General features: G+C 42.0%; 23 protein-coding genes and 7 pseudogenes across 28 annotated transcripts; 14 read left to right on the top strand and 16 right to left on the bottom strand.

The window, feature by feature from the left end:
* The first annotated feature begins 4328 nt into the window (after positions 1–4328).
* Positions 4329–6430, top strand: anapc13 (anaphase promoting complex subunit 13). The gene is made up of 2 exons (XM_049575228.1): positions 4329–4675; positions 5510–6430. Exons 1-2 carry the CDS (start codon positions 4577–4579, stop codon positions 5633–5635), a joined length of 225 nt encoding a protein of 74 aa, XP_049431185.1. The 5' UTR covers positions 4329–4576; the 3' UTR covers positions 5636–6430.
* Positions 6431–6833: 403 nt separating this feature from the next.
* Positions 6834–11013, bottom strand: LOC125888051 (lathosterol oxidase-like). The gene is made up of 6 exons (XM_049575227.1): positions 10747–11013; positions 9296–9513; positions 9026–9158; positions 8794–8894; positions 7403–7531; positions 6834–7117 (listed from the first exon to the last, which is right to left on the bottom strand). Exons 2-6 carry the CDS (start codon positions 9503–9505, stop codon positions 6848–6850), a joined length of 843 nt encoding a protein of 280 aa, XP_049431184.1. The 5' UTR covers positions 9506–9513; positions 10747–11013; the 3' UTR covers positions 6834–6847.
* A 4512-nt stretch (positions 11014–15525) lies between these two features.
* mt2 (metallothionein 2) lies at positions 15526–16809 on the top strand. The gene is made up of 3 exons (XM_049575282.1): positions 15526–15672; positions 15801–15866; positions 16594–16809. Exons 1-3 carry the CDS (start codon positions 15648–15650, stop codon positions 16683–16685), a joined length of 183 nt encoding a protein of 60 aa, XP_049431239.1. The 5' UTR covers positions 15526–15647; the 3' UTR covers positions 16686–16809.
* Positions 16810–18276: 1467 nt separating this feature from the next.
* On the top strand, positions 18277–19377 carry steep1 (STING1 ER exit protein 1). Its single transcript, XM_049575094.1, has one exon. The coding sequence runs from the start codon at positions 18406–18408 to the stop codon at positions 19081–19083; it is 678 nt and encodes a 225-aa protein (XP_049431051.1). The 5' UTR covers positions 18277–18405; the 3' UTR covers positions 19084–19377.
* A 5604-nt stretch (positions 19378–24981) lies between these two features.
* On the bottom strand, positions 24982–25701 carry LOC125887964 (histone H2A-like). Its single transcript, XM_049575119.1, has one exon. The coding sequence runs from the start codon at positions 25639–25641 to the stop codon at positions 25255–25257; it is 387 nt and encodes a 128-aa protein (XP_049431076.1). The 5' UTR covers positions 25642–25701; the 3' UTR covers positions 24982–25254.
* Positions 25702–25993: 292 nt separating this feature from the next.
* Positions 25994–26423, top strand: LOC125887955 (histone H3-like). The gene has a single exon (XM_049575109.1). It carries the CDS (start codon positions 26013–26015, stop codon positions 26421–26423), a length of 411 nt encoding a protein of 136 aa, XP_049431066.1. The 5' UTR covers positions 25994–26012.
* A 1722-nt stretch (positions 26424–28145) lies between these two features.
* Positions 28146–28520, top strand: LOC125887973 (histone H2B 1/2-like). Its single transcript, XM_049575125.1, has one exon. It carries the CDS (start codon positions 28146–28148, stop codon positions 28518–28520), a length of 375 nt encoding a protein of 124 aa, XP_049431082.1.
* A 5325-nt stretch (positions 28521–33845) lies between these two features.
* Positions 33846–179246, bottom strand: LOC125887938 (uncharacterized). The gene is made up of 5 exons (XM_049575089.1): positions 178961–179246; positions 155874–155909; positions 119498–119834; positions 44778–44791; positions 33846–34168 (listed from the first exon to the last, which is right to left on the bottom strand). Exons 1-5 carry the CDS (start codon positions 179244–179246, stop codon positions 33846–33848), a joined length of 996 nt encoding a protein of 331 aa, XP_049431046.1.
* On the bottom strand, positions 36152–37469 carry LOC125887948 (histone H1-like; annotated as a pseudogene).
* LOC125887985 (histone H2A) lies at positions 43559–43976 on the bottom strand. The gene has a single exon (XM_049575138.1). The coding sequence runs from the start codon at positions 43968–43970 to the stop codon at positions 43584–43586; it is 387 nt and encodes a 128-aa protein (XP_049431095.1). The 5' UTR covers positions 43971–43976; the 3' UTR covers positions 43559–43583.
* LOC125887953 (histone H3-like) lies at positions 44327–44756 on the top strand. Its single transcript, XM_049575107.1, has one exon. The coding sequence runs from the start codon at positions 44346–44348 to the stop codon at positions 44754–44756; it is 411 nt and encodes a 136-aa protein (XP_049431064.1). The 5' UTR covers positions 44327–44345.
* On the top strand, positions 47071–48034 carry LOC125887969 (histone H2B 1/2-like). Its single transcript, XM_049575122.1, has one exon. The coding sequence runs from the start codon at positions 47087–47089 to the stop codon at positions 47459–47461; it is 375 nt and encodes a 124-aa protein (XP_049431079.1). The 5' UTR covers positions 47071–47086; the 3' UTR covers positions 47462–48034.
* LOC125887939 (histone H1-like) lies at positions 63225–177177 on the top strand. Of its 4 annotated transcripts, none has more exons than XM_049575091.1 (2): positions 63225–63405; positions 176668–177177. In XM_049575091.1, the coding sequence occupies exons 1-2, from the start codon at positions 63225–63227 to the stop codon at positions 177099–177101; spliced, it is 615 nt and encodes a 204-aa protein (XP_049431048.1). In that variant the 3' UTR covers positions 177102–177177. The 4 variants fall into 4 exon arrangements, with proteins under 4 accessions (XP_049431048.1, XP_049431047.1, XP_049431049.1 ...); XM_049575090.1 differs by having other exon boundaries at positions 63225–63809; positions 176922–177177; XM_049575092.1 differs by lacking the exon at positions 176668–177177 and adding an exon at positions 166184–166765.
* Positions 71700–83079, top strand: LOC125887925 (uncharacterized). Of its 3 annotated transcripts, XM_049575068.1 has the most exons (4): positions 76055–79326; positions 79424–79558; positions 82006–82192; positions 82304–83079. In XM_049575068.1, exon 1 carries the CDS (start codon positions 76058–76060, stop codon positions 78875–78877), a length of 2820 nt encoding a protein of 939 aa, XP_049431025.1. In that variant the 5' UTR covers positions 76055–76057; the 3' UTR covers positions 78878–79326; positions 79424–79558; positions 82006–82192; positions 82304–83079. The 3 variants fall into 3 exon arrangements, 2 of the variants coding, with proteins under 2 accessions (XP_049431025.1, XP_049431024.1); XR_007449268.1 differs by lacking the exon at positions 76055–79326 and adding an exon at positions 71700–71971 and having other exon boundaries at positions 82006–83079; XM_049575067.1 differs by having other exon boundaries at positions 82006–83079.
* LOC125887941 (STING ER exit protein-like) lies at positions 85265–109694 on the bottom strand (annotated as a pseudogene).
* On the bottom strand, positions 85844–87465 carry LOC125887942 (STING ER exit protein-like; annotated as a pseudogene).
* Positions 88873–90168, bottom strand: LOC125887983 (metallothionein B-like). Its single transcript, XM_049575135.1, has 3 exons — positions 90013–90168; positions 89819–89884; positions 88873–89084 (listed from the first exon to the last, which is right to left on the bottom strand). Exons 1-3 carry the CDS (start codon positions 90035–90037, stop codon positions 88993–88995), a joined length of 183 nt encoding a protein of 60 aa, XP_049431092.1. The 5' UTR covers positions 90038–90168; the 3' UTR covers positions 88873–88992.
* Positions 97059–97915, bottom strand: LOC125887954 (histone H3-like). The gene has a single exon (XM_049575108.1). It carries the CDS (start codon positions 97545–97547, stop codon positions 97137–97139), a length of 411 nt encoding a protein of 136 aa, XP_049431065.1. The 5' UTR covers positions 97548–97915; the 3' UTR covers positions 97059–97136.
* Positions 111144–112410, bottom strand: LOC125887984 (metallothionein B-like). Its single transcript, XM_049575136.1, has 3 exons — positions 112274–112410; positions 112080–112145; positions 111144–111355 (listed from the first exon to the last, which is right to left on the bottom strand). The coding sequence occupies exons 1-3, from the start codon at positions 112296–112298 to the stop codon at positions 111264–111266; spliced, it is 183 nt and encodes a 60-aa protein (XP_049431093.1). The 5' UTR covers positions 112299–112410; the 3' UTR covers positions 111144–111263.
* Positions 126066–126475, top strand: LOC125887972 (histone H2B 1/2-like). The gene has a single exon (XM_049575124.1). It carries the CDS (start codon positions 126101–126103, stop codon positions 126473–126475), a length of 375 nt encoding a protein of 124 aa, XP_049431081.1. The 5' UTR covers positions 126066–126100.
* Positions 128768–129148, top strand: LOC125887980 (histone H4). Its single transcript, XM_049575133.1, has one exon. The coding sequence runs from the start codon at positions 128768–128770 to the stop codon at positions 129077–129079; it is 312 nt and encodes a 103-aa protein (XP_049431090.1). The 3' UTR covers positions 129080–129148.
* Positions 167043–167743, bottom strand: LOC125887975 (histone H2B 1/2-like). The gene has a single exon (XM_049575128.1). The coding sequence runs from the start codon at positions 167724–167726 to the stop codon at positions 167352–167354; it is 375 nt and encodes a 124-aa protein (XP_049431085.1). The 5' UTR covers positions 167727–167743; the 3' UTR covers positions 167043–167351.
* LOC125887959 (histone H3-like) lies at positions 171594–172004 on the bottom strand. The gene has a single exon (XM_049575113.1). The coding sequence runs from the start codon at positions 172002–172004 to the stop codon at positions 171594–171596; it is 411 nt and encodes a 136-aa protein (XP_049431070.1).
* LOC125887961 (histone H2A) lies at positions 172359–172792 on the top strand. Its single transcript, XM_049575114.1, has one exon. The coding sequence runs from the start codon at positions 172377–172379 to the stop codon at positions 172761–172763; it is 387 nt and encodes a 128-aa protein (XP_049431071.1). The 5' UTR covers positions 172359–172376; the 3' UTR covers positions 172764–172792.
* A 1785-nt stretch (positions 179247–181031) lies between the features above and the next one.
* LOC125887971 (histone H2B 1/2-like) lies at positions 181032–181415 on the bottom strand. Its single transcript, XM_049575123.1, has one exon. It carries the CDS (start codon positions 181404–181406, stop codon positions 181032–181034), a length of 375 nt encoding a protein of 124 aa, XP_049431080.1. The 5' UTR covers positions 181407–181415.
* A 10414-nt stretch (positions 181416–191829) lies between these two features.
* LOC125887276 (histone H2B 1/2-like) lies at positions 191830–192265 on the top strand. The gene is made up of 2 exons (XM_049573971.1): positions 191830–192126; positions 192260–192265. The coding sequence occupies exons 1-2, from the start codon at positions 191830–191832 to the stop codon at positions 192263–192265; spliced, it is 303 nt and encodes a 100-aa protein (XP_049429928.1).
* A 1301-nt stretch (positions 192266–193566) lies between these two features.
* The window catches only part of LOC125887275 (uncharacterized), a 753166-nt pseudogene continuing 723042 nt past the window's right edge, over positions 193567–223690 (top strand).
* On the bottom strand, positions 195126–195808 carry LOC125887949 (histone H1-like; annotated as a pseudogene).
* On the bottom strand, positions 199537–199922 carry LOC125887968 (histone H2A-like; annotated as a pseudogene).
* Positions 209015–209597, bottom strand: LOC125887951 (histone H1-like; annotated as a pseudogene).

Genomic DNA, 223690 nt, shown 5'->3' with positions numbered 1-223690 from the left:
ATTGTTTTATTGTTTGTTTAAAGGGGAACTACATTCATTTTCAAAATTCACACGTTATTCCTGTCGTCTAAGACAGTCCAAAAAGATTAGTTAACATGAACAACTCTCTCCAAAATCCAAAAACTAGAGTGCTAAAACTCAAATTTGTGATGTCATGGGGTATAAAGTCTGGAGCTGCTCCACAGACAATAGATTGGGAAAAATGTATAACACTGAGAGCACCCAGGGGAGTGTTCTGAATATGGACTGAATCACCGTGATGTCATGGTAACAACAAGAATTACTTTTGGGTATAACTGGCAACTGGTAACAGTTACAGTCATATGTAAAATCATCAAACGTGTTGATTTCTGTTGTCATTTTTAGCTGTAACTGTAACATTTAACAATATATGTAGTTAAACACCGTTGTCGTGTTGACCTGACATCTCTGCTGTGCTTAAATAATGTATTTTGTTGCTTTGCTATCATTTTTGATAAATCTACTAGCATGGAAGCAGAGCAATGTACTGCTGAGGATGGCCGCAGTAAAATCTATTGAAACCACCTAAAAATCAATATCAGTGTGAGCATATGGTATATTTGAATGTTTGCTACGCTCCTTACACACTAACTAACGGAGGCAGTGATAGACCAGCAACTCCAGTGTTCTGCTAAGTAAAATTATTGTTCTTGTTAATGGAGTCTGATGTGATAACAGCGTCAATTACTTGTTGGAAAAGACTGTCTGACAGCAGGGTAAAGCAGTGAAAATGTTCTAAATATAGCATTCACTTTAACTGATAGTTGTTTTTTTTTTGCATGGGCCTTTGGGTAATAAAGATTAACTGAGGCAGCATTTGCTCAGCGCTGTTTCATTTTATATTCATGACATGGGAGTTTTCTACCTGGAAGTTATTGTAAATAAACATTTTGATTTGGTTTATACAGGTACATTTTCTGTTTCAGAACTGAGAACAGTACAAGGAAATAAAGCTCATTTGGGTATACAAAGAAAACAAGCTCTCTGTGGGTCCACAAAATCAGACTCCCATTCACTGTCTGTGGAGCAGTTTCAGACTTTATACTTGATGACATCACAAGTTTGAGACTTTGCTGGTTTCTGGCTTTGAGAAAGAGTAGCTCGTCTTCCAAATATTGATTGACCTTTTCAAGGCAATGCAAATAACATATTGGAAATGTTAAATAGGTGGTGCTTCCCGTTCAGAGTAAATTTAATGGGACTGGGGATTGAGAGATTCAATTACCCAGGTGAATCTGCACTGTGCCACAAAATGGTGAGGAAAAAAAACCCCTTTACTAATCATTTTATTGGTCATCAAAAAGGTCACTTTTATTAACACTAAATGAAGGTCTTTTAGGTCAAGGAATATGGAGTGAGCGTTCACAATAAGCATATGCCCAAAACAAATAACTTCTGTTAAAGATTAAACAATGAATCACCTCACAGGCTCTGAGCAGTTAACACAATGTTGTAACAAAAGGATCTTAGTTTATTATCAAAGAGGATAGTTGTGCATGTAGTGCACAGGGATTCTTCAGTCAAGCACTTAGATGGTGTGCTGCAAATTGGGACAGTCATACACCTTGCTTCGGTCTAAGGCGGTGTTTAAGGAGTTGTCACGATACATCCCACTCTTGCTGAGTTCCTCAGTGAATCTTTGTGATTTAGGGTGGAAAGTACACGGTGAGCTTTCAAAGGTTGGAGGACGAAGACCGTAATCATGGGAGGTGGTCCTGTACAATGGATTCTGAGGCTTTGCCCACAGCACTGGCACTGCATCTTTAACTGCTGGAGTCATCATGCAGGAGAAAACTGGGTTTCCAGGGTTGGCACATGGTTTTGTAGTTTCTACCTGCTGTTCTTGAGAGGATGCCATCACTGCAGTGCCTGCAAATAGAAACTGGTAACAGAATTCACAAACCAAAGTTACACACAATCAGGCTTATTTTAAATAAATGTCTACAATAAAACTGGCTGGTGCAGGAATTCTTTCCTATTTTGTTTACCCATTGGCAACATTAACATCATACAGGCCAAATGAGAGCTTCTCAGCTATCTTTGATCCAACTATCTTTGGATAGTTTCAAATAGAATTGCAATATATACTTAAAGCTGATTTTTCTTATTGAGTAGGGTGAAGTCAGGTAATTGGGACAAATTACGTTTAACATCTTGTCTTGTCTCTTATGTATTAGCAGCCAGGCACTGAACATGGGGTTGCATTGTTTTTACAAATGTCCACTGAAGCAATGAAGCAATCATTTTTATCTGTCTGAGATGTGGGCAGAGCAAAGAGTCAAAAAAATCACTGCTGCCAGAACTTGCACATGGCATGTTGGTTTTCTCTTTTTGGTAATCACAGTGCTGCAGCTAAAAAAAAAATAAGGGTATAACAAAAAAAAAATGTTGTAGGATGCTGCATTTTATTAAGAATTAAGACAAAGACGGTATACTTTATTAATCCCCTAGGGGAAATTCAAGTTGTTTTTTCTTTTTACTCTGTTGTCATATACACAGAGGCCCGAAATACTGACACCTACACCTACTAAATACCTATGTATTAAAAAGAGCAATGTCAGAGCGAGTGGGCTGCCCATGGACAGGTGCCCCGTGCAGTTGGGGGTTTGGTGCCTTGCTCAAGGGCACCTCAGCAGTGCCAAGGAGGCAAACTGGCACTTCTCCAGCCACCAGTCCACACCCTATATTTGGTCTGGATGGGGACTTTAACTGGTAACCCTCTGGTTCCCAAGCCAAGTCCCTATGACTGAGCTACTGCTACCCCAAACTGTTTGACCTATAATCAAAATATTTTCATAATACACTTTTACTGGAAAACGGCTTTGAGTGGATACTCAATGCATTCAGGTAATATGGGAAAAAATATTATGCTAAACTCTGCTGTTTCGCTGAAGTGAAACCAGCATGTTTTTAAGCTATCAGGAGCCATAAAACTGTGACGTATACTACCCTGTCATATTACAGGCATTTCTAGTCATTTTGTCACTTAAAAAAAATAATAAAGATGATGCAGTGAGTCCATATCAGCCACAATAGTCCAGAATTAACCCTACTTGACACACACTTGCATGTCCATTATAGACAATATGGTACGAAGGAAAGAGGCAGCAAAAGAACAGAGAAAGTATGGCAGAAAAGTTGAACTTTCTTTTTTAATGGATAACCACAGGTTACATTAACAGTTACAATGATAATATGACTGAACTGATAAATAGATTTAACCACTTAAAAACAAATAAACATGACTGTATCATTTGAACTTACCAGCTGTCCCATTTTACCTGAACATGTCATCATAGTGAGGTAGAGGTCCTTGATGTGTAGCAACAAATTTTGTAATACAGTCTTTCAGAGTACCATAACAAGTTGTAAAGTAACACTCGGGGTAGTCTTCGGAGTTTTAGGTGGTTTTCTTGATAATCTTCCACGAAGTGTATCAAATTGCCTGACTTCACCCTAGTTATATTAATGCACTCTTAAAGAAAACTTCGTCTCATCTAACGCTGCAGGGAGATTACTCTAACTTAGCTAAAATGACAAGTTCAGATGCTACAATAACGTTAGTTAACGGTTAATTCATAACACTTAGGCCTACATTAATATTTAACCCATGAAAACGCTGCTGTTCACAGTTGTAACATAAATATAATACAGTTGACTTATAATATAATAATATAATATAGTTACCTTGAAATGCAGTAAAACAACAGAACAATTTGTGGTGTGTTGAGTTAGCGGGAGCACAGCTCCAAGATGAGACGTCTGGTTACCATAGAAACTTCAAAACATTAAGTAGGCCGGCACCGGAAATACTCTGATTAAATGATCCTAACCAAAGCACGTTTACTAGATGTACCCTGATCTTTTAACCACATAATTTGACTGTTATATAAAATACAGAATACATTAACTTCATGGTGCCTTTTGAATGGTGGTTAAAACCGGCATAAAACCGACGTTATTATTATTATCTCTTCTTCTTCTTCTTCTTCTTCTTCTTCTTCTTCTTCTTCTTCTTCCGGTTGCTGTAAGCATTATTATTAATTTGGATTTGTAGCTAATAAAGTATTTTCCTCAGCAGGGGAAGGCATCGCATATATATATATATATATATATATGTATCTTTTTTTTTTAAATTGATTTAAGGACATCAGTTACAAAGCATTCATATTATGTTTTCAGTTCCATTTCATACCTATAACCATAGTACAATAGCGTAAACCTCTAGACGCTCAGTGATGACGTCACAAACGATGCCTTCATATATATCTATCTATCTCTATGAAGGCATCGTTTGTGACGTCATCACTGAGCGTCTAGAGGTTTACGTACAATTAGCGCATCTGCTTTGCTCAGACGTCTAAAAACCCCAAACTGAACACAGCCAAACTTCAGCCACGTTGTTCACCGACTTTGCTTAACTGTGTGTCACTGTTTGTATATTTTGGTAGGCTAACTGGCTTTTGACTGTTAGCGAAGTGTTGCAGTTAGCTTCAGGCTAAACTCGGTGAGAAGAGAAGATCTGAGGTGTTACATCTGGAGCCCTGCTCAGAGGATGGACAGTGAAATCCAAAGAGACGGGAGAGTCCTGGACCTCACCGATGACGCCTGGAGGGAAGACAGGCTGCCGTATGAAGATGTCACCATCCCTTTGGTAAATGTTAGCATTAGCAGCAGCCTTTAACACACTGTTTTCCATCCGGTGCAGAAGTTTGTCATCGTCATTTTGAACAAAGTTACGGTTTTTATGTAGGAGGATATTTTTTAACGTGATTGCTGTTAATTAATCATATATAGAAGTTAATTAATGACAGTACTGTTTAATGAGCACAAAACAAACCTAACCTGTTATCTGTGTGTGAATAACAGATACAGAGACAATTGCTGTGCAACGGAGGCCATGAGAGGACACTATTTTTGGCCTTAAACAGGACACAGTCCAGAATGTTAGACAAATGACAAATCTGATGGAGCATGCTAGGAAGCAGCCTTGAGTTAATGTAGGTTCAAATTGAGTGACACTTCATCTCAGGTGAAATCCATTTCAATTTGATCTGCTCTCAGTTGGTTTGGAAGGAACCCAAACTTCCAGAACTGACAGCAAGCAGCTTCGACGATGGTGAGAAAATGAAGATCGACATTCTTGCTCAAATCCAGTGACAGTAGTCCTCTAACAGGCTCAAAACATGTATGACATCTGTGATTCTGGCCTTACATTCTTTAATGAGTTCTTCTGGGTGTACAGATTTGGCCCCACATGCTCTCAAATGCTGTCATATCATACTTAGTAGCTGTGTCAGTAGTGAATAACCATAAACTCCTGTCTAAACATCTGTCAGAAAAATATCCCTGTTTATTTTAATTTAGGTTAATCTGTTGCCTCCCTCAGATACTCAGTTTTTATCCTGGCACCATCATGTTTTTGACATAAAGTAGAGTGAACTGCTCCACATATTCATGGCATCTTGTCTCCCCTCTTGTCTGTCAGAGTGAATTGCCTGAAGCTGAGCAGGACAACGGAGGCTCCACAGAGTCTGTGAAAGAACAAGAGATGAAGTGGACAGACCTTGCCCTGCAGAGCCTGCATGAAAACACACCGAGCACTGGAAGCTGAAAGGCTAATCTGGGATCAGACTGTAGGACAGAAACACACACATATGGACACTGGATTCAGACACGTGCAGTTCAACATCTTGTTGCATTTTGTTGTATTTAAGAAATTTCCAGCTAAGCAGACATAGTGCAAACATTTATTTTGCATTGGTATTGGGTTTATATTGTAATCTTTGTAAACATTAATATAAAATAACAATTTTGTGATAACATAAATGAAAAAAGAGTTGCATTCAGTTGTTCTGCCTCTTTTGCATGTAATGCTTTGGTTTTTTTTTTTTTTTTTAAATTTGTGTCAAATCCAGAGAGTGAGGACAGTGAACACTCACACATATATGGTGTGTGCTCTTTGTAAAGTAGTCTTTGCTTAGTAAAAAATGTGTCTGTCAGTGCTCCATCACTCTTACCAAAATGCATAGAAACACTGGCCTCATATTATGAAGTTGTCATCATGTTGGCAGTTCGATGAATACAGTCCTGGATGACAAACATCATCAGACCAAAGTCCTTAAAAGTTCAACTATTTTCTCACAGTTATCTCAGACCCACAAAGTGTTCTATAATCTTGATCAGTTACTTATAACAGCTCATTTGAGCTCAAATATCAAAGGAATAGCACCTAATATGTAAAATCTGCTCCCTGTCATTTTTATACAAGGTCTTGCAGAAGACTCTAACGTATGCAGTGTGAATTATTTTGATCAAAGGGATGGTCGAAGCTAATGACATACTGGAAAAACAACCCTGCCATAAAAACAACTTTCATGAAGGTTAAACTGTTATATTGAGGTACTGGTTCAATTTTATGGTCATTTTGGAGGGTTGTGGTGCTGTTGTATTGTACAATATTGGGAGATGCTTTGTTTGGAAAACAATCCACGTCTCTGTTTTCTCATTTCTGCTCCTGATTGCTTGTTTTAAAGATATTTTTTGGGGGGCATTTTTAAGCCTTTAATCGATTGGACAGATGAGCGTGAAAGGGGGAGAGGGAGAGGGAGTGACATGCAGCAAAGGGCCCCAGGCTGGAGTTGAACCCGGGCCGCTGCGGCAACAGCCTTGTACATGGGGAGCCTGCTCTACCACTGAGCCACCGACGCCCCCTGATTGTTTGTTTTGCATCTGATGCAGTTGTCTCTTCAGACCTAGGCTGAGCATTAGGAACCTCCCTGAGAGGTTTAAACCAGTGAAGAAAATCCTGACAGCAGCTCCATCATCACTGTGTGTGTGCACCCTCTGCCATTAGCTTGCGAATGTGGTCATGTGGCCCCTTTCCCAGCAGGGCTGAGGGGTGTCTGTAGGAGCCCCCTAGTCGATCCCAGAGCGTGAAGTATTGTCCATAGTTGTAGTTGAAGAAGAGATGATGGTCTACATGGTGAGCAGCACCATTGATCAGAAATATCAGGGGGCCAGGGATGCGGTAGTCTCCATCGTGTATGGATATGGTCCAGATGTTGACAAATACAAAGAGTGAGAGGTAGACCACCTGTAATGAAAATATCCCAAATGTCATTTAAAAACATTTAACTAAGTAACAGAGTTAACATCATGCTGATAATGTACTTTTTGGAATTAACTGCTTTTTTTTTCTTTTACACTACTTCTCAAGCAAACACCATCAAAATTCGTCCACATGCAGCTGCTTCTGAAATAATTAAATTTAAGTTTTGACAAAAATAGCATCATGAAATATGCAGTGAAGCTTGTGTATTTGTTACTCCTCAGACCTACGATCAGAATGTTTAGTAAAGAGAGACAAGTAGACTACCACCTTGTGAAGGGGGAAGATGAATGGGTAGACGTGATAGGGTAAGCTCTGCAGGAAGCCGTCAAGTGGGTGGAAGGCATGGCTGGCAAAAGGCGTAGGGATCTTGAATATATGGTGCTGCTTATGTAAGTGCTGAGGGGGAGAAACACACATGGTCTGAATATTAGGACTGTTGTAGTGAGAAATGCACCAGGCAGACAAGGTACACAAAGCTCTGTTGTGCATTTCAGCCAGAATCAGGAAGCAAGACAAAAAACACCCCCCCCCAAAAAAAAAAAAAAAAATCAGATGGAAAATATGTAGCCTGTTCTACATGATCAAAAAGTATAGTCACTGATTTCATATGTTGCAGCCCAGTTGCTAGAAGAAAATTTCGGCATCATCATCTTCAAACCATGGATAAGTAACATTTGTACATTTCATATGCACCATATTAACATTTCTAAAGTGATGTAGTTCTGATTACATGTATATGAGCTGAGTTTTCATTGGGAGGTGGAGGGGATAGTGGGTTAGTGGGTGGTGTGACACTTCGGTGAGACCACTATTCAAGACCAACAAGAAACAGAAGTGGTGGTTTTTTAAGATTGTGCCACCAAAACTGGGTTATTTAAGTCCTAACCATAACCACACGCCTAAACATAACCACATGTTAATCAGTGTAGAAACAACGTCTCAATGTATCTGCTGCTAAATACTGATATGTATCCGTGGTTTGCAGAAACGTACAATGCCAACATTTATTCTGGCAGTTGGATTGTATATCGAGTTCTAGATCAGCTGTTGAGCCCTGATTTGCTAAAAATTAACTATGACATATTTTCACATTCATCTCCAACACCAAGTAGGCCATATACAGCATTACTTTTCTTGACCTACCCAGTGAATGCTCATTTATTTTTTGGCCATGTATGGGCAGTGCAACAAGCTGTTAACACTACATATTATCACTCTATTAAGTGTAACATGTTAGCAAACAGTGTTGTACTCAGTCATAGAGTCATATTTGTGTCATATTTTTGGTCTCCACCAACTACTGAACAAAATATCTGGCTCCTTAGCTGCTAAATGTTCCACGTTTTTGACCAGCTGCTTTGTCAGTTGTTTGCTTCTGAGCAAGTGGTGTAAAGTGGGTTTATCAGAGCTTTTTTTGTTAGAAACAGCTGCCTGCTACTGAAAACAGGTTCATGACAGCGGTGAGACTCAAACAATGAGCTGAAAAACGCTAAAATGCTCTGCAGAGTTGAGGTGAACTGCAGATTTAGGTGATCATTCTCACTGGGTTCATAACTATGAGTGACCCCTCTCTTATTACACTGTCATTTGGTTCATTGTTTATTGAAAATCTTTGTGTAGAGCAGCTCCAAACTTGCTATAAACATGCTCCAGCTCACCTTGTAAATTCTTTTGTGGTGCAGGGAACGGTGTATCCAGTAGATACACATGTCAGTAAAGAACAAGAATCCAGCAATGCTCAGGAACATCCCCGACCAGTCTGGAACAGAAACAAACCAGTAGGCTAATAGGTCTCATTTGGACTTATTATTGAAATCTTTGATTGGTGGCTATTATCAGCTAACATCTGCTCAGTAAATGAAATTATGTTTCAGGTAAGGGTTGTCTCACCTAGACAAGATTCATTGATGTTGTCATAAAGTTTGCTATATCCCCTGACCTCCCAGAAGAAAAGGGCCACTGTGGGGAAGCTCATCCAGAAGATGGAGGCTGTTGCTAGTTTAATCTCTTTTCTGACCTGGTCCTGTCAGTGGATCAAAGACACAAAGTTAGGTTTTGGGAGAAGTCTGCTTTGGAAGGTCAGATGTGACAGTGCCAGTCACAAATAGTTTACAGTTACCCCAGTCAATTATTTGGCATTGAACCCATTCAACATTTTACCTTAAGAAAATGTGGATGTTTCATGAGCTTACGGTCAAAAACGTAATAGAAACTAAGAGCACCAAAGCCCAGATAAATGAGCGCTGCTCCCAAGTTGGTCACTACCCACAGGCTGATTATCTGACGCAGAGCCCAGTCCTCGGGCCATGTGGCCGGGTAAACATACGGAGTGAAGATGTAATTGTCAGCAATGTTCAGCACATGATCCATGGCACAGTCTGTGAAGAGAGATAAATGTACGCTATGATCAATCTTGTCCTTAACCACCATGACGCAGCCTCTTAAGATGAAAGACAACAAACCAACTGCACTCTGAGGTAAAAGAACTGGTTAAAATTCTGTAGAAAACATAATGCACAAGGTAGTTAGCATTGTGTGTTAGATTTTATCAGTCTAAATCTTTGTGAACACTCCAAACTATATCCATGACCAACCTTTAAAAAAATCTCCTATTTGAACCTTTTTTTTTTTTTTTTTTAACAAATGGTTAATGTGCCAATGCAAGCCACTATAAACGCGCCATAATAGTTCACAATGCTCCAGTGTCCCCTTCTCTGACACCTCTGTCAATACAACTGTACTTGTTACAGTGAGGTGAGTGAGTGAAGATTTGTTTACTGGACTGGTGTTGCGAATGACACCAGCACCTCTTCACCCTGGCTGCTGATGATTAGACCAAAGTCCTGAGCTTGTTCCTATGGTGATCAAAAGCTCCGTCTGATGTGCTCTGTGTTTAACATGATTGATGAATGCCTTTCAGACCCAGCTGACTCCTCATCAGTCATTCCTCTACACCTCTGTTTGGCATTACCACATGGTGCTAATTAGTGTGTAAACAGCTAAGCCTAAAATAATAGAGTTAGTAGTTAAGCAGCCACATATGTGGAGTTCATGCAGTGAGTGAACAGAGGGATCTGCTCGCAAAAAACAGTTCTGTCCCAAAATGCCATTAAAGAGTCCCATGCCAGATATGTCTTCTCTCTCAGCAGGTCGCCCAAGTGATTTAGTCCTAGAAATGTTTCAGCTTGACCTTTTTATATTCTTTATAATAGTTTACATCCCATTTTATTAACTGTGTTTGCCAGGCTCTTCACCTCAACATGTATGCTTCAGTTACAGGATAACTTAATTTTGTTTAACCCAGATGTATGAGCCCAGAATACTCAGCAACATGCACTGTTTTACAAAGCCTATATCTAACTGGTATAAATTGGAAACAATAGAGGCAGCATAACAATGATTCTGCAGGACAGTAACCTTCACTCAAAATAAAATCTATTACACCCCATAAAAGAATTATCATCTTCTTGTCGGATTTATTAAACAGAAAGTATTTCAGTGTTAGTCTCTGTTGTCAAATTCCAAAAAGCTGTTTAATGCTTTTCAAGGATTATTTTGTCAGGATTTTCAAAAGAGCCTGCTTCTCACTTGGTTATTGCAGCTGAACTTACCTGCTAGTGTGTGAATCTTCGTATTGAGTGCACGAGTCCTCCCTCCTCCCCACACAGCATATCCACCAGTATATGATTTGTAAAAGAAATCATGTGACTTAATGCAGCAAGTAGTTTAGTGGAGCATGAACCGCATGCTGTTGAGATGAGTTTGCCATGCATTCCAGGGAGAACTGTTTTTCCTAGAAGCTGGTCAAGATTCAGAGGGACACTCCTCTTGGCTTCTTCTTTTTTTTTTTGAGGCAGTAGATATCAGGGTGTAGGGGTGAGGGGTCCAGGAAAAACACAGACGTATCCGTCCTGGTGGAATAAGATCCCAGCACGCTCAGCAAATAACGAGCAGCTCAGTGACAGCAAGACTTGATCTTCTAGTCAGATCTGTGCTTTTATGAGTTTGAGTGACTTAATCTTTCTAAACTCGCTAAAAATTTTAAATATTAACTAATTATTAATAGTTTCTGTGATTCCAAGCAGTGGAATGTGCGTCATCATAATGTGACATACATATTAGATTAGATAGATGAAGCATGTAAAACCATCTGATGTCTTTAAATAGCATTTATATTCACATTCTTAAGAAATCAGAAATGACACCACGGCAATCAAAAATTACTTTGCATTACCTACAACATAAAATCATTTGAGAGGGCAAGCATGTAATCTTTTTTGCAGTGCATGTGCCCTGTCTCACGCTGGGCTTTAGGATCAAATTCCCCTCTGAACTGTGCCCTTTACACACACACACACACACACACACACACACACACACACACACACACACACACACAGCACACAAACACGACACACACACACCAGTGCTGGAGGAAGTATTCACATCCTTTATTTAAGTAATATTATTGACACTGCACCAAAAATATACTCTGTCACAAGTAAAAGTCCTGCACTGAAAAATGTGTCTATGTGTAAAAGTATATTTGATAAGAAAATCTACTCAAAGTACTAAAAGTAAAAGTATTTAATGCAGAGAAATGTCCCCTGGCTGTTGTACTATTATATCATTAGCTTATTATTACTCATGCATTCATGTAAAAGCAGGATATTAGCCTACTGTTGCTGGTTGAGGTGAAGCTATTTTTTAAACTGTTTTATATGGGACTGCAACTAATGTTTATTTCTATTATGGATTAATCTGCTCATTATTTTCTCCATTAATCGACTGATTGTTTGGTCTATAAACATTTTTGAAAATAGTAAGAAATGCTGTCTTGATTACCCAGAGCCTAAAATGACACCTTCACAAAGTTTGTTTTGGCCAACCAGCAGTCCAAATCTCAACATTATTAAAAATAAATTGAAATAAGTTAAAGGAAAATTCACGAACATGTATACTGTCACATGTGTGATAGAGAGGCCTGCACGGAGAATCTGAACAAGATGGTGATTGTTTTATTGCAGAGCTCCTCTTCCAATTTATTTTTTCTGTAGCTGTTATTATTTTACTCCATTATCACTTAAATCAACACAAGTATCTCTAATGTACTGTATTGTTTTCTTAATTGTTAACAGGTGAGGATATAGCCTACTGTAATAATGTTTAGGTTATGTTTTGTGATGTTTTGTACTACATGTCTTGCTTGTACATAAGTGGTTGCTATCCATTACTTTTCCATTCAAATATTACAGTAAGATAGAAGGTTGTAACTCATGCGTACACACTGATTGCTTCCACTCATAGCTTAGCTGTTTCATAGGTAAAATGGCTGGGGGCTCTGTTGCAGATGTTGGAAAACAAATTAAAATGTAGATCACTTTTTAAAAAAAAAAAAAAAAAAAAAGCACTTGTAAGACAAATGGCTCAAATACCTGATGAGGAAATTTTATCGGGTGCCCACAAGGGAAGCGCTCCCTCATTATATATAAATGTGTGGATGTCTCCCTCTAGAGCTGGCTGACACAAACAGCACCTCTCCATGCCGTGTGCAGTGCCCTCCTGTATTATCAACCACTGACATGGGATCCATAAACAAAGGATGAAAAACAAAAGAATACTTTTGTGTTACTAAGCCAGAAACCAAATTGAGTCTGACCAGATGAAATAAGGAATCGGGGCTCATTAATGCTCTGAAGTGTTTTTAAAGGCCTACTGACAACACATCACCTGTACTCTCCAACATCCTGTTTAAATCTCCACAGATAAGTGTCTGTGAACAATCACCATCTGTGATCATGTCATTTCTGATTGTGATCAGACATACCTGAATCTGAGTTAGGGGAAATCAAGGCTATTATAAATAATAATTGTAAGCTACTTGTTGTTCCTAACACTGTTTATATGTCATGGGTGCTCTTTTTTGTCGTCGTTTTCCCCCTTTATCATCCTGAAAGCTAGATACATCACAGCATCACATGTTCTTTATTTTCACTGAAGGTACTGAACTTAAATTGAGTGAAATATTAAGGGTACAGCTTTAATTGCTGTACTATAGAATGAACAAAAAATGATATGTGTGTCATTTATACACTTTTCTGTGTGATAAAATAATTTAGAATAAAGCTCTAGGGGTTTAAACACCCTTTTTTACACAACAAAAATGGCACAGGTCTGATCAAGGCTTATTGTGGTTATGACCCACTCAGTGGTGTAGTTGTAGTTGATGAGGTGGGTGTACTACTAGGTGGATAGGTTATTGAGGAGGAAGCGAGTATACTCTCTCATATACTCCACTGGATTGATGGCTGATAGGTGGGTATATTGTAAATGGACAGAAAAAGTGGTGGGTAGTCTATAACCTGTATACCTGCGTATACCCTCCACTACACTACTGGACTCACTCAACAAGACATTAACATTGACAATACACAATGCGATAAAAAAGCCCATATGAGGCCTATATTTCCCCTGGGAACTCAAGTGGGTTGTGAGCTGATTATTTTCTTGTTGTTTCTAAAAAGTTGCACTCAGCTCTAAACCTTATCCCGTAATGACTCATTACGCCTGGACATGTAATAACGGTCACTTCTGTGGAAAAACACTCAGAGCAGCCGGACAGTGCGCAAAAGGGACAATGCTGCCTTCAGACTCCCATCACAAGCTCCGACATCAGAATAGTACACAAATAGTCGCCACCTGTGGAAATGTGAGGAAGCTAAACGTAGCCTAACAAACAAATAAAAATACAGTTATCCTCATAAAATGACAGTGGTGTTCTTTACTGAAGTGGGTGTGCTAATTATTTCTACAGGATTCAAAACAAAAGGGAGTACCCTGATTGTCTTCATCATCTCAACCTCCAGTTTCATCACGAACCTGCGATTATGCTTATTGATAAAAACGTCACTGACGTTTTTGTGTCCCCTGGACCCGAGCAGCAAGCAAAAGAGTTGTCATGTGCAATTGACTTGTGACTGAGGTCGTTCCTCCAGCGCACGTTACCTGAACGCAGCACAATTGCCTATTTACTTTGGTTTGCTCACGAGCGCTGAGTAAAGCGGCCGGGTGCAGAGCGGCGCGAGGTAGGGAGGGAAGGGGGGATTGCAGAAACCACAACAGACAGCAGTGTGTTTGTACCGTGTGCACAGACCTGAAAACATCGAGAACCAGCACAGGACACTACATGTGATGGGAAAATAAAACTGTCACTGAGCCAATAGGCTATTACACGACTGTCAATGTTTGAAAGTCACCATGACATTACAGTATTGAGCAAAATGACTAAACCTCAAAACTATGGTCTGTATGACAATAAAATTACGGATCACATGATTGATTTCATATTAGTAAATTGAAAGAGGACACGTACAGTACATTTTTTAATTTTGTATTTTGATGTAAGGTTTCCGGAAATACAACAGAAATTCAAAATAAAAGAAAACAGGTTAAACAAAGTAGGGTAATTATTGTAATTTAGTAGTAGTTATATTAAAACACTGACTAGACTGGTATTAGAAATTTGTAATGTTAAAATTACCTTGTATAATCTCGTTTAAAAATAAAAATAAACAACAGGTAACATGCAAACAGTGAGCCATATAACCCCACAATCCCCTCTGATTAATTACACTTAAACAACTAGCCTACGACTTGTGTATCTTCTAGTTTAGACATGGCTTTCAGAATCAGGATCAGAAATGCTTTATTGATTGTAGAAATATAGTATAAGTACGAAGTATGTAAAATTACAAAAATAAAATAGATGCAATGTGCTACAGTGTTAACACTATAATGTAAAATATTACATCGGAAGTCTTTTTTGCACCCGTGAACGCATCTCAACTACACACTCCTCCACATAAATTTGACATTTCATTCACTAGATCCGTGCGCAAACTGAGCACATGACTTAGTCTATTGATCTTCTAGTGTTTACATATTAAATAGGCGTTTTCCTCAGATACCCCATATAACACTCCAGGGCTCCGTAATTTCACTACTGACCACACATGCAAAAAGGAAATTATAATATCCTAATGGAGACACAGGTGTCGTTCAGTGTCCCCACATAGTACCTGGAAATGAAACAGTCTGTTGATGAACTGTAGTAACCTGTGTTCTAAATACTGTCGTGTATAATAATGTTTTTCTCCGCGTAAACAAGTAAATTATTCCGGGGTTTGGTGTCGCCGGAGGGGGAAAGGGGGGTCGGGGGGTCTTACAAAAGGTTCAGACAACACGCCAGTCAATTCGTCCTCGCCTGGGAATCTCTCAGCTCTTTGCTCTCGCTTCTGGGTGGTTGAGAAGTCGTGTGCACAAACTTCTTTGTAAACGTCTACTACGTGCCTGCGTGCAGCGTGACAGGCGCAGTTTTGCACCCGGTGCTGTTGTGTTCAGGACCCTATAAAAAGAGCCGCCCATTCTCTGAAACTCAAAATACTGACTCGGCTCAGACCAGAGACACAGCATCTTCACCCTAACACAAGAAACAACAACAACAACTGAGAAAATGGACCCTTGCGACTGCTCCAAGAGTAAGTTATTCGTTAACGTTTCTGTTTGGTGTTATTTCTCATGGTTACATCCTAGTATTTTGTAAGGCTATGTGTCGCTAGCAGTAGCGGACAAGGTTGAACTGATCTGGCTTGATTTTGTTGTCTAGGTGGAACCTGCACCTGCGGAGGATCCTGCACGTGCACTAACTGCTCCTGCACCACCTGCAAGAAGAGTAAGTCAAATAACATCCTTACATCTGTTTGACCTATAAGACGTTTCTCTGTTAACCATATTATTTTTTTATAAAGCTCTCTGATTTTGTTTTGAAGAGCACTATATTGGCCTACATGAGGGATTTCGGAGTGCAGCATGTAATTCAGGAGAGAGATGGTTAATTGAATCTCTCTCCAAGGTCGGTAAAGATGACACTTTGTTTAGTGGTTCGGTCTAATCACCAAACCAAAGTCGTTGTCTTTGACGACCTGGGAATTAGACTAACAGTCTTTCTTCAGATGAATACTGAACCCTTAGGAGATACTAATTCAGAGTGACCATTAAGATGGCAGTATGTCCTAAAAGCTTACAGCTTCTGCCCTTTCCTCTAAATGCACTGGGCCCATGAGTTAAAACTTTCTCTGCACTCTTAATCATATGTATAAAATGTTTAAATTGTCTCCCTTGTTTCCTTTTCCTAGTGTGTATGTAAAATCTCCTCTTTTACATGAAATGTAGGCAACTGCACAGCTGGCTCTAATTAGCCTAATGAACTGGGGCAGCTGGACATTCAAAGAGTCCAGGATGTTTTACTAATTTTTGCCTAAAGTATGTTCTGACTTGCAGTCGATTATATAATGTCCTAAAATTTTTAAGGTGGTAGCTGTCTCACGGGTTTTCCCCTGCCAGACTAGATGACTTTACCACTGGTCTGTCACTAACTTTTTTTTTTTTTTTTTTTGCAGGCTGCTGCTCATGCTGCCCATCTGGCTGCAGCAAATGTGCCTCTGGCTGTGTGTGCAAAGGGAAGACGTGTGACACCAGCTGCTGTCAGTGAGGCGCCTGTGACATTGGCCTCTTCAGCCCTTGTGATGGAGCCTGTATATACTTTGACTAATTGATGTCTTCAGTAAATGTATTTTGTACTTGTCCAGTGTTGAAATAAACTTTGATTCCTTAAATGTGGATGTACTGTCTTGGTTTAAAGTTGTTGGAACAGTGCAGGCTATAGGGTTTCAAGCCTCAGTATGAAACAAGCTGAGGTGGCGTTCAGCTGTGTTGCTGCAGTGTAAAGTCATCTGTCCAAGGACACCCTTTAAGGGAGGCAACATGCAAAGCTCAAGTTCTTAAGGCTGCAGTGGTCTGTCTTTGACAAATCAAATGAATTGATTCTCAAGGTTAATGTTAAGACTCGCATGAACTATAGGTGCACGTTGCTGCTAGCAATGGCTGCTAACAAAGGGTGTGTTTTTTTTTTTTTTTTTTTAAATTTAAATTCTGACTGCACCAACCCAGATTTCAAAAGGCTAGTGGCATTGTTACAGCCAGTTTTGCTAGGACTTCAAAGGCTTGTCCAGAAAAAACACATCAGACTTAATTTGTAAGCATTTTACAAAAGATTTAAGACCGTTAAACTTTGGCCTTTACTTTCAAATATCAAGACTGTAGCTATGGAGTGGGAGGACCAAATCCTCTGGTTTTGACAGTATACCAACAAATAGGTTATGCCATCAATGAAAGCTATTACTAAGTGACACACACAGTGCAACATAAATTGACAATCTAACCCTCTTGTCACATTCTAGTTCGTTCTTTTTAAACACATTTGAAAGTAATGAGTACAGTATTTGACATTGATTGTACCTACATCAGTCAAAAGGCTTCTGCTGGAGTATAGCAACATCACTTGAACAAACCACATGCAGATCTGCAGCACACCATGCTAGAACTAATACGGTAATGACGATTTTATTGATGATTACATTTCTGTGATTATTTTGGGGTGGCAGTGCGTGGTTATCTGTCTTAGCAAAGCACTTTTTTAATTTAAATTTTGAGCATATCTTATGTAACAGAAAAATAGGGAGTGTTGCCCTCGGTTAAGACACTGTGTAGTTAATTGCAAAACAAACAAAAATACCCCCAAACAAACAGATGCATTTCATGGATAGGGCAATTTGAAAAAGATAAAGATAAGATATGATTGGAAAAAAAGGCAAAAGAGGCACTCTGATTATGGTTAAAAATCCTTTTATTGGATCAACCAGAGTTGAAATGGATAAACCAACGTGTTTTGACTAGAGCCGAAACATGATGGTTTATCCATTAATCAGTAATGGGTTGCATTTTTGGACTGCCTGCTCATACTATAGGTAAGCTGGCCAGTCGTGTTTTTTTTTTGTTTTGCTTTATTTTTTTGTCTTGGCCTATAATTTCTTTCTTACCTTTTCAGTCATTTTGTGACCCGTGAGATTTATTTTGGACCATCAAATGGGGCCCTGTAGCATGCATGGGGTTATATTTATTAATTTTTTGGGTGCAAACAATTTCCACGCAAACTGATGTGTTCATTTTGGCCTGTTATCACGCGGCGGAACTAAAGAGAGAGAACCCAAGAGAGGTTTCCGGTAGGAACAGTAACAGTGACGCACACAGGAAGTGTGGCGTTGTTTTTGTGTTCCGGACAAACGTTTAACAGGAGTTTCCGTCGTTATGGCGTCTCAACAATAGCGTTTAAATAGACTTGACTGGTAATAAATTACATTTCGGGGCCAAACATGCCGAAGGTGGTGTCTAGGAGTGTCGTGTGCTCGGACACCAGGGACAGAGAGGAGTACGACGACGGAGAAAAGCCTCTCCATGTGTACTACTGCCTGTGCGGTCAGATGGTTTTGGTATTGGACTGCCAGCTGGAGAAGCTTCCCATGAGGCCCCGGGACCGAGCCAGGGTGATCGATGCGGCCAAACACGCCCACAAGTTCTGTAACGTGGGGCAGGACGAAAACGCGTACATCAAAAGGGCCGAGGGCATCGAAAGGCAGTACCGGAAAAAATGCGGCAAGTGTGGCCTGCTGCTCTTCTACCAGCACCAGGCGAAGAACAACCCGGCCACCTTCATCGTGGACGGAGCTGTGGTCAAGTTCGGGCAGGGCTTCGGCAACACCAGCGTGTACAGCCAGAAGCAACCAGAGGCTCCCAAGAAAGTCCGCGTGATGATGACCAAGCGGACCAAAGACATGGGCAAGTTCAGCTCCGTCACAGTGTCCACCATCGACGAGGAGGAGGAGGAGATCGAGGCCAGGGAGGTGGCGGACTCGTACGCCCAAAACGCCAAAGTGATTGAGAAGCAGCTGGAGAGGAAGGGCATGAGCAAGAGGAGGCTGCAGGAGCTGGCAGAGCTGGAGGCCAAGAAGGCGAAGATGAAGGGCACCCTCATTGATAATCAGTTCAAGTAGAGGAGACTCAGAGGGGCGACACTGGGATATCTACTGGAGATCTTCCTCCACAGTGGAACCATGTGTTATCTGTCCAGCACTGTAGTAGAGGAGTTTGTCAGCCAGTACTGGACAGCACTATAGAACAAAGAGTGGACAATATTTGGACATATCAGTACAAGACTGATGACACACAATGATTTGTGCAGACCTTTCATAATAAGGTGTTATGGTTGTGTACCTTTTAACTTTATTAAAACTTTTTTTTGTATATACATTTAAAGACAAAATAAACCTGTTTGATATTTTTTAAAAGTTTCAGTTCTGTGTGTGATATTAACCGTGGTGTCTGTGAGTCCTGCCATAATCTTAAGGTGTGCAAAATCATGAGTTCAAGGTTGCTTGTCTTAAATACTGTGAAATAGTGTGAAGAGGTCATGAAAATGTGTTTAGGTACACACTTCTGAAAATGTCTTAAATATGAATCTTTGAATGATAGAATAATCAATGAGACACTGTACTGCAGGGAATTTGTATATTCTGAAGTCGTCATTTATCAAGAAATATCTCTAGATGTTACATCATTGATGGGACAAACCAGGTATCAGTTTAGGCTGATGTGATGAACATTTTCCAATTTTTTTCTGACAGGTTATATACTAAATCAATTGGTTAATAGAAAAATTCTCTCAAACTAATCAATATTGAAAATAATATGTTGCAGCCTTTTATAAACAGGATTAAAACCTGCTGTCAGCAGGCCTTTGCTCACAGAAGACATTTTGACATGTCACAGTAGAACAATCACAGGTGTAAATAATGGAATTATTGATAGCTGAATTTCATTTCACTGCCTCAGGGTGCTGGTATTGTGCATGCTCTGTCATACTGTCATGGCCTAAAGGGGAACACCTGAATAGTGTAGAGCCATGTTAACATTATTACCCAGACAGTAGACAGCAGCAGCTACATATATGGCTTTTATATTCTGATGCCCCTAAATGTTAACATCAGTTATTTTGTAAAGAGATCTGTATGTTCAGATGTGAAACCACAACTTCAGATTTTTCAACCATAAGTCAAACTCTATAAAATTATATGTGAATATACATCGAATTTGCAATAATTAACACCACTAGCAGGATTAAAAAAACTTGTCTTTTTAAAAAATAATTTGATGTTAACACAGTATTTATGATGTTTATAATGATGTACACAGTGGAGACAGACGTTTGAGGTTTTCTGTGTCAGACAGTGATCGAGGAGACTGAGGAATTTAGGCCAGTGTTTAACTGGCAGGTCATTCCTGTAATGTGGGTCAAAACAGAGCAGAACAAATCAGGACAATGTGTTTAGACTGGATCACAACTTGGCCTCAGCTGATATAAAAGTATTTAAAAGTGCAGATGTAGGCTTTTCTGTCTCTCTTTAAAGAAAAAAAAAGTTTAAAAATGTCTAACATTTATTCTCAAATACAAATACAAAATGTAGTGTTTACGGTCATTTCACTCTGCATTGCAGACAAACCCTGATATGAGAAGGTGATGGTCCCAGAACACCTAAAATTTAAAATGATGTCGCAAAAGTGTTCATTTAATTATTTGTTAAATGTTCAAATCAGATAAACAGTGTTTTTGAGGCCAAAGTGTCCTGAGAGTACAAACTTTTGAGATTAAGATTGTCAAGACAGGAAAAGCCCAGGTGAAACTAAAAACCGAATGACGCACACCTGTGCTTTTGCTCCTGAGTCTTGATAAAATGTGAAATCACTGATTATTTTTATTTTATTTTGACACGTTTTATCCATCCATTTTCTAACCGCTTATCCTCTTGAGGGTTGCTCGGGGCTGGAGCCTATCCCAGCTGACATTGGGTGAGAGGCAGGGTACACCCTGGACAGGTCACCAAACTACTGCAGGGCTGACACCTTTAATCATCTGTAAAGGTTTTTGTGTTATTTTAAGCTGTCAGGTAGATCAATGCGTTTGGTTCTTTTGGACCAAATACATAGATCTGCTGATTCTATTTAATTTACAGAAATACTGAATTTGACATGTATAATTATTTGAATATCCTGATGATGTGGGGCGATCTAAAGGCACAAGGCTGACTGATGGACCCAGCGGCCATGGAAACAGATCCAGCTGATACAGTTTAAAGCTTTCTGTTTTGTTGTCAAACATTGTACAATACAAGCAGGACTGTGATACTCTATCTGTTGCATAACAGAGGGAACAATTGTACATGCTGTATTATATAATGAAGTAGCTCTGGGGCTTTGTTCCCATGATTTGTCCTAACTGAGCAACAGACTGTAGCCTGGAAGCAGACATCCGTCGACCAGCTGGGCTTTGTGATTCAAGGGACAGCCAACGATTTCCTCTCCTGAGGCAACAGTAACAGTATAGAGTAATATAGAGACTCTTGTTTGTAGTGACTGGAAATCAAATTAATGTTGGAGCAGTGGAAAGCAGTGTGTTTGATAAAAAGCAGAACATTTGTGCTGGATGGAAGAAATACTACTCTACATAGGCGTTTCTAGCCCATTTGGGGGGGGTGCTGAAGCGCCTCTAAAATTTGAGATTTTTTTTTTTTTTTTTTACTGCATGTCCTTTTTTTTTAACAAGCTAGAAAAGTGTCATAACCATACAGTACTTGGTTGAAACGTAATATTTTAACAACAAAAATACAGAAAAAAAAAAATCTAGTCACTCATCAAAGAAACCACCACAGGAGAGTGCTGATGAGACATCCAGAAATATAACTTATGACTTCAAGCAACATGTCTATCAAGTTCACTTAATATTACAGTTATGCATTTTCTTTATTATTATTATGTTTATGTACTTGTATAGCCATTTACTTATTTACTTACTGTGTGAATGTTTCTTTATGCTGTTTGTCTGTTGTAGACAAATGAAATTAGAATACTTGTAGGATCCATATAAAGCACAGCCCACATAAAGACAGGTGAGTACAGTACTCTCAACTCTTTCTTTTGTGTATGCTGGGTTTATTCATGCTCCTTACAGGAATAGAAGAAAAAAAGAAAGAAAAGAGAAACATCAATAATGAAACAGGACATAAATAAATTGATAAACTGATAGGGATTAAAAAGAGGACAAGAGGCTCACTGGTCTGCTCTACTTGGGGAGATTGTTCTGGATCTTAGAGGCTCCTGACACAAAAGGCACGGCCCCCTCGGACCTGCAGCCTACATCATGGAATACCTCGCAGAGCCTCGCTTGAAGACCTCAGATTATGACCGGGCATGCAGGGTGTCAGAGGATCTCAGATGTGCTCATATGCGAGTCCAAAGTGGGCCTCAATAGTTATCAATAATATCTTAACATCGATTCTGAAATTTATTGGGAGCCAGTGACGAGAAACTCTGCTCTCTTTTGTTGGTTTTGGTGAGGATTTGATGAGTAATTTGTGTGAACTGTTTTGACTCAGACATAATAATGATGTGTTAAAAAGAGAATAAAAGAGAGAGAGAAGAGACAATAGTCCAGACAAAATTAAACAGTTAACCGATATTGTCTCCTGAGCTGAAGAAAACAAGACAACTCTGTTGACATGCTTGATCAAGCTGAGTTTATTATCAAAGATGACACTAAGATTTTTACAGTTTGGGGCTGTATTTGGGACAGAGAGCACAGTTTTTAAGTATATACAAGCAATAACTGTGCAAATAATAATTACCTCAGTCATATCAATATTTAGCTGCGAGAAGTTCTGGGCCGTACAGCAACTGAGGTTAAGGATGCAGTTGTTGAGTGTAATAATGTGATAAACATTGTTGTGGAGTGCTGCATTGATGACATTTTCTGAAGGCAACCAGGAAGTTAACACTGTCCTGGTTCACTTGTGAAGAATCCAGTGGGATTTAAAGGATTTGTTGATGCAACTGCCAGAAGCAAAAAGCCAACATTCGGCAAGACATGAGTGACACTGCAGTCGCATGACTTTATCACCAAAACACTGAGGCAAGATGTGTTCAGAGTAATGGCACTGTAGTTTGATTTAGTCACATGTTAGCAACCTCCTTTTTTAGGATATGTAAAAGCTTCAAAATTCACAAGTGGGGTAGGCCATATGGACGAACATATTTTAAGCCAAGTGAAAATCTCTTAAGATTACATTAGCACAGACCTCACTTCAGGCATCTAACCAAAAATCAATTCAAAAACCCCACTGACTTTGACTTTGGAACCAACTCTCGTTATGGCTGTGGATAACATGTCCCAGGGTATGTGACCAGTGATTTATTTCTACATTATTTTATACATATTGGGCGGCACGGTGATGTGGTGGTTAGCACTCTCACCTCACAGCAAGAGGGTTGCCCGTTCGATCCTGGGCGTGGGAGCCCTTCTGTTCTCTCCGGGCACTCCGGCTTCCTCCCACAGTCCAAAGACATGCAGATTTGGGGACTAGGTTAATTGGAGACTCTAAATTGTCCGTAGGTGTGAATGTGAGCGTGAATGGTTGTTTGTCTCTATGTGTCAGCCCTGCGATAGTCTGGCGACCTGTCCAGGGTGTACCCTGCCTCTCGCCCGACGTAGCTGGGATAGGCTCCAGCCCCCCCGCGACCCTCAAGAGGATGAAGCGGTTAGAAGATGAATGTTAATTACATTAATTAGTATATGCTTTAAGCTGTGGCTGACTGCTGGCTGTCAGTATGACTCGTACTGAATGTTGCTACACATTTGTTAAAATTATGTATAATGTGAAGTATCTCTGTTCTTAAAGGCAATCATCCAAAAATCAAAATAAAATGAATTGTCTTGAGGAGAAAACTCGAAAGTTTGGAAAGGTAATAGCATTGTGCTATCTATTCTGAGTGAAATTTCTACTGCACTCTCAAAGTGCTTATTTCAATTTGCAAAATTATGCCAAATAATCACGTTTCGCTAATGACTCAGCATGAATTTTAATTAATATCAGACATGTAAAAAAATATTAGCCTGACCTGAATACCATGAATAAGTAAATTTATTAAATTCAAGGTTAAATGATAAAATGGGAAAATAAAATAAAATGACTGAAAAAATAATAAGTGATGTAACAATTTTAATTATTTCATCAAAGCAATGTAAGTTATTGCACTCAATTACTTTCCTAACAAATGTTTTTAACTGAAAAATGTGTGAAAGTAGACTCTGCTGAAAGAAAACATTCAGCAAAAAGATGCAAAGCAACATAATTAATGTTTTATTCTACATATAATGATTACATCCGAATGTAACCTCTTTAATCACCATCATTTTGATCGATAATTGTAATTTACTGTAATTTAATTACATATTTTTTCCCCAGTAAGTGTAACTGATAATTACATTAATTTTGTAATTTAATGACATATAACCAGTTACTCATAAACACTGAGCAGTGATGAGTTATTAAATTATACAATGGCAAATATCAAATATCATTTAAAAAAAGAAAAGATAAAGAAAGAGTTGCTTGTACAGTATAAGCATGTAAAAATACAGATAGTTATATCCCACCATAACTCTGATGGAAATATAAGACAAAACAAAAGAGCCAGTTCAGTTTTTTTTTTTTTTTTTAAAAATGCATTAGAGTTCAACAACTTTTTAAAACTGATCTTATTTATTTTTATTATCAACATGATTTGAATTCCTGTTAAAATTAAACACTGCTTTAGCCCAACTGTAAACTCTATTTAAGAGATAATATAAACTTTTTTTTTTTTTTTGAGTTGGCCTCAAAAATGGAGCTGTTCATTGTAATGTGTGAAACTAGAGGATAACACATGTTATCAGATATGCTTGTTTTTTTTTTTATAATTACGCTTTTAAATAAGGTGCAATTACATTTGCAACGTCTTGTTAAAATCTATTGACAAAGTGAATTTCCCCTCCCAGAATGGCGGTCTACAGCGGTCTTTGTTCTCCTGAGCACTGTGTTCGTCAAATTGGCTTTCTGGTTACATTCAAGTAATAAGTGGTTTCTCGGCCAATAAAAGCTGGCTGAAAAGTTATGATTTCTTGTAAATAAGTAACGACATTTTTGGAATGGAGTCGTGTACATGTTCTAGTAGGCAACACAGATTGATGCATTAGAGAGAGAGAGAGATAAGAACAGAGCTCTGTCAGATGATTGCGTGGCTCTTAAAAGAGCCGTTTTGGGGGCCAGTTTCCAGCAGTTAAAGAGTGTCCAGGTTTACTTGGACTTGGCGGCCTTCTCGGTCTTCTTGGGCAGCAGAACAGCCTGGATGTTGGGCAGCACGCCGCCCTGAGCGATGGTCACTCCGCCCAGCAGCTTGTTGAGCTCCTCGTCGTTGCGGACAGCCAGCTGCAGGTGACGGGGGATGATACGGGTCTTCTTGTTGTCGCGGGCAGCGTTTCCAGCCAACTCCAGGATCTCAGCGGTCAGGTACTCCAGCACAGCCGCCAGGTAGACGGGGGCGCCGGCACCGACACGCTCCGCATAGTTTCCTTTGCGCAGCAGCCTGTGGACACGGCCGACTGGGAACTGGAGCCCAGCACGGGAGGAGCGGGTCTTTGCCTTGGCTCTGGCTTTACCACCGGTTTTTCCGCGGCCACTCATTTTTCAGATGCTCTCTAAAGTCGGGACAAAGAGAAGTGTTCCCTCAGCAGCTGAAACCCTCCTCTATATATCCACGGAGCGCGGGCCGGTTCCTGCCAGACCAACCAGAAAAGAGGCTTCAGCAGAGTAGCAGAGGGCGGACCAGCCTGAATTTTGGCGGACCTTTTGAAAGAATTTTCAGCCAATAAGCAGCGGAGATGTGGGCGGTGGGTCGCTCCTTCAGGCGGTGCTGAGCTCCGTAGGAGCCCCTCACCAATCAGGAGCCGGAGGTCTGAAGCAGCGTCACCATCTCAGAGCCGGTCCCACAGTTTAAGAGCAGCGAGTCACTTCACAGTACCCCATCGTTCTCCTGAGCAAAGACAGAAGAAGTCATGGCAAGAACCAAGCAGACCGCTCGTAAATCCACCGGAGGCAAAGCCCCGAGGAAGCAGCTGGCCACCAAGGCTGCCCGTAAGAGCGCCCCGGCCACCGGCGGCGTGAAGAAGCCTCACCGTTACAGGCCCGGTACCGTGGCTCTGAGAGAGATCCGTCGCTACCAGAAATCCACCGAGCTGCTGATCCGCAAGCTGCCCTTCCAGCGCCTGGTCCGAGAAATCGCTCAGGATTTCAAGACCGACCTGCGCTTCCAGAGCTCCGCTGTCATGGCTCTGCAGGAGTCCAGTGAGGCTTACCTGGTGGGCCTGTTTGAGGACACCAACCTGTGCGCCATCCACGCCAAGAGAGTCACCATCATGCCCAAAGACATCCAGCTGGCCCGTCGCATCCGCGGAGAGAGAGCTTAAACTCTCTGCTGCTGCTTCACAAACCACAACGGCTCTTTTAAGAGCCACCTCACTCACTCAAGAGCTCACTCCTCTGCTCACAACACATGCTTCATCTACAGAACGGGTCGATTATAAGACGTGATTTCTAACAACCTATGGCTTACATTTCCATGCGTCTTTCATGAATAATAATTGGAAACAAGTTGAGGATTCGTGAAAACAACCTAAAATATTAAGACTGGGCTTTGAAGCACAGACGGAGGGGTGTGTGTGTGTGTGTGTGTTTTTGTTTTTTTTTTTTCAGGGGTATTCTGGGCTTTAGTCTGCTTTTACAGTTGTGTTATATTTGGTGAGATGTAATGCTGGTAGACAGCCATTATTTGAATGATCATCAAATATCTCAACCAATTATATAAATACATTCAGTCAGTATTTTGCACCAGTTTAAGATTTTTTTTGATACCAGCTCATCATTTTAAGAATCTAAAACATAAGTGTCTCATTATTTTGAGATATGGCCTAATTTTCTTAGTTTCTCATGCCTTTTTAAAAATCGTTGGTGGAAATAGGTTTCCATAGTATGTTAAAATTGTTTCATGGTGTTAACATGACATAGAGTAATCTTATTGTATTCGCAAAAGCATGCAGCTATGCAGTGTTTTTCCACATAATTAAGTCTTTAATGATTTCCATAATTTAAAAAATTATGTATCTTGGCAGTGATTTTACAATGCAGTGAAATATATCTGTAGACTTTGTACCTGTGTGTAGGCTATATATGGCCATTGGCCTTAATGGACAGACATGCGTCTTTGTCCTGGTCATTAAAAGATCCCTCTGTGGTTAATAGGCTACTAGATATATGTGCAAATTGTGGGATTCTTTTCTTTTCCCAGAGCTTCAAACGGATGACATATATACTGATTTTCCTTTGGATTCAAAATCTGTTGCTGCTTTTGGAAAGTTGTTGCATGTGCTGTAGTCCAAGATTGAACCTGAGTTTGTCTTTTTCTAAAATCAGGTTTGTAATGAATCATGAATGAAACATTAACCTGCTTAAAAATAACCAGTTTGCAAGAGCACCACAGTTAGCTCAGATAAATTCGACTAATTGGAAACAACTTTTTAGATACCTGATTATAAAACGTCCATTTGTCCTGTCTTTTTAGCGAGCTATCCAATGGAGAGGTTAACACTTACCTTATCTGCAGAGCATCTGGACTATTTTATAAACCCTTTGTGGAGTATTTCTTATTAAAAAGTGCTATCCTCTCTTGTGATAAAACAGACTTTAGACACATTTTGAAATGGCAGACAAAAACACACATGTAATTAACAACATGAATAATAAATGCTGGAAGGTCTTACTGGGACTAATATTATTTGTACCTGTGCTGACAATGTCCGGTATAAAAACATCTATTGCTGTAAATGCTTTTAACTTGTTATTAAATTCATGAGGTTATGTTCAGTTTTAATGCTCTTATTGTGTAAAACACACTATAATGTATTATAACCTGTTGATAATAGGTCTACCGACTTTTTCTTTTTACTTTTTAAATAACAGGATTTTCTTTCTTCTTTCACCCCTCACCCACCCACTGTATTGTTCCCCAGCTTCAGAAGCTGACCAATCCTGTGTGAGCGATAGCACAGTACTATTCGCATCAGGGGGATACAAATAGTTCGCTTTCCGATTAGTGCTGTTACTTCGTATAGGAGAAATCTGCTGTTCAGATCATGCCTGAAACCACCGTGAAAGCGCCCAAGAAGGGCTCAAAGAAAGCCGTGTCTAAGAGCGTTAGTAAGACCGGCAAGAAAAAGAGGAGGACCAGGAAGGAGAGCTACGCCATCTACGTGTACAAGGTGCTGAAGCAGGTCCACCCCGACACCGGCATCTCGTCCAAGGCTATGGGCATCATGAACTCGTTTGTGAGCGACATCTTTGAGCGCATCGCCGGTGAGGCCTCCCGTCTGGCTCACTACAACAAGCGCTCCACCATCACTTCCAGGGAGATCCAGACCGCCGTCCGCCTGCTGCTGCCCGGGGAGCTGGCCAAGCACGCTGTGTCTGAGGGCACCAAGGCCGTCACCAAGTACACCAGCTCCAAGTAAATTTGCTGACGTATGATCATCAACACAACGGCTCTTCTAAGAGCCACCCACTTCATCTAAAGACATACTGTCTGGTGTGTGAGAATAAGAAACGAAGTTAAAGATAGGAAATTGTATAAATGTAAAGTTAATTTATTTTTCTTAATTTTTTTTTTTGCCTGAACAACATAATGGTGGTAGTAGAAATGCTGCCAGAGAGGAGGCCGAGCGCACAGACAAACCACTTGCTAACAATCTCTCTGCTAAAATGCCCAGTACAGAGTGAGTCACATAGAAACAAAACATCTGGTAAACAGAAGTGTATAAAGGAGCACGGAGAAAACCAAGAAGCTACAGAGCACTCAGCACCAAACAGCAGCTCAGTTGCTGTCCAAGGTCCTGTTTCATGGCATCACAGAGTGACTGCTTTTCATTTGTTGTTTCAGCCGACATTGAGCTGTGATGCTGCCACCAGCTCCCACCATCATCCCTCTGTGTAGAGTCTATGTACATCATTTTCAGCACTCATACTTTTACCTGGTCTGACTCTGCTATGACACCTCCAAACCACTAGTCTACATCAGGTTTCTGGGAAGTGCTGTTAAGTGTCGTTGTTTCAAAACACACATTAAACATGTCTTTACGGTGACATTTTCAAAGACTTGGGCACATTTTCCCTACATAACAAAATGGTAATGTTATTAGCATAAAAATGTAAAATGCCTATGGCAAATTAGCTTAGCAGCTAGGAGTCATTTCCTCTACTCATATGAAGCCGGAATAAGTCTCACACAAGACAAAATGCTATTTTGTGGGGGCTTTAATTTAATGTTTCTAACCTGTGACGTGTAAGTAACTAAAAGCTTCATTTCCACTGAGGGAAATGCTTTGCAGTGTACAAAAATAGCCAGGAGGTCTGTGTCGCAGTGACTTGTAATTACATTTCTGGGGAGGTGATATCAGGAGGAGCAGACATCTCAGGCCACACCACCACTGCTGCAACAGCAAAGGTGTCCACTCTCCACTGCTTCACTGACAGGAGAAGGAGGTGCGCAATATGGAGGGGCAAGGGCCAGGCTGGCACACATAGAGCCCAGGCTTGACTCGCAGCTGGCATAAACGTCATCCACCATGATGTGGCCCAGCAGGCAGAACCGAAGCAGACACCGCTGGAAGAAGACATCTCTTTTTCATTCTCCTTTAGTCTATGCTTAGTGAAGAAAAATGGGAGCTGAATTTCAGTTTCATTGCTAATGAGAACGGACAACTATGATATTTACTGAACTTGTATGGGATGTTTTTATGTAACAAACTGACTGACTGACTGGTTGGTTGATTGCTTTTAGAGGGTGAAGCCATATAGGAAATAGAACTGGCGGTTCACAGTGTGAAACACTGCTGAAAGGTCCAACAGGATGACAACAGAGGAGAGGGAGACTGCTCTGGCCGTGTGGAGATCCTGTGGAGGAGAGTCGAGCAGTCTCAGTAGAGTGGCCTGTTTCTTCAGTCTGATGGGAGGGTTAAAAGAAAGTGATTATTCTACATATCACCAGTATATTTGGTCCACTGTGTTTCTCTTGCTTTTCTTTCTGACAGCGTGGAAGTGCTTTTGGATTGGATTGGATTCTAACTACTTATTTTCCACTATATTACAGTTAAATATCCATTCATAGAAAACAAAGCCAGAGAAACACACAGATAGAATACTACATTAATCTCTGCAAACATAATGATTGTCCTTGATACTTTAGTACAATCTCAGAGTTCTAGCACTTTATTAAATACAAAACTTTTCACCTTTACCTACTTTGAAACATTAAGTCATTGTAGGTAGGAGACATGCTGCCCCTGACCATGAGACTGTTGCTGTTGTTCAGCTGTTGCTGTTGTGGCTTCAATAAATGAAACTATGCTCACAACCACCACACAACTTCAGATCCCCAGCTACAACATCATCAGAAAGGAACGGCAGACAGGACGTGGAGACAGAGTGGTGATCCCAATTAAGAAAAACATTGACTACACCAAAATTGACTACAACCTCCCACCAGACAAACTGAAGGGATATTAGTATGTTGTAGCCAAAATGACAATCCATTCACATCATCCCATCACAGTCACCAGCATCTACTGTCCCCCTGGAATAAAACCCTCAGCAGCTCTGTTCCCCGCCATTTCCAACACCAGCTATTCCCTCACAGTGGGCGATCTGAACGCAAAGCACACAGACTTTAATTGCAAAAAACCAAATCAAAGTGGCACAGCACTAAAACAGATTTTAACTGACACAAATCTGTCCATTGTAAACACAAACAAACCCACCTATATCCACCAACAGGCAGCACAGACATCCTGGACCTGATTATCTGCACTCCTGACCTGGCTATGAAACTTCATAACTTTACCACCACAAACCATCTCTCCAGTGACCATCTGCTTAGTCTCACTATAGTCGCCTTTATACAAGTTAGTTCCGGCCCTGCAATCTGATTGGTCGAAAGACAGTAAAACCGTGACAGTATTGGAGTACAACATCACGGTTATTTCACTGTGTATGTATCACTCCGCCTCACAGCTGATTGCAATCAACAATCAAATCAAAACTGACGGTTAGTGTCAGTTAGCTCAGCAGTTGCGTTGCATCCCTGGAAAAGTATTTAAACAAACTTCCACCAGAGGCAAATGTCCTTTATCTGAAGCCCAGGATGACAGCAGCTCACACAGACAATATCTGGTACACTAAAGCTCCGCTGGGAATAAACTCATTCGTACAGATGCTGCCGAAGATGTGTAAAGAGGCGGGGACAACAGCTATCTACACCAATCACAGCCTCAGGGCGACTGCCATACAGAAGCTGTCAGATGAGGGTCTTGAAGCTAGGGACATCATGACAGTGAGTGGGCACAGGCATGATGTTGTTTTAACGCAGCCTATGTGTAAAGTTAGTCTTCTAATTAGGAGTCGGGCCCTAAATATACCTTTTGTCTTGCCGGTCTGAGAGCTTGTTAAAAAGCTACTGGAAGCTATCCATGGAGAGCAACGATGGAGAAACGATGGAGCAACACACTGTCAGATCAGAAGGCAGAGTCGGCTGTGCCTGTGAAGCGACAGTCCACCATGCAGTCACCAGAGACTTATTTCACCGGCTGCACAATTAATGGAAACGTGCAGATAAATGTGTATAAAGAGTAAGTGCCTGGCGCACCATGTCTGCGTTACATAGCAACGGTGACAGCGGAGTCCTGAGGGAACTATTTTTGTTGGCGGAAGACAAATAAAATGCTTAAATTATCAATTTTGTCCTCATTTTTCAACATTTCTTAATCAGCCTTGCTTATTTAACTATTGAACTGTTGTATAAAAGCAATATCACACTCGAGCTCGTGATGTTATACTGTGATATCACAGTATAACATCACGAGCTCGAGTGTGATATTGCTTAATTAAACTACAAGCAACTCAGAGAAAAAAAATACAACTACAGAACAGCAAACTGGGAAACATTCAGAACAAACATAGAAGAAAAACTAAAGGGACCACTCTCATTACCATCCCCGAAGGCCTGGACCACCAAGCAACTAACCTAAGTCAACTTCTCATCCAAGCCAGAGAGGAAACAATACCCCAAACATCTGCCAAAGCACCGGCACAGACACTACCCCCTCACCTCCTCCAGCTCATACAGTGAAAAAGAAAACTGCACAGAGAATTTATCAGGTTCAGATCACCCCACACCAAAACAGAAATCAACCACCAAAACATAGTTGACAAAGAAATTGAACAGCATGACAGAAAACAGACACCAACAGCCAACCACAATACAGAGCACCATCACCTCACAAAACCAGTCACCACTCAAGAAATACAACTGCAGCTGAAAAATACGAAAAACAAAGCACCAGGGGAAGACAAAGTCGACACCATCCTCATTAAACAAGCACCTGTCACCTACCTTCAGCACCCTGGACAGCTCATCTCCACCTGCCTCATAACCCGTCATTTCCCCTCTCTGTGGAAGATTGCAGTTATTACCATGATAGACAAAGCAGGAAAAGACCTGCACAGTGCCACAAGCTACCACCCCATCACCTCCTCAGTCACATTAGAAAACTGTTTGAAAGAATACCCACCTCATGCCTCACCAACCATATAGAATCAATGGGCCTCCTAGGAGTCCACCAAGCAGGTTTCAGAAAAGGAAGAGCCATATTATTATTATTATTATTATTATTATTATTATTATTATTATTATTAAATTATTAATACAAGCTGATCAAGAAGGCCAGCTCTGCCCTGGGATGCTCTCTGGACTCTGTGCAGGTGGTTGGAGACAAAGATAACAGCTCGGCTGTCATCCTCCTGAGGACTAACACTCCCACCCCCTGGAGAGCTCCTTGAGCGATAGACTGATTCACCCAAAGCGTGTGAAGGAACACTATTGCAGGTCCTTCCTGCCTGCTGCTGTCAGGCTACATAACCAGCACTGCTGATAATCAGTTGCACCATGGACACGTTATAAACACCATCATGAACATTACTGTTCCCCTTGTTGTTGCTTTTTGCACATACAATCATTTTGCACTAGATATGCTCTCTTTAATCCATTGCTCATTATTATGCTTATGATTATTATTAATAATAATAATAATATTTGATCATAATAATTACCGTTTCTTATTATTAATCGTATTTTTGTACTTTCTTTTGCATGCCCTGTTGCCAAGTTTTTAATTTTTGATGTTTTTTATTTGACTCTTTGTCCTTGGCCACTGTAACACTGGTATTTCTCAATTGTAGCATCAATAAAGGTCTGTCTTATCTTATTGTTACCTACAGCAGATAAAATGATTAACATTAATGCACTGATACTTACAGGCTAATAGAATTTTATAAATAATTTTAAGAATTGGTCCTTCTGTATCATGAGAGGGGTAACTTTACTTTTTGTACTGTAAGTAGTGACGCTAATAAATGTGAAAAAATATGAATGTAGGATTTTGACTTGAAACAATATTTTCACAATGTTTCGTTTCAATTTAAAAAAAAATATATATATATATATATATATAAATAAAAAAAAATCCTTCTTCCACTTCTACAACCCTAACCCGACGGCCGGTCCAGGCCTAATATGTATCCATGATGTTTTTAGTGTTAGTAATGTAATCACGATTGCGTTACGTAGATGGTACTATGGACACTTGTATCCTTAATCAATATGAGTGACTCGGAGGAAACCACGTCAAATGGGAACATACAGCGGTATCACAACAGAAACGAGCTCTTGGGGTGATGTGGGTGGCTCTTAAAAGAGCCGTTGTGTTGCAGTGAGCTGAGACGGTGATTTAACCTCCGAAGCCGTACAGAGTGCGGCCCTGCCTCTTGAGAGCATACACCACATCCATGGCGGTCACAGTCTTCCTCTTGGCGTGCTCGGTGTAGGTGACGGCATCACGGATGACATTCTCAAGGAACACTTTCAGCACACCGCGGGTCTCCTCGTAGATCAGACCGGAGATACGCTTCACTCCACCACGGCGAGCCAGACGGCGGATAGCGGGTTTGGTGATTCCCTGGATGTTATCACGGAGAACTTTGCGGTGACGCTTGGCGCCTCCTTTCCCGAGTCCTTTTCCTCCCTTGCCGCGACCACTCATTTCGTCAGAGTCTAGTTCGAACCGAAGCAAAAAGTGAAGGTCGGACGTTGTGAACGTGGGGAAATAAATCCTTGCTGCGGACGTAGTTGAGCTCTGCTGGGCGGAGACATTTGTTCTAACAATAGAAACTAGGACACTGATGAACCCTTCACCTTCACAGTAGAGGCGGGAAATTACTATTCTACTGTGAATGACTCATCTTTAAACCACCTTTTTGTCTCTTTTTTATGAGAATAAGAACAAAACATCAGGTAGTTCATGAAAACCGTATGAAACAAAAAAAGTTTTACATAAGTATATTTAAAATATATGAACAACAGTATTTCAAGACAATTGCACAAAATCAACAAAACAAACAAACAAACAAGACAAACAACAAGAAAAGAGACAAAAAGAAGATACAAGGATGTTTTTTAGGAACTAAAAAGAATAACTGGGTGACTTGAGAAGAGCCTTGAATTCATAAGAAAAGGTAAAAAAAATCACTAAAATTCATTGACTTAGATAATGTGTTCTTGAAAGTAAAAAGTTGAGGATTTCGAAAACTAAATTAATGAGCTTCAAGAGTGCATTTATTTGATATCTGAGGTCAAAGGAGAAATACTTTCTATATTATATTTCACAAAAAGAGCAGGAGGCATTATGGTCTGTAAATTTAGCAATATGATAACACTATATATCCGAGACAAAGAAATTGATTCTCTGAAAGGAACTGAAATTAATGTACAAGCATGAACTGTTCACAGGAAAGCATATTGCCAAATATATCAACAAGGAATTAAAAATATAATTTATATCTCTTTGGAACCATTTATTAAAGGATATATATTTGTTACTGATGAGTTTATCACAGTTGTTCCAGAGAGACGTTTTATGAAAGGTCAATTTTTGTCTTATCCTTCTGCCTGATGTAAGAATTGTGTCACAGTGAATACACTGTCCTTAGTTGGTAAACAGCATTTTTGTTTCGTATCAAATCTCCATTAGTCACGACAGGATATGTAACTGTAGCACTTAATTTGAGTCTTTATATCCTGAGGTCAACTGTATGACCTTATAGATGATGTTTTTGGCTGCTGTATCACTTTCCATTATTTATTAAATCTTCTATCAACTAAGTTATAGTAGACTAAATATTTGCTGAACTTAACAGTCGTCTGTATCTCACAAACCTGACAACCACCAACAGTTTCTGATGTACAAATGTAAACTACAGAGTTATTCACAACTCAAATTCTCCAGAAACAGTGAGATGTTAACGGTTGGTTAATCAAAGTATAATCAGGAGGAAAACAGATTGTGTTGTGTGATTTGGGAGAGGTGGATAATGAGGGCTGAACTCTCCATTAGATGATTCAACAAAACCCTGAAATATTCTGATGCTGAGATGATGAAAAACTAGAATGGGTGTTCACTTTTGATGTGTTTATTAGTTTATTAGATTTCTCTCCCTATGAAAGATACAAGATGGAATTTTATGTGTGTTTTAACTTTACTGATGTTGCATAGATTACAGGCACAAATACAACAAAACACTTCTAACCAGAGGTGCAGAATGATATATAAAATATTCAAAACAATCAGTAATAAAAAGTAAAAAGTATTGGTTCTGTAACACTACACAGAATAGATTTAAATGGATATACACATAGAACATGCTGCTTATTGTAGTACCTAATTTTTCTATGATGTTTGAATATTGTTTTAGTCGCAACTGTCTGGTCAGTAATACACAGTACTCATTTTAGGAAAGTCTTCAGATAAAGTGGGTGGCTCTTAAAAGGGCCGTTGGTTTAGTATTAGAAACAGCATCAATGTTTACTTGGAGCTGGTGTACTTGGTGACGGCCTTGGTGCCCTCAGACACAGCGTGCTTGGCCAGCTCCCCGGGCAGCAGCAGGCGGACGGCGGTCTGGATCTCCCTGGAAGTGATGGTGGAGCGCTTGTTGTAGTGAGCCAGACGGGAGGCCTCACCGGCGATGCGCTCAAAGATGTCGCTTACAAACGAGTTCATGATGCCCTTCAGCACCTTGTGCAGATTAGCATCCAGTTCTTGATGGATGGGGGGGAGAATGAAGTTTAAAGATAGTGAAATTAAAGAAGTTTAAAAATGAGCAAACAAAGATATCTGTTACAATCACTGCGTGAACACAGTTAAAACTCAGCGTCTAAATCATTATTTTTTTTTATCAACTGTGTTTATACCTCCCCCCAAAACAATCATGACCTTAGAAAAAGTATGTACTAAACTTATTTGCTGATTGTAAGGTCACAAACAGATTTTTAATGTGAGCAAGCAAACATCAATTATTAGTTTAAAATGAAGCAGCTGTCAGATAAATGTAGTGGAGGAAAGAGTTGCAGAAATAACCTATAAACCAACATAAAATGGAAATGCTATTGGACACATGCTTAAGCCTACTTAGATACATTCCACCACTGAAAACACAACTGTAAGAAAAAACACGTTTATTTATATCAATTATGATAAGATGTGAAAAGAACATTTAGCTCTTTGTTTTTACTTTTGAAATTAGACCATAAAAAAATTAATATTCATATTTAATCTAACACTAGTTTTTTTTATTGAACGGATAATAAATGGGGAAATGCTCTTTAAGGATGATGTGGGTGGCTCTTAAAAGAGCCTTTTAGTGAGTAGTTTGTTGACAGCTCACTTCTTCTTGGCTGCTGCTTTCTTGACTTTGGGCTTGGCTGCCTTCTTTGCGGGGGCTTTCTTGGCTGCAGGGGCCTTTTTGGCCACCTTCTTGGGGCTCTTGGTGGTCTTTTTCGGGCTCTTTGCAGCCTTCTTGGGGCTCTTGGCTGCTTTCTTGGCCGCTGCGGGTTTCTTGGCCTTCTTGGGAGACTTCTTAGCGGCTGCTGGCTTCTTGGCTGCCGCTGTCTTGGGCTTTTGGCCGCTGCGGGCTTCTTGGCTTTAGGAGCGGCTTTCTTGGCCGGCTTCTTGACCTTCTTGGGTTCAGCCAGCCTTCTTGCTCATCTTGAAGGAGCCGGAGGCCCCGGTCCCTTTGGTCTGGACCAGAGAGCCCTTAGCCACCAGGGCCTTGATGGCCGTCTTGACGCGGGACTTGTTCTTGTCCACATCGTAACCTCCGGCAGCCAGAGCCTTCTTGAGGGCGGCCGCAGACACGCCGCTCCGCTCCTTGGATGCGGCCACAGTTTTCAGGATGAGCTCGCCGACGCTGGGACCGGTCTTCTTCGGTCTCGGCGCCTTCTTCTTGGCGGCTTTGGCCGGCGCGGCGGCCGGAGCTGGAGCTGTCTCTGCCATGTTGTTCTTGCCTAGTAACACACGAGAGTGACTGACTGGACTGTTGAAAGCTCCGAGCAGGAGGCTGTCCTTAAACACACCGTGAGAACCGTGGAGACTCAACCCAGCCCGTGGCTCCTCTGTGCAGTGTGAAAGCTGGAGCACTTGTGTTTTCTCTTGACTGACAAAAGGTGAAAAACTAAATGTGGGACAAGTGCTGAAGGCTGACAGTGAAGGGAGCCGATAGCGGACTTGTGCCTCTTCATATTCAAGTCATGTAGAGCTCTGATGCTCTCTGCATTTTGTCTGTGGAGCCTCCAAACCTCACCTATTCACCGCCGTGGCCAGCACTGCTCAGCGGCTTTTCCCACTCATTTGTCTCCTAAAATGACTTCAAATGCATCACAGCTCCACCAAAGCCGTTTTCCAGCAGCCCACATGTTTGTTCAGGGACTCCGTGTAAAAACAACCATCTGTTGTTGATGACTTTGGAATAAACTGAAGTTATTCTGGTGTCAGCAAACACAATGATGATGGCCGAGGCTCATGGTGCAGTTCAGCCAGACTGACCATCAGAGCTGCTGCTGCTGCTGTGACTCCTTTAGATTTAAATAGTTAGTAGTTGTACTATTAATGATCAACCACACCGACAAATACATGTCAGCTGTCTGTGGAAGCAGTACGTGGCTTTAAATGTTACACACAGTTTCACTGATACATTCCTAAATATTATTAAAAGACTTAATCAAGTGTCACACAACAGTTAGCCTATTCGGTGTTTTCTGCTGAGGTTCAAGGTGAGGACTGACTGAAATTTAGATTTGGACTTCCTTCAAAACTTTCAGAGGAACAGCAGCTCAGATAAACTATCTGTCATTGTTCTGAATAGAAACCAGTTTGACCCAAAATTCAAGAAGGACACACATGTTGAGTGGATTTATTAGAGGCTCTGATGTGGAAAGGTATACTTCACATTATTTACCTATGTTACGTAACAGAAACATAAACGTTTATATTTCATATAAATAATAAATACATTAATGGTAGCAGGAATGCCGTCAGTCAGTGTGCACAAGCACAACAAACCTTTATACACTCACCTGTCCTCTCATTTCTGACTCCTTGTCCTTCAGTCTGACTGTTTCTACCCTGAATTTGTCACAGCCTGTCACAGCGTTTGCCCTTTTCTGGAAAAAGATTAAATCCAGAGCACATGTTGTGTGCATGTTATTGATCATCCTGAGGTAAAGGCATCTCTGTTTCTTATTTCCCTTTGCTCTACATGTTATGTGTCAGTGTCTGTGGTCCAATACAAAGACTGCAGCCTGGTGGCAGCATCACAGCTCACTGTCAACTGAAACTACCAAGATGAGAAACAAATGCCATAAAACAGGACCTTGGACAGCGACTGAGCTGCTCTTTGGTGCTTTAAAAACAGATCTGTACTTCACGCTCTAAAACTCTGTGTGGGCTGTCCCACATATAGGCCTACAGCCCATTTCCTCACAGCAGCATAATTCGGGCATCATAGCTTCATCACAGAACTCTACTGTATTTGTACAAATGACCCAATGAGGCATTGAGGTATCTTTATTGTCCAAATGTGTTTCCCTGATCTCATCCTGAATTATAATACTGTGCTGGTATTCCTCTGAGGTGACTCAGAAAAGCAGGGGCCTGTTGTTCGAAAGTAGAATTAACCAATCCAGGATAAGTGGAAAAGCGAGGCTGGACAAATTCCCCTAAATCCATCCTGGTTTAATTGGTTGTTCGAACACCAAGCCAGGCTGAGGAGACGCGGCTTTGTCAAGCCAGGTGGAACTTATTCAGGTGAGTGCGCGTCCACGGCTTTCTTAAATAGACCCCGAGATCGATCACAGATTCACAGATGCAGCAATGGAGAGGACGTGTGCCGCATACTGCTCACCCAGTGAGCAGCGTCTCATCGTGGACACTTAAGAGGTATCTAAAAATATACACTTGCGGCGCAAATTAATCTGTCATAATTAGCCTACAATTAAAGTGCCTTCCACAAATTAACAGTTGTACACTTCGCCATAAAGGTGAGCAGTGGAAGTTAAGAGAAGTTAAGGAGAACCGCCCTCTTCATACAAGGTAGGCCTACATTATTCCAGTATACTGTACATGGAATCAATCATTTTATTCATTCATTAATCAACCATTGGTGTTATGTGGACTGTCTGACTTTGGATTGTCTTGCAGTGTAAGACAAATTAAAAGAAAATCCTTAAAGAAATTGGACTTAGAAATTAAGAAACTAGAGAAAGAAGTAAGTGATTTTAATGCACATTGTAAGCATGACTGTGATGCAATGTATTAATCAATATTATTTCTCTCTTTCTCTCCACATCTCAAAGCAGACAGTGACTGATTTTTAGTATTTTTCATTTTAATAAAATGAGGTCAAAGAATATTGTGGTTTCATCTTGTTTTCATTCATTGATGTAAAGTACACTGGAGTTATTGGTCCAGTTAACTGGGAATATAATTTGGGAAAGTCATACAGTTATGATACCTATTAACCACTAATTGTGTTAATGCCAAATACACCTACTTGTATGTTTATTCCAACAATTAATCCTTTTATTGGTGACGATATGTGCATGTCAAAGTATGTTTGGGATATGACAAAAAAATGTTTTATATGTTAAATGTTGTTTTTTTATTATTATTATTATTATTATTGTAGGCTAATGTATTTTGTTCAAAAATGAGGCAAATATGTACATAATAACATGAAATGATGGTAAAACACATTGATTTCTGATCGCAGTGACAGCTGACTGGACAGATAAGGCACCAGGCTAAACTAAGCCTGGTTGTTAGCCTGGTCGGGACCAGGCTGAGTGAACAGAATAAATCTCCATGGCAACATATGTGCCTCTGCTTTCGAACAACCAAATCAACGCTAAATTAAGCCAGGATAACCAACATATCCTGGCTTAATCCCTTATCTAGGTTTCGAACAACAGGCCCCAGGTCTTATTACAACAGCCCGTCTTGAATTAACCAAACAGACTGAATCAGAATCTGTTTCATAAAGCTGTTTGGAGGTACTGCGAGCGAACAACATCAAGTCTGGTTGATTTCATGACTTTGAAACAGATCCGGGTTATCAATCAATGATCACATGGATTTACAGGGAAGAAAATGGATTGAGACAAAGTCACCATGTTCACACCCACAGACAAAACACATATTAATCAATCAGTGTATTTATTTATTTATTTGCATTCTTCTATAACTGGGCTTTAGAAATGTGAGGGGGTTTATTTAATGTGGGTAGCGAGTAATTTAAATGGCAAAGATTTGAAGAATACAGGACACAAATTATTCTTCAAAGGCATAAACTCACAATTTTTCCCAGTTGATTGTAATCCTGACAGTCTGCTTAATGATTTAGTGTAGGTCAGGAGGTCGGGAACAGAGACTACTGGGTCTGATAAACAGATCAGTAAATCATCCACGTATATTCAACATGACAAAACTTCACACCGTGAAGTATTTCACCAATTGTTGAAATATGATTAACCAATCTTTTAGACAGAACTTAAGTTATTACTTTCTGATCACAATTTAAAAGAGCAATAGGCCTATAACTTGCAGGGTCAGACTCTTCCTTTCCCTTTTTTAGAAGCAAAACAAATATTTGCTTCATACAATGAGCTGAGGAGCTTCTTATTTCGCATGGAGTCATTCACCATCCTAAGCATGAAAGGGACAACTTTTTCATGGAATGCTTTGTAAAATTCACAGCCAAAGCCGTCTGGGCCAGCTGCTTTTCCAGAGGGGAAGGCCTGAATAGCATTCAAGACGTCAGTTTTAGAAAGTGGAGCATCCATATCATCTTGTGATGCACTGTCTAATTGAGGAACCTTTAGATTGGCAAAAAAAGTTTGAAAAATCAGCTTCAGAGGCATTTACTCTACTGGAATACAATTCCATATAGTTGAGTTACTTTATGAAAGCTGTCCTAATTGACCAGTTCTGTAAGAACTCTGAAGTTTTACTTTCTGTCACAATCCCTGTCTCTCAGTCCCCTCCTGCCACTCTGCTGCAGTGTTTTTCCACTCCTCCTCCCTCTGCTTCACTCTACCTGCCAGCCACGCCCACCTCATCAGCCCAACTCTGCTCACCTGTCTACACAGCTGCAGCTCATCTACCAGCCTTGCATATAAGCCTCTCCAGCACCTTCACTCACTGCCAGATTGTTCTTTAGCATTATGCGAGACTCTCCAGCGTTCTTCTCCTGCCTGATCTCCCGGTGCCAACTCTGCCTGTCCCCGACCTGCTCTCCTCGTCTGCCTCCCGGTAAACTCACCTGCCTTCTGTCCCCGACCTCGTGCTTTGCTTCAGCGTCTCTGGTTTCTGCCTGCTTGTCTGGTCTCGACTCCTCCGCCCGGCCTCGTCTACCCTCCTGCCTGCTCCTCAACGGTGCTTCTGCCTTCGCTGACGGCTCTTCTGGCTACGGAGCGTCTGCCTCGCCACCTTTGGCTGCCGTAAGCTTCATCTCTTCCCCTCTCTCCGAAAGAGTTTTGAACTGTGTGGAACCGGGGGCTCTGGAGCTTCCCCTCGGTCCCGTGGCTGATCACGGCCGCTTCTCTTTCCCTCATCTGAGCCTCAGAGACTGTGTGAGGGCAACTTGCCCGAAGAACGAACTTTATTCTGTGTTTATTCTGCCTGCTGCATTCCCTGTTTGCTGTGGTGCTAATAAAAGTCATTACCAACTGTTCCTGCGAACCTGGTACTGCATTTGGGTCCACAAACACACTCGTTTCACTTTCTCAACAATACAAATTATTACTATCACATATTCTTAAAGTAAGTAAAGGTAGTAATTATGGAGAATGGCCCATGTCAGAATAATGAATGTTATACTTAAGATGATAATTACTGATGTGTTTCATGACTATCCCAGAGGAGCCCTGTTGATCACACTGACTGGGGACATGACAGTCAGGCGCAGCATACAACAACTTCTACCAGAATTAAATTGCACAAATATCAAAACCTACACAGCAAAAGAGGGATATATTCAATAAATTATTTCAAGATTATATAAAACAAGTCTGGAGCCTCCAGAGGATACAAAACCAAACACAATTCCAAAACAAGACATTTTATAAAACAATTAAATATGAAGGCTGGCATTTATGTGTAAACTAAAGAGTATTGTGGACTTATCTACTGTACAAACAACTATAATGGGTAATTCAAACTCAGTAGCTTAGAACATCCACTCATCAGCTGGCCCGATAACTGGTCAACCTCATGTGTCAATGAAGATATAAACAAACAAATCCAAGTGATGATTATTGGAAAAAAAGTGAAAAAACAAATGAGACCCAATCTTCAGCTGGATGACAGTCACCCGATCACTAAACAATCCATGGGAACTGTCATCTGAGAGGACACCTGTGAAAATGACAGGTTAGGCCAAGTCTGTCCACATTTGTGAAATAGGACAGAAAAAGTACTTAAGATAGCTAGATCCAGGCCCTTTGAGATTGTCAACTGGTGACCACCTCCATTAATGTCAATAAATACACTGAACAAAAAAACAAACAGTGGCTCAGCCTCTCCTGATGGGTTCGGCTTAATATTATCAATTGAAATTAATATGCCCTGTGCATAGTTTTTGCCAGGCCACCCACAGCGTACTGTTTGTACACTGTTGTGCTTTATGTCCTTTGAGGTTTGTTCAGTAGGCTATTTAGTCATTAGCTGCCTCCATCTTGTATCTGGTAGCATCTCTCTCTGACTCTGTATCTTTGCTTTCTGTATTTCTGGTCACTTTGAATGACTTAAATTGTTCAGATCCTCTGGGGATTATTTCAGAAAGGTTAACTACTTTTGAAGCATTTTATGCCCCTTTATGATCTCTTTTAGTTGTTAGTTTATTCTTGCTTTCACGGGACTGCTTTTTCAACACATGTATATTTAGGATAATTGTGTTTTTCCATTGTCAGAGATTATAGCAGAACATTAGATTTAAAAAAAAAAAAAAAAAAAAAATATCCTACTCGTAATTGGTTATTCACATCTGCGACATGAGAATCAGAGCTCTTTATGAGGGGAGTGTGTGGCTCTTAAAAGAGCCGTTTTGGGGGCCAATTTCCAGCAGTTAAAGAGTGTCCAGGTTTACTTGGCCTTGGCGGCCTTCTCGGTCTTCTTGGGCAACAGAACAGCCTGGATGTTGGGCAGCACGCCGCCTTGAGCGATGGTCACTCCGCCCAGCAGCTTGTTGAGCTCCTCGTCGTTGCGGACAGCCAGCTGCAGGTGACGGGGGATGATACGGGTCTTCTTGTTGTCGCGGGCAGCGTTTCCAGCCAACTCCAGGATCTCAGCGGTCAGGTACTCCAGCACAGCCGCCAGGTAGACGGGGGCGCCGGCACCGACACGCTCCGCATAGTTTCCTTTGCGCAGCAGCCTGTGGACACGGCCGACTGGGAACTGGAGCCCAGCACGGGAGGAGCGGGTCTTTGCCTTGGCTCTGGCTTTACCACCGGTTTTTCCGCGGCCACTCATTTTTTCAGATGCTCTCTAAAGTCGGGACAAAGACAAGTGTTCCCTCAGCAGCTGAAACCCTCCTCTATATATCCACGGAGCGCGGGCCGGCTCCTGCCAGACCAACCAGAAAAGAGGCTTCAGCAGAGCAGCAGAGGGCGGACCAGCCTGAATTTTGGCGGACCTTTTTTTGAATGGACTTTCAGCCAATAAGCAGCGGAGATGTGGGCGGTGGGTCGCTCCTTCAGGCGGTGCTGAGCTCCGTAGGAGCCCCTCACCAATCAGGAGCCGGAGATCTGAAGCAGCGTCACCATCTCAGAGCCGGTCCCACAGTTTAAGAGCAGCGAGTCACTTCACAGTACCCCATCGTTCTCCTGAGCAAAGACAGAAGAAGTCATGGCAAGAACCAAGCAGACCGCTCGTAAATCCACCGGAGGCAAAGCCCCGAGGAAGCAGCTGGCCACCAAGGCTGCCCGTAAGAGCGCCCCGGCCACCGGCGGCGTGAAGAAGCCTCACCGTTACAGGCCCGGTACCGTGGCTCTGAGAGAGATCCGTCGCTACCAGAAATCCACCGAGCTGCTGATCCGCAAGCTGCCCTTCCAGCGCCTGGTCCGAGAAATCGCTCAGGATTTCAAGACCGACCTGCGCTTCCAGAGCTCCGCTGTCATGGCTCTGCAGGAGTCCAGTGAGGCTTACCTGGTGGGCCTGTTTGAGGACACCAACCTGTGCGCCATCCACGCCAAGAGAGTCACCATCATGCCCAAAGACATCCAGCTGGCCCGTCGCATCCGCGGAGAGAGAGCTTAAACTCTTCTGCTGCTGCTCCACAAACCACAACGGCTCTTTTAAGAGCCACCTCACTCCTCACTCAAGAGCTCACTCCTCTGCTCACAACACATCAATAATAATTAACTATACGGTGGATCTTCCTCTACAGCCTGAATGATAACATTTTGCAAGTCTCTTCCATAAATCAGTTAATGTAATCCAACATGTTCACATTTATTAAATGTTTTTATTTCATGCATAATTATATCATTATCATTATTATATATAATATAATTTACTGGATCAGGAGAAGGGACATATTTATATAGTTCATGATAATTGTGGATATTCCAATTGTTTCTTCTCATGTCAGCTATGATTATATTTGATTATATACTGTTAGTGAATGTATTTAAAGAGTGTGGTGAAATCAGTTGTGTTATTTCTTTAGTTTTTGTGATTTGTGTAAATTAACAGATTCAACTTTGAATCACAGACAGACATTGAGGTCTGTTTTTTGGGGGGTTATTATGAGCTTTTTCAGCTTTCCAGGTTTATTTCAATTTTTAATATTTATTATATTTGTTACCAGCTTATTATTTTAAGATACTAAAACATATTAATAAATAATAAAAAAAAAGTAAATTCTCATAACTTCTATAAAGAAATCACAGTGGTGGAAATGGGTTTCCATAGTATGTTAAAAACTGTTTCATGGTGTTAACATGACACACAGTAATCTTCATGTATTGACAAAAGCATGCAGCCTTGCAATGTTTTTCCACATGGATTAATTCAGTCTTTAATGGTTTTCAGAAATATAAAAACTATGTATCATGGCAGTGATATTTTTATTTATTTATTTATTTATTTTTGCTCCTTGCTTTTTCTTCAACAGAATATACAACTTTTATGTTTGTTTTTTTAGTCTCCCATTTGGTTTAATTTTTTCTATGTGATTTTCATCTTATAATTTCTCTTTAGAATTCAATTTAAATGACTTTAAGTGTGAACATTTCTTCTTTGTTTTAAAGCTCTCACAGACCCACTGCTCCACCCACACAATGGAAACTATTTGGGAGGTTTGGGACAGACAAGATGAAACTTCATCATGCTTATCAGATTGAACCATGTTGTGGCTTTCTGAGCTCCAAGAGTTTTTACTCTGACTGAAAGCACAAATATGGAGCGACACCAAAAGCTCACACACATCATACAATATGCTCATACAGCTGGGTAGTAATGGGAGGCTTCTATTGGCTCACAGATTTTAAATATAAAGATATTATCAAAAATATTTCCTCGTTACAGCTTAGAAAGACTTACAAACTTTTGAATAGGGATACTTTTGAGAGTAGCATTTCACATTTTATTTTCCCATGATTTAAAAGTTGTTGTTTTTTTTTAAGTAGATCTTAATTCATTTTTGTTACTTTACTGACTTATATTATAATGAGTTGTCATGAAATATTGGCAATGTGTGTCGCCACAAACCACAAATACCTTGCATATGTTCTTTTCATATAATATATAAGCAGACGTTGTTATCTGGAGGTGTAGGGGATGGTGAATGGCATGACACTTCAGCAAGACGCGACATATCCACCAGTGTTTGTGGCAGCAGTCATAGTTGTTTTACTGACACATCACAGCATTTCCCACCACCAAACCTCAGGCTAGGCTGACCTGAACCTCAGTGTACCAAGTGGCATTTGTGCCTAAACCTTATTTAGATATTTAACATTACGTTTCTGAAAGCCTCTTGTTTTTATCATTACCCCCACACAGGACAGAGGCTTTTTAGTACTAAACGATCAGAATAATCAGTCACTACTGTAACATGTTCAAGCTATCAAATGTGAGAAGATATGTTGTTGTGGTGCTGTGGAAAAGAATTTCCCCTCTGGGGACAATAAAGTCTAAAGTCTAAAAAGTTTACTCTATTTATTCTAGTTTTTGTTTAAGGGTCCAAACTGCTTAGGTGGATGATGTGAGGATTTAAAATCCTGTACAGATCAGAGAGAGAAGCTTTTGAACAGATTTTAAACTAATGTTTTCCTTTGTGTTTTATTTGAAACGGAGTGGCATTAACTATATCATTTATACCAGGTATATCATTTATTATTTAAATAGCTGAATAATTTTGTATTTAACCCAACGCCGACTATTTCTTTTTACTTTTTAAATAGGCTAACAGAATTTTCTTTCTTCTTTCTCCCCTCACCCACCCACTGTATTGTTCCCAGCTTCAGAAGCTGACCAATCCAGTGCGAGCAACAGTACAGTATTATTTGCATCAGGTGGATATAAATGCACCGCTCTGCAGTAGTAAATTTCATTCGTTTTAGAAGAAACGTACCATCCCGATCATGCCTGAAACCACCGTGAAAGCGCCCAAGAAGGGCTCAAAGAAAGCCGTGTCTAAGAGCGTCAGCAAGACCGGCAAGAAAAAGAGGAGGACCAGGAAAGAGAGCTACGCCATCTACGTGTACAAGGTGCTGAAGCAGGTCCACCCCGACACCGGCATCTCGTCCAAGGCTATGGGCATCATGAACTCGTTTGTGAGCGACATCTTTGAGCGCATCGCCGGTGAGGCCTCCCGTCTGGCTCACTACAACAAGCGCTCCACCATCACTTCCAGGGAGATCCAGACCGCCGTCCGCCTGCTGCTGCCCGGGGAGCTGGCCAAGCACGCTGTGTCTGAGGGCACCAAGGCCGTCACCAAGTACACCAGCTCCAAGTAGACAGTCCTGCTGACTCTAGTAACAAACCAACGGTTCTTTTAAGAGCCACCCACTTTATCTGAAGGCTTTTCCCAAGCTTCGTTTGCAACTAAATTCAAACATCATAGAATAATGAGGTATAAAAATAAGCAGCATGTTTATGTTCATTTATTTCTATATTGTTACAGACCTAATAATTCTGGGAAATAAAACTAATGCCATCAATATAACATTCTATGCCTCTGCAAATGTTTTGTTGTCTTTGTGCCTGTAATCTATGCAACATCAGTAAAGTTGAAATTAATATTATGCTCTATAAATGCTCTCTTTCATATGGAGAGAAATTTACAAACTTAAACACCACAAAATTAAACACCCATTCTAGTTTTTCATCATGTGAACATTCAGAATATTTCAGGGTTTTGTTGAATCATCTAATGGAGAGTTCAGCCCTCATTATCCACCTCTCCCAAATCACACAACACAATCTGTTTTCAGTTGGTGAATAACACTATAGTTTACATTTGTACATCAGAAACTGTTGGTGGTTGTCAGGTATGAGAAATACAGATGACTTTGTTAAATTAGCATGTATTTAGCCTACTATAACTTAGTTGATAGAAGATTTAATAAGTGATGGAAACTGATATAGCAGCCAAAAACATCATCTACAAAGTCATACAGCTGACTTCAGGATAGGGTCCTATGGACAGAGGGATGTTGTATGCTGTAAAGCCCTGTGAGGCAAATTGTGATATGTGATATTGGGCTTTATAAATAAAACTGATTGACTGATTGATAAAGACTCAGATTATCTGTACAGTTGCATATTCTGATAAGTATTAATATAGAAAGTATTTCTCTTTTTTGTTTGGTTGTTTTTCTTCAATGTGAAAAGTCCAAAAGATTTTGCAGCCATCTGGAATCTCACCTCTTTGAAAACTCTAATTCAGTTTACTCCTCAAACCTCAGGGATAGTATTTGCTATTACGATGATCCAGATAAAAGTATTCTTCAGTTTATTCGAAATGCTAAACTTGGGTTGGGAACCGGAGGGTCGCCTGTTCAAGTCCCCGTCCGGACCAAAATATGGAGCGTGGACTGGTAGCTGGAGAGGTGCCAGTTCACCTCCTGGGCACTGCCGAGGTGCCCCTGAGCAAGGCACCGAACCCCCCAACCGCTCGGAGCGCCCGTCATGGGCAGCCCACTCTGACATCTCTCCACTTTGTGCATGTATAGGTCCAGTTTGTGCATGTGTGTGTTCGGACCTGTGTGTAATTGACAAACAGAGTGAAAAATTGAATTTCCCCTCGGGGATTAATAAAGTATATAAAATTAAAAATGATAATAATAATAATAATAAAAATAAAATTTCTCTGTGAGCTTGCGTCTTCTTTTTGTCTCTGTTGTTGTATGTTTGTTTTATTTTACGCAGTAGTCTTAAAATGCTGTTATTCATACATTTTGAATATACTCATGTCATACATTTTTGGTTTTATATTTCTATATATGCTGTTATTAAGTACCTGATGTTTTGTACATGTTGTTCTTCTCTTTGTTTTTAACCATGTCATTTAGACATTTAAAAAGGGCAGTTTAGAAGGGTAATATGTTTGTGGTGTGATGTTGAGCATACCACTGCTGTGAACTGATGAGTTGCAGCTGCGGCTGATTGTGTGGGCTGGACTCTAAGCAGAGCACCATTGATTGTCTGTGTGTCTGGGGAGCGACCTGTTCCATGTGCGGCTGCGTTCATCCTGGGAGGGAGGGTGTCGTTCGCGGCTGGTAGGGCCGCCGGCGACGAAGACAGCTGAGTAGGTTTAACCACTCCTGAGTTAGGAGGGGAGGCCTGCGCCTTAGGGCCGGGTTGACAGGAGCAGCCGCCAGCCGCTCTCCAGCTTAGCTGCCGCCTCCAGCACGCCGCTGTTGGCGTTACCTGCTGCTCCTGCTTCAGTGGGCATCTCTTCCTCTTTCGTTGTGCCGTCCGACGAAGCCGTGGTTCCCCCGGGGAGTTGGACGGTGCCACAAGCTTAGACCCCGGTCACGCAAGTTACGTCGGTTCTTTTTATTAATTGTTATAAATTATTATTGTATTTGTTATGTTGTGGTAGGCCTATTTATACATATTGTTTGTGTGAGGGTACAGGGGAGAGAACTGGAGGAATCTAGGCATGTACCAGGCGGGGGCATTTTAGTTGGTTGCACCTGCGTCAGAGGGTAACGAAAGTTACAATGGTAACTACGGTTCTATGAGTCCTGGATGACCGCCAGAGGCGGTGCATAAGCACTGGATAACTCCGCCCGCGCTAGCGCATGTCGAGTACGAATATCAACAATGTCACCCGTGACCCCTGCGTGAACTCCGGGAGGCTATATCTTCCGGTGTCAGCAGGTGATCTGTTCCTAAAATCTGCTCGCGAGCGCGCGAGGATTCAGAGTGACCAGACACTCTGGCGGTCATCCAGGACTCATAGAACCGTAGTTACCATTGTAACTTTCGTTCTATCTCGTCCCTACTGACCGCCAGAGGCGGTGCATAAGCACTGGATGACACATACCAACAACGTCACGAAGAATCCCCCAGACCTACCTCACTGATCAGAAGTCCTGTGGCGGAGGACCACGCCCAACGGGTGGGGAGCAGCAACATTGAGGCGATAAAAGCGATGGAACGTGGAAGGTGACGCCCAAGAAGCTGCAGCACAGATGTCTTCCAGTGAAACACCCCTCAGAGCAGCCCAGGACGTGGAGACCCCCCGCGTCGAATGGCACCTGACCCCGGCTGGCAACGGACGGCCAGTGACCCTGTAAGCATAGGAGATGGTATCCACAATCCAATGTGACAGGCGCTGTTTAGAGAGGGCACAACCTCTGTTATGACCCCCATAGCACACAAACAATTGGTCTGTTCGTCGCACAGGCGCAGTGGCATTGAGGTAAGCAGCCAGGGTCCGTACAGGACACAACAACTGTGCTCCACAGTTGGCCGACGGGGGGTCGAACCGAGCCAGATGAATCGGCCGGTTGAGATGGGTGCATGGCAGCACCTTTGGCAGGAACGCAACGTTCGGCCAGAGAGTCACCCACGAACCATCCGGCCCCCAACGCAGGCAGGACTCACTGACGGAGAGAGCATGCAGCTCCCCAACCCGCTTTGCTGATGTGACAGCAAGGAGAAAGGCTGTCTTCATTGATAACCACTTAAGATCAGCCTGGGCTAAGGGCTCAAAGGGCGAGGAAGACAGGACATCCAGCACCAGGGAGAGATCCCATGCCGGAACCCTGGGGGCCGCCGGAGGCCATAGCCTCAGTGCCCCCCTGAGAAAAGACGACACCAACCGCTGGCACCCCACGGTGGCATTCTCAACCAAAACATGTCGCGATGAAATTGCCGCCACATACACCCTCAAGGTGGAAGGAGTGCGACCATCCTCCAAGAGAGACTGGAGAAACTCCAGAATGGTGGCCACCCGTACAAGAGGCGGATCCTCCCCTGCCTGCACACCAGGCAGAGAACCTCCTCCACTTGCACTCATACTGGAGGCGGGTGGATGGTGCACGCATGCGAATGGTGCACCTGCCCGCCTCAGTGCAAGCAGTCCGGAGCGGGTCGGGCCCTGCAGTGGCCAGACCCAAAGCTGGAGACGGCAGGGGTCGGGGTGCCAAATCCGACCCCCCAGCTGGGACAGGAGAGCCATCCTCTCTGGGAGGCGCCATGGCGAGCCGCAGCAAAGCCTCCGCAGCAGTGGAAACCAAATCCTCCTGGCCAGAACGGGCCACCAGGAGGAGACGGTGGCCCTGTTGAAGGACCCGCTGTAGCGTCGGGAGGATCAGAGGCAATGGCGGAAAGGCATACAGGAGGCCGTCACTCGTGCCCCAGGGCATCCCGTCCCAGAGGACTGTCCCCCTCTGTCCAGGAGAACCAGAGGGGACAATGAGTTGACTACCTCGAGGCAAAAAGATCCACCTCCGCCCTGCCGAAGATGCCCCAGACCATCCCCACCACCTCCGGGTGAAGCCTCCATTCCCCCGGAGGAGGCTTGTGTCGGGAAAGGAAGTCTGCCACCCGATTCTGGTCGCCGGACAGCCACACAGCCCGCAGGCTGGACAGACGGGGAGCGGCCCATGGACGCAGGCGCCGGGACGCACTTAACCGTCGCACCGACTTGGTGCCCCTGATGGTTGATCTGGGAGACAACAGCCTTGTTGTCTGACCGGATCAGCACATGTCTCCCCTGTAGATGCGGTAGAAAGTGCCTGAGCGCCAGATGGACGGCCCGCAGCTCCAGGACATTGATGTGACATGCGCGGTCCCGGACAGACCACTGTCCCTGAGCCGCCTGCCACGCCAGACCGCACCCCATCCTGAACGGGATGCATCCGATGTGACGGTCTCGAAAGGATGGGATAGCACCCAGGGCGCAACCCCAGCAGGAATGCCCGGTCCTCCAAGGCGCCAGGATGCGAACGCATGCCTGCGAGACAGTGATCAGTCTGCGCCTGTGGAGCTTGGGGTCCAGGCGAAACCGTTCAGCCACATTTGAGGCGCAATGCCAACAGGCCAGAAGGAATGGCCGTCGACGCGGCCGTCAGCTTGCCCAGTAGGCGAAGATACATGACGAACGGCAGCCGCTCGCCCCTCCTGAAGAGAAGAAGGAGTCGGAGGATGTCGTCCACACGACGCTCTGACAGGTAGGCCTTCATGGCCACAGAGTCCAGGACCAGACCTAGGTAGGCGGCCCGCTGGGTGGGGACCAAACAGCTCTTCTCCACGTTGACCGTGAGGCCCAGCCGGGCCACATGTGTCAGAAGGCGGGCCGTATCCTGGACCACCTGGGCCCGGGAAGGTGCGCACACCAGCCAATCGTCCAGGTATGGCAGCACCTTCATGCCCCCAGCCTGTAACGGCGCCAGAGCCGCTGCCACGCACCGGTAAAGACTCTGGGAGACAGGGAGAGCCCAAGGGGAGCACCCTGAACTGATAGTGGCGGTCCCGAAAGGCAAATCGCAGGAAGGGCTGATGATGAGCCGCAATGGGTACATGAAAGTACGCGTCCTTCAGGTCGATGGACGTGAACCACTCGCCTTGCCGGATCACGCGCATCACGTCCGCTGAGGTCAACATATGGAACGGTAAAAACTTCAAGTACCTGTTTAGGCCGCGTAGGTCCAAGATGGGACGGAGTCCGCCGTCCTTCTTGCCGACGAGGAAGTAGGTTGAGTAGAGTCCCCCGGGTTGAAGGAGGGGTCCACGGTGTGATGGCGCCTTGTCCAGGAGGGTGGACAGCTCCTGGGCTAGGGCTTGGGCCTTGGCCGAGTTGTGGATGACCGTCATGGTGACCCGGCCAAAGGCTGGGGGCCGGCGTCGGAACTGCAATTCGTAACCCCGGGTCAGGGTGGCAACTACCCAGGGGTCTGGCGAGCAGGCAGCCCAGTGACTGAGCTGCTGCTGGGAAAAGCAGCCGACGACCAGCCCCGTGGCCCTAGTGCCGAGGCCCCCGGCCCCTGGAGGAGCCGGAAGTGCGGCGGTCGGGCCTGGGGTCCTGAGGCTTCCGAGGTGAGCGCAGAGTGGAGCGAAAGTCACCCGCTGACTTCCTCGTCCGCCGCCGCCAGTGGCCACCCGGGAGATTGTCGTGGAGGACCCTGAGGGGCAGATGAAAACTCCTCGAGCTGCCCCTGGAAACAGGTGCTCTCTTATGGAGGCTCAAGCCGCCGCCTGGTGTCGTCGGCCTCAGCGGTGCGGTCCAGTGCATCCAGAGCAGCAGAGCCAAACAGCTCCCCAGGTTCTGCTGGCACCCGGCGAAGGACCCTAGTCGCCTCCGTCAGAGGTGACTGTGCCAACCAGACATGACGGCGAGTGTGGACAAGCTTCGACATCAGCCGTCCCAGCTCCCTCGTCTGGTAGGCAAAAGCCTGCAGTGACGCATCACACATGTCGCGGACGGAGTCGTCCACCTGTGCCTCCTGCAGGGAGGCTGAGAGGGCAAGGAGTAAGTGGGAGAGGGTGTTCCCCAAGCGGCCGACACGTGCTGCTGTGTTGTAGGCCTTGCAGATGTAATCGTCCGTAACTTTACACTGCGCAGAAGGGCACTTAGGGTCGGACTTCAGCGCCTCATCCGGAGCCACAATCAAGGCCGCGATTGGAGGCTCAACCGCCGGCATGTGGAGGAGCCCCACCGACTCGGCATCCTCCATGGCAGCCAAGGCCCGATCATCCGACCCCGGCCTGGTGAGGGCTGAAGTGTCCCTCCAACAGGAGTGCAGCTCCTTCAAGAAGTCCGGAGAATGCGGCACTGTAACCCTCGCCGGGGGAGGGTTGCGCCTATGGAACGCACTGGGCGCCTGCCCCCGGCTTGGGGCATCGAGTTGTAGACGTGCCAGGGCTGCTTGGATGATGGCCCCCATGGAGGAGTCATCAGACCCCCGCCGAGAACTCTGGGCAGAGGAACGGGAGGAGCCTGCCGCCGTCAGAGGGGCCGGACTACCTTGTGAGTCCCGAAACTGACTCGACGGCTGCGATGGAAAGCGCATCGTCCAGTGGCGGTGGTGACTCCTGAGCCGGCACAACAGCAGGAGGTGCCACCCCACCAGCAGGCTGGAGATTCATGAGGAGCGCCTTCATGTGCTCCATGTCAGCAGCCAAGCGGTCGACCTTGGAGGAGAGCTGGTCTGTCGCCGCCGTCTTCCTCCTTTTCGCGGGAGCAGCATTCCCACTCCGCGTGGCAGTCCTCTTCTGCGCAGGAGCTCCGCAGAAGTCCGGCCTCTCAGACTGGAAGGGAGGGAGACAGGCCGGAGGACCCAGTTGGGCCAGTCGGGCCAACCTCACTGACCGAGGCATGATACTGCAGTTCATGCAGGCCTCGTCAGTGAGGGCCTCCTGCAGGTGGTCCACGCCAAGACAGGCCACACAGTGGTCATGGCCGTCTTCAGGCTCAAGGGGGGTCATGCAGTTGCCACAGGCATGCGCCATCTGCAACCAGGTGGAGAAGCCAGTGAGGAGCCCAGAAAAGTATGACACTGCCGGGAGCGGAAATGTCAACACAACTGAACAAAACCACCAGACCAAGTTGGGAGAGGGGCGGCACGCAACCGTCACCAACAAGGTTATCAGCCTTCTTCCTTTTCCGTCTTTTTGTTGTTGTTCTTTTTTATATATATATATATATATATATATATATATATATATATATATATATATATATATATGTATGTATGTGAATATAAGTCTGACAAACACAACTGAGCTGGGAGAGGGTAGCGGAAACACCACCAATCACAATTGAATCCTTCACTTTGAATCCCAAACTGCAAAAACAAACAAAAAACAGTACAGTTATCAGAATTCAACTTCCACTGACCTGCTCACACAGCCGTCAGCAGCTGCAGGCAATGCTGGAAGCGGGGGGCGGGAACGCCGTCACCCCAGCAAAGCCGCAATACTAGAGCAGGAACAACGACATACATGCAATTGTGCAACACGCTGGCCACAGCCCCTGGGAGGACGAGCATCAGCCCGTTACTCCCACCACAGAGGCACGAGGCTGCCCAGGGCCAGCAACACATGAAACCAACAGCAAACACTTACGTACACCTCGACGCGCGATCGCGAGAAGAATGAAGGAACAGATCACCTGCTGACACCGGAAGATATAGCCTCCCGGAGTTCACGCAAGGGTCACGGGTGACATTGTTGATATTCGTACTCGACATGCGCTAGCGCGGGCGGAGTTATCCAGTGCTTATGCACCGCCTCTGGCGGTCAGTAGGGACGAGATAGAACTCACTGTGTGTCGTGTTGGTTGCAGTGCATTCCCAGTTTGTAGTGATTGCTCTCAGTGATGTGTGTCTCGCATTTCTTATTTGTGTGCGGAAGTTGAAGTGTGTTATACACCTTGTGGGATGGTGTGCATTACTTTTCTTCAATAGTGATGTGCACCCTTTTTCTTGGGATGTAGTCCAGCTCTAGTTTTCCCCGCCAGTATGATGGTCCATGCCCTCTGTGTCAGCTTCAGGCCCCCACACTTTTAACTCAAAGCTTTCTTTGATTGCATTATTGAAATAAAGATTGTTATTGTATCTGGTACCTCCTGGTTGAGTGTTGTTCTTGGGCATCTGACAAGTTTTCTCCATAAATACCTACATTTATTACATGTTTTTTTTGTGGTAGGTGACCAAGATGGCAGAGTAGGGAAGCTCAGCTCCTCTCCCCCGCAATTGTTTGAGCAAACTTTCTATTGTTAACGAAACAGACTCCACTTAGCTTTAACAGTGGTAAATTTAACAGGTTTCATTGTTTGATGTGGCAATGACAACAACGCGATCACGTGGCAAGAAAGAGAAAACGACAAACAAACAAATGGATCCGGTGGAGACTAATGACAGCCAGCTGACAATGGCGTCTCTCGAAGCCACACTACAAAGATATTTCAACTTAGCCGAGAAAAATACCAATGAAAGATTCGATCGCTTGGAGTCTAAGTTGGTAACAATGCAAGCAACCTTAACCAAACACGATGAAGAAATTAAAACCCAGCGTGTAATTACGTCAAAGATGCAGGAGCGCTTACAGAAAGTGGAAACAACGGCCGCTCAAAACAGTGAATTGAGGAATCAACTTAGCTAAAGTTACGGATATGGAGGACAGAGACAGAAGGAATAACCTGGAGGTGTTATTCCTCAAAGAGGGCAAGGAGAAGGACAACGCATTAGTGTACTTTTCTGCTAACATCCCCAAGTGGTTCCCAGCCCCCCGTTAATAATCATCCTTAGATCATGAGAGCGCATCGCATGGGACGCCAGCGAGAGCATTCATCTGCTACTCGAGTCCTGATCTTCAGATGTCTTGATTTCTCGGATAGAGACCGCATCCTGAAGGAGTCCAGGGAGAACCCAGTGGAGATCACCGGCCGCACCATCCTCTTCACCGCAGACTTCAGCGACCACACTATGAAGCGCAGATGACCCTGCTACCCGGTGATAAACAGAGCCCGTGTCCTGGGTATGCAAGCCTTCTTAATCTACCCAGCTACCATCAGACTGATCAGTGGTTCCAATCAGCTTTTTTCCAGGAGGTGTCGGAGGCAGAGAAGTACATCGCTTCATTTGAGGATAAGTAACATAAGCAATCAACTTGAGACTATTGTTTACCACTGTAGTACCTCATACTACACGTTGGTTTGTTTACATCTGGACATGTCATGCACTGAGGCTTACTCATGCACATAGACTGCTTGACTCAGTGGCCGGAGAAGAGGAGCCTACTTGTTTCACCACTGTCGTTTTGTATATGAGCTAAAATGAAATTAAGTTAGCTTGCTCGATTAATTACGACCCTCATCTGATCTTTATTTTTTATTTTTCCTTGGCAAGCAGTGGGGCTTGTTTTTAGTATGTTTCTGAAAGAAACGTGCAATATTTACATCTAAGATAATAGAAAAATAGTCAACCAAATGCTTACTAAAATGATGTCGCACTGGAAATTAAGCTTCTATTATTCAAACTTGACTCACCTTTACATCCTCCACAGCTTTTTTAAATACATTTCCAGTGCTGTAAATTGTTTAAATGTGTGCAGTTTAAATGTAAAATTAAACAATGTATTAAGACTAAACTTTGTGAAAGAATATCCAAATTTGGGATCCTGCCTGTCCACAATCCAATGTTAGTTTTAGAAGAGAAGATTTGTGTAACAAAGAGGAGCCTCCTGACATAGAAACACTGTTTCTGCAGTGAGATGGAGTAAATATTATGCACATTGATTCAGTTGGAATAAAATAACAACAGGTCGACCTGACAGACACAGTTTTCTGTCAAAGGTTCCTCCCTGAAGGTTTGTCTTTACTGCGGCACTGTGAAAAATAGTCAGTTTGCAGTACATCACACACTGATGCATTTCAACACATGGTTAAAGACAGACAGAAGATCTTGACACTTGTAGGGACCGTTCAGGACAGCCATCCTCTTCAGTCCTGGTTGCTCCATGGGAGTGGGGAGGGGAAAGGAGACTAAAGGGTTAATCAATCACCATGACACCATCACAATCTGTTCACTTTTTTCTCTTTTTTCCTTTTTTCTTTTTTCCCCATTTGTTCCCCTCGATTTTTCTTTCACCCTGAGTAGTTTTTTTTTTTTTTTTTTAAACAAAACAAAACACTACATTAAGATTGCAGGATATCAATAACAATAGGACACATCTGTAAAAAACTATAAAGTCTAGGAACTTTTCAGTTGCCCCATCTTAAAATCAATAATTAAAATAATCAAATAACACAATAAGGAAAAGCAAGAGCAAAATCCTTTAACTATCTAAAATGTGTTGTGGTTGTGTTGGGTTTCTATATTGTGTTTCAGCAGAACAGAGAGGGGAGTGGTGCAAATGAATCTGGGTGGGTTTGTTCTTTCTTCCTCAATGATTGGTTGGAGTGATGGATTTGTTTCAGCCCTGTGAAGATACTTTTTTCTTCTTCTTTTTGGTTAAAATTTGAGCTCATCTTATTTAACTCTAAATTAAACCATGGTCTGGGTGAATACTCAATTCTGATTGGCTGCAGGGTGTCTGTTAAAAGGTGTTATAGGACAGCTAAAAAGACGTTCCGGTCAAACTGCCTGATGACAGGTTCTAAATTATTGCGCTGGCTCAACTGCTAGTTTGTAACCATAGCAACGGAGACTCAGCGTGTGGGCGTGGCTACCTGTGTAATGTCCAGTTAACAATAGGAGACTAGTTAAAGGTGTGTGGTGATCAGGGATTGAAGTACAGCCTGAGTTGAGTGTGAGCTTGCGCAACAGCGGCAACAGTGTGTTTTAGTGAAAGCAGCAGTATCTTGCAGCAAGTTACACGCTCGTCCTCTCTCATTAAAAAGATGGTGAAGAAAGACAAAGAATCAGTTAATGTATTTAATAACGAACTTTATCTTGGGAGGAAAAAAGCAAACAGTTTATTTCTTAACAATGTTTGCATGAAACCTGAACACTTTGAACCCTTTATGGATAGGGCTGTACCCAAATAGGCCTATTTGGATATTCGAATAGCCTATTCGTTTCTATGGGTAGGTATTCGATATTCTTTTTTTAAACATATTTTTATATAGCTGTTTTTTCTTTATCTTTTGGATTTAATATGAATTATGGAACTGTTTTTGTCAACGTTTGTTTCCCCCGTTTTGTACAATTAATTATTGTTTAAAGTTTCAACAAGTTTCTTTTGGAGTGCGTGACACAAGTGTGTTTTGAAAACGACCGCGGACTGTCACCTGCTCAACGCATCATTACCTTCGGATGCCATGACAGTAATAGCCAATAATATCAAAATATCATTTATAGACCGATTTAACAGACAATCACTGCTGCCCGACCCGCATGTCCATTTGCGGGTCCCGTGGGTTACGGGTTGACCCGTGCATCACTACTCAGCTCAGTCTATAAAGGCTGTGTACACAACAGTAAGGCTATAGACATTATATTCTATTCAGGGCAGCAGAACCAGCAGCGCATCGGCTCTACAGTCCACGGCACTGCTGATTAACCATTTTATTGCAGCACAGAGTGTCTGCCAGCAACCAATTACTTGCAGAGGCTTCCTACAACTTGTTTCAACGGTTCCGCTTTTAATCAGAAGACAAATTAAACAGGATGACTAGCCAATGTGAAAATCAAAAGAAAGCATAGAATAATGTACTGAAGGAGACTGTTGTGCCATCACATTTTTTTCCTATTTCTGTCATTGAAATAACAAGAATTGTGGTTTAATACTCTTAATTAGGCTATAACAGCCAACTTATTGAAAAATGACGGGTTTAAATAATTAAAATCCTGTCATAATTAAAATCCCGTCCCAGACTTAACGTGCACGGGCTCGGGCCGGGTCGGGCTGGATTTTTTGGGCCCGATCTAAGCTCTATTAGCCGCTCTAGTTTCCCCTGAGCCGCCTCAAGAAGTGCCTGCTCTCGTCCTGCGGCTACGCGGAGTCCCTACTGATCAAAATGACGCTCCACCTCTGTGCGCAGCAGATCCAGGGCCTCTGTAGCCTATGTAGTCAGGCAGGCTGCGTATCACATCAAAAGCATAGATCTATGCATTCATGATATGAAAGAGATAAATGTAAGCAGGGCCGCCCCTCCCTAAACGCAGAACACACGCTGTGCGTAGGGCCTCATCTTCCATGGGGGGCCATATTTTGCGCGAGGGGACGCATTTGCGCATATTCGCAATGGATGCGCACATGCGCTACCGTGAGGCGCGCATAGAATCAGCTCGAGGAAGGAGAGAAGAGACATGACCGCCCATGCGCCGCTGCAATGATTGACAGCACTCGACATCTGAACAATCAGAGGGGTGCGCTGGCAGGCACTTGCAGAGCTGCAGCAGGTGAAGAGTTGTTGACATGTCGTCCAAAAGAGCCTCAGGAGTATGTGCGGGGACGGGAGGGCGGGCTCCACGGAGGGGGAGACCCGAGCCTCGGGGGTATGTGCGGGGCGGGAGGTCGGATGCTCCCAGAGAGGGGAGAGGGAGAAATATAGCTAAGTAAGATGAAAATAGAAAAGAATGTCTCTGTATTTTATTTCTGTTTTCAGTGTTTAATTAAGGTGGGAGAGGCGGAGGGCTGAGGGAGATCGGACGCCTCCAGAGAGGGGAGAGGGAGAAATATAACAAAATAAGATTAAATAGGAAAAATCTGTCTCCCTCTTTTATTTTCAGTGTTTAATCAAGGGTGGGGGATTGAGGTGGTGGAAGTTAATTTCTTTTGATGAGTAATTGATGGCTATTTGTGACTCAGATTTGTTTATTTATTTATTTCAGTTTGAAGTTATTTTTATTTAATATTTATTTATTTATTTCAGGTTGAATTTTTTTTATTTTATTTGACTCATACAGCCAAACTACTGTATCTACAGTACATTTGTTATTGCCAGTAAAGGTTGTCAAGTTAAATGGCAAGTTGTTGTACGGTCATTTTGTACCTATGATACATTTGGGATGGGGGCCTCCAAATAAAATTTCGCTTAGGGCCCCAGTGTGGCAGCCCTGAATGTAAGTCAGACAAATTGAGTTTAAATTCAGATTCTTTATTTTTTGTTTTATGTTTGTGTTACAGAGCCGCGGAGGGGCATTGAGGAAAAAAATAAAACACACCTGCGCTAGAAATGTTTGATTGCAAACCAGATAGGCCTACAATTTGGCTCACTTTTTGATTTATTTCTATTTTTTATAACTGGGGAGTTCTTACAATACGGTGCCAGGTTTAGTGGGGATTACTGCTAGGTGCTGTTGGATAGAGCCAGACGGCTGAGAGTCTACCCGGAGCCTGCTGAGGATGCTCGAGGCTTTACCGGGCTGGTGAGGCAGTAACAGGTGCGCACAACTGAGTGCCTGCTGGAGGCTGTATCTTTCTCTCTATGGCCCCTCTCTGTATTTTACCTACCGTATGAGTGGAAGTGAAGAGTGAAAGTCTTTTTTACCGTAAGTAATGTAATATAGGGACCTTTGATTCGGCTTAAAAATAATGTGGCAGGAGGGTAAAAGTAGGGGGGCCAATGGCCCCCTGGCCCCCCCGCTTCCGGCGCCGTTGTGGTGAATTTGATCATTTTGATGACAGCTTCCGGAGCACAGCTGTAGGTCGGCTCTCTGACGCCGGCCTGGAAACTCGTCAGATCATGACCGTCACGGGACATCGGTGTGAGAGCAACCTGCAGGCTTATTGGGCTCCGTCAGCGCAGGAGAGACAAGAAGCAACATCTTGTCGTCTCCAAATGTCCCAACAAGCAGTGCTCAATCTGTCAATCTCCGTCCTTCAAATGCCACGATGATGGACACACCCATATTCAAATTTCACTAGGCTATTAACGGTAATGTAGCATTTAATTTTATATAGGAAACAATCGTTAATTTGTTAATGTGTTTAGGCTATATGATTTAATCTCGACTACTATATGCTTACAAGTTATTTGTTGCAATTAAAAACGATTTTGACTAGCCTACTATTTGGATGTTGATTATTTGAAACAAATTTCCTTGGTCTCATCATCTCACTTCCCTTCACTGATCAGAGTCCCTATGCTCTCTACGCTGCGGCCACAGCGGGTTTCCATGGCAACGCCTGTGAACTACAGAGATTAAGTAGTCCGCTCAGCTGTGGCTTGTGAAAAACTCATGATTTTAACTGTAAAACAAATTAAAGTAGGCTATAAATAATTGATTTAATATCCATTTCTTTGGTAAGTGACCATGGTATAAGCGGGTTAACGCCCTTGAGGTGTCCATTATCAGGAATTAGCCTAATGGACTTCGCGTCGGACAGTTCACGCCTCTGCGTCGTCCATTAATTCCTGATAATGGACACCTCGTCGGGCATTAACCCTTACATATTTATATAGTATTCCACTCAACATGCGTAGCCTACTTTAAAATCCACTACAGTTAGAATAAAGCTGGTAAACCATTTTGAGTGTTGCTGTATTGATAAACAAATTCTGCTTCTTAAAATGAAGTTAAAAAACAAACGAACACACAAAAAAAGACAACCAGAAATCCATTTGTGACACATTTAGAAAAGTAGGCTACACACAGTAGTTTGGAGGTATTTAAACTGTATTTTTAACATCTTGAGGCTGTTGTATCACTTGTAGCTTACAGAAAAAGTAAGTGTATTATAATTATTCATTTTATTATTATTAGCCTATTATTATTGTTATCTTTAACTAATTGTGCTATTGATGTCACTGATGAGTCTGGGTTTGCAGCTGACCTATAACACACTGCAGAAAGGTTTTGTTTTGTTGATTGCACTGATGTTGGTCACTAAGGACATCTCAGTGCATCACTGGGTCATTTGTGAAATACATTTACATTTTTGAGGAATCTTTGACGTGATGGATTCACCAGGTTAAATATATATAGACTGCAACAATTCAACAACAATTCAAACCCAAAATGTGTCCAACTGCAGACACTGCACCACCATTGGACAAAGAGGAATGGGGATGAGAGCATGTATTTAATCACACACAGTACATGGCCCTCTGTGTGAGGAACCTGTCCAGGGTGCTTGTGCACACATACTTTTTTCTGCTAACATAAATGTTTTCATTTATTTCTATTATTAAAAACATGTATGTTCTTTACACACACCTCGTTTGGAAGTGAGTCCTTTAAAATCTAGTAGTAGTAGTAGTAATAATAATAATAATAATAATAATAATAATAATAATAATAATAATAATAATAATGAGGACATGTTCACGGTCACAGCAGTTCTGATACAAGTCTGACTAAACGGCGCCCATCATCAGTGTGTTTGCTGCAGCCAAAATAACTTCAGTTTATTCCAAAATCATCAACAGCAGATGGTTGTTTTTACACGGAGTCCCTGAACAAACATGTGGGCTGCTGGAAAACGGCTTTGGTGGAGCCGTGATGCATTTGAAGTCATTTTAGGAGACAAATGAGCCGCTGAGCAGTGTTGGCCACGGCGGTGAAGAGGTGAGGTTTGGAGGCTCCACAGACAAAATGCAGAGAGCATCAGAGCTCTACATGACTTGAATATGAAGAGGCACAAGTCCGCTATCGGCTGCCTTCGCTGTCAGCCTTCAGCACTTGTCCCACATTTAGTTTTTCACCTTTTGTCAGTCAAGAGAAAACACAAGTGCTCCAGCTTTCACACTGCACAGAGGAGCCACGGGCTGGGTTGAGTCTCCACGGTTCTCACGGTGTGTTTAAGGACAGCCTCCTGCTCGGAGCTTTCAACAGTCCAGTCAGTCACTCTCGTGTGTTACTAGGCAAGAACAACATGGCAGAGACAGCGCCAGCTCCAGCTCCGGCCGCGCCGGCCAAAGCCGCCAAGAAGAAGGCGCCGAGACCGAAGAAGACCGGTCCCAGCGTCGGCGAGCTCATCCTGAAAACTGTGGCCGCATCCAAGGAGCGGAGCGGCGTGTCTGCGGCCGCCCTCAAGAAGGCTCTGGCTGCCGGAGGTTACGATGTGGACAAGAACAAGTCCCGCGTCAAGACGGCCATCAAGGCCCTGGTGGCTAAGGGCTCTCTGGTCCAGACCAAAGGGACCGGGGCCTCCGGCTCCTTCAAGATGAGCAAGAAGGCTGCCGAACCCAAGAAGGTCAAGAAGCCGGCCAAGAAAGCCGCTCCTAAAGCCAAGAAGCCCGCAGCGGCCAAAAAGCCCAAGACAGCGGCGGCTAAGAAGCCAGCAGCCGCTAAGAAGTCTCCCAAGAAGGCCAAGAAACCCGCAGCGGCCAAGAAAGCAGCCAAGAGCCCCAAGAAGGCTGCAAAGAGCCCGAAAAAGACCACCAAGAGCCCCAAGAAGGTGGCCAAAAAGGCCCCTGCAGCCAAGAAAGCCCCCGCAAAGAAGGCAGCCAAGCCCAAAGTCAAGAAAGCAGCAGCCAAGAAGAAGTGAGCTGTCAACAAACTACTCACTAAAAGGCTCTTTTAAGAGCCACCCACATCATCCTTAAAGAGCATTTCCCCATTTATTATCCTTTCAATAAAAAAACTAGTGATAGATTAAATATGAATATTAATTTTTTATGGCCTAATTACAAAAGTAAAAACAAACCTCCAAGAGCTAAATGTTCTTTTCACATCTTATCATAATTGATATAAATAAACGTGTTTTTTCTTACAGTTGTGTTTTCAGTGGTGGAATGTATCTAAGTAGGCTTAAGCATGTGTCCAATAGCATTTCCATTTTATGTTGGTTTATAGGTTATTTCTGCAACTCTTTCCTCCACTACATTTATCTGACAGCTGCTTCATCTTAAATTAATAATTGATGATGTTTGCTTGCTCACATTAAAAATCTGTTTGTGACCTTACAATCAGCAAATAAGTTTAGTACATACTTTTTCTAAGGTCATGATTGTTTTGGGGGGAGGTATAAACACAGTTGATAAAAAAAAAAAAAATGATTTAGACGCTGAGTTTTAACTGTGTTCACGCAGTGGTTGTAACAGATATCTTTGTTTGCTCATTTTTAAACTTCTTTAATTTCACTATCTTTAAACTTCATTCTCCCCCCATCCATCAAGAACTGGATGCTAATCTGCACAAGGTGCTGAAGGGCATCATGAACTCGTTGTATGGCGACATCTTTGAGCGCATCGCCGGTGAGGCCTCCCGTCTGGCTCACTACAACAAGCGCTCCACCATCACTTCCAGGAGATCCAGACCGCCGTCCGCCTGCTGCTGCCCGGGGAGCTGGCCAAGCACGCTGTGTCTGAGGGCACCAAGGCCGTCACCAAGTACACCAGCTCCAAGTAGACATTGATGCTGTTTCTAATACTAAACCAACGGCCCTTTTAAGAGCCACCCACTTTATCTGAAGACTTTCCTAAAACGAGTACTGTGTATTACTGACCAGACAGTTGCGACTAAAACAATATTCAAACATCATAGAAAAATTAGGAACTACAATAAGCAGCATGTTCTATGTGTATATCCATTTAAATCTATTCTGTGTGGTGTTACAGAACCAATACTTTTTACTTTTTATTACTGATTGTTTTGAATATTTTATATATCATTCTGCACCTCTGGTTAGAAGTGTTTTGTTGTATTTGTGCCTGTAATCTATGCAACATCAGTAAAGTTAAAACACACATAAAATTCCATCTTGTATCTTTCATAGGGAGAGAAATCTAATAAACTAATAAACACATCAAAAGTGAACACCCATTCTAGTTTTTCATCATGTGAACATTCAGAATATTTCAGGGTTTTGTTGAATCATCTAATGGAGAGTTCAGCCCTCATTATCCACCTCTCCCAAATCACACAACACAATCTGTTTTCCTCCTGATTATACTTTGATTAACCAACCGTTAACATCTCACTGTTTCTGGAGAATTTGAGTTGTGAATAACTCTGTAGTTTACATTTGTACATCAGAAACTGTTGGTGGTTGTCAGGTTTGTGAGATACAGACGACTGTTAAGTTCAGCAAATATTTAGTCTACTATAACTTAGTTGATAGAAGATTTAATAAATAATGGAAAGTGATACAGCAGCCAAAAACATCATCTACAAGGTCATACAGTTGACTTCAGGATATAAAGACTCAAATTAAGTGCTACAGTTACATATCCTGTCGTGACTAATGGAGATTTGATACGAAACAAAAATGCTGTTTACCAACTAAGGACAGTGTATTCACTGTGACACAATTCTTACATCAGGCAGAAGGATAAGACAAAAATTGACCTTTCATAAAACGTCTCTCTGGAACAACTGTGATAAACTCATCAGAAACAAATATATATCCTTTAATAAATGGTTCCAAAGAGATATAAATTATATAAATTCTCAGTTAAAACACACTCTCTGGTGTCAGACTTTTCTTTTCCTCATTGGGATGTCAGTTTTTCCTTCCTTTTCCACATGTGGGCTCTCTTAGTGGCACTCCCTCTATATTTCTCTTTTGGCAGACTGAGCTCACCTTTTGCTTTGTTCTGCTTGGCCAGTTTCTCTCCTGTGCATATACCTGTGGGTATGTGCTTTATATGTATGTCTGTGTGTTTGTGTTTGTCTGCACATCTCTTTGTGTCATATGTTATGTTTTTTTTGTATAAGTGTATATTTGTTTGCAGCTCTCTTCCTCTAGCACAATCCGTCCACCCTCAAATCTACAGCCCTCTCGATACTTACCCCATGTATACAGGTCTATCTCCTTATTAATTTCTCCTGATTTATGAACTCTGTGAAAGGTTTACATATTATTCATCTAAATATCAGGAGCCTACCATCTAAAATGGACTTGTTAAAGGCATGGGTATCTTATAACAAGCCCAGTGTAATCACTTTATCTGAGACATGGCTGCATGATGGTATTTCTAATAATGAAATCCACCTTGATGATTATGTTTTATACAGAGCTGATAGAGGGTCTCGTGGTGGTGGAGTAGCTACATATGTTTCATCTAATTTATCCTCAAAACTAACCAAAACACCTAACTATAGGAAATATTTATAGACCTCCAAATTCTCCCTCAGAATCCACTGAATGTATATTGTCTACCATTAACTCTCTTGATCATCCAGGAGAAATGATTATACTTGGTGACTTTAACAAAAACTGGCTTGATAGTGCAGCTGGCAAAGAGAAAAATCTATTTAGCAGCATAAACCTTACACAAATTATTACAGAACCAACTAGAGTGCACTCAACATCTGCAACTTTATTGGACTGGATCTTGGTTACACATCCTGATAGAATTGTAAAATCAGGGGTTCTACCAGACAGCCTAAGCGATCACTCAATTATTTTCTGTGTCTGGAAAATTAAAATTCCATGTCTCCCCCCCAAGTTTATAAAAGTGAGAAGGTTAAAAAATTTTAATGTTGAAAACTTTATTGATGATATCATTGCTATAAACTGGAATAGATTCCAGCTAATGCCCACTGTTAATGATGCTTGGGATTATTTTTACACTGAGCTTAATGAGGTTATTAATAGACACGCACCCTGGACAACAATGAGGGTTAAAGGTAGACATTTACCATGGATAAATGCTGAACTCATTCATTTATTTAAAGAAAGGGATAAGGCCTGGCAAAAATACAGATCTACAAAGGAAATGGCTGACCTGAACACATACAAACATCTTAGAAATATATGCACAACTCAAACAAGAAACGCAAAATCCAAGTATTATAAAGATTTGTTAGCTGATGGTTTTAACAACCCCCCAAAATTTTGGAAGATAATAAATACTATAATTAATAAATCTTCAAAAAGTTCTACCACACATATACGGGTAAATAATGAAATTCTAAAGGACCCTACCTTGATAGCTGATGCCTTCAGTCAGCATTTCTCTAAGATTGTGAGCCTTAACCCTTCCTTTTCTTCCCATCATAATCTCATATTGCAACCCTGTCTGTGATTCTTCCTTTTCTTTTCCTCTATCAGTCCAAGTGATGTTCAGGAAATCATAGATGGACTCAGCTCAAGCAGTAGCACTGGCCCTGATAGACTAGATATAAAATTTCTGAAAAGTGCATCTCATGTTCTGTGTTTCCCATTGTCAGATTTGTTTAATCTTTCTTTAAGCACCGGTGAAGTGCCCCTGGCCTGGAAATGTGCTAGGGTCACACCATTGCATAAGGGTGGTGATGCTTATGACATGAATAACTACAGGCCTATCTCCATTGTTAATTGTGTAGCCAAAATATTTGAGAAATTAGTTTTCAATCAGCTTTTTAAGTATATTAATGACTGCAACATTCTATCACCACATCAATCTGGTTTCAGGCCCATTTCTCTACAACTACAACTCTTTTAAAACTTACAAATGACATTATATCTGCCTCAGACAATAATAAACTCACTGGTGGAATATTTATAGACCTGACCAAGGCTTTTGACATGGTTGATCACTATCTTCTACTGGACAAACTTCATAATATCGGACTGTCTCGCAGTGCTCTCCTTTGGTTTAACTCATATCTTCATCACAGACAACAGTGTGTCAGCCTTCTGGGCACTCAGTCTGACTATTTGCTGGTCGAAAAAGGGGTGCCACAAGGCTCATCTCTTGGTCCTTTACTCTTCTGTATTTTTATTAATGATTTGCCTCAATTTTGTTCTAATTCTCAAATTCAGCTATATGCCGATGACACAATTATCTACACCTCTGGAAGTGACATTTCTCAAATTCAGACAGCCCTACAAAATGACTTTGCTATTGTACAAAAATGGTTCTGTGCTAACAAACTAATACTAAACAAGAGGAAGTCCTACAATATGTTGTTTGGCACCAGATTCAAGATCTCACAATTGGATCACTGGCTTATTACATATCTGGATGGTACACCATTAGAGGAGGTAAATAAATACAAATATTTAGGGGTGTGGCTTGACTCACAACTCTCCTATAATTTTCATATTGAATTTGTTATCAAGAAAATAAACTGCATTTTAGGTCAACTTTATCGCTCCATTAACTGTTTCACTCTGCAAACCAGAAAAGGATTGTCTCTCAACTCATTTTACCCATACTTGACTATGCAGGCGTCATTTATCAAAAACATCAGACACTCAGCTCCATCCTATCAATATCATCTATAACAGTCTGTGTAGGTTTATTTTAAGATGTCCGTACAGGACCCATCATTGCTTCATGTATGACTCATTAAACTGGTTATCACCCAAAGCTAGAAGGCATTTTCACTGGTTACTTTTGATTTATAAATGTATTCACCTCAGCTATCCCCCTTACCTTAAACAATACTTGACCCCTCACAATTTACAGTACAACCTCCGTCATACAGACTCCATATTTTTCTCTGTTCCTAGAATACATAAAGAACTTGGTCGGTATGCCTTTCAATATAAAGCTCCCTCTGATTGGAATAAGCTACCCATTTCCCTTCGAACCATTTCTTCTGTTCATCTTTTTAAGAAATCTCTATTTTCTCATTTACAAACACACTGCTCCTGCTATTAGCTTTGCTGTGACTGGGTAATCATTATAGTTGGTGTTGTGATATATTTTTGCATTTATAATTTATTTGCTAACATGTACATGTTCCGTATTAATAATGGATTTGTGTTTCTAGACTTGTTGCAAACAAATATTATACATATATCTGTATCTGGGGGTGGGGGGTGTTAGGCTGGGAGAGCTTTTTGTAATGTCTGGGTTTTGTCTGTGTCAATTTGTCTTTTTTTATTAATGTCTGTACTGTATTTCTTTTTGTATCGTCAGTACTGTACAGATTGTCTTGCCATGTTACTGTCTGGTTTGTCTCTTTGTTTGGGACCCCCTCGAAAACGAGATGATTCATCTCAAGGGGCTATCCCATAAATAAACAATTTACCAATCAATTTACCAATATTTTTAATTCCTTGTTGATATATTTGGCAATATGCTTTCCTGTGAACAGTTCATGCTTGTACATTAATTTCAGTTCCTTTCAGAGAATCAATTTCTTTGTCTCGGATATATAGTGTTATCATATTGCTAAATTTACAGACCATAATGCCTTCTGCTCTTTTTGTAAAAAATAATATAGAAAGTATTTCTCCTTTGACCTCAGATATCAAATCATTCTTGAAGCTCACTAATTTTGTTTTCTAAATCCTCAACTTTTTACTTTCAAGAACACATTATCTAAATCAATGAATTTTAGTGATTTTTTTTTTTACCTTTTCTTATGAATTCAAGGCTCTTCTCAAGTCACCCAGTTATTCTTTTTAGTTCCTAAAAAACATCCTTGTATCTTCTTTTTGTCTCTTTTCTTGTTGTTTGTCTTGTTTGTTTTGTTGATTTTGTGCAATTGTCTTGAAATACTGTTGTTCATATATTTTAAATATACTTATGTAAAACTTTTTTTGTTTCATACGGTTTTCATGAACTACCTGATATTTTGTTCTTATTATCATAAAAAAGAGACAAAAAGGTGGTTTAAAGATGAGTCATTCACAGTAGAATAGTAATTTCCCGCCTCTACTGTGAAGGTGAAGGGTTCATCAGTGTCCTAGTTTCTATTGTTAGAACAAATGTCTCCGCCCAGCAGAGCTCAACTACGTCCGCAGCAAGGATTTATTTCCCCACGTTCACAACGTCTAACCTTCACTTTTTGCTTCGGTTCAAACTAGACTCTGACGAAATGAGCGGTCGCGGCAAGGGAGGAAAAGGACTCGGGAAAGGAGGCGCCAAGCGTCACCGCAAAGTTCTCCGTGATAACATCCAGGGAATCACCAAACCCGCTATCCGCCGTCTGGCTCGCCGTGGTGGAGTGAAGCGTATCTCCGGTCTGATCTACGAGGAGACCCGCGGTGTGCTGAAGGTGTTCCTGGAGAATGTCATCCGTGATGCCGTCACTTACACCGAGCACGCCAAGAGGAAGACTGTGACCGCCATGGATGTGGTGTATGCTCTCAAGAGGCAGGGCCGCACTCTGTACGGCTTCGGAGGTTAAATCACCGTCTCAGCTCACTGCAACACAACGGCTCTTTTAAGAGCCACCCACATCACCTCAAGAGCTCGTTTCTGTTGATGTCATACCGCTGTATGTTCCCATTTGACGTGGTTTCCTCTGAGTCACTCATATTGATTAAGGATACAAGTGTCCATAGTACCATCTACGTAACGCAATCGTGATTACATTACTAACACTAAAAACATCATGGATACATATTAAGCCTGGACCGGCCGTCGGGTTAGGGTTGTAGAAGTGGAAGAAGGATTTTATTTATTTATTTTTTTTTTAATTGAAACGAAACATTGTGAAAATATTGTTTCAAGTCAACATTCATATTTTTTCACATTTATTAGCGTCACTACTTACAGTACAAAAAGTAAAGTTACCCCTCATGATACAGAAGGACCAATTCTTAAAATTATTTATAAAATTCTATTAGCCTGTAAGTATCAGTGCATTAATGTTAATCATTTTATCTGCTGTAGGTAACAATAAGATAAGACAGACCTTTATTGATGCCACAATTGAGAAATACCAGTGTTACAGTGGCCAAGGACAAAGAGTCAAATAAAAAACATCAAAAATTAAAAACTTGGCAACAGGGCATGCAAAAGAAAGTACAAAAATACGAATAATAATAAGAAACGGTAATTATTATGATCAAATATTATTATTAATAATAATAATCATAAGCATAATAATGAGCAATGGATTAAAGAGAGCATATCTAGTGCAAAAATGATTGTATGTGCAAAAAGCAACAACAAGGGGAACAGTAATGTTCATGATGGTGTTTATAACGTGTCCATGGTGCAACTGATTATCAGCAGTGCTGGTTATGTAGCCTGACAGCAGCAGGCAGGAAGGACCTGCGATAGTGTTCCTTCACACACTTTGGGTGAATCAGTCTATCACTCAAGGAGCTCTCCAGGGGGTGGGAGTGTTAGTCCTCAGGAGGATGACAGCCGAGCTGTTATCTTTGTCTCCAACCACCTGCACCTGAGTCCAGAGAGCATCCCAGGGCAGAGCTGGCCTTCTTGATCAGCTTGTATTAATAATTTAATAATAATAATAATAATAATAATAATAATAATGATATGGCTCTTCCTTTTCTGAAACCTGCTTGGTGGACTCCTAGGAGGCCCATTGATTCTATATGGTTGGTGAGGCATGAGGTGGGTATTCTTTCAAACAGTTTTCTAATGTGGCTGAGGAGGTGATGGGGTGGTAGCTTGTGGCACTGTGCAGGTCTTTTCCTGCTTTGTCTATCATGGTAATAACTGCAATCTTCCACAGAGAGGGGAAATGACGGGTGTAACTGCCCACATGTCAGTTCATTTAATTCTCATTTATTTATTTATTTTTTGGTTCCTACCTGCCCTTTAATGAGGCGGACGCATTGTTTGTATTTGTTTCTACACGGTACCACTTTAGCGACACACCACCTGGCAGAGCATGGCAAGGGAGAAACAACACGGTCGGTTGTCTCCACACTCGGTAAAGTTGATGTAAAGATAAAGAGTTACAACTTTAAATGTAAACAAAGAAGACGAAGACAGAAGAAAAGACAAGATTCAGCCCCTTTGGTAGTGTGCAGCCTACGAGGTGTGTTTTATTGTGTATTTGTGTAATTACATTAAGCTGCAAGCTCTGAATTAGCACATGTATTTACGAGATTGTTTGTTTACTTTCATTTCTTTAGTTCTCACGGGTTGGGTCGGTCGGTGACTGTGAATAAATCCTGTTTTTAAACGAGCTCGGGTCTCATGCTTTACTACCGGGAGGAGCTACAGTGAGAACTCGACTGCTTCGCGTGAGTAGCCGAGGAAAACGTCGCTGGAGCACGGTGATCCACGGTCGGGATGAAGCCTCTCCACGTCGCGGGTGCGCCGTTTATTGCCGTCCTCACAGCAACCAAGGAAGCAGCCAGGAGGCTTAAGGTGCTATCGTATGGATTTGTGTGAACAAGAGACTTTGAGTGCTTTGCACAAGAGACTGAAACATTTGCATTTTAAAGTTGTACTTACCTTTCACTGTTGAAGTCTGTTGACATTCTTTGATGCAAATCGCGCTGATGGCGAAATTGTGTTTATCGATAATTACACTGTAAAAAATTGTGTGTCAAAACAAGTAGTGTTAATGATAGTTACACTGTAAAAAATTTGTGTCAAAACAAGTAATGTTAATATCAAGATAACAGCACCACAGTAATTTAAAGGTGCATTGCAAGTGTTTATTGCATTTCTAACTTACCTGTGCTAGAGTTAACACTCACTGGTGGTAATAAGAGTATAAGTGAGTAAGCCAAACTATTGAACAGAAAGGCATAATCATTGCTACATGTTAAAACTGAGTTTTGGCCATTCTGAAAGTAACTACAAAGCTAAGAGTAGTATCACATTTAAATCTAACTGAAGTAATCAAAGTAAAATGTCACACATACAGTCTTTCTCTGAGAGTGACAGAAATGGTGGTGGTGAAGACATACATCAGCATGGAACAGACATGCAACCACAAGCATCTGAAGGCATCGAAGCTGCTATCCAGGCTTCTTCGCCAGAGCCACAAAGAAGTCAAAGAGCTCACAAGTTGACGGAAAAGGGCCAAGAATTGCACAAGGAGCAAGTTAAAAGGGTTCAACACCGTTTCATCAAGAGCTACGACAAGTGGAAAGCAGTCATTAAGGATGCCAAAGGAGTGCTGAGTGAAGAGTGTCCAACCAGCCTGCTGCATGAACACATTACTAAAGTGAGTGCTGCTGCAAATGACCTGAACGATGTCTATGAAGAGTTGAGACGCATTGACATTCCAGACCCCGATAAACGTCGCAGAATAGACACTTGTGAAGCAGTAACAAAGACAATAATTAAAACTGCTACAAGTTATCTACACACAGAATCTGATGAAGATCAAGGGATTGAAAAACAAGACAGCAAAGAGAGAGATAGAGAATCTGTGTTTAAGTCTGCAGCATCAGATAGAACAAGCATCTCTCACCATACCAAATCGAAGTCCACCAGGTCTTCAGTTCATTCTCGAAGTAACTCAAAGGTCACATCCAGAGGCTCAAGTCAGTATTCTGCTCACAGACGGAGGCTGCTGCTGAAGTCGCCGCCAATGAAGCTGCCTTGCAGGTACTGTTAGAGAAAGAACGTCATATCAAAGAACTCGAACAACTTGAGGCAGAAAATGCAGAGAGGCAAAGGGCACTAGAGGCCAAGCGACGAGAAGTGGAACGATTGGAGACAGTAAAGAAGTTAAAGGCTGCCAAGGCACGTCAGAAAGTGTATGAAGAAAGTGAATGTTCAGATGATGAAATAGATCAACTTCTCCATCAACCTGTCTCCCTGAAAGAGAAAGAAGAAATTAAAGTTGAGAGTAACCTGTCTCAGCATAAACCTCCACCACAAGCAATGACACTGCTAGGGACAGAAGACAGCACAGCAGCTCTTGTGAGAGTGTTTGCAGAGTCCATCAGTGTAAGTCGTCTTCCTATACCTGAACCAACGACATTTAGCGGTGATCCACTCAGATTCAATGACTGGAAGGTTTCATTTCAGACACTCATTGACAGAAAAAACATACCAGGTGAAGAAAAGATATATTACCTGCGAAAGTATGTGAGTGGCACAGCCAAGAAAGCCATAGAGAGCTACTTCCTGCTAGGCACAGAGTCAGCCTATCGTGCAGCATGGACCATCCTAGAAGAGAGATATGGCAATCCATTCCTCATCGCCAAAGCCTTCAGGGACAAGCTTGATTCATGGCCCAAGATAAACTCCAAGAGCAGTGTGGAACTCCAAGAACTCGCTGACTTCCTCCGCAGCTGTGAGGCGGCCATGTTTCAAATCAAGGGCCTTGAAGTACTCAATGACTGTAATGAGAATCAGAAGATACTCGCTAAACTTCCAGACTGGCTGACCTCTAGATGGAATAGGAAGGTCATGGAAGTGCAAGAGCAAAGTCACAAGTTCCCAAGCTTCAGCAACTTTGTTCAGTTCCTCACACGTGAAGCCAGAATCGCCTGCAACCCAATAACATCTCTCCATGCTCTCAAGCCAAGTGAAAGTGAAAGGAACAAGATTTCAAGGAACAGAGCTCCTGGAGCAAAGGTGCTTGCAACAAACTCAGGTGAAAAAACTGTTGTTACCAGTTGTGCTTTCTGTGAGAAGGCAGGTCACACTTTACTCAAGTGTTACAAGTTCATGGATGAAACAGTCTCTGCAAGAGTCAAGTTTGTTCAGGAAAACAAGTTGTGTTTCGGCTGTTTGCAATCCGGCCATCGCTCGAAAGAATGTGAAGGGAGACAGACCTGCAACATATGTGAAAAGGGACATCCGACTTGCCTCCATGATAATCGCACTAAAGACAGAAAGACTCTAACAAAGGCTAATGGAGCAGGTAACCATGACAAGTGGAAGGACGGAAGCACTGAACGGCGACAAGACAAAGCAGTGAGATCATCATTTGAGGCGATGTCAAACAGAGTCATACAGGACATCAAAGACACTCATACATCCACTATCATTCCAGTGTGGGTGTCAGCCACAAGTGAGCCTGATTGTGAAATTCTTGTACGCACTCCTAGATACACAGAGTGACACAACCTTCCTTCTTGAAGAAACTGCAAAGGCTCTGCACACAAAGACTGAACCAGTTCAGTTAAAGCTGTCCACCATGGCTTCAAGAAACACCATTGTGCCATGTCGAAGAATTACTGGCCTGCAAGTAAGAGGATTTTACTCAAACAAGGTAATTCCTCTGCCAGTTACCTATACAAGAGATTTCATACCTGCAAATAGAGAACATATTCCCACACCAGAGACGGCTAAAGTTTGGCCTCACCTTGAACACATTGCAGCTGAGATAGCTCCTCTTCAAAGTTGTGACGTTGGCTTGTTAATTGGCTACAATTGTCCTCAAGCTCTCGTTCCGAGACAGGTGGTGCCTGGTGAAGGAAATCAGCCATTCGGACTGAGAACAGACTTGGGCTGGAGCATAGTAGGCTATGGCAACCTCTGTCTGGATTATGGAGATGCAATAGGAGTAAGTCACCAAGTTGTTGTGAAGCAAGTCATTCCAGAGTGTCAGTTGGCTTCAAACGTCACAAATGAAGTGCATTATGTCTGCAGAACACAGATTAAGGAAGTAGTCTCACCTGTAGATGTCATCAAGGTCCTGGAGTCTGACTTCCACGAAAGAGCTTCAGATGACACAAGCATCTCCCAAGAAGACCTCCGATTCCTGTCACAGATGCAAGGGAGCATCCGGCTCAACGATGATGGTCACTATGAGATGCCGCTACCTTTCAAGAAGGAGAGACCTAACTTACCAAACAACAAGGTCTGCGCCATCCACCGTCTCAGATGCTTAGAAAGGAAGCTGAAAAGAAACGAACAGTACTACAAAGACTACAAAACATTCATGGATGACATCATAGCTCGCGGAGATGCAGAAAAGGTTCCTGAAGAAGACATCAACAAGACTCCCGCATGGTACATTCCCCATCACGGGGTATATCATCCGCAAAAGCCCGGAAAGATCCGCGTCGTCTTTGACTGTTCTGCAAGGTTTCAGGAGACTTCCTTAAACGACCATCTACTAACCGGCCCAGAATTGACAAACAACTTAGTCGGAGTCCTTTGTCGTTTTCGTAGAGGTCCTGTGGCGATAATGTGCGACATCGAGCGCATGTTTCATCAATTCTATGTGAAGGCAGAAGACCAAGATTACTTACGTTTCCTTTGGTGGGAGGAAGGAAATCTGGAAGCTCAACCATCTATCTACCGGATGAAAGTCCACCTGTTTGGTGCAGCTTCCTCCCCAGGCTGCGCCAACTTTGGACTAAGACATCTTGCTGATGAAGGACGGGGAAGATTCAGTGAAGACACAATTCAGTTCATCAAAGGAAATTTTTACGTTGACGATGGGCTGGCAAGTGTCACATCTCAAGAGCAAGCCATCCAGCTAGTGAAGGAAGCAAGAGAACTCTGCAGCACAGGCAAACTCCGGCTGCATAAGTTCATCTCAACCAGTGAGGAAGTCATGGCCACAATTCCTAAGGAGGAATGTGTTGCGGCTGCCAAAGATCTGGACATGGCGCTAGGTGAACATCATGTGGAAAGAGCGCTTGGCATTCAATGGTGTGTGACCTCAGATGAATTCCAGTTCCGAGTAGTCGTCAAACAGAATCCACTCACCCGAAGAGGAGTCTTGTCCACGGTTGCCTCAATATTTGACCCACTCGGATTCGTGGCACCGTTCATCCTGGTAGGGAAAAAGATTGTCCAGCAGATGTGTCGCGACAAGCTCAGTTGGGATGACACCTTACCTGACGACCTGAGACCTCTCTGGGAATCCTGGCTCCTAGACTTGAAAAACCTGGCTGGTGTGAAGATCCAGAGGTGCTACGTTCCACCAAACTTAGAAGTTCTGCACTATGAGTTGCATCATTTCTCCGATGCTAGCGCGTCAGGATATGGAGAGTGTTCATATCTCAGAGTGATCAGCACATCGGGTGAAGTGCACTGTACTCTAGTCATGGGAAGGTCAAGAGTTGCTCCCACTAAGGTGACCACCATACCGAGACTAGAGCTATCAGCGGCAGTAATAGCAGTCAAAGTCAGTGACATGCTCAAAAGAGAGCTTGAAGTGGATTGTGTGCAAGAAGTCTTCTGGACAGATTCAAAGATCGTTCTGGGCTACATCAGTAACGAAGCCAGAAGATTTCATGTGTTCGTAGCTAATCGTGTAGAACGCATCAAACAAAGTACAGAATCTGCACAATGGAGGTACGTAACTTCGGAGGAAAACCCGGCAGATCATGCCTCAAGAGGTCTCTCAGCTGACCAGCTGTTAACATCTAACTGGTTCACAGGCCCAGACCTGCTTTGGCAGAAAGAGTTACCAACTGGAGATGTCAAGGTGGGAGAGATCCCAAGTAGTGACCCAGAGCTCAAGAAGGCCCAAGTCTATGACACACAGGCAAAAGAGGTGAGGTCATTGTTGGATCGCCTACACAAGTTCTCAGATTGGTCAAGGTTGGTGAAGGCCATTGCTAGATTAAAGCGCCTCGCTAGAGAAGTCAAAGGTCTGACGCCACGGTCCTGTGAAGCCACAAGCCTAGAAGAAAGGAGGCAAGCGCAGCTAACCATAATAAAAATAGTTCAAGAAACAAACCTCGCTCAAGAGATCCAGTATCTCCAGCATCACAAGGAGACACCACCGAAGTCTAAGCTGCACAGACTGAATCCATTCCTGGATGATCAAGGTATCATTAGAGTTGGAGGCCGCTTGACTCATGCTCCCTTACATCCACATGTAAAGCATCCGGCGGTTCTTCCGAGAGACAGTCACATCTCATCATTGCTGGTCAAGCACTATCATGAAAGAGTGCACCATCAAGGCCGGGGAATGACCACAAATGAGCTCCGTTCCAACGGCATATGGATCCTCGGATGCAGCAACCTGGTCTCATCCCATATCTACAAGTGCACCAAGTGCAGGAAATTCAGAAGAGGTTTGGAACAACAAAGGATGTCAGATCTTTCTGTAGACCGAACAGAAGCTACACCACCATTCACTTTCTGTGGCATGGATTGTTTCGGTCCGTTTTACATCAAAGAAGGGAGAAAAGAGTTAAAGAAGTACGGACTGTTACTCACCTGTATGTGCTCCAGAGCAATTCACATTGAAATGCTCGATGACTTGACCTCAGATGCCTTCATAAACGCCCTGCGTTCATTCATTGCCATTCGTGGAGCAGTGCGGCAGATAAGGTGTGATCAGGGGACAAACTTCGTTGGTGCGAGGCGAGAGTTTGTTGAAGCATTGAGAGAGATGGATCAAGAGGAACTCAAGGAGAGGGGATGCGAGTTCATCTTTAATACCCCAGTCTCAAGCCACATGGGCGGAGTCTGGGAAAGACAGATCCGCACCATCAGAAGTGTTTTGATGTCTATCCTAGAACAGTCTGCCAAACAACTTGACTCCTCCTCTCTACGAACATTCCTATATGAAGTCATGGCAGTAGTGAACAGCAGACCGCTGACTACGGATAACCTGAATGATTCATCCAGTCCAGAGCCACTGACACCAAACCACATTCTGACCATGAAGTCCACAATCATATCACCTCCCCCTGGGAAGTTCGTCAGGGAAGACCTTTACCTCCGGAAGAGATGGCGTCGAGTTCAACTCCTGGCCAACAACTTCTGGTCACGTTGGAAGAAGGAGTATCTTTTAAATCTCCAAAACAGACAAAGATGGACTAAGGACCGCAGAAATGCACAGGTCAACGACATTGTTCTTCTGAAGGATGATGGGATACCACGAAACAAATGGAAGTTGGCCAAGGTCATGCAAGTTCATCCTGGGAAGGATGGGAGAGTGAGGACGCTCTCGTTGTTACTCAGTGATCCAACGCTGGATAAAATGGGAAGACGCACTTCCAAACCAGTCTACCTGGAGAGACCTATTCAGAAGACGGTGACGCTGTTGGAAGCAGAATAAAGACCACAGTGTACCATTCTCTCACTCTCAGTGTTACTAGCTGGCCTTATTGATTGTTATTGATGTGTTAAATGATAATATTTTAAGTAATGTTCACATACATTATATATGTCTCCCATAAGTTGTTCTAAGAAAATCACTCGTGATTTGGTGGGAGTGTAACTGCCCACATGTCAGTTCATTTAATTCTCATTTATTTATTTATTTTTTGGTTCCTACCTGCCCTTTAATGAGGCGGACGCATTGTTTGTATTTGTTTCTACACGGTACCACTTTAGCGACACACCACCTGGCAGAGCATGGCAAGGGAGAAACAACACGGTCGGTTGTCTCCACACTCGGTAAAGTTGATGTAAAGATAAAGAGTTACAACTTTAAATGTAAACAAAGAAGACGAAGACAGAAGAAAAGACAAGATTCAGCCCCTTTGGTAGTGTGCAGCCTACGAGGTGTGTTTTATTGTGTATTTGTGTAATTACATTGAGCTGCAAGCTCTGAATTAGCACATGTATTTACGAGATTGTTTGTTTACTTTCATTTCTTTAGTTCTCACGGGTTGGGTCGGTCGGTGACTGTGAATAAATCCTGTTTTTAAACGAGCTCGGGTCTCATGCTTTACTACCGGGAGGAGCTACAACGGGTTATGAGGCAGGTGGAGATGAGCCGTCCAGGGTGCTGAAGGTAGGTGACAGGTGCTTGTTTAATGAGGATGGTGTCGACTTTGTCTTCCCCTGGTGCTTTGTTTTTCGTATTTTTCAGCTGCAGTTGTATTTCTTGAGTGGTGACTGGTTTTGTGAGGTGATGGTGCTCTGTATTGTGGTTGGCTGTTGGTGTCTGTTTTCTGTCATGCTGTTCAATTTCTTTGTCAACTATGTTTTTCATGCCTGGTGGTTGATTTCTGTTTTGGTGTGGGGTGATCTGAACCTGATAAATTCTCTGTGCAGTTTTCTTTTTCACTGTATGAGCTGGAGGAGGTGAGGGGGTAGTGTCTGTGCCGGTGCTTTGGCAGATGTTTGGGGTATTGTTTCCTCTCTGGCTTGGATGAGAAGTTGACTTAGGTTAGTTGCTTGGTGGTCCAGGCCTTCGGGGATGGTAATGAGAGTGGTCCCTTTAGTTTTTCTTCTATGTTTGTTCTGAATGTTTCCCAGTTTGCTGTTCTGTAGTTGTATTTTTTTTCTCTGAGTTGCTTGTAGTTTAATTAAGCAATATCACACTCGAGCTCGTGATGTTATACTGTGATATCACAGTATAACATCACGAGCTCGAGTGTGATATTGCTTTTATACAACAGTTCAATAGTTAAATAAGCAAGGCTGTTTAAGAAATGTTGAAAAATGAGGACAAAATAGATAATTTAAGCATTTTATTTGTCTTCCGCCAACAAAAATAGTTCCCTCAGGACTCCGCTGTCACCGTTGCTATGTAGCATGAGACATGGTGCGCCAGGCACTTACTCTTTATACACATTTATCTGCACGTTTCCATTAATTGTGCAGCCGGTGAAATAAGTCTCTGGTGACTGCATGGTGGACTGTCGCTTCACAGGCACAGCCGACTCTGCCTTGACAGTGTGTTGCTCCATCGTTTCTCCATCGTTGCTCTCCATGGATAGCTTCCAGTAGCTTTTTAACAAGCTCTCAGACCGGCAAGAAAAAAGGTATATTTAGGGCCCGACTCCTAATTAGAAGACTAATTTTACACATAGGCTGCGTTAAAACAACATCATACCTGTGCCCACTCACTGTCATGATGTCCCTAGCTTCAAGACCCTCATCTGACAGCTTCTGTATGGCAGTCGCCCTGAGGCTGTGATTGGTGTAGATAGCTGTTGTCCCCGCCTCTTTACACATCTTCGGCAGCATCTGTACGAATGAGTTTATTCCCAGCGGAGCATTAGTGTACCAGATATTGTCTGTGTGAGCTGCCTGTCATCCTGGGCTTTAGATAAAGGACATTTGCCTCTGGTGGAAGTTTGTTTAAATACTTTTCCAGGGATGCAACGCAACTGCTGAGCTAACTGACACTAACCGTCAGTTTTGATTTGATTGTTGATTGCAATCAGCTGTGAGGCGGAGTGATACATACACAGTGAAATAACCGTGATGTTGTACTCCAATACTGTCACGGTTTTACTGTCTTTCGACCAATCAGATTGCAGGGCCGGAACTAACTTGTATAAAGGTGACTATAGTGAGAATAAGCAGATGGTCACTGGAGAGATGGTTTGTGGTGGTAAAGTTATGAAGTTTCATAGCCAGGTCAGGAGTGCAGATAATCAGGTCCAGGATGTCTGTGCTGCCTGTTGATGGATATAGGTGGGTTTGTTTGTGTTTACAATGGACAGATTTGTGTCAGTTAAAATCTGTTTTAGTGCTGTGCCACTTTGATTTGGTTTTTTGCAATTAAAGTCTGTGTGCTTTGCGTTCAGATCGCCCACTGTGAGGGAATAGCTGGTGTTGGAAATGGCGGGAACAGAGCTGCTGAGGGTTTTATTCCAGGGGGACAGTAGATGCTGGTGACTGTGATGGGATGATGTGAATGGATTGTCATTTTGGCTACAACATACTAATATCCCTTCAGTTTGTCTGGTGGGAGGTTGTAGTCAATTTTGGTGTAGTCAATGTTTTTCTTAATTGGGATCACCACTCTGTCTCCACGTCCTGTCTGCCGTTCCTTTCTGACGATGTTGTAGCTGGGGATCTGAAGTTGTGTGGTGGTTGTGAGCATAGTTTCATTTATTGAAGCCACAACAGCAACAGCTGAACAACAGCAACAGTCTCATGGTCAGGGGCAGCATGTCTCCTACCTACAATGACTTAATGTTTCAAAGCAGGTAAAGGTGAAAAGTTTTGTATTTAATAAAGTGCAAGAACTCTGAGATTGTACTAAAGTATCAAGGACAATCATTATGTTTGCAGAGATTAATGTAGTATTCTATCTGTGTGTTTCTCTGGCTTTGTTTTCTATGAATGGATATTTAACTGTAATATAGTGGAAAATAAGTAGTTAGAATCCAATCCAATCCAAAAGCACTTCCACGCTGTCAGAAAGAAAAGCAAGAGAAACACAGTGGACCAAATATACTGGTGATATGTAGAATAATCACTTTCTTTTAACCCTCCCATCAGACTGAAGAAACAGGCCACTCTACTGAGACTGCTCGACTCTCCTCCACAGGATCTCCACACGACCAGAGCAGCTTCCCTCTCCTCTGTTGTCATCCTGTTGGACCTTTCAGCAGTGTTTCACACTGTGAACCGCCAGTTCTATTTCCTATATGGCTTCACCCTCTAAAAGCAATCAATCAACCAGTCAGTCAGTCAGTTTGTTACATAAAAACATCCCATACAAGTTCAGTAAATATCATAGTTGTCCGTTCTCATTAGCAATGAAACTGAAATTCAGCTCCCATTTTTCTTCACTAAGCATAGACTAAAGGAGAATGAAAAAGAGATGTCTTCTTCCAGCGGTGTCTGCTTCGGTTCTGTCTGCTGGGCCACATCATGGTGGATGACGTTTATGCCAGCTGCGAGTCAAGCCTGGGCTCTATGTGTGCCAGCCTGGCCCTTGCCCCTCCATATTGCGCACCTCCTTCTCCTGTCAGTGAAGCAGTGGAGAGTGGACACCTTTGCTGTTGCAGCAGTGGTGGTGTGGCCTGAGATGTCTGCTCCTCCTGATATCACCTCCCCAGAAATGTAATTACAAGTCACTGCGACACAGACCTCCTGGCTATTTTTGTACACTGCAAAGCATTTCCCTCATCCCTTTTGGATGATTGCCTTTAAGAACAGAGTTACTTCACATTATACATAATTTTAACAAATGTGTAGCAACATTCAGTACATGAGTCATACTGACAGCCAGCAGTCAGCCACAGCTTAAAGCATATACTAATTAATGTAATTATCATGGAGGACAAAAAATGACACAAGGCATACATAAATATGTATAAAATAATGTATAAATAAATCACTGGTCACATACCCTGGGACATGTTATCCACAGCCATAACGAGAGTTGGTTCCAAAGTCAAAGTCAGTGGGGTTTTTGAATTGATTTTTGAATTCTGGATTCTTCACAAGTGAACCAGGACAGTGTTAACTTCCTGGTTGCCTTCAGAAAATGTCATCAATGCAGCACTCCACAACAATGTTTATCACATTATTACACTCAACAACTGCATCCTTAACCTCAGTTGCTGTACGGCCCAGAACTTCGCAGCTAAATATTGATATGACTGAGGTAATTATTATTTGCACAGTTATTGCTTGTATATACTTAAAAACTGTGCTCGCTGTCCCAAATACAGCCCCAAACTGTAAAAATCTTAGTGTCATCTTTGATAATAAACTCAGCTTGATCAAGCATGTCAACAGAGTTGTCTTGTTTTCTTCAGCTCAGGAGACAATATCGGTTAACTGTTTAATTTTGTCTGGACTATTGTCTCTTCTCTCTCTCTTTTATTCTCTTTTTAACACATCATTATTATGTCTGAGTCAAAACAGTTCACACAAATTACTCATCAAATCCTCACCAAAACCAACAAAAGAGAGCAGAGTTTCTCGTCACTGGCTCCCAATAAATTTCAGAATCGATGTTAAGATATTATTGATAACTATTGAGGCCCACTTTGGACTCGCATATGAGCACATCTGAGATCCTCTGACACCCTGCATGCCCGGTCATAATCTGAGGTCTTCAAGCGAGGCTCTGCGAGGTATTCCATGATGTAGGCTGCAGGTCCGAGGGGGCCGTGCCTTTTGTGTCAGGAGCCTCTAAGATCCAGAACAATCTCCCCAAGTAGAGCAGACCAGTGAGCCTCTTGTCCTCTTTTTAATCCCTATCAGTTTATCAATTTATTTATGTCCTGTTTCATTATCGATGTTTCTCTTTTCTTTCTTTTTCTTCTATTCCTGTAAGGAGCATGAATAAACCAGCATACACAAAAGAAAGAGTTGAGAGTACTGTACTCACCTGTCTTTATGTGGGCTGTGCTTTATATGGATCCTACAAGTATTCTAATTTCATTTGTCTACAACAGACAAACAGCATAAAGAAACATTCACACAGTAAGTAAATAAGTAAATGGCTATACAAATACATAAACATAATAATAATAAAGAAAAGGCATAACTGTAATATTAAGTGAACTTGATAGACATGTTGCTTGAAGTCATAAGTTATATTTCTGGATGTCTCATCAGCACTCTCCTGTGGTGGTTTCTTTGATGAGTGACTAGATTTTTTTTTTTTTCTGTATTTTTGTTGTTAAAATATTACGTTTCAACCAAGTACTGTATGGTTATGACACTTTTCTAGCTTGTTAAAAAAAAAAGGACATGCAGTAAAAAAAAAAAAAAAAATCTCAAATTTTAGAGGCGCTTCAGCACCCCCCCCAAATGGGCTAGAAACGCCTATGTAGAGTAGTATTTCTTCCATCCAGCACAAATGTTCTGCTTTTTATCAAACACACTGCTTTCCACTGCTCCAACATTAATTTGATTTCCAGTCACTACAAACAAGAGTCTCTATATTACTCTATACTGTTACTGTTGCGTCAGGAGAGGAAATCGTTGGCTGTCCCTTGAATCACAAAGCCCAGCTGGTCGACGGATGTCTGCTTCCAGGCTACAGTCTGTTGCTCAGTTAGGACAAATCATGAGGGAACAAAGCCCCAGAGCTACTTCATTATATAATACAGCATGTACAATTGTTCCCTCTGTTATGCAACAGATAGAGTATCACAGCCCTGCTTGTATTGTACAATGTTTGACCACAAAACAGAAAGCTTTAAACTGTATCAGCTGGATCTGTTTCCATGGCCACTGGGTCCATCAGTCAGCCTTGTGCCTTTAGATCGCCCCACATCATCAGGATATTCAAATAATTATACATGTCAAATTCAGTATTTCTGTAAATTAAATAGAATCAGCAGATCTATGTATTTGGTCCAAGAGAACCAAACGCATTGATCTACCTGACAGCTTAAAATAACACAAAAACCTTTACAGATGATTAAAGGTGTCAGCCCTGCAGTAGTTTGGTGACCTGTCCAGGGTGTACCCTGCCTCTCACCCAATGTCAGCTGGGATAGGCTCCAGCCCCCGAGCAACCCTCAAGAGGATAAGCGGTTAGAAAATGGATGGATAAAACGTGTCAAAATAAAATAAAAATAATCAGTGATTTCACATTTTATCAAGACTCAGGAGCAAAAGCACAGGTGTGCGTCATTCGGTTTTTAGTTCACCCGGGCTTTTCCTGTCTTGACAATCTTAATCTCAAAAGTTTGTACTCTCAGGACACTTCAAAACACTGTTTATCTGATTTGAACATTTAACAAATAATTAAATGAACACTTTTGCGACATCATTTTAAATTTTAGGTGTTCTGGGACCATCACCTTCTCATATCAGGGTTTGTCTGCAATGCAGAGTGAAATGACCGTAAACACTACATTTTGTATTTGTATTTGAGAATAAATGTTAGACATTTTTAAACTTTTTTTTTTTTTTCTTTAAAGAGAGACAGAAAAGCCTACATCTGCACTTTTAAATACTTTTATAACAGCTGAGGCCAAGTTGTGATCCAGTCTAAACACATTGTCCTGATTTGTTCTGCTCTGTTTTGACCCAGGGCGGCACGGTGGTGTGGTGGTTAGCACTCTCGCCTCACAGCAAGAGGGTTGCCGGTTCGATCCCGGGCGTGGGAGCCCTTCTGTGTGGAGTTTCTCCCCGTGTCAGCGTGGGTTCTCTCCGGGCACTCCGGCTTCCTCCCACAGTCCAAAGACATGCAGATTGGGGACTCTAAATTGTCCGTAGGTGTGAATGTGAGCGTGAATGGTTGTCTGTCTCTATGTGTCAGCCCTGCGATAGTCTGGCGACCTGTCCAGGGTGTACCCAGCCTCTCGCCCGATGTAGCTGGGATAGACTCCAGCCCCCCCGTGAAGCGGTTAGAAGATGAATGAATGTTTTGACCCACATTACAGGAATGACCTGCCAGTGAAATGAAATTCAGCCATCAATAATTCCATTATTTACACCTGTGATTGTTCTACTGTGACATGTCAAAATGTCTTCTGTGAGCAAAGGCCTGCTGACAGCAGGTTTTAATCCTGTTTATAAAAGGCTGCAACATATTATTTTCAATATTGATTAGTTTGAGAGAATTTTTCTATTAACCAATTGATTTAGTATATAACCTGTCAGAAAAAAAATGGAAAATGTTCATCACATCAGCCTAAACTGATACCTGGTTTGTCCCATCAATGATGTAACATCTAGAGATATTTCTTGATAAATGACGACTTCAGAATATACAAATTCCCTGCAGTACAGTGTCTCATTGATTATTCTATCATTCAAAGATTCATATTTAAGACATTTTCAGAAGTGTGCACCTAAACACATTTTCATGACCTCTTCACACTATTTCACAGTATTTAAGACAAGCAACCTTGAACTCATGATTTTGCACACCTTAAGATTATGGCAGGACTCACAGACACCACGGTTAATATCACACACAGAACAGAAACTTTTAAAAAATATCAAACAGGTTTGTTTTGTCTTTAAATGTATATACAAAAAAAAGTTTTAACAAAGTTAAAGGTACACAACCATAACACCTTATTATGAAAGGTCTGCACAAATCATTGTGTGTCATCAGTCTTGTACTGATATGTCCAAATATTGTCCACTCTTTGTTCTATAGTGCTGTCCAGTACTGGCTGACAAACTCCTCTACTACAGTGCTGGACAGATAACACATGGTTCCACTGTGGAGGAAGATCTCCAGTAGATATCCCAGTGTCGCCCCTCTGAGTCTCCTCTACTTGAACTGATTATCAATGAGGGTGCCCTTCATCTTCGCCTTCTTGGCCTCCAGCTCTGCCAGCTCCTGCAGCCTCCTCTTGCTCATGCCCTTCCTCTCCAGCTGCTTCTCAATCACTTTGGCGTTTTGGGCGTATGAGTCCGCCACCTCCCTGGCCTCGATCTCCTCCTCCTCCTCGTCAATGGTGGACACTGTGACGGAGCTGAACTTGCCCATGTCTTTGGTCCGCTTGGTCATCATCACGCGGACTTTCTTGGGAGCCTCTGGTTGCTTCTGGCTGTACACGCTGGTGTTGCCGAAGCCCTGCCCGAACTTGACCACAGCTCCGTCCACGATGAAGGTGGCGGGTTGTTCTTCGCCTGGTGCTGGTAGAAGAGCAGCAGGCCACACTTGCCGCATTTTTCCGGTACTGCCTTCGATGCCCTCGGCCCTTTGATGTACGCGTTTCGTCCTGCCCACGTTACAGAACTTGTGGGCGTGTTTGGCCGCATCGATCACCCTGGCTCGGTCCCGGGCCTCATGGGAAGCTTCTCCAGCTGGCAGTCCAATACCAAAACCATCTGACCGCACAGGCAGTAGTACACATGGAGAGGCTTTTCTCCGTCGTCGTACTCCTCTCTGTCCCTGGTGTCCGAGCACACGACACTTCTAGACACCACCTTCGGCATGTTTGGCCCCGAAATGTAATTTATTACCAGTCAAGTCTATTTAAACGCTCTTGTTGAGACGCCGTAACGACGGAAACTCCTGTTAAACGTTTGTCCGAACACAAAAACAACGTTACGTCACTGTTACTGTTCCTACCGGAAACCTCTCTTGGTTCTCTCTCTTTAGTTCCGCCGTGATAACAGGCGAAATGAACACATCAGTTTGCGTGGAAATTGTTTGCACCCAAAAAATTAATAAATATAACCCCATGCATGCTACAGGGCCCCATTTGATGGTCCAAAATAAATCTCACGGGTCACAAAATGACTGAAAAGGTAAGAAAGAAATTATAGGCCAAGACAAAAAAATAAAGCAAAAAAACAAAACAAAAACAAAACCACGACTGGCCAGCTTACCTATAGTATGAGCAGGCAGTCCAAAAATGCAACCCATTACTGATTAATGGATAAACCATCATGTTTCGGCTCTAGTCAAAACACGTTGGTTTATCCATTTCAACTCTGGTTGATCCAATAAAAGGATTTTTAACCATAATCAGAGTGCCTCTTTTGCCTTTTTTTCCAATCATATCTTATCTTTATCTTTTTTCAAATTGCCCTATCCATGAAATGCATCTGTTTGTTTGGGGGTATTTTTGTTTGTTTTGCAATTAACTACACAGTGTCTTAACCGAGGGCAACACTCCCTATTTTTCTGTTACATAAGATATGCTCAAAATTTAAATTAAAAAAGTGCTTTGCTAAGACAGATAACCACGCACTGCCACCCCAAAATAATCACAGAAATGTAATCAATAAAATCGTCATTACCGTATTAGTTCTAGCATGGTGTGCTGCAGATCTGCATGTGGTTTGTTCAAGTGATGTTGCTATACTCCAGCAGAAGCCTTTTGACTGATGTAGGTACAATCAATGTCAAATACTGTACTCATTACTTTCAAATGTGTTTAAAAAGAACGAACTAGAATGTGACAAGAGGGTTAGATTGTCAATTTATGTTGCACTGTGTGTGTCACTTAGTAATAGCTTTCATTGATGGCATAACCTATTTGTTGGTATACTGTCAAAACCAGAGGATTTTGTAAAATGCTTACAAATTAAGTCTGATGTGTTCTTTCTGGACAAGCCTTTGAAGTCCTAGCAAAACTGGCTGTAACAATGCCACTAGCTTTTTGAAATCTGGGTTGGTGCAGTCAGAATTTAAATTTAAAAAAAAAACCCCTTTGTTAGCAGCCATTGCTAGCAACGTGCGCCTATAGTTCATGCGAGTCTTAACATTAACCTTAAGAATCAGTTCATTTGATTGTCAAAGACAGACCACTGCAGCCTTAAGAACTTGAGCTTTGCATGTTGCCTCCCTTAAAGGGTGTCCTTGGACAGATGACTTTACACTGCAGCAACACAGCTGAACGCCACCTCAGCTTGTTTCATACTGAGGCTTGAAACCCTATAGCCTGCACTGTTCCAACAACTTTAAACCAAGACAGCACATCCACATTTAAGGAATCAAGTTTATTTCAACACTGGACAAGTACAAAATCCATTTACTGAAGACAATTAGTCAAAGTATATACAGGCTCCATCACAAGGGCTGAAGAGGCCAATGTCACAGGCGCCTCACTGACAGCAGCTGGTGTCACACGTCTTCCCTTTGCACACACAGCCAGAGGCACATTTGCTGCAGCCAGGTGGGCAGCATGAGCAGCAGCCTGCAAAAAAACAAAAAAAACAAAACCCACAAGTTAGTGAAAGACCAGTGGTAAAGTCATCTAGTCTGGCAGGGGAAAACCCGTGAGACAGCTACCACCTTAAAAATTTTAGGACATTATATAATCGACTGCAAGTCAGAACATACTTTAGGCAAAAATTAGTAAAACATCCTGGACTCTTTGAATGTCCAGCTGCCCCAGTTCATTAGGCTAATTAGAGCCAGCTGTGCAGTTGCCTACATTTCATGTAAAAGAGGAGATTTTACATACACACTAGGAAAAGGAAACAAGGGAGACAATTTAAACATTTTATACATATGATTAAGAGTGCAGAGAAAGTTTTAACTCATGGGCCCAGTGCATTTAGAGGAAAGGGCAGAAGCTGTAAGCTTTTAGGACATACTGCCATCTTAATGGTCACTCTGAATTAGTATCTCCTAAGGGTTCAGTATTCATCTGAAGAAAGACTGTTAGTCTCATTCCTAGGTCGTCAAAGACAACGACTTTAGTTTGGTGATTAGACCGAACCACCAAACAAAGTGTCATATTTACCGACCTTGGAGAGAGATTCAATTAACCATCTCTCTCCCGAATTACATGCTGCACTCCGAAATCCCTCATGTAGGCCAATATAGTGCTCTTCAAAACAAAATCATAGAGAGCTTTATAAAAAATATGGTTAACAGAGAAACGTCTTATAGGTCAAACAGATGTAAGGATGTTATTTGACTTACTCTTCTTGCAGGTGGTGCAGGAGCAGTTAGTGCACGTGCAGGATCCTCCGCAGGTGCAGGTTCCACCTAGACAACAAAATCAAGCCAGATCAGTTCAACCTTGTCCGCTACTGCTAGCGACACATAGCCTTACAAAATACTAGGATGTAACCATGAGAAATAACACCAAACAGAAACGTTAACGAATAACTTACTCTTGGAGCAGTCGCAAGGGTCCATTTTCTCAGTTGTTGTTGTTGTTGTTTCTTGTGTTAGGGTGAAGATGCTGTGTCTCTGGTCTGAGCCGAGTCAGTGTTTTGAGTTTCAGAGAATGGGCGGCTCTTTTTATAGGGTCCTGAACACAACAGCACCGGGTGCAAAACTGCGCCTGTCACGCTGCACGCAGGCACGTAGTAGACGTTTACAAAGAAGTTTGTGCACACGACTTCTCAACCACCCAGAAGCGAGCAAAGAGCTGAGAGATTCCCAGGCGAGGACGAATTGACTGGCGTGTTGTCTGAACCTTTTGTAAGACCCCCGACCCCCTTTCCCCTCCGGCGACACCCCGGAATAATTTACTTGTTTACGCGGAGAAAAACATTATTATACACGACAGTATTTAGAACACAGGTTACTACAGTTCATCAACAGACTGTTTCATTTCCAGGTACTATGTGGGGACATTGAACGACACCTGTGTCTCCATTAGGATATTATAATTTCCTTTTTGCATGTGTGGTCAGTAGTGAAATTACGGAGCCCTGGAGTGTTATATGGGGTATCTGAGGAAAACGCCTATTTAATATGTAAACACTAGAAGATCAATAGACTAAGTCATGTGCTCAGTTTGCGCACGGATCTAGTGAATGAAATGTCAAATTTATGTGGAGGAGTGTGTAGTTGAGATGCGTTCACGGGTGCAAAAAAGACTTCCGATGTAATATTTTACATTATAGTGTTAACACTGTAGCACATTGCATGTATTTTATTTTTGTAATTTTACATACTTCGTACTTATACTATATTTCTACAATCAATAAAGCATTTCTGATCCTGATTCTGAAAGCCATGTCTAAACTAGAAGATACACAAGTCGTAGGCTAGTTGTTTAAGTGTAATTAATCAGAGGGGATTGTGGGGTTATATGGCTCACTGTTTGCATGTTACCTGTTGTTTATTTTTATTTTTAAACGAGATTATACAAGGTAATTTTAACATTACAAATTTCTAATACCAGTCTAGTCAGTGTTTTAATATAACTACTACTAAATTACAATAATTACCCTACTTTGTTTAACCTGTTTTCTTTTATTTTGAATTTCTGTTGTATTTCCGGAAACCTTACATCAAAATACAAAATTAAAAAATGTACTGTCCGTGTCCTCTTTCAATTTACTAATATGAAATCAATCATGTGATCTGTAATTTTATTGTCATACAGACCATAGTTTTGAGGTTTAGTCATTTTGCTCAATACTGTAATGTCATGGTGACTTTCAAACATTGACAGTCGTGTAATAGCCTATTGGCTCAGTGACAGTTTTATTTTCCCATCATATGTAGTGTCCTGTGCTGGTTCTCGATGTTTTCAGGTCTGTGCACACGGTACAAACACACTGCTATCTGTTGTGGTTTCTGCAATCCCCCCTTCCCTCCCTACCTCGCGCCGCTCTGCACCCGGCCGCTTTACTCAGCGCTCGTGAGCAAACCAAAGTAAATAGGCAATTGTAGTGTGCTGCGTTCAGGTAACGTGCGCTGGAGGAACGACCTCAGTCACAAGTCAATTGCACATGACAACTCTTTTGCTTGCTGCTCGGGTCCAGGGGACACACAAAAACGTCAGTGACGTTTTTATCAATAAGCATAATCGCAGGTTCGTGATGAAACTGGAGGTTGAGATGATGAAGACAATCAGGGTACTCCCTTTTGTTTTGAATCCTGTAGAAATAATTAGCACACCCACTTCAGTAAAGAACACCACTGTCATTTTATGAGGATAACTGTATTTTTATTTGTTTGTTAGGCTACGTTTAGCTACCTCACATTTCCACAGGTGGCGACTATTTGTGTACTATTCTGATGTCGGAGCTTGTGATGGGAGTCTGAAGGCAGCATTGTCCCTTCTGCGCACTGTCCGGCTGCTCTGAGTGTTTTTCCACAGAAGTGACCGTTATTACATGTCCAGGCGTAATGAGTCATTACGGGATAAGGTTTAGAGCTGAGTGCAACTTTTTAGAAACAACAAGAAAATAATCAGCTCACAGCCCACTTGAGTTCCCAGGGGAAATATAGGCCTCATATGGGCTTTTTTTTTATCGCATTGTGTATTGTCAATGTTAATGTCTTGTTGAGTGAGTCCAGTAGTGTAGTGGAGGGTATACGTAGGTATACAGGTTATAGACTACCCACCACTTTTTCTGTCCATTTACAATATACCCACCTATCAGCCATCAATCCAGTGGAGTATATGAGAGAGTATACTCGCTTCCTCCTCAATAACCTAGCCCCCTAGTAGTCCACCCACCTCATCAACTACACCTACACCACTGAGTGGGTCATAACCACAATAAGCCTTGATCAGACCTGTGCCATTTTGTTGTGTAAAAAAGGGTGTTTAAACCCCTAGAACTTTATTCTAAATTATTTTATCACACAGAAAAGTGTATAAATGACACACATATCATTTTTCCAAATATAATAAACCTGGAAAGCTGAAAAAGCGCATAATAACCCCCCAAAAAACAGACCTCAATGTCTGTCTGTGATTCAAAGTTGAATCTGTTAATTTACACAAATCACAAAAACTAAAGAAATTAAAGCTGCGAAGCAGCGTTGGGAGGGACCTCACGCGTGTCCCCAGCCCACAATCAATCAATCAATCACTCAGTCAATATCACAAATCACACTTTGCCACACAGACACACACACACACACACACACACAAACACACACGGTCTTGTGTCTGTCAGAGTGAAGCCATTGTTATGCTAATTAATGACCATGTATTTAGGCGACAGCACAGGCACTTCAAGCTCAGTTTGACTAATGACTAATGATAACAGAATCAGGAGGAGGCATCTGACACCACAGCAGCAACACAACCACACACGTCACACTATCCAGGCACCGCTGTGATAGAAGTTAACCTGCAAGACAGTGCAACACAAAGGCTCTGGAGAAGAGGCCGAGTTACTGACATGCAGTACTGCAGAGTTAGTGACATGCAGAGAGGGAGAGAAGGGAGAGAGAGGAGAGACGGGGGAGAAAGAGAGACAGAGAGAGAGAGGGGGGGCAGGGAGTGGAGTGTTTGTGTGTGTGTGTGTGTGTGTGTGTGTGTGTGTGTGTGTGTGTGTGTGTGTGTGTGTGTAATTGTGTCGCTAAAAATTGCAAATTATGAGCTGCAGGTTGCTCTAAGGTTACTTTATTTTTTTTCTCCATGTCTCTCTCTCTCTGTCTATCTCTCTCTCCCTTTCTTTCTCTCTCATACATACACCTACAATGAATATTTGGTATGTATGCTACTGACATGCAGTACGGCAGAGTTAGTGACATGCACAGAGGGAGAGAAGGGAGAGAGAGGGGGGACAGGGAGTGGAGTGTGTGTGTGTGTGTGTGTGTGTGTGTGTGTGTGTGTGTGTGTGTGTCTGTGTGTCTGTGTGTCTGTGTGTGTCCGTGTCTGTCTGTGTGTGCCATAATTCTAGTTATTATACACATATGATTGTTGTCACATATGTATACTATCAGATATTAATATATACTTCCCACATGTTGTACCACAATAGCCAGAATCATAAGTCAAACTCAATTTGAAAAACTGTAAAGGGTTCTTATGAAGGTGGTGTGAGCGTATATTTTGCAAGTTGTAGACATAAGCCATGTGACATGATGAAACTTTGACATGTGTGATGATCAAACAACACATACATATTCACTTGAAATCATGTGACCTAGTGAAAGTTTGAGTGATGTGAACTGGCTGCTTTGAGGATCTAAGTGCAGCAATCACACACAAATATATACTAGTTAATGTCAGTGGAGAAAGTGAGCAGGACTACATGTATTCCCATTCTTCATGAGTTCAAAGACTTTCACCAGGACATCTTGTATTTACAGGTTTTTGGTATCAGGCATTTCTTTCAGAGTTTTAGGAATGAGTTTAGTAAATGTTATACTGTGACCACACACACACACACACACACACACACACACACACACACACACACACACACACACACACTTCACTCTGGTTTGCTATGTAAACATTATACTGCAAATACAACAATGTATAACTACAAACAAAATTTTAACACAATACCAGAACATTACCATGGAAAAATCATGAATTATAAAGGACAGTGAATAACAAAAGACAATGATTTTTACAAAGACTCATCAGTTATTAAACAAAATAGCTTGTAATTTTTCATATATCATTTCCTCAAAGAAATTGACTTGCACTTGAAATTATGTAATTTGCTCTAACCCTCCACGTCAATCACTTGAATTAAGAGAAATCAAATTAGTGCAAATAAATGGAAATACATTTATGGTTATTTTTACAATAATTTTAAACCTCTTCATCTGTTAAAAGCTTGGGTATACAACTAATGTATGCAATCATTGTCCAGCTCAATGTCACATGTAAAGGGTGCTTTTGAAGGTATTGTGAGCTTATATTTCGAAAATTCCTCACACATCACACTATCCAGGCACCGCTGTGATAGAAGTCAACCTGAGACACTGGAGCACAAAGGCTCTGGAGAAGAGGCCGAGTTACTTACATGCAATATGGCAGTGTTAGTGACATGGAGTAACAGGACACGAGACAGAGAGATGGGGTGACAGGGAGGGAGAGAGAGAGTGTTTGCTGACATTTTGACATATCTCACATGTTTACATACTTCCTGTTTTTGGCAGAGGGAGTTACAGATTGCACTCAGTATACATAATGTTGTATGCATCAAAAAGACTACATTTAATTTTTCTGTCAGTTACATCAAAAGAAAGGTGTTTGATGAGACTACTGTGTTGTTGAATGTAACATTTCCTCAAAAATGTATATTCTTTCCTGATGTTTGTAACACTGTTACTGACTTGTACTTGAAATGAGGTGATTTACTGCAACCCTCCAGGTCAGTCTCTTGGGTTCAGAGACATAAAATTGATAAAATACATGGAAATACTTTTAAGGTCATTTTTAAAGTAATTTAAAACCTCATGTGTGTGTGACCACACACATACACACTTCACTCTGACACACAGACTGTCAGAGTGAAGCCTTTGTTATGCTAATTAACGAGAGCTGCAGCTCTCACACACAGCAGAATGGCTTGAAACTTTCTCAAACAAATCCTTCCAGATGCCAAACCGTGGGTCCCATCTTCAATCTGAAAGCATCACCAGATAGATAAATTTGTTCCGAACGCAAACATATAAAGCTTGTATGTCTATGGACTGAAAAATGTCACCTTAATCACAGGTTTACAGTGTGTTGACCCACATCTTTTCTTCCAGAGATCATCATGAGGAGTTGTGTCCTGCACCTTCTAACGTTTCTTAAATCCAAACCGTTCAAGTTATGACAAAGTCCTTCACAAGTAATGTTCAGCAGGGATAGAGCTGTAATTTGTGCAAGTTTGAAGCAGTTATGATAAACGGTGTAGGAGCAAATAATTTTTGTTCGACAGAATTTGTCCAAAACGTCACCTTACATTCAAATAACAACAGCGCACTTCCTGTTGGAGTTAGGTCAGGGGTTGCAGCGCGACATTTGTAGGTCTTGATGAGACGAACGAGACAGTTTTGGTTTGGTCTTTCTAACTGGTTCCTACCCGTCACAGCGGGCATTTTCGTGTGTCCAGGTGGCACAACAAATCCTCAGGAGGTTTTGGAGCACATCACCTGTAACACGCCATTACATCCAAACCATTTGAGGATTGAAAAAGTTACGCACAATAATTGATAAGGACACGTTGGACAATAATGTGTGCGAGTTTGAAGCCGATACGATAAACGGTGTCGGACCAGTTGATTTTTAAAGGATTTTTTTTTTTTTTTTTTTTTTGAGGAAAACTCTTATTTTGAAAGGGAAATATCTCACTTCCTGTTGGATTTAGGTCATGGGTGCGAGCGCGTGATTTGTAGGTCTTGATGAGACGAACAAGGCTGTTTTGGTTTGATCTTCCTACAACGTTCCTACTGGCTGCAGCGGCCATTTTTGTGTTTCTAGGTGGCGCTAGAGAGCCCATTTTGGCACTTTTCAGATTAATTTTTTCATTTTATAAAATTTTTCGCCAGTTCTGACATGCGTGCCAATTTTGGTGAGTTTTCGAGCATGTTAAGGGGGTCAAATTCCAGTTGAAAGTCGCGTACGCTGAAAGAAAGAAAGAAACAACAATAATAATAATAATAATAATAACAAGAACAAGAGGGTCCTCGCCCTTCAGCCGAGGTCCCTAATAACACATAACTGATTTCATCACACTCTTTAAATACATTCACTAACAGTATATAATCAAATATAATTATAGCTGACAGGAGAAGAAACAATTGGAATATCCACAATTATCGTGAACTATATAAATATTTCCCTTCTCCTGATCCAGTAAATTTTCTGTCTTCTATAATGTAATGAAGATATTTCAACTTTATCTACACAATCCCATATTCTATTTTATAAAGGTGAGTCATGTCAGTGCCTTCTGCACATGTATTTCCTTACATACAATATTATTTCCTAATAATACTAGACTTACAATAAGTACATTCAAGCATGTAGTTACACAATAATAAATACACAAATTATTAAGTACATTAGACTTAACAAAGATACTGAAGTGTTACATCATGTTTTGACAGTCTGGATATTTCCAAAATTTAAAAAAAAAAAAAAAAAGTTGACTGAAATTCTGACCGTGTCATGAAGAACTATTGTGTCACAAATACTAAATCTAATGTGTGAAGTGCTGATATCAGTGAGAAGTGGGGTCAATATACATTGATTAACTCTATCACTATACTTAGCTGGTGTCTTACTTCAATTTATTTTAAGAGGATGATGACTAAGTAAATCAGTGATGTTTCCCTCCTGGTCTCAATTGATTATAGGGACAGAAAATTATGCATGAAATAAAAACATTTAATAAAAGTGAACATGTTGGATTACATTAACTGATTTATGGAAGAGACTTGCAAAATGTTATCATTCAGGCTGTAGAGGAAGATCCACTATATAGTTAATTATTATTGATGTGTTGTGAGCAGAGGAGTGAGCTCTTGAGTGAGGAGTGAGGTGGCTCTTAAAAGAGCCGTTGTGGTTTGTGGAGCAGCAGCAGAGAGTTTAAGCTCTCTCTCCGCGGATGCGACGGGCCAGCTGGATGTCTTTGGGCATGATGGTGACTCTCTTGGCGTGGATGGCGCACAGGTTGGTGTCCTCAAACAGGCCCACCAGGTAAGCCTCACTGGACTCCTGCAGAGCCATGACAGCGGAGCTCTGGAAGCGCAGGTCGGTCTTGAAATCCTGAGCGATTTCTCGGACCAGGCGCTGGAAGGGCAGCTTGCGGATGAGCAGCTCCGTGGATTTCTGGTAGCGACGGATCTCTCTCGGAGCCACGGTACCGGGCCTGTAACGGTGAGGCTTCTTCACGCCGCCGGTGGCCGGGGCGCTCTTACGGGCAGCCTTGGTGGCCAGCTGCTTCCTCGGGGCTTTGCCTCCGGTGGATTTACGAGCGGTCTGCTTGGTTCTTGCCATGACTTCTTCTGTCTTTGCTCAGGAGAACGACGGGGTACTGTGAAGTGACTCGCTGCTCTTAAACTGTGGGACCGGCTCTGAGATGTCTCTAACCCGGCTCTTTGTCCCGACTTTGTCCCGAGAGCGTCTGAAAATGAGTGGCCGCGAATGATCTCTCCCTCTACCTCGCGTGCCTCACGCCCGGCTGGGCAGTGAGTCAGCATGGCTCCTCTTGGCAAGACGCCTCCATATGCCTCCAAACATGGACAATACTGGGCTCGGCTGAGATTTGTCGGCAATGGTGAGCCTCCGACACGTGATTATGTCTGTGACAAACTATTGTTTGATTCCTGCTGGATAAATGTCACGGACGTGTACTCGTTCATATCTCTGCCAAACAAAAGAGATTTTGAATTAACATTTTCCAAGAGACTTTTAAAACGTTTCCTGGAGGTTTATACCTCCAAACAAAGTGAGCCGAAGTGGAAAGAGTGGACGGTGGAGTCCTCCGCTCAGCTGGATGTCATAAATGTTGTTGTCAAGTTCTGGACTGGCAGGGTGCCAGATAGCGATATTGACTTAATCCTGAAGCGGTATTGTGACATCATACAGGTTATTAAACCACTGGACAAGTATGGCATCTGGTATGGTGTCCGAAAATACAAGATCAAACTGCACAAAACTTCTAATGGGCAATATAAACAACTTCCCAACAGTATTTCTCTCGGCCCATACAACGGGCGCATTATTTACCCGGGACAAACCATCACCTGCTTCATCTGTGGCTCGGCTGACCACCAGGTGAAGCAGTGTTTGACAGTAAAATGATGGAGATGTGGCAAGCTTGGCCACAAAGCGAAATCATGCACCCTGGAAGGCTTCTGTAACCTGGTGTGGAGCAGCAGCATACTGTTCCAAATATGGTGGTCAGCAGCAGCAGCTGGTGGTCAGAGCATGAAGCAGCAGCAGCTGGTGGTCAGCAGCAGCAAAAGCAGCAGATCAGCATCAGCAGCTCTGTTGACCAGCAGCAGCAACCCCCTGGTGGCCAGCAGCAGCAGCCCCCTGGTGGTCAGCAGCAGCAGCCCCCTGGTGGTCAGCAGCAGCAGCCCCCTGGTGGCCAGCAGCAGCAGCCCCCTGGTGGTCAGCAGCAGCAGCAGCAGCAGCAGCAGCAGCAGCAGCCCCCTGGTGGCCAGCAGCAGCAGCAGCAGCAGCAGCAGCAGCCCCCTGGTGGTCAGCAGCAGCAGCAGCAGCAGCAACCCCCTGGTGGTCAGCAGCAGCAGCCCCCTGGTGGTCAGCAGCAGCAGCAGCAGCAGCAGCAGCAACAGCTTCATCCTCTAGTCCTGCAGCAGCAACAGAATCAGCAGCTCCCTGGTGGTCAGCGCTCATCTGGTCGACAGGAACAGCAGGGCTCCAAGACAGCAGACCATCGGCGCACTCACAGCCAACCACCGTCTCAACAGCTGAAACCCGGCCCCAATTCTGCAACTCTGCGACGGTCCCACAGCCAGCCTCCGTCTCCAAAGCTGCAGCCCAGCTCCAAGAAGGCGCCTCATTCTTCCACCCAGAGGCCACATCAGCAACGTGACCCAGCAGACCAGCAGCTCTGCAGCCAGCAACCAAGTCCCAAGCCCACAGCTCTACAGCCTCATCCTGGCCCCAATTCAACCGAGTCCCCGCAACAGCTTCTCCCAAAATTCTCCCCTCCATTCTCAGGTGAGACCAGCCCTGAACTTGTAATTAACACTGATATTGAATGTAGTGATGATGATGATGATGATGATGATGACGAACACAGCTATGAGAGCGCCAGTGAGTCCCCGATCTCTGATCTCTCTGACCCACTAACAGCTGGTCAGAGAGTCAGTAGTACTCCCCTTCTCTCTCCTCTCACTGAGCTCATCCCCCCATCAGTAAGCTGGACTCTTTTTCCACCACACCTGCATTTTCTGCTCCCTTGAGTGAACCTGAAGAACCTTTTCAACTTGTTAAAAAAAAAGAAAATCACGTTTTGTGGAAAAATAGTAAACGTATGACAACAAACCCACACCTTAGACTTTTATGTCATGTGCTTTCTTAATGTCGCTACCTTGAATGTACGAGGCATAAAATCTAATGTTTTCAGACAGCAAAAGATTGATTATCTGTTAAATACCAACTCTGACATACTATGTACTCAGGAATTGCGTTTGACAACCGATAAAGATGTTAAGAATGTGTGTGATAAAGGTAAAAGTGTTATTTCAATTGGTGAAAATAGTGCAGATGGAGTTGGAATTTTCTTTAACACTCAAGAGGTTAATATCATTAGAAGAAGGGACATAATTCCAGGTAGGCTTCTCATGATAGATTGCTTTTATAGAAAAGATAAATATAGAATTATTAATGTATACACTTCACCCGAAAGAACTAAAAAAAAAACAACCTTTTAAAAGACTTAGATAACTCCTCTCAGTAGGATATAATATCATTTTATGTGGAGATTTTAATACAGTCACATCAGAAAATGACAGACATAGTGCTGTACCATTTACCTTGACATCTGAAGGTAAAGTACTAAAAGAAATATGTGAGGAGTTTAAATTAATTGATGTATATAGATCTTTAAATCCTTCTGGGTTTGACTTCACTAGATTTGATGCAAAAACGAAAACACGTACAGACAGAATTTATGTATCATCTAATTTTAAAGTAAATAATTATTCAACTGTTCTGAACAACTTTTCTGATCATCTTTTAGTCAAAGCATCATTGTCTTCTGAAACCTCTGTTAAAAGAGGCTTCTGGAAACTGAATACACAGTGTTTAAAATATAACAATATAGTAATAGAATTAAAATCAGAAATTAATAAAATAACTCAATTAAGCATTATAACCAAATCAAACATTAAACTGTGGGAAATATTAAAATTCAGGGTGAAAGATTTCTTCAAATTCAAAAGTAAAGAATTAAATAAACTTAAAAATATGAAATATGACTCATTAGTTAAACAATATATTAACTTAAAACAAATGAAACAAAGATCATCAGTTGAAGAAGAAATTATGTCCAATTTAAAATTAGAAATAGATAGCATGAATAATGAACTGTTGTTTAATATTTATAAACAAACAGAAATAAACAACAGAGGTAACGTATCATATGCATTGAAATCAGGACAAAAGCAAATTCACGATAAATTTATTAAATCTATAAAAAACCAGTCTGGTGAAGTTTTTTTTTTTTCGAAGAAAAACAGAAAAGAGAAGTGATCAGAAACTTATGTGAAGAATCATATAAAAAGATTGGTATTGATCCTGGATGTGTTAATTTATTACTCGAATCTGTTCCCAGAAACACATTACTTAACGATAACTCTCTGTTAGGTGAAGTTAAAAAAGAGGAGGTGATCCAAGCTATCCAGCAGTTAAATGTAGATAAAAGTCCTGGTCCCGACGGTCTTCCGACTGAGTTTTATCAATTATATATAGATGAAATGTTAAATCTCCTCACACATATGTTTAATGAAGGTGTGCACTCTGGCACTTTTGGTGACTCTTTTTATGAAGGTGGGTTGCACTTAATATATAAAAAAGGAGACAAAACAGATACAGACACCTGACTATAATGAACACAGATTATAAAATATTAGCTAAAATAATAATGAACAGATTAAATGACACTTTAGAAAATATTATTGAAAAAGAACAGACATGTGCAATTAAAGGACGTCTGATGTGGGACAACTTGTGCACATTGAGAGAAACATTACAAAAACGAGACTTTTTCATAATCGGGCTTGATCAAAAGAAAGCCTTTGATTATGTCTCTAGAGACTACCTGTGGTCTGTGTTGGAAGCAAATGGCTTCCCTAATGATTTTATCCATATGATACAATGTCTGTATAGAAAGTCATGTGTTCGTATAAACGTCAATGGTGTACTAACTGATTCTTTTAACGTAGAAAGAGGTGTAAAACCGGGCTGTCCACTGAGTGCTGCTTTATATATCTTGGCGATCAGCCCATTAATTAAAATAATAAATGCTGACCCTTTGATATCTGGTCAACTTATTAACAACAGTTGCAATGTTAAAGCAATGGCATATGCCGATGATGTTACCGTCATCATAAAGAATCAGTTAGAGATGGATATTTTAATCAACCATTTGTGTCTCTATGAACTGGCGTCTGGTGCTAAATTAAATCATGAAAAGACTGAAGGAGTTTGGATAGGAACGGAGAGTAAAAAACCTCACTTAAATATTCAAATAAAAGAGGAAATAAAAATTCTTGGTTTGACCCTCTGTCATAATGATTGTAGTGAACGAAATTGGGATGAAAAACTGAATATTGTTAAAGAAGAAATTAATAAATGGAGAAATAAAGATACTAATTATAAATCTAGAATTAATATAATGAAAACATACATTCTATCCAAACTCCTCTTTCTTGCCAATATATTTCCACCAACCCCCAGCATATTAAAACAACTAAACAAACAATGTGTGAACATGGGTCCGGGGAACCACTAGAGAAGTCACGAAACGTGACCTTTTGTTTAAAAGCAGAGAGTATGGAGGCCTTGGCGCCGTTGATTTGAGTGTTAGATTGATGGTCGCTTTTGTTAAAAATGTGTCAGCGGCTATCTCAAGAAATGCACCCTGGGTCGGTCCTGTTAAAAATTGGGGAAAAAAACGGGGCAATGCAAGACAACACCCTTATTATAAATTATTATATTCAGATTTTTTATATGAACATAGATGTGTACAAATAAACTGGGTAAGTGATACAAGTAAAATAATTTCTAATAAAATAAATGATTTAAATATGGTGGTGTAATTAAATATAAAAATATCCTGGAGAGAGATTATATGAAAGTAATTGAAATAATAAATGACAAGAGATACTCAGAGAGCATCAGGGATGTCCGCTGGCTCATTTCAGTTTCCAGGCTCCCTGTACGAGCTGTTGTTTCATGGAGCTGTTATGTCACAACTACAAAATGTCCGATGATTTATTGTAATGAACAAGAGACACAACAACATCTGTTAATTGACTGTTATAGATCGCAGCAAGTGTGGAATATTTTACATGGACTTGGTCTATCTTGTGACATCAATTACAACTCAGTAACTTACGGACTCATAACAGAAAATATTCCACAGAAACACAAAGAACTGTATCAACTGGTCATTATTATTACTTCATACAAACTTTGGAAAACCAGATGTGCCATGGCCTCCAACAGACTGTTATAGACGGAGACATGGTAATAAAACACATCCAGGCTGACCTCCGGAGGAGAAGGACATTAGACAAGAACCAAACTCTTCCGTGGAGCATTTTGCACCTTTAATGCACTCTATTACGTGCAGCGTGTTTGACTATTTGCACTTCATTAATGTAAATTGTATTTTATTGTGAGTCAGAGGTGTTTGTCATGTCTGATTTTCTGTGTCTTGATACATGATTTGATTGTGAACTCAATAAAGTATAATTTTAAAAAGAAAAAAAAAAAAAAAAGAAAAAAGAAAAACCGGTGGCAAAGCCAGAGCCAAGGCAAAGTCCCGCTCCTCCCGTGCTGGGCTCCAGTTCCCAGTCGGCCGTGTCCACAGGCTGCTGCGCAAAGGAAACTATGCGGAGCGTGTCGGTGCCGGCGCCCCCGTCTACCTGGCGGCTGTGCTGGAGTACCTGACCGCTGAGATCCTGGAGTTGGCTGGAAACGCTGCCCGCGACAACAAGAAGACCCGTATCATCCCCCGTCACCTGCAGCTGGCTGTCCGCAACGACGAGGAGCTCAACAAGCTGCTGGGCGGAGGGACCATCGCTCAAGGCGGCGTGCTGCCCAACATCCAGGCTGTTCTGTTGCCCAAGAAGACCGAGAAGGCCGGCAAGGCCAAGTAAACCTGGACACTCTTTAGCTGCTGGAAACTGGCCCCCAAAACGGCTCTTTTAAGAGCCACGCAATCATCTGACAGAGCTCTGTTCTTATCTCTCTCTCTCTCTAATGCATCAATCTGTGTTGCCTACTAGAACATGTACACGACTCCATTCCAAAAATGTCGTTACTTATTTACAAGAAATCATAACTTTTCAGCCAGCTTTTATTGGCCGAGAAACCACTTATTACTTGAATGTAACCAGAAAGCCAATTTGACGAACACAGTGCTCAGGAGAACAAAGACCGCTGTTGACCCCATTCTGGGAGGGGAAATTCACTTTGTCAATAGATTTTAACAAGACGTTGCAAATGTAATTGCACCTTATTTAAAAACGTAATTGTAAAAAAAACAAGCATATCTGATAACATGTGTTATCCTCTAGTTTCACACATTACAATGAACAGCTCCATTTTTGAGGCCAACTCAAAAAAAAAAAAAGTTTATATTATCTCTTAAATAGAGTTTACAGTTGGGCTAAAGCAGTGTTTAATTTTAACAGGAATTCAAATCATGTTGATAATAAAAATAAATAAGATCAGTTTTAAAAAGTTGTTGAACTCTAATGCATTTAAAAAAAAAACTGAACTGGCTCTTTTGTTTTGTCTTATATTTCCATCAGAGTTATGGTGGGATATAACTTTACAACTATCTGTATTTTTACATGCTTATACTGTACAAGCAACTCTTTCTTTATCTTTTCTTTTTTTAAATGATATTTGATATTTGCCATTGTATAATATAATAACTCATCACTGCTCAGTGTTTATGAGTAACTGGTTATATGTCATTAAATTACAAAATTAATGTAATTATCAGTTACACTTACTGGGGAAAAAAATATGTAATTAAATTACAGTAAATTACAATTATCAATCAAAATGATGGTGATTAAAGAGGTTACATTCGGATGTAATCATTATATGTAGAATAAAACATTAATTATGTTGCTTTGCATCTTTTTGCTGAATGTTTTCTTTCAGCAGAGTCTACTTTCACACATTTTTCAGCTTTATTACCCAGTTAAAAGGAAAGTAATTGAGTGCAATAACTTACATTGCTTTGATGAAATAATTAAAATTGTTACATCACTTATTATTTTTTCAGTCATTTTATTTTATTTTCCCATTTTATCATTTAACCTTGAATTTAATAAATTTACTTATTCATGGTATTCAGGTCAGGCTAATATTTTTTTACATGTCTGATATTAATTAAAATTCATGCTGAGTCATTAGCAAAATGTGATTATTTGGCATAATTTTGCAAATTGAAATAAGCACTTTGAGAGTGCAGTAGAAATTTCACTCAGATTAGATAGCACAATGCTATTACCTTTCCAAACTTTCGAGTTTTCTCCTCAAGACAATTCATTTTATTTTGATTTTTGGATGATTGCCTTTAAGAACAGAGTTACTTCACATTATACATAATTTTAACAAATGTGTAGCAACATTCAGTACATGAGTCATACTGACAGCCAGCAGTCAGCCACAGCTTAAAGCATATACTAATTAATGTAATTATCATGGAGGACAAAAAATGACACAAGGCATACATAAATATGTATAAAATAATGTATAAATAAATCACTGGTCACATACCCTGGGACATGTTATCCACAGCCATAACGAGAGTTGGTTCCAAAGTCAAAGTCAGTGGGGTTTTTGAATTGATTTTTGGATTCTGGATTCTTCACAAGTGAACCAGGACAGTGTTAACTTCCTGGTTGCCTTCAGAAAATGTCATCAATGCAGCACTCCACAACAATGTTTATCACATTATTACACTCAACAACTGCATCCTTAACCTCAGTTGCTGTACGGCCCAGAACTTCTCGCAGCTAAATATTGATATGACTGAGGTAATTATTATTTGCACAGTTATTGCTTGTATATACTTAAAAACTGTGCTCGCTGTCCCAAATACAGCCCCAAACTGTAAAAATCTTAGTGTCATCTTTGATAATAAACTCAGCTTGATCAAGCATGTCAACAGAGTTGTCTTGTTTTCTTCAGCTCAGGAGACAATATCGGTTAACTGTTTAATTTTGTCTGGACTATTGTCTCTTCTCTCTCTCTTTATTCTCTTTTTAACACATCATTATTATGTCTGAGTCAAAACAGTTCACACAAATTACTCATCAAATCCTCACCAAAACCAACAAAGAGAGCAGAGTTTCTCGTCACTGGCTCCCAATAAATTTCAGAATCGATGTTAAGATATTATTGATAACTATTGAGGCCCACTTTGGACTCGCATATGAGCACATCTGAGATCCTCTGACACCCTGCATGCCCGGTCATAATCTGAGGTCTTCAAGCGAGGCTCTGAGGTATTCCATGATGTAGGCTGCAGGTCCGAGGGGGCCGTGCCTTTTGTGTCAGGAGCCTCTAAGATCCAGAACAATCTCCCCAAGTAGAGCAGACCAGTGAGCCTCTTGTCCTCTTTTTAATCCCTATCAGTTTATCAATTTATTTATGTCCTGTTTCATTATCGATGTTTCTCTTTTCTTTCTTTTTTTCTTCTATTCCTGTAAGGAGCATGAATAAACCCAGCATACACAAAAGAAAGAGTTGAGAGTACTGTACTCACCTGTCTTTATGTGGGCTGTGCTTTATATGGATCCTACAAGTATTCTAATTTCATTTGTCTACAACAGACAAACAGCATAAAGAAACATTCACACAGTAAGTAAATAAGTAAATGGCTATACAAGTACATAAACATAATAATAATAAAGAAAAGGCATAACTGTAATATTAAGTGAACTTGATAGACATGTTGCTTGAAGTCATAAGTTATATTTCTGGATGTCTCATCAGCACTCTCCTGTGGTGGTTTCTTTGATGAGTGACTAGATTTTTTTTTTTCTGTATTTTTGTTGTTAAAATATTACGTTTCAACCAAGTACTGTATGGTTATGACACTTTTCTAGCTTGTTAAAAAAAAAAAAAAAGGACATGCAGTAAAAAAAAAAAAAAAATCTCAAATTTTAGAGGCGCTTCAGCACCCCCCCCCAAATGGGCTAGAAACGCCTATGTAGAGTAGTATTTCTTCCATCCAGCACAAATGTTCTGCTTTTTATCAAACACACTGCTTTCCACTGCTCCAACATTAATTTGATTTCCAGTCACTACAAACAAGAGTCTCTATATTACTCTATACTGTTACTGTTGCCTCAGGAGAGGAAATCGTTGGCTGTCCCTTGAATCACAAAGCCCAGCTGGTCGACGGATGTCTGCTTCCAGGCTACAGTCTGTTGCTCAGTTAGGACAAATCATGAGGGAACAAAGCCCCAGAGCTACTTCATTATATAATACAGCATGTGCAATTGTTCCCTCTGTTATGCAACAGATAGAGTATCACAGTCCTGCTTGTATTGTACAATGTTTGACAACAAAACAGAAAGCTTTAAACTGTATCAGCTGGATCTGTTTCCATGGCCACTGGGTCCATCAGTCAGCCTTGTGCCTTTAGATCGCCCCACATCATCAGGATATTCAAATAATTATACATGTCAAATTCAGTATTTCTGTAAATTAAATAGAATCAGCAGATCTATGTATTTGGTCCAAAAGAACCAAACGCATTGATCTACCTGACAGCTTAAAATAACACAAAAACCTTTACAGATGATTAAAGGTGTCAGCCCTGCAGTAGTTTGGTGACCTGTCCAGGGTGTACCCTGCCTCTCACCCAATGTCAGCTGGGATAGGCTCCAGCCCCCGAGCAACCCTCAAGAGGATAAGCGGTTAGAAAATGGATGGATAAAACGTGTCAAAATAAAATAAAAATAATCAGTGATTTCACATTTTATCAAGACTCAGGAGCAAAAGCACAGGTGTGCGTCATTCGGTTTTTAGTTTCACCTGGGCTTTTCCTGTCTTGACAATCTTAATCTCAAAAGTTTGTACTCTCAGGACACTTCAAAACACTGTTTATCTGATTTGAACATTTAACAAATAATTAAATGAACACTTTTGCGACATCATTTTAAATTTTAGGTGTTCTGGGACCATCACCTTCTCATATCAGGGTTTGTCTGCAATGCAGAGTGAAATGACCGTAAACACTACATTTTGTATTTGTATTTGAGAATAAATGTTAGACATTTTTAAACTTTTTTTTTTTCTTTAAAGAGAGACAGAAAAGCCTAAATCTGCACTTTTAAATACTTTTATATCAGCTGAGGCCAAGTTGTGATCCAATCTAAACACATTGTCCTGATTTGTTCTGCTCTGTTTTGACCCAGGGCGGCACGGTGGTGCGGTGGTTAGCACTCTCGCCTCACAGCAAGAAGGTTGCCGGTTCGATCCCAGGCGTGGGAGCCCTTCTGTTCTCTCCGGGCACTCCGGCTTCCTCCCACAGTCCAAAGACATGCAGATTGGGGACTAGGTTAATTGGAGACTCTAAATTGTCCGTAGGTGTGAATGTGAGCGTGAATGGTTGTCTGTCTCTATGTGTCAGCCCTGCGATAGTCTGGCGACCTGTCCAGGGTGTACCCTGCCTCTCGCCCGATGTAGCTGGGATAGGCTCCAGCCCCCCCGCGACCCTCAAGAGGATGAAGCGGTTAGAAGATGAATGAATGAATGTTTTGACCCACATTACAGGAATGACCTGCCAGTGAAATGAAATTCAGCCATCAATAATTCCATTATTTACACCTGTGATTGTTCTACTGTGACATGTCAAAATGTCTTCTGTGAGCAAAGGCCTGCTGACAGCAGGTTTTAATCCTGTTTATAAAAGGCTGCAACATATTATTTTCAATATTGATTAGTTTGAGAGAATTTTTCTATTAACCAATTGATTTAGTATATAACCTGTCAGAAAAAAAATGGAAAATGTTCATCACATCAGCCTAAACTGATACCTGGTTTGTCCCATCAATGATGTAACATCTAGAGATATTTCTTGATAAATGACGACTTCAGAATATACAAATTCCCTGCAGTACAGTGTCTCATTGATTATTCTATCATTCAAAGATTCATATTTAAGACATTTTCAGAAGTGTGCACCTAAACACATTTTCATGACCTCTTCACACTATTTCACAGTATTTAAGACAAGCAACCTTGAACTCATGATTTTGCACACCTTAAGATTATGGCAGGACTCACAGACACCACGGTTAATATCACACACAGAACAGAAACTTTTAAAAAATATCAAACAGGTTTGTTTTGTCTTTAAATGTATATACAAAAAAAAGTTTTAACAAAGTTAAAGGTACACAACCATAACACCTTATTATGAAAGGTCTGCACAAATCATTGTGTGTCATCAGTCTTGTACTGATATGTCCAAATATTGTCCACTCTTTGTTCTATAGTGCTGTCCAGTACTGGCTGACAAACTCCTCTACTACAGTGCTGGACAGATAACACATGGTTCCACTGTGGAGGAAGATCTCCAGTAGATATCCCAGTGTCGCCCCTCTGAGTCTCCTCTACTTGAACTGATTATCAATGAGGGTGCCCTTCATCTTCGCCTTCTTGGCCTCCAGCTCTGCCAGCTCCTGCAGCCTCCTCTTGCTCATGCCCTTCCTCTCCAGCTGCTTCTCAATCACTTTGGCGTTTTGGGCGTGAGTCCGCCACCTCCTGGCCTCGATCTCCTCCTCCTCCTCGTCAATGGTGGACACTGTGTGAGCTGAACTTGCCCATGTCTTTGGTCCGCTTGGTCATCATCACGCGGACTTTCTTGGGAGCCTCTGGTTGCTTCTGGCTGTACACGCTGGTGTTGCCGAAGCCCTGCCCGAACTTGACCACAGCTCCGTCCACGATGAAGGTGGCCGGGTTGTTCTTCGCCTGGTGCTGGTAGAAGTGCAGCAGGCCACACTTGCCGCATTTTTCCGGTACTGCCTTTCGATGCCCTCGGCCCTTTTGATGTACGCGTTTTCGTCCTGCCCCACGTTACAGAACTTGTGGGCGTGTTTGGCCGCATCGATCACCCTGGCTCGGTCCCGGGGCCTCATGGGAAGCTTCTCCAGCTGGCAGTCCAATACCAAAACCATCTGACCGCACAGGCAGTAGTACACATGGAGAGCCTTTTCTCCGTCGTCGTACTCCTCTCTGTCCCTGGTGTCCGAGCACACGACACTTCTAGACACCACCTTCGGCATGTTTGGCCCCGAAATGTAATTTATTACCAGTCAAGTCTATTTAAACGCTCTTGTTGAGACGCCGTAACGACGGAAACTCCTGTTAAACGTTTGTCCGGAACACAAAAACAACGTTACGTCACTGTTACTGTTCCTACCGGAAACCTCTCTTGGGTTCTCTCTCTTTAGTTCCGCCGCGTGATAACAGGCCGAAATGAACACATCAGTTTGCGTGGAAATTGTTTGCACCCAAAAAATTAATAAATATAACCCCATGCATGCTACAGGGCCCCATTTGATGGTCCAAAATAAATCTCACGGGTCACAAAATGACTGAAAAGGTAAGAAAGAAATTATAGGCCAAGACAAAAAAATAAAGCAAAAAAAAACAAAACCACGACTGGCCAGCTTACCTATAGTATGAGCAGGCAGTCCAAAAATGCAACCCATTACTGATTAATGGATAAACCATCATGTTTCGGCTCTAGTCAAAACACGTTGGTTTATCCATTTCAACTCTGGTTGATCCAATAAAAGGATTTTTAACCATAATCAGAGTGCCTCTTTTGCCTTTTTTTCCAATCATATCTTATCTTTATCTTTTTTCAAATTGCCCTATCCATGAAATGCATCTGTTTGTTTGGGGGTATTTTTGTTTGTTTTGCAATTAACTACACAGTGTCTTAACCGAGGGCAACACTCCCTATTTTTCTGTTACATAAGATATGCTCAAAATTTAAATTAAAAAAGTGCTTTGCTAAGACAGATAACCACGCACTGCCACCCCAAAATAATCACAGAAATGTAATCATCAATAAAATCGTCATTACCGTATTAGTTCTAGCATGGTGTGCTGCAGATCTGCATGTGGTTTGTTCAAGTGATGTTGCTATACTCCAGCAGAAGCCTTTTGACTGATGTAGGTACAATCAATGTCAAATACTGTACTCATTACTTTCAAATGTGTTTAAAAAGAACGAACTAGAATGTGACAAGAGGGTTAGATTGTCAATTTATGTTGCACTGTGTGTGTCACTTAGTAATAGCTTTCATTGATGGCATAACCTATTTGTTGGTATACTGTCAAAACCAGAGGATTTGGTCCTCCCACTCCATAGCTACAGTCTTGATATTTGAAAGTAAAGGCCAAAGTTTAACGGTCTTAAATCTTTTGTAAAATGCTTACAAATTAAGTCTGATGTGTTCTTTCTGGACAAGCCTTTGAAGTCCTAGCAAAACTGGCTGTAACAATGCCACTAGCTTTTTGAAATCTGGGTTGGTGCAGTCAGAATTTAAATTTAAAAAAAAACAAAAAACCCTTTATTAGCAGCCATTGCTAGCAACGTGCGCCTATAGTTCACACGAGTCTTAACATTAACCTTAAGAATCAGTTCATTTGATTGTCAAAGACAGACCACTGCAGCCTTAAGAACTTGAGCTTTGCATGTTGCCTCCCTTAAAGGGTGTCCTTGGACAGATGACTTTACACTGCAGCAACACAGCTGAACGCCACCTCAGCTTGTTTCATACTGAGGCTTGAAACCCTATAGCCTGCACTGTTCCAACAACTTTAAACCAAGACAGCACATCCACATTTAAGGAATCAAGTTTATTTCAACACTGGACAAGTACAAAATCCATTTACTGAAGACAATTAGTCAAAGTATATACAGGCTCTATCACAAGGGCTGAAGAGGCCAATGTCACAGGCGCCTCACTGACAGCAGCTGGTGTCACACGTCTTCCCTTTGCACACACAGCCAGAGGCACATTTGCTGCAGCCAGGTGGGCAGCATGAGCAGCAGCCTGCAAAAAAAAAAAAAACCACAAGTTAGTGAAAGACCAGTGGTAAAGTCATCTAGTCTGGCAGGGGAAAACCCGTGAGACAGCTACCACCTTAAAAATTTTAGGACATTATATAATCGACTGCAAGTCAGAACATACTTTAGGCAAAAATTAGTAAAACATCCTGGACTCTTTGAATGTCCAGCTGCCCCAGTTCATTAGGCTAATTAGAGCCAGCTGTGCAGTTGCCTACATTTCATGTAAAAGAGGAGATTTTACATACACACTAGGAAAAGGAAACAAGGGAGACAATTTAAACATTTTATACATATGATTAAGAGTGCAGAGAAAGTTTTAACTCATGGGCCCAGTGCATTTAGAGGAAAGGGCAGAAGCTGTAAGCTTTTAGGACATACTGCCATCTTAATGGTCACTCTGAATTAGTATCTCCTAAGGGTTCAGTATTCATCTGAAGAAAGACTGTTAGTCTCATTCCTAGGTCGTCAAAGACAACGACTTTAGTTTGGTGATTAGACCGAACCACCAAACAAAGTGTCATATTTACCGACCTTGGAGAGAGATTCAATTAACCATCTCTCTCCCGAATTACATGCTGCACTCCGAAATCCCTCATGTAGGCCAATATAGTGCTCTTCAAAACAAAATCATAGAGAGCTTTATAAAAAATATGGTTAACAGAGAAACGTCTTATAGGTCACAGATGTAAGGATGTTATTTGACTTACTCTTCTTGCAGGTGGTGCAGGAGCAGTTAGTGCACGTGCAGGATCCTCCGCAGGTGCAGGTTCCACCTAGACAACAAAATCAAGCCAGATCAGTTCAACCTTGTCCGCTACTGCTAGCGACACATAGCCTTACAAAATACTAGGATGTAACCATGAGAAATAACACCAAACAGAAACGTTAACGAATAACTTACTCTTGGAGCAGTCGCAAGGGTCCATTTTCTCAGTTGTTGTTGTTGTTTCTTGTTTTAGGGTGAAGATGCTGTGTCTCTGGTCTGAGCCGAGTCAGTGTTTTGAGTTTCAGAGAATGGGCGGCTCTTTTTATAGGGTCCTGAACACAACAGCACCGGGTGCAAAACTGCGCCTGTCACGCTGCACGCAGGCACGTAGTAGACGTTTACAAAGAAGTTTGTGCACACGACTTCTCAACCACCCAGAAGCGAGAGCAAAGAGCTGAGAGATTCCCAGGCGAGGACGAATTGACTGGCGTGTTGTCTGAACCTTTGTAAGACCCCCCGACCCCCCTTTCCCCCTCCGGCGACACCAAACCCCGGAATAATTTACTTGTTTACGCGGAGAAAAACATTATTATACACGACAGTATTTAGAACACAGGTTACTACAGTTCATCAACAGACTGTTTCATTTCCAGGTACTATGTGGGGACATTGAACGACACCTGTGTCTCCATTAGGATATTATAATTTCCTTTTTGCATGTGTGGTCAGTAGTGAAATTACGGAGCCCTGGAGTGTTATATGGGGTATCTGAGGGAAAACGCCTATTTAATATGTAAACACTAGAAGATCAATAGACTAAGTCATGTGCTCAGTTTGCGCACGGATCTAGTGAATGAAATGTCAAATTTATGTGGAGGAGTGTGTAGTTGAGATGCGTTCACGGGTGCAAAAAAGACTTCCGATGTAATATTTTACATTATAGTGTTAACACTGTAGCACATTGCATGTATTTTATTTTTGTAATTTTACATACTTCGTACTTATACTATATTTCTACAATCAATAAAGCATTTCTGATCCTGATTCTGAAAGCCATGTCTAAACTAGAAGATACACAAGTCGTAGGCTAGTTGTTTAAGTGTAATTAATCAGAGGATTGTGGGGTTATATGGCTCACTGTTTGCATGTTACCTGTTGTTTATTTTTATTTTTAAACGAGATTATACAAGGTAATTTTAACATTACAAATTTCTAATACCAGTCTAGTCAGTGTTTTAATATAACTACTACTAAATTACAATAATTACCCTACTTTGTTTAACCTGTTTTCTTTTATTTTGAATTTCTGTTGTATTTCCGGAAACCTTACATCAAAATACAAAATTAAAAAATGTACTGTACGTGTCCTCTTTCAATTTACTAATATGAAATCAATCATGTGATCCGTAATTTTATTGTCATACAGACCATAGTTTTGAGGTTTAGTCATTTTGCTCAATACTGTAATGTCATGGTGACTTTCAAACATTGACAGTCGTGTAATAGCCTATTGGCTCAGTGACAGTTTTATTTTCCCATCACATGTAGTGTCCTGTGCTGGTTCTCGATGTTTTCAGGTCTGTGCACACGGTACAAACACACTGCTATCTGTTGTGGTTTCTGCAATCCCCCCTTCCCTCCCTACCTCGCGCCGCTCTGCACCCGGCCGCTTTACTCAGCGCTCGTGAGCAAACCAAAGTAAATAGGCAATTGTAGTGTGCTGCGTTCAGGTAACGTGCGCTGGAGGAACGACCTCAGTCACAAGTCAATTGCACATGACAACTCTTTTGCTTGCTGCTCGGGTCCAGGGGACACACAAAACGTCAGTGACGTTTTTATCAATAAGCATAATCGCAGGTTCGTGATGAAACTGGAGGTTGAGATGATGAAGACAATCAGGGTACTCCTTTTGTTTTGAATCCTGTAGAAATAATTAGCACACCCACTTCAGTAAAGAACACCACTGTCATTTTATGAGGATAACTGTATTTTTATTTGTTTGTTAGGCTACGTTTAGCTACCTCACATTTCCACAGGTGGCGACTATTTGTGTACTATTCTGATGTCGGAGCTTGTGATGGGAGTCTGAAGGCAGCATTGTCCCTTCTGCGCACTGTCCGGCTGCTCTGAGTGTTTTTCCACAGAAGTGACCGTTATTACATGTCCAGGCGTAATGAGTCATTACGGGATAAGGTTTAGAGCTGAGTGCAACTTTTTAGAAACAACAAGAAAATAATCAGCTCACAGCCCACTTGAGTTCCCAGGAAATATAGGCCTCATATGGGCTTTTTTTTTATCGCATTGTGTATTGTCAATGTTAATGTCTTGTTGAGTGAGTCCAGTAGTGTAGTGGAGGGTATACGCAGGTATACAGGTTATAGACTACCCACCACTTTTTCTGTCCATTTACAATATACCCACCTATCAGCCATCAATCCAGTGGAGTATATGAGAGAGTATACTCGCTTCCTCCTCAATAACCTATCCACCTAGTAGTACACCCACCTCATCAACTACAACTACACCACTGAGTGGGTCATAACCACAATAAGCCTTGATCAGACCTGTGCCATTTTTGTTGTGTAAAAAAGGGTGTTTAAACCCCTAGAACTTTATTCTAAATTATTTTATCACACAGAAAAGTGTATAAATGACACACATATCATTTTTCCAAATATAATAAACCTGGAAAGCTGAAAAAGCGCATAATAACCCCCCAAAAAACAGACCTCAATGTCTGTCTGTGATTCAAAGTTGAATCTGTTAATTTACACAAATCACAAAAACTAAAGAAATTAAAGCTGCGAAGCAGCGTTGGGAGGGACCTCGGCCCCACGCCGTCGTCCCCCAGCCCACAATCAATCAATCAATCACTCAGTCAATATCACAAATCACACTTTGCCACACAGACACACACACACACACACACACACACACACACACACACAAACACACACGGTCTTGTGTCTGTCAGAGTGAAGCCATTGTTATGCTAATTAATGACCATGTATTTAGGCGACAGCACAGGCACTTCAAGCTCAGTTTGACTAATGACTAATGATAACAGAATCAGGAGGAGGCATCTGACACCACAGCAGCAACACAACCACACACGTCACACTATCCAGGCACCGCTGTGATAGAAGTTAACCTGCAAGACAGTGGAACACAAAGGCTCTGGAGAAGAGGCCGAGTTACTGACATGCAGTACTGCAGAGTTAGTGACATGCAGAGAGGGAGAGAAGGGAGAGAGAGGAGAGACGGGGGAGAAAGAGAGACAGAGAGAGAGAGGGGGGACAGGGAGTGGAGTGTTTGTGTGTGTGTGTGTGTGTGTGTGTGTGTGTGTGTGTGTGTGTGTAATTGTGTCGCTAAAAATTGCAAATTATGAGCTGCAGGTTGCTCTAAGGTTACTTTATTTTTTTTCTCCATGTCTCTCTCTCTCTGTCTATCTCTCTCTCCCTTTCTTTCTCTCTCATACATACACCTACAATGAATATTTGGTATGTATACTACTGACATGCAGTACAGCAGAGTTAGTGACATGCAGAGAGGGAGAGAAGGGAGAGAGAGGGGGGACAGGGAGTGGAGTGTGTGTGTGTGTGTGTGTGTGTGTGTGTGTGTGTGTGTCTGTGTGTCTGTGTGTCTGTGTGTGTCCGTGTCTGTCTGTGTGTGCCATAATTCTAGTTATTATACACATATGATTGTTGTCACATATGTATACTATCAGATATTAATATATACTTCCCACATGTTGTACCACAATAGCCAGAATCATAAGTCAAACTCAATTTGAAAAACTGTAAAGGGTTCTTATGAAGGTGGTGTGAGCGTATATTTTGCAAGTTGTAGACATAAGCCATGTGACATCATGAAACTTTGACATGTGTGATGATCAAACAACACATACATATTCACTTGAAATCATGTGACCTAGTGAAAGTTTGAGTGATGTGAACTGGCTGCTTTGAGGATCTAAGTGCAGCAATCACACACAAATATATACTAGTTAATGTCAGTGGAGAAAGTGAGCAGGACTACATGTATTCCCATTCTTCATGAGTTCAAAGACTTTCACCAGGACATCTTGTATTTACAGGTTTTTGGTATCAGGCATTTCTTTCAGAGTTTTAGGAATGAGTTTAGTAAATGTTATACTGTGACCACACACACACACACACACACACACACACACACACACACACACACACACACACACACACTTCACTCTGGTTTGCTATGTAAACATTATACTGCAAATACAACAATGTATAACTACAAACAAAATTTTAACACAATACCAGAACATTACCATGGAAAAATCATGAATTATAAAGGACAGTGAATAACAAAAGACAATGATTTTTACAAAGACTCATCAGTTATTAAACAAAATAGCTTGTAATTTTTCATATATCATTTCCTCAAAGAAATTGACTTGCACTTGAAATTATGTAATTTGCTCTAACCCTCCACGTCAATCACTTGAATTAAGAGAAATCAAATTAGTGCAAATAAATGGAAATACATTTATGGTTATTTTTACAATAATTTTAAACCTCTTCATCTGTTAAAAGCTTGGGTATACAACTAATGTATGCAATCATTGTCCAGCTCAATGTCACATGTAAAGGGTGCTTTTGAAGGTATTGTGAGCTTATATTTCGAAAATTCCTCACACATCACACTATCCAGGCACCGCTGTGATAGAAGTCAACCTGAGAGACACTGGAGCACAAAGGCTCTGGAGAAGAGGCCGAGTTACTGACATGCAGTATGGCCGAGTTAGTGACATGCAGTAACAGGACACGAGACAGAGAGATGGGGGGACAGGGAGGGAGAGAGAGTGTTTGCTGACATTTTGACATATCTCACATGTTTACATACTTCCTGTTTTTGGCAGAGGGAGTTACAGATTGCACTCAGTATACATAATGTTGTATGCATCAAAAAGACTACATTTAATTTTTCTGTCAGTTACATCAAAAGAAAGGTGTTTGATGAGACTACTGTGTTGTTGAATGTAACATTTCCTCAAAAATGTATATTCTTTCCTGATGTTTGTAACACTGTTACTGACTTGTACTTGAAATGAGGTGATTTACTGCAACCCTCCAGGTCAGTCTCTTGGGTTCAGAGACATAAAATTGATAAAATACATGGAAATACTTTTAAGGTCATTTTTAAAGTAATTTAAAACCTCATGTGTGTGTGACCACACACATACACACTTCACTCTGACACACAGACTGTCAGAGTGAAGCCTTTGTTATGCTAATTAACGAGAGCTGCAGCTCTCACACACAGAGCAGAATGGCTTGAAACTTTCTCAAACAAATCCTTCCAGATGCCAAACCGTGGGTCCCATCTTCAATCTGAAAGCATCACCAGATAGATAAATTTGTTCCGAACGCAAACATATAAAGCTTGTATGTCTATGGACTGAAAAATGTCACCTTAATCACAGGTTTACAGTGTGTTGACCCACATCTTTTCTTCCAGAGATCATCATGAGGAGTTGTGTCCTGCACCTTCTAACGCTTCTTAAATCCAAACCGTTCAAGTTATGACAAAGTCCTTCACAAGTAATGTTCAGCAGGGGTAGAGCTGTAATTTGTGCAAGTTTGAAGCAGTTATGATAAACGGTGTAGGAGCAAATAATTTTTGTTCGACAGAATTTGTCCAAAACGTCACCTTACATTCAAATAACAACAGCGCACTTCCTGTTGGAGTTAGGTCAGGGGTTGCAGCGCGACATTTGTAGGTCTTGATGAGACGAACGAGACAGTTTTGGTTTGGTCTTTCTAACTGGTTCCTACCCGTCACAGCGGGCATTTTCGTGTGTCCAGGTGGCACAACAAATCCTCAGGAGGTTTTGGAGCACATCACCTGTAACACGCCATTACATCCAAACCATTTGAGGATTGAAAAAGTTACGCACAATAATTGATAAGGACACGTTGGACAATAATGTGTGCGAGTTTGAAGCCGATACGATAAACGGTGTCGGACTAGTTGATTTTTAAAGGATTTTTTTTTTTTTTTTTTTTTGAGGAAAACTCTTATTTTGAAAGGGAAATATCTCACTTCCTGTTGGATTTAGGTCATGGGTGCGAGCGCGTGATTTGTAGGTCTTGATGAGACGAACAAGGCTGTTTTGGTTTGACCTTCCTACAACGTTCCTACTGGCTGCAGCGGCCATTTTTGTGTTTCTAGGTGGCGCTAGAGAGCCCATTTTGGCACTTTTCAGATTATTTTTTTCATTTTATAAAATTTTTCGCCAGTTCTGACATGCGTGCCAATTTTGGTGAGTTTTCGAGCATGTTAAGGGGGTCAAATTCCAGTTGAAAGTCGCGTACGCTGAAAGAAAGAAAGAAACAACAACAATAATAATAATAATAATAATAATAACAAGAACAAGAGGGTCCTCGCCCTTCAGCCGAGGTCCCTAATAACACATAACTGATTTCATCACACTCTTTAAATACATTCACTAACAGTATATAATCAAATATAATTATAGCTGACAGGAGAAGAAACAATTGGAATATCCACAATTATCGTGAACTATATAAATATTTCACTTCTCCTGATCCAGTAAATTTTCTGTCTTCTATAATGTAATGAAGATATTTCAACTTTATCTACACAATCCCATATTCTATTTTATAAAGGTGAGTCATGTCAGTGCCTTCTGCACATGTATTTCCTTACATACAATATTATTTCCTAATAATACTAGACTTACAATAAGTACATTCAAGCATGTAGTTACACAATAATAAATACACAAATTATTAAGTACATTAGACTTAACAAAGATACTGAAGTGTTACATCATGTTTTGACAGTCTGGATATTTCCAAAATTTAAAAAAAAAAAAAAAAGTTGACTGAAATTCTGACCGTGTCATGAAGAACTATTGTGTCACAAATACTAAATCTAATGTGTGAAGTGCTGATATCAGTGAGAAGTGGGGTCAATATACATTGATTAACTCTATCACTATACTTAGCTGGTGTCTTACTTCAATTTATTTTAAGAGGATGATGACTAAGTAAATCAGTGATGTTTCCCTCCTGGTCTCAATTGATTATAGGGACAGAAAATTATGCATGAAATAAAAACATTTAATAAAAGTGAACATGTTGGATTACATTAACCGATTTATGGAAGAGACTTGCAAAATGTTATCATTCAGGCTGTAGAGGAAGATCCACCATATAGTTAATTATTATTGATGTGTTGTGAGCAGAGGAGTGAGCTCTTGAGTGAGGAGTGAGGTGGCTCTTAAAAGAGCCGTTGTGGTTTGTGGAGCAGCAGCAGCAGCAGAAGAGAGTTTAAGCTCTCTCTCCGCGGATGCGACGGGCCAGCTGGATGTCTTTGGGCATGATGGTGACTCTCTTGGCGTGGATGGCGCACAGGTTGGTGTCCTCAAACAGGCCCACCAGGTAAGCCTCACTGGACTCCTGCAGAGCCATGACAGCGGAGCTCTGGAAGCGCAGGTCGGTCTTGAAATCCTGAGCGATTTCTCGGACCAGGCGCTGGAAGGGCAGCTTGCGGATCAGCAGCTCCGTGGATTTCTGGTAGCGACGGATTTCTCTCAGAGCCACGGTACCGGGCCTGTAACGGTGAGGCTTCTTCACGCCGCCGGTGGCCGGGGCGCTCTTACGGGCAGCCTTGGTGGCCAGCTGCTTCCTCGGAGCTTTGCCTCCGGTGGATTTACGAGCGGTCTGCTTGGTTCTTGCCATGACTTCTTCTGTCTTTGGTCAGGAGAACGACGGGGTACTGTGAAGTGACTCGCTGCTCTTAAACTGTGGGACCGGCTCTGAGATGTCTCTAACCCGGCTCTTTGTCCCGACTTTAGAGAGCGTCTGAAAATGAGTGGCCGCGAATGATCTCTCCCTCTACCTCGCGTGCCTCACGCCCGGCTGGGCAGTGAGTCAGCATGGCTCCTCTTGGCAAGACGCCTCCATATGCCTCCAAACATGGACAATACTGGGCTCGGCTGAGATTTGTCGGCAATGGTGAGCCTCCGACACGTGATTATGTCTGTGACAAACTATTGTTTGATTCCTGCTGGATAAATGTCACGGACGTGTACTCGTTCATATCTCTGCCAAACAAAAGAGATTTTGAATTAACATTTTTCCAAGAGACTCCTTTAAAACGTTTCCTGGAGGTTTATACCTCCAAACAAAGTGAGCCGAAGTGGAAAGAGTGGACGGTGGAGTCCTCCGCTCAGCTGGATGTCATAAATGTTGTTGTCAAGTTCTGGACTGGCAGGGTGCCAGATAGCGATATTGACTTAATCCTGAAGCGGTATTGTGACATCATACAGGTTATTAAACCACTGGACAAGTATGGCATCTGGTATGGTGTCCGAAAATACAAGATCAAACTGCACAAAACTTCTAATGGGCAATATAAACAACTTCCCAACAGTATTTCTCTCGGCCCATACAACGGGCGCATTATTTACCCGGGACAAACCATCACCTGCTTCATCTGTGGCTCGGCTGACCACCAGGTGAAGCAGTGTTTGACAGTAAAATGATGGAGATGTGGCAAGCTTGGCCACAAAGCGAAATCATGCACCCTGGAAGGCTTCTGTAACCTGTGTGGACAAAATGGCCATACTTTTTTTCCCTGTCCAAAATCATATTCCAACCAAGTCAGATATCAGAAGCAACAGCCTAGTTCCTCTGAGCAGCTCCCTGACGAACTACATCGGCAGCAGCAGCTTCGTCAGCAACAAAAGCAGCCTGGATCAATCATCCCGCCCTCTGTTGACCAGCTGCAACTCCAGCGGCCTGGACCCACAGTCCAGCCCTCTGACGATCTGCAGCAGCAGCTCCATCCTTCTCCTGCTCAGCAGCGGCAGCAGAACCAGCAACCCCCTGGTGGTCAGCGTCAGCAGCAGCAGCAGCAGCCCCCTGGTGGTCAGCGTCAGCAGCAGCAGCCCCCTGGTGGTCAGCAGCAGCAGCAGCAGCAGCCCCCTGGTGGTCAGCGTCAGCAGCAGCAGCCCCCTGGTGGTCAGCAGCAGCAGCAGCAGCCCCCTGGTGGTCAGCGTCAGCAGCAACAGCAGCAGCAGCAGCAGCAGCAGCAGCAACAGCTTCATCCTCTAGTCCTGCAGCAGCAACAGAATCAGCAGCTCCCTGGTGGTCAGCGCTCATCTGGTCGACAGGAGCAGCAGGGCTCCAAGACAGCAGACCATCGGCGCACTCACAGCCAACCACCGTCTCAACAGCTGAAACCCGGCCCCAATTCTGCAACTCTGCGACGGTCCCACAGCCAGCCTCCGTCTCCAAAGCTGCAGCCCAGCTCCAAGAAGGCGCTTCATTCTTCCACCCAGAGGCCACATCAGCAACGTGACCCAGCAGACCAGCAGCTCTGCAGCCAGCAACCAAGTCCCAAGCCCACAGCTCTACAGCCTCATCCTGGCCCCAATTCAACCGAGTCCCCGCAACAGCTTCTCCCAAAATTCTCCCCTCCATTCTCAGGTGAGACCAGCCCTGAACTTGTAATTAACACTGATATTGAATGTAGTGGTGATGATGATGATGATGACGAACACAGCTATGAGAGCGCCAGTGAGTCCCCGATCTCTGATCTCTCTGACCCACTAACAGCTGGTCAGAGAGTCAGTAGTACTCCCCTTCTCTCTCCTCTCACTGAGCTCATCCCCCCATCAGTAAGCTGGACTCTTTTTCCACCACACCTGAATTTTCTGCTCCCTTGAGTGAACCTGAAGAACCTTTTCAACTTGTTAAAAAAAAAGAAGAGAAAATCACGTTTTGTGGAAAAAAATAGTAAACGGCATGACAACAAACCCACACCTTAGACTTTTATGTCATGTGCTTTCTTAATGTCGCTACCTTGAATGTACGAGGCATAAACTCTAATGTTTTCAGACAGCAAAAGATTGATTATCTGTTAAATACCAACTCTGACATACTATGTACTCAGGAATTGCGTTTGACAACCGATGAAGATGTTAAGAATGTGTGTGATATGTGGTATAAAGGTAAAAGTGTTATTTCAATTGGTGAAAATAGTGCAGATGGAGTTGGAATTTTCTTTAACACTCAAGAGGTTAATATCATTAGAAGAAGGGACATAATTCCAGGTAGGCTTCTCATGATAGATTGCTTTTATAGAAAAGATAAATATAGAATTATTAATGTATACACTTCACCCGAAAGAACTAAAAAAAAACAACTTTTTAAAAGACTTAGAGAACTCCTCTCAGTAGGATATAATATCATTTTATGTGGAGATTTTAATACAGTCACATCAGAAAATGACAGACATAGTGCTGTACCATTTACCTTGACATCTGAAGGTAAAGTACTAAAAGAAATATGTGAGGAGTTTAAATTAATTGATGTATATAAATCTTTAAATCCTTCTGGGTTTGACTTCACTAGATTTGATGCAAAAACGAAAACACGTATAGACAGAATGTGATAGTAATAATTTGTATTGTTGATAAAGTAAAACTTTGAATGCAGGACTTGTAATACTTCAGGGTGTGAAGTTTTGTGATGTTGAATATACGTGGATGATTTACTGATCTGTTTATGGGACCCAGTAGTCTCTGTTCCCGACCTCCTGACCTACACTAAATCATTAAGCAGCCTGTCAGGATTACAATCAACTGGGAAAAATTGTGAGTTTATGCCTTTGAAGAATAATTTGTGTCCTGTATTATTGAAATCTTTGCCATTTAAATTACTCGCTACCCACATTAACTATTTTGGACTTAAGGTTCCTAGAAACCCCAAATTTTAATTCAAATTAAAAATGGATTTTTTTGGATATGATGGACAAGCTAAGAGCTAATATGAGGAACTGGAGGTTGCTTCCGCTTTCATGAAAGCACCAAAGAGCAGCTCAGTCGCTGTCCAAGGTTCTGTTTTATGGCATCATCACTGAGTGTTTGTTTCTCATCTTGGTAGTTTCAGCTGACAGTGAGCTGTGACGCTGCCACCAGGCTGCAGTCTTTGTATTGGACCACAGACACTGACACATAACATGTAGAGCAAAGGGAAATAAGAAACAGAGATGCCTTTACCTCAGGATGATCAATAACATGCACACAACATGTGCTCTGGATTTAATCTTTTTCCAGAAAAGGGCAAACGCTGTGACAGGCTGTGACAAATTCAGGGTAGAAACAGTCAGACTGAAGGACAGGGAGTCAGAAATGAGAGGACAGGTGAGTGTATAAAGGTTTGTTGTGCTTGTGCACACTGACTGACGGCATTCCTGCTACCATTAATGTATTTATTATTTATATGAAATATAAACGTTTATGTTTCTGTTACGTAACATAGGTAAATAATGTAAAGTATACCTTTCCACATCAGAGCCTCTTATAAAGCCACTCAACATGTGTGTCCTTCTTGAATTTTGGGTCAAACTGGTTTGTATTCAGAACAATGACAGATAGTTTATCTGAGCTGCTGTTCCTCTGAAAGTTTTGAAGGAAGTCCAAATCTAAATTTCAGTCAGTCCTCACCTTGAACCTCAGCAGAAAACACCGAATAGGCTAACTGTTGTGTGACACTTGATTAAGTCTTTTAATAATATTTAGGAATGTATCCGTGAAACTGTGTGTAACATTTAAAGCCACGTACTGCTTCCACAGACAGCTGACATGTATTTGTCGGTGTGGTTGATCATTAATAGTACAACTACTAACTATTTAAATCTAAAGGAGTCACAGCAGCAGCAGCAGCAGCTCTGATGGTCAGTCTGGCTGAACTGCACCATGAGCCTCGGCCATGATCAGTGTGTTTGCTGACACCAGAATAACTTCAGTTTATTCCAAAGTCATCAACAGCAGATGGTTGCTTTTACACGGAGTCCCTGAACAAACATGTGGACTGCTGGAAAACGGCTTTGGTGAAGCTGTGATGCATTTGAAGTCATTTTAGGAGACAAATGAGTGGGAAAAGCCGCTGAGCAGTGCTGGCCACGGCGGTGAATAGGTGAGGTTTGGAGGCTCCACAGACAAAATGCAGAGAGCATCAGAGCTCTACATGACTTGAATATGAAGAGACACAAGTCCGCTATCGGCTCCCTTCGCTGTCAGCCTTCAGCACTTGTCCCACATTTAGTTTTTCACTTTTTCTCAGTCAAGAGAAAACACAAGTGCTCCAGCTTTCACACTGCACAGAGGAGCCACGGGCTGGGTTGAGTCTCCACGGTTCTCACGGTGTGTTTAAGGACAGCCTCCTGCTCGGAGCTTTTAACAGTCCAGTCAGTCACTCTCGTGTGTTACTAGGCAAGAACAACATGGCAGAGGCAGAGACAGCTCCAGCTCCAGCTCCGGCCGCCGCGCCGGCCAAACAAACTACTCACTAACAGGCTCTTTTAAGAACCACCCACATCATCCTTAAAGAGCATTTCCCCATTTATTATCCTTTCAATACAAAAAAACTAGTGTTAAATTAAATATTTATTATGTTTAACTACTGAATATCAATTTTTATATTGCCTAATTACAGAAGTAAAAACAAACCTCCAAGAGCTAAATGTTCTTTTCACATCTTATCATAATTGATATAAATAAACATGTTTTTCTTACAGTTGTGTTTTCAGTGGTGGAATGTATCTAAGTAGGCTTGAGCACTGTTTTGAAGTGTCCCATAATATTTCCATTTCATATTGGTTTATAGGTTATTTCTACAACTCTTTCCTCCACTACATTTATCTGACAGCTGCTTTCGGGGCTGTCCACATCAACGCGAGTATTTATAAAATCGTGACTCTTTGCTCACGGTTTGGCCTTTCATCCACACGTAACCACAGTTTTGGGCCCCTGTAACCGGAGTTATTTGTAACCGGAGTCCAGGGTGAACATTTTGGAAAAGTCCAGTGTGGACAGGATAACCGCAGTTATTTTGTCTCGTCTCCATTGTATTACGTCACAGTGTGCGACGTAAACAGAAAACAGCTGTGTTATTACCCGATCCAGTGTGTGCGAGAGACGATTTGAGGATGGACCTAAACAAAATACTGCTGCTATTTAGCAGCACATCAGCACTTTGTGGCTGTATCATACAACTAACGCTACTCAACCACATCCAGCAACACAAGCGCAAGAGTGTGCTATTACGGAGACTGCTCCTACTGCATAATAGTTCACTTGTTGTTGTTTTTCCGGTAATGACGTTTTACTGCCTTCTGATTGGCTACAATGGCCTTACAGTTAGGAGTTATATCGCCACCTACTGCTTTGGCATGTGTATTACATTGCTTGATAGTGGAATTTGCAGTGTCATGTGGATGGAGGTATTTTTATTACACTGCTCGTATGGACGCAGATTTTTTAAAGTTCGGTTTTAAAAATACCCATGCTCGTATGGACTAGGCCTTAGTTGCTTTGAAGATCCATATTACTGATGTACAGAATTCCCCACCAGGGGGCAGTAATAACCAGAGACATGAGGTAAATGAACAGGCATGAGGCCGGGCGCCTAAGTCAGACTGGGGTCCTTCACAACGGCACACACTGAGACTAGCTCATCATTCCACTCGGGACTGCCAAGGAGTGAACCTATACCATACATACCTACATGTATACAGTCCTATGGTAATTAGGAAGCTGTAATATCTGTTCACCACTGTGTCTCATACTGAACCACATAACTGATACAACATATCAAACTAATAATTGATGATGTTTGCTTGCTCACATTAAAAATCTGTTTGTGACCTTACAATCAGCAAATAAGTTTAGTACATACTTTTTCTGAGGTCATGATTGTTTTGGGGGGAGGTATAAACACAGTTGATAAAAAAAATAATACGCTGAGTTTTAACTGTGTTCACGCAGTGGTTGTAACAGATATCTTTGTTCGCTCATTTTTAAACTTCTTTCATTTCACTATCTTTAAACCCAATTTTCCCCATCCATCAAGAAGTGGTTGCTAATATTTACATGAACTGGCTATAAATAGATACCTCTGTGCTTGAACACGTCACACGACTTGAGAGAAACATCTGGCTGAAGCCATGCCTGAAACCACCATGAAAGCGTCCAAGAAGGGCTCAAAGAAAGCCGTGTCTAAGAGCGTCTGCAAGACCGGCAAGAAAAAGAGGAGGACCAGGAAGGAGAGCTACGCCATCTACGTGTATAAGGTGCTGAAGCAGGTCCATCCCAACACCGGCATCTCGTCCAAGGCTATGGGCATCATGAACTCGTTTGTGAGCGACATCTTTGAGCGCATCGCCGGTGAGGCCTCCCGTCTGGCTCACTACAACAAGCGCTCCACCATCACTTCCAGGGAGATCCAGACCGCCGTCCGCCTGCTGCTGCCCGGGGAGCTGGCCAAGCACGCTGTGTCTGAGGGCACCAAGGCCGTCACCAAGTACACCAGCTCCAAGTAGACATTGATGCCGTTTCTAATACTAAACCAACGGCCCTTTTAAGAGCTACCCACTTTATTTGAAGACTTTCCTAAAACGAGTACTGTGTATTACTGACCAGACAGTTGCGACTAAAACAATATTCAAACATCATAGAAAAATTAGGTACTACAATAAGCAGCATGTTCTATGTGTATATCCATTTAAATCTATTCTGTGTAGTGTTACAGAACCAATACTTTTTACTTTTTATTACTGATTGTTTTGTATATTTTATATATCATTCTGCACCTCTGGTTAGAAGTGTTTTGTTGTATTTGTGCCTGTAATCTATGCAACATCAGTAAAGTTGAAACACATATAAAATTCCATCTTGTATCTTTCATAGGGAGAGAAATCTAATAAACTAATAAACACATCAAAAGTGAACACCCATTCTAGTTTTTCATCATGTGAACATTCAGAATATTTCAGGGTTTTGTTGAATCATCTAATGGAGAGTTCAGCCCTCATTATCCACCTCTCCCAAATCACACAACACAATCTGTTTTCCTCCTGATTATACTTTGATTAACCAACCGTTAACATCTCACTGTTTCTGGAGAATTTGAGTTGTGAATAACTCTGTAGTTTACATTTGTACATCAGAAACTGTTGGTGGTTGTCAGGTTTGTGAGATACAGACGACTGTTAAGTTCAGCAAATATTTAGCCTACTATAACTTAGTTGATAGACGATTTAATAAATAATGGAAAGTGATACAGCAGCCAAAAACATCATCTACAAGGTCATACAGTTGACTTCAGGATATAAAGACTCAAATTAAGTGCTACAGTTACATATCCTGTCGTGACTAATGGAGATTTGATACGAAACAAAAATGCTGTTTACCAACTAAGGACAGTGTATTCACTGTGACACAATTCTTACATCAGGCAGAAGGATAAGACAAAAATTGACCTTTCATAAAACGTCTCTCTGGAACAACTGTGATAAACAGAGATACAGACGACTGTTAAGTTTAGCAAATATTTAGTCTACTATAACTTAGTTGATAGAAGATTTAATAAGTCAACTGATACAGCAGCCAAAAAAATCATCTACAAAGTAATACAGTTGACATCACGATATAAAGACTCAGATTAACTGTACAGTTGCATATTCTGATAAGTATTAATAAAGTCTAATCTTTTTTGTTTGGTTGTTTGTTTTCTCTTCAATGTGAAATATCCAAAAGATTTTGGAGCGATCTGGAATCTCACCTCTTTGAAAACTCTAATTCAGTTTACTCCTTTGACCTCAGGGATAGTATTTGTTATTATGATGATCCAGATAAAAGTATTCTTCAATATCTAATTAATGTTGTTATTCGAAATGCTAAACTTTTTATTCATAATCAGAGATGATCAAAGTCACCTCCTGAATTTTTACCTTTTCTTGTTTTTCAAAATGCTCAACTTTGCTTTACTTACAAGCACACATTATGTAAGTCAATGAATTTTAGTGAATTTTTACTCAGTTATTCTTTTTAGTTCCTAAAAAAACATCCTTGTATCTTCTTTTTGTCTCTTTTATTGTTGTTTGTCTTCTGTTTGTTTTGTTTATTTTGTGCAATTGTCTTGAAATACTGTTGTTCATATATTTTAAATATACTTATGTAAAACTTTTTGTTTCATATGGTTTTCATGAACTACCTGATGTTTTGTTCTTATTTTCAGAAAAAAGAGAGACAAAAAAGGTGGTTTAAAGATGAGTCATTCACAGTAGAATAGTAATTTCCCGTCTCTACTGTGAAGGTGAAGGGTTCACCAGTGTCCTAGTTTCTATTAGAACAAATGTCTCCGCCCAGCAGAGCTCAACTACGTCCGCAGTAAGGATTTATCTACCCACGTTCACAACGTCCAACCTGACTTTTCTTTATTGTTTTATTTCTTTATTGTTCTATTTGATTATTTTAATTATTGATTTAAGATAGGGCAACTGAAAAGTTGCTAGACTTTGTTTTTTTTTTTTTTTATACTAGTCAGGGTTAAAGGAAAATAGAGGGGAAAAATGGGGGAAAAGGAAAAAAAAATAAAAAATTATATATATATATTGCATGGTGAGTAGAGTGAACAGATTGTGATGGTGTCATGGTGATTGATTAACCCTTTACTCTCCTTTCCCCTCCCTCCCCCCCTCCCTACTCCCATGGAGCAACCGGGACTGAAGAGGACGGTTGTCCTGAACGGTCCCTACAAGTGCCAAGATCTTCTGTCTGTCTGTCTGTCCAACCTTCAGTTTTTGCTTCGGTTCAAACTAGACTCTGACAAGATGAGTGGTCGCGGCAAGGGAGGAAAAGGACTCGGGAAAGGAGGCGCCAAGCGTCACCGCAAAGTTCTCCGTGATAACATCCAGGGAATCACCAAACCCGCTATCCGCCGTCTGGCTCGCCGTGGTGGAGTGAAGCGTATCTCCGGTCTGATCTACGAGGAGACCCGCGGTGTGCTGAAGGTGTTCCTGGAGAATGTCATCCGTGATGCCGTCACCTACACCGAGCACGCCAAGAGGAAGACTGTGACCGCCATGGATGTGGTGTATGCTCTCAAGAGGCAGGGCCGCACTCTGTACGGCTTCGGAGGTTAAATCACCGTCTCAGCTCACTGCAACACAACGGCTCTTTTAAGAGCCACCCACATCACCTCAAGAGCTCGTTTCTGTTGATGTCATACCGCTGTATATTCCCATTTGACGTGGTTTTCTCTGAGTCACTCATATTGATCAAGGGAAAAGTGTCCACAGTACCATCTGTTATGCAATCGTGGCAACAATATTAATGCTTATTCAAAAACAACAGACAGTCTGAGAGCAGGCCTGGACTGGCCGTCGGGTATATCTGAAACCTTCACTGTCACAAACGGACTTTCACACACCTCATTGCGTGGACTGTCTGAAAAGTGATGACTTAAAGTAAACGTAGCATTATTGTGAAAATATTGTATGGAAAAAACAGTCTAACCCTGAGTCCTGTGACTCAGCTGTTACTGTGAAACACACATCCCCCACACTGTGTGAGACGACTGCCTTTTATCCTCTCAGTTAACAGACATTGAGGACTCGTGTCATCAAACCAGCACACATATACACATACGCGCCTCCTCTACGCCTCGTGTGGACAGCATGCAGACACCATTGTCTGCTCAGCGTCTCCCCCATCCCCTGGTGAGTGAGAGCGCTAACAAATCTGTATGTCATGTTTACGGGCCCTCTCCCTCTAAACAGCGACTTCAGGATGCTGCTGCCTGCGTTCATTACGCACCTCCTCCCCGGCAGCAGGCTGTGGGGCCGTGTGTATTCCAACCTCCCAGGGCTTCCACTCAGCCCTTTCAAAGCCAGCCCCCCATGGGTTGCTCAAGAGAAAGCTCCGGACCACGCAATGGTGGGGAGGGCTCTGACCTGGCTCGTTTCCATGGCAACCGCAGCACAACAGATGCAACAGATGCTGGAATGTGTTCAGCGACTGGTTCACTTCCATAGGTCTGAAGGACACGTATTTCCACGTCTCCGTCATCCCGAAACACAGGAAATTCCTGCGCTTCTCATGCCAGGGAATACAATACCAGTATAACCGACTGCCGTTCGGGTACTCTCTGGCCCCACGCACTTTCTTCAGATGTGGAGACGGCCCTAGAGCCTCTACGCAGGATGGGGATGCGAGTCCTATTCTACCTGGATGACCTGCTTTTGCTGGCTCACTCCAGGGAAGAAGGGAGGGACGTGTCTGTCGCAGGTGGTGGGAGGACAGTGGCCAGCTCACATATCTCTCCACATGACGCGCTAGAGCTTCTCACTGTGTTGAAAGTAATACAACATTTCGCCTCGCTGCTGCAGAATCAACACATACTGATTCGCACAAACAACAAAGAGACAGCAGCTTACATAAATCGCCAGGGAGGAGTACGCTCAGCGCAGCTTCTGAACATAGCCAGACAGCTGCTGTGCTGGGCGCACACATACTTACGCTCTATCAGAGCAGTGTATACCCGGCGAGTTGAACAGAGGGGCGGACATTATGTTGAGGGGGAGCCCTCATCAGGGGGACTGGAGTCTGGTCTCCCAGACTTGGTCCAAGCTCGGCAGAGTGGAGGTGGACCTGTTCACCGCGCGCGGAAACGCACGGCGCGCTCTCTGGTTGGCCCTGAGCAGGCGGGACAATCCTCCGCTGGGAGTGAACGTGTTCGCGCATCGGCCGTAGCCCAGAATGCTCCTTTATGCCTTCCCTCCAATCCCGCTCATCCTGGACCCAGTGTAGGAAGAGCAGCTGTCAACGATCCTGATAGCCCCGGAGCGCACGGGCGCGTCATGGTTTCCATGCCTGCAGCAGCTGGTATCAGGCTAGCCGCGGGGAACTTCTGTGACGCGAGGACGCGCTCTCCCAGGCAGAGGGAGCAATCAGGAATTACCCGGTGATAGGCCAGTGTCTGTGGGCCTGGCCGCTGAACGGGAATGCTTAGAGAGGCAGGGGCTCTCTCATGATGTGGTACGCGCAATCCAGGACGCGAGAGCCGTGTCTACCGGGAGTCCTACACAGCGAAATGGACAGCTTTCCAGTGCTGGTGCATGAAGAGGAGTCTAGATCCCACTGTGCTCCCTGTCTCACGTGCTCTCATACCTACAGCTACTAGTAAACAGGAGCTTGGCCTTCAGCACGATTAAAACGTATGTCGCCGCTATTTCATCTTGTCACAAGGGTTTCGGTGACAGATTGGTGTTTGGCCATCCCCTGCTAAAACGCTTCCTGAGGGGGGGTGAGGAGACTCCAGCTGGTGTCATGCTCTCTGGCCCCTAAGTGGGATTTGCCGCTGGTTTTATGCGCATTGGTTAAAGCTCCATTCGAACCTTTAAATCGGGTTCAGCTTAAGTCTCAGGATACAGGGAGATGGCAGCTCAGCTATCCTGCGTCCAAACCCGACTTTCACGCCTAAAAGTATCACTAGCTCCGACTCGACGGAATATCTTACGCTCGGGGCGCATCACCAAGGGCAGCCCCCTCACTCTTCTCTGCCCAGTACGTGCGTCCCCTACAGTGAGCGCCTCGCGCCGCTCACAGCGTCTGTTCATGCATTACAGAGAGCAATCTCAGGTGCTTCCTCTGCACAGCGTCTGTCACACTGGCTGTGTGAGGCTGTTTCACAGGCATAGCTCACATCTGGAATGGACCCCCCGGAGGGCATTAGAGCGCACTCCACCAGAGGAATTTCATCCTCCACAGCTTTGCACGGAGGAATGACAGTGGAGGACATTTGCACGGCGGTTCCTTGGTCCCCCCTGCTCTTTCATTCGCTTTTATCTTCGGGATGTTTCCCGTTTTTCTATGACTCACTCTGTTCTGAGTATTCTGTCAGAGTGATGAATATTGGGGGGATTCGACTGCACGCTTCTCTCCTGCTCGTTGGCTTGTGGAGAGCTATTTCCCTATTCTGCGCCTCACTGGACTTTTACAATGCGTAACCTTCGTCTCCGCTTCCTCACAGGAATAGGATTATTTCTCTGCCCTCATTCCTCCATGATTTACATATTCTGTTCATCGCTGGACGGTTACAGTGTGGAAGGGAAATACCTCTTTGAGAATATTTGCACTTGTAATAATAAATTTTGGGGCATCAGCCTCCTAATGAGGGAAGCGACTACTCAAATTAATAACTCCGTAAATCACTTATTAAGTTGTCAGCACGCAATAATGAATCAATCTCAATATCTGGGTTATGAATCCTCTATACAGTGATCTCAGCTCCTGTCTAAAAGATATATACACAGACAACGACTTGGCGATATATGAAGATTTATTTAAACTAAATAAGTAACAACTGAATAAATGAATAGCAAATGATGATTATATGACACAACACAAAATTAACAGTATATAAATGGAATGAAACGAGAAGTAACACTCGTGTGATTTAGGCCTACTTAGTTTGGCGATAGTGGGGGAGTATATTAAAATAGCCTGAACGCAGGAATGCGCAAAACCATTCACTTAGACCTAATGAAACCTAAATTAAAATTGGGATGATTAACTAAGCCTCCTGTTCGACCTCCCTCTTCACCGCACAGTGGCTCACTGAAGTTATGGAAGTTTTGGCCTTTTAGCAGCGGGGATCAAAGGCGAAGCTAAGGGCCCCTGGACTGTCGCTCCACTGCTCCTGGATTTTCCAGCAGAAGGGCATGGCTGTTTCACAGCAGGGAGAGCGGCTGAGTTTGCGATGTCCTGTGGGTGCCCAATGGGCCGGTTCACGCTGCAGAAGGCCTGTGGGCTGGGCAGGAGGACCACTGTGGCAAGTGGCGGGCAGCCGGTTCCGATGAATCTGGAGCGAAGAGGTTGGTTGGCAGGTGCTGGTCTACTTCGTTCTGGTTACTCGCTTAAAATAATGTGGCAACAATATCGCTGCCCGTTTGACATTGCTGTCAAAATTACTATTTCTCGTAAAAATGTTAAACACTGGAGATAAAAGAAAACTGGATCGAAAAAATTTCAAAGTTCAAATTAACTTTGCTCGATTAAAAGAATTAAAAAAGAATTAAAAGCGTAATAAAGGAAATTAGGAATGACAACAAGGTAAAATGTGAATAAGTACGGCAGAACTCACAGTATGAATAATAGGGAATAACTAACAAAAGACGCAAAAGAACAAGAGAACAAGACAAGAGCGCAAGAGAAAAAAAACAAGAGCACAAGAGACAAGAGAAAAAAAAAACATAAACTAGAGTTGCGGCAAGCGCACGGGTATTTGACTGGCCAAAAAGTGGGCGGCCCTGGTCAGGGAGACTTTCCTTGTGATGAAAAATATGTCCCCATGAGATATATTCAGAGGAAACTTTAATGCTTTCCTGATACGAGGTCGTATAGGCCTACTTTGATATGTTACGCGCGAGGGACGCATACTCTTCCCACTATGGTCAACTATGGGGTGCCGTTTGTAAAGTGTCTCACGCTGAAAATAACATCAACATTTTGCCACATTTAGCTTCAAACAATGTTTAAAAAAGTATTGTGATTTTTTTAACGTCACCTTTTACCACATTTACAGCAATATTTGTTAACTTAGAAATATATTAAATAGTTAAATCTAAATATTAAATCTAAATCTAAATCTAAATGTTAAATCTAAATGCTAAATATAAATATAAATATAAATGTTAAATCTAAATATTAAATCTAAATCTAAATCTAAATCTAAATGTTAAATCTAAATGTTTTGGGTGAAACTAAATATTTAGCTAATATGCAAATTCACACTGCCGGTCACCGGAAGTACCAAAATAAAAGCTCGAGATGGTCAGACTGTTTATAGAATCAAATAACGAATTAAAACCAACTTATCGGGGGAAATGGACACTTGAACATACATTAGCGTGATAATAACTACCTAAAATAACAAGAAACGTGTTTGGAGAAATTTTATTTGATGTGTACTTTGAGTTGTTAGTGTCCCTTCTGAGGAATCACCTTGTTGTTTACAAATACTTCCGGGTAGAAAACCAGCGGAGTTTAGCAACATATATATATGCACATCTCACGTTTTTCACGTCACTGTATCACCGTTTAGACTAATCTGGTGTTTGTAAAGCCTATAAACACTATGACTGAACAAGTATTACTATCACGGTCTGAAATTAATAACATGGTTATCGTAGATTAGCGAGGCTAACTGTTAGCTGTTAGCCACGTTAGCGGTGTCTGTAATGACTCACTAACTCTAAACGGTCCGTGAAGAAAATATTTTTTCCAGCGGATGTCTTAGTTACAACATGATTGAGCTAACTGGAGTAGTTTAATGTCGTATCCGACAACTGGAGACATTTAACAGATGACGTCCTGATAGCTTTGCTGCTGCTGCGGCCACTGATGCTTTTTAGACATCGTGATTTCCCAAAACTGAATAAATACCACACATCGCAACACAAAACTGCTTTGCTAGCTCAATCATGTTGTAACTAAGACATCCGCTGGTAAAAAATATTTTTTCACGGACCGTTTAAGAGTTAATGAGTCATTACAGACACTGCTAACGGGGCTAAGAACTGACGGTTGTTAGCTTAGCTTAGGTTGTTAATCCCTCCGAAGGGACACTAACAACTCAAAGTACACGTCAAATAAAATTTCTCCAAACACGTTTCTTGTTATTTTAGGTAGTTATTATCACGCTAATGTATGTTCAAGTGTCCATTTCCCCTGATAAGTTGGTTTTAATTCGTTATTTGATTCTATAAACACAGTCTGACCATCTCGAGCTTTTATTTTGGTACTTCCGGTGACCGGCAGACAGAAGATCTTGGCACTTGTAGGGACCGTTCAGGCCAGCTGTCCTCTTAAGTAACTACATTAAGACTGCAGGATATCGATAACAATAGGACACATCTGTAAAAAAAAAAAAACACTATAAAACAAAGTCTAGGAACTTTTCAGTTGCCCCATCTAAAAATCGATAATTAAAATAATCAAATAAAACAATAAAGAAAAACAAGAGCAAAATCCTTTAAATATCTAAAATGTGTTGTGGTTGTGTTGGGTTTCTATATTGTGTTTCAGTAGAACAGAGAGGGGAGTGGTGCGAATGGATCTGGGTGGGTTTTTTGGGCGGATACTTTTTTCCCAGACTGACCATTCGTTCTTGCAGTGTCATGAAGCCAGAGAGAAGGTGGGTGTATTTGTTGCTTGTGTATTTGGGGATTCTGTAGCACATTTTTATTGCAATGTTTTTTATGGTCTGGAGTTTCTTTAGTTGTGCTGCCCCTACATTACACCAGGCAGGCGCTGCATATTCAGACAGAGGTCGAATCTAAGACTGATACACCCTTGAAGCCGTTTCTGGATTTGCTCCTCCTTTTTTTCTGCAGAGCACTTTCAGATGGTTCAACCTTCATCTGGCCTCGTTTTCCATGTCAGCAATATGAGTTGATTGTACGGTCTGAAGGCAACTTATAGCCAAGGTGAGACCGTGGGTGGGGCCCACACAGCAGATGGGCGTAGACTAAAATTTCTCACTGCTGCACGTGCGCACAAGGGATAAATCCACTAGCGATAGCCTTAGAAGGCTTCATCTATACTCATAGAATCTGGAGTTACATTACATAACTACCCACTGAGCAATAGACGGATATTAGACGTCAAGTTATTTTTTAGACCTAATTTCAACCGTCTGGATTCCGTCTATTTTTAGACGGAATTTAGACGTTGCACTTTAATCCAGTATTCGATAACTATTAATTAAAAAAAACAACTGTAAGGTGCATAACTGATCTCCAAATACTTAACTAAAATAATAATGATAGCCGTAACCAATTTTAGACTAGACGTCTAAGGAACATTTAGACGTATATTAGACGTATAATAGACCTAAAAATGCTCGGTGGGTATCCTTTCTGCCGCTGATGGAACTTCTCTTTGTCCCGACTTTAGAGAGTACTACCAAAAATGTCTGGCCGTGTCCACAAGCTGCTCCCCAAAGGAAACTACGCGCAGCGTGTTGGTGCCGGCCAGCGCCATTAAATTGTTAATTGTAGTAATGAAAAGTCTGATAATGACAAGTTAACACCATTGAGTAAAACCAGCATCTAACAAATGGTAAACCTCTCTCTCCCTGAAGGGTTTGAACAAGTACATATTCATTCACAGTGACTGTAAATACATGAGGCAAAAGGGTCAGAAGACCAGAAACGGAGACCCCAACGCCAAACATTTAAAAACGTTCAACTGGGTACTTTGATTAAGTAAAACTTTATGCAGGAAATCTAAATGGGTATTTCTTTATTTTGGTATCGCTACTTTATTTGAATTAAATATCTGAGTACTTCTTCCTGAACTGGTCAGTACCATCAGCTTTCACATAGCAGCTTATATCTAAACTATTAACTTGTTAGTTTTGTTGTTTATCTTTACTTCCTGTTGTTGTCAGTCAACACATCACCTCAAACTTCTGTTGCTACTGTAAATACACATAGATATATATACATAGATGGCGCACCCTGGCTTGTGGGCTGCGTCAGTACCGCCGCCATCTTGCCTAGGTGCAGTGGCAGTTCTAGGCCAGTTTCAATGGGGGGGCCAAGCTAGGGCCAGTCCTTTTGATACAGGGGCACATACAAGTACGGTCAAATATCTAAGTCTGAACAATAAGATATATATACAGTACAGGCCAAAAGTTTGGACACACCTTCTCATTCAATGTGTTTTCTTTATTTTCATGACTATTTACATTGTAGATTCTCACTGAAGGCATCAAAACTATGAATGAACACATGTGGAGTTATGTACTTAACAAAAAAAGGTGAAATAACTGAAAACATGTTTTATATTCTAGTTTCTTCAAAATAGCCACCCTTTGCTCTGATTACTGCTTTGCACACTCTTGGCATTCTCTCGACGAGCTTCAAGAGGTAGTCACCTGAAATGGTTTCCACTTCACAGGTGTGCCTTATCAGGGTTAATTAGTGGAATTTCTTGCTTTATCAATGGAGTTGGGACCATCAGTTCTGTTGTGCAGAAGTCAGGTTAATACACAGCCGACAGCCCTATTGGACAACTGTTAAAATTCATATTATGGCAAGAACCAATCAGCTAACTAAAGAAAAACCAGTGGCCATCATTACTTTAAGAAATGAAGGTCAGTCAGTCCGGAAAATTGCAAAAACTTTAAATGTGTCCCCAAGTGGAGTCGCAAAAACCATCAAGCGCTACAACGAAACTGGCACACATGAGGACCGACCCAGGAAAGGAAGACCAAGAGTCACCTCTGCTTCTGAGGATAAGTTCATCCGAGTCACCAGCCTCAGAAATCCCAAGTTAACAGCAGCTCAGATCAGAGACCAGATGAATGCCACACAGAGTTCTAGCAGCAGACCCATCTCTAGAACAACTGTTAAGAGGAGACTGCGCGAATCAGGCCTTCATGGTCAAATAGCTGCTAGGAAACCACTGCTAAGGAGAGGCAACAAGCAGAAGAGATTTGTTTGGGCCAAGAAACACAAGGAATGGACATTAGACCAGTGGAAATCTGTGCTTTGGTCTGATGAGTCCAAATTTGAGATCTTTGGTTCCAACCGTGTCTTTGTGAGACGCAGAAAAGGTGAACGGATGGATTCCACATGCCTGGTTCCCACTGTGAAGCATGGAGGAGGAGGTGTGATGGTGTGGGGGTGTTTTGCTGGTGACACTGTTGGGGATTTATTCAAAATTGAAGGCACACTGAACCAGCATGGCTACCACAGCATCCTGCAGCGACATGCCATCCCATCCGCTTTGCGTTTAGTTGGACGATCATTTATTTTTCAACAGGACAATGACCCCAAACACACCTCCAGGCTGTGTAAGGGCTATTTGACCAAGAAGGAGAGTGATGGAGTGCTGCGGCAGATGACCTGGCCTCCACAGTCACCGGACCTGAGCCCAATCGAGATGGTTTGGGGTGAGCTGGACCGCAGAGTGAAGGCAAAGGGGCCAACAAGTGCTAAACACCTCTGGGAACTCCTTCAAGACTGTTGGAAAACCATTTCAGGTGACTACCTCTTGAAGCTCATGGAGAGAATGCCAAGAGTGTGCAAAGCAGTAATCAGAGCAAAGGGTGGCTATATTGAAGAAACTAGAATATAAAACATGCTTTCAGTTATTTCACCTTTTTTTGTTAAGTACGTAACTCCACATGTGTTCATTCGTAGTTTTGATGCCTTCAGTGAGAATCTACAATGTAAATAGTCATGAAAATAAAGAAAACGCATTGAATGAGAAGGTGTGTCCAAACTTTTGGCCTGTACTGTATGTTTTCATTATATTAATTCTAGATTTATAATTAGTTGTTTCTCCATTTATTAATTTCTTCTTTAACAATATTCAGTTTTTCATCCCAATTTCGTTCACTACAATCATTGTTACAGAGGGTCAAATCAAGTATCATATGCCATTGCTTTAACATTGCAACTGTTCTTCATAAGTTGACCGGATATCAAAGGGTCAGCATTTATTATTTTGATTAACGGGCTGATCGCTAAGATATATAAAGCAGCGCTCAGTGGACAGCCCTGTTTTACATCTCTTTCTACATTAAAAGAATCAGTTAGTACACATTAACATTTATACAGACACATGACTTTCTATACAGACATCTGATCATATGAATAAAATCATTAGGGAAGCCATTTGCTTCCAACACAGACCACAGGTAGCCTCTAGAGACATAATCAAATGTTTTCTTTTGATCAAGCCCGATTATGAAAAAGTCTCGTTTTTGTAGAGTCTCTCTCAATGTGCACAAGTTGTCCCACATCAGACGTCCTTTAATTGCACGTTTGTTCTTTTTCTAGAATATCATCTAGAGTATCATTTAATCTATTCATTATTATTTTAGCTAATATTTTGTAATCTGTATCCATGATAGTCAGGTGCCTGTAATTATTTATATCTGTCTTGTCTTCTTTTTTATATAATAAGTGCAACACGCCTTCATAAAAAGAGTCACCAAAAGTACCAGAGTGCACACCTTCATAAGTGTGAGGAGATTTAACATGTCATCTATATATAACTGATAAAACTCAGTCAGAAGACCGTCGGGACCAGGACTTTTATCTACATTTAACTGTTAGATAGCCTGAATCACCTCCTCTTTTTTAACTTCTCCTAACAGAAAATTATCGTTAAGTGCAGTGCTTCTGGGAACAGATTGGAACAATAAACTAACACATCCAGAATCAATATCATTCTTTTTATAAGATTCTTGACATAAATTTCTGATCACCTCCCTTTTCTGTTTTTCATCGAGAAAAATATCACCAGACTGATTTTTTATACGCTCTAAAAACTGCTGGGTTAATAATCACCCAAATTGGGTAATTTCAGTGACCCAATGGGTAGTCACTATATCACCTACTAGGTCCTGGGTCAAAAGGACCCAGGGCCCTTGGGTTACAAATTTGACCCAACATACTGGGTCGACCTATTTTACCCAAAAATGGGTCCCTTTGAGCCAGTAGTGTGGGGCACTTTTTACCCTTTGTTGGATTAATGTTATTTATGGAATTCTTTACCCAATGCTGGGCATTTCTTACTCAGCATTGGTTAATTTGATGGTTTTTCTGGGCTTTTCTGATTCAGTTCTAAATCAATAAACATAAAACACAGAAACTGCCTATTTACATTGGTTGTATTGAATATCAAATATATTCAAACAGAACAAAAGAACTACAAAATCGCTCAAAATACTATATATATATATATATGTCATGAACATGCTAACATTTAAGTACAACATTCAAAGGGGCAATAAGCGGATTTCATCCTTTTTAGATTTAAGGAATTAAAAAATTGCTATGAGAGGTGGTAGTGGTGTTATTTCATCTGGAGTATAGTGATACAAAATACAGATCACAAACCACACATTGGTGGTGTGTAGACATGCGTGTGAGAGAATGAAGGAGTATGAGAGTGTGTGTGTGTGTGTGTGTGTGTGTGTGCGTGAGTGAATAAGAGTGTAAGTGAGTGAGTGAGTTGTGTTGTCCTACCCATGTGGAGAAAGTGGGAGGTGGACAGAGTTTGCTGCTGGTTGGGGCTGATGGAGCCCTCAGACTGCCGTCCTCTCTGGCAGACAGCCTCATGGGCAGCCAGGGTGACCCACGGCAACCCTGTCACCTGAGCCGCCGCCAGTCAGGTAGTCTTTAGTGAGCTACAGTGCACTGATGGTCATCCTCAGGAACCTTACTGCTGAAGACTTTGCACCTGGTAATTCATAGACGGTGGTCTGTAGGAATTCCCAAGTAGAGGAGCATTGCTTGGGGAAGTTGATGTTAAACAACTAACATCGTTAGTTAAACATAGAATGATTTAAAGCAGACATCAACTGCCGCGAGCAATGTCCTCTGTTCCTGAGCCTCACCGTTGAAAACAAAAAAAACCTGAGAGATAGCATTGTCCTTTCCTAGAACCAGGACGAATGGTTCTGGTCTTGTTTTCCCGGCTTCACAGAGATACTCCGGCATGTTGGTTCCAACCGGTGAACAAAATAACAGATTCCAGTCAAGAGGGAGGAACTTTCATAATTTTACTGAAATAAATGTTAAGTCAATTGGGGGAAGTTTAATACTCCTCACAGGGGTACAGAATCATTGTTATTTTGACATGGACTACAAAGGGAAAATAAAATATTGCCTTCAAGTGTCTCTTACATTTTACGAACAGTTCAATATTTATAATAATTCATTGCATTTATATAGCGCTTTTCATGACACCTAAAGCACCTGACTCTTCTCATTCACACACGTGGAGAAGCAGCGATCAAACAGCGCCAGTATCCTCTCTGTTCACACACACACACACACACACACACACACATACACTAATGGCGGTCTGCTACCATGTAAGGTACCGCCTCAGCCCATTGGGAGCAATTCAGGGTTCAGTGTCTTGCCCAAGGTCACTTTGACCTGCACACAGGAGCCAAGATTTGAACCACCAGGACACCTGCTCTACCTCCTGAGCTACAGTTGACCCTTTTATACTTACGGGTTTCTTGTCGATGAAATAGGTCTTTGCCTCATCCAAAGTGGGACGGGTGCTGTTCTTTGCTACTTTGTAACTGGATCCAGGGAGAAGATAGGGAAGGATCTGCAGGGCCACATCTCCCTTCATGTCTGAAAGGCAAAGACATGGTTCTAGTGACATTAATTAAGCATTTTTTTTACAAATATTTTTATTTGTTTCACTGAAAGCATGCCATGCTGCTGTATTGCTCCAACAGATGTTTTTTTTTTTACATTACTGATTAACATTTCCTTTTTCCACTACAAAGGATTTCATCAGGAAGACATAAACATGTAGAAGCATGACATCACTTTGCATTTTATGCAGAACAGCACATTCTCATCTCTAATCTCTGCAACTGTAACCGAGTTAAAAATTTTATATGGGGGTTTATGGGGGTGTAGTGATACACTACACGTGAAATAGATGGAAAGCGGGCGAGGATGGCATCTAAAAATAAGAACAAAAAACAGCCCGTACAGAGAACGGAAAAAGAACGGAAAAAGAATCTAAAGAGCAACAACGGGAGGAGGCTAATGAATCATCTTCCTGTTACGGTCCGGGAGGCAGACACCGTCTCCACATTTAAGACTAGACTTAAGACTTTCCTCTTTGATAAAGCTTATAGTTAGGGCTGGCGCAGGCTTGCCCTGTACCAGCCCCTAGTTAGGCTGACTTAGGCCTAGTCTGCCGGAGGACCCCCTATAATACACCGGCCACCTTCTCTCCTTCTCTCCTTCTCTCTCTCTCTCTCTCTCTCTCTCGTATTCTATTACTGCATCTTGCTAACTCGGCCATTCTGGATGCATTCTGGATGTCACTAACTCGGCTTCTTCTCCGGAGCCTTTGTGCTCCACTGTCTCTCAGATTAACTCATATCACAGCGGTGCCTGGACAGCGTGACGTGTGTGGTTGTGCTGCTGCCATGGTCCTGCCAGATGCCTCCTGCTGCTGCTGCCATCATTAGTCATTAGTCATACTTCTACTGTTATTATACACATATGACTATTGTCACACATGTATACTGCCAGATATTAATATATACTTTCAACATATTGTACCGCAGTAGCCAGAACTATAACTATAATATTATTACTTTCAATAATGTTGTTGTAAGCTACTGTCATTACCTGCATCTCTCTCTCTCTGTCTCTCTCTCTCTTTCTCTGTCTCATTGTGTCATACGGATTACTGTTAATTTGTTATGATCCATCTGTCCTGGAAGAGGGATCCCTCCTCAGTTGCTCTTCCTGAGGTTTCTACCGTTTTTTCCCCCGTTAAAGGGTTTTTTTTGGGGAGTTTTTCCTTATCCGCTGTGAGGGTCATAAGGACAGAGGGATGTCGTATGCTGTAAAGCCCTGTGAGGCAAATTGTGATTTGTGATATCGGGCTTTATAAATAAAATTGAATTGAATTGAATTGAATTGAATTGAATTGAATGGAATTGAATTAATGCTAGCTCTCCAACAACTAGCCTAGCCGACACCGAAATGGATGAAGAGCCGGCGAATCTGACCATAATTCTCTGAGAAATACATGACTTCAGGCAGGACAATAAAAAGCAGCTTGAAGACATCGAGAGAGATAGCAAAAACCAACTCGAGGCTGGACGAAGCCGAGGCCAGAATCGTCGGGAACGAAGAAAGGTTACAAAACGCAGAGGAGGCACTAGCCGAGATGCTAAAAATACAAGAGCAGCTCCAAACGATGCTAACAGACCAAGAGGGGCGCTCTAGGAGGGAGAACGTGAGAATATACGGAGTTCCCGAATGGGCAGAAGGAGGACCCAGGTCAGTGATCCCTTTCGTAGAGAAGCTACTAAAAGATAACCTTGATATTCCCGACATGAAAGAGCTTCAGATTGAAAGAGCGCACCAGGCACTAGCACTGCAGCCAACAACAGGAGTACAACTCTGATCGATTCTGGTCAAATTTCTTAGCTATAGGATGAAAGAAGAAATACTTCGTCTGGCCTGGCAAAACAAAGGCTTCACATGGGAAAACTGTAAAGTCAGCCTTGACCACGACTATGTTCCAGAGATCCTAACAAGATGGAGGGAGTACGCGGAGGCGAGGAGGCTCCTTAAGGACAAAAACATACGATTCCAGACCCTCTACCCAGCTCGAAGAGTTTTCTATGACGACGGGACGACAACCTACGAGACCGTAGAGGAGGCTACAGCGGACATGGCACGTCGAGGCTTCCAGGTGACCGTCATTACACAGCCCGGGTCGCTAATGGAGAGGATTCAGTGGTGGTCATGGCAACCAGCATGCGCACGACAGGGAGCCCGGGGGAGCAGAGCGCCGAGCTACAAGGAAAAGCTGCAAAGATTTAGACACACACAGAACTCAAACTGACCTGTACAACTGAGAATAACAATGGAAAAGAGTCTGGCTGAGGCTGTTTCATTAAGAAATGAGCTAGACGCAACACACTGTCGAGACAGGTCAGAGAGTCACTACATGGCTGGTAACACAGTAGAGGGCCCTCGGATCCAATCGGGATTTAGAGGTTATCCCTCATTTTGGAAACAGGTCAGTGAGTGGACCTCAAAGTTGAAGGTTTGGGAACTCAAATTGATGAATGTTCATATATTTTGTTATAGTTTTGCTGTACTGTTCTGTTTTGTTGTTGAGAGAGGACTATTTGCTACTCATCAGGAAGGAGAGAGTGTTTTTACTTTTGTTAATTCAGAATGCAAAATGAACCAGTGAAGATAATTTAATTTAATGTAAATGGGGTCTTAAACACTATTAAAAGGAGCAAGATTTTGTCAAAATTGAAATAAGAAAAAGCCCACATAGCCTTCCTCAAGGAAACACACATGAGTAAGAACAAGCATGATAAATTAAGGATGGGCTTTCGACACGTATTTTCATCCTCATATAAGGGAGGCCATAAGAGGGGAGTTGCCACTCTTATATCGAATACACTAAACTATGAACATATATTGACGATGCAAGACGAGAGTGGAAGATTTGTCAAGACCACAGGAAGAATAGAAGGGATAGAAATAACTTTGATGAATGTTTATGCTCCACCAGGAAGCGAATGGACGTTTTACAGACATATTTTCAATTTAATAGTGGATTCTCAGGGAGTGGTAGTTTGTGGGGTGGACTTCAGTGTTAGGTTAAATCCCTCATTGGACTCAACAGGACCAACTATACAGGAAAAATGCTTGCTAAGAAGAGTAAAATCACTGATGGGGGAATTGGGTATAATAGATGTGTGGAGGGATTTGTACCCTACCAGCAAGGAATTCACACATTACTCTTATCCACATTTGACGTATTCAAGGTTGGATTATTTTTTCATGTTTGGGACAGATAGATTAAAAGTAAGAGACTGCAGTATAAAAACAACTGACTTATCTGACCACAGTCCGATCTTCTTGTCCTTGAATTTAGAAAGGAAAACAAGAAAAGTGCTGTGGAAACTAAATTCGAATATATTGAATGATCCAAAAATAAGAGATAAACTGAAAAGGGAAATTGAAGATTACTTGAATTTTAATGACAACGGGACCGTGTCACCTGTAATCCTGTGGAACACGCTGAAAGCTGTAATGACGGGGAAAGTAATATCTATAACTTTTTATATGAAGAGACTCAAGGGGAAAAGACTGGTTGAACTTCAAGAAAGATTAAAACAGTTGCTAGGAACAGATAGTAATAATAAAAACTCTACTTTGAAGTCAGAAATAAGGAAAATACAGAGTGAAATAGATGACACAGAAGAAACCCACAAAAAAAATGTCTTCCTGAAACATAGAAATTTCATGGTGGGAGGCAAATCAGCAAAATTCCTAGCATACAAATTATGCAAACAACAAACTGACAGTACAGTTAATAAAATAAGGAATGTCAAAACACAGACAGTTGAAAATAAACTAGAGAGAATCCAAAAGAGCTCTGAAACATTTTATAGAACACTGTATTCACAGCCCCAAGCCCCTGAAGAGAACCATAGACAACTTTTTGAGAACCTTGGAACTACCTAGACTTACAACTATGCAAAATGAAAAATGATTACAACCAATAACAGATAAGGAACTGAATTTGGCCCTCTCTAAATTGAAGGCTGGAAAATCTCCTGGGTCCGATGGCTTTACTACAGTGGTACAAGTCCTTTAAACCACAACTATCCCCACTACTACTTAGTGCTTTCAACTGGACCCTACAGAAGGGAGAAATCCCTCCCTCCTGGAGGGAAGCAATCATCTCAGTTATCCCCAAAGAGAACAAAGACAAACAAGATTGCAGTAGCTACCATCCTATCAGTGTCCTGAACTTGGACTATAAAATATTTACTTCCATCCTAGCTCGCAGACTGGAAAAAATCATGCCTGACCTCATTCATTTAGATCAGACAGGATTTATTCAACACAGACAAACTCTGGATAACATTAGAAGATCCTTACATATAATAGATCAGATAACCAAAAAAAGAATTAAATCATTGATAGTGGGACTGGATGCAGAGAAAGCCTTCAACTTAGTGAGATGGAAATTTTTATACAGAGTATTAGGAAAATCTGGCTTTCACGAAAGATTCATTAAAACTATTTGCGCCCTATATGACAAACCCACAGCTCGAATTAAAATAAATGGGGACCTCTCTGACTCTTTTGGTCTGGAGAGGGGGACGTGGCAGGGTTGCCCCATCTCTCCCCTCCTCTTCGCCTTATTTATTGAGCCTCTAGGCCAACTTATTAGACAGAATAGGAGCATCAAGGGGATAACAGTTGGGGGAACTGAACAGAAGGTGGCGCTATTCGTGGACGGCGTTTTGGTCTTTCTGGAGGAGCCTGAGAAATCATTTACAGGACTGATGGAACTGCTAGCTGACTTTGGAAATCTTTCAGGGTACAAACTCAACATATCCAAAACACAGGTCATGACACTAAATTTTACTGCCCCTAAAAGTATGCAGGAAGAATACAATCTAAAATGGGAAGCAGAATCCATAAAATACCTAGGAATAAATTTAACAAAAGAGCCCTCAAAACTAACACAAGCCAATTATGAACCACTAACTTCAAAAATAAAAGCAGATATGCACAGTTGGAACCTCTTCCCTTTCCTAAACCTAAATTCGAGAATAAGCGCGGTAAAAATGAATATTCTACCACGTTTATTATATATTTTTAGGACCTTGCCGGTTGAAGTGAGCGACAACCAATTTAAAGAATGGGATAAATGGGTTTCCCGGTTTATTTGGCAAGGAAAGAAACCAAGGGTCCGATTTAATACCCTACAGTTGGGAAAAGAGAGGGGGGTTTGGCACTTCCTGGCCTTAGAAACTACTATCATGCCTCACAACTAATCCCTTTATTGTACTGGCTTAACAAGGAATATAAGGCCAATTGGAAGAAAACAGAACTTAAATTAACCCCTAATTTTCCTCTTTAAGCCACAATCGCTGACAGAGGACTTGCAGCCAAATTAGAACAAGTGAACAAACCCTGGATAAATTGCACATTAAAAATATGGCAGAAGGTGATTAAATCATGCGAAATCAACAATATGCTAAGACTTTTTAGGTGGTGCTCATATGATACACATTTTAAACCTAACAGAGGAGACAAAAGATTTGAGACTTGGACAAAAAAAAGGACTCACGACTTATTTATCATTTATACACAGGGGGGAGCTACAGAGTTTTCAGAACCTGCAGATCAAACACGGCCTGGATCAAAGTGACTTTTCAGGTACCTCCAGCTGCGTGATTACTTCAGTCGAGAATGTAAATCTAAAGAGCTCTCAACAGCAGAATTGGAGCTTCTGAAAATCCTTAAAACGGCCTCAGACGGCACCCTAAGCGAAGCCATCTCTAAACTATACAACTTGATACTAAATGCTAAAAATGAGAATACTTTATACATTAGAAATAAGTGGGAGAAAGAGGCAGCAGTGAGGCTGACTGATGAGGTTTGGGGCGAGATTTGCAGGTTTTAATCATCTTCCACTAACTCCACATACTGGAGAGAATATTGCTGGAAGAATATGATAAGGTATTTTAAAACTCCACAGCAGGGAAAGTATAGAGAGACAGGTTCAAAATGTTGGCGGCAGTGTGGCTCAGCAGAAGCACACCACTTTCATATTTTCTGGGGATGCCCAAAATTAAACTGCTATTGGAGGGACGTTCATAATGTACTAAGTACAGTGTTTGATATTCAATTGCCCTTAAATTTATTTTATTTTAAGTCCTTTATTTAGGTCATGTTCAGTGCTTGAAACAAAGGAGGGATACAAAACTGCTGCAGGCCCTTTTGGCTGCTAGTAAAAAAACCTATTACTAGAAAATGGTTGAATCCAACACCACCAACATTAGAAGATTGGTATGGAATAATTCTGCAAATTTTTAGAATGGAAAAATTGACCTACTCTTTAAGAGTCCAAAAATATAAATTCTACGATATTTGGAATAAATGGATTGAATTTGTAACCCCATCCCGAGCAGACTTTGTATAAACACACTGGAAATTTCACGTACTCTCTTACTTTTTAATTTCAAATGATGAACTTGTAGACCCTCTTGGTTCTGATGTACATAGTTTTGTATTGAGTATGTTCACTGTGAGTATGTCAAGTGAGATAACTACATGTTAATGGGGGAGAGGGCAATGAAGACTGGGGACAAGCCAACCTTGACCACGCAGAGGAGGATACAAGGCCATGCTCCATGAGGTCTTTGATGGTCTTAAGTTAAGACCTCCATACTCTTAGGACCATAATTACTACTCACAAGTGTATTTCTATATTTCTTTTATACAGAAAAACTGGAAAAGGACCCATGTGAATACGACTATCTGAATATTGTATATTGTGAAGTCACCTTTTCTAATAAATGAACAATTAAAAAAAAAAAAAAAAAAAAAAAAAATAAAAAAAAATATATATATATATATATATATATATATATATATATATATATATATGGGTACTGGAGCACCCACATCGAATCCCCCCCAGGGTAAGCCCTTAAAGGACAATTCTGGAGTTAAATCAACTTAGGGTGTATTGACAACGTGCATAACTGTAGGCCAGCTCCAGTACTTCCTGGAGGAAGCTCACACATTGGTTTCCTGTCAAATACTTTTGGATGAAGTGATTAATCTCAGGTGTGCAACACAGCTGGTTAATCACTTCATGCAATAGTGTTAGACAGGAAACCAATGTGTGAGCTTCCTCCAGGAAGTACTGGAGCTGGCCTACAGTTATGCACGTAGTCTACTGCGGTATTATCCCGAGATGAGAAAACCCGAGAGCAAAAGCATTTCTGCCAAACGGTATTCGATCAAAGGATGACTAAAAAGTAGCTAGTCTATGGGGCATATCTCTACCGAGTCATATGCCCCATAGACTAGCTAGTTGTTAGCCATCCTTAGATTGGCTACCGTTCGGCTAAAAGCTTTTGCTCTTGGGACAAATTTCAACTCAGGATAATACCTCAATACACCCTAAGTTGGTTTAACTCCAAAACTGTCTTTTAACATGGGTTGTAATGAATGAAAGCAAAGAGCATGACACAGAGAAGCAAAATGAAATCTGTTACACAAAGAAATAAGACATGACATTTCTAAAATAAGAAAAGTGTAGGAAGTGATTACTGTGCATACCTGCAGTGTCAGTGTCATCGTTGTAGTTCATAGCCGACAGATGAATGACGGCATTTCTTTCTTTTGCTGCCAGCTTCAAGATCTTCTCACTGAATAGTGACATCCACTTTTCAGCCAGCTTGGCTGATACCTCTGGGTGCAAGCTGTGGAAGTCTTGGGCAATCTGCAGAATGGAGAAAAAATAGCAACAATAAGAAAAGCTCTCTCGAGTGTCAACAACAGCCAAGATTACAGGTGAATCTGGTCTAATTATGTAAAAACAATGTTATTAACTGTCTAATATTTATAGAATCCAACAGCCTGAAATGCCTGATTTCAAATTCTAACTTTCATAGTACAGAAGGAAGGAAAAATTTCTGAAAACTGAAAATTTCTTAAAACTGAAAACTGAAACTGATGTAACACTGATAGAAAGAACACTGGGCAGCTTGTAAATGCCCTATGTCCGAAATCCTGAACCACTCCTTTAAGTAGGTGAGTGAATGAACGTGAGTGAGTCACCGAGTGAGTACGTCAGTCTTACAAACCATGCAAAACGAGACAGGGTCTCCTAGGTCCAGCGCCTTGTTGACCTTGAGCCTGGTGAGGATTGGTCAGTCGGAGTGCCCGCTTCCTTCAGTTGCGGAGGCACTCCTCCAGGAACCCAGTCGAGGGTCATTTGTTCCTCCCCTTACAGAACCAAGCATCCTGAAAATAAATGTCTGGGACTGACTGAGATTTTCCACAGTCATTATAAACAGCTGTGAAATATTAAATTTTATAAAACGATCAGTTTGGATCCCAGACGCCGATTGGCTGAGAGCACGTTATACAGGGAGTATATCCACGATATACCATGTCTTGTGACGCGTTCACAGAATGTTGATACTTTGTATAAAGTCAATGCATGGCCAATAGCATATTGCACTGATATCCAAAATTTACAAACGTAAGCAACAACTGTTGCTTAGAAACCAAATTAATTCAGCGGAAGCACTAACCCATTCTACTGATAGTGCCAACTCTTAATTGATTAGGGGTGTGGTGATGCATTTTTCTGAAGGTGCCAATTCAACTGTATCCATTTGGAATTTGAGAATTGATCAGAATTGTTGTGAGGTCAGATTTATATACCTAACACATATGCATGGTAGATGAGCATTTTAAATTCAGTAATTGGAAACACACTTAGGTATCCATTCCCAGTGTGGTTCTTAAGGCAATGGAATTCCTCCACAATTGAGACAGCTAGACTTGTTTTGACATCAGACATTGGACTGAAGCACAATTGTAAAAATACAAGAACACAAGACAATATAACATGAATAATCATAATTATTTGCATTTGTATAGCACTTTTCTATCTTTTCAAGTCACCCAAAGTACTTTACAATGGTGATCTAATCATGAACCAATGTGTAGCACCCACCTGGGTGACACTAAGGCAGCAGCTAATGCATGCACTACAGCTCACCACACATCAGATGAGCCCATTGGAGCAACTTGGGGGTTAAATGCCTTGCTCAAGGATACTTTGATACGTGGACAACAGAGCCGGGATCCAAACTACCGACCTTTCGGTCGATGAATGACCCACTCTACCAGCTCAGTTACAGGGAATTTACAATGTCACAACACTGTTCCAGTTTTAAAAGAACAAAGATTAACAGCCCCAAACCACTGTCCAACAGAAGCACCAATACAGACCCAAAACATGGGCCAACCCGACTGTTCACAAAATGTATGGTGTACTTACTATTCTCCAAAATGTTCAACCAGGTGTGACACCAGAATACGCTGCATGGCACGTCGCTGCTTTAGCAAGATACAGCGTTCTCCATCCAAGCTGGCTAGTATCTCCTTCCCCTCCAGCATACGCCTGAGTACCTCTCGTATTTTCTGTAACAGAGATTCACACTGATTAAAGGACAATTTTGGAGTCAAATCAACTTAGGGTGTATTGAGGTATTATCCCGAGTTGAAACTTAACCCAACATGCTTTTGCTCTTGGGTTAAGTTTTAACTCGGGATAATACCTCAATACATCCTAAGTTGACTTAACTCCAAAATTGTCCTTTAAACGTAACCATGTATACAACAGTTTAATTTGAATCCCCAATATGTAGCGAGTAAGGTAACTCACCCATTTCCTCTCATGTCCAGAGGTTGGATTCTCATTGGAAACTGATGGACCAGCACTCTGGGTCTCATTGCTTGTAGGCGTGTCATCACCTGGTGTCTCATGGCTTGGTGTCTCGATCACCAGAACTAGGTTGAGGGTTATTATTTGTACCTTCAGTGGCAAACAAAGGGGCATTTGGTTGATACTGGGGAAAAAATGCCGTTTTCCATGCCACTGTGGCACTGCAAGGCTGATGGGAGCTGGAGTTCCACATTGACTGTGTTTACAAGGTCTTTAGTATCCCGGTTTTGAGGCTTATCCCGGTTTTGAGCATATCCGGGATATGATGTTTACATGGAACACAGAGAAACCCGGTTATTCATATCCCTGTATACATGATAAATACCAGTAACCCGTTTTCTGATCACTGCATCCTATCTGCGCAGGCGTGTGTTACATCTTTTACGTCTTTTGTTTACAACAAATTGAGCGGGAAATGTGATATATTTATTATATTTAGAAGTAAGACAAAAATGACACCTCTGTGGCTTCTAGCGGGCTTAGCATTAGTAAACACTCACGTTGCATTACAGCTATGGCTCATCCACTTCATCTTCAGCAGTGGGAGGAGAGAGCGACAACAAATATTGAATACGTCACCAACTTTGATAGGTATTTGGTAGAGCTTAGATCGGGCCCAAAAAATCCAGCCCGTTATGCACGTTGTGCACGTTATGTCCGGGACCGTCCCGGCCCGTCCAATTAACTGTAATTATGGACCCGAGCCTGATTTAAACCCGACATTTTTCAATAAGTTAGCTGTTATAATTAAGAGTATTAAACCACAAGTCTTGTTATTTGAATGACAGAAACATAGGATCTTAATGAATGGCGCACGGAAGCATGATTATGTAATAAAACAGGTGTTTATTTTAGGATCCAGGTGGTGAAGGGCTGTGAATAAATATTGTAAAAAAAAATTGGATATTTCTATGCAAGTGATTCTCACTGATAAACAAGGTCTAATTCACTAACACCAGCGCTAATAGCCACACGCAGTTTGAGTGAAAGAAATAACGTGTTTAAAGCTGGTGCAAACTGGGCGCTCCTCTGTGGAAGCCTCTCGCCCAGACTTTCCAGTGATAGTGGCAGCAGTGATCGTCTGTTAAATCAGTCTGTAAATAATATTTTGACATTATTAGGCCGGGCTCGGGCTCGCGCAGAGAATCTCAAGCTCTAGTATTCGGCTGTCACTGCCACCACGCAGTACAAGGCAACAGTGGATGAAAATACATAGCTGTGACTGGTGGGATAGGATCGTTCTCATGGAGTTTACAGTTTCAGAGTAGAGAGAAAACTTCAGAATGAGTAGGGCATCCTTCAGCCGGCTGTGTGACGTAGTTGAACCATTCATGAAACCGGGATAAGGCGTATACATGCTCCAGTATCCTGGCTTCTATTGGAGTACTCCAGGTGGCAAAACCGGGTTTCTTGAAACCGGGAAAAGGGCATAACCTGGTTTCTGAATTCGGGATATGGTGTTTACATGCACAAACACAAAAACGGGATACTTAAAAAACCCAATCAAAACCGGGATACTAAAGACCTTGTAAACACAGTCATTGTTGTTGGGATAAAAATGCATTACAGGGTCAAATAATGGATTTTCATGCTGAAAGCTGGGATTTTGGAATTTCATCCAGAATGACACCCCCATGCAAAAAATCACCCTCCTGTGACCTTTTGTTGGACACTTTCTAGAAAATGGACATTTTTGTCCACTTGAAGGGTCATGGATAGGATAAAAATGCATTACAGGGTCAAATAATGGATTTTCGTGCTGAAAGTTGAGATTTTGAAATTACACCCAGAATGACACCCTCATGCAAAAAATCACCCCCCTGTGACCTTTTAATTTGTCTGTGAGGGAGTTTTGAATTTTGGAAATGGACAAAAATGTCCCGGGGTAACACATGCTCCATCCAGAAAAAACATATTAAACATACACAAGATAACATTAAACATACACAACATTAAACATAGACAAAATAAGTTGAATTTGTGATTTGTGAGAGATTTGAATTTGTGAGAGACAACAATAAAGTGTATTTTGAATGAAATACATTGGACTTTTTCATGGGAAAATAGGGACAAGGGGAACCTACACAACGCATTACATATAGACATTACAGTACACTCAAGATAATGGTATTTGTATGTTCTCACAATGGAAGACAACAATTGAAGTGTATTTTGAATGCTGTACTGAATAATGCTGTACTGAATAACCACTGTCACCATACATTGAGGGGGACATGTGCCAAACAATATAACCCTGTCTGCAGGGACGAACGGACCGCATGATGAGGTCAAACGGATCATGTGTATAATTAACCACAAAACAAGGAAATACTTCTGTTCAGCTCTTTGAGCTTACTCAACAGCACCCTCTATGGGTGCCTTTTCACATTACTTAACCCAATAGTATTTTCCTTTCAGTTACACTTTCGTTTTTGGGCATGCAATAACAAAGCCATGTGCAGCTCTCATTTCTAGTCGACAAGGCCGGGCAAATATATGTCTGTAAGTAGTAATTCATTGTCTCATTAGTGTTTATTGATGGTACCTGTTTCAGAGTCCAATTGCTTTTTCACTCTGTGGTAGAAATGTCACGTTTGCTGCTAATCAGCTCTAGTCATGTAACTGATTCTGTTAGCCTTTAGCATTAGGCTGCATTTTACTGTTTGTGATGCTGGCTTATATGCTTTTGTTGTGAGCTAATGCTGATTTAGTTCTCCTGTTCACTCGCGTGATTTATTTGTGCACTTTGAGAGTGATTTGTGCATTATTATTTTGGGAGAATTTGCAGTTCATGCCCATTACAATTCATGTGATTCATAAAAATAAGTCATTACATTTGAGTCCCCCCCCCCACCCTCTGATGTTAACTGTCTGACCAGCTTTGCAAGGGTGGCTTTACGCACAGTGAGGGCAGAACAACTTCATCTTAATGACATATAACACGCATTATGCTTCAGCTGAATCTTCTAAGCAAATGATCATGTTGAATTGAAATTAGTTTATCATGTTAACCCTTTGGGCCCTAGACGTTTTTGGGGTATTTTTTACTGCCTTTACTTTTAAGCTCATATCACAGCACAGTCAGTATAAAGGCTACATACACATGCTATATCTTGTTTTTTTTTCAGGACAATTTGGGCTAACCAGATTTGCCATTATTCCATGGTCTCCTATGTGCCTGTATTTTATATTAATTTTTACATCAATGAAAAAAACAAATCCGTGTGACTAAATTCTTACATTTTTACATGTATCTCACCATAGCAAGTTGGAAGAAGACATATTCTGCTATATATGAAGAGGGGAGACTCTCTGGAATCTGGCAATATAAGAACCATGATGCTGGGACATTCTGTCACTTCACAGCTGTCCAAAACATGTGGTTTGTGCCAGGCGGACATGTTTGCCAGTATTTTTTCATTATTGCAAGAAATTCCATTGACTCATTCACAAGTCAAAAATGTGTTTTATCTGAAAGAAATATGAAATATTTACATATAAGATCATAGAAAAATAGTCAACCAAGTGCAATGATGTCCCCCAAGATAATATTTGTTTTTCAGTTTCAGTTATATATTGGGGGAACATTTTGGGCAGTGGTGGGGGGGCACGTGTCCCCCTCAATGTATATGGTGACTACGGCCCTGTCAGCATGCATAATTAGGCTGCAGTTGTCTGGGTGCGCAAAGGTGAAGTGTGCTGGTCTTGTCATACAAAGTTTGATGGAGTGTCAACTGGACAATATGGAGATATTTGCATCTTGAAAGCCGTACTACAAATGTGGATAGACAGGGAGAAACACACGCAAGCCTAAGACGTGGTAAGATACGATATTCCTCACTATTTGAAGTGACTGACAACAAGATCTGTAGAATGGATTGTAAAGAAATTCGTCAGGTTTTTATTTTGTAGACAATCAATCTGTATTTATAGCATGATGGGATGACAGTACAATGATGTGTGTGGTATCCCTGGAAAGCTCTGCTCCTGCGCTTTCATGTGATATGCATGGCATTTCTGTGCGAGCCTGCGTTCGGGAGTAATCCATCCAAGAGTAATGTGTGTGCAAAGCTGTATGAAACCTCTGTTATGCATCATTTTAGTGTAACTTTATCATTTTTTTCGTTGTGAAAACATTGGTCTACCGACAAGTGCTTTGCCTTCTCGGAAAGCTACAGTTCCCTGTTTTACGTGATATGCGTGGCTTCTCACTATGACGCACGGTCGTGGAGAAAATCCACAGAGAAGAACGGGTGTGAATGTGGACGCACTATGCGTCGTTCGGGCCCATAGGGTTAAATGTCCAAAATTGTATGAAATTACTCTAATGCGTTAAACCAATCTTTGTGCAGAATCACACAGCCTGATATGCCCCGGCAAATGCAGTGGGACTATTTTCTGAAAGCGCAGAGCAAAGAAATGTCTTTTTTTCTCCCCCGGTCTGCTGTCAGCAGCAGCAGTCGCTGCAGTGGGGATTTCAGCACCACGGACAGCGAGCGTAGAAAGACTTGGCAAGCGTCTCCTTTAAATGTGATTGCTGCTAGCAAAATGATACATAAGAAATGAAGACAATGACATATTTTCAACAAAAAAACAATGAGTTGAACGTTCATTTCAAGCTTTTGTAGTACAACGAATTTCAGAATTGTGTGAGTGACTGAGAGCGTGCGGCAGTGTTTGATGCAGGAAACTTGATATGGACTTGAAAATCAATTTCGGAGTGGGGGTCGTTCGGAACGGCAGGGTTTCGGAATGGAGGGCTGTCCCCTGTTGGAACATTGTATGCGCAAAGCCCTTCACCACCTGGCTCCTAAAATAAACACCTGTTTTATTACAAAATCATGCTTCTGTGTTGCGCCATTCAAATAACAAGAATTGCGGTTTAATACTCTTAATTATAACAGCCAGCTTATTGAAAAATGTCAGGTTTAAATCAGGCTCGGGCCGAGTCGGGCTGGATTTTTTTGGGCCCGATCTAAGCTCTATTAGCCGCTCTGGTGGAAAGGGGGTCAGTTCCGGGGAACCCACATCCACTCGTTTCCCCTGAGCCGCCTCAAGAACTGCCTGCTCTCGCCCTGCAGCTACTCGGAGTCCCTCCTGATCAAAACGCTGCTCCACCTCTGAGCGCAGCAGGTCCAGGGCCTCTGTCAGGCAGGCTGCATATCACATCAAAAGCATAGATCTATGCATTCATGATATGAAAGAGATAAATGTAAGTCAGACAAATTGAGTTTAAATTGAGATTCTTTATTTTTTTTAAGCTTTTTTAGGCTGATGGGGTGCGGGGGGGATGGATGGCCGCACCCCCTGCACCCCTAGTTCCGACGTCTATGCCCATGATGCGCGATGTGGGCAGCCGGGTCCAACCACAGCTGCTACTGCTGCCAGGTACTAACGGCTGCTAGCCCCGCCCGTTGGAAAGAGTGTGGGATATATCTTTTAAGATTTAAGGATGTCTGAAAAGCTGTTTCCATAAACAGTCAAATTCACAAAAGGGTGTAGTGTAATGTACTGAATTACTGAAAACATATACTGTACCTTTAAGTTGACTTTTCAAAAGATACCTGTTGAAGCAATGTACTCTGTTTAACTGACAAATCACACACTGGGTTATTATTTCATGTATATTCTTATGACACACACACACACACACACACACACACACACACACACACACACACACACACACACACACACACACACTCACTCAGCACTTAAGCATTGTGGTGGAGAAGTACCTAGGATTAAAAATAGTGTGGAGGATGGGCTCAGAAACCACTGGTGGAAAGTTAGGGAAATTACAGCTGATCCTGATATGACCCTAGAGGAGGCGGGTCTTAGACTGCCCAGAAAAACATTATACGGTGGAATTGGCTCCAAGGGAGAAAAGGAGAGTGGGGAATACTATTATGAATGAGTGCAAGGATTAAAGCAGCCATCAGGGGGAGAGAAATGGGACACCGTTATGTTTCAGCTCCAAGGGGGAAGGACTACAGAAAAAGTGGAAACTCAGCAGAAATGTGACACTGTTACAATCAGAGCCAAGTGGGAAGGATTAAGAAATAGATGATTCATCAGAAAATCTTCACAATAAAATCGAGTGCGCAAACAAAGAAATTCCAGTCCTGCTCCGGAGCTTGACTCATTGAGTTGTGATGTGTTTGTTGCCTGTGAGCACATTAAAGTCAGTTGCATCTGATTCTACGTGTCTCCAGTGATTTTTTACCTCTGAGTATTTGAGTTTTTGATATCTAATGGAAAACAAAGAAAGTCCATTCAAGAAGATGGGAACGAGGTCGCGAACTTTCTGGCCCAGTTTCCGACCATTTGACTTACGCTTCCACAAGAGCAAAATGCAAAAAAAAAAAAAATGTTTATGAAAACACAACTATTGATTAAAAACATACAGATGGAGGTTTGCAGCATTTAGGATCCAATTCAATAAAAAGCTATATATTCACAATTAGGCTGTTGTAGCCTATATATTATCTTAGTTAAATATTTTTAAACCGCAGCCAGACATCGAGGGTGGTCAGTAGCTCTGATTCATTCATTCATCTTCTAACTGCTTCATCCTCTTGAGGGTCGCGGGGGGGCTGGAGCCTATCCCAGTTGACATCGGGCGAGAGGCAGGGTACACCCTGGACAGGTCGCCAGACTATCGCAGGGCTGACACATAGAGACAAACAACCATTCACGCTCACATTCACACCTACGGACAATTTAGAGTCATCAATTAACCTAGTCCCCAAATCTGCATGTCTTTGGACTGTGGGAGGAAGCCGGAGTGCCCGGAGAGAACCCACGCTGACACGGGGAGAACATGCAAACTCCGCACAGAAGGGCTCCCACGCCCGGGATCGAACCGGCAACCCTCTTGCTGTGAGGCGAGAGTGCTAACCACCACACCACCGTGCCGCCCGTAGCTCTGATTTTTGAGGATAAAATAAAAATTAAAAAAAAATCATGCGTGTGTATGCAGGCGTATGTCTGCAGCGACTTGATTCATCCATTCATTCCACTCTTGCCAGCACACACACACACACACACACACACACACACACACACGCCTGCCTGCATGTGTAAACTATGGAGACAGACAGTTTGCCAAAGTAATTTGACTCGTTCAGGTGATGTGTACATGCACTGTGTGTGTGTGAGATTCACACACACACGCAGGTGTAGTGTATGTGTGGCGCTTGTAACGCGCTGTGCATGCGTACTGATAAGACATGTGAGCGCGTCATGTGAGTTGAGCGAACAACGCCTGCGCGTCATGTAGCGGCCGTGTGTGTAACACTCATGTCTCCATAGTAACCCTATGTAAAATGTAGGTGTGCACTCACACGGTTTGATTAGATCTGATGTGTCCTAAGTAGGCACAAGTGACACATTGTAGTGTGGTTGCGTGAAACGTTTGACCCCTCATACACACACACACACACACACACACTCTGTCTTTCTGTTTTGTTTTTGTTTGTTTTTCTTGTCCTGCTTTCTTTCCTCCTCTCTCTCTCTGTTTCATACCTTGCCCCGCATGCGTGTTCTTCCCTCCAGAGTCCTGCTCCTCCCACCTCTCTGCCACCACCAGCAACATCAATGGATAGAAAAGGGCACAAGCCCTGAACTATCCCACCAGGTACAAGCCATTGTATTGTATTGTATTGTGCGAGTCAAACCAAAATATGATTACAAAACAGCAAACTGGGAAGCATTCAGACTCTCAACCACCAACCAGTGAGTCCATCTTCCTCCCTGCAACCCAGAGCCCTCCACTATCGACCAACAAGTTCTTTTGCTGGGACAAATCCTCCTCTCAGAGAGGGAAAGTTTAATAGGCCTTAAAGGAGATCCAAAGGGCCCAAAGAATCTCCCACCTTCTCTGATGCACCTTGTAAAAGTAAAAAGAAAACTAAGAAGAGAATTTATGAAAACAAGATCCCCAGAGATTAAACAAAGAGTCAACCAAATACAAACACAAATACGAAGAGAAATCAGGAGGAGCGAGAAGAACATGGGATAAATTTTATACAGACCTAAATAACGACCTGAATCCCAAAACATTCTGGCAGAAAATTCATCAACTAAATGGAAAGAAAAATAATTCACAAATTTCAGTATTAAGGCATAATGGCCAGGTGATAGAGGAAGACAAAGAAAAGGCTAATGTTTTTAAAGAGCACCTGCAAAATATCCATTCATGTCCAGATGACCCTCTATTTGATCCAGAGTGGAAGGAAATTGAAGAGCGACAGGTTATTCTGCCTACCCATCTACCAATAACAAATATAGACACCAACAACCCTCTAATAAAAGCTGTCACAATAATAGAGCTTCACCAACACTTTAGAAAACTTAAAGTAAAAGCTCCCGGTGAAGATGGAGGGGACAACTAACTCATTAAAGAATCATCAATAGAATCCCTGGCTAAACTTGCAGACCTCTTTACTCTTTGCCTCCAAGCTGGTTACTTCCTAAGCCCTGGAAATCAGCGCTGGTATCAATGATCCCCAAACCAAACAAAGACCCTCACCTGGCAGCCAACTACAGACCGATTAGCCTCCTGAGCACTCTGGGCAAACTACTGGAGAGAGTGCTGGCTGACAGACTTCAATAACATTTTGATGCTCTGGGAGTTTTGGGGTCCACCAGGCAGGATTCAGGATAGAGAAAAGCACAACTGACAACATCTTGAGGCTGGCAGAAGATGTTCAAAGGGGTTTTAACAGAAAAATGGTAACAATTGGAGTCTTTTTTGACATTGAAAAAGCGTTTGTGGCATGAAGGACTCATATACAGGCTACTGGACCATAACCTTAAACTCCCACAGCAGATGGTGGTGCTTTTAAAAAGTTTTTAAAGGACAGAGAGATTGGAGTAAGTAGCCCAGAAGCCAGTGTTCCACAGAGCTCAGCCCTCAGCCCCCTACTGTTTTCTATTGTACATTAGTGACCTATTTTATCCACCCAGAGGAGAGGGACAAGTCTCATAATTTGCAGATGACCTCTGCTATTGGGCCTCTATGGCAAATACAAAATATGCTGCCAAGAAGCTACAGAGGTGCATCACAGAGATGGGTGGCTGGGCAAATATGTGGAGATTTAAACTTAACCCAACAAAAACACTGTGTACTCTTCACCAGACACACCCATAAAAAAGATCAAATAAATATTAAACTATATGGCACAACTCTTCAGGTCACCCAAACAGCAAAATTTCTTGGAGTGATGTTTCAACAGAATATGCAGTGGACAGCACACATTGCTGCAGTTAAGAGTGAGGCAAGATGCAGACTCAACCACCTGAAAGTGCTCTGCAGAAAACGGGGAGGAGCAAATCCAGAGACCGCCATATGCGTATATCAATCCTACATTCGGCGTCTGTTTGAATACGCAGTGCCTGCCTGGTGTAACATTGGAGGAGCACAATTAAAGAAACTTCAGGTCGTCCAAAACATTGCTATCAAAATGTGTTACAGAATACCCAGATATACAAGCAATGAATATACCCACCAAGTCTCTGACTTGATGACACTGCAGGAAAGAATGGTCACCTTGGGAAAAAAAAAAATACCCCCACAGGGCAGAAACCAACCCATCACTCACACATTACACATAGGCTTTTATTTATTTCTTTGTGACAAATGTTTTGCGTGTAAGGGTGGCAACACTAGTAATTTGTCAAAACACCTTGCGAAAGTGCATCATATTCAGAGAAAAATATGTACAGTGTTTGACTGCCCTAGCACAGCTAGTTCATCTACGTCCAGTCCAGGTTTGTAACATTATGCTAGCAGCCAACACGTGGAGTTAATAACCATTAGCTATTTTGCGACCCTATTTACTAAATAGAGTTTCCGGCACAAGATAACAGCTTACCGGCGACGGAGAAGCCTGGCTTCAGGTCAAATATTTTCCTCTTTGTTGGTGTCATGACTGTCCAGAAGTACCTGAACAGCTGAGCCGTGGCGGCACACAGGTATGTGGCGTGTCAGAGGAAACGAGCCGTTCACATTTCTCTCTGTGGCAGGTAACGGTCCACAAACCTCAGCACACTTTAGGGACTGTTCTTTACTTGTCAGGGGAGGAGGGTGGCTAGTTGATTTTTATTTTATTCATTTATTTTATTTTGATCCCCCCCCCATGTTAATCACTTATTGATGCTGTTTTTGAAGTATGAATAAGTAATTTATTCCATTGAAATGTCATTGATGTATTATAGAAAAGTGATTTATCTTTTTATAAATGACAAAAGGCACATCTGTCTAATTTTTGCTGTGGTATTGTGATACTACTCAGAACCGTGATACTTTCACTGGTATCGTACCGTGGGTCCCAATTTTGGTACCGGACAACACTATTATTTTATGTATTTTACATTTCAAGTTGTAAAAAGTAAAATGCTTTGTTAAAAAACTATTTTGCTGCATAATGAGAATTGAGAAAATAAAGCAATTTATGTTCTTAATTTGTTTTTTTCTTTCTCAAAAAGTATCTTTAAGAGTACCGTTAAAATACCGGATCGATAAGCAGTATCGATAAGAGTAGTACAGTTAAAATCTGAACAATACCCATCCCTAAAGATAAATAAATGTTTAGTTTTGTTTTTTTGCCACGATAAATGTTAGAGCTATAGCCTAATATATTTTGTGACTGAAACAATGTGTCTTTAATATGATTTTTCGTGGCTTAATATAATTAGATGTTAATAAGACTGTGTATTTGTTTGATAATAATGTTTGGAGTCTAGAAAGTGATTTCAATCATCTTTTTTTCAATAAATGTTGATTTGTTTAACTTTGCAATGCTCTGCAGTTTACTGGGTCACACTAACACTCCTATTCTAATCTACAGCATATATTTAATCAAGGTGTATTTCTGCATTACATATTATTGAATGAAAATAGAAAAATAAATCAGGGCACTACAATCTGGGCCACTTTTTCTGGCCTCTACAGCAGTGCTCCTCTGGTGCGATCCAAACAACGGAACCTGCTCTTCAGTATTCCAAAGGTGTGCTCCACAGTATTCCGTGTGCGGATATGGGCCTCGTTGTAGCCTACCTTACCTCTCTGGCAGTGGTTGGGTTGAGAACAGGTGTCAGGAGGATGGGGTGTAGGGGATATGCACTATCACCTTTAAACCCATATGAATCAATATGAAACATGCTCTTGTTTTTAATGTAATTATTTTACAAAGGATTTTACAAATTGACTCACCTACAAGTCAGCCATCTCCAAACTCGCCATCTCGCAACTTGGAAAACAGAAAACTGTTTCTCAGAATAAAATAATCGTGTACTGACTATTTTTGCCACAACATTGGTAATGATGGCTTTGGCATCACAAACGCACTGCACATTCAATGAATGCATGTGTTTGCGATTTCTGTACACATGCTCAGTGTCTGCGGGGGGCACAAGCTGCACATGGGTGCAGTCAATCGCTCCTATAACTCTGGGAAATCCAGTTAATACAAAGAAGCCTTGTTCGGTTTCATTCAAGGAGTGCCGAGTGCGTGGAAACCTAATAAACCTGGCCATCCGGTGCGATGGCATTTAGGATTTCAGACAGCACATTTGAAAAACGGGATTGGGAGATCCCAGCTGTAACAGCTACCGTACACTGGAATGACCCAGATGCGCTCTAAGTTCCTCCAACAGTTTCAAAATGGCAATGCTGGATAGGCGATATGTTTTAATGATTTTTTCCTCATTCATTCCAAAAATGTTCACACAAGGGTGAAAAATACGTTCTCTGTGTCTTCTTTCATCGTTTTGATGTTTCCTTCTTGCAACAATAACCGCAGCCACGTGTGCGCAATTACACATACAAACCGTTTGCGCCTCCCTTTGACACGTGTTAAATATAGATGCAGTTTCTATTTGCAAAATTGCTTTCAGGTTTGATAAATCACTTTGTGTGTGCTAAATTAATATATTTACATTTTCTCCTCCCAGCACACACACAATTGCGTCTAAACGCCCCATATTGCATATTTATTGCAGCAAACGTACTAACTGGATGCAAACATGCTATTTTGCACCTTTGAAAGATGCAACCTGTTAGGAAATCAGTTTGTACATTTTTTTTGCACGTGCAATGAGTTTGCACACGTTTTTATACATGCAAACCTTTAGTAGATCCAGCCCTATCTGAGTTAAATTGCAGGTACTAGAAATTAACAATAATCTATTCTTCATGTGGCAGTTGTCTGCAAACCAATTCACATTAAAATCACCAAGCAGATACATTTCTCTATTTTCATCAGTCACTCTGTCAAATATCATTCAGATACTCCATATTAGTGTTAGGAGGTTTATAGTAGCAGCCAACAACTATTGGCTTAGTAAAAGGTAAATGCACTTGTATCCACAGAGCTTCAATATTATCCTTCATTAAATCAGATCATAGTTTTACTGGCATGTGATCTTGTATGTAAATTGCTATGCCACCACCAAAATTGTTTCTGTCCCTACGATATACAGAAAAACCATTAATAGATATTAATGAGTCATCAAATGAACCATCTAGATGTTTTTCAGTTATAACCATAATATCATTGTTTTTTAAAAGTGTTTCAAGTTCATGTATTTTATTCCTCAAACTACAGATATTTAAGTGTGCGAAAATTAAACACTTGGGTAAGTTCATAGTGAGTTGATTCCTTGTCAGTAGTTCAGTTCAGTCCATGGTGATGCTGAATAGGAGCTTAAGTTGAAGAAGACCAGAGAGCTGGGCTCTAGCTCCCATCCCTTACGTTTGGGAGGGGGGATGGACAATAGGCCTATCATATCGGATGTAGGCTATGTCGCGTTCTCTGGCAGCTTTCATGGCAGGGATGAGTTCCGTGCGCTTTTATATATCATAACCATGTACATATCCCTACAGGAAAGTGCAGGCTACATAGAGGCTGTACCAACATAATCAGCTAACACAAGGTAGAGGAATGAAATTAAAATTGGATTTTTTTTCTTCCCATCGCTATATTGTTTGTCAGATGATATAACTCAGATTTTCACTACCTAAGGAGAAGTGTTAAGCTTTTTTTGCAAAATTGGTTTCAGATTAAGGAGCTGTCCAGGGTGCTTATGCATAGTATTAAGTTATTGCTATAAGTAAAAATCTGTCGCAGTCTTGAATATACAGGAAAACAGATAAAGGTAAAATACTGGACCACCACTATTATTATTATTATATTGTTTGTCATTTTGGATCAAACTAGTTTCATTAAGCTGCCAAATAGTTTACCCTTTCTCTATAGAACTGGTGTGTTATTTTGAGGTTTTTGAAGGAAATCTAAATTTCAGTCAGTCTGCACTTACGTTTTAGTAAGTTTTTACAGAAAAATTGTAATATTGCAACATTGGGCCTGGATTGGAGCAGAATTTGTGTATTTGCACTCACACTGTCACAACAAATCTACTGAACAACTAAGGGTTCATTTGCTTTGTGGATTGCTTACAAAGCTCTGTAACATTAAACATCATGAATAATAACCACACAACAGTCACAGTTTTATGAATCATAATTTATTGGGCTAAAAAGAAAAAAATACAGGATGAAAACTTTGAGGCAGACCCAGAACATGCTGGCGGAACTTAAATTAATGGGAGAAGACGGCGATGACAACTTTGTTTAAAAACCAGTGCCCGGTGTTCATGTACAGTGGTACTCCACAAAGCAGCTCCTTTCCTCTGACAAGCAGAGACGGACACTACAATTCCTGCAGAGCGTCTTGGAGTAGCCTTTATTGCACTGTCTGCAGCGTCCTCTCTTTGTCTTCACTGGGAAATGTGCGATTATGTCCTAAGGCACATCCACTGGTGGTACACATGACCTCTTCGGAACAGTCACAGGTCTCTGTGGTGTTACTGTCATGGATGTCACTGGTGATACAGGGTGCGTAAAGATGGCCACCTTCTCCTTGGTGTGTTGACAGTTGATTTTGTCTGAATAAGATGAGAAAAAATATGAATTACAAAAAACAGTATAATCAGTGAAATACTACTGTAAATAAGGTAAACAACAGAAATGGATTCCTACCAGGATGAGAGAAGATGCTAGATGAAGAAGATGCATCTCTTTCTTGGGAATATTGCAAGCTTTGCAGTCCCGCTTGTAGAGGAGCCAGGTGTTGATCACAGCGAAGATGATGGTGTGTCAGAAGATGTAACTGTAGCAGTTGTGCGATTTCTTTGGAAACTTGTTTTTTTTCCAGCAAATGAGTCCAACAATCCACACCACCCATGTATTTATTGTAGGTACCCATAATGTAAGGCCTCTCAACTTTAAATTTTCCATTACCACGTTGCTATTATCATCAGTTAGATTCCTATATTTAATACTCAGATCTAAAGCCCCAAACCCCTGGGTCCTTTGCTTTTATGCATTCACTCGATTTAGGCTTCTTCTCGGATAATGAAGTTTTCTGACATTCAGGAATGATTAAAGTGAAACAGTGTATCTGTTTGAAACCACTTTATGCTTCCTCAGACAGATGACATGTGTTTAATCATTAATATTATCAACCCTTTAGTAATAAATAATTATATTTATTATTATTATCATCTAATGTATGATTTTCAATTTATATGAAAGTAATCCTCAGCAGATAACATGCTGACAGTTAAAAAGGTGAGCAGCTCTGATACAAGTCTGACTAAACGGCGGCCATCATCAGTGTGTTTGCTGCAGCCAAAATAACTTCAGTTTATAACAAAGTCATCAACAACAGATGGTTGTTTTTACACGGAGTCCCTGAACAAACATGTGGGCTGCTGGAAAACGGCTTTGGTGGAGCTGTGGTGCATTTGAAGTCATTTTAGGAGACAAATGAGTGGGAAAAGCCGCTGAGCAGTGCTGGCCACGGCGGTGAATAAGTGAGGTTTGGAGGCTCCACAGACAAAATGCAGAGAGCATCAGAGCTCTACATGACTTGAATATGAAGAGGCACAAGTCCGCTATCGGCTCCCTTCACTGTCAGCCTTCAGCACTTGTCCCACATTTAGTTTTTCACCTTTTGTCAGTCAAGAGAAAACACAAGTGCTCCAGCTTTCACACTGCACAGAGGAGCCACGGGCTGGGTTGAGTCTCCACGGTTCTCACGGTGTGTTTAAGGACAGCCTCCTGCTCGGAGCTTTCAACAGTCCAGTCAGACACTCTCGTGTGTTACTAGGCAAGAACAACATGGCAGAGACAGCTCCAGCTCCAGCTCCGGCCGCCGCGCCGGCCAAAGCCGCCAAGAAGAAGGCGCCGAGACCGAAGAAGACCGGTCCCAGCGTCGGCGAGCTCATCCTGAAAACTGTGGCCGCATCCAAGGAGCGGAGCGGCGTGTCTGCGGCCGCCCTCAAAAAGGCTCTGGCTGCCGGAGGCTACGATGTGGACAAGAACAAGTCCCGCGTCAAGACGGCCATCAAGGCCCTGGTGGCTAAGGGCTCTCTGGTCCAGACCAAAGGGACCGGGGCCTCCGGCTCTTTCAAGATGAGCAAGAAGGCTGCCGAACCTAAGAAGGTCAAGAAGCCGGCCAAGAAAGCCGCTCCTAAAGCCAAGAAGCCCGCAGCGGCCAAAAAGCCCAAGACAGCGGCAGCCAAGAAGCCAGCAGCCGCTAAGAAGTCTCCCAAGAAGGCCAAGAAACCCGCAGCGGCCAAGAGCCCCAAGAAGGCTGCAAAGAGCCCGAAAAAGACCACCAAGAGCCCCAAGAAGGTGGCCAAAAAGGCCCCTGCAGCCAAGAAAGCCCCCGCAAAGAAGGCAGCCAAGCCCAAAGTCAAGAAAGCAGCAGCCAAGAAGAAGTGAGCTGTCATCAGTCTCAACAACAAACTACTCACTAAAAGGCTCTTTTAAGAGCCACCCACATCATCCTTAAAGAGCACTCTGTCATTAATTCGTTAATTAATTAATAGGGTTTGTTTTTTTTGACTGCACGACTGTGCTTTGTTGGAGCTATAGTGGGCAATACAAAATAGAGACACATCTCTGATGTATTAATAGTCATCTTATCTGTATACTAAGACAAAAGTGTGCTCAGTTTATTGGAAAGAGTCATGATCCAGGCTTAGAAGAAATAATGATAATAAACAGGATCTTTCACAACTGCTATCATTAAACATGTATTGACATACAGTGGTAGAACGTGGACTTGTTACTAGACAACTATATAGACAAATTTTATTAACTATAGCTCTTTAAATAGTTAACATATATATATATATGTTATTACACACACAAAGCAAAAAGATTTGATATTTTTTGGCCAGTTACGGTTAACTTAATTTTATCTGTCTCTCACCCATCAAAAACGACTAACAAGGTATTGTTGTACAGATGTAAAAGGCAGGGTGTTTTCACCTTATAATGCAGTCACATGAGACAGGCGTATATTAGAATTTCTTTTATTCTGCTTTTTGTGAAATCATGTCATTCATAACGCTTAATAAAACAGTGACGGAACAATTCAGACCAAAGAGACATCAGGAATTATCTTTAGAGAAAGTGGGTGGCTCTTAAAGAGCCTTTGTGTTGATGGTTTTTTGTCAATAGGTTTACTTGGAGCTGGTGTACTTGGTGACAGCCTTGGTGCCCTCAGACACAGCGTGCTTGGCCAGCTCCCCGGGCAGCAGCAGGCGGACGGCGGTCTGGATCTCCCTGGAAGTGATGGTGGAGCGCTTGTTGTAGTGAGCCAGACGGGAGGCCTCACCGGCGATGCGCTCAAAGATGTCGCTCACAAACGAGTTCATGATGCCCATGGCCTTGGACGAGATGCCGGTGTCGGGGTGGACCTGCTTCAGCACCTTGTACACGTAGATGGCGTAGCTCTCCCTCCTGGTCTTCCTCTTTTTCTTGCCGGTCTTACTGACGCTCTTAGACACGGCTTTCTTTGAGCCCTTCTTGGGCGCTTTCACGGTGGTTTCAGGCATGATCTGAACAGTCGATTTCTCCTTTAAGGAATGGTGTCATCAAACGCAGAGGAGTCTATTTGTATCCACCTGATGCAAATAAGACTGTGCTGTTGCTCGCACTGGATTGGTCAGCTTCTGAAGCTGAGGAACAATACAGTGGGTGGGTGAGGGGAGAAAGAAGAAAGAAAATCAAGTTATTTAAAAAGTTAAAAGAAATAGTCGGCGTTGCGTTAAATACAAAATTATTAAGCTATTTAGATAGTAAATGATATATACCCTGTTATAAATGATATAATTGATGCCACTCCTTTTCAAATTACATACGAAAGAAATTATTAGATCAAATCTGTTCAAAAGCTGCTCTCTTTGATCTGTACAGGATTTTAAATCCTCACATCATCCACCTAAGCTGTTCAGACTTTAGAACAAAAACTAGAAAAAAAACACATATCTTTTCAAATCAAATCTGATAGCTTTATTATATTACAGTAGTGACTGATTATTCTGATCATTTAGTAATGAAAGCCTCTGTCCTGTGTGTGTGTGTATGTGTGTGTGTGTGTGTGTGTGTGGGGGGGGTGATAAAAAAGAGACTTTTGGAAACTTAATGTTAAATATCTAAATAAAGTTTAGGCACGCGCGGCACGGTGGTGTGGTGGTTAGCACTCTCGCCTCACAGCAAGAGGGTTGCCGGTTCGATCCCGGGCGTGGGAGCCCTTCTGTGCGGAGTTTGCGTGTTCTCCCCGTGTCAGCGTGGGTTCTCTCCGGGCACTCCGGCTTCCTCCCACAGTCCAAAGACACATTGTATGATGTGTGTGAGCTTTTGGTGTCACTCCATATTTGTGCTTTCAGTCAGAGTAAAAACTCTTGAAGGTCAGAAAGTCACAACATGGCTCAATCTGATAAGCATGATGAAGTTTCATCTTGTCTGTCCCAAACCTCCCAAACAGTTTCCACTGTGTGGGTGGAGCAGTGGGTCTGTGAGAGCTTTAAAACAAAGAAGAAATGTTCACACTGAAAGTCATTTAAATTGAATTCTAAAGCAAAATTATAAGATGAAAATCACATAAAGAAAAAAATAAACCAAATGGCACACTAAAAAGAAAAACAAACCAAAAAAAAGTAAAAAAAAAAAAAAAAAAAATCTTCTGTTGAAGAAAAGCTGAAGAGACTAATTGTCAGAAACACAGTAAATCCAAAAGCTCTTCTGTCACTTGCAGGAAACTTAAATGAGGGACTTTGAAAAACAAAACCATGTTCATTATTACATGTGTGTTTTTCCTGCTATTTCAAAACATCTCCAAAGCCTGTTTTATCACAAGAGAGGATAACACTTTTTAATCAGAAATACTCCACAAAGGGTTTATAAAATAGTCCAGATGCTCTGCAGATAAGGTAAGTGTTAACCTCTCCATTGGATAGCTCGCTAAAAAGACAGGACAAATGGACGTTTTATAATCAGGCATCTAAAAAGTTGTTTCCAATTGGTCGAATTTATCTGAGCTAACTGTGGTGCTCTTGCAAACTGCACAGACAGACATCGGTCAAAATACTGCAATACCAAGTTCCATCTCTCTTGGACCACAATGGTCGCATCATATTACCCCGGACAGTCATCTAGCTGCTTCATATGCAACAGTACCGACCATCAGGTAAAACAATGTCACACTGTCAAATGCTGGAAGTGCAGCGGTTTGGGTCACAAGGCCAAATACTGTTCAGCAGAAGTCTCGTGCAGCCTGTGTGGAGGAACAGGTCACACCTTTTTCGCCTGCCCTGACTCCTATGCAAACAAAGCAAGAGCACAGAAGCAGCCGAGTCTACCGCCGACACACCAGCGGCCGCCCGGTCTGTTGTTGGATGAGCAGCCTGACACTCCCCCTGTCCAGCTGCCGCAGCCCAGCAGTCAGCCTGCCTATCAGCAGCAGCCCTCCAGAGAGTCCACCATCGAGCATCGCCAGCGGCAGCCCCGCCCTCAGCAGCAGTAAAACACTCCACCTGTCCAGCAGATGCAGGAGCAGCCCAGCACTCAGCCGGCTCAGCGGCAGCCCTGTCCTCAACCTGCCGCTCGGCAGCAGCCCCCCGGAGAGTCCACCACTGAGCAGTGTGACACTCCACCCGTGTAGCAGCAGCACCAGCAGCAGCAGCAGCAGCAGCAGCAGCAGCTTCCTGTAGCGGAGCTACAGCCACCAGCGCCTCCTGACGACATCTCCTCTCTGTCAGGTGAGGGCAATTTAGTTATTGACAGTGAGGAATATAGTGATGACAATGATATAGAGAGTGTTGATGAAAATGATGAACAAAGATATGAAAGTGCCAGCGAGAGTCCCAGCTCTGAGTGAGACCAGTGAGACAGTGTACAACTCCTCCCTCTGAGTGGCCCTGAGACTATTTCACACACTGCAATAATCTGATTTAACTTGTGCAATAACCCCATTCACCCAGACTGTATATATTCTGTTTGTGTAAATAATCTTGTTCAGTTTACTATATATATATATATATATATATATATATATATATATATATATAATATATATATATATATATATATATATATATAATGTATATATGTTTGTTAATAATTCCTATTTATTTAAATAGATATTTGTAAATACTATTGTTTAAATTTCTTATATTTTCTCATATCTTTCCTCTCTTGCAAGGAGCACCTGTAACATAAATAATTTCCCCTCGGGGATCAATAAAGTATTTCTGATTCTGATTCTGATTCTGAAAACTTTCATCCAAAACGTCCAAACTCCTCTTCCTGGCTAACATCTTTCCTCCTTCAGATAAAATGATAATGAAATTAAACAGTGTGTTAATCTAGTGTGGGGTACAACCAGAGAGGTCACTAAAAGAGAAATAATGTATAAAGGTAAGGAATATGGGGGTTTGGGGCCTGTAGACCTGGGCATTAAATTAAAGGTCGCTTTTGTTAGAAATGTATCTGCTGCCTTCCTCAGAAATGCTCTCTGGATAGGGAACAGATCATTGTGGAGAAAAAGGAGAGGGAGAGGCAGAACTGGCCCATATTATAAATTATTATATGCTGATTATCTAGTGGAACACCAACATTTGAATATGGATCGGTGTAGTTCATTCAGCAAACATATTTTTAATACAATTAATAATTATAAATATGGAAGCCTTATAAAATATAACCACATATCTGATAATCATAGCAATGAAGTGATAAATATATTAAAAATAAAACCATGTCAGAGAGCATTAGAGACAACAGATGGCTGACATCAGTGGGCAGACTCCCAGTGAGAGCAGTTGTTTCATGGAGTTGTTACGTTTCCACCAAAATATGTCCAATGATCAACTGCTGAGCCAGAAACTCAAGAACATCTGCTAATGAATTGTTACAGAGCACAAGAGGTGTGGAGCATTTTAAAAGGTCTGGGTGTGAATTTTAAAGTGTGCTACAAATCTGTTATGTATGGACTCTTGGATGAGAAGATGCTGAAACACAACGAGTTGTTTCAAATGATCATCAGTGTAGTCTGTGTTAAAATATGGAAGACAAGATGTGCCATGACTCGACATCAGACTGTCATAGACAGCAACATGGTCGTGAGGCAGGTACTCAGAGACCTCTGGAGGAGGAAAACGATGGACAAATCTAAGTGCCTCCCCTGGCACATCTTGGATCTGTAACTCTGACTAAAGGACACTTCCCATCCTTTTGGTTGTATTGTATTGTCTTGTCTTGACTAATTTGTATGCTGATAAATTCTGTCTGTACTTGTATTTGAAATTAAATAAAGTTCATTTAAAAAAAAAAAAAGTAGAGGAGTGAGCTCTTGAGTGAGGAGTGAGGTGGCTCTTAAAAGAGCCGTTGTGGTTTGTGGAGCAGCAGCGGCAGCAGAGAGTTTAAGCTCTCTCTCCGCGGATGCGACGGGCCAGCTGGATGTCTTTGGGCATGATGGTGACTCTCTTGGCGTGGATGGCGCACAGGTTGGTGTCCTCAAACAGGCCCACCAGGTAAGCCTCACTGGACTCCTGCAGAGCCATGACAGCGGAGCTCTGGAAGCGCAGGTCGGTCTTGAAATCCTGAGCGATTTCTCGGACCAGGCGCTGGAAGGGCAGCTTGCGGATCAGCAGCTCCGTGGATTTCTGGTAGCGACGGATCTCTCTCAGAGCCACGGTACCGGGCCTGTAACGGTGAGGCTTCTTCACGCCGCCGGTGGCCGGGGCGCTCTTACGGGCAGCCTTGGTGGCCAGCTGCTTCCTCGGAGCTTTGCCTCCGGTGGATTTACGAGCGGTCTGCTTGGTTCTTGCCATGACTTCTCCTTTCTCTGATCAGGATAATAACGAAATATTACGGGGAGACACGCTGCTTTTCAACTCTGAGACCGGCTGTAAAAATTGTGACGTTGCTTCAGACCTCCGGCTCCTGATTGGTGAGGGGCTCCTACGGAGCTCAGCACCGCCTGAAGGAGCGACCCACCGCCCACATCTCCGCTGCTTATTGGCTGAAAATCCTTTCAAAAGATCCGCCAAAATTCAGGCTGGGCCGCCCTCTGCTACTCTGCTGAAGCCTCTTTTCTGGTTGGTCTGGCAGGAGCCGGCCCGCGCTCCGTGGATATATAGAGGAGAGTTTCAGCTGCTGAGGGAACACTTCTCTTTGTCCCGACTTTAGAGAGCATCTGAAAAATGAGTGGCCGCGGAAAAACCGGAGGTAAAGCCAGAGCCAAGGCGAAGACCCGCTCCTCCCGTGCTGGGCTCCAGTTCCCAGTCGGCCGTGTCCACAGGCTGCTGCGCAAAGGAAACTATGCGGAGCGTGTCGGTGCCGGCGCCCCCGTCTACCTGGCGGCTGTGCTGGAGTACCTGACCGCTGAGATCCTGGAGTTGGCTGGAAACGCTGCCCGCGACAACAAGAAGACCCGTATCATCCCCCGTCACCTGCAGCTGGCTGTCCGCAACGACGAGGAGCTCAACAAGCTGCTGGGCGGAGTGACCATCGCTCAGGGCGGCGTGCTGCCCAACATCCAGGCTGTTCTGCTGCCCAAGAAGACCGAGAAGGCCGCCAAGGCCAAGTAAACCTGGACACTCTTTGGCTGCTGGAAACTGGCCCCCAAAACGGCTCTTTTAAGAGCCACACACTCCCCTCATAAAGAGCTCTGATTCTCATGTCGCAGATGTAAATAATCAATTATGAGTAAAAAAAATTTTTTCTATCTAATGTCCTGCTATAAATCTTTGACAATGAAAAAACACAATTATCCCAAATGTACATGTTTTGAAAAAGCAGTCCCGTGATAATAGTGTCAAAGTAAGAATAAACTGACAACTAAAGGAGATCATAAAGGGGCATAAAATGCTTCAAAAGTAGTTAACCTTTCTGAAATAATCCCCAGAGGATCTGAACAATTTAAGTCATTCAAAGTGACCAGAAATACAGAAAGCAAAGATACAGAGTCAGAGAGAGATGCTACCAGATACAAGATGGAGGCAGCTAATGACCAAATAGCCTACTGAACGAACCTCAAAGGACATAAAGCACAACAGTGTACAAACAGTACGCTGTGGGTGGCCTGCCAAAACTACGCACAGGGCATATTAATTTCAATTGATAATATTAAGCTGAACCCATCAGGAGAGGCTGAGCCACTGTTTGTTTTTTGTTCAGTGTATTTATTGACATTAATGGAGGTGGTCACCAGTTGACAATCTTAGAGGGCCTGGATCGAGCTATTTTAAATACTTTATTTTTCTGTATGAGTCCTATTTCACAAACGTGGACAGACTTGGCCTAACCTGTCATTTTCACAGGTGTCCTCTCAGATGAAAGTTCTCATGGATTGTTTAGTGATCGGGTGACTGTCATCCAGCTGAAGATTGGGTCTCATTTGTTTTTTTCACTTTTTTCCCCCCCAATAATCATCACTTGGATTTGTTTGTTTATATCTTCATTGACACATGAGGTTGAGCAATTATCGGGCCAGCTGATGAGTGGATGTTCTAAGCTACTGAGTTTAAATTACCCATTATAGTTGTTTGTACAGTAGATAAGTCCACAATACTCTTTAGTTTACACATAAATGCCAGCCTTCATATTTAATTGTTTTATAAAATGTCTTGTTTTGGAATTGTGTTTGGTTTTGTATCCTCTGGAGGCTCCAGACTTGTTTTATATAATCTTGAAATAATTTATTGAATATATCCCTCTTTTGCTGTGTAGGTTTTGATATTTGTGCAATTTAATTCTGGTAGAAGTTGTTGTATGCTGCGCCTGACTGTCATGTCCCCAGTCAGTGTGATCAACAGGGCTCCTCTGGGATAGTCATGAAACACATCAGTAATTATCATCTTAAGTATAACATTCATTATTCTGACATGGGCCATTCTCCATAATTACTACCTTTACTTTTGGTACTTTAAGAATATGTGATAGTAATAATTTGTATTGTTGAGAAAGTAAAACTTTGAATGCAGCACTTGTAACAGAGTATTAAATTGCTCCTTTTTAAAGATCAGAGTTCTTACAGAACTGGTCAATTAGGACAACTTTCATAAAGCAACTCAACTATAAACTTGTGAAGTTTAGTTGTTAATCATTGTTGTCCTGTTGGTGTCAGTCAATAAGTCACCTCACACCTCTGTTTCTACAGTAAATACATCTGATCGCAGGGAAGGTTACATGTTTTGCGTGTGCTCAGTCTCGCTCAGAAGAAACTGAGGTGAGCAGGCTAAGCAAGTAAATTGGTTACTCAGATAAAGGAGATAAACGCTTGCTTCAGGGACTTCTACACGGAATTGTATTCCAGTAGAGTAAATGCCTCTGAAGCTGATTTTTCCAACTTTTTTGCCAGTCTAAAGGTTCCTCAATTAGACAGTGCATCACAAGATGATATGGATGCTCCACTTTCTAAAAGTGATGTCTTGAATGCTATTCAGGCCTTCCCCTCTGGAAAAGCAGCTGGCCCAGACGGCTTTGGCTGTGAATTTTACAAAGCATTCCATGAAAAAGTTGTCCCTTTCATGCTTAGGATGGTGAATGACTCCATGCGAAATAAGAAGCTCCTCAGCTCATTGTATGGCTAAAAGATTGGGTCATCATATTTCAGTTTTGTGATGTTGAATATACGTGGATGATTTACTGATCTGTTTATCGGACCCAGTAGTCTCTGTTCCCGACCTCCTGACCTACACTAAATCATTAAGCAGACTGTCAGGATTACAATCAACTGGGAAAAATTGTGAGTTTATGCCTTTGAAGAATAATTTGTGTCCTGTATTCTTCAAATCTTTGCCATTTAAATTACTCGCTACCCACATTAAATAAACCCCCTCACATTTCTAAAGCCCAGTTATAGAAGAATGCAAATAAATAAATAAATACACTGATTGATTAATATGTGTTTTGTCTGTGGGTGTGAACATGGTGACTTTGTCTCAATCCATTTTCTTCCCTGTAAATCCATGTGATCATTGATTGATAACCCAGGTCTGTTTCAAAGTCATGAAATCAACCAGACTTGATGTTGTTCGCTCGCAGTAGCTCCAAACAGCTTTATGAAACAGATTCTGATTCAGTCTGTTTGATTAATTCAAGACGGGCTGTTGTAATAAGACCTTCTTTTCTGAGTCACCTCAGAGGAATACCAGCACAGTATTATAAATTCAGGTAGAGATCAGGGAAACACATTTGGACAATAAAGGTACCTCAATGCCTCATTGGGTCATTTGTACAAATACAGTAGAGTTCTGTGATGAAGCTATGATGCCTGAATTATGCTGCTGTGAGAAAATGGGCTGTAGGCCTATATGTGGGACAGCCCACACAGAGTTTTAGAGCGAGAAGCACAGATCTGTTTTTAAAGCACCAAAGAGCAGCTCAGTCGCTGTCCAAGGTCCTGTTTTATGGCATTTGTTTCTCATCTTGGTAGTTTCAGTTGACAGTGAGCTGTGATGCTGCCACCAGGCTGCAGTCTTTGTATTGGACCACAGACACTGACACATAACATGTGGAGCAAAGGGAAATAAGAAACAGAGATGTCTTCACCACAGGATGATCAATAACATGCACACAACATGTGCTCTGGATTTAATCTTTTATCAAGAAAGGGCAAACACTATGTGTAACATTTAAAGTCACATACTACTTCCACAGACAGCTGACATGTATCTGTCGGTGTGGTTGATCATTAATAGTACAACTACTAACTATTTAAATCTAAAGGAGTCACAGCAGCAGCAGCAGCTCTGATGGTCAGTCTGGCTGAACTGCACCATGAGCCTCGGCCATCATTATTGTGTTTGCTGACACCAGAATAACTTCAGTTTATAACAAAGTCATCAGCAGCAGATGGTTGTTTTTACACGGAGTCCCTGAACAAACATGTGGGCTGCTGGAAAACGGCTTTGGTGGAGCTGTGGTGCATTTGAAGTCATTTTAGGAGACAAATGAGTGGGAAAAGCCGCTGAGCAGTGCTGGCCACGGCGGTGAATAGGTGAGGTTTGGAGGCTCCACAGACAAAATGCAGAGAGCATCAGAGCTCTACATGACTTGAATATGAAGAGACACAAGTCCGCTATCGGCTCCCTTCACTGTCAGCCTTCAGCACTTGTCCCACATTTAGTTTTTCACCTTTTGTCAGTCAAGAGAAAACACAAGTGCTCCAGCTTTCACACTGCACAGAGGAGCCACGGGCTGGGTTGAGTCTCCACGGTTCTCACGGTGTGTTTAAGGACAGCCTCCTGCTCGGAGCTTTTAACAGTCCAGTCAGACACTCTCGTGTGTTACTAGGCAAGAACAACATGGCAGAGACAGCTCCAGCTCCAGCTCCGGCCGCCGCGCCGGCCAAAGCCGCCAAGAAGAAGGCGCCGAGACCGAAGAAGACCGGTCCCAGCGTCGGCGAGCTCATTCTGAAAACTGTGGCCGCATCCAAGGAGCGGAGCGGCGTGTCTGCGGCCGCCCTCAAGAAGGCTCTGGCTGCCGGAGGCTACGATGTGGACAAGAACAAGTCCCGCGTCAGGACCGCCATCAAAGCCCTGGTGGCTAAGGGCTCTCTGGTCCAGACCAAAGGGACCGGGGCCTCCGGCTCCTTCAAGATGAGCAAGAAGGCTGCCGAACCCAAGAAGGTCAAGAAGCCGGCCAAGAAAGCCGCTCCTAAAGCCAAGAAGCCCGCAGCGGCCAAAAAGCCCAAGACAGCGGCAGCTAAGAAGCCAGCAGCCGCTAAGAAGTCTCCCAAGAAGGCCAAGAAACCCGCAGCGGCCAAGAAAGCAGCCAAGAGCCCCAAGAAGGCTGCAAAGAGCCCGAAAAAGACCACCAAGAGCCCCAAGAAGGTGGCCAAAAAGGCCCCTGCAGCCAAGAAAGCCCCCGCAAAGAAGGCAGCCAAGCCCAAAGTCAAGAAAGCAGCAGCCAAGAAGAAGTGAGCTGTCATCAGTCTCATCAACAAACTACTCACTAAAAGGCTCTTTTAAGAGCCACCCACATCATCCTTAAAGAGCATTTCCCCATTTATTATTTCAATACAGTAAAAGAAGAAGAAAAAAACTAGTGTTAGATTAAATATTTATTATGTATAGCTACTGAATATTAATTTTTTATGGCCTAACTACAAAAGTAAAAACAAAGAGCTAAATGTTCTTTTCACATCTTATCACAACTGATATAAATAAACATGTTTTTCTTACAGTTGTGTTTTCAGTGGTGGAATGTATCTAAGTAGGCTTAAGCATGTGTTCAATAGCATTTCCATTTTATGTTGGCTTATAGGTTATTTCTGCAACTCTTTCCTCCACTACATTTATCTGACAGCTGCTTTATCATAATTCTGAATTCACTGCTTCACTATTGTAAAATGCATAGTCATCTGTATACTAAGACAAAAGTGAGCTCAGTTTATTGGAAAGAGTCATGATCCAGTCTTAGAAGAAATATAATGATAATAAACAGGGTCTTTTCACAACTGCTGTCATTAAACACACTGACTACAGTTGTATTTACAGTGGTAGAATGTAACTAAGTAGGCTTAGGTGCTACTTTGAGTATTTTCATTTTATAGGCTATTTCTGCATCTCCTTACTCCATTACATTTATCTGACAGACATATCAACAAATAAATGATGAGGTATTATTAAACTACCCATATGATTATTAAATTAATTCATTAAAATGTCCATCTTGTCCAACTGGACAAGCTGATCAAGAAGGCCAGCTCTGCCCTGGGATGCTCTCTGGACTCTGTGCAGGTGGTTGGAGACAGAGATAACAGCTCGGCTGTCATCCTCCTGAGGACTAACACTCCCACCCCCTGCAGGAGGAGATAAAAACTCTGGAGAGCTCCTTGAGTGATAGACTGATTCACCCAAAGCGTGTGAAGGAACACTATCGCAGGTCCTTCCTGCCTGCTGCTGTCAGGCTACATAACCAGCACTGCTGATAATCAGTTGCACCATGGACACGTTATAAACACCATCATGAACATTACTGTTCCCCTTGTTGTTGCTTTTTGCACATACAATCAATTTGCACTAGATATGCTCTCTTTAATCCATTGCTCATTATATTATTATTATATATTATTATTATATTATTATTATTATTAATTGGCGTTTCTTATTCTTATTCATATTATTGTATTTCATATTATTCATATTATTGTATTTCTTTTGCATACCTTATTGTCCAAAGTTTTTAGTCTTTGATATTTTTTTATCTGACTCTTTCTGCTTGGCCACTGTAACAGGAATTTCTGGAATTGTGGCATCAATAAAGGTCTGTCTTATCTTATTGTTACCTACAGCAGATAAAATGATTAACATTAATGCACTGATAATTACAGGCTAATAGAATTTTATAAATAATTTTAAGAATTGGTCCTTCTGTATCATGAGAGGGGTAACTTTACTTTTTGTACTGTAAGTAGTGACGCTAATAAATTAAAAAAGTCATCATACTTTTCAGACAGTCCACGCAATGAGGTGTGTGAAAGTTCGTTTGTGACAGTGGAGGTTTCAGATATACCCGACGGCCAGTCCAGGCCTGCTCTCAGACTGTTTTTGAGTAAGCATTAATATTGTTGCCACGATTGCATAACAGATGGTACTATGGACACTTGTATCCTTAATCCTTAATGAGTGACTCAGAGGAAACCACGTCAAATGGGAATATACAGCGGTATGACATCAACAGAAACGAGCTCTTGAGGTGATGTGGGTGGCTCTTAAAAGAGCCGTTGTGTTGCAGTGAGCTGAGACGGTGATTTAACCTCCGAAGCCGTACAGAGTGCGGCCCTGCCTCTTGAGAGCATACACCACATCCATGGCGGTCACAGTCTTCCTCTTGGCGTGCTCGGTGTAGGTGACGGCATCACGGATGACATTCTCCAGGAACACCTTCAGCACACCGCGGGTCTCCTCGTAGATCAGACCGGAGATACGCTTCACGCCACCACGGCGAGCCAGACGGCGGATAGCGGGTTTGGTGATTCCCTGGATGTTATCACGGAGAACTTTGCGGTGACGCTTGGCGCCTCCTTTCCCGAGTCCTTTTCCTCCCTTGCCGCGACCGCTCATTTTGTCAGAGTCTAGTTTGAACCGAAGCAAAAAGTGAAGGTCGGACGTTGTGAACGTGGGGAAATAAATCCTTGCTGCGGACGTAGTTGAGCTCTGCTGGGCGGAGACATTTGTTCTAACAATAGAAACTAGGACACTGGTGAACCCTTCACCTTCACAGTACTTTTGTTTTGTCTTGTCTCTTTTTTATGAGAATAATTATAATTAGAATATATATATATATATATATATATATATATATATATATATATACACAAGAAGATGCAAGAGCGTTTTTAGGAACCCAAAAGAATACTTGAGTGACTTGAGAAGAGCCTTGAATTTTATGACAAAAGCTAAACAGTCACTAAAATTCATTGACTAAAATAACGTGTTCTTGTAAGTAAAAAGTTGCATTAGAAAAACAATGTCAGTAAGATTCAAGGGCGCGTTTCTCAGGATTATCATAATAAATAATGTTGCTGAGGTTCAAGGGGAAATACTTTCTATATTATTTTTACAAAAGGAGCATGGGGCATTATGGTCTGTAAATTTAGCAATATGGTAAGTGGCAGGGTAGTTTTTGTGTGAAATTCTGAGGTGTACGTCTTTAGCCTCATTTAAGATGCATTACTCATAAGGTAACAGCTGAGGTCCAGTTTATGTTCTTCATTTTAGACCTTCAGAAAAATTAGTCTTTTGGTGCATTTTCATCCTTTTGTGTCAGTAAAGGGTGTGTTATATTTATCTCATCATCTTAGATTGTTTTTTCACAAGTTGAGTGAACACATGTAGAAGAGCACGAGTCAAACAAATGAATTATCTGAAAGGAACTGGAAAAACTGTGAATAGACACAAACTGTTCATTGTTCATGCCAAATTCATCAAAGAAATAATTTATCTCTTTGGAACCATGTACGAAAGGATAAATATTTATTTGTGATAAGTTTATCACAGTTATTCCACAGAGAAGTTTTATGAGACACCCAACTTTTGTCTTATCCATCTGCCTGATGTAAGAATTGTGTCACAATAAAACACTGATGATACTCCTTGGTTGCTAAACAGCATTTTTGTTTTGTATCAAATCTCCATTACAGTCATGGCAGGATATGTAACTGTACATTTAATCTGAGGCTTTATATCCTTAAAGTCAACTGTATTACTTTGTACATGATCTTTTTGGCTGCTATCTCAGTTTCATTCACTTATTAATCCTTCTATCACCTCAGTTATAGTAGACTAAATATATGCTAAATTTAAAAGTCGCCTTCATCTCTCATACCTGACAACCACCAATCCAGAAATTGTGAGATTTTGGAAAATAAGGACTGAATTTACCATTAAATGATTCAACTAAACCTAAATATAATACATTCTAATGTTCACATGATCAAACACTACAATGGTTTTGTTTGAATTTGTCTCAAGATGTATTAAGCTTTATTTTTGTTATACAGGCAGGGACAACAAAACACAATTCTATCTTTGGTTTTGTTGATGGGCCAAACAATCTGTCAGTAGGTTATAGAAGATAGTATTTGGTCTGTACACCAAATACATAGAGATGGATATATAGAATGTGCTGTTTAGTGTAGTAGCCTACTTGTGATTCTCCAATAAGAATCTGTGTGTAATTCAAGCCGACATTTAAAGATCATATTTGGCATGTCTATACACATAATTGGCCTAGCAGAAGAATATCATGAACATATCACCACTACTTATAAAAGGTTGATCTTCAGATAAAGTGGGTGGCTCTTAAAAGAGCCGTTGGTTCATTGTTATTAGAATCAGCAAAACTGTTTACTTGGAGCTGGTGTACTTGGTGACGGCCTTGGTGCCCTCAGACACAGCGTGCTTGGCCAGCTCCCCGGGCAGCAGCAGGCGGACGGCAGTCTGGATCTCCCTAGAAGTGATGGTGGAGCGCTTGTTGTAGTGAGCCAGACGGGAGGCCTCACCGGCGATGCGCTCAAAGATGTCGCTCACAAACGAGTTCATGATGCCCATGGCCTTGGATGAGATGCCGGTGTCGGGGTGGACCTGCTTCAGCACCTTGTACACGTAGATGGCGTAGCTCTCCTTCCTGGTCCTCCTCTTTTTCTTGCCGGTCTTGCTGACGCTCTTAGACACGGCTTTCTTTGAGCCCTTCTTGGGCGCTTTCACGGTGGTTTCAGGCATCCTGCTCAACTGGAATGATTCAGAATGTGGATAACTCTTTCAATCGCAGAACGATTTATTTGTATCGTCCTGATGCAAATATTACTGTGCTGTTGCTCGGACAGGATTGGTTTTCTTCTGAGTGGGACTGAGCATGCGCCAAACGAATAAGCGACTCTCATCAGATGTATTTACCATAGAGATATATACGTCGATGCCACATTCAGCGGCGCTCCTCATTGGAGCGATACGTCAACGCAGCCGCCATCTTGCCCAGGTGGAGCCGCGCTGCCTCGCTGAATTCTCAACCGATTTTCATGCGGTTTGGTTTGTTACAATCGTCAGACATGTAGTTATGATACAGGATACTTGGTTAAATAAAAAAAACGCAGCTTTTCATACCAAAATATTTGATCTTATGTAGATAAAGTAACAGTAATAGTTCTACAACACATTTAAACTAAACTTTCCCCATGAAATAAATATTCCTTTTTCTTACTAGATGTACAATGCCCACCATGATGTCATTTAATTATTAATTTTGATTATAAATGTTTATTCACATTTTAATTCGCACAATGTGCAAAAAATAGTGTATCAGCAGGGTTGTGCCAAGCTGCAGTGTAGTTACACATTCTGATTAACAAATGTTGGTTTGTACAAGTGAAAATAAATGATTTAGAGCTGCATGTTTGCACAAAATTTGCTTTCATATGTATAATAGGGATGTAACGATTACCGATATTACGGTAAATCTCGGTTAATTTTTACACAGTAAGAATGACCGTTTATGTTTAAATTAATTGCATTATCGTGGTGGATAATCAGGATATGTAATAAGAGCCTCATTCAAGTCTTGCGATGCAGGCGCTGCGTGAATGCGTACCATGTGTAAACACAAAGAATGAAAACATGGCGGAAGGTGGTGATAGCGGCACTTCGGACCCCCCCTCCCTCCCCGCCCCCCCAACTAAACCCACAGATTCTGAGGTCTGGGCGTACTTTTGGTTTCTGAAGAATGCCCAGGGACAGCTGGTGGAGGACAACTATCCTGTGGGCAGAACATACAGAAAGAAAGTTGCTGTGAAGGGTAGCAACACTACACTCAACTCCGTGACCATCATCCACAGCGTTACAGCCAATGCAAGTTATGCTATGCAAACGTCAGTTATTGTGTGAGGGACTTCGGTTTTACTAAGATTGTCATAATGTGTAACTCTCGACATATATGGGACATTTGAGCCGTATCTGTCCTCCTAAACGGCGACTAGGTTTTCTGTTTTCGTTTAAAGGCGCTCTATGTAAGAATGTGGCCAAAATGGTTACTGCACTCAAATTCAAAATACTGCCGCGAGTCATGTCCGCCCCCCTCCCCTACAGATTCGAGGTTGCTGGACAGCGGCACGCTGGAGACTGATTTGTCTGCCCACGGGCGACTGCCGTGGCAGGGCCGTGTCACCGTGTCCGTGATCTTTGGTTTTCCAGCGGACCATTCAAGCAAGTCCGGCTTCTCTGCTGCTAACGCTGCTGCCGGGATACAGCTGAGGAGGAGCCGGCTGCTAATGCTATGTGCTGGGACACTGCTAACGCTGCTTGCCGTGCTGCTGTAGCTCAGTCGTAACGGAAACTGATGCTGAGACTCTACTGACTGTGTGACTGGTAGACGGCGGTGGGTGGCGCAACAGGCCAAAACACAAATTCAAAACATAAACATGATTTGCGGACTGTAAATTTTTTTTTTTAAATGTGAATATTCTGGCTGCACTGTTGTTGTCAGTGAGATCAGTATGTTATATGAACATTATTCCTTAGTCTCTGTGACATATTAGGATGATTTTATGACTATTTGCTTTAGATTTCTTACATATAGCTCCTTTAAGACACTTAGGAGCTAATACTAGCTGAGTAGCTAATAGCCATATTAGCATCTATGTTGCTAAGTGTCTCAAAATGAAACAGAGCTGTAAACACTGAGTGGAGCTGACAGACTATAAACCGACGTAACGTAACGCTAATTGAGATCAACTATGATTGAATCACTGTGATTATAATTATTGTATGGCGAGCTAGAATTGATATAGACGTCCAGTTATGCTTTCTTCACATAAGCTCAAGGAAACAACATAAAACGCTGCCATGTTAACCTTTGACCGAGAGCCTTAATGGGGGCTCTCGGTTTTATAAGGTTAATTAAATTCACTGCTCATAGTCTTGACCTAACACACACACACACACACACACACACACACACGAGAACATGCACTCCTTTTCTCATACAGGCACTGACTCCTCTCACTCACACGCACACTTCTAATGTGTGAATTATTCTGTGTAATGATGACCATTGCCCTTAGGGGTTTTTTTGTTTTCTCCTGCACATTTGTGATATCTATTCTATATATTGTATGTTTTTTGTTCTACTCTTGCATTGTTTTGTTTAATATATATTTTTCCTCTCGTGCTATATAAATTGTTTATATATTTTGCTGACTGTTAAGATGCACCAGACAAATAAGCTTTGTTCCTGTATTTTGTTTACATATTTTGTCATTTAAAATAAAATTTTCTGTTGCTGTGCCAATCCCTTGCCCCTTTAACGTGAAAGTTTCATTTTAATATAAGATTTTGGCTGTTAACATTTTGGTATGATAAGGAAGTTACAAGATTTAGTGAAGTTATTTCAGTATATCTATTTTTTGGACATTTTACAGCTCTTGAAAAAATATCACGATATTATCGTTTACCATGATAATTTGGCCACTATAATCGAGATATCAAATTTTCCATATCGTTACATCCCTAATGTATAACACCACAGTGCTCATGGGGGCCTGGACACAGAACTGTTTACATTATTAGGTCATATTTACAAAAAATATATACAGTGTACAGTAGTATTATTTTTAGGAGTCCTGGAGAAGGTTTTAGGGGACCCGGAGGAAGCTTTACAGGTCATGAAGGAGGTTTTAGAGGACGTGAGAGAGTTTTAGGGTTCCTAAAAGATGTTTAGGGGTCCTAGAGGAAGTTTACGAGGTCCTGGAGAAAGTTGTAGAGGCCCTAGAGGAAGTTTTATGGGTCCTGGAGGAAGTTTTAGGGGCCCTAGAGGAAGTTTTCGAGGTCCTGGAGGAAGTTTTAGTGGTCATACAGCAGCTTTTTGAAGTCCTAGATGAGCTTTGAGAGGTCCTAGAAGAAGTTTTAGAGGTTCTAGAGCAAGTTTTAGAGGTCCTAGAGCAGCGGTGTCAAACTCATTTTAGTTCAGGGGCCACATACAACCAAATTTGATCTCAAGTGGGCCGGACCAGTAAAATCATAACATAATAGTCTATGTATAATGTCAATTGTCCAAAATGTCCAAAATTTTCCCTTTGTTTTAGGCCAAAAAAGGTACATTCTGAAAATGTTCACATTTAATGAACTATCTTTTCACAAAACATAATGAACCTGAAATTTCAATTAAGTGCAATTTCAACAATATTATGCCTCAATTTATCATTTATTATGCATGTGCATTACAACTTACAGACCACAGTATCTACAAAGGCACACAACATTTAGACGAGAATAAAGTATTTTAATTTATGATCAAAACAATTTGTAAAGAGCTAGAAATTGTTTTAAATTTCCATGTATTTCCACATAGTAATCCTGACCATTTGAACTGACACACCACACCATACAAACTAAAGTGGGAACTATTGAGGAACAAGGTTAAGTTATTACCTTGTAAATAAAAAAATAAACATACATAAAAGTTGTGCAGTACATGAACAATAGGTTTCCACCAAACCAAACTCTTTTGTACTGAAGCTGACTGACATTATATTGCACAATGTTCAGTGTCTTAAATATTTCCACAGTAAGCATTCATTTTCACAGAACTATATTCTTAATTTTTACACTTTGCAAAGTCATCCCGCGGGCCGGACTGGACCGTCTGGCTGGCCGGATTTGGCCTGCGGGCTGCATGTTTTCTCTAATAGCCCCGTAACAACACTACTTTACACAGCTTCTTTCTCAGGTTGCCACATCAAATAATTTCAAAGTAATTATAATTGAACTTGAACACATGCAAAACAGAATAAGAACACTGAAGACTGCTGAGAACTTTTTTTGTAGTAAGTAGCAAAAAACAGTGCATGCAAATACTCAGAGATATAATGTAGTATAGTAATGATGTTGATCTATACATTTAACATATTACCAAAACTTACCTCTGATATGAAGTGCCCAACATTTTTCAAGTAATGAACTGGACAAAGGTACCAAGGTTTTTCTTTAGGTTTATATTCCTCTGGTTATTATTTGTTCATGTTTGAAGGCCCTGCAAAAGAACAATTTACCCTTTAACCTTAGTGAAAGTAAACACCTCTAACAAGCCATTCTAGGTATAGGTATGCCTACTTGTTCTTGTTTGTCATGTTTGTTTGTTTGTAATACTGATTTCGATGATAATTTATTTTTACTTTAGCTGTTTACTTAGTCCAGTGAGGTGATTGATGTTAGTAAACATGAAACATTCACCAACATGTAAAATCAACACTGCAAATATTTTCCCTGGCACCAACTGATGCTACTGTTTAGGAAAATCTTTACAATATATATAAAAATTTCTGGCCTGATAGTGGCATATACCTTATTTATGGATATAAGAAGAAAAAAATAATCATAATACTAAAAAACCTCTTTGAGCAATGAAATGGAGTGCCATCATTCATCATTAACTTTGTCAAGTAAAGCCGGGCTTTAGTCATGAACTCTAATGTCTCTTTCTAGTTGAGGAGACCTAGTGGAGCTTTAAAGCCTTTGGCACATGGGTTCCTACTGTTCATCACATCAAACAATCTGTCAATCACCTGAAACACAAATATTAGGTTATTATAGGTCCTGGAGAAGGTTTTAGGGGTCCTAGAGAAAGTTTTAGAGGTCCTGGAGTAGAGGTCCTGGGGTGTCCTAATTTTAGGAGAGATGGAGCTCTTGTGTCCATGATTACTGTAAGATAGCACAATTAATTACATTACAGACAAAAAATTCCATAACTTTTCCAAAATATTTGATGATTTCACTTAATTCCATTACTTTTCCAGACCTGGAAAATTACTTTTAAATTTTCCAGTGGCCTTGCAGTCCAACAACCATAAAAACAAGGGCTTCACTTGCCACACTGGTCTCATCCATTCCGTCTCCAAGATTGACAAAGCCTGTCATTTTTTGGGTGAGAGTCATACTGAACCTGCCTCTTGATGGCCATGCCATCCACCATAAGGCACACTTCACCAAATCTTGCCGGATCTTCATTTTTTTGTTGCTGCAGCATATCTAAAAGTGAAGTGTTTAAGCCAGGCTTGGCGTCCACAGTCTGCAACCACCTGTTTCAGGTAAAACAATAGATAATGTGTAAACACCACAACACATGCTGACATATAAACTGTTATATTTACTTTTGACAAGGATGAAGGCAAGTTTATTTGTATAGCACATTTCAGACACAATGCAACACAAAGTGCTTTATATTAAAAACAAGATAAAATGAAAATAAAAAGACAAAATGTATAAGCAACACAAGGCAATGTAAACAAACTTTAAAGCTCAAATTAAAAAGACCATAAGACAATATGTAAAAGCAACACAAACAAACACAATAGATAAAACAGTAGAATAAAAGTTACAGTGCAGTGTAAGATATTGATCGAGGCCTTAAAACTGATTTAATAAAAGTCAGTAGCAAATAGGAAAGTCTTCAGGCTTTATTTAAAAGAGCTGAGAGAGAGTTGGAGCAGATCTGCAGTTTTGTGGGAGTTTGCTCCAGAAATGTGGAGCATAAAAACTAAAAGCTGCTTCTCTATGTTTAGTTTTAACTCTGGGGACAGAAAGCAGACCTGTTCCAGACCACCTGAGAGGTGGATGGATCATAACGTAGCAGCAGATCACAAATATATTTTGGTCCTAAACCATTCAGTGCTTTATAAACCAACAACAGTACTTTGAAATCAGTTCTTTGACAGACAGGAAGCCAGCGTCAAGACCTCAGAACTGGAGTGATATGATCCACTTTTCTGGTCTTAGAGAGGACTCTATAGCCGTTTCTCAATATGCGTTCTTGTGCAGACTTGTGTTCTTGTGGACTTGTGACACGTCATCATTCACAGCCCAAGTACTGTTCCAATTCAAAGGAGCCCCTGCCTCTCTAAGCATTCCCGTTCAGCAGCCAGGCCCACAGACACTTGCCTATCACCGGGTAATTCCTGATTGCTCCCTCTGCCTGGGAGAGCGCGTCCTCGCGTCACAGAAGTTCCCCACGGCTAGCCTGATACCAGCTGCTGCAAGCATGGAAACCATCACTCCGGGGCTATCAAGATCGTTGACAGCTGCTCTTCCTGCACTGGGTCCAGGAACTGAGGGATGAGCGGGATTGGAGGGAAGGTATAAAGGAGCACCTGCAACAGACACGTCCCTCCCCATCCCGAAAGAGATGCGTCTGTGAACACTGAGATGTGTCCAGGGAAACCCCTGCTGACAGGATGCAGGGATTTTTCCAGTGAGCCAGATCAGGATCCATGGACGGAGGGACGGACACCATGTGCCTCCGCTGGCACACGGGATCGATGCGCAGGTGGATGAACCACCTAAGAGAGCTGTCAATCAATTTCAATCAATCAATTTTATTTATACAGCCCAATATCACAAATCACAATTTGCCTCACAGGGCTTTACAGCATACGACATCCCTCTGTCCTTATGACCCTCGCAGCGGATAAGGAAAAACTCCCCCAAAAAAACCCTTTAACGGGGAAAAAAAAATGGTAGAAACCTCAGGAAGAGCAACTGAGGAGGGATCCCTCTTCCAGGACGGACAGATGTGCAATAGATGTCGTACAGAACAGATCAGCATAACAAATTAACAGTAATCCACATGACACAATGAGACAGAGAGAGAGAGAGAGAGAGAGAGAGAGAGAGAGAGAGAGAGAGAGAGATGCAGGTAATGACAGTAGCTTACAACAACATTATTGAAAGTAATAATATTATAGTTCTGGCTACTGTGGTACAATATGTTGAAAGTATGTATTAATATCTGGCAGTATACATGTGTGACAATAGTCATGTATAATAACAGTAGAAGTATGACTAATGACTAATGATGGCAGCAGCAGCAGGAGGCATCTGGCAGGACCACGGCAGCAGCACAACCACACACGTCACGCTGTCCAGGCACCGCTGCGATATGAGTTAATCTGAGAGACAGTGGAGCACAAAGGCTCCGGAGAAGAAGCTGAGTTAGTGACATCCAGAATGGCCGAGTTAGCAAGATGCAGTAATAGAATACGAGAGAGAGAGAGAGAGAGAGAGAGAGAGAGAGAGAGAGAGAGAAGAAGAAGAAGAAGAAGAAGAAGAGAAGGTGCCCGGTGTATTATAGGGGGGTCCTCCGGCAGACTAGGCCTAAGTCAGCCTAACTAGGGGCTGGTACAGGGCAAGCCTGAGCCAGCCCTAACTAAGTTGCTGTCAGCTGCGATCTCTGCTGCGAGAGCCGAGCTCTCATGCTGACCGAATTTAATTCCACTCCCAGATATATGACAAGCTCTTTTTCCAGTTTATTGTGAAGCCCAAACTTGCCAGATGGGACACCAGTCTCGCTGTTTGTAGAGCGGCTTCTTCCCTGGAGTGAGCCAGCAAAAGCAGGTCATCCAGGTAGAATAGCACTCGCATCCCCATCCTGCGTAGAGGCTCTAGGGATGACGGAGATGTGGAAATACGTGTCCTTCAGACCTGTGGAAGTGAACCAGTCGCCCTGCTGAACACATTCCAGCACTCTTGTGATTGTCAGCATGTGAAATGGTCTGTCCATTATCGATTTGTTGAACAGAGATAAATCGAGAATGGGTCTCATTCCCCCTGTCTTTTTTGGAAGCAGATAATAACGGGAGTAAAATCCCTGATTTTCCTCCCCTCTGGGGACCCTGGAAATAGCAGCTTTCATCAGGAGTTCCTGCAGCTCCGACTGGAAAGCGAGGCAATCTGTCTGGGATGACAGGATGGTTTCCAGTATCCCATTGTACAGCGGGGTTGGGGAGGCAAACTGCGGTGTGTAGCCTCTGTTTATCAGTCTGCTCATCCAGCTGTCCATTGTACATACACACTGCCACTCTGAGTAATGCTCTGAGAGCGGCGTACCTGCATCTGTTGTGCTGCGGTTGCCATGGAAACGAGCCAGGTCAGAACCCTTTCCACCATTGCGTGGTCCGGAGCTTTCTCTTGAGCAACCCATGGGGGGCTGGCTTTGAAAGGGCTGAGTGGAAGCCCTGGGAGGTTGGAATACACACGGACCCACAGCCTGCTGCCGGGGAGGAGGTGCGTAATGAACGCAGGCAGCAGCATCCTGAAGTCGCTGTTTAGAGGGAGAGGGCCCGTAAACATGAGAGGGAGACGCTGAGCACAGACAATGGTGTCTGCATGCTGTCCACACGAGGCATAAAGGAGGCGCGTATGTGTATATGTGTGCTGGTTTGATGACACGAGTCCTGTTAACTGAGAGGATAAAAGGCACACAGTGTCGGGGATGTGTGTTTCACAGCAACAGCTGAGTCACAGGACTCAGAGTTAGACTGTTTTTTCATAGGATCTGTGCTCCTTAAGGATCCTTAAGATTTGTTATTTATTTCAAAACAATAAGCAGCGTCAACACTATGAACATTTCCACACACAACCCCCCCAAACAGTTATTGTCTCCTGCGACGATGGAGGAAAAGCAGGGCGGTGAGACGCAGACCTGGTGGCTGCCAAGGGACTTTTCTGGCACATGTGCTGGTCACATTGTCTATGGTGGTCCCGACTGTTTCTATGCAACATGCCGTCGGATATTTTCAGCCTCCTCCGACGCTGACGTCATGGTGTCCACCATGGTGTGGAAACAGACCATCTGGGCTGATGGGTGCCTCAAGGAGGTCCTTCCTGGATGCTTGGAGGATTGGATTGTTGAAGCCACAGGCTCCTGTGGATCATGGTCTGCCATGCTGCGATCCGAGCACCGAGCGGTCTGAGCAGCCAGCTTCGTCATGGAGAAGGCCAGCAGTGAGATGTTGTTGGCCACCACGTTGGGAAGGTGCACTGATGAGTGCGGTCGCGGTGAGTGGTCAATTGGTCCTCGGAGGACGGCGGTACCGGCGAAGTAAGCCGTGAGGTTAGACTCCAAAGGCGGAACCGGAGGGAAGCCACGGTCGGTAAGACCCTCCGCCTTAGTGATGGGCACGTAGGTGGGGACAGGTGCTTTCACGTTTCGCGGCCCCACCGCCGCTCCTTCCTGGTACTTCTCGATGGCCGGGAATCGCGGCCACACTGGGTCTCGTCTGGCCGTCTGGACCAGGAGAAAATACCCGCACATCTCGTCTGGAGGCGTGCCGGCGGCACGATGAGATCTTTGTAAGTGACTGCTCTTTTAAAGGGCCAGTGTGTAATATTTGGCATAGTTTATTGTCAAATCAGAATCTGAATCTGAATATTCTACCCATTAATATGTTTATACAAGTGTATAATCGCTATAAAATAAAATTTGTTTGGTTTTCGTAGCCTTATGATTATGCTTATATATATATGGCAAGGGCCTTGCGCCGCCATGTATGTACGGCAGACCAAGCAGACAATCCAGCCAGCCAGAGAACGCGTTTCGCATGTATAAATAAACCAAGGAAGACAGCGGAAGGAAGGAAGAAGGAGGAGGAAACAGCAGAGAGTGTTAGTAGTTCGTTGATAGAGAGTAGTGAAAAGTTTTTTTTAGTTATAAAGTTTGCGAATGGACCACACTTACCACAAACCGTCATCTGTGAGGAAAAGAAGACGCAACGTTACTCCTTGTGATGCACTCTCTGAGGCGCTTTCCCTCCTGATGATGTATCTCCCCAACGATGGTAGCAGTAGCACTGAATCCCATTCTGTGCAGCAAAATGCAGCAAGAATGTCTGTATGGAGTGTGTGTGTTACGCCAGAAGAGTCAGAGTTTGGGGCGGAGTCTTTTACCCCCTGGAGTGTTACCGGAGTTTTTGGAGTGCTTAAATAAACTGGCCTTTTTCCCGAACGCTACTGTGGTCTCCTGCTCATGAGGGATTCATTACAATGTCGTAACATGGTTTAGATTTCTAAATAAACATTCACCTCGTGGCTAGATAGACCTACTTCTGAAAATCTCATGTCTGCGCAAGGCTTTTTGTCCCTACAAGGCCACCGTCATTTACGGCAAGAGCAAGAAGGCTGCCGAACCAAAGAAGGTCAAGAAGCCGGCCAAGAAAGCCGCTCCTAAAGCCAAGAAGCCTGCAGTGGCTTTCACTATCTTTAAACCCAATTTCCCCCCCATCCATCAAGAAGTGGTTGCTAATATTTACATGAACTGGCTATAAATAGATCGCTCTGTGGTTGAACACACCACTCAACTTGAGAGAAACATCTGGATGAAGCCATGCCTGAAACCACCGTGAAAGCGCCCAAGAAGGGCTCAAAGAAAGTCGTGTCTAAGAGCATTAGTAAGACCGGCAAGAAAAAGAGGAGGACCAGGAAGGAGAGCTACGCCATCTACATGTACAAGGTGCTGAAGCAGGTCCACCCCAAGACCAGCATCTTGTCTAAGGCTATGGGCATCATGAACTCGTTTGTGAGCGACATCTTTGAGCGCATCGCCGGTGAGGCCTCCCGTCTGGCTCACTACAACAAGCGCTCCACCATCACTTCCAGGGAGATCCAGACCGCTCCAACCGAAGTATTAATAAAGTCTAATCTTTTTTGTTTGGTTGTTTGTTTTCTCTTCAATGTGAAATATCCAAAAAAATTTTGAGCGATCTGGAATCTCACCTCTTTGAAAACTCTAATTCAGTTTACTCCTTTGACCTCAGGGATAGTATTTGTTATTATGATGATCCAGATAAAAGTATTCTTCAATATCTAATTAATGTTGTTATTCGAAATGCTAAACTTTTTATTCACAAGCAGAGATGATCAAAGTCACCTCCTGAATTTTTACCTTTTCTTATAGAATTCACAGACATACATTTGTAAATCAAAAACTGTTTTTTGTCAGGTTTGTGAGATACAGACAACTTTGTTAAATTTAGTATATATTTAGCCTACTATAACTTAGTCGATAGACGATTTAATAAATAATGGAAAGTGATACAGCAGCCAAAAACATCATCTATAAGGTCATACAGTTGACTTCAGGATATAAAGACTCAAATTAAGTGCTACAGTTACATATCCTGTCGTGACTAATGGAGATTTGATACGAAACAAAAATGCTGTTTACCAACTAAGGACAGTGTATTCACTGTGACACAATTCTTACATCAGGCAGAAGGATAAGACAAAAATTGACCTTTCATAAAACGTCTCTCTGGAACAACTGTGATAAACTCATCAGAAACAAATATATATCCTTTAATAAATGGTTCCAAAGAGATATAAATGATATTTTTAATTCCTTGTTGATATATTTGGCAATATGCTTTCCTGTAAACAGTTCATGCTTGTACATTAATTTCAGTTCCTTTCAGAGAATCAATTTCTTTGACTCAGATATATAGTGTTATCATATTGCTAAATTTACAGACCATAATGCCTCCTGCTCTTTTTGTAAAAAATAATACACAAAGTATTTCTCCTTTGACCTCAGATATCAAATAAATGCACTCTTGAAGCTCATTAATTTAGTTTTCGAAATTCTCAACTTTGCTTTACTTACAAGCACACATTATGTAAGTCAGTGAATTTTAGTGAATTTTACTCAGTTATTCTTTTTAGTTCCTAAAAAACATCCTTGTATCTTCTTTTTGTCTCTTTTCTTGTTGTTTGTCTTCTGTTTGTTTTGTTTATTTTGTGCAATTGTCTCGAAATACTGTTATTCATATACTTTAAATATACTTATGTAAAACTTTTTTTGTTTCATATGGTTTTCATGAACTGGTTTTTATTCTCATAAAAAAGAGACAAAAAGGTGGTTTAAAGATGAGTCACTCACAGTAGAACAGTAATTTCCGGCCTCTACTGTGAAGGTGAAGGGTTCATCAGTGTCCTAGTTTCTATTGTTAGAACAAATGTCTCCGCCCAGCAGAGCTCAACTACGTCCGCAGCAAGGATTTATTTCCCCACGTTCACAACGTCCAACTTTCACTTTTTGCTTCGGTTCAAAGTAGACTCTGACGAAATGAGCGGTCGCGGCAAGGGAGGAAAAGGACTCGGGAAAGGAGGCGCCAAGCGTCACCGCAAAGTTCTCCGTGATAACATCCAGGGAATCACCAAACCCGCTATCCGCCGTCTGGCTCGCCGTGGTGGAGTGAAGCGTATCTCCGGTCTGATCTACGAGGAGACCCGCGGTGTGCTGAAGGTGTTCCTGGAGAATGTCATCCGTGATGCCGTCACCTATACCGAGCACGCCAAGAGGAAGACTGTGACCGCCATGGATGTGGTGTATGCTCTCAAGAGGCAGGGCCGCACTCTGTACGGCTTCGGAGGTTAAATCACCGTCTCAGCTCACTGCAACACAACGGCTCTTTTAAGAGTCACCCACATCACCTCAAGAGCTCGTTTCTGTTGATGTGATACCGCTGTATATTCCCATTTGACGTGGTTTCCTCTGAGTCACTCATTAAGGATTAAGGATACAAGTGTCCAGAGTACCATCTATGTTACGCAATCGTGGCAACAATATTAATGCTTACTCAAAAACCGACTGAGAGCAGGCCTGGACTGGCCGTCGGGTATATCTGAAACCTCCACTGTCACAAACGAATTTTCACACACCTCATTGCGTGGACTGTCTGAAAAGTATGATGATCTGCTGTAGGTAACAATAAGATAAGACAGACCTTTATTGATGCCACAATTCCAGAAATTCCTGTTACAGTGGCCAAGCAGAAAGAGTCAGATAAAAAAATATCAAAAACTAAAAAGGCATGCAAAAGAAAATACAATAATATGAATAAGAATAAGAAACGCCAATTAATAATAATAATAATAATAATAATATAATGAGCAATGGATTAAAGAGAGCATATCTAGTGCAAATTGATTGTATGTGCAAAAAGCAACAACAAGGGGAACAGTAATGTTCATGATGGTGTTTATAACATGTCCATGGTGCAACTGATTATCAGCAGTGCTGGTTATGTAGCCTGACAGCAGCAGGCAGGAAGGACCTGCGATAGTGTTCCTTCACACGCTTTGGGTGAATCAGTCTATCACTCAAGGAGCTCTCCAGAGTTTTTATCTCCTCCTGCAGGGGGTGGGAGTGTTAGTCCTCAGGAGGATGACAGCCGAGCTGTTATCTCTGTCTCCAACCACCTGCACAGAGTCCAGAGAGCATCCCAGGGCAGAGCTGGCCTTCTTGATCAGCTTGTCCAGTTGGACAAGATGGACATTTTAATGAATTAATTTAATAATCATATGGGTAGTTTAATAATACCTCATCATTTATTTGTTGATATGTCTGTCAGATAAATGTAATGGAGTAAGGAGATGCAGAAATAGCCTATAAAATGAAAATACTCAAAGTAGCACCTAAGCCTACATTCCACCACTGAAAACACAACTGTAAGAAAAACATGTTTATAATTAATTATGATAAGATGATGAAAGAACATTTAGCTCTTTGTTTTTACTTTTGTAATTAGGCCATAAAAAATTAATATTCAGTAGCTATACATAATAAATATTTAATCAAACTAGTTTTTTATTGAAAGGATAATAAATGAAAATGCTCTTTAAGGATGATGTGGGTGGCTCTTAAAAGAGCCTTTTAGTGAGTAGTTTGTTGATGAGACTGATGACAGCTCACTTCTTCTTGGCTGCTGCTTTCTTGACTTTGGGCTTGGCTGCCTTCTTTGCGGGGGCTTTCTTGGCTGCAGGGGCCTTTTTGGCCACCTTCTTGGGGCTCTTGGTGGTCTTTTTCGGGCTCTTTGCAGCCTTCTTGGGGCTCTTGGCTGCTTTCTTGGCCGCTGCGGGTTTCTTGGCCTTCTTGGGAGACTTCTTAGCGGCTGCTGGCTTCTTAGCTGCCGCTGTCTTGGGCTTTTTGGCCGCTGCGGGCTTCTTGGCTTTAGGAGCGGCTTTCTTGGCCGGCTTCTTGACCTTCTTGGGTTCGGCAGCCTTCTTGCTCATCTTGAAGGAGCCGGAGGCCCCGGTCCCTTTGGTCTGGACCAGAGAGCCCTTAGCCACCAGGGCTTTGATGGCGGTCCTGACGCGGGACTTGTTCTTTCCACATCGTAGCCTCCGGCAGCCAGAGCCTTCTTGAGGGCGGCCGCAGACACGCCGCTCCGCTCCTTGGATGCGGCCACAGTTTTCAGAATGAGCTCGCCGACGCTGGGACCGGTCTTCTTCGGTCTCGGCGCCTTCTTCTTGGCGGCTTTGGCCGGCGCGGCGGCCGGAGCTGGAGCTGGAGCTGTCTCTGCCATGTTGTTCTTGCCTAGTAACACACGAGAGTGTCTGACTGGACTGTTAAAAGCTCCGAGCAGGAGGCTGTCCTTAAACACACCGTGAGAACCGTGGAGACTCAACCCAGCCCGTGGCTCCTCTGTGCAGTGTGAAAGCTGGAGCACTTGTGTTTTCTCTTGACTGACAAAAGGTGAAAAACTAAATGTGGGACAAGTGCTGAAGGCTGACAGTGAAGGGAGCCGATAGCGGACTTGTGTCTCTTCATATTCAAGTCATGTAGAGCTCTGATGCTCTCTGCATTTTGTCTGTGGAGCCTCCAAACCTCACCTATTCACCGCCGTGGCCAGCACTGCTCAGCGGCTTTTCCCACTCATTTGTCTCCTAAAATGACTTCAAATGCACCACAGCTCCACCAAAGCCGTTTTCCAGCAGCCCACATGTTTGTTCAGGGACTCCGTGTAAAAACAACCATCTGCTGCTGATGACTTTGTTATAAACTGAAGTTATTCTGGTGTCAGCAAACACAATAATGATGGCCGAGGCTCATGGTGCAGTTCAGCCAGACTGACCATCAGAGCTGCTGCTGCTGCTGCTGCTGCTGTGACTCCTTTAGATTTAAATAGTTAGTAGTTGTACTATTAATGATCAACCACACCGACAGATACATGTCAGCTGTCTGTGGAAGTAGTATGTGACTTTAAATGTTACACATAGTGTTTGCCCTTTCTTGATAAAAGATTAAATCCAGAGCACATGTTGTGTGCATGTTATTGATCATCCTGTGGTGAAGACATCTCTGTTTCTTATTTCCCTTTGCTCCACATGTTATGTGTCAGTGTCTGTGGTCCAATACAAAGACTGCAGCCTGGTGGCAGCATCACAGCTCACTGTCAACTGAAACTACCAAGATGAGAAACAAATGCCATAAAACAGGACCTTGGACAGCGACTGAGCTGCTCTTTGGTGCTTTAAAAACAGATCTGTGCTTCTCGCTCTAAAACTCTGTGTGGGCTGTCCCACATATAGGCCTACAGCCCATTTTCTCACAGCAGCATAATTCAGGCATCATAGCTTCATCACAGAACTCTACTGTATTTGTACAAATGACCCAATGAGGCATTGAGGTACCTTTATTGTCCAAATGTGTTTCCTGATCTCTACCTGAATTTATAATACTGTGCTGGTATTCCTCTGAGGTGACTCAGAAAAGAAGGTCTTATTACAACAGCCCGTCTTGAATTAATCAAACAGACTGAATCAGAATCTGTTTCATAAAGCTGTTTGGAGCTACTGCGAGCGAACAACATCAAGTCTGGTTGATTTCATGACTTTGAAACAGACCTGGGTTATCAATCAATGATCACATGGATTTACAGGGAAGAAAATGGATTGAGACAAAGTCACCATGTTCACACCCACAGACAAAACACATATTAATCAATCAGTGTATTTATTTATTTATTTGCATTCTTCTATAACTGGGCTTTAGAAATGTGAGGGGGTTTATTTAATGTGGGTAGCGAGTAATTTAAATGGCAAAGATTTGAAGAATACAGGACACAAATTATTCTTCAAAGGCATAAACTCACAATTTTTCCCAGTTGATTGTAATCCTGACAGTCTGCTTAATGATTTAGTGTAGGTCAGGAGGTCGGGAACAGAGACTACTGGGTCCGATAAACAGATCAGTAAATCATCCACGTATATTCAACATCACAAAACTGAAATATGATGACCCAATCTTTTAGCCATACAATGAGCTGAGGAGCTTCTTATTTCGCATGGAGTCATTCACCATCCTAAGCATGAAAGGGACAACTTTTTCATGGAATGCTTTGTAAAATTCACAGCCAAAGCCGTCTGGGCCTGCTGCTTTTCCAGAGGGGAAGGCCTGAATAGCATTCAAGACATCACTTTTAGAAAGTGGAGCATCCATATCATCTTGTGATGCACTGTCTAATTGAGGAACCTTTAGACTGGCAAAAAAGTTGGAAAAATCAGCTTCAGAGGCATTTACTCTACTGGAATACAATTCCGTGTAGAAGTCCCTGAAGCAAGCGTTTATCTCCTTTATCTGAGTAACCAATTTACTTGCTTAGCCTGCTCACCTCAGTTTCTTCTGAGCGAGACTGAGCACACGCATAAAACATGTAACCTTCCCTGCGATCAGATGTATTTACTGTAGAAACAGAGGTGTGAGGTGACTTATTGACTGACACCAACAGGACAACAATGATTAACAACTAAACTTCACAAGTTTATAGTTGAGTTGCTTTATGAAAGTTGTCCTAATTGACCAGTTCTGTAAGAACTCTGATCTTTAAAAAGGAGCAATTTAATACTCTGTTACAAGTGCTGCATTCAAAGTTTTACTTTCTCAACAATACAAATTATTACTATCACATATTCTTAAAGTACCAAAAGTAAAGGTAGTAATTATGGAGAATGGCCCATGTCAGAATAATGAATGTTATACTTAAGATGATAATTACTGATGTGTTTCATGACTATCCCAGAGGAGCCCTGTTGATCACACTGACTGGGGACATGACAGTCAGGCAGCATACAACAACTTCTACCAGAATTAAATTGCACAAATATCAAAACCTACACAGCAAAAGAGGGATATATTCAATAAATTATTTCAAGATTATATAAAACAAGTCTGGAGCCTCCAGAGGATACAAAACCAAACACAATTCCAAAACAAGACATTTTATAAAACAATTAAATATGAAGGCTGGCATTTATGTGTAAACTAAAGAGTATTGTGGACTTATCTACTGTACAAACAACTATAATGGGTAATTTAAACTCAGTAGCTTAGAACATCCACTCATCAGCTGGCCCGATAATTGCTCAACCTCATGTGTCAATGAAGATATAAACAAACAAATCCAAGTGATGATTATTGGGGGGGAAAAAAGTGAAAAAAACAAATGAGACCCAATCTTCAGCTGGATGACAGTCACCCGATCACTAAACAATCCATGAGAACTTTCATCTGAGAGGACACCTGTGAAAATGACAGGTTAGGCCAAGTCTGTCCACGTTTGTGAAATAGGACTCATACAGAAAAATAAAGTATTTAAAATAGCTCGATCCAGGCCCTCTAAGATTGTCAACTGGTGACCACCTCCATTAATGTCAATAAATACACTGAACAAAAAACAAACAGTGGCTCAGCCTCTCCTGATGGGTTCAGCTTAATATTATCAATTGAAATTAATATGCCCTGTGCGTAGTTTTTGCCAGGCCACCCACAGCGTACTGTTTGTACACTGTTGTGCTTTATGTCCTTTGAGGTTCGTTCAGTAGGCTATTTAGTCATTAGCTGCCTCCATCTTGTATCTGGTAGCATCTCTCTCTGACTCTGTATCTTTGCTTTCTGTATTTCTGGTCACTTTGAATGACTTAAATTGTTCAGATCCTCTGGGGATTATTTCAGAAAGGTTAACTACTTTTGAAGCATTTTATGCCCCTTTATGATCTCCTTTAGTTGTTAGTTTATTCTTACTTTGACACTATTATCACGGGACTGCTTTTTCAAAACATGTACATTTGGGATAATTGTGTTTTTTCATTGTCAAAGATTTATAGCAGGACATTAGATAGAAAAAAATTTTTTTACTCGTAATTGATTATTTACATCTGCGACATGAGAATCAGAGCTCTTTATGAGGGGAGTGTGTGGCTCTTAAAAGAGCCGTTTGGGGGCCAGTTTCCAGCAGCCAAAGAGTGTCCAGGTTTACTTGGACTTGGCGGCCTTCTCGGTCTTCTTGGGCAGCAGAACAGCCTGGATGTTGGGCAGCACGCCGCCCTGAGCGATGGTCACTCCGCCCAGCAGCTTGTTGAGCTCCTCGTCGTTGCGGACAGCCAGCTGCAGGTGACGGGGGATGATACGGGTCTTCTTGTTGTCGCGGGCAGCGTTTCCAGCCAACTCCAGGATCTCAGCGGTCAGGTACTCCAGCACAGCCGCCAGGTAGACGGGGCGCCGGCACCGACACGCTCCGCATAGTTTCCTTTGCGCAGCAGCCTGTGGACACGGCCGACTGGGAACTGGAGCCCAGCACGGGAGGAGCGGGTCTTCGCCTTGGCTCTGGCTTTACCTCCGGTTTTTCCGCGGCCACTCATTTTTCAGATGCTCTCTAAAGTCGGGACAAAGACAAGTGTTCCCTCAGCAGCTGAAACTCTCCTCTATATATCCACGGAGCGCGGGCCGGCTCCTGCCAGACCAACCAGAAAAGAGGCTTCAGCAGAGTAGCAGAGGGCGGCCCAGCCTGAATTTTGGCGGATCTTTTGAAAGGATTTTCAGCCAATAAGCAGCGGAGATGTGGGCGGTGGGTCGCTCCTTCAGGCGGTGCTGAGCTCCGTAGGAGCCCCTCACCAATCAGGAGCCGGAGGTCTGAAGCAACGTCACAATTTTTACAGCCGGTCTCAGAGTTGAAAAGCAGCGTGTCTCCCCGTAATATTTCGTTATTATCCTGATCAGAGAAAGGAGAAATCATGGCAAGAACCAAGCAGACCGCTCGTAAATCCACCGGAGGCAAAGCTCCGAGGAAGCAGCTGGCCACCAAGGCTGCCCGTAAGAGCGCCCCGGCCACCGGCGGCGTGAAGAAGCCTCACCGTTACAGGCCCGGTACCGTGGCTCTGAGAGATCCGTCGCTACCAGAAATCCACGGAGCTGCTCATCCGCAAGCTGCCCTTCCAGCGCCTGGTCCGAGAAATCGCTCAGGATTTCAAGACCGACCTGCGCTTCCAGAGCTCCGCTGTCATGGCTCTGCAGGAGTCCAGTGAGGCTTACCTGGTGGGCCTGTTTGAGGACACCAACCTGTGCGCCATCCACGCCAAGAGAGTCACCATCATGCCCAAAGACATCCAGCTGGCCCGTCGCATCCGCGGAGAGAGAGCTTAAACTCTCTGCTGCCGCTGCTGCTCCACAAACCACAACGGCTCTTTTAAGAGCCACCTCACTCCTCACTCAAGAGCTCACTCCTCTACTTTTTTTTTTTTTTTTTTAAATGAACTTTATTTAATTTCAAATACAAGTACAGACAGAATTTATCAGCATACAAATTAGTCAAGACAAGACAATACAATACAACCAAAAGGATGGGAAGTGTCCTTTAGTCAGAGTTACAGATCCAAGATGTGCCAGGGGAGGCACTTAGATTTGTCCATCGTTTTCCTCCTCCAGAGGTCTCTGAGTACCTGCCTCACGACCATGTTGCTGTCTATGACAGTCTGATGTCGAGTCATGGCACATCTTGTCTTCCATATTTTAACACAGACTACACTGATGATCATTTGAAACAACTCGTTGTGTTTCGGGGGCATCTTCTCATCCAAGAGTCCATACATAACAGATTTGTAGCACACTTTAAAATTCACACCCAGACCTTTTAAAATGCTCCACACCTCTTGTGCTCTGTAACAATTCATTAGCAGATGTTCTTGAGTTTCTGGCTCGGAGCAGTTGATCATTGGACATATTTTGGTGGAAACGTAACAACTCCATGAAACAACTGCTCTCACTGGGAGTCTGCCCACTGATGTCAGCCATCTGTTGTCTCTAATGCTCTCTGACATGGTTTTATTTTTTAATATATTTATCACTTCATTGCTATGATTATCAGATATGTGGTTATATTTTATAAGGCTTCCATATTTATAATTATTAATTGTATTAAAAATATGTTTGCTGAATGAACTACACCGATCCATATTCAAATGTTGGTGTTCCACTAGATAATCAGCATATAATAATTTATAATATGGGCCAGTTCTGCCTCTCCTCTCCTTTTTCTCCACAATGATCTGTTCCCTATCCAGAGAGCATTTCTGAGGAAGGCAGCAGATACATTTATAACAAAAGCGACCTTTAATTTAATGCCCAGGTCTACAGGCCCCAAACCCCCATATTCCTTACCTTTATACATTATTTCTCTTTTAGTGACCTCTCTGGTTGTACCCCACACTAGATTAACACACTGTTTAATTTCATTATCATTTTATCTGAAGGAGGAAAGATGTTAGCCAGGAAGAGGAGTTTGGACGTTTTGGATGAAAGTTTTCAGAATCAGAATCAGAATCAGAAATACTTTATTGATCCCCGAGGGGAAATTATTTATGTTACAGGTGCTCCTTGCAAGAGAGGAAAGATATGAGAAAATATAAGAAATTTAAACAATAGTATTTACAAATATCTATTTAAATAAATAGGAATTATTAACAAACATATATAGTAAACTGAACAAGATTATTTACACAAACAGAATATATACAGTCTGGGTGAATGGGGTTATTGCACAAGTTAAATTAGATTATTGCAGTGTGTGAAATAGTCTCAGGGCCACTCAGAGGGAGGAGTTGTACAGTTTGATGGCCACAGGCAGGAATGATTTCCTGTGGCGCTCAGTGGTACATCTTGGTGGTAGTCTCCCACTGAAAGTACTCTTGTGCCTGACCAGCACATGGTGGAGTGGGTGTGAGACATTGTCCAAGATAGTTCGTAGCTTAGACAGCATCTTCCTCTCTGACACCACCATCAGAGAGTCACACTCCGTTCCCACGATGTCACTGGCCTTGCGGATCAGTTTATTGATGATTAATGATGTTGATTCTGGTTTTATACAGGAAAGGCCAAAGCAGACTCTACCTGCTGAGGCGGCTCAGGTCTTTTGGAGTGCAGGGGGCACTCCTGAAGACCTTCTTTGACACTGCGGTGGCATCAACCATCTTTTACGGAGTGGTCTGCTGGGGCAGCAGCGTCTCTGCTGCAGATAGGAAGAGACTGGACAAGCTGATCAAGAAGACCAACTCTGTCCTGGGATGCTCTCTGGACTCTGTACAGGTGGTGGGAGAAAGGAGGACGACAGCCAAGCTGTCATCTCTGAGGACTAATGACTCCCACCCCCTGCAGGAGGAGATAAAAGCTCTGGAGAGCTCCTTCAGCGATAGACTGATTCACCCAAAGTGTGTGAAGGAACGCTATCGCAGGTCCTTCCTGCCTGCTGCTGTCAGGCTACATAACCAGCACTGCTCACAGTAGACTGCACCATGGACACTTTAGGGACACTATGGACACTTTATGGACACCATAATAAGCATAACTGTCCCCCATGTTGTTGTTGTTGTTTATTTGCACATACAATATTCACTTTGCATTAAATATGTTCACTTTAATCCATTGCTCACTTTTTATTTACTGCTCATTGTTATTATTATTTATTGCTGTTTCTTGTATTTTTGTACTCTTTTTGCATGCCTAGTTTGTTTTACGTTTTTAAATTTTGAAATCTTTAATCTGACTCTTTCCCTTTGACTGCTGTAACACTGGAATTTCTCAATTGTGGGATCAATAAAGGTGTATCTTATCTCTTATCTTATCTTATCTCTTATCTTATCTTTATAACTGGTACCTTTGTTCTCCCATTTTTTTACTTCTTCTTTGGTTTCAGTCAATTTTTTCTCCCAGCTTCTTTCACTACAATCATTACTACTGAATGTTATACCCAAAATTTTTATTTCGTGATTAATTTGAACATTAATGTTAGGTTTGTCCCTCTCGTCTCCGATCCAAACTCCCTCTGTTTTACTATGGTTCAACTTAGCACCAGATGCTAGTTCATACAGATTTAAATGATTAGTTAGAACGTCCATTTCCAATTGGTTCTTTATAGTAACAGTGACGTCATCAGCGTAAGCAATTGCTGTAAACTTGGGCATGTGACCCACACATATACCAGAGATTAAACTTTCAGAGTTGATTATTTTGATTAAAGGGCTTATGGCCAAAATGTACAAAGCAGCACTAAGAGGGCAGCCCTGTTTGACCCCTCTCTCGACCTCAAAGGGCTCAGATAAAACACCATTTACATTTACACAGACATTTGACTTCACATACAGACATTTAACTACATGAATAAAGTCACCAGGTAAACCATAAGCCTTCATTACAGCCCAGAGATAATCTCTGGAAATGTAATCAAAGGCTTTCTTTTTATCCAGCCCAACAATAAAGAATCCTTTGTCTGGTTTGTTTCTCTAAGGATGCTCAGGTTATCCCACTTTAATCTTCCTTTAATTGCACAGGTTTGTTCTTTATCTATAATTTTATCTAATATATCATGTAATCTATTCATAATTATTTTAGCAAATATTTTATAATCTGTATTCATAATAGTTATATGTCTGTAGTTATCTATGTCAGTGTCATCACCTTTCTTATACAACAAACATAAAACTCCTTGATAAAATGAGTCCCCCATACAGCCGCTGTTTAAACCTTCGTTAAACATCGCAGTGAGGAGGTCAATTACATCATCAATATATAACTGATAAAGCTCAGTGGGCAGTCCATCTGGACCAGGACTTTTACTAGAGTTTAATTGTTGAATAGCATTCACCACTTCATCTTTTCGGATATTACCTGCGAGTTCAGTGAAGGTCAGAGAGCTGTATAAAGGGACATGTTTTAACAAAATATTTACACAGTCAACTTCTGTTTCTATTTTTTTTTATATGCATCAGCACAAAGGTCTCTGATCACTTCTCTTTTCTGCTTTTCACCATGGACAGTATCACCTAGATTATTTTTAATAGATTTAATAAATTTATTTTGGATTCGTTTGTGTCTTGATTTAATTGCATGGATTAAATTTCCTCTGCCCTCAAATTCTGACTGATTATAGATACCATACAACAGTTCATTGTTATATTTATCTATTTCGAATTTAATATCTGACATAGTTTCTTCCTCTGCCATAGATCGCTCCTTCTTCTGTTTAAGATTAATATATGTCTTCATTAATGTATCATAATTTATATTTCTAACTACATTTATTTCTCTACATTTATATTTAAAGAAATCTTTTATTCTATGTTTTAATATTTTCCTCAACTTAATATCAGATTTGGATAGACTTTTTAGCTGTATTATTTTACGGATCTCTTGTTTCAGTTCTATTAATGAATCTATATGCTTTAAACACTGGGTGTTAAGTTTCCAGAAACCTCTGTTAGTGGGGGTTCCACATGACAGAAATGTTTTCACTAAGAAGTGATCAGAGAAGTCGCTGAAAACTGCAGAATAATGAGATACATTAAAATGTGAAGACACGTGAATCCTATCGATACAAGTTTTGGTTTTACTGTCAAACCTTGTAAAAAGAAGACCAGAAGGATGAACAGCTCTACATACATCTGTTAATTTAGCTTCATTACAGATTTCTTTTAAGAGTTTACCTTCTGGGCTCGGTTTAAATGAGACTGTGCTGCACCTGTCATTTTCATCTGTTACTGTATTAAAATCACCACATAAAATAATTTTATATCCAACCAATAACAATTCTCAAAGTCTTTTAAATAACTGGACTTTCTTACGAGCATCTGGCGCTGTGTGCAGGTTAATAATGCGATATTTTTCACCTTGATAGTAACAATCCAGCATCAGAAGTCTTCCTGGAATAATATCTCTTCTTCTGATTATGTTAACATCATGATGTCTGAAAAATATACCAACACCATCAGCTTTACTTTCACCTATAGATATTACACATTTCCCTTTTTGCCACAGTTGACTAACATTTTCAACATGATTGTTCGTAGTCAGTCTCAGTTCTTGAGTACATAATACATCAAAGTTAGTATTAAGGAGATATTCATTTTTTTTCTTTCCTTAATGACAAACTCTGAATACCACGAGCATTCCAGGTGGCATCTTTAAGAACACCCATGGTAAGAGCTGATGTCAGTCTTAAGGTGTAGGCTTGTCATCAAGCCGTTTCTCCTTTTTATGGGAGGTAAAGTGAACTGGCCTTTTCTTTCCACCTAACTCAGTCAGGACCTCACTGTTTGACTCATTACTGCTCGAAGCAGGAAACTCAGGTGTGGGGCAGAAGGAGGTACTCTCGGATGAAGCAGACTCTGCATCAGGAGGAGAAGGGAGGGGTGCTGCTGGCTCGCTGGCCAGCTGTCAACATCTCACTGGTCTCACTCAGAGCTGGGACTCTCGCTGGCACTTTCATATCTTTGTTCATCATTTTCATCAACACTCTCTATATCATTGTCATCACTATATTCCTCACTGTCAATAACTAAATTGCCCTCACCTGACAGAGAGGAGATGTCGTCAGGAGGCGCTGGTGGCTGTAGCTCCGCTACAGGAAGCTGCTGCTGCTGCTGCTGGTGCTGCTGCTACACGGGTGGAGTGTCACACTGCTCAGTGGTGGACTCTCCGGGGGGCTGCTGCCGAGCGGCAGGTTGAGGACAGGGCTGCCGCTGAGCCGGCTGAGTGCTGGGCTGCTCCTGCATCTGCTGGACAGGTGGAGTGTTTTGCTGCTGCTGAGGGCGGGGCTGCCGCTGGCGATGCTCGATGGTGGACTCTCTGGAGGGCTGCTGCTGATAGGCAGGCTGACTGCTGGGCTGCGGCAGCTGGACAGGGGGAGTGTCAGGCTGCTCATCCAACAACAGACCGGGCGGCCGCTGGTGTGTCGGCGGTAGACTCGGCTGCTTCTGTGCTCTTGCTTTGTTTGCATAGGAGTCAGGGCAGGCGAAAAAGGTGTGACCTGTTCCTCCACACAGGCTGCACGAGACTTCTGCTGAACAGTATTTGGCCTTGTGACCCAAACCGCTGCACTTCCAGCATTTGACAGTGTGACATTGTTTTACCTGATGGTCGGTACTGTTGCATATGAAGCAGCTAGATGACTGTCCGGGGTAATATGATGCGACCATTGTGGTCCAAGAGAGATGGAACTTGGTATTGCAGTATTTTGACCGATGTCTGTCTGTGCATCTTGACCTTGTACTTTCTGACTCCGTACCAGATGCCAAATTTATCCAGTGGTTTAGTGCAATGTAGAATAGTGCAGTATCGTTGTAAATATAGATCTATGTCACAGTCGGATATTCTGCCGGTCCAGAATTTGACTACCAGAATGATGACGTCAGTTTGTATGGATGATTCAATAGTCCAATCTCTCCATTTTTCCTCAGCATGTTTAGCTGCTTGAATTTCCAGGAAGTGCCTGAAAGGAGCCTCTTGGAAGAAACACAGTTCAAAGTCTCTTCTATTTGGTAGAGCAATGAAGGAGTAAATGTCTGTGGCATTGATCCAGCAAGAATCAAACAAAAGGCTCTGACCGACATAGTCTCTGGTGGGAAGTTCGCCCTTACCTGTGTACTTCAGTCACACCCAGTTCTGGCTGAACTTCTCAGAGCACCTGGGCGTGTTGCTGAGGGGAGCCATTGGGCTCTCTGCCCTTGCGAGCGCTGACGGGTTCGGGTGACTCAACTATTTTCCTCCCTTGCCACGACCACTCATTTTGTCAGAGTCTAGGTTTTTCCGAAAAAACTCCTCCTCTCCGAAAAAATCCTCTACTCACAACACACAATTTTTACTAACAAGCATTTGAGTTGAAGAATCATTTAAATAACATCCAATAAATTAACAGACTAAGCTTTGAACCTATTTTAGTTTAAGTTTCTACATTCACATGCACTAATTAGAGTGTGTGTGTGTGTGTGTGTGTGTGTGTGTGTGTGTGTGTGTGTGTGTCTGTGTGTCTGTGTGTCTGTGTCTGTGTGTCTGTCTTTCCCAGAACTTCCAAAAATCCTATTTTAATCCTATCAGATTTGAAAAGATATGTGTTTTTTTTCTAGTTTTTGTTCTGAAGTCTGAACAGCTTAGATGGATGATGTGAGGATTTAAAATCCTGTACAGATCAGAGAGAGCAGCTTTTGAACAGATTTGATCTAATAATTTCTTTCGTATGTAATTTGAAAAGGAGTGGCATCAATTATATCATTTATAACAGGGTATGTATCATTTACTATCTAAATAGCTTAATAATTTTGTATTTAACGCAACGCCGACTATTTCTTTTAACTTTTTAAATAACTTGATTTTCTTTCTTCTTTCTCCCCTCACCCACCCACTGTATTGTTCCTCAGCTTCAGCTGATATATCCAGTGCGAGCAACAACACAGTCTTATTTGCATCAGGTCCGGATACAAATAGACTCCTCTGCGCTCGATGACGCCATTCAAGGAGCCAATCAACATCTGTGTCTGTGCATGCTTTCAGATCATGTCACATTGAGAGACAGAGCACCGTGACAGAGCGCCCAAGAAGGCTCAAAGAAAGCAGTAATAAGGAGCGTCAGCAAGACCAGGCAGAAACGAAAGTTGACCAATAAAGAGCTACGCCATCTACGTGCTGAAGTGCTGAAGCAGGTCACCACCCGACACCGGCATCTCGTCCAATATGGGCATCAATGAACTCGTTTGTGAGCGACATCTTCAAGCGCATCGCCTGTTTAATTCACCGTCTGGCTCACTACAACAAGCGCTCCACCATGATTTAGCTTCCAAAAATAATACCGCACGTCAAGGCGGGATGCTGGCCAAGTCAAAAGTCTGGTAACCAAGGCCGTCACCAAGTACACCAGCTCCAAGTAAACCTATTGACAAAAAACCATCAACACAAAGGCTCTTTTAAGAGCCACCCACTTTCTCTGAAGATAATTCCTGATGTCTCTTTAGTCTGAATTGTTCCGTCACTGTTTTATTAAGCATTGTGAATGACATGATTTCACAAAAAGCAGAATAAAAGAAATTCTAATATACGCCTGTCTCATGTGACTGCATTATAAGGTGAAAACACCCTGCCTTTTTGAGAGACAGATAAAATTAAGTTAACCGTAACTGGCCAAAAAAATCTAATCTTTTTGCTTTGTGTATATATATATATATATATATATATATATATATATATATATATATATATAAAAAATAGTATAATATAAGTTAACTATTTAAAGGGCTATAGTTAATAAAATTAGTCTATATAGTTGTCTAGTAACAAGTCCACGCTCTACCACTGTATGTCAATACATGTTTAATGATAGCAGTAGTGATCCTGTTTATTATCATTATTTCTTCTAAGCCTGGATCATGACTCTTTCCAATAAACTGAGCACACTTTTGTCATAGTATACAGATAAGATGACTATTCATTTTACAATACACAATGAATTCAGAATTAATACATCAGAGATGTGTCTCTATTTTGTATTGCCCACTATAGCTCCAACAAAGCACAGTCGTGCAGTCAAAAAAAACAAACCCTATTAATTAATTAACGAATTAATGACAGAGTGCTCTTTAAGGATGATGTGGGTGGCTCTTAAAAGCCTTTTAGTAGTGAGTTTGCTGATGACAGCTCACTTCTTCTTGGCTGCTGCTTTCTTGACTTTGGGCTGCCTTCTTTGCAGGGGCTTTCTTGGCTGCAGGGGCCTGGCCACCTTGTTGGGGCTCTTAGTGGTCTTTTTCTCTTGCATCTTGGGGCTCTTGGCTGCTTTCTTGGCCGCTGCGGGTTTCATGGCCTTCTTGGGAGACTTTCGGCTGCTGGCTATGCCGCTGTCTTGGGCTTTTGGCCGCTGCGGGCTTCTTGGCTTTAGGAGCGGCTTTCTTGGCGGCTTCTTGACCTTCTTGGGTTCGGCAGCCTTCTGCTCATCTTGAAAAGGAGGCCCCGGTCCCTTTGGTCTGGACCAGAGAGCCCTTAGCCACCAGGGCCTTGATGGCCGTCTTGACGCGGGACTTGTTCTTGTCCACATCGTAGCCTCCGGCAGCCAGAGCCTTTTTGAGGGCGGCCGCAGACACGCCGCTCCGCTCCTTGGATGCGGCCACAGTTTTCAGGATGAGCTCGCCGACGCTGGGACCGGTCTTCTTCGGTCTCGGCGCCTTCTTCTTGGCGGCTTTGGCCGGCGCGGCGGCAGGCTGGAGCTGGAGCTGTCTCTCTGCCATGTTCTTGCCTTAACACACAGAGTGTCTGACTGGACTGTTGAAAGCTCCGAGCAGGAGGCTGTCCTTAAACACACCGTGAGAATGGAGACTCAGCCCAGTGGCTCCTCTGTGCAGTGTGAAAGCTGGAGCACTTGTGTTTTCTCTTGACTGACAAAGGTGAAAAACTAAATGTGGGACAAGTGCTGAAGGCTGACAGTGAAGCCGATAGCGGACTTGTGTCTCTTCATATTCAAGTCATGTAGAGCTCTGATGCTCTCTGCATTTTGTCTGTGGAGCCTCCAAACCTCACTTATTCACCGCCGTGGCCAGCACTGCTCAGCTTTTCACACTCATTTGTCTCCTAAAATGACTTCAAATGCACCACAGCTCCACCAAAGCCGTTTTCCAGCAGCCCACATGTTTGTTCAGGGACTCCGTGTAAAAACAACCATCTGTTGTTGATGACTTTGTTATAAACTGAAGTTATTTTGGCTGCAGCAAACACACTGATGATGGCCGCCGTTTAGTCAGACTTGTATCAGAGCTGCTCACCTTTTTAACTGTCAGCATGTTATCTGCTGAGGATTACTTTCATATAAATTGAAAATCATACATTAGATGATGATAATAATAATAAATATAATTATTTATTACTAAAGGGTTGATAATATTAATGATTAAACACATGTCATCTGTCTGAGGAAGCATAAAGTGGTTTCAAACAGATACACTGTTTCACTTTAATCATTCCTGAATGTCAGAAAACTTCATTATCTGAGAAGAAGCCTAAATCGAGTGAATGCATAAAAGCAAAGGACCCAGGGGTTTGGGGCTTTAGATCTGAGTATTAAATATAGGAATCTAACTGATGATAATAGCAACGTGGTAATGGAAAATTTAAAGTTGAGAGGCCTTACATTATGGGTACCTACAATAAATACATGGGTGGTGTGGATTGTTGGACTCATTTGCTGGAAAAAAAACAAGTTTCCAAAGAAATCGCACAACTGCTACAGTTACATCTTCTGACACACCATCATCTTCGTTGTGATCAACACCTGGCTCCTCTACAAGCGGGACTGCAAAGCTTGCAATATTCCCAAGAAAGAGATGCATCTTCTTCATCTAGCATCTTCTCTCATCCTGGTAGGAATCCATTTCTGTTGTTTACCTTATTTACAGTAGTATTTCACTGATTATACTGTTTTGTAATATTTTTCTCATCTTATTCAGACAAAATCAACTGTCAACACACCAAGGTGGCCATCTTATCACCAGTGACATCCATGACAGTAACACCACAGAGACCTGTGACTGTTCAGAAGAGGTCATGTCCACCAGTGGATGTGCCTTAGGACATAATCCATTTCCCAGTGAAGACAAAAGAGGACAGTGCAATAAAGGCTAGAATTGTAGTGTCCGTCTCTGCTTGTCAGAGGAAAGGAGCTGCTTTGTGGAGTACCACTGTACATGAACACCGGGCACTGGTTTTTAAACAAAGTTGTCATCACCGTCTTCTCCCATTAATTTAAGTTCCGTCTGCCTCAAAGTTTTCATCCTGTATTTTTCTTTTTAGAATAAATTATGATTCATAAAACTGTGACTGTTGTGTGGTTATTATTCATGATGTTTAATGTTACAGAGCTTTGTATAAGCAAAAAGCAAATGAACCCTTAGTTCAGTATATATGTTCTGACAGTGTGAGTGCAAATACACAAATTCTGCCCCCATCCAGGCCCAATGTTGCAATATTACAATTTGACTGTAAAACTTACTAAAAAGTAAGTGCAGACTGACTGAAATTTAGATTTCCTTCAAAAACCTCAAAATAACACACCAGTTCTATAGAGAAAGGGTAAACTATTTGGCAGCTTAATGAAACTAGTTTGATCCAAAATGACAAACAATATAATAATAATAATAGTGGTGGTCCAGTATTTTACCTTTATCTGTTTTCCTGTATATTCGAAGACTGCGACAGATTTTTACTTATAGCAATAACTTAATACTATGCATAAGCACCCTGGACAGCTCCTTAATCTGAAACCAATTTTGCAAAAAAAAGCTTAACACTTCTCCTTAGGTAGTGAAAATCTGAGTTATATCATCTGACAAACAATATAGCGATGGGAAGAAAAAAAATCCAATTTTAATTTCATTCCTCTACCTTGTGTTAGCTGATTATGTTGGTACAGCCTCTATGTAGCCTGCACTTTCCTGTAGGGATATGTACATGGTTATGATATATAAAAGCGCACGGAACTCATCCCTGCCATGAAAGCTGCCAGAGAACGCGGCGACATAGCCTACATCCGATATGATAGGCCTATTGTCCATCCCCCCTCCCAAACGTAAGGGATGGGAGCTAGAGCCCAGCTCTCTGGTCTTCTTCAACTTAAGCTCCTATTCAGCATCACCATGGACTGAACTGAACTACTGACAAGGAATCAACTCACTATGAACTTACCCAAGTGTTTAATTTTTACACTTAAATATCTGTAGTTTGAGGAATAAAATACATGAACTTGAAACACTTTTAAAAAACAATGATATTATGGTTATAACTGAAAAACATCTAGATGGTTCATTTGATGACTCATTAATATCTATTAATGGTTTTTCTGTATATCGTAGGGACAGAAACAATTTTGGTGGTGGCATAGCAATTTACATACAAGATCACATGCCAGTAAAACTACGATCTGATTTAATGAAGGATAATATTGAAGCTCTGTGGATACAAGTGCATTTACCTTTTACTAAGCCAATAGTTGTTGGCTGCTACTATAAACCTCCTAACACTAATATGGAGTATCTGAATGATATTTGACAGAGTGACTGATGAAAATAGAGAAATGTATCTGCTTGGTGATTTTAATGTGAATTGGCTTGCAGACAACTGCCACATGAAGAATAGGTTATTGTTAATTTCTAGTACCTGCAATTTAACTCAGATAGGGCCGGATCTACTAAAGGTTTGCATGTATAAAAACGTGTGCAAACTCATTGCACGTGCAAAACAAATGTACAAACTGATTTCCTAACAGGTTGCATCTTTCAAAGGTGCAAAATAGCATGTTTGCATCCAGTTAGTACGTTTGCTGCAATAAATATGCAATATGGGGCGTTTACACGCAATTGTGTGTGTGCTGGGAGGAGAAAATGTAAATATATTAATTTAGCACACACAAAGTGATTTATCAAACCTGAAAGCAATTTTGCAAATAGAAACTGCATCTATATTTAACACGTGTCAAAGGGAGGCGCAAACGGTTTGTATGCGTAATTGCGCACACGTGTCTGCGGTTATTGTTGCAAGAAGGAAACATCAAAACGATGAAAGAAGACACAGAGAACGTATTTTTCACCCTTGTGTGAACATTTTTGGAATGAATGAGGAAAAAATCATTAAAACATATCGCCTATCCAGCATTGCCATTTTGAAACTGTTGGAGGAACTTAGAGCGCATCTGGGTCATTCCAGTGTACGATAGCTGTTACAGCTGGGATCTCCCAATCCCGTTTTTCAAATGTGCTGTCTGAACTCCTAAATGCCATCGCACCAGATGGCCAGGTTTATTAGGTTTCCATGCACTCGGCACTCCTTGAATGAGACCGAACAAGGCTTCTTTGTATTAGCTGGATTTCCCAGAGTTATAGGAGCGATTGACTGCACCCATGTGCAGCTTGTGCCCCCCGCAGACACTGAGCATGTGTACAGAAATCGCAAACACATGCATTCATTGAATGTGCAGTGCGTTTGTGATGCCAAAGCCATCATTACCAATGTTGTGGCAAAAATAGTCAGTACACGATTATTTTATTCTGAGAAACAGTTTTCTGTTTTTCAAGTTGCGAGATGGCGAGTTTGGAGATGGCTGACTTGTAGGTGAGTCAATTTGTAAAATCCTTTGTAAAATAATTACATTAAAAACAAGAGCATGTTTCATATTGATTCATACGGGTTTTAAGGTGATAGTGCATATCCCCTACACCCCATCCTCCTGACACCTGTTCTCAACCCAACCACTGCCAGAGAGGTAAGGTAGGCTACAACGAGGCCCATATCCGCACACGGAATACTGTGGAGCACACCTTTGGAATACTGAAGAGCAGGTTCCGTTGTTTGGATCGCACCGGAGGAGCACTGCTGTAGAGGCCAGAAAAAGTGGCCCAGATTGTAGTGCCCTGATTTATTTTTCTATTTTCATTCAATAATATGTAATGCAGAAATACACCTTGATTAAATATATGCTGTAGATTAGAATAGGAGTGTTAGTGTGACCCAGTAAACTGCAGAGCATTGCAAAGTTAAACAAATCAACATTTATTGAAAAAAAGATGATTGAAATCACTTTCTAGACTCCAAACATTATTATCAAACAAATACACAGTCTTATTAACATCTAATTATATTAAGCCACGAAAAATCATATTAAAGACACATTGTTTCAGTCACAAAATATATTAGGCTATAGCTCTAACATTTATCGTGGCAAAAAAACAAAACTAAACATTTATTTATCTTTAGGGATGGGTATTGTTCAGATTTTAACTGTACTACTACTCTTATCGATACTGCTTATCGATCCGGTATTTTAACGGTACTCTTAAAGATACTTTTTGAGAAAGAAAAAAACAAATTAAGAACATAAATTGCTTTATTTTCTCAATTCTCATTATGCAGCAAAATAGTTTTTTAACAAAGCATTTTACTTTTTACAACTTGAAATGTAAAATACATAAAATAATAGTGTTGTCCGGTACCAAAATTGGGACCCACGGTACGATACCAGTGAAAGTATCACGGTTCTGAGTAGTATCACAATACCACAGCAAAAATTAGACAGATGTGCCTTTTGTCATTTATAAAAAGATAAATCACTTTTCTATAATACATCAATGACATTTCAATGGAATAAATTACTTATTCATACTTCAAAACAGCATCAATAAGTGATTAACATGGATCAAAATAAAATAAATGAATAAAATAAAAATCAACTAGCCACCCTCCTCCCCTGACAAGTAAAGAACAGTCCCTAAAGTGTGCTGAGGTTTGTGGACCGTTACCTGCCACAGAGAGAAATGTGAACGGCTCGTTTCCCCTCTGACACGCCACATACCTGTGTGCCGCCACGGCTCAGCTGTTCAGGTACTTCTGGACAGTCATGACACCAACAAAGAGGAAAATATTTGACCTGAAGCCAGGCTTCTCCGTCGCCGGTAAGCTGTTATCTTGTGCCGGAAACTCTATTTAGTAAATAGGGTCGCAAAATAGCTAATGGTTATTAACTCCATGTGTTGGCTGCTAGCATAATGTTACAAACCTGGACTGGACGTAGATGAACTAGCTGTGCTAGGGCAGTCAAACACTGTACATATTTTTCTCTGAATATGATGCACTTTCGCAAGGTGTTTTGACAAATTACTAGTGTTGCCACCCTTACACGCAAAACATTTGTCACAAAGAAATAAATAAAAGCCTATGTGTAATGTGTGAGTGATGGGTTGGTTTCTGCCCTGTGGGGGTATTTTTTTTTTTCCCAAGGTGACCATTCTTTCCTGCAGTGTCATCAAGTCAGAGACTTGGTGGGTATATTCATTGCTTGTATATCTGGGTATTCTGTAACACATTTTGATAGCAATGTTTTGGACGACCTGAAGTTTCTTTAATTGTGCTCCTCCAATGTTACACCAGGCAGGCACTGCGTATTCAAACAGACGCCGAATGTAGGATTGATATACACATATGGCGGTCTCTGGATTTGCTCCTCCCCGTTTTCTGCAGAGCACTTTCAGGTGGTTGAGTCTGCATCTTGCCTCACTCTTAACTGCAGCAATGTGTGCTGTCCACTGCATATTCTGTTGAAACATCACTCCAAGAAATTTTGCTGTTTGGGTGACCTGAAGAGTTGTGCCATATAGTTTAATATTTATTTGGTCTTTTTTATGGGTGTGTCTGGTGAAGAGTACACAGTGTTTTTGTTGGGTTAAGTTTAACTCTCCACATATTTGCCCAGCCACCCATCTCTGTGATGCACCTCTGTAGCTTCTTGGCAGCATATTTTGTATTTGCCGTAGAGGCCCAATAGCAGAGGTCATCTGCAAATTATGAGACTTGTCCCTCTCCTCTGGGTGGATAAAATATGTCACTAATGTACAATAGAAAACAGTAGGGGGCTGAGGGCTGAGCTCTGTGGAACACTGGCTTCTGGGCTACTTACTCCAATCTCTCTGTCCTTTAAAAACTTTTTTAAAGCACCACCATCTGCTGTGGGAGTTTAAGGTTATGGTCCAGTAGCCTGTATATGAGTCCTTCATGCCACAAACGCTTTTTCAATGTCAAAAAAGACTCCAATTGTTATCATTTTTCTGTTAAAACCCCTTTGAACATCTTCTGCCAGCCTCAAGATGTTGTCAGTTGTGCTTTTCTCTATCCTGAATCCTGCCTGGTGGACCCCCAAAACTCCCAGAGCATCAAAATGTTATTGAAGTCTGTCAGCCAGCACTCTCTCCAGTAGTTTGCCCAGAGTGCTCAGGAGGCTAATCGGTCTGTAGTTGGCTGCCAGGTGAGGGTCTTTGTTTGGTTTGGGGATCATTGATACCAGCGCTGATTTCCAGGGCTTAGGAAGTAACCAGCTTGGAGGCAAAGAGTAAAGAGGTCTGCAAGTTTAGCCAGGGATTCTATTGATGATTCTTTGATGAGTTAGTTGTCCACTCCATCTTCACCGGGAGCTTTTACTTTAAGTTTTCTAAAGTGTTGGTGAAGCTCTATTATTGTGACAGCTTTTATTAGAGGGTTGTTGGTGTCTATATTTGTTATTGGTAGATGGATAGGCAGAATAACCTGTCGCTCTTCAATTTCCTTCCACTCTGGATCAAATAGAGGGTCATCTGGACATGAATGGATATTTTGCAGGTGCTCTTTAAAAACATTAGCCTTTTCTTTGTCTTCCTCTATCACCTGGCCGTTATGCCTTAATACTGAAATTTGTGAATTATTTTTCTTTCCATTTAGTTGATGAATTTTCTGCCAGAATGTTTTGGGATTCAGGTCGTTATTTAGGTCTGTATAAAATTTATCCCATGTTCTTTCTCGCTCCCTCCTGATTTCTCTTCGTATTTGTGTTTGTATTTGGTTGACTCTTTGTTTAATCTCTGGGGATCTTGTTTTCATAAATTCTCTTCTTAGTTTCCTTTTTACTTTTACAAGGTGCATCAGAGAAGGTGGGAGATTCTTTGGGCCCTTTGGATCTCCTTTAAGGGCTATTAAACTTTCCCTCTCTGAGAGGAGGATTTGTCCCAGCAAAAGAACTTGTTGGTCGATAGTGGAGGGTTCTGGGTCGCAGGGAGGAAGATGGACTCACTGGTTGGTGGTTGAGAGTCTGAATGCTTCCCAGTTTGCTGTTTTGTAATCATATTTTGGTTTGACTCGCACGATACAATACAATACAATGGCTTGTACCTGGTGGGATAGTTCAGGGCTTGTGCCCTTTTCTATCCATTGATGTTGCTGGTGGTGGCAGAGAGGTGGGAGGAGCAGGACTCTGGAGGGAAGAAGACGCATGCGGGGCAAGGCATGAAACAGAGAGAGAGAGAGAGAAAAGAGGAAAGAAAACAGGACAAGAAAAACAAACAAAAACAAAACAGAAAGACAGAGTGTGTGTGTGTGTGTGTGTGTGTGTGTGTGTGTGTGTGTATGAGGGGTCAAACGTTTCACGCAACCACACTACAATGTGTCACTTGTGCCTACTTAGGACATATCAGATCTAATCAAACCGCGTGAGTGCACACCTACATTTTACATAGGGTTACTATGGAGACATGAGTGTTACACACACGCCCGCTACATGACGCGCAGGCGTTGTTCGCTCAACTCACATGACACGCTCACATGTCTTATCAGTACGCATGCACAGCGCGTTACAAACGCCACACATACACTACACCTGCGTGTGTGTGTGAATCTCACACACACACAGTGCATGTACACATCACCTGAACGAGTCAAATTACTTGGCAAACTGTCTGTCTCCATAGTTTACACACGCAGGCAGGCGTGTGTGTGTGTGTGTGTGTGCTGGCAAGAGTGGAATGAATGGATGAATCAAGTCGCTGCAGACATACGCCTGCATACACACGCATGATTTTTTTTAAATTTTTATTTTATCCTCAAAAATCAGAGCTACGGGCGGCACGGTGGTGTGGTGGTTAGCACTCTCGCCTCACAGCAAGAGGGTTGCCGGTTCGATCCCGGGCGTGGGAGCCCTTCTGTGCGGAGTTTGCATGTTCTCCCCGTGTCAGCGTGGGTTCTCTCCGGGCACTCCGGCTTCCTCCCACAGTCCAAAGACATGCAGATTGGGGACTAGGTTAATTGATGACTCTAAATTGTCCGTAGGTGTGAATGTGAGCGTGAATGGTTGTTTGTCTCTATGTGTCAGCCCTGCAATAGTCTGGCGACCTGTCCAGGGTGTACCCTGCCTCTCGCCCGATGTCAACTGGGATAGGCTCCAGCCCCCCGCGACCCTCAAGAGGATGAAGTGGTTAGAAGATGAATGAATGAATCAGAGCTACTGACCACCCTCGATGTCTGGCTGTGGTTTAAAAATATTTAACTAAGATAATATATAGGCTACAACAGCCTAATTGTGAATATATAGCTTTTTATTGAATTGGATCCTAAATGCTGCAAACCTCCATCTGTATGTTTTTAATCAATAGTTGTGTTTTCATAAACATTTTTTTTTTTTTGCATTTTGCTCTTGTGGAAGCATAAGTGAAATGGTCGGAAACTGGGCCAGAAAGTTCGCGACCTCGTTCCCATCTTCTTGAATGGACTTTCTTTGTTTTCCATTAGATATCAAAAACTCAAATACTCAGAGGTAAAAAATCACTGGAGACACGTAGAATCAGATGCAACTGACGTTAATGTGCTCCCAGGCACCAAACACATCACAACTCAATGAGTCAAGCTCCGAGCAGGACTGGAATTTCTTTGTTTGCGCACTCGATTTTATTGTGAAGATTTTCTGATGAATCATCTATTTCTTAATCCTTCCCACTTGGCTCTGATTGTAACAGTGTCACATTTCTGCTGAGTTTCCACTTTTTCTGTAGTCCTTCCCCCTTGGAGCTGAAACATAACGGTGTCCCATTTCTCTCCCCCTGATGGCTGCTTTAATCCTTGCACTCATTCATAATAGTATTCCCCACTCTCCTTTTCTCCCTTGGAGCCAATTCCACCGTATAATGTTTTTCTGGGCAGTCTAAGACCCGCCTCCTCTAGGGTCATATCAGGATCAGCTGTAATTTCCCTAACTTTCCACCAGTGGTTTCTGAGCCCATCCTCCACACTATTTTTAATCCTAGGTACTTCTCCACCACAATGCTTAAGTGCTGAGTGAGTGTGTGTGTGTGTGTGTGTGTGTGTGTGTGTGTGTGTGTGTGTGTGTGTGTGTCATAAGAATATACATGAAATAATAACCCAGTGTGTGATTTGTCAGTTAAACAGAGTACATTGCTTCAACAGGTATCTTTTGAAAAGTCAACTTAAAGGTACAGTATATGTTTTCAGTAATTCAGTACATTACACTACACCCTTTTGTGAATTTGACTGTTTATGGAAACAGCTTTTCAGACATCCTTAAATCTTAAAAGATATATCCCACACTCTTTCCAACGGGCGGGGCTAGCAGCCGTTAGTACCTGGCAGCAGTAGCAGCTGTGGTTGGACCCGGCTGCCCACATCGCGCATCATGGGCATAGACGTCGGAACTAGGGGTGCAGGGGGTGCGGCCGCACCCCCTGCCATCCATCCCCCCCGCACCCCATCAGCCTAAAAAAGCTTAAAAAAAAAAAAAGAATCTCAATTTAAACTCAATTTGTCTGACTTACATTTTTTTTCAATAAGCTGGCTGTTATAATTAAGAGTATTAAACCGCAATTCTTGTTATTTGAATGGCGCAACACGGAAGCATGATTTTGTAATAAAACAGGTGTTTATTTTAGGAGCCAGGTGGTGAAGGGCTTTGCGCATACAATGTTCCAACAGGGGACAGCCCTCCATTCCGAAACCCTGCCGTTCCGAACGACCCCCACTCCGAAATTGATTTTCAAGTCCATATCAAGTTTCCTGCATCAAACACTGCCGCACGCTCTCAGTCACTCACACAATTCTGAAATTCGTTGTACTACAAAAGCTTGAAATGAACGTTCAACTCATTGTTTTTTTGTTGAAAATATGTCATTGTCTTCATTTCTTATGTATCATTTTGCTAGCAGCAATCACATTTAAAGGAGACGCTTGCCAAGTCTTTCTACGCTCGCTGTCCGTGGTGCTGAAATCCCCACTGCAGCGACTGCTGCTGCTGACAGCAGACCGGGGGAGAAAAAAAAGACATTTCTTTGCTCTGTGCTTTCAGAAAATAGTCCCACTGCGTTTGCCAGGGCATATCAGGCTGTGTGATTCTGCACAAAGATTGGTTTAACGCATTAGAGTAATTTCATACAATTTTGGACATTTAACCCTATGGGCCCGAACAACGCATAGTGCGTCCACATTCACACCCGTTCTTCTCTGTGGATTTTCTCCACCGTGCGTCATAGTGAAGCCACGCATATCACGTAAAACAGGGAACTGTAGCTTTCCGAGAAGGCAAAGCACTTGTCGGTAGACCAATGTTTTCACAACGAAAAAATGATAAGTTACACTAAAATGATGCATAACAGAGGTTTCATACAGCTTTGCACACATTACTCTTGGATGGATTACTCCCGAATGCAGGCTCGCACAGAAATGCCATGCATATCACATGAAAGCGCAGGAGCAGAGCTTTCCAGGGATACCACACACATCATTGTACTGTCATCCCATCATGCTATAAATACAGATTGATTGTCTACAAAATAAAAACCTGACGAATTTCTTTACAATCCATTCTACAGATCTTGTTGTCAGTCACTTCAAATAGTGAGGAATATCGTATCTTACCACGTCTTAGGCTTGCGTGTGTTTCTCCCTTTCTATCCACATTTGTAGTACGGCTTTCAAGATGCAAATATCTCCATATTGTCCAGTTGACACTCCATCAAACTTTGTATGACAAGACCAGCACACTTCACCTTTGCGCACCCAGACAACTGCAGCCTAATTATGCATGCTGACAGGGCCGTAGTCACCATATACATTGAGGGGGACACGTGCCCCCCCACCACTGCCCAAAATATTCCCCCAATATATAACTGAAACTGAAAAACAAATATTATCTTGGGGGACATCATTGCACTTGGCTGACTGCTTTGACTATTTTTCTATGATCTTATATGTAAATATTGCATATTTCTTTCAGATAAAACACATTTTTGACTTGTGAATGAGTCAATGGAATTTCTTGCAATAATGAAAAAATACTGGCAAACATGTCCGCCTGGCACAAACCACATGTTTTGGACAGCTGTGAAGTGACAGAATGTCCCAGCATCATGGTTCTTATATTGCCAGATTCCAGGAGGAGACTGATTTCCATTTGAAGGCAAAGTCTTGTTTAGTTTTTTGATTCTCTTTTCTTTCCTTCTTTTAATTTTGTAGAACTGCAAGGACATGAAATGCACATTTCTTCATCCAAATCATCAACATGTCTCTTAGACCCCATCCCAACTAGGCTACTTAAGGAGGTCTTTCCTTTAGTTAACACTCATATATTAGATATGATCAATATATCCTTATTAACAGGCTATGTACCACAGTCTTTTAAGATAGCTGTAATTAAACCTCTACTAAAAAAGCCCACCCTGGATCCAGAGGTGTTAGCCAATTATAGACCAATATCTAATCTTCCCTTTATGTCAAAGATCCTTGAGAAAGTAGTCGCAGACCAGCTGTGTGATTTTCTCCAGGATAATAATTTATTTGAGGAATTTCAGTCAGGATTTAGAGTGCATCATAGCACTGAGACAGCTCTAGTTAAAATTACAAATGACCTTCTGATTGCTTCAGACAAAGGACTCATCTCTGTACTTGTTTTATTAGATCTTAGTGCGGCGTTTGACACAATTGACCATCAAATTCTGCTGCAGAGACTGGATCACTTAATTGGCTTAAAAGGTTCAGCACTAAGCTGGTTTAAATCTTATTTATCTGATCGTTTTCAATTTGTTGGCGTTAGCAATGAACCATCCTTACGTACTAAAGTTTGTTTTGGAGTTCCATGAGTTCTGTGCTCGGACCAATCCTGTTTACTCTATATATGCTTCCTTTAGGTAACATCATTAGAAATCACTCTATAAATTTCCATTGTTATGCGGATGATACTCAGTTGTATTTATCAATAAAGGAAGAAGAAAGCAATCAATTAACTAAACTCCATAATTGCCTTAAAGACATAAAAACTTGGATGAGCACCAATTTCCTGATGTTAAATTCAGACAAAACTGAAGTTATTGTTCTTGGCCCCAAACAACTCAGAGACTCTTTATCTGATGACATAGTTTTTCTAGATGGCATTACTCTGGCCCCTGCCACTACCGTAAGAAACCTCGGAGTAACATTTGATCAAGATTTGTCTTTTAATTCTCATTTAAAGCAAACCTCACGGACTGCATTTTTTCATCTGCGTAATATTGCGAAAATTAGGCCTATCCTGACCCGAAAAGATGCAGAAAAATTGGTCCACGCTTTTGTCACCTCAAGGCTGGATTATTGTAACTCTCTATTATCAGGTAGCTCTAGTAAGTCCTTAAAAACTCTCCAGCTAATTCAGAATACAGCAGCACGTGTACTAACAGGAACTAAGAAACGCGATCATATCTCTCCTGTTTTAGCTTCTCTGCACTGGCTCCCTGTAAAATCCAGAATTGAATTTAAAATCCTACTGTTAAATTATAAAGCTCTAAATGGTCAAGCTCCGTCATATCTTAGAGAGCTCATAGTACCATATTATCCCACCAGAACACTGCGCTCTGAGAACGCAGGGTTACTCGTGGTCCCTAAAGTCTCCAAAAGTAGATCAGGAGCCAGAGCCTTTAGCTATCAGGCTCCTCTCCTGTGGAATCATCTTCCTGTTACGGTCCGGGAGGCAGACACCGTCTCCACATTTAAGACTAGACTTAAGACTTTCCTCTTTGATAAAGCTTATAGTTAGGGCTGGCTCAGGCTTGCCCTGTACCAGCCCTTAGTTAGGCTGACTTAGGCCTAGTCTGCCGGAGGACCCCTCTATAATACACCGGGCCCCTTCTCTCCTTCTCTCTCTCTCTCTCTCTCTCGTATCCTATTACTGCATCTAGCTAACCCGGCCATTCTGGATGTCACTAACTCGGCTTCTTCTCCGGAGCCTTTGTGCTCCACTGTCTCTCAGATTAACTCATATCACAGCGGTGCCTGGACAGCGTGACGTGTGTGGTTGTGCTGCTGCCGTGGTCCTGCCAGATGCCTCCTGCTGCTGCTGCCATCATTAGTCATTAGTCATACTTCTTCTGTTATTATACACATATGATTATTGTCACACATGTATACTGCCAGGTATTAATACATACTTTCAACATATTGTACCGCAGTAACCAGAACTATAACTATAATATTATTACTTTCATTAATGTTGTTGTAAGATACTGTCATTACCTGCATCTCTCTCTCTCTCTCTCTCTCTCTCTCTCTCTCTCTCTCTCTCTCTCTGTGTCATATGGATTACTGTTAATTTATCATGTTGATCTGTTCTGTACGACATCTATTGCACGTCTGTCCGTCCTGGAAGAGGGATCCCTCCTCAGTTGCTCTTCCTGAGGTTTCTACCGGGTTTTTTTGGGGAGTTTTTCCTTATCCGCTGTGAGGGTCTTAAGGACAGAGGGATGTCGTATGCTGTAAAGCCCTGTGAGGCAAATTGTGATTTGTGATATTGGGCTTTATAAATAAAATTGATTGATTGATTGATTGACATAGAATGAATGTTACAATGTGTACTAAATAACATCTTCCACTGTAAATATTTTAACCTTTTTAACAATGCCTTTTAAAGACATGAATTAACACCAACATGAATTTAGCTGCTAAACATTCACACAGTTGTAATGAAATGGAATGAGTATGGCAGATAAACCACATGAATTGCTTAGAAATG

Source organism: Epinephelus fuscoguttatus, linkage group LG4 (genome assembly GCF_011397635.1).
Source record: "Epinephelus fuscoguttatus linkage group LG4, E.fuscoguttatus.final_Chr_v1".
Taxonomy (NCBI): Eukaryota; Metazoa; Chordata; class Actinopteri; order Perciformes; family Serranidae; genus Epinephelus; species Epinephelus fuscoguttatus.
Note: the sequence above shows the minus strand (reverse complement) of the source record. Positions and strands in the feature narration are given on the sequence as shown.

Coding starts and splice junctions, on each gene's coding strand:
- anapc13 (XM_049575228.1), top strand. CDS start 4,577: ATGGACAGTGAAATCCAAAGAGACGGGAGAGTCCTGGACCTCACCGAT. Junction 4,676..5,509: donor AAGATGTCACCATCCCTTTG/GTAAATGTTAGC, acceptor CTTGTCTGTCAG/AGTGAATTGCCTGAAGCTGA.
- LOC125888051 (XM_049575227.1), bottom strand. CDS start 9,505: ATGGATCATGTGCTGAACATTGCTGACAATTACATCTTCACTCCGTAT. Junction 8,895..9,025: donor CATCAATGAATCTTGTCTAG/GTGAGACAACCC, acceptor TTTCTGTTCCAG/ACTGGTCGGGGATGTTCCTG. Junction 7,532..8,793: donor ACCACAAAAGAATTTACAAG/GTGAGCTGGAGC, acceptor TCTCCCCCTCAG/CACTTACATAAGCAGCACCA.
- mt2 (XM_049575282.1), top strand. CDS start 15,648: ATGGACCCTTGCGACTGCTCCAAGA. Junction 15,673..15,800: donor CCCTTGCGACTGCTCCAAGA/GTAAGTTATTCG, acceptor TTTGTTGTCTAG/GTGGAACCTGCACCTGCGGA. Junction 15,867..16,593: donor CTGCACCACCTGCAAGAAGA/GTAAGTCAAATA, acceptor TTTTTTTTGCAG/GCTGCTGCTCATGCTGCCCA.
- steep1 (XM_049575094.1), top strand. CDS start 18,406: ATGCCGAAGGTGGTGTCTAGGAGTGTCGTGTGCTCGGACACCAGGGAC.
- LOC125887964 (XM_049575119.1), bottom strand. CDS start 25,641: ATGAGTGGCCGCGGAAAAACCGGTGGTAAAGCCAGAGCCAAGGCAAAG.
- LOC125887955 (XM_049575109.1), top strand. CDS start 26,013: ATGGCAAGAACCAAGCAGACCGCTCGTAAATCCACCGGAGGCAAAGCC.
- LOC125887973 (XM_049575125.1), top strand. CDS start 28,146: ATGCCTGAAACCACCGTGAAAGCGCCCAAGAAGGGCTCAAAGAAAGCC.
- LOC125887985 (XM_049575138.1), bottom strand. CDS start 43,970: ATGAGTGGCCGCGGAAAAACCGGTGGTAAAGCCAGAGCCAAGGCAAAG.
- LOC125887953 (XM_049575107.1), top strand. CDS start 44,346: ATGGCAAGAACCAAGCAGACCGCTCGTAAATCCACCGGAGGCAAAGCC.
- LOC125887969 (XM_049575122.1), top strand. CDS start 47,087: ATGCCTGAAACCACCGTGAAAGCGCCCAAGAAGGGCTCAAAGAAAGCC.
- LOC125887939 (XM_049575090.1), top strand. CDS start 63,225: ATGGCAGAGACAGCGCCAGCTCCAGCTCCGGCCGCGCCGGCCAAAGCC. Junction 63,810..176,921: donor AGAAGGCAGCCAAGCCCAAA/GTCAAGAAAGCA, acceptor TCTCCCAAGAAG/GCCAAGAAACCCGCAGCGGC.
- LOC125887925 (XM_049575068.1), top strand. CDS start 76,058: ATGTTTCATCAATTCTATGTGAAGGCAGAAGACCAAGATTACTTACGT.
- LOC125887983 (XM_049575135.1), bottom strand. CDS start 90,037: ATGGACCCTTGCGACTGCTCCAAGA. Junction 89,885..90,012: donor CCCTTGCGACTGCTCCAAGA/GTAAGTTATTCG, acceptor TTTGTTGTCTAG/GTGGAACCTGCACCTGCGGA. Junction 89,085..89,818: donor CTGCACCACCTGCAAGAAGA/GTAAGTCAAATA, acceptor GTTTTTTTGCAG/GCTGCTGCTCATGCTGCCCA.
- LOC125887954 (XM_049575108.1), bottom strand. CDS start 97,547: ATGGCAAGAACCAAGCAGACCGCTCGTAAATCCACCGGAGGCAAAGCC.
- LOC125887984 (XM_049575136.1), bottom strand. CDS start 112,298: ATGGACCCTTGCGACTGCTCCAAGA. Junction 112,146..112,273: donor CCCTTGCGACTGCTCCAAGA/GTAAGTTATTCG, acceptor TTTGTTGTCTAG/GTGGAACCTGCACCTGCGGA. Junction 111,356..112,079: donor CTGCACCACCTGCAAGAAGA/GTAAGTCAAATA, acceptor TTTTTTTTGCAG/GCTGCTGCTCATGCTGCCCA.
- LOC125887972 (XM_049575124.1), top strand. CDS start 126,101: ATGCCTGAAACCACCATGAAAGCGTCCAAGAAGGGCTCAAAGAAAGCC.
- LOC125887980 (XM_049575133.1), top strand. CDS start 128,768: ATGAGTGGTCGCGGCAAGGGAGGAAAAGGACTCGGGAAAGGAGGCGCC.
- LOC125887975 (XM_049575128.1), bottom strand. CDS start 167,726: ATGCCTGAAACCACCGTGAAAGCGCCCAAGAAGGGCTCAAAGAAAGCC.
- LOC125887959 (XM_049575113.1), bottom strand. CDS start 172,004: ATGGCAAGAACCAAGCAGACCGCTCGTAAATCCACCGGAGGCAAAGCT.
- LOC125887961 (XM_049575114.1), top strand. CDS start 172,377: ATGAGTGGCCGCGGAAAAACCGGAGGTAAAGCCAGAGCCAAGGCGAAG.
- LOC125887938 (XM_049575089.1), bottom strand. CDS start 179,246: ATGAGCGGTCGCGGCAAGGGAGGAAAAGGACTCGGGAAAGGAGGCGCC. Junction 155,910..178,960: donor TGCTCTCAAGAGGCAGGGCC/GCACTCTGTACG, acceptor CGTTTTGATCAG/GAGGGACTCCGAGTAGCTGC. Junction 119,835..155,873: donor CTGCAGGGCGAGAGCAGGCA/GTTCTTGAGGCG, acceptor GACCAAAGACAG/AAGAAGTCATGGCAAGAACC.
- LOC125887971 (XM_049575123.1), bottom strand. CDS start 181,406: ATGCCTGAAACCACCGTGAAAGCGCCCAAGAAGGGCTCAAAGAAAGCC.
- LOC125887276 (XM_049573971.1), top strand. CDS start 191,830: ATGCCTGAAACCACCGTGAAAGCGCCCAAGAAGGGCTCAAAGAAAGTC.